The following is a 281,712-nucleotide window of genomic DNA, read 5'->3' as shown; positions in this document are numbered from 1 at the left end:
ATTTGTTTTAAGTCGCTTTGGCGTCTGCTAAATGCCATCAATGTAAATGTAAATATTCTTAGAATTATTACACAACAATGCACTAGCTCTTGGCTAGAAATTCTACCCCGCTGAAACCACTCGCAACCACTTAACCAACCAACTCTACCACTCTCAACCACTCAACCATCCTCTACCGACTCCACTGAACTACCCCAAGCTCAATCTATTTATCTATCTATGATCTTCTAACATACTATATATCTAACCTTCTATCTTTCCAACCGTAAGTCTCTCTAACCTAACATCATCCTTTTTTTCCTTTCACCAGTCACTACTGCTTCACTCAGTATAATCCATACTGATTAACTTCTTAATTGTATTGATCTATCTATATGTCCCCTCTCTCATTTATCCATCCGCTTTCATTTATCCATGCATCCAACCAACCAACCAAAGCTTTCTGATATCTATTAAACTTTTAAAACTATTAAGCTTTTTGTAAGATCTCATCCGGTTAACCAACCTCTACACACTCCACTGAACTACCCAACCATACAACATTCTAACTAACCTTCTAACCCATACAAACATAACCTTCTCTCTTTTTCATACCATTTTTACTCATTGAGCATAAAAAATAGAATAAATGAAATCCTATACCGCGTACACATTCTAAACCGCTTAACCTGTGCACAGGAAATGTATAAAAGATAAGTTGATATGGGATATATTCATGGTTAAAAACTGGAAATGGTATTTCATGAACTTGGAAAGGTGATTTGTGGATGACATCATTATTATTTCACAATATTTCATTACTTTTTGCATAATTGAGAAACTATTCAATCAACCAATGAGAACCCTAGTCTCGTTGTGAGTTAACCAATCAGAAGTGTAGATCCGCCCTACGCTTCTTTGGATCAAGGAAAAATCATAGCGCTCTGTCTTTTCCGTGTTAGCTCGTACTGATCAGACCTGTATGTACTATGCGCTGAAGATTCCTGCCACGTGTGAAGAAATGCTTTAAAAGTAATTTTACTTTGAAAGATCTGCTTAGAATTGCTTATTTCCATTATTGCGAATATAAAAGACAAGGGTTACTTTGACAAGCCTCGAGTGAACTTGAGTGTGGAGTAGCATAGTTCTGCTAGCAGAACAAAGTTATCTATGGCGTTGTTCAGTTTTCAAAGACATACGAGCCTTCCACGAACCCACAATCTCCGAATCACCCTTCCACAGTTCCTATTCCAAGCTGCTGTAACCTTGGAAATATTTCCCTTGGTGAGTCAGTGTTTTCAATTCAGCAATAACATTCAATGGTTAACATCACCAACATATATGCCTTATGTCTCCCGGTATTAGACCCTATACAGGAGTCCCGGTCCAGCCCTCCGTCTAACGGGTTAAATCCTCAGTCTAATCCTCCACCCTCATCCATTTTTAAAGATATATATACACTCACCGGCCACTTTATTAGGTACATCTTGCTAGTACCGGGTTGGACCCCCTTTTGCCTTCAGAACTGCCTTAATTCTTTGTGGCATAGATTCAACAAGGTGCTGGAAACATTCCTCAGAGATTTTGGTCCATATTGACATGATAGCATCACGCAGTTGCTGCAGATTTGTCGGCTGCACATCTATGATACGAATCTCCCGTTCCACCACATCCCAAAGGTGCTCTATTCGATTGAAATCTGGTGACTGGAGGCCATTGGAGTACAGTGAACTCATTGTCATGTTCAAGAAACCAGTTTGAGATGATTTGAGCTTCGTGACATGGCGCATTATTCTGCTGGAAGTAGCCCTCAGAAGATGGGTACACTGTGGTCATAAAGGGATGGACATGGTGTCGCCGAGGGCGAGCCTAGTATGGCCTTTACCCGGCCTCAGCACCACACTCAAGCAGTAGTGAGAAATCAGAGTATGTGCTGTGGGAATGTATCCCGGAGGAAATGCCTACGGATGGGGGAGCCGAGAACACCTACCGTGTTATACCAAAGCCATTTGAGATAGGAGCCGGGGCACCAGTGGGACTTTGTAAGCAGGAGGGATCCATTGAGGAAGAGACATTACCCGTACACACCCAGGAGGTGGAGCCAGACTCAGCTGAAAGCAAGGCCATAGAGACTAAGCCGGTAAGCATTGGACGAGAGTTGAGACCCCGTATAGCTGGGAGGTCACGACTGCCTAGTGAACTGACCTCTACCACGGATACTGACACCGAGTCAACTGACTCTGAATCTGATGTTTCTGAGTATAGGCCAGGGGCTAGGCCCAGTGGGCAAAGGTTAGAGAAACGTATGAGTAGAATGCGTAGAATGGATAGACGTATGGGTTTTAGACCTATTGGAGGGCCACATAAAAGCCACAGGGCTCAGGAAAGGAAGGCGGATATACCATCACCCACACCAGGTTCACCAGCCTCTTTGGGCACACCAGAGGATTTGATCAGACATCTTGTTTACCACCCCGCAGTGGGGGAGGAAATGGAGAGTGTAGAACTGCCACCCGGCTGGGTGGTGTTGGATGAAGTAACCTCCCGTCAAAGTTCACCCGTCCAGAACGATTGGACTGGGGATACACCGGCTGCAGCTGGACCCCCTAGTACCCACTTACTTGCCTCTCTCCTCTATCCTCTCTCTCCTAACCTCTCTCCCCCTCGCAGAAATTGATTGGTTAGACCAACACCGGTCGTGGAGGAAACAGTTGCGGCATTTGTGGCTGGAGTTCAGGCTGCCCTGCAGATCCCCGTTCCCGAGAGAGAGGTTACTGTTATTGGTACCTTAGAGGAGGATATGATGCAGACCCCCCCTTGTGAAGAAGCAGTGTCTTTTGATATCGATCTCTCTGACATCTATGAGTTTCTCCTGCCAACTGTTGAAATGCCGGACCTGGAAGAAGGGATGGATCCCTTCCTCGACTCTATCCTCCTGGACTAAGTGGAATGATAGTTGAAAGTTGGCCAATAATAAATATGTATCCAAGAATTGCTTAAAGAAAGTATAATGATTTAGAAGTAGAGCAACTATATAACTATATACTTAACCTGCAAATAATGAGTAGTTTTCAATATGTGTAATTGCATAACTAAATAAGAGGAATTAGAATGCAAGTGTGACCCAGAGTCACTATAGCTGCTTAGGCCTTGTGTATAAAGTGGGCCCACTAACAAAGAAAGTGCTAGAATTAACCATATTTAACTGTGTATTCTTGCTCAGAGTTGATTGCTGAGACAAGGCAATATATCTTTGGAAAGTTGGTGTCATGTGTACAAAGGGCAACGGCTGTAGGAGAGAAAATGGGAAGTGAGACCCGTCTAAAGGTCAGGTCAGGTGATGGAAAGTCCCCAGCTGGACAGTGCCATGGCGTCCAAAATCAAGTAGAAATATGCTGTGTGAAGTGTGATATTATTAATATAAGAAATATAGTGATTTGCTGGTTTTAAGGCTTTTAACATGATTAATTACTATATGTTATACGATAGGAAAGTGCGTTGATAATGGAGCCTGGAAGCCATACTGGTTGGGGGAAGGGATAACGGCCTCACCACAGGGTTGCTACATTTGGAGCTACAGCAGCCCCCACCTTCTTATCTTTTGACTTCTGGAAAGGAAAACATTGCAGGCCTGCTGTGTACCAACCAGAGAATCAAACTATGTGAAGTGTGTAATAAGATGTGTAATAGTGTAATAGATGCACTGTAACCAAGGCATAGATGTACAACAGATAGAGAAGTTCTGCATGCAAAACATAGATATGTACTGTGCAAGCAGACCTAGACCCGCAATATCCAGATATAGACAATGTCCAGACATAGACCCAATGATTCAGGCTTAGGCCCAGTGATTCAGGCATCGACGCAATGTCCCAGACAGGGAGGTACCTTAGCCGGGGTATAAAACATGCTTCTTGGGGCATTTCGCTGGGCGCGCGCACCCCCGCTGCAGAGCGTAATACTTGAGGCATTGGAGCAGGATTGAGTGTGTTGGAGACCAAGCCCGGAGCTCATACTCTGATTATATTCTGACTTACGGATTGCCACCGCTGAACAACTTTTGGAGACGAGTTTTCTTGATAAGTATTTGGAATTCAGTTTAGGGAATAGACCAAAATTTGAGAACTCCACAGCTTCTCTTTCAGCACGGGGCTTAACCCTTAGCTGTTGGGGCTGTGGCTTTAGGTAATACCAAGGAACTATTGTCACAGGTTTTCACTCTGAGGAGCATTTATCATAGGTTTTCACACGAAGGAACAATTATTACAGTTTTGTTGTTTTCTAAGTATTATTGTTTTAAGAGGAACCCCCTTGGATATAGTATTGTTACAGGAGCTCTCATCAGTTTCACCGATAATATTGGACACAGGATTTCAGAATCATTTGGATTTCAGGATCAATTGGAGTTCCGGATCATTGGGAGTTCAGGATCGTCTAGAATTCAGGATTCTTCAATCAATACCAAAAGAAAATAATTTTAGTAGTTTTTCTGGATTTTGCCTGTCAGGGGCAAGGCTGAAGCCCTGCGGGGACTCATTAAGGTTAGAGCAGCCGTCAACCATAGAGGTCATTTGCTTCGATGCACGGTTTTATAGGGGTGACTTTTCAGTGCATTTGGAAGGGAGTGAAGGAAGATTTGGGGAAACTATGGGATTTTTAGGCTGTTAACAGCAGAGTTAATCTAACCACCACCACCAACCTACCCCGGACCCCTATGGTCCAAACCTGTTACTAGAGGGTTGGTACCGGAGCCCTGTACTGGGCTATGAGTTCTGGTTTGTGAATTTTATATTTTAAACTGGAACTCAACTTTTGCCGGGAGACAATGGTCAGCAACAATACTCAGCTAGGCTGTGGCGTTTAAACAATGCTCAATTGTTACTAAGGGACCCAAAGTGTGCCAAGACAATATCCCCCACACCATTACACCACCACCACCAGTCTGAACCGTTGATACAAGGCAGGATGGATCCATGCTTTCATGTTGTTTACGCCAAATTCTGAGCGTACCATCTGAATGTTGCAGCAGAAATCGAGACTCATCAGACCTGGCAACGTTTTTCCAATCTTCTATTCCAATCTTCTTCTGAGCCTGTCCGGATTGTCGCCTCAGTTTCTTGTTCTTAGCTGACAGGAGTGGCACCCGGTGTGGTCTTCTGCTGTAGCCCATCTGCTTCAAGGTTCGAAGTGTTGTGCATTCAGAGATGGTCTTCTGCATACCTTGGTTGTAATGAGTGGTTAGTTCAGTTACTGTTGCCTTTCTATCATCTCGAACCAGTCTGGCCATTCTCCTCTGACCTCGGGCATCAACAAGGCATTTTTGCCCAGAGAACTGCCGCTCACTGGATATTTTCTCTTTTTTTCGGACCATTCTCTGTAAACCCTAGAGATGGTTGTGCGTGAAAATCCCAGTGGATCAGCAGTTTCTGAAATACTCAGACCAGCCCGTCTGGCACCAACAACCATGCCACGTTCAAAGTCACTTAAATCACCTTTCTTCCCCATTCTGATGCTCGGTTTGAACTTCTGTGCAGCACACCGATATAATTTCTAACAATTCAATGACTTGATGTTTTCTCACCTGGGACTATTGATAGATATTATGTTTCATTTGATCTCACATTTCAGCTTCCCAAGAGGAATAAAAAGAAGCAGAAAGTCCAACTAGGCCAGGACGACCAAGCTAATGACAGAGTAAGTTAATTAACTTTCAAGCAGCAGTTGCGGATACTGTACTGTGCGTATGTGGGTTAGATTAGATGGATTAGAACTGGTATGCCCAATGGAGAGATTTATGAAGTTACAGAATAATAGAGTGGAGTCATCGTAGGTATGATGATAGACCATAACCCATATGGTTACAGCATCGTCATGCAGGCTAAGAGACAGTGTGCTAGGACAGATGGCGTGTGTGAGTGAGTGCATGTTTGGAGACTTGAGATGGTCAAGACAGAAGGTAGGGTAGGCTATTTTGGGAATAGGGTATATCATTGATTGATATACTGTATAACTAATAATATGCCCAAGTTGCTGTTAACAAGCCGTACCGTATGCTAACTAGCTACTGGTTAACTGGTTGTGTAACATGTTGTGTCTCAGCACCACCATGCAGTATGTGATCCTGACCTATGTGAAGCACCTGGGGGTGAAGGTCAAGGAGCCTCGCAGCCTTGAACCCAAACGAGTCCCCATCAACTTCCTGCCCAAGATGAAGGCATGGTTCAGCACTGAACACACACATGGATGCACATAAGAACACATATGCGTTGAAACATGCACACACACGCACACTCGCAGGCATGTACGTGTGCGCGCACACACACGCAGTTACAAATTAGCATCAATAGAGCCGTTTCGTACTGCAAATACCTTGTCTCATTTGGCATTTTGAATAAGCCTAGCTTGACAAATCTCTTAAATATTTCAACGCAATACAGCTTGAAAAAGCCATTTAAAATGTGTTACACTGTTCTGCTTGTTTCACCCCCGGCAGTAACATGGTTGCTCACTTGTTTAGGGCCTTCTTCTCATGTCTTCTCTCACAAATATTTTTTTAATATATGTTTTAGGGCATTTCTGCTTTATTGGGATAGAGATAGTAGAGATTGACAGGAAGGATGGGTGAGAGAGAGGAGGGATGACATGCAGGATATGTCGATGGCCGGAATCGAACCAGGGACCTTGCGATGATATGGTATGCGCGTTAGTGTGCTACGCCACTGAGCACCCCTCACTAATATTTAATGTCTGGGTTTATAGTATCAAGCCTACGTGTTTTTAGCCTCACCTGCACACTTTTTAAACCTTGTCTTTTTAAAACTGCTTTGTCTTTCACCTCTCTTTTTTGCACCCCCGCCCCCTTTACCTAACACCCCCCAACCCACCCCCTCCAGCTCAAAACTCTTGTTCACTTTCTGGTGTAGTGCACTTATCGGCCCACATTAACAATGAGATGGTGAGTTGATGATGGATGACCGGTTGACGTTTGGTTGTTGTTTTTGACCCCTAGAGGAGATGGAGGAGAGGGACAAGGTGAAGAGGACAGGAGACTGCTGCAGGAAGATACTCAACTATGTCAACCAGGCCGTCAAAGAGGCAGAGAACAAACAGGTAAGAAGGACCGTGTGAATAGACGCCATTGATTAGACCCAACATTGGTGGTCACATGCTGATGAGGGGTGTGCCAATCTCATATTACTTGTTTCTGTAAATTCGGACTTGATACTGGTAATCGGATGATATTTGTGATCAGACAACCAGGAGTGCGATTTAAATACTTAAAATGATGGAACAGGTGGTTTAGAATGCCACTGAGCTGCGCAAGTTGGTCAGAACGCATATTAGCAAGCACCTGTCATTACTTATGTGGTATGTTCATTGTTTTGGTTCGTAATATAATGATTAATAATTTACCACAGGACAACATGTGTGATTGTTTAGTGCTCATAAATGTGTGTGTGTGTGTGTGTGTGTGTGTGTGTGTGTGTGTGTGTGTGTGTGTGTGTGTGTGTGTGTGTGTGCGCGTTCCTATCCTTACAGAGACGAGAGGACTACCAGAGACGGTTAGACCTGTCTTCACATTCACATTCTCCTGTAGAATGTGGATCTCACCAAGAGGAAGATGGTGCATGAGGGACCTCTCTCCTGGAAGGTCAACAAAGACAAGACAATCAGTACGTTGACATGAATGAAATGTGTTTTAGCGCAAAGAGAGAATACTGCATTTGAGTTAATTCATTCACTTCTCATTTTGATTTTTAAATTTGACATTTTTTTAAAGTTGTGAACCTGAAACCTGACTGAAAGAACATAGATTCCACCAACATCTTTGTGTCCCCTAGAAAAAGAAGTCACTTCCTCCCCGGGTCTGCAAGCCCCGCCCACAGGGTCCAATCCATTTGAGGGTGTCAAATCGGAGGAGGAGGAGGAGGAAGAGTCGCCGTTGCCAGATAGGGGAGAGGAGGAAGAGGTGATGGAAGTGGTGGTGGAGGAAGAGGAGGAGGAGGAGGTGGAAGAAGGAGCCGTCCTAGAGGGCGAGCTGGCAGACAGACTACCCTTCCTCCAGGAGAGGTCACGTCAGGGCATCGCCGTCGACCACCAGGAACCTGACGCCTTTGGGATCCTCCCCGTCTAAAGCCGAGGAGGCCCTGAGACATTTTTTTTTTGGATTGAAGTTTGTCCTTGACCAACCGATTGTGATTTTGTAATTTGGGTGAACTATCCCTTTAAGCAGAATACGTTCACACCCTCTGTTTACTGTGAGTGTTGCAGTGTATCTAATAAATGAATTATCATGATACGATTAAACCCAGTGTTGTATGACATGGCCAGCGGCAGGGTTTAACCACAGCAACTGCCAAAGAGTTCCGGAACACTCACCACCTAGAGTGCCAAGTGTTCTATGTGGTATTTTACTGAGCAACAACACTTTGATTGGCTACAATATTAAGCATTATAATTTATGCATTTTTTGTGAATAAAGTCATTCTTGGCACTTGTAATGTTGACAATTTTGGCAACTTTATTCATCCTCGGCACTAAATGAGTTAAGCAGAACACTTACATTGTACACCTTCTGCATACAGGACTGTGCATACCTATTTTGACAGCTGTCATTGCCTCAATTGTGTTATTCCCACCACACTAATGACTACATATTAGCAGTGAATTGAAATTCAATCCATAATTAGATTTTTTAATTTAACTCATTTACCCAGGGTGACTTTATTCACCAAAAATGCAATAACGTGTATGATGCTTCATTTTGTGGCCAATCAAAGTGTTGTTGATAGGTAGATACCACATAAAACACTTGGCAGTCTAGGTGGTGACTGTTCCGGAACTCTTTGGCAGTTGGTGAGTTAACCTTTATTCATCCAGGTGAGTCTCATTGAGATAAAATCGATTTTTCAAGAGAGACCTGGTCCAAGACCGACCCATTCTTGGGCCCATTGATTTACACAAGGAATTGTGAATTCAGAAACTGAATTTCAATTCACTTTGTGAGCCAAGTTAATTTAAAATGTGAACTGACGACCCTCAACCCTGCTAGAGATTGTATCTCCACTGTAACAGCCATGTCTCCCCCATCTCCCAGTGGCAGCCCTGAGGCAGATCCTCCTCAACCACATGGTGACTGAAGAGGAGGGAGAGAAGGAGCAGAGGAAGGGCCGAGCCCCCGGGGGCCGCTTGCTGAGGACTACCTCCCTACAGTTCCCGGAGGACAGCGGTGACTCTGGCTCCAGGACCACAGCGCCCTCTACAGTCTCCTCCGAGAACGGCGGCCCAGAGAGGCCAGGAGAGGCGGGAAGGAGGGAGGAAGGCACCCCCGAACTGCCCTCTGGTGACACGGGTTTCTTCGAGACATCAGAGGAGTACGGTGAGTGGGCTGGGACATTTTTAACACTAAATATATATTGTTACTCGTGAAATTTCATTTCAGTTATTCATCGCAAACTAACTGAGTTGATACTTCATGGTAAGAGATTTATTTTGGCAAGCCGTGCTGACTGCTGAATGCTCAATTGGCTAGTTCTGCTTTTCATCATGTGACTGACTCTGGCATCGACCTGAAGAAGCTGCTGTCCTCTTCCTCACAGACAGGGGGCGCCAGCCCCAACCACAGCCAGCAGATCATGACCCACCTACGACTCCAACAGGCTAACCTGCAGGAACTGAAGGTCTGTAAACATTTTGAATGAAATGCATTGCAATGAGCTATATAGGTTACCCTAAAATAGGGTGACTATGCATGTGTTGTAATTTCTGAATGGCGAAAAACAATATGTACAGAAATACCATCAAATAAAAGCTAGAATCTCTACTTTAACCTCACAGTAATTGTTTGATTTCAAATACAAACTTTTGGAGTGTGGAACTGAAAGGAAAACAATGCTTCACTGTCCCATTACTTACGCTCTGTAAATAAAGCTCTAATAATTGTCCTCATCAAGTCTCACACAAGGTATCAAGACATCTGGTTGTAAGGCTGTCCATTTATCCATTGCATATTTTCTGCCATTTACCCATTGAATGCATCATCGAATTTTACCCATCCATCCATCTGTACGTTCATCTGTTCAACTAGAGCTAAATTGGTGTCAACAACTTCAAGTGCTGTTGATTTTGCTCTCTCCTATGCACTCAACAATTCAAAAAGTAGTCTTTCAACATACACTAATCTCAAAGACCCCCCCCCCCTCTCTTGCTCTTTTCCTCCAGATAAGAGTTAATGATGACACAGGTCCTCCTTCACCTCCACATCAAAAGGACAGAGGAGTGACAGAGGAGGAGGGGAGACACAGCCTCCTGTCCTAGTCATCCCCATGCCCCTACCACTCATCCACCCCATATCTATCCATGGAGGAGTTTGATCCTCATGTGTTTGCATGAGCTCCATTTACCAAGTGGAGTCTGGCTCACAGCAGATAGGGAAAAGGGGGCTACTGTTGAGATCATTGATGTTTTTTGACATGTCCATGAGAGGAGAGAGAGACCACAAGACGCTATATGAAAATAAAATCCCTTTTGGCTCTAGAGATATTTCAGTGATATGCTGCTAGTGGTGAGGTGATAAGAGATCTATTTTTTCACCTTTTGGTGTGACTGTATCTTCTCAGACTTGCATTAGTGGTCCTTGGGGACTACGTGGCGTGACATAGCAGACTACAAGAGGACAGTATCATTCCTGGTATTAACTTTCCCCGAAGTCATGTCGTATTCATTTCATTCCTAATGACAGGGACACCCCCCTCCTCCTCTCCCCCCTACACTGGGGCATGTCCCCTCAGCTCTGTGCCCAGTTGCTGTAAACTGTACCAACCTTCCTTTTTACTGTTTTTAGATCTCAAACTCTCTACGTTACTGTACATGGATACAAGCTACTGAGGAACTCTTCACTCACAAATAAGCAATTTCATGGTTGGATTGAGAAGAGACTGCAAGGCACAAAAAATATATTACTTTTATTCCGTTAGCCCAGCCAGAAGATTGTGTGCACATATGAAGTTGTGGCTTGGATTCTTGGATGGAAAAAGAAGTAAACTACAAAACAAAAGCTGAAAATAATTGTTTTTTGTATTTATTTATTTTTAAAAGGACTTCTATGGACTATTTTAAATGTAAAAATGTGTACAATTATGACCAACACTGCATCTTAAAGTAAGAGCAATCTTCACATTTCCTTGTTTTTTTTCTCCTGCTTTCTACATCATACAATCATGTATTAACAGAAACTACGAAAAAATAAAAGACTGCAAGGTATCCCTAAAATATTTATGTAATCTGTATTTTTATTATTTTTGTCTAGACATTATATTTGTATTATATTATTAAGAGGAAAATATGGCTCTGTTGAAAACATGGATAGTTCTTTTAGATGGGAGATTTAAATTTGATTGATCTACTGTTTAAAATGAAGGGAAAGATTAAAAATGTGTTGAAATTAGTTGGGGAATATTGGCCAAAACCACAAAACTGAAAATGTTGAAATATCATTAAAGAAGCTTGCTGGAAACACTGATGATGGTTGAGCATTATTCCCTTTAGGTCAGGGGTGTCCAAACTTTTTTTAAAGAGGGCCAGATTTGATAATGTGAAGATGCTCGGGGGCCAATGGTCCCTTCTGACATTTTTTTTAACAATAAAAGTTACATACAAATGCACTGTTCTATAACTATTTTATTTTCATTGTCACAATTATCATTTTTTAAAATTGCAATGGAACCAAATGTAAGCCACTCAAGGCGTGAACAAATCTAAAAAAGAAATACAAAATTCTGCCTTTCTTTCACATCTGGAGTCAGATAACATAGAACAAACTGTATGGAATACCTTAAACTTCCATTTAGTTGATAAAAATCTTAACCTCATGTTCATTTTAAACATGACTTATTATGAGTAATGCAAAGTCTGTTAACATTTAAGTTTAAAACATATGACTTGCTCTTGTCTTTCACAAGATCATTCAGAAAGTAATATTTTTACAGGTACATAACATCAGCAGGCAAACCTATTCAAAAGTTTAATACAGTTATAAATATATGCACTTGGACTTATGGCACTATAAGTCCAAGTGCATATATTTATAACTGTGCTTTTGGCTTTTCACTGTTAATAGTGGCAGATGTTACCATTCAAAACACTCAGAATTTCAGATTGACCAAGAAACAGGTAACTTACTGACACTAATGAGAAGGGTGACAATGAGATCTGGATTTCAGTAGACAGGCCAGGTCTGGTTTGAGGGCAGTGGTTGAGATGTGTAAAATGTCACTGTGGGGGGACATGCAGCGTTCGGCCTGTAGAGGGAGCTACAGGACCGTGGCCGGGGTTGTGTCGGCGAGACTTTTGTTGCACACCTGCTGCGAATTAAGTCTCGTCGGCGAATGTTTAAGATGTGTGTGCTTCTGCCATTTCAGTAGGCGAGCTAAGCTGGAGAAGGCGAGGCGATCGAGGAGAGCCGAGAGCTGAGACGGGAGCGAGAGACGTTTTGACGAGACTGGAAAGCCCAAACACTTCCAACGGAATACTTTATGAATAAACGGGACCAATTCCCTTATCGTGATACTGCGTCTGCCTCTGTGTATAAACGGACTTTGTTACATTGGCGCCCAACCTGGGACACAGAATAAAGGCAAGATGGACACGCTAACAGCGGCAATATCGAGGATAACGCTCGTCCTCGAGCAACAGACGGCCCTGCAGCAGACCCAGCAGGCGACGCTGGAGGAGCTGACGGCGGCGAGGGTCGCGGACAGGGCCCTCCTCCAGGACTTCACCAGGGCCGGCGGGCACCAGGTCCCCCCAAGGTCCAGCTGCAGAAGATGGGGGACCTGGACGACCCAGAGGCGTTCCTCGCGGTGTTCGAGGGGACAGCGAGGATCTCGGGGTGGCCGGACCGAGAGTGGGCCTACCATCTGCTGCCCCTCCTGTCAGGGGAGGCGCAGCTCGCGGCCCACAGTTTGCCGGCGGCCGCCCAACGGGATTACCAGTCCCTGGCCCGGGCGATTCGGGACCGCCTGGGCCTGACACCGGAGGAACACCGGCGCCGGTTTCGGGCCATGACAATGGAGGAGGGGTGCCGGCCCTTCGCCTTCGCCCAGCGGCTGGGGGACAGCGCATGGCGGTGGCTGGACCCCGAGAACAACTCGGCGGTGGAGGTCGGGAACCGGGTGGTAATGGAGCAGTTCCTCGCGGGGCTCCCGGCCCGCACCGCCGCCTGGGTCCAGTACCACCGCCCCCAGGACCTCAAGACAGCCGTGGGACTGGCCGAGGACCATCTCTCCCTCCCACCGCGGGGGCCACAATGACCAACCCCGGCCCCGCGGCAAGGGGGGGGGGGCCAACGCCCAGGAGGAACCGGAGGAGCAGAAGGAGAGAGGCCGGCGCCCGCCCCGAGGACGAGATGGCAGGGGCCCACCTATCCGGAACCGACCCCGGCCCCACAGGGAGCACCTCGAGCGACAGGGGGGGTGTGTTGGCGGTGCGGACGGCCGGGCCACGTGCAGGCCGAGTGTCGGGCGATGGACGTGGGACAGGTTGTCCGCATCGGCGACATACCGGGCCCTCCCCCCGGACCAGGAGCGGCGTATCGTATTCCGGTAAGGATACAACATGATACGCACCAGGCATTCTTGGATTCGGGCTGCATGCAGTCCATGATCCAGGAGCGCCTGGTTCGGCCGGGGGCATTGTTGAAGGCATCGAGGGTGCGGGTGAGGTGTGTGCATGGGGACATTCACGAATATCCGGTGGTCGCTATCGAAATTCATTTTGAGGGGAAAAACCATAGTGTACAGGCGGCGGTTAGCCCACGCCTCACGCATCCCCTGATTCTAGGTGTGGATTGGGAGGGGTTTCCTCAAGCGGTAAAGAGGGCTACCGGGATGCGTGCACGACAGCTAGGGAGGTGTGTGGCGTGTAATGTGCTCTGTGCCGAGGCGGCGCCTCGCGACACTGCCGGGGAGCCGGAGCCGGCGGGGGCGCCTCACCCCGAGACTTCCCCGCCGAACTATCCGCTGCTAGGCGACTTCCCCCTCGAGCAGTCTCGTGACGAGACCCTAAGATCAGCCTTTGACCAAGTGATAGCAATTGATGGTACTTTGATACGGCCAGACACGGCGCGCGCCCACCCCTATTTTGCGATTATCAGTGACAGGTTATATCGAGTAAGTCGTGACTCACATAGTCAGGAGGAAGTAACCCAGTTGCTGGTTCCCCGCAGCCGCCGCGAAATGGTCTTCCAGGCGGCTCATTTCAACCCCATGGGGGGCCATCTAGGGTATGACAAAACACTGCACCGTATAATGGCTCGATTTTATTGGCCGGGGATTCGGGCAGAGGTGCGTAGGTGGTGCGCTTCCTGTCAGGAATGTCAGTTAGTAAATCCCCCGGCCATTCCACGGGCCCCCTTGCAGCCCTTACCATTGGTCGAGAACCCGTTCGACCGCATTGCGATGGATATTATCGGGCCATTTGACCGGAGCACACAGGGTTATCGATTTGTGTTGGTCTTGATAGATTACGCCACCCGATACCCCGAGGCAATACCTCTGCGCAATATCTCTGCCAGGAGTGTAGCGCAAGCATTGTTTCAAGTCATCTCCCGCGTGGGAATCCCGAAAGAGATTCTCACCGATCAGGGCACTAATTTTATGTCACGCACCCTCAAGGAACTGTATGGCTTGTTGAACATCAAGGCGATTCGAACCAGTGTTTACCACCCGGCCACTGACGGCCTTTGTGAGCGGTTCAATCGGACCTTGAAGTCAATGATCCGGAAGTTTGTCCACGAGGATAGTCGGAATTGGCATAAATGGCTAGATCCCCTGTTGTTTGCGGTGCGGGAAGTTCCCCAAGCTTCCACCGGGTTTTCCCCGTTTGAATTACTCTACGGGCGTAAGCCCGGGGTGTCCTAGACCTGCTTAAAGAAAATTGGGAGGAAGGGTCTAGCGACAGTAAGAGCGAGATCCAGTACGTCCTCGACTTGCGCACAAAGCTCCACGCCCTAGGGGCTATCTCACGTGAGCATTTGCTGCAAGCCCAGGAGCGTCAGAAACGCCTGTATGACAGGGGGACTACCCTACGAGAGTTTACACCGGGAGACAAGGTGCTCGTACTGTTACCCACCTCCAGCACGAAATTACTCGCGAAGTGGCAAGGGCCGTTTGTGGTCACACGTCGCATGGGGGACGTGGATTATGAGGTTGTACGCTCGGACCGGGGGGATAGCTTGCAGGTGTATCACGTCAATCTCCTAAAAAAATGGAACGACGTGGTCACGGTTGCTCTGGCTACGGTAATTCCGGAGAGAGAGGAGTTCGGTCCGGAAGTCCCAAAATCGAAAGTTAGCACTCCGGTCGATATTGATAACCATCTCTCTGCTAGCCAGGCCGCGGACGTTGCAGATTTGCAGCTTAAGTTCGCTGACGTGTTCTCTCCCCTGCCCGGTCGGACTACGCTCATCGACCACCATATAGAAACGCAGCCGGGTTTAACGGTGCGCACGCGTCCCTATAGGTTGCCGGTGCACAAACGAAACGTTGTGTGCACGGAGTTGGAAGCCATGCTGGAGCTGGGTGTGGTCGAGGAGTCCCGCAGTGATTGGTGTAGCCCCATCGTGCTTGTCAACAAGCCAGATGGGGCTATACGGTTCTGTGTGGATTATAAACGGGTTAATGCGGTCTCCAAGTTCGATGCATATCCGATGCCCCGGGTCGACGAGCTCTTGGACCGGCTTGGTACGGCCAGGTACTTCACGACATTGGATTGCACGAAGGGATACTGGCAGATTCCACTCTCACCGGTGTCCCGGGAGAAAACGGCATTCTCCACTCCGCTCGGGTTATTCCAGTTCACCGTGCTCCCTTTCGGGTTGTTCGGAGCCCCAGCCACTTTTCAGCGCCTCATGGACCGTATTCTGCGGCCGCACGCCGCCTATGCTGCGGCCTACCTAGATGACATTGTCATTCACAGTGACACCTGGCCGCAGCATGTGCGGAGTGTGGCTGCTGTTCTGCGGTCCCTGAGGCAGGCGGGGCTAACGGCCAACCCGAAAAAGTGCGTGATCGGGCGGAGGGAGATCCGGTATCTGGGGTACCACTTGGGACGGGGGGAGGTGCGACCGCAGATTGAAAAGACTGCGGCCATCGCCGCCTCTCCCCGGCCCAAGACAAAGAAGGAGGTGAGGGCCTTCCTGGGGCTGGCGGGATATTACCGCCAGTTCGTACCAGGGTTTTCAGAGCTGGCCAGTCCCTTGACGGACCTCACCCGGAAGGGAGCCCCGGATCCGGTCCAATGGTCGGGCCAGTGCCAGGGGTCGTTCGAGGCCCTTAAGGGGGCTCTTTGTGGAGAAACGGTCCTGTATGCGCCTGATTTTAACCTCCCTTTCTCCCTACAGACGGACGCGTCGGATAGAGGGCTGGGAGCAGTGCTGACCCAGCGCGTGGAGGGGGCCGACCGGCCGGTGCTGTACCTGAGCCGCAAGCTGTCGGAGAGGGAGGGCCGGTACAGCACCGTGGAGAAGGAGTGCCTGGCCATCAAGTGGGCGGTCGGCACCCTCCGCTACTACCTGCTGGGTCGCGCCTTCACCCTCTACTCCGACCATGCCCCTCTCCAGTGGCTCCACCGCATGAAGGATGTAAACGCGAGGATCACCCGGTGGTACCTCGCGTTGCAGCCCTTCAACTTTTCCGTTGTGCACAGACCGGGGGCGCAGATGGTCGTGGCAGACTTCCTCTCCTGTGCAGGGGGGGGGGAGTAGGCCGTCGGGTCCCCGGCCTATGTCGGGCGGTGGGGGTATGTGGGGGGACATGCAGCGTTCGGCCTGTAGAGGGAGCTACAGGACCGTGGCCGGGGTTGTGTCGGCGAGACTTTTGTTGCACACCTGCTGCGAATTAAGTCTCGTCGGCGAATGTTTAAGATGTGTGTGCTTCTGCCATTTCAGTAGGCGAGCTAAGCTGGAGAAGGCGAGGCGATCGAGGAGAGCCGAGAGCTGAGACGGGAGCGAGAGACTTTTTGACGAGGCTGGAAAGCCCAAACACTTCCAACGGAATACTTTATGAATAAACGGGACCAATTCCCTTATCGTGATACTGCGTCTGCCTCTGTGTATAAACGGACTTTGTTACAGTCACGTAGGTGGAAGTCACTTAGTCTTGACCTCAAGCAGTTCTTGTTTAAGTTCATGACAGATAACGTCTGCTCACACAAATATGTATATGTATAGGGCTTTAGAGCGAATAGAATTGATTGCCTTTACCACGAGTTTCATAACATGATCAAATTTGTTCGAAGCGTCGGCCCTCACTGTTAACTTTCCTCTTTTTATTTACAGGCGCCATGGCAGAAACTAGCGAGAAGTGTTCACAGCAAGGTCACAGAGCCATATAGAGTTAGAGTTCACCATGCGGTGAAAGGAGAAATTGCATTTTGAACCTTTTATGATTTATTTATTCAGTTTGACAGTCCTAGCGGGCCATAAAGAATACATTATAAAACCGAAGCTGCGGGCCGTGTGAAATCTGACGGCGGGCCGTGATTGGCCCGCGGGCCGGACTTTGGACATGCCTCCTTTAGGTAGATGTGAATATTACCTGTAAGTTAAAAGGCAGATGTTCATGTTTTATTGTTTGGGTACTGCAATGAATGTATACCTCCTACTCATAGTTCTGTAGATAGTAAAGACTACTTCTCACTACAGTAAGGCACTCACTGGAGCTAGGTCTTTCGCATACGATCAGCACAATCTGCAGCGCAGTAGACAATGAGCTTTCAGTTTAATGTTTGATTTAGCTACAGTGACAGCAGTAAACCTTTCATCACAAGTATTTAATTCCCATCTCTTGCTCTTCTTGTTACTTTTCTTCTTCTTGAAAAGTTTGGGGTCGGTGGATGTGCTGGTCTACCTGTGGACTGCGGGGCCGGTGAGCGACGCGATATGTGAGCTTCGTGCAGCATATCGCCCCCCAGTCCGTCCCTGGGTGTGATGAATTATTCAAACACTGACATAAGCACGCTATGGACGCTATGGACGCAGACATAAAGTTTACTCAGTTGACTTTGCTCAATCAACACAGGCACATTGTTGTATTCAATGAATATCATTGATTTTAAGGATACACAGCTCAGTTTCAGAAGACAGGATACTAGAAGACAGGACTACTGAAGAAGGTGAGTTCATCATTATCTCGATGTATAACTTTGATCAGTGTTAATACAAGAGGAGGGTTTGCAAAACTTAACCCTAAAGTAAGAGGGGAAGGGTGAAACTTGTTCTGCCCACACTCTTGAAAATGTGCAGCACTCCAGTAATATGCCATCTGTGATATGCCATCAGCTATCAGACAGGGCCCAAACCAGAGGGCTCAAACCAGACAGGGCCCAAACCAGACAAGGCCCAGCCCAAACCAGACAGGGCCCAAACCAGACAGGGCCCAGCTCATACCAGACAAGGCCCAGCCCAAACCAGACAGGGCACAAACCAGAGGGCTCAAACCAGACAGGGCCCAGCTCAAACCAGACATGGCCCAAACCAGACATGGCCCAAACCAGACAGGGCCCAGCCCAAACCAGACAGGGCACAAACCAGAGGGCTCAAACCAGACAGGGCCCAGCTCAAACCAGACATGGCCCAAACCAGACATGGCTCAAACCAGACAGGGCCCAGCCCAAACCAGACAGGGCACAAACCAGAGGGCTCAAACCAGACAGGGCCCAGCTCAAACCAGACATGGCCCAAACCAGACAGGGCCCAGCCCAAACAGGGCCCAAACCAGACAGGGCCCAGCCCATTCCCCTATTCTATTTGGATGGCCCAAAAAAAGTGTTCGTCTCTAAAGCTTCCTAAGCCTTGTACTTAAACCTGTTCATCTGTCACTTCTTTAATCTGTCTTATTTAACAATGTGTCTTATTTAAAGGTACACTATGGAAGTTTTAATTACAAATTCTTTACCTCATGTTTTGTTTTGAGTGTTGAGTGTGTAGTTATCATACTGCTCTGATTATCAATCAATTTCTTGCCTGATTGAACCAGACAATCCTTCGCTGATGCCCATAGACATGGAGACGGGCACCCCTTTCTGTCCAATGAGGTAATCTTTGGATATGTTCAGACTATTTAGGGGACCCCTTTTGGCTCAAGAGCACCCCCAGTGGTGAAATATTCAATTATGTAACTTCAATGGATAAATGTTTACATGGAGTGCACTTGATGTATCAATGTATGTCTGGAAAGAGTCAAACTTCCCCAAACACCATTGACGTAAACACGCATGCCGGAAGTATTCTTGATCACTGCTACACCCCCTTCCGTCATGCCTACAAACCCCTCCTTCGACCTCCGTTCGGTCAGACCACTCCTCCATCCTGCTCCTGCCCGCCTACAGACACAAGCTGAAACTCCCGACATCCACCATGAGAACGATCCAGATTTGGTCCAAGGAGTCCGAGGCTACAACACTACCTGGACGACGCGGACTGGGACATCTACCGCAAGATGAATGATGACATCCACGAGTACGCGCAAGGAGTCATGGGATTCATACAACATGGAATTCAGGAAGTTGTCCCCACAAAGACTGTCCAGCTGTTTCCAAATCAGAAACCGTGGATCCGGTGACATCACCAGCGACAAGAAAGCCCGCTACGACCTCTGCAGAGTGATCAAGGTACCCAAACGGGAATACAGCAAAAGGATAGAGTCACAACTATGCAGCAACAACTCATGCAGCATGTGGTAAGGGCTACACACCATCGGACTTCAAAGCTCTCTCCCGGACGAGCTGAATAGCTTCTACGCCCGCTTCGAGAACTCCAACGCCATTCCACCAGAGAGGACACACACCGCGGTCAGCGCTGCCAGCGCTCTGGTCATCACCGAAGCAGAGGTGCGCAGGCAGTTCGGGCGCGTCAACATCCGCAAAGCGGCCGGACAAGACGGCTTCCCAGACCGGGTGATCATTGTGTGCGCAGCGCAACTGGTTGGTGTGTTCACGGACATATTCAACCTCTCCCTCTTTACAGGAACAGTCCCCTCCAAGTCATCCACCATTGTCGCAGTGCCGAAGAAGAACAAGGTAGCATGCCTAAACGACTGGCGCCCTGTCGCTCTCACTCCCATCGTGAGCAAATGCTTTGAGAGGCATGTCAAGGCCCAGATCTGCAGCATGCTCCCTTGCACCCTGGATCCTCACCAATTTGCCTACAGGCAAAACAGATCCACTGACGACGCCACTTCATTACCCATAAGGCCGGTTGTAGTTTAGACTTTAATACCCATAAGGCCTGTCGTAGTTTCGACTTCACTACCCATAAGGCCTGTCGTAGTTTCGACTTCACTACCCATAAGGCCTGTCGTAGTTGAGACTTCACTACCCATAAGGCCTGTTGTAGTTTAGACTTGCCTGTTGTAGTTTAGACCTGTCGTAGCTGCAAATGACGGGGATCAGATGCATCACAAGGGTTTTGGTGTCAATGTTAATGGAAACATGTGGAGGCTTATGTTGGAGAAATCATTTCATTTCATTTAGAAAATAAAATACGCTATAGAAGCTATTAATAGTAGATATTTATTTAACTCACAATCCATACAATACAGTATATCTCGCAATAGTTATACAGATGTGTGTAGGCCCTGTCAATAGTGGCAGTATGCAGTTCTTTCATGGCAATCTTAGCATTAGCATCCGGGGGGATATAGGCTGCCGTGATAACAGTGGATGTGAACTCTCTGGGCAGATAGAAAGGTCTCCACTGAACCATGAGAAACTCGAGGTTAGCTGAGCAGTGACTCTCGGTGATGGTAGTGACCGTGCACCACGTCTTGTTCACATCAATGCACAAACCTCCACCTCTGGTCTGACCGGAGTCCCCCGCTGTTCTGTCTGCTCAGAGGACGTAGCGCCCTGCTAGCTTAATAGCATTGTCGGGTACCTCGCTGTTGAGCCAGGTTTCCGTGAAAACCATCATGTTACAGTCCATAATCTATTTGTGTGTGGTGATCCGCAGCCGCAGTTAATCCATTTTGTTCGCCGAGGAAAAGCCTTGGTAGTGAGAGTCGATGTGGAGTTAGCTTGAGCCTAGCTCTCAGCACACCTCGGCTACCACGCCTGTGTTTACGTTTCCTAGCCGGTCTGGGGTTACTCCCGGTCGGTGTAGCGGAGGTAGCTGCTCCCGCTGTTTTGGCAATCTCAGGTATTACGTTGATAAAGATGTCTGGAATGCAGGAACCGATGTCCAAAAGTTCTCGTCGGCTGTACGATATGTACGCTAAACTGTTTTTAGCGAGAATACTTGACATAAACAAGCAAATAACCACTAATTCGCAAACTCTGGTTTGCTCCAAATTTGCTCCAAAACCACCTGCTAATAATTCTGAATAAGAATTGGAGACTCACTCAGCCTTCTCTTGATCTAGATTCTAGACTGACAACAATGAATCATCCTACCATCTACCCCACATGTTTGGTCTGGTGATCAAGAAAATGTCTGTCAGCTCTTTTAAGACACTGAAAGATAGATCTTTGTCTAATTCTATGTGATTACGGCAATTATAGGTTAGGCCTATGTGCAAGGGGGAGATTGAGTGATTGCATTTTAATGCTTTTTTTATTTTTTATAATGATCTGCCGTTCCGTGTTCAAAAACCATGTCATCCGCCCGTGAAACAAAACCGTCGACAAATACTGTGTTTAAAGATAGTGTATATACTATTGATCTCCTTTTCGTAAAGTGGTGCATGATGTCTTGACGGCACACCCTCTTCTCAGTTTAGAATCAAATGTTTGCAAGCAATTGTCTTCTGTAAGATGAATCTTTTTCAGCTGTATAGCGGTAAAGCAATCTTAATTGCAGTTTTCCGAGATAATTCCCTGCCTTCTGTGTATCAACTATTGTATTGTTTTTATTGTAAAGTGGCGGATGCCTCCTTTCCTTAACTTTATATGCAGTACGGTCCGCTGCGAACTTTATTTACGGCCAAACCACCCTGAACACGCCCTTAGTGCAAAGGAGTCCGGGAAGCCTGCAGCGAGCGGAAGCATTGGAGTTTGTTTGTTTGAGTGAAAGTTAGTTCAGTTTTTTGTGTATTCCAACAGCTTGTGCTGTTTGGGGGGGTATTTGTCGACGGTTTTGTTTCACGGGCGGATGACATGGTTTTTGAACACGGAACGGCGGACAATAAGGCACGGAAAATGGTCAATTGAAGGAGGGTGTGCGTTTGGAGGGGAGAGCGGAGAAAATGAGAGCGGAAAATAAGCAGTGAATGCGGAGGAAGACGAGACAGGTGGAGAGAAGGAGACAGCGACGGAGGGGCCGAGCTACAGCAAAGACTTGACAGTGTCAGTCGAGCTGGTGGGAGAGGACAGGATAACGATGATGGAATTACTGAAAACGACTAAAGATATCTGTGGACTGGTCTTGGGATGTCGATTTACCGGAGTTAATAAATATGAACTGACGAGGAGTCACCCCAACGGGAATAAGAGACTGATGGATGGTTTCAAAATGAAGAACACAAGGATTATGGCGAAAGATTTAACCACTGATGAGATGGTGGTTTCGTTCTTGGGACTGCCGGTTTATATCACGGACTGGGACATTTTTAAAAAACTTTTGGACTGGGGAGTGAAGGCAATTTCGCCTATTTAGAGGAGGATGTGTGAAGGCACTCGTTTTGTCAAGGTAAAGTTCACGGAAACTGTTAAGTCCTTACCGTATTCAACGAGATTTGAAACAGAGAAGGGTGCCGAATATTTTCGGGTGACACATGACAGACAAGTGAAAGTGTGTCGCATGTGTTTACAGCCGGGACACATTGATAGATAGATAGATAGAAACTTTATTTATCCCAATGGGAAATTCAGGTTCCAAGTAGCATACAGACATAGGGGTATCACACATAACATACACATACAACATACAACATTAGCAGCATTTTATACAGGCGAGGTGCAGTTGTAAATGTCTTTGCAGTTAGGTGAGGTGCAAAAAGGTAAGGCAGACAGTGCAATTATAGCATTAAATACTAAAAACTAAATACGGGCTACATAAATATGGACTATTTAAAAGTGCATTTAGTCCAGGCTGGTGGAGGGAGGTAGGGGCTGTGTATGAGACCTAGCATAGCTAGTAAACATTGTAGATAATGAGGTGAAACAGTGACATGATACATGATAGTGATATGATACAGAGGGTGGAGGTTATGCAGAGAAGTCCATCTCTTTGCCCTTGATTGACCTATTGTAGAGTTGTATGGCTCTGGGGACAAATGATTTAGTCAGTCTGTCAGTTTTGCTTGTCAGTGCTCGTAGCCTCCAGCTGATCAAGCTCTTCTGCTGGATGATGGTGTGGTACAGTGGGTGACCTTCATTGTCCATGATGGTGAGCAGTTTGCTCAGAGTTTTTTTTTCCATTACTGAAGTGATGCTCTCCAGTTCAGCTCCCACAACAGAGCCAGCTTTCCTTACCAGCCTGTCCAGTCGCTCGGCATCCCTCTTCTTAGTGCTTCCTCCCCAGCACACCACTGCATAGAAGAGAACGCTGGCGACCACAGACTGGTAAAACATCCCTAGGAGTTTGCTGCAGACATTGAAGGACCGCAGCCTCCTCAGGAAGTACAGCAGGCTCTGTCCCTTCTTGTAAATTCAATGTTGGCCGCATGGCATTCCTGTGCAGGTGACAATGGTAATTTTTCAAAACGACAAGGATATTTAAACATGATTATTTGTTTGGCCTCTGCGACAGACCTCATCGAAATGACACTTAGATATCTTAGGGTGTACATATCAAGTCTTCCCAAATGGTCTAGCGGATAGGCATCTGCTTTGTAACGCAGGGCGGCCCGGGTTCGATTCCCGTCATGGCAAATGATTTTTGTAGAAAAATAAAATGAGTCCCGACGTGTGCAACAGAACAGTTTGAAATCTCGTTACATTTGCATCGTCATGAACATGACTTACATCAGGCTAACTCATTTTTTCTTTGTTCATTTTAAGTGTAGAAACAATATTTCGTTTGTGACCATTTTTTTCTGCCGTTTTGACAACAGGCTCATGACTAAAGAACACACGGCTGTCTGCTGATTGACGCTTGACTGTAGATTTTCGCTTTGTGTCAAAAGGACTCCCTAACGCACACTTTTTCAAAGTAGGTGAATTCATCAGATCTGTTTGAAACATTGCATTTTATCCATGCACGACGACTGCTTAGATACTCGCAGCACAGTTGCCCCATATAAATTGCCCATGAGCGCGGAGCTTGTCTTTGTCACTGTAGCAACTTTGCTCCATCATGGGGAGAAGCCGGTTCGATGCCCCTGTAAGCACATGTTTCTCTAATTCCTTTGTTTCAGGCAAGCCACTGTGACGTCAGACGCCTTTACGCATACAGCTTTGCGATGCTTAGACAGTAATAACATAATTCATGTTTACATTTCTTTAATTTTCGACGCATTGTCGTTATTCGTGACGCATCAATGACCAATTGATTATATGGCAATGCAATGAAAAAAGCGTGTGGAAAACAGTGTTAATGACAGATTTGAGAAGCACATTTCTTCAATGTTGGCCGCATGGCATTCCTGTGCAGGTGACAATGGGTTTTTTTCAAAACGACAAGGATATTTAAACACATGATTATTTGTTTGGTGTGCTCTATGGCCTCTGCTACAGACCTCACCGAAATGACACTTAGATATCTTAGGGTGCACATATCACGTCTTCCCAAATGGTCTAGCGGATAGGAATCTGCCTTGTAACGCAGGGCGGCCCGCGTTCGATTCCCGTCATGGCAAATTTTTTTTGTAGAAAAATAAAATGAGTCCCAACGTGTGCAACAGAACAGTTCGAAATCTCGTTACATTTGCATCGTCATGAACATGACTTATATCAGGCTAGCTCATTTTTTCTTTGTTCATTTTAAGTGTAGAAACAATATTTCGTTTGTGACCATTTCTTTCTGCCGTTTTGACAACAGGCTCATGACTAAAGAACACACGGCTGTCTGCTGATTTTTTTTTTCTCCCACATTCTTCCTTACTAAATTCTCAAAGACCGCCCATACATTAACCCTCTTCCCCTCAAACCTCGCCATATTCCTCCTCACATAGATTGCATACCTTGCATTCGACAACACAAAATTCAAACACCCCACATTCAATCCCCTCTTCCTATCACATAAACCGAATAACAAAAACCTCCTCCACTCCTGCCTCGCCACCAACTCCACCCCCCAGTGCTCCTCCACCAATCCCCTCAACCTATCATGAAAACCCACCACCTCTATACAATCAAATAACAAATGCATCAAATTTTCATCACTCACACCACACACATCACACACCCTTGACACTAACCGATCCACCTGGTGCAACACTACCTTCGTAAACACCCTATTGTGCCTAAGCATGAAATCAAAATGAGTGCACTCTATGCTATTGTACTTAACCGCTACATTCCTCCAAATTTTCTTCACGTCCAACCCCTGAAACACCTGCACCCACACCCTCTCAGCTGCCGGCTCCCTCACTCTGCTTTCTAATAAATTCCAATAAAACTCCCTCACCTTTACCCCTGAAAAATCCCTCTCTGTCTCCCCTTGCCCTACCCGTAGCTTTGGTAAACGAGCCTGTTCCACTACACCTACCTCCCTATCCATCCTCCTATTCCACTCCTCCGGTACACTCAGTTTAATCTTCCTATACATATTTACTATCATTCCTCTTCTAACCCCCTCATCCTTCTCCTAAACCAGGTCGACAATTGCCTGTTCTGGCAAAAAACCAGGCACCACCTCATATCTATAATCCCTCACTTTAATCAGACCTGCCCTTCTGAAACAAACCATATCCAACATCCTCCCTTCACTTCTCAAAACCGGATTCAATAAAACCGGAATATTCAACATCTCTCCACTCCTCACACACTCATACCTTACCTTAACCAAAAACTCCCCCCACGCCCCAAACACCTCTTTGTAAAAATCTGGCACTCCCTCATACATACCTGCCTTCATACACATCAATAACCCGAAATCGCCACACCCCCCACACCTTTCCACCCACTCCCTAAAATACCCTTTCCACCCATGCCCTTCCTCCCCATATAGAAATCTTTTCACTCTCCTTACCCTCAGAGCCCTCATCTTCACCTCCAAATCCACCAACCTCAACCCTCCTCTCTCATAATCCGCTATCAACACATCATAAGCAATTTTCACACCTTTCCCCCCCCACAGAAAATCAGACACTAACCTCCTACATTCCTTTAATACCCACTCTGGCACATTCAAAACACTTAACACATACACAAACTTTGACATCAACAAAGCATTCACCACCACCACTTTTCCCCTCATCAAATTGGTGGTTTTGATTTTATTCATCACCTCAGCCCATGTAAACACACACGCCTCCCGCTCATCCCTCCCAAAATAAACCCCCAAAACCTTCATCCTGTCGTTGACAGTTTTCAAATCAAAAGTGCAATTCCCAACCTCCACCCGACCCAACACCATCATTTCCGACTTTTCCACATTTACCTTGGCCCCTGAGGCCCTCCCAAACACATTCACACACCCCATAATTCCATTTACACTCCCCATATCAAGCACCGTACAAGTTGTATCATCCGCATACTGGTGAATTACACTGACTCCTCCCCCCGGCATATCCACACCCCTAATATCCTTCTGTGCCTTGATATAAGCCGACAAGGGTTCCACTGACATACTGTACAACAGAGCTGATAAAGGACAACCCTGCCGTATAGATCTGCCCAGGGGGAAGGAGTCAGTGAGCAACCCCCCACATTTTACCCTGCTCCTAGCATTTCCATATAACAGACGTATCCATTCCCTCATACCAACCCCAATCCCAAACCTCTCCATTGCTCTCAACAAAAAAGAATGCTCCACCCTATCAAAGGCTTTATTAAAGTCTAAACATAACACCACTCCCCCCCTCCCCCTCATATCCTTTAACACATCTCTCAGTGTAGCCAATGTATCAGCCACATCCCTCCCCGGGACTCCATAGGCCTGTGTAGGTGCTATTATGCTCGCCATAACCTTATTCAATCTATTTGCCAAAACTTTTGCTAATACCTTATAATCACTGTTCATCACAGACAGTGCCCTATAATTCTGTAACCTGGTTTTCTGTCCTTTACCTTTATATAGCAACGTAAGCACCCCCAGGCCCATAGAATCCGGCATCACCCTCGTGCTCTCCATACATACATAAACCTTATACAGTATTGGAGCCAGGATGTCAACAAAACCCCTGTAAAACTCAGCTGTCAGCCCATCCGAACCTGGACTCTTATTTAAATTCAACCCCATTATCGCTATCTTTATCTCCTCCACCCTCAAGCCTGAGTCACACATCTCTGCATCATCTGCTGACACCCTGGCTTCTAACACACCTAACATCTGGTCCATGCAGTCCTGATTCACTCCCTCTGAAGTATACAAATCCCTATAAAATGATTCCACCGTTTCCATAATCCCCACCAAATCATTTACCCCTTCCTCATTTATCAATTCCACAATTCTACCTTTCTCCTTCCTTCTCTTCTCTAACCCCCAAAAATATGCTGTGTTCCTTTCCCCCTCTACCACATACTGAGCTCTACTCCTTACCGCAGCCCCCTCACACCTTTCCCTCTCTAAACCCCTCAACTCCTCCCTCACCCTCAGAAACTCAGAAATATCATACCCAGGTATATTATCAACCCTTTCCTGTTCCCTCCCTAACCTCATCCTCAACTCCCTCTGCACCCTCACCTTCTCTCTCCCTAACCGCTTTGCATAGGCTACAATAACCAATTTCAATTTAGCCTTCAGACCCTCCCACCACTCACACACATCACTCTCATATGCCCGATCTAACATAGCCAACCTCACACATTCCCTCACCCTCACCCCCTCCCCAAACCCCTCCTCCTTAAGTAAACTAGCATTAAAACACCATGACCCACCCCTTCCCCCTGTCTGTGCTGCCCCCAGCCGGAAAGACAGCGCATCATGGTCGCTAAATGCCACCAATCGATATCCCGCCTCTCCCACCAGGTGCATTACCTCCCTCTTCACCAAGCATAAATCAATCCGTGATTGTTTTAACACCCCCATCACACTCTGCCGTCTGGAAAACCCTTGAACCCCAGGATTCCCCTCCCTCCACACGTCCACCATTCCACTACTATCCATCAAGTCCATCAGTAACGTCCTGGATGTATCCGCCCTAAAACTCATCCCCCTTGACACGTCCAACCTATCCAACTTAACATTGTAATCACCCAACATAATACAATTCCCCACACAGTGTTGCTTAATGGACTCAAAAAAAAACTTCCTCTCCCCCTCCTCATTCGGAGCATAAATAGAGAACAGTGTATAAGCAATTGCTTGGTGCTCAAATCCCACTCCCACCACCCTTCCATCATTATCATTAAATAAAAACCGTTCATTCTCAACCACCCCTGTCTTAATCATAACCGCCACCCCACAAGCCCTCACAGTCCCAGTGCTGACAAAAACCTGCCCTTCCCACCTCCTCCTCACTCCTTCCATCATGCCCTCAGTCCAGTGTGTCTCTTGTAGGCACACAATGTCCTCTTCACATGCGGCCAACACCGTCTCCAGTTTGCCCATTGACCTGAGACCATTAGCATTGATTGTAACTACAGAGACCGTAGCCATAAACAATTGCCAAAGTAAGATCAAGTGCGTCATCTCCGTCCGCTGCCATGCCTCTTCCCCTTCCCTTTCCCTGCATTCTCCACTGTATTACTCCACGGCTTAGCCCTCACCCTCTCCACTTCAACAATACTTACATCGTCCTCACCCTCTTGCCTCTTCCGCTTGTCATCCATCGCCCGATCTCCTGCCGCATCCCCCCTCTCATCTCCCCCAGGTTCCACCGCTTTCGCCTCTCCAACCCTTGGAAGCCCCTCCGCAGCTACTCCCAAATCCACACCATCGTCTCTCACACCGACCTCCACACCATCCAGTTGCCCATCTCTCCCTGCCGCATCCAGGCTAGCACCAAGAATCTCCTTGTCCCCCAGCGATCCAGTCAGCGGCTGCGATCCAGCTACCTCTTCCTTCCCCTGGGTCTCCTCCACGATCAGCTCGCATTCCTCCCCACGCTCCTCCAACTCCTCCTCGTCCTCCTCGCCCTCTCCTCTCCTTCTCACTCCAGCACCGTCCTCCCTCCTCTCATGGCACTCCCTGGCGTAATGCCCCTGCACGTGACATTTGTAGCAAATGAAATCAGGACAATCTCTAAGAACATGTCCGGGCCTGATACATAGTCTGCATACTCTCTCCTGCTTATCATGGATCACCCTGAAGTGCTCCACTCCTTCAAGGGTTATAAACTTCGTAGAGTAGGGCAGCGACCTCACCGTCTCCGTGAATTTCACCTTTAGAAACCGTGTTCCGTCTGCAATGTCCGTCCCCGGCCACATCCTTCTCTTTATTGGAGACGCCGCTGACACTCCCCACTCCTTCAGCCTCTCCAATATGACTCCATCTTTCATATAAACTGGCAGATTTAAAAAGGAGACCACCATCTCGTCCACCACCAAATCCTTTGCCAGAATGTTTGCCTCCTTTATCTTAAATCCATCCAACAACTTCTCCTTCCCTCTCATCGAAGTCAGGGTCACCTCATACTTCTGGTCTCCCTTGAAGCGACACCCCTCCACCTTCCCACACACCACCGTTATTCCTCTCAATAGCTCCATCATCGAAATCTTCTGTTTCCCCTGAATCTCCACCGCCACCGTTAGCTTTTTCTCGTACTTTTTACTTTTTTTTTTTAACTTTTTCTCTTCATTTCCCGTTTGTCTATTATCCTTTCTCATAGTCGGTTCAATCACGCCGGTCGACGCCATGTTATCCATTTTTCAATCTCCGATCCCCGAACAGCACAAGGCTGTCGGGGAACTCACTTAAACTTAGAAAAAAACAAGTAAATAAAGATTTCACTTTCCTAAACGCTCTCACTAGCGACTCTCTTCTCTCTCACACTCCTCCACGCACACTCACTCCAAACACTGTGATTGGCAATCGCTCACAGCTGTGTTCAGGGTGGTATGGCCGTAAGCGAGATTCCCAGCCATCTGCACTGTATATATAACGTCAAGGAAAGGAGACGCCCGCCACTTGACAACACAAACAATACTGCAGTTGATACGCAGAAGGCTGGGAGTTATCTGGGGAAAACACCAAAACTGCAATTAACATTGCTTTACCACTCCACAGCTCATAGTTCATAGTTGTCAGTCTAGAATCGAGCTCAAGAGAAGGCTGAGTGAGGCACCAATTCTTAGCAGGTGGTTTTGGAGCAAACTGTATAAACTGTTCAAAAACAGCAATATGAAACTGGAGCTGTACTAACAATATGAAACTGTTCAAACTACAGTGGTGATACAATAGTACACCCTACTGGTCGAAATAAGGAAAAGCTTACTGCACCGGGTATTCCCAGGCGGTCTCCCATCCAAGTACTAACCCAGCCCGACCCTGCTTAGCTTCCGAGATCGGACGAGATCGGGCGTGTTTTTTTTTTTTAATCTTTTTATTATCAAAAATACATATTACAAAGCATATTTTACATTATTTACAGCAGGTGTTCAATACATCTAACATGGACATGACATTAGCACACTACATTAAACGTGACGGACATAACACACACAGAACATTTGTGAAATTGTACTCAACCCCCAAAACAAAACCCCGTGTGGCGAAGTGACCTGCCAGGACTTATAAATGCCTGAACGCCATCTCCTATCCAAATCAAAGAAACCAATATAATAAAACGGTGACCTTGGAACTCGACAGGCTTCTGTTTTTTTGCCCGCAAGCCCGCAAGCCCGCAGTCAAAACAAAGAAATCAACATTCCCCTACCAAAAACAAGACAGAGTACCCACCCGGTGTCTACAACTGCCTGGGGGCCTCCATCAAATCAAAGAACTAAAAAAAAAGTGCCCAATGCTACACATCAAAACCTAAATCCCCAGATCCGGTTACTGATATTAGCGTGCTGTTTTTTACAAAGAATTTTTCAAAATCCACCCTCCCAAAAGGGTACACTAATCTAATATTCTTTTTTAAAAGTGTGTGACGACCGCCGGGGTGTGCGGGCGCGTCACGGACCCAAACACAGTGTAATCAGAGAGGTCCACACCAGAATTACAGTCAACAATATTTATTCGATTAGCGGGGAGAGGGAAATGATAGAGAGAGGGTGGGGGTGAGAAGGCGTCGTGTCGTTCAAGGGCCTCGCAGGAGATCCGTCGTCGGGAAGATAGCCGGGGGTTCGGTACACGGTGGGTGGTCCTCTTACGTTCCAGTTCGGGGCGGCAGCGGTGTAGTCAGACAGGCGAAGGTTGGCAACGTAGCGGGCTCTCAGTCGTTCTCGGGGTCGGGCTTCAAAGGGGGCTCTTCTATGGTCAGGGATCAAACACAGGACAACGGTGACTTGGCTTACTCTTTCTCTCATCAACTGCTCCGTGGTTCGCCGTAGCAACTCTTCTCCACTGGGTGCTCCGTTGGCTCCTTTTGTACGGTCTCTGCTGCTCCTGCTGATGCCCTTCAGCTGTGCCTTGATTATCAGGAACTCCATGTATGGGCATACGGTGATTATCTCCACGGGTTGCAGCTGTGGCCCCTTGGGGCGCAGGAACTCCATACATGGTCCTGCCACAGACAACACGGGGCAAGAGAGGGACAGCAGAAACAGCAGAGACAAAGCGAGGCGAGATATATACTCCATTTACCACCGTCCCACACTCGCGCATGGGCTTAGGCACGGGGCGGGCGCCACATATCCCCCTCCTGAGCTCCGACCTCGTGGGAGGGGCGGCCCAGCCTCCTAGTGCGTCCCGCCGTGAGAGAGCGTCGGCGTTCCCATGCGCGGCCCCGGCTCGGTGGACCACGTCGAAGGAGTAGGGCTGAAGGGAGAGGAACCAGCGGGTGACCCGGGCGTTGCTGTCTTTGTTCCTCGCCATCCATACCAGTGGTGCGTGATCGGTGACCAGGGTGAACTGCCGCCCCAGTAGGTAATACCGGAGGGACTCCAGTGCCCATTTAATGGCCAGGCATTCTTTCTCTATCGTTGAGTAATTTTTCTCTCTTGGGAACAATTTACGGCTGATATACATGATGGGATGTTCCTCGCCTTCTCTTAGCGGAGAAAGGACGGCACCCACCCCGGTCTCCGATGCGTCCGTTTGTACCACTAGCGGCTGTTGGAAGTCCGGGGTCACCAACACTGGGTCCGTGCAGAGGGCCTCGTTCAGCCCTGCGAACGCCTGTTCCGCCTCCGGCGTCCATTCGACCCGATCCGGCATGCGCGCGCGGGTGAGGTCGGTGAGGGGTCCTGCCAGGGAAGAGAAGTGGGGAACAAAGCGCCGATAATAGCTGGCAAGCCCTACGAAAACCCGTACCTGTTTCTTTGTCTGGGGGCGGGGCCACCCGCGGATCGCCTCGACTTGTTTGCTTCTTGGAGGCCGAGCCGACACTTGGCTGGGTTTGCGGTGAGCCCCGCCTCTCGTAGGGCTTGCAGCACAGCCTCCATCTGTTTCAGGTGGGCCCCCCACTCCTCTCCGTGGATGATGATGTCGTCAATGTAGGCGGCCGCATATTCGCGGTGGGGACGGAGCACGTGATCCATGAGCCTCTGGAACGTGGCCGGCGCCCCGTGAAGCCCGAACGGTAGCTGGACGAACTGAAATAGTCCGTCCGGGGTGGAGAACACAGTTTTCTCTCTGGCCTCAGGTGCGAGGGGCACCTGCCAATACCCTTTAGTGAGGTCCAGGGTGGTGATGTACCGGGCCCTGCCCAGCCTCTCGATCAGCTCGTCGACCCGTGGCATGGGGTAGGCATCAAATTGCGAGATCGCGTTGAGCTGGCGAAAGTCATTACAGAAGCGAATGCTCCCGTCGGGCTTGGGCACCAGCACGATGGGGCTGCTCCAGGCGCTCCGCGACCGCTCTATGATGCCAGCCTCCAGCATCGCCTGCACCTCCTGGTTTATGGCCGTCTTTCGGGCCTCGGGGATACGGTAGGGCCTGAGTTTTACCGTTTTCCCTGGGGTTGTTATGATGGGGTGGGTGATCAGGGTGGTGCGCCCGGCGGTGGAGGAGAAGACGTCGCGGTGCCTGGCGACCACCTCGGTCATAGTGCGCTATATTCCTCCTACATATAATTGCGTATCTTAAATTGCTCATGATTATATTTACCTAATTAATATTAACATTTTTCTTTATTCCACATATTCCAAATAACAATATTTTCTTCCATTTCATTTCATTTTCAATTTTCACCCCACAGTGTACATTCAACAGATTTCTCACATTCACAAACAGTACAGACAACATTGAGCATTCAAAAAATAAGTGATCAAAATTTTCATCTTCCCTTTTGCATACATCACATTTCCTACATACATTCTTATCAATTTGGTGCAAAACAACATTTGTGAAAACCCTATTGTGCCTAATTTTAAAATCATTGTGCTCACATTCAATACTATTATATTTTACATTCAAATTTCCCCATACTTCTTTGACATTCAACCCCTCAAACCTTTTCCCACACCTTTTCTGACGCTGGCCTCTCCATCCCATCACCCAGTAAATCCATGTATATACATTTAGTTGTGACATTTTCAAATTTAACCCTAAAACCCTTCCTCTCTACACTCAACTCTACCATCCTGTTTGATTCACCTACCTCTCCCTGTCCTAACATTAATATTTTCCACCCATTACTAATGCTGTCCCTAATTCTCTTGTACATTCCTATAATAACCTGCTTTCTTACATCCTTATCTACTCTTCTTATTCCCTGTATGATTTCCTGTTCTGATTTGAAATTGTTATTGCTTTTTCAAAATGTTTATTTACCAGAATTGCATTGTTATGAGTTATTTTTGTGTTGTGAAAGATTGGTTGATTTAACACCTCACCCTTGTCCACACACTCATACTTCACATGTTTTAAATATTTCCCCCACGCTTCAAAAACCTCCTTATAAAAATCTGATATTCCCTCACACCTTGGTTTGTTAAAAACCATAAAAAGACCATTCACACCACATCCACCACACCTGTGCAAGTAATCCTCAAAAAAACCCATCCAACAATACTCATCCCTATTATATAAATATTTTTTTATCGTTTTAACCCTCAAAGCCCTTTTTTTCACCTCTACATCTATCAATTTTAACCCTCCATCCTTAAACCCATTCATTAATACCTTGTGCCTAATTTTTGCCTGCTTCCCATCCCACAAAAAACTATTAATGGCCCTATTTAACTCATTCACAACCCACAACGGCAGCTCTAGTGCACTCAACACGTGATTCACCCGTGATAAAATTAAACAATTTACTACTATAACCCTGCCCCTCAACTTTAACTTCCTCATTTTCCATAAATTCAAATTCTGCTTTACCTTATTCACTACCCCTGCCCATGTAACATCCCTTGCTTCCTTTTCATTCTCACCTACATTCACTCCTAACACTTTTATCATCCCTTTCGCAACTTTCATTGGTACCTCAAATTCCCTCATATCTACATTCCCTACACACATCATTTCTGATTTCTCTATGTTCATTCTCGCCCCTGATGCTTTCCCATATTCCTCTAATAAATACATAACCCTATTTAAACTGCCTACATTTTTCACTGTTATGTTTGTGTCATCTGCATATTGATGAATTAAACTCCTCCCTCCCCCTGGAATATTGATGCTTTGTATGTGTTGATCTTTTTTTAACATGGTGGCTAATGGTTCTGCTGTTATGCTGTATAATAAAGATGATAATGGACACCCCTGCCTAACTGATCTTTCTAAACTAAAACTATCTGTCACTACCCCATTACACTTCACCCTACTCTTTGCGCTACTATACAATAATCTAATCCAATTCACTAATCTATTTCCAAACCCGAATCTCTCTAATGTCCTAAACATAAACTCGTGTTCTACTCTATCAAATGCCTTGTTGAAGTCTACACTCACGCAACTTGCTACCCTTATTCTTATATAATATTGTAATTAAACCTGTTGACATTGTTTCACTAACCTTCCCTATCCTTTCCATTTCCCTATATACCTTTAACAAAATTGGACTAAATAACTCGCTAAAACATTTATAAAACTCACCTGGCAGGCCATCAGAGCCTGGGCTTTTGTTGTTAGATAGACTTCTGATGGCCGCATTCACTTCAAATTCTGACAACTCACTCTCACACACTCCCCTATCACTATCTGATAACCTATGCTCAACTGTCCCTAATACCTCATCTACACTATCTTTATCTACACTACCTTTCTTAAATAAATCGCTATAAAACCCCTGTACTGTTTCCAATATCCCTACATAATCATTCACTATCTCTCCTCTTTCATTCTCTATTTCTTCTATATAACTCCTACACTGTGTCCGTTTCTCTAACCCCAAAAAAAAAGATGTGCATTTTTCCCCTTCCACCGCATATTGTGCCCTACTCTTAACTATTGCTCCTTTACATTTTTCTTTTTCATGTGCTTCTAATTCCCCTTTGATACCTATATATTCTGCTATGTTTCTATTCGGATTCCTTTCTATTTGTCTTAGTTCTTCAGCCATTCTTTCTCTCAATACCCATTCTTTTCTCTTTCTTGCTTGATTCCTTTTCCTACAATACCTCATACTTAAACTTTTCACTTGCTTTTTTACACATTCCCACCATTCACACACATCCTCCTCATACTTTTCACACATACTTTGCTCCACAACACACTTCATCACCATCTCTCTATACTCCTTTTCTGCTAACACACTCGCATTCAAACACCACACTCCCCCCCCTTTCCCTTTCTGCCTGTTTCCTAATTGAAATGTGATTGCTGCATGATCGCTATATCCTGTAAATGTGTACTGTATATTAGTTATTTCTTTTGTGATTTCTTGAAAAGCTAAAACTAAATCTATCCTACTCTGTTTCAAAACCCCATTAACTATCTGCCTCCTTGAAAATTCCCTTTTACTCGCATTTCCCTCCCTCCATACATCTATCAAATTCCTAACCTCAATCATTTCTAATAAGCCCCTCCTCCCTGAATCCTGCCTAAAACTATCTACCCTATATGTATCTAACTTGGTGCAACATACATTGAAATCCCCCACCAGAATACAATTTCCCTTACAGTGCACACCCAGTGAAACAAAAAACTCTCTCTTTTCAATCTCCCTATTTGGTGCATACACATTTATCAATCTATACTTTACATTATTGACATCAAACTCTACACCTAGCACTCTCCCTTTCCCATCATTCAAAACCTCTGTTATATTTTGCACCACATTTTCTTTTACAAATATTGCAACCCCACATGATTTCCCCAATCCATAATTTACAAACAACAAACCCCTCCATTTTCCTTTGACTTCTGTGATTTTTTCTGTTGACCACTTTGTTTCTTGTATTAACAAAATGTCTGTTGTAAATCTTGCCAGGACTTCCTCTACTTTCTCCATGTCATTCAAACCATTGACATTAAGTGAGGCAATCGTGACCATCATAAACAAGTGAATTAAAGTGTATGTCATTTTCAACATCATCTTTTCTTTTTTCCTTTCCTCCTTTCTTTGATTTTCTGCCAGCTGGCCATTTTGTTCGGTTGTCCTACAAATGCCCTCTTTCTCATTCCCTTTCCCATCAACATTTCCTCCTCAGACCCACTGTCACTCTTCTCCTCCTCAGTTACCATTAAAACCATCGAGTCAGACATTTGGGGTGGGGGAGTTATAGGTATTCCACCTCGCCAGCTAGCCGTTTTGTCTAGCGTGGGTGTATGGGTCGCCTCTCTAGACTCCATAGCTGCTTTCTTTCCTTCATTCGGGCGCACAGTTCTCGGAGGCAAAGGCTCCCATAGTTTAAGAGGAGACTGAGGGCAAAACATCCTAAAAAAACAACAACAGTCACTGCAACATAGGTCTGGCAGAGCATTACCAGAGAAGATACCCAGCGTCTGGTTGGGTCAATGGGTCACAGACTTTTGCACTTTTGCATACAAAGGATTGGGGACCAAATACTAAACATGAGTGCTTAATTTAGACATTTGATAATGCAAAAGAAGGAAAAATGCTTGGGCACCAAAATGGCTAGAGCCAACCCTGATTAACAGAACCTTTATCGAGCGCACATCACATTAATGCCCATAGGAAGAATGAGAATAGAGTATCAACAAAATAACCAATTTAACACAATTTAAAACAACATACGTCTGTAAGTTTTAACCATACGTTAACGTGCGTCAAGGACAACGCGGGAGAATGATGCCCGTGGTGGGCCTAACCCAAAACTCAAAGAATATCTCGCTGTCCCTCTCCTTAAATATCATTCCCAACAAAGGACAAGGTGTGAGATACATTACAATAGCAAAGGAATTGACAAATGGTGAAAGCTGAAAAATCTGAAACATAGTCAAAACCTTAGACTTGCCAAAATCAAGCACTGATGAGCTCAGCAATTGCAAATGGCTGAGGCTTCACTGCTAGATGCAAACCACTAGTTATTCTTAAAAAGGATAGTCAGGTTACAGTTTGCTAAGAAGTACCTAAAAAGCCTGCAGAGGTGTGGAAAAAAGTCTTGTGGACAGATAAGATGAATATTATCAGAGTGATTGCAAGAGGAAAGTTTGGAGAAAAAAGGATCTGCCCAAGGTTTACAGCATACCATCTCATCTGTGAAACATGGTGGAGGGGATGCTATGGTTTGGGCATGTATAGCTGCCACTAGAACTTGCTAACTTATCATAATTGATGATGTTACTGCTGACAGCAGCAGCAGAATGTATTCTGAAGTGTACAGAAATATCTTGTCTGGTCGAGTAAAAGCAATGCTTCCAAATTCATTGGATGGCGATTCATCATACAGTAAGACAATGACCCAAAACATACTGCCATTGGAGCTAGGGAGATTTTCAGGGCGAAAAAGTGGAAAGTTCTTGACTGGCCATGTCAATGTTTGGATTTAAATCCTATTGAACATGCATTTCATTATCTGATGGTAAGATTTTGGGCAAAAAGACCTGGCAAAAAGATGGCTGGCCTGGCAGAATATCACCAGAGAAGATACCCAGCACCTGGTGGGGTCAATGGGTCCCAGACGGTTATTGCATACAAAGTATTGTCGACCAAATACTAAATATGAGTGCATAATTTCGACCATGTATACCAATACTAGACAAAAGAAAAGAAAAGAATCTAGCAAAAGCAAACTATGTTCTGACAGGGTTTGACTCATCTAATACGACATCAGATCTGGATAGGTTCCTTGATTTCCTCTGAAAGGTGACATAGGCTTGAAAACATGTACACAACATCAAGAAGAAACCATTGATTAAAGCCAAATCAATTGACAGAGGCATGGCAGAAAATGTGTGTTGTCTCTTTAAAAGAAATGTTAAAAATCTCTTTGTTTTCCCTGAATGAAACAAAGCACAGGTGTTTAAAAGGCCAGCCCCACCCCTGATTACAATGATCCACACATGGAGACAGCCAAAGCAACATAGATCAATAAGACATCCCACATGTCACACCAGAATGTGTGTTGGCAAGAGTGTGCCCTTATAGCCAGGATCCACTCTCTGGTCACATCTCCCTGATGTTGGTTATGAAGAACTTTATCAAACGTTTGGATTTGAAATTAAACAATTACTACAAGGTTAAAGTAGAGATTCTCAACTTTTATTTGATGGTATTTGTATACACATTGGTTTCACCATTTAGAAATTACCCCACTTTTATGCATAATCCCCCTATTTCAGTGTACCCAAAAGTAATGGGACAGACTTATCAAATGTCTAAATGAAGCAGTCATGTTTAGTATTTAGTGGACAATCCACTAGTATTTAGTGGACAATAACTGCCTGAAGTCTGCAACCCACTAACCCCACCAGACGCTGGGCATCTTCTTTGGTGATGCTCTGCTAGGCCTGTACTGCAGCCATCTTTAGTTGTTGTTTGTTTTGAGGTCTTTTTGCCTAAATTCTTATCATTAGGGAAATGTAATGCATGTTCAATTGAATTTTAATCTGAAGATTGACTTGGCCAATCAAGATCTTTCCACTAGTTGCTATGGCAGTGTTTTGGGTCATTGTTTTATTGTATGGTGTGGCTCCATCCAATGCATTTGGAGGCATTTGCTTGCACTCAAGCAGACAAGATGTTTCTGTGCACTTCAGAATACATTCTGCTGCTGCCGTCAGCAGGTACAATCATCAATTAAGACAAGTTAGCAAGTTCTAATGGCAACTATACATGCCCACACCTAACACCCCCTGCACCATGTTTCACAGATGAGGTGGTATGCTGTAGATCTTGGGCAGATCCTTTTTTCTCCAAACTTTTGTCACTCTAGTCCATGATAATATTCATCTCATCTGTCCACAATATCTTTTACGAGACCTCTGCAGGCTTTTTAGGGACTCTTTTTTAGCAAACTGTGACCATCCTTTTTGATGATAACTAGTGGTTTTTGATGATAAATGTGTCTTCCTCTTAGTTATAAACAAACCAGAATTAAATGCATAGGTCTATGTATGGATGGATGGATGGATGTTGTCATTGGAACAGCTGGAAGACTTTCTCTGCATCCCCGAAAAAACACATGTACGCAAGCACGCACAAACACACACACACACGCACGCACGCACGCACGCACACACACACACACACACACACACACACAGAGGCATGTTTAAGATATGCGTAGCCCATGTTTATTAGTTGACTTAGTTGTGGGGTTAGTTTAGATACAGCGCACGATGCAACAAACAGTTATAATATCAGCACACCTCAGCATTGCTCCACCCACGTGCCACCCCAGGGAACTGGTACCCATATAGTTAGATATGGTGCTGGTCCCACACCAGAGAGAACTGGTATGTTCCAGATCATTATACGAGGTAACTAGCTAGTAAATTATTAATTACTAGAAAGTGCTCAGTAGTCCTAGGGCTACAAACACAAGCTGACCAACCCTCCTGCAAACAGGGTGCTAATATTTCTCAATATTACCTTGTCAAAGCTAGCCAAGGTTCTCAACGGTCCGGAAACAACAAGTAACTTAGTTAGCCGTCTGTCCCAAGTGCTAGCTGTAGCATCCCTTTATTGGGACAGGTGATAGGCGTTGCTATCACTTGCAAGTGTGTACGAGGTGTGATTCTGTGAATCAAGATGTAAATACAGTGCTCTCTGAAAGTATTCAGACCCCTTCACTTTTTCCACATTTTGTGATGTTACAGCCTTTTTCCTCATCAATCTACACACAATACCCCATAACGACAAAGCAAAAACAGGTTTTTAGAAATTGTTGCTAATTTATTCAAAATAAAAAACTGAAATATCACCTTTACATACGTATTCAGACCCTTTACGTTTTTTGTTGAAGCACCTTTGTCATTATTGCGTATTGTGTGTAGATTAATGAGGAAAAAAAATAATTTCATCTATTTTTGAATAAGGCTGTAACATAACATAATACGGAAAAAGTGAAGGGGTCTGAATACTTTCAGAATGCAGTGTATGTGCCTGTTATAGTCCCATTGTGTGATTGGTGTGTGTACTGATTTCTGGCACAGGCCTTAACTGATCCAACAAGTTCACCAATCATCAATGGTGTGATATGAAGTTGATGGATTTTAATGTTACATGCTACACCAGTGCGTGTGTAAAGTGTTGACATTGCGCGGCTGCTGCAGCAGCAACGCAAAATGATTCTTGGAGTGCTGGTATCAATGCTTTTTGGACGCTGTCAGAAAACGTGTTCTTTATTTGAAGGAGAAGACAAACTACTTCTTAATTTTAGCTATTTATTTATATGTCAAAATTCTAGACTTGTACAAGGACCACTTTTGGCGAAGAAAATCACAGTCAGCAAGCTGTTAATCTGTAACCAACCTTCCAAAAATGGATACATTCAAAATGTCAAACCAAGCATTTTACAGTAAACAGAATGATTATGATTGGCTATTTGGTTGGGGAGGAGCCGCGGTTTAGACTTGGCTCTCCTCTTGTTGGTGTTTTAGGCTGGTCCCAGCCCCTGACACTCGATCCGTTCCAGGTGGAGATATCGCCGGTCCGTTCCCTTTGAGGGATGAGTTGACCTGTTGAAGAAAACATACACCTACTCTGATTTGTCCTTTCCTACCCTAGTATTTTTCCATTACATCATTCTTATGTTATGTGTGTGTTGGAGCATCTATCTTGATGACCTGACCCTTACCTCTTCATGTATTAATCCAAGTACCATGGAACTAATGCTTGATTCATCTCAACAGGCCATCACATTAGTAAATTTCAGATGATTAAAAAACATATAAATTCAATTGATTTGCATATGGAATATCAAATACAATTAGTAAATTTAATCACCCTAAATAAAGAACTGAATAGCTTTATTTACTCGTCTGCTATTGAGCATTATGATGCAACTGTTTTTATAAAAATAATTTCTAACAAAACCCTCCTTTCACACCTTTTAAGGTGTGAACCAAAAATAAATTGTTTTTTATAAAACATTCTCAACAAAACCCTCCTTTCACACCCCTTAAGGTGTGAACTAAACCTTTACCACAGGAGTCTTGGGTGTTGCGGTCTCAGGCTCTGCCTCCACCTGCCGTACCTAGTTAGACAAAACTCGAGACAAGTTAGTCAATGCATTCATGTAGTCATTGCAATTTATGTGCCAAATGTCTAAGGACGGCAGGTGGCCTCCATGTCTTGGAGGACCTGGCATTTGAGCGACCTGTCAACAACTCATGAGGTGTTAGATGTGTTTTGCTGTTTGATGAGTTCCTCATCAACATCAGTGCTAGGGGAAGTACATCTAGCCATGTCAATCTGGTGTCGTGGCATACTGGTTGGGAATTTAGCCATTTTACTTCAGTGCTGGCTGTCTCTTTTTTACAGGGAGTGGCTTCCACCCACTTAGTGAGCCTATCTACCATTACTAGTAGGTATCTGTAGCCTTTCACTCTGTTGTCTGCACCCATATCTGATGTCCTTGAATGGTGCGTCTGGTACTGGGAACTTTCCCATGGGACACTTGTAGACCATCTTTGGGTCGTGGTCATTGCATGTGTCACATTCTGTCACATAGTTTTCCACCATGCTGGTCATGTATGGATGAATTTTGATTTTAATCAAATTAGTGTCAATCACCGGCCTGTATAGATGGGGTCAAGCAGTAGTTCCAAAACTTGAACACTATATGGAGCTAATCAGTAATTGCTGAACATAAACATTAAATGGAGCTTAATCATTAATTACTGAACATGAACACTAGTTGGAGCTAATCAATAATTGCTAAACATGAACATTAAATGGAGCTAGTCAATAAAGCTGAACTTGAACACTAGATGAAGCCAAAACACTAGTTGCTCTGCTTTAAGGAAGTAACGAGACAAAGAAAACTTTTCAGGGTGGGGCCGGCCTCCCACTTACTGAACAACCACAACAACAGTAGAGCGAACGCTCGCACAATTTTTATAACAGTTTACACCAACATGTTTTCATCAGTATGTCACTTTCTTTTACTTTCAAACACAATTACTCTCCAAACGCTCTCACCTCCCTCAGCTTCAATGCTTTACTTACTCACACAACCTGGTCCCATACGCTCTCCACTCATAACAACATTAACTCTAACACACAACAAATATAATTTATCAGGACTTTAACCTGAATGGGACTTTAACCCAAAACAAAAAATTTACAGGGACTTTAACCCTGAGGGCCTCTAACCCAGAACAATAGAATTTACAGGGACTTTAACCCTGAGGGCCTCCAACCCAGAACAATAGAATTTACAGGGACTCTAACCCTGAGGGCCTCCAACCCAGAACAATAGAATTTACAGGGACTTTAACCCTGAGGGCCTCCAACCCAGAACAATAGAATTTACAGGGACTCTAACCCTGAGGGCCTCCAACCCAGAACAATAGAATTTACAGGGACTTTAACCCTGAGGGCCTCCAACCCAGAACAATAGAATTTACAGGGACTCTAACCCTGAGGGCCTCCAACCCAGAACAATAGAATTTACAGGGACTCTAACCCTGAGGGCCTCCAACCCAGAACAATAGAATTTACAGGGACTTTAACCCTGAGGGCCTCCAACCCATTTATCAGGACTTTAACCTGAAAGGACTTGAACCTAAAACAAAAAATTTACAGGGACTTTAACCCTGAGGGCCTCTAACCCATTTATCAGGACTTTAACCTGAAAGGACTTGAACCTAAAACAAAAAATTTACAGGGACTTTAACCCTGAGGGCCTCTAACCCATTTATCAGGACTTTAACCTGAAAGGACTTGAACCTAAAACAAAAAATTTACAGGGACTTTAACCCTGAGGGCCTCTAACCCATTTATCAGGACTTTAACCTGAAAGGACTTGAACCTGAAACAAAAAATTTACAGGGACTTTAACCCTGAGGGCCTCTAACCCATTTATCAGGACTTTAACCTGAAAGGACTTGAACCTAAAACAAAAAATTTACAGGGACTTTAACCCTGAGGGCCTCTAACCCATTTATCAGGACTTTAACCTGAAAGGACTTGAACCTAAAACAAAAAATTTACAGGGACTTTAACCCTGAGGGCCTCTAACCCATTTATCAGGACTTTAACCTGAAAGGACTTGAACCTAAAACACAAAATGTACAGGGACTTTAACCCTGAGGGCCTCTAACCCATTTATCAGGACTTTAACCTGAAAGGACTTGAACCTAAAACAAAAAATGTACAGGGACTTTAACCCTGAGGGCCTCTAACCCATTTATCAGGACTTTAACCTGAAAGGACTTGAACCTAAAACAAAAAATGTACAGGGACTTTAACCCTGAACAATAGAATTCTGACATATATTACTTTGATTGTTAAATTTTCATTAACGGTTTCATTACGTATACATAGATTTGTAAATTTGGTAGTTGGTTTACTCTTACCTCCTCCACACTCACAGTCTACACTATTCAAAGTTAACTATGCAGAATTCGGTTTATAACAACAGGTTTCTGCTTACCTTTTTGTTTTTGGCCAGCCTCTGTGAGTGTTGAGGGGTTACAAGAAAACAACTCCGTCTGGCTTCCGTCTCCCGGACTTCGCCGTCGGTTCAATTCGGTCCAATTTCTTCTCTTCAAATCACGTCGGGACGTCACCAAATTTGTGAGAAAACGTGTTCTTTATTTGAAGGAGAAGACAAACTACTTCTTAATTTTAGCTATTTATTTATATGTCAAAATTCTAGACTTGTACAAGGACCACTTTTGGCGAAGAAAATCACAGTCAGCAAGCTGTTAATCTGTAACCAACCTTCCAAAAATGGATACATTCAAAATGTCAAACCAAGCATTTTACAGTAAACAGAATGATTATGATTGGCTGTTTGGTTGGGGAGGAGCCGCGGTTTAGACTTGGCTCTCCTCTTGTTGGTGTTTTAGGCTGGTCCCAGCCCCTGACACTCGATCCGTTCCAGGTGGAGATATCGCCGGTCCGTTCCCTTTGAGGGACGAGTTGACCTGTTGAAGAAAACATACACCTACTCTGATTTGTCCTTTCCTACCCTAGTATTTTTCCATTACATCATTCTTATGTTATGTGTGTGTTGGAGCATCTATCTTGATGACCTGACCCTTACCTCTTCATGTATTAATCCAAGTACCATGGAACTAATGCTTGATTCATCTCATTTAATGCTTGATTCATCTCAACAGGCCATCACATTAGTAAATTTCAGATGATTAAAAAACATATAAATTCAATTGATTTGCATATGGAATATCAAATACAATTAGTAAATTTAATCACCCTAAATAAAGAACTGAATAGCTTTATTTACTCGTCTGCTATTGAGCATTATGATGCAACTGTTTTTATAAAAATAATTTCTAACAACGCTTAAAAACATATTCAATTAGTTTCATAGTATGGTAAAGTAATAGAAACATAGATTATAGAAATACATACAATAGTGGTACCTGTATGAAAAACAAAGTGATTGTCCTCGTTTATATTTGGAGGTAGAGGACAAACCCCAACTCTAAGATATTCAGACTTGACAAGACTCTCAACATAAAACAATGTACAGAATCCATAAATTAGAAGTTCCTTGCAGAAACAGACTGGGAGGCTATTTCTTCTGCATCCACACGTGCAACTGGTCACGTTTCTGGTGTAAGAGTAAATACTGCCATCTAGGGTTTAGAGATGGTTAACAGGAAATGGATACATTATTTTACGGATGTACTTCAGGCCTACGTTTGAGTAATTTAGCAGAAGCTCTTATCCAGAGCGACTTAAAATAAATAGCTACATCACGGTCATCACAAGTAAGACTTTCTATAATAATAAATGCCACAAGCAGTCACAGTGGTAGAGAAAGGAAGTCAATTTAATTTAATGTTCAACTTAATTTATTGAACTTAAGACAACTATATAAATTGATTTGCTATGTATCCCTAAATAGCGGCCAATTGTGTTGAGGGTTCCAGGCTAACGGTGTCGGCATGTGCAGTCCCCTGTCTTATCTCTGCACCCCCACACGCTCTCAGCCAGGGCCACATCAACAAGGCTTTTGACAGAAAGGCTCGTCCCCTGGTTTGCCTGATTGTGTACCAGCTGAGCCATCAGAGGAGTCGCTCTCAACAAGAACATGAGGGTTGGGGCATATCTGGAGCCATCGTTCATCTGAAATTAAAAAAGTAACATCAGAGGGGAGTGCAAGGTGAGACAAGAATTGGACAAATTCAACTGAGAGTTGAAGGTCATGGACTAAATGCTATAGTAAAGCTAGCAACAATCACCTTCATCTACTTAGTCTATAGGTTCTCTACCATCTCTCTAATCGTCACCATGCTCACCTTCTTCAATGTCTCCCTCTCCTGTTCTAGCTTCTCTTTTTCCAGACTCTGTTTCGCTCTTTCTTCAGCCACCATCACCAGGGCCTCTCTCCTCTTGATGGCCTCTATCTCTTTTTCCATCTGTTTCTTGGCCTTGAGAAATGTCTCCTTCTCCTTCCACATCCCGAGCATTTCTTGCTCCACCTTCTGCCCGTCTCTTTTGATTTTCATCCACTCCTTCTTTATCATTTGCAACTCTGCTCCGACCTTCTCTGTCTTTCTTAGCATCTCCTTTGAGGTCTCCATCTCCTGCTCTTCCTTCTCTTTTTCCTTGCTCAGCTTAAGTCTTTCTTCGGCCTCCATCACCAGGGCCTCTCTCCTCTTGACTGCCACCATATTTTTCTCCATCTCTTTCTCCATCTGTTTCTTGGCCTTGAGAAATGTCTCCTTCTCCTTCCACATCCTGAGCATTTCTTGCTCCACCTTCTGTCAGTCTCTTTGGATTTTCACACTCTCCTTCCTCATCATATTTAACTCTGCCTCTGCCTTCTCAGCCTTTCTAAGTATCTCCTTTGAGGACTCCTTCTCTTTCTCAATCTCCATCATGAGGATCTTGATCCCACTGTCCATCTCCTCCCTCTCCCTATTGAACTCATTCCTGTCCTCCTGCAGTCTTTCTGCCTTTCTGGCCAGGATCTCCTCCTCCCTCTGCCTAACTTTTTGGTCCCTTCTCTTTTGTTTCTCATATTCCTCTATCTTTTTCTCAAACTCTGCCTTCTCTGTCTTAATCCTCTCATGCTCCTTCCTAATATCCTCAATACTCATATATATTTTCACCTCCATTGTTTTTATGCACCTACAGTAGATAGAACACAAACAAAAATGATTGAAATAATCTCCACACACCCATACTATAATGCAACAGGAATGTCTGAAAGATTCCCCAAATGAGAAAGGGATAACAATCTTTGAGTTTGCCCTTCTGAATCAGTCAACAAATACCAGTACACCGATTGGCAGCAAAGAAATGTTATTATCTATAATGTGCGTTCGGCTGGCGTCATAATGGGTTTGGAATGACTATCATGGTAATTCACTGGCTAACAACTCTTATCAGCGTTCGATGCAATGGTTCGAAGTGACTTGGTCCTGTCAGAGGCCTATGTTAGAGTCAGCAAAAGCTTCCAGTGTGGGTTGGCTGGCTATGTTTGTTGACACGCCTTGAAATATAGCCTACAATTGTGGTCAACAGGTCAAATATCAGTGGCCATATAATGGGCACATTTTATTAACTGGAATCGGCCTGGTACAGGTAGGAGCCTATAGGCAAAGAAGCAGAAGACCTCCGCAAAATTAAAATAGCCCTAATTCAATTCATGCATTTAGGTCTCTAATAATAATGTAACGAACGGCGGGGTAGAGTAGCTTGCCTTAAGCGGGTATCGAACTCGCAACCTTCCGCTTACAAACCGGCCGCGCTAGCCACAACACCAAGAGAGTTAACTCACTTGGCGGAGCTGCTAACGGGCCTTACACAGGGTCGTTACACTATCCCCTCCGTTCGGGAGAGCGTGCCCTCACGCTTCACTATACAAGTCTCTCACGTGGACACGCCTCTCCGATGGCCTCACGGGCGCCATCCCACTTCTACCACCAATGTAACGAACGGCGGGGCAGAGCAGCTTGCCTTAAGCGGGTATCGAACTCGCAACCTTCCGCTTACAAACCGGCCGCGCTAGCCACAACACCAAGAGAGTTAACTCACTTGGCGGAGCTGCTAACGGGCCTTACACAGGGTCGTTACAATAATAAAAAATATATTTGATTTGGAATGTGTTTTTCATTTGTAGCCGACAATTTCAAAGCCTGTGCAGTTGAGTGCAATAGACACACAAACAAAAACACAAACAAAACACTAACAACAACAAGAGGACAGGACCTAAAGGAAGGCCTTTCTAAAGATGTGAGTTTTTAGGCATATAGAAATATCCAACGCTGAATTCGACTTAATGGGAATATCATCTCCTAGTGACAGATATCTCTCAGTGACATTTTTACGCGTCCCTTGTCCAAATGCTGTAAAGGTAGTCGGCCTATGCCGTCTCAAGTATTTACAAATACAAGTGTTATAAAACTATACTATATGTCAACTATACTACATCTCTGGCCTACATTAGCCTACCTCAGTCAGTAGGCTGTGTATAAGCGCCGAATCTTCCGGTTATAATCTCTTTATATCTCACTCTGGTAATACTGATTGCACAGGTTCAGGTTGCGTCTTAGCTCGTTATGCCACTGAACTAAAAGTTCAAGAACTTTGTGTATTATTGCAGAACATTCTCAATTCTGTGTACATATCAACGTCATAATGATACCAATAGCAACGCATTTTGGGTGGAATCCTAACTCCAAATCCGCGCGCGTAAATCTTGCATTCATGTCAATGGGAAATTGATTCGATTTACACGCGGATCTCGAGTTAGGATTCCACTGCAATACACATTTAAGTTTAAGTTCATTTGAATTTATAGTGCATTTTACCCACAATATACGGCTTACACAAAAGTAGCCTACAAGACAAATACAACATTTGAAAAAACATATTGCATAGAATCAAATTTGGGGATATACAGGTTTTTTTTCTTTATAAAGTACATTACAAACATAAAGTCTCATAAAGTACATTACAAATTCGAAACAATTATTAGTCCTATTTTTTATTAGTAATAATAATAAGTCTTTTATATTTAATACAAAATAGATTAAATGGTGAAATTGGTGTGTATAAATATAATAAACTTGACTCATAATTCGTATAGTGCTGTTTTTGGAGTAATTACTAATTACTAGTAATTACTAGTGTGTGCGGACTGCGCTCTCTGTTCCCGTCTTTCTGCTGTGGGGCAGCGGAGCACTCTGCCCCATCGTTGCGAGGGGAACAACGTGAGCGTGATTGGCGTAAGCAGGGAAAACCTCACGCAAATTATATTGGGTATGAATTCTGCCTAGCAACAGGTGGCGAAAAACTATTAAACGCTAATGTCGTTAACGTGGTCTGACATGACAGGAAATAATCACAAAGCAATTCAGTTCATCTACTGTACGTCTATCGCTAATGCTAGCTAGCTAAAGTTTTCACAATGAATCGTGTAGATTATTTGTTGACCATGCGGTTCAGTACATTGCCTTTGGAAGAGAAGTTGGAGATAAAACGTTTAGGGCCAACAGGAATGGTTTGACAAAAAGAGATGGCTAACCGCTACCACCTCGAAACATGCGCTGTTCTGTTTCCCATGTATGATTTTTGGTGGAGACTATTTGGGCATCGGCTGGATTCAAAGACATTATACATCTGTCAGAACAGAACAGACACCAGCGACTGAACGGCCTTGACATGATTTCCATTGAAAATGCATTGATCCAGGGACAGATGGATTTCAACAGTAAAGTCATCGAGAGGTTTGGACATGTATGACAAATGGACAATGCGCCGTTCACTGTAGACTATATTGCTTTTGTTTTGTAGTCATTTTAAACGTTATACTACCTGTGATATAAAGTGGAGGACTAAATGTTACGTATAGGCCTAATATCTAGACAGTTGATGGGCACACTTGTTACTTGTCGCTTTCAGAACCCTGGACTGGGCTCGGGCTGTATATTCATATAGTTCCGTTAATTAGCCTAGCCTACTTTCCGTGATTTAATGTGACTTTTGTAGTGTGTTATAGCCTCTGCACTTGTAACCAGCAGAACCGCTGCCATATGAGGTTTGTCCTCTTGTGAGTGCCGTAGCCCAAGTTCCCTCTGACACGCCCCTCAGCTAGCCGGTCAGCGGCTAATCATCTATTAGCGGCAAAGCCACTCTATAAAACAAGCTCACAAGTAGGCTATTGGACATTCCTGGGTTCTGTATACGTTGCAGCTCTTATCTGTTTTCACAGCGCTCGTCAGTAAAAAGGTATGTGCCACTGCCTCCTCTGTTACGCTGTACCACTGCATATGTTTAACGTTCTGTCTAAATGCTAAATTGTGGGCTACAGGCGTTCTACTGTCACCAGACGCTTCCGAGTAGTCGGCTACGTTAGCACTACTGAAGGTATTTACATTTACATTTGTATTACTGGTTGGTTAACATCAGGCTGCCTTGTTCAGAGGTTTCTGCGTACATTTAATAGCATGTCTTAACGTAGGTCTCGGGTGAAAAGACGCTCAGCGACCGTACTGTAGTGTTGCCTTGGAGACAGTCAACAAAGGTAACATTATCCATACAAATGTTGTCTGTTAACTATGGAATTGGTATTCTGTCTTAAGCTGAAGCACGGCCTTTTGGTTATTGAACAGCTCTTGTGAGCTTACCATGTCATTAGCCTGTTATTTAAGTGTATAGTAGGATAATGCCTAGTGCACCTTGTAATTAATATTGTTAATTATGTTCATGCTGTGTATTCATGTATGGCTCACTCTGTCTGTTTGTGTCCTCAGGTAGCAGTTGCCACTGCTGTTTTGCCTACCATAAGTTTACGATGTAATAGAAGCTTTTGCCCCTTTTGGTTTTGTTTCTTTCTCTGGTTGTTTAGTTTTGTATTATCTGAATCGGCCGTCTACCTAGTTGCCTCTTTTTGGCTCCCTCCCCCACGGCATTGAGATACATGGGGTATTGGCTGTCCCGGTAGTCTGCTGCATTTAAGACAACATCTAACGTCCAGCTTTCCTTGTCCCTTCTCCCTTCCAGAGCTAGTGAAGCTGTTCATGGGACAGGTCGCCGGAGTCAAGTCTTCCCCCTGCACTGCGCACTGTGTTTTTGTAGTGGTAATCTGCACTTATTCACCATATCTGTGATCACCTACATTTTGCAGTGTCTTGTGCCTGTGTGTGTGTGTTTGTGTGGATAGGCACTGGAAACGAGAGCACGAGTGGTGTGTCATCTACTTCTCATGGACAGGTAACCGCCCCTTCCCCAACAGCTCTACTATATCTTTGCTGTGTTGTAACAGTTACCTACCTGGTGGCAGCCATTACCCCCCCTCTCTTTGCTAAGGCATAACTAAACAAATGACAGAGTGGCCTTTTACTGTTATTTATAAATAAATCTTGTTTATTTTTATAATTGAGATCACGTCTCTGTCCTTACTTTGTTTCGTATCTGTGTGGGAACCCGCTTGTCTCAAGCAAGGTGTGTAACAGCTTACCTCTGTAATATCCTGGTGGGAAAGGCCCCAGGTGGCGTTGTCGTGCACTCCAGAGCCAAGACCTTATAAACTACCAGTTGGTCACACACTGATGCTATTTATTTCACATTTAAAATAATACAATTGATAAAACCTGATTAAACTTTCCTACAAGTTAACGATGTGCCGAATGCTTGTATTTTGATTAAACATGCAAGTTATTGAAGACACGTGTCTGTCTCATCTTTTTACTTTGTTGCAGTATAGGCGTTCTGTGTCGCGCTGAAGCGTATGAAGTGTATTCAGTTATGGGGTTTACTGTACATACTTTTTCTCTGCACTGTTCCTGCTGCAGAGGATGCGTAAACGATTTTCCCATGTTGTTTTTTGGTTGTGGTCTGTGTTTATACATTTAGGCTATTAGTTGTATCCTACTTTTCAGTTTTACAAGTCAAATCTTATGACAGATGAGATGGCACTTCAACCGATAAAATGCAGGTACATTTTGACTACTGCTGCACTACGATACCCATAGATAGACCCAATACATTGGTAACTGCACTACTTATACAGCTCATATACTGCTTATACTGTTCATACTGCATTCTATATTTATTCTGCTTATAATGTTACTGTTAATACATATATTGCTTATACTGCACTACTTACACTGCTCATATACTGCTTATACTGCTCATATACTGCTTATACTGCACTACTTATACTGCTCATATATTGCTTATACTGCTCTACCTGTATATATTGTTCACATTGCACTTTTCTGCTTTTTTGCACTTCTGGTTAGACGCTAACTGCATTTCGTTGTCTCTGTACTTGTACTCTGCACAATGACAATAAAGTTGAATCTAATCTAACACCTATTTATTGTCATGTTTTGATGGCATGTTGTTCATTCTCATGTTATGATTTAGTTTGTGATTATACACACGTTTTTAGCGTGATGATAGAGACCCACTACCAGACGAGTACAAAACATACACAAGTCACATGCAAATCCCTGCACTGCAGACGACAGACAACAACTGTCTCTGTACAACGAGTCCTGGACCTCCACTAATAGACAGATACAAAGAGAGCAGCATACAGTAGCAGCAGAGCCCAGAGGCGAGGCGAGGCAAGGCAAGGCAAGGCAAGTTTATTTATATAGCACATTTCATACACAGAGGCAATTCAAAGTGCTTTACGTAAAATAGATAAAAAGGAAAGAGCATGAAAGAAAAATTAGAATAAAAACGCATAAAAGACATAAAAAAAAGAATAAAAGTCACAGTGCATTTTAGGGTCACAGTGCAATTATTAGCGCCAATTTAGTTTCAATTTAAGGCAAAAGCGAAGCCCTTTTTTTTTTTTTTTTTTCCATTTTTGAAAGTAGCCAGTGTTGGGGCTGATCCTAGATCTATGTGTAACATAATAACTGAGAGACCTGCAGCAGGGCAGGTCCTCATCACTGGCTGTCTGCTTTGAGCTGGTTGTCGTTGGACTCCTGGCAGCGGAACAGCAGCTTGAGTTTGATGGGCCGTATGGGCATCAGAGTGTTCTGTAGGTCCATCTCAATGGGGATCTGGTGAGAGTTGACACACAGTTAAAGTATGAAGGAACGAGTAAAACAGATGTCAGCGTTACACTATGAATGTTACCTAATACAGTGTCACTGTTACGTTCGGGTAGCATTGCACTATAAATTCAAATAAACTCAAACTCCTGGACAACCTCTCTTGGGTCGACATACATTAAAATGGCCCTATGAAGTCTCGAGGGAGTTTTGCAGAAATACAAATAGCTTTTTTTTAAAACTCACACTTCCATCATTTAGTAGGTAGCCTACACTGAGGATGATTGGCGCCTAGTACTGAAAAATGCAATCTGGGAAATTAAATGGGGAGTACATACTCATGCAGTACGCAAGTACAGAATTGTAGTATGGGGGTTCAAACCCGGGTCTCCCATGTGGAAGACACAAACGCTACTATTAAGCCAAGAGGACATCCTCAAGGTCTGAGGGCGACACTTCAGTTTACATGTCTCAGGCAGGGCTACCTCATCACGCGAGTGTGATTCCAAAATCACCTCTGCTACATATAGAAACGCAACAAAGTCATAGGTACAAAATTATATTTACAATCATTGTATCATTATTTTGTCTCACCTCTGTCTCTTTGCAGACGGTGAAGTTGAACCTCTGTAGAATCTCCACCATCGCCAGTTTCATCAATACCAGAGTGAATCGCATCCCGATACAGTTCCGTGGGCCCAACCCGAACGGCATGTAGGTGTATGGGTCGATGCTCTCCTTGTTCTACTTACTGAACCTACACACGGAGAGTTCAGAGGAGGAGGGGTTAAAGAACATATCAATTAAATCACAGTAATATGATGGTTATACATGGTTGAAGAAACCTGTTTGTGTTTGGTCGTCGCATTTAGGTTTGTTTTATGGTTGTTTGTGGAACACTGCTCTTATCGTTGCTGTTGTGATTGATATTGTGGTTGTGGTTAAGATGTGGCCCATTACCTCTCTGGTTTGAACTCCTCTGGGTCTTCCCACACATCGGGGTCACGGTGCAAGGTCCAGATGGGTATCATGACGACCATACCCTTGGGGATGGTGATGCCGCTGATCTCAACAGATTTCTTGGCGACTCTTTCAAGTCGATGGGGTACAACCTGAGAGACTCGTTGATCACGCTGTCTAGATAGTCCATCTGCATCAGAGCCTCGTACTGGATAGGAGCCTGCACAGGGATATTACACTCACATGAGCACTAGTGATTGGTCGTTCACGTAGCCGTAGCCCAGAACTAACTCTTTTTCGTCGCAAATCTGAAGAGCTGTTAGTTTTTTGTGTTTTTTGGGGGGGAAATGAACACAGTACTATACTTATTCTAATCTGCATAGCCTAATTTCATGACACCCGCATACAGAACGCCATTACTTTCAATGTACGTGTGTAATAGTGTCTTGCTTTTTTGTTATACATGAATAAACAAAAAAATCGCTAAATAATGTTATCTTGATAGTTAGAAGAAAATACATTTAGATTCCACTGAACAATGTAAATGATAGATGTACACAAGGATCAATCAGAAGTCAAAATGCCACTAAACTGGGCTGCTTTTAGTGGATTGACTGCTTGGAATACTGAATGTGCTACAGTCTATTATTTCCTATCACAGTCGACAGACTACAAGAAAACTGTCAGGTGGTTCAAATGTGAATAACTTGGTATCCATTCCATTAACTGTGGCCGGGCAGCACCGAACAGCCCAGAGAACATTACCATGGTGCTTTTGAATATTAGGTCCCTATCTGGCAAAACCTTTATTGATCTTATCTCAGAGCGAAAGCTGCACTGTAATGTTTTTATCTGAAACCTGGCTAAACATGAATGCATGTCAGTCTATTAGAAGTGGGGAAAAATATATTTTCACTCTATTATTTATCTAGCCATGTCGCTGAGCAGATGAGAATTTCATGATGAATATGAATATGAATAGTACACCATCAACAGCTTCCTCCTGTGATAATGATTTAGCAACCAGCTTCAACACCAAACTAAGGGCAACTATCGACTCTGTAGCACCAGTCAAACTGAAAAAGGCTGTGGCCAAATTTAAAAGAATTTGCAGAAAGTCTGAGCGGACAAAAACTGCAGGTCCACCTTGATATTCTTCGAGAGCATCTTTCTGCTTTTAATAAGGCAATAAAAAAACGCCAAGACAGACGGGATCATTTCTCAAAATTGATAATGAATCATAACAACTCAAACAGTGCTCTTTTCAACGATTGACAGCCTTATAAATCCCGCCCACAAGACACCTGGTGATCTGCTCTCCACCTACAAATGTGAGGAATTTGCAACATACTTCTGAGATAAGAGAACCAATATTAGGTGAGGAGGATCACTCAGGCAAGACCTGAAGATGTGTTTGATGACTTGTTACCCCACCTTCCACCACATGGAAGCACTATGAACTCTTTTGCAGTGGTCATACAGAAATGCTCAGCAAAGTGGGGGTCTGTTCATCTGCACCTAAAACTACCATGGTGAAACCCCTCCTGAAGAAAAGTAACTTAGACTCTTCAGTCCTTAGCGATTTTAGGCCAATCTCCAACCTTCCCTTTTTAAGCAAAAAAATAATAATTCTTGAAAAAAAGGTGTTCAAACTGTTAAATAATCTCCTTCTTCCCAACTGTACCTTTGACATGTTCCAATCTGGCTTTTGTGCCGATCATAGCACTGAGATAGCACTATGTTGTTAAGTTATTAACTAGGTTCTTAATGTCCTTAGAATTAATTAATTAATGCTGATGCCAAAATGCTCTTTGTCCTTGTCCTGGTCAAACTGTCTGCACACTTAAAGACACTACTTACAGTAACACTAAGCACTAGGCAAAAAAACAAGGTGTTACCATTGACTCAGATCTTAATTTTGAAACCCATATCAAGAATGTGACTAAAACATATTTGTATCACTTAAAGAAGAGTAAGTAAGTTTGCCGGAAATCTGCCATCGTGGAGAAATTCTGTCTGAAGTTGTCCAAACAACAACATCCTCCCTAATAATAATATATCCCCCCGAAATGAACTTGCAGTGTTGGACATTAGCTGTTGTGTTTCTACATGCGCACACGATTGGGAGAGGCAGCCACCAGAGAAAGGTCAGTCTACTCCCCTAGAACACCCCTGGCACTCACAACATGTTTATATGCAAACCGAATGTCAGGTAGGACACTGCATTTTAAAAAGCGTGTTTTTATTCATAAGGGATTTATTATAAGGGATCTTGTTCCCTGATCGCTACCGATTAAAGATAGTCATTACAACCGTTAGGAAGCTTTTAGAACGCTTGAATATTACATGGACCTTTACAGAACACAGCTGTAAAGGTGCAACCTTTCCTCTCCCAGGCTGACACTGAGAGACGAATGCATGCTTGTATTACTAGCAACCTTGATTACTGTAACACTCTCCTGTCTGGTCGACCAAAGAAAGCTCTTGGCAAATGATACAAAATGCAGCAGCACGAGTCAGATGGAGAGCACATATCACACAAGTCTCTGCACTGATTACCTGTTAGTTTTATAATTTATTTTAAGATAATTGTATTAGTTTAGAAATCACTCTATGGTCATGCACACCACTGCATGTCAGACATGCTTTTAAGGTATATACCCTGTAGATCCCTCAGGTCCTCAGGTACTGGCCTTTTAACTATTCTGAAGATTCCAACAACACCTATCTACGGACCCTGGACAATCCACTATTCTATTGCTACAATGCACTATTGCACTATTATTATTTTTTTTATACAGAATACACAGTATTTGGCTGCTACTTACTGTCTTTACTGACTGCTCTTTTTGCACTGTTTAAATTATTTTTATTGAATGTTTTACTTTTAGTATGTGTTATCTGTTGTGCCTGGGCACTTTATCTGTCTCACCGTGGGAGAGTGAGAAACGTCCTCTCGATTCCTTTGTATGTCTTGACATGTGAAGAATTGACAATAAAGCCACTTTGACTTGACTTTGACTATCTACTTCCTGTTTCAAATGAATAATACTGGGCAGAAGTCTGCACAGGGATGCTACAGACACATTAGCACACTGCAAAATACTGTTACCTATCTAACCATCTGTAGGAGTCTGCAGTGCACAGGGGTTACACACTCATCAGTACCCTCTAAAACACTGTCACTATCATGTCACTATCACACTGTCACTGTCACTATCACCTGTTCCACATGAATAGTACTATATAGGAGTCTGCAGAGGGGTTACCTTGTTGGGAAACACAGTGTCTATCTCCTCCTGCAGCTTGGTCATAATGTGAGGGTTGGTTGCCAGATTGTAGGCCAGGAAGGACAGAGAGCTACTGGTGGTCTCATAGCCAGCAAAGATGAACATCATTGCCTGGGACAAGATCTCATGGTCACTCAATCCTATGATGATGGGAGAAATGGGGTGGTAGGTGTGTTTGTAGGTATAGGTGTTTGAGGCAGGTACTGTATGTGTGTGTGTTAGATGCTAGTATACAGTGTGTGTGTGTGTGTGTGTGTGTGTGTGTGTGTGTGTGTGTGTGTGTGTGTGTGTGTGTGTGTGTGTGTGTTTAAGGCAGGCACCTTTACTCTGCTCCTCTCCCTTTGAGTTGCTGTCTTTCTGCGAGTCTATCATCAGCTGCAGGAAATCTACCCGACTCTGGAAGCAGGCTTACGTCAGATCAAAATCACATGAGAACTACCAGATGCTACCAAATCTCTACAATTGTATTACACAATACTGGCTGAAGATCGTATATTTGATCAGATATATTTACATACCTTCCTGGTGCTAGCCACGCGATTGGACTTGATCTTCTGAAAGACAGCGTAGAAGAAATCTGTGACCGAGGCAGGGAATAGGGATACCTCCTTGTTTGCCATAACAGGACCCATGAAGGGGAAGAATGCTGGACGGACAGGAAATGCCACGGTTACAAACAGGAACAGGAAATACCATGATACGTGACTCCAATCCTATTCAATGCACAGCCCTGTCCAGAAACAACTCCTAGGCTCTATCCCTAGACACTTCTGTATCCAATCCACTCAGATCTCCAAGTGTCCAGCATTTAGGAACTAGAGGTTGGTTCTGGACAGGGCCCATGTGTTTGTCAAATGAGTAGAGCGCAAACCATTGGCAGTGTGGTTTATGTCAGTCTAATCAATGAAATCAATAGCTTCATTTATTAAGCACAAAATGACTGAAAGTTATATGGGGGCAGTTGTACCGACTGTGAGGAACAGTGGGCTGAAGATGTCAAACTTGAGCATTTTCTTGATGTTGGTCACAAAGGGGTCGGAGGGGTTGTGGAGGGAGTCGATGTCGACACTGAATGAAGTACTGACGACCACATCCATACTGTATGGTCCAAAGAACCTGGAACACAACCACACAATCTCTGACTACCAGAACCACAACCACAAAATTAAAGGGGGAGTTCACTGAAATTACAAATTCACCTTATCGTCTCGGAGATAAATACTCACTCCTTTAGTTCAATGGGCTCATCGTTATCAGCCGTCTTCTTCAGATTGCTGACCAAGTTACCAGAGTGCTGCTTCATGATCCCGAACATCTGAGTTGGGAAGGATACATGGAAAAATATCATGATTGATACGTGGATTAATATGTGCAAAACATATATTAATATCATGTTTGAAACAGGAATTATTTTAATGTTTATATAGCCTGAGAATTTACATCCATACAGGATACATTATGTCAAAGAATAAGTGACTCCAAAGATGAACTATTATTCTATACTCTGTCATCTGACCACTGAATTTATCGAAGATAAGATCAAATATACTTTATTGTCCCGGATGAAAATTTGTCTTGGATTAATTAATTAAAGTTGCTGCTTCACACAACAACAAACAACAATGAATACACACTATACACATAATACAAATCACACACACACTCTCACACACACACACACACACACACACACACACACACACACACACACACACACACACACACACACACACACACACACACACAGCGCGCGCATCAGAGTTGTTAGTCATTCATTTATTTGTGTTGTATAAAGGAATGAATGAAAGAAGGAGAGGAGAGATGGGACTGTACCTCTTTGATCCGCCCACTGGTGAAGGAGGGAGACAGGACACTGCGGATCCGTCTCCATGCATCATCCTCAGCGATAAACACGGCGTCATACAGAGGCCCTTTGAGATAGATATTCTAGAAAAATAATAATAATTATATACTGCAAGATTAACCTACTATTAATAATGCTATAATAACAATGATATTATCTATTTAAGGAGTCCTTATGTTTTTTTCCCCATACAACAACTTCAATTCAGCGTATTACCCTCCTGTTAGTGAAAAGGGAGTTGCATTCCTTGATGAGGATGGTTTTGATCATGGCTGTGTCCATGATACACAGGATGGGCTGACGGCCATCATAGATCCTACAGACCAGCAAAAACAAAGATAGCCTCAATTCTTCGTGGCATTGATTCCACAAGATGTTGGAAACATTCCTTTGAGATTCTGGTCCATGATGACATGATTGCATCACTCAATTCCTGCAGATTTTTCAGGTTCACTTTCAAGATGTGAATCTCCCGTTCTACCACATCCCAAAGGTGTTCTATTGGATTCAGATCCTGGGAAGGCCACTGAAGAACACTGAACTCATTGTCATGTTCATGAAACAAGTTTAAGACAACTTTTGCTTTGTGACATGGTGCATTATCATGCTGGAAGTAGCCATTAGAAGATGGGTCAATTGTGGCCATGAAGGGATGCACATGGTCAGCAACAATACTCAAATAGGCTGTGGCATTCAAGCGAATATACCGTAGATAGAGACAGACAGACCCATCACAGATCCTGCACTCTTAGAAAAAAAGTGCTACCTAGAACCAAAAAGGGTTCTTCTTCCACTCTCCCTTTGAAGAAACCTTTTGGGTTCCATGTAGAACCCTTTTCCACAGAAGGTTATACAGTACCGTGCGAAAGTAATGGGACAGTGAAGCATTTTTTCTTCTTTTTGGAGTTGAAATGAGAACGTAGAGATTCTCATCTTTTATTTGATGTTATTTGTGTACATATTGGTTTATCATTCAGAAATTACAACATTTTTATGCATAATCCCCCTATTTCAGGCTACACTAAAGTGATGGGACAATTGGCTTGACAGGTGTGTTCGTCAGGTGTGTTCCATCACATAATTTGTGCAGTCTGCTATTGGTGTCTTGTCAACATGAGGACCAAAGAGATGTTATTGAAAGTCAGGGAAGCCATTATGATGCTGAAATATCAGAACATAGCCAAAACCTTAAACCTACCAAAATCAACAGTTTGGAACTTCATTAAAAGGAAAGAAAGCACTGGTGAGCTAAGAAATCGCAAATGGCAAGGAAGACTTCCAGTGGATAACCAAAAAATGCTCACCATAATAAAAAAATAAAAATAAAAAAAACTGCCCCATAGATTAGGAACACTCTCCAGGAGGTAGGCGTCAATGAGTCAGAGACTACCATCCGCAGAAGACATCACCAGCAGAACTACAGAGGCTACACTGCAAGGTGCAAACCACTACTTGGCCACAAAAACAGGCTGGCCAGGTTACGGTTTGCTAAAAAGTACCTAAAAGAGCCTGCAGAGTTCTGGAAAAACATGTACCAGAGTGATGGCAAGTGTAAAGTGTGGAGAAAAAAAGGAACTGCCCAATATCCACAGCATCCCACATCATCTGTGAAATATGGGGGAGGGGGTGTTATGGCTTGGGCATGTATGGCTTCCACTGTAACTGGCTCACTTGTCTCCTTTGATGAGGATGAATTCAGAAGTGTTCAGAAACATCTTGTCAGTCCAAGTACAAGTTAATTGCTCCAAACTCATTGGACGGCATTTCACCATACAGCAGGACAATGACCCAAAACATACTGCCATAGCAACTAGGAAATTATTCAGGGCCAAAAAGAGAATCCTATAGAATCCTATAGAACATGCATTTAATTTGCTGAAGAGGAGGGCAAAACATCCTAAAAAAACAAACAACAATCGCTGCAATATAGGTCTGGCAGAGCATTACCAGAGAAGATACCCAGCGTCTGGTTGGGTCAATGGGTCACAGACTTTTGCACTTTTGCATACAAAGGATTGGGGACCAAATACTGAACATGAGTGCTTAATTTGGACATTTGCATAATGCAAAAGAAGAAAAAATGCTTGGCCCATTACTTACGCAGGGCACTGCAAATGGAACCCATAAGAGTTATTCAACCAAAGAATCCTTTTAGAACCCTTTTTTTCTTTATTTTTTTAATTACATTTTTGCCCTTTCAATGACATGGAGGGAAGACACAATCACTTCCGATTTGAATTCTGACATGTCGTGGCTCCTCTTTATTCATGCAGTTTGAGACGTGCTCAGAGGCAATATAGGAGCCTCAACCAATGAGAATCCAGGATGTTGTCAAACATTGGCAACGCACAAGTTGTGTTTGGGACCATACTACAGAATACTTAAAAGCTTAAAACTTAAATCGCTCAATAACAGATTCAAATTATTAATGTGGAAGCATGAAATTGTTGCTTGGGCAGTGTACTTGCATCAAGACAGATCATTTGTCTTGGTGTATGAGACCATTTCGTCGGTTGGATCGTCTGTGTTTGTGAAAATCGCACGGTGTCCGCCTGGTTTAAGAGTGTATACTGTAGACACTGAGAGATACATATATCCATCATAGTTAACAATAACCAGGATCAGTTTAGCAGACTCAGCCCCACAGTTTCCCATATTTCTGGAAGCTCTCTGTGTCAAAATTGGTGAAACCACCCTGGGAACAAAAAAACTAAACAAAAAAATAGCCAGTTCATAAATGCTTGTCATAAACCTGAACTGTGGCTTAGTTTATGATGGCCCTTTTCCACTACAGACCGGCTCTCACTCCTCTCTTTTCGTTTTCGTTCAAAAGCTTTATTGCCCATTTTTCTGGGTAAAACAATTCATATTCAGCTCCCATGGCTTTCACCACAACAACACACATCATGGATGAGTCTACAATGTTGTTGTTTATGGGCTTAATCTCTACAAACCTTCTTATATCCCATTATCGTCCCGAGGAAAGGGATGGGTTTAGGACTAGGAATGCCTAGTTTTTTGAATATTCCATATGGCCAGTATCCATACCTGGTCAGAACAAATATAAATCAACAATCTGACTTGAAACAAAAGCAAAACGATCAAGTCATAGGTATCATTGAAACTGTTAGATAACTGTAATTATCAATACTATCATTTGTATGTATTATCACAACTAACTAACTAACAAATAATATTTTTTATTAAAACTTCTTACACTACGATCAGAGAGATGAGTAAGACAAGGAGAGTCCATGTCTCGGTGGAGAAGTACGGAAGGTAACCCATCTTTACAGGTTCAATCGCTTCTTCTGAGTAACCCCGGACACGTCTGCTGAAGTGATTATTTTATCCCGTCATGACACCTGTGTTTCAGATCATGAAACACAGGCGAAAGAGTATGTGAGAGGTGAAGTTGAAGCCATGGCTAGTGAATGATTGAAAGGGGATCCCTGCGCAGAGGGCAAAACTCAGTGATGTTATTGTCGGCCTTTATCTTAACATCCTGCTAATAGTTGCTGCCTGTTTGATCCCTATCGGGTTTTAATAGTTTGCAGACCCATTGATTCAAGAAGGACTATGGGGCAAATATTTTTGGCCAAATATTTTCTTTCGAGTAATACTGAATTTTACATATTTGAACTCCTCTAAAAATGTGTTATGTTCTTTACATGTATGCACTTGTTTTATATCATTGGCTCCTAAAAACAGTATTTCAAAATACTAGTTCAAAACACATCACATATTACAGTAATGAAGCAACTGATTAACATGAATACAGTGCTCTTCATAAGTATTGGAAAGAGGAAGCATTTTCTGTTCTTTTAGCTCTACACTTGGATTTGAAATCAAACAATTATTATGGGGTCAAAGTAGAGATTCTCAACTTTAATTCAATGGGTTTTTAAAAAAACATTTGTAAACATACTCCCACTATTTCAGGGCTTCAAAAGTATCATATAATGTCCAAATAAAATACTAATGTTTCGTATTAGGTCAACAATCTGCCTGAAGTCTGCGACCTCACCAGGCACTATCCACTATCCACTATCCACTATCCACTCATCTTTAGAAAATCATTGACATTTCCACATGGTATTGTGTCATAGACTAGCCTCCCTACAGCAATATTATCTTGACATTGGGATCCTTTGTCCAAACCATATTTCAGGGTGTATGTTTGGTTGCAGGGGCCCAGGCTGTGCTCTCTGACTGCTCCAACTGTAGTAGACCCTGCAGTGAGGAAGAGGTCAACATGCTGCAGTACCGTCAGCCAATCACACACAAGAACCAACAGATCGCCAAGACCTCCATTGCACCATGCACGCACGCACACACACACACACACACACACACACACACACACACACACACACACACACACACAAACACTGTCTCAACAGCCCCTTCCTTCACTCTCACTCTCTCTCTATGTAGGTGGGTCAGGCTGCGTATTCAGCCTCTAAGGGGGGTATTGTTGGGATGACTCTACCCATCGCCCGAGACCTGGCACCCATGGACATCCGTGTGGTCACCATCGCACCCAGTCAGTAAACACACACACATACATACGCACTCTTTCACACACTCCTCCCCCCCCCCCCCTTCCTCTCCATATCAGACAACCTCTCTCTCCCTCTCCTTAGGTCTGTTCTCCACTCCTCTCCTGGCGGGTTAACCTGAGAAGGTGCGTTCATTCCTGGCCCGCCAAGTGCTCTTCCCCTCGCGCCTGGGAGACCCTGCAGAGTTTGCCCACCTGGTGACATCACTGGTCGAGAACCCCATGATCAATGGAGAGGTCAACAAACTGGATGGAGCTATCCGCATGCAGCCCTGAGAGAGAGTGAGTGTGTGTGTGTGTGTGTGTGTGTGTGTGTGTGTGTGTGTGTGTGTGTGTGTGTGTGTGTGTGTGTGTGTGTGTGTGTCTGTGTGTGATCCAAGGTATACCACTGTGACAGCTCCGATGTGTGTGTGCATGTGAGGTGTGTGTTCATGTCTGGTACTCCAAGCTCTGCTGTACTGTACACTCCATGCAGTTTTGTTTTGTTTTGTAAACTGATCCAGTAATAAACTTCTAATGAGTCTGAGTCTCTCCTCCTCTGTGTCTGTGTAAAGTGAGGTCAGTAGGAGCTAATAGGACAAATGAAACAAGAATGAGCCTTATGAGGCAAGTGTACCTTCATTTGTCCTATTAGAAGTGAATAGAACGCCTGGACACAGGAAATGCTAAATGCTAAAGCTCTCATAACATCACACCTGCACCAGTGTGTAGCTTTATGTACATGTCATCCACAACATTTGAGTGAAGGGAAAGGGACACATTTCTTTTGGAATGGAAAGGAGTCGAGGTACAGTATCTTGGTATACACACGTTTGCTCCAGTTTTGTACCCATTGACTGTGACCCTGTTTGTGTAAGAGGCTAGGGCTGACCCATTCTGATTCAAGATGTTTGTGTAAAAAAGGTATTTATTGCATATATTGTCCACTAAAAAGCAGATGATGGTACAAGTGTAAGGGACCAAGTGCTCCAATCTCAGTCTAGCCTGAAGATCATTCCATATCTGAGGAGCACAGCAGCTAAAAAGTTCTTCTCAATTCTGTAATCACTTGTAGCACATTAAATAGTAACAAGCTGCAAGTTTGATCGCCACTAAGTCGCCATAAAAGCAATGATGTGAGGTAAAATGGGAGTTTTAAAAGAACTGCTTCATATACAGATGAAATCCAATGATAAGCCCTTCTCAACGTCAAAGAATCCCAACCCACAGACTGATACAAAAGACAATGGTGGGTACAGAAAACATGCCTACAAATGAACTGCAGAGCAGAGTGATAAATCGGGTCTAGTGGTTTAAGAATTGAGGCTGTCGTGTGATTTTAAATTGTGTCACCATAATCACGGACAGGGAGGAGCGTTGCCAAGACAATCTTCCTCCTATTATCAAAGGTGAAGCAAGACATTTCTTTACAAAACAAGTACAAGTCTAACTCACAAACTCTTGATCACTTTTTCAACATGTATTTTAAAAGTGTATCATCTATGTAAATGCCCAGGTACTTATAATGGGGAACTTGTTCAGTTTGGGTTCTTTTCAGGGTACAAATATGTTGATCATTGTAATCAATATTATGGCATATAGAGAAAAACATAACAGACCTCATGCATACCTCTTCAAATTAAGGTTTACCCAGATTGTTTCTAATCTAAACCATGTGCATACATGTGCCATGTTTTTTCTTCCTCAACTTGTAAATGTAAAAAACACAAACACCACCACTTTGTCTTTTTGTGGTGTTAGGAATACAGACCTCACAGATAAAAATGTTTTGATAAAGGTCATAAACCGAAACGTCGACACAATAAATAAGCAGAGGTAACAATCGTGTGTGCAGGAGTATTCATTTTTTACATACCTTTTCTTTCTAAACTCATCATCACTCAACATAGTTTACAGCTATGCAACTTGTAAAATACAGCATTTCAAACATGACACACAGTTTGCCTTTGAATATGACTTTAATGAAAGAGAATTGAAACGGCAAGTGTAGTTATAGTGGTAGTATGCAGGGTAGTTATTGTGGTAGTAAGTTCGAGATAGTTGTGGATTTCCAGAATTGTCTCTGTGTTGAAATATCTGAAAGAGAAAAATTGTCTTATCATTTGTATAGATAAAATCTAAATTATTTTGAGGTGATTTGAGAAGCCAAAAGGATCATGCTTAGAATGCACTGTAAGCAGATAATGGAGGGCATACCTGTATTTTGTTTCCCTTCATGGAAAGTCTTCTCCATGCTCTCTCTGGCAAACTCCAGGTTCGCCGCCATTACTCTTTTCTTTTCAGTCTTCTCCTTCTCTCTCTCCATTTCTGTCTTCATCCTCTTCACGACATCTTCTGTAATCTTTGTCATCAACTCTTTCACTTCCCTCTCCCTCCTTTCCACCATATTATTTATCATCCCATCCATCTCTTCTCTCATGCGTTTAACGTCATCTTCTTTCTCCTTCAGGATTTTCTCCATCTCTTTCTCGACCACTTCTACTCTCTTCATTGCCTCCAACTCCTTTTTCACCCATTCAATATCCTTTTCTTTCTCCTGTTCATTCCTGTTTCTCTGTCTCTCCTCCTCTGCCCATTTCATCACCTCCATCCTCTCTTTCACTTGTTTCACCTCCATTTCTTTCTCCTCCAGGATTCTCTCCATCTCTTTCTCGGCCTCCTCTACTCTCTTCATCGCCTCCAACTCCTTTCTCATCCATTCAAAATCCTTTTCTTTCTCCTTCTCACTCCTGTCTCTCTCTCTCTCCTCCTCTGCCCATTTCATCACCTCCATCCTCTCTTTCACTTGTTTCACCTCCATTTCTTTCTCCTCCAGGATTCTCTCCATTTCTTCTACTGTCTTCATACCCGCCTCCATCTCCTTTCTCATCCATTCAATATCGTTTTCTTTCTCCTTCTCAATCTTCTCCTTCTCCCTCTCCATCTCTGTCTTCATCCACTTCACGACATCTTCTGTAATCTTTCTCATCTCCTCTTTCACTTCACTCTCCCTCCTTTCCAACATATTCTTTATCACATCCATCTCTTCTCTCACTTGTTTCACCTCCCTTTCTTTCTCCTCCAGGATTCTCTCCATCTCTCTCTCCATCTCTTCTACTGTCTTCATACCCGCCTCCATCTCATTTCTCATCCATTCAATAACCTTTTCTTTCTCCTTTTCAATCTTCTCCCTCTCTCTCTCCATCTCTGTCTTCATCCTCATCTCCTCTTTCACTTCCCTCTCCCTCCTTTCCACCATATTCTTTATCATCACATCCATCTCTTCTCTTACACGTTTAACGTCGCATTCTTTCTCCTCCAGGATTTTCTCCTTCTCTCTCTCCACCTCCTCTACTCTCTTCATCGCCTCCAACTCCTTTCTCATCCATTCAATATCCTTTTCTTTCTTCTTCTCATTCCTGTCTTTTTCTCTCTCCTCCTCTGCCCATTTCATCACCTCCATCCTCTCTTTCACTTGTTTCACCTCCATTTCTTTCTCCTCTAGGATTCTCTCCATCTCTCTGTCAACCTCTTCTACCCTTCTCTTCATCACCTCCATTGTTTCGGTCTCCTTCTCACTCATCTTTAATCTCTCTTCGCTCTTCTTTACCTCCTTCTCTCTCTCCTGCACCACCCTCTCTCTCTCCTCCACCTCCTTCTCTCTCCTCTTCATCTCATTTCTTGTTTTTTCCATCTCCCTCTGGAAAGTCTCCTCCATCTCCTTTGTCACTTTCTCCACCTCCTCCACCTCTTTCGCCTTTATTTCCAACTGGACAATCCTCTCCTCCAAATCCTTTTTGTTATTTTCCTGCGTCTTTTGAATGCGACTGAGTATTGCATTGCATTCATTCACTTTCTCAGTGTCTCTATCCAACACTTTCCTCTTCCTCTCCATATTATCTTTAAGATGGTTGACTATCTTCCTCTTCCTCTCCACCATTTCTCTGTCCTTGTCCACCATTTCTCTGTCCTTGTCCACCCTCTCTCTCTCCTCCATCAGCCTCTCCTTCTCTGCATCGGTGTGCTCCTTCACCTTATGCAGAAGGTTTTGGGCTCCCTCCACCTCTTCCGCTCTCACCTCTTCCTTTCTTTCTTTAGCCACTCTGGCCCTCTCTCTCGTGTGCCTGGCCCGTCTTGATGTCCTCTGTGGGAGTGGGGTGTAGGCTGCGAAAGCTGCCGGTCCTGCTGCCTCCATCATCAGGGCAGCCTGATCCTCTTTACACTCCTGTGGACATACAGTGAACACACTACAGGTGCAGTCTCGAGAATGTCTCTATGAATGTATTTGTCTTTTCTGAGTATAAAACCATTCAGTTGTCTCCAGTGATCTTTACATATTGTCTATGTTTAGCCATCCTGAATGGGGTGAGTGGGTAGTTATCAAATACAGTAGCATAGGGCTTTGAAACTTCCTGATGGAGATGACAGACACAATGACAGGGAAACGTCAAGAAATATGATTGTGTTAGATAACAGGCTTACCTCGCAAAGAGATTGCGGTACCTCACAATGTTCTCAAGAATAAGCTGTTGCGTTCCCAATTTCCCAAAAGGGGCTCTCTAGTTTTGCCTTTAAAAAAGGCCTACATCTACCTTTTATTCAACATATCCGACACAATTTATATTGCAAATTATGTAGGCCTGTACAGTAAGTAATTGTAGGCCCTTTGCAAAGTCAACTTACGACTTACTTAAGGAAAGGTCCTGTAGATTAAGACCTATTAGTGCCAACTATGTTTGGTTATATTTTAGATAGGGCCTACCTGAAAACATCAAATTAACCATTTTGATATTGTTCTGTCAATCATCGTTCTTCGATAGTCCCTCCTCTATAGGTTATTTGCGTTTGTCAAGCTAAAAAGAGAATCTGTCTCGTTTTAATGTTGATCTTTAAAATGGTTGATTTTGCAGCCACATTTCTCTCTGTAACAACGATTGAGCTCGTCCCGTTTCACTTTTTAGGCTGTTACGCTGCTCTTTCACTGACAAACAGCTGTTTTTGGAATTGCGCCCTCACCGAAATTACCGCGATTTGACTTGATGTTGGGATCAAACTGTCTGCCGAGTCGGATGAATTACTTCACAGCGATCTAACAACAAAGTGTAGCCAATTAAGAGTATTTCTTTGCAGTAGGTCTAGGTCCTGATTGTGGGGGAAATGTTGCTTTGAATTGTAGGCTACTTTGACTGGACGATAACATACGAATACAAACAAGTGTACAGTAACATGTTGTCACCACGGATGATAGAGCTTGATTTGATTAAATTTGATTAATTTTCAGCCCTGCTTCTTACAGCTTTGCGTTTACTTGAAGGCAGTTCACGGACTTGAGGTAGGCTGAAAATATACAGGAGCTTGTAGGCCTAGTGCTTATTCGATTAAGGTAGGGGGGATCTGCGCGAAGCCCACACATCGTGTCGCTCACCGGCCCCGCAGCCCACAGATCGACCGGCCCACCAGCAGCCATGGCACAGCCCTTTACACAACATTTAGGCAGCACCCCCTCTCGAAAGATACATCCTACGTCCTTGGACATTTGGCCCAAGTATTGGGGCAATTTAATGTAAAGTATTCCCGTTTATTTAAACTAAAATAGAGCAAGGCAAACTTACCTGCGGCGGGTCCCACCAGTTTTTCTCCATTGTGTTGAAATGTAATTGAATCTATTTCCACTAATGAGCGTACCACATTACAAATGACAATCAGCAAAGGCTATTTGACAACAACTGGAGGTTCAAGTGACCAAAGTGACTTTTACATAAATTTACGTCATTGCTAGCAGCGTCATCAAGACAACAGCATTATGACGCAGGAGATATTTATTTGATTACAGATATGGTCATGTTGTTTCTTGGAAAATATACGTCGTTGGGATTAATCATCATCATATTAGTAATTAATAGACAAAACACAGACATAGATATAGGTATATAGATCAGTGGTAGGGGCTCGGGGTCGTTTCTGGACATGGCCCTCCATTGTAATTTACATTTACATTCATGGCATTTAGCAGACGCCTTTATCCAAACCGACTTACAACAATACATTTGTTTAAGTAATTGAATCATCTATACAACAGTCATCATAAGACAAAGTAATCAATGCTCACACCAGGGGCCATAGGCAGTCGGCTATTTCATTTTATTTGTATTATTTATTTGCAGGAGAGAACTTGTACAAGGGGGGTAGCGGGGATGAAGAGGTCTCTGGGTGGGGTTGGGGTTAGGGTTAGTATAGGGGGGGGGGGATAAATGGAAAACATACTCGTGGTTCAGGTATTAACTGCCAACTGAACTTAGTTGGAACAATACAAATTACAATGTAAAACAATAACAATATAATATCAACATTTCAGTATTATATCAAAATAATGATTTAGAAATATGGTACAACCTGTGAGCTGCCTGGTTGCCTTGGCAACGGTAAACTACAGCGCTGTTCATCAGCGGTTCGGGCTCTGGCTCTAACCGTCTACCTTCTCTTAACCGTTAGGAGAAAACGAAGAAAAACAAAGAAAATGTAAACTACAAAACACTCTAACATTAAATCCTACACATACATCTGTATCAGTGGAGTCAGGCAAACGTTACACCAGACTCCCTTCGACATGTTTTGTCAGGTGTCATTTGACAACAACCACTCATCGTAAACGGCAAACTAGTGCTAACTCGTCCTCGTTTAGGATACCAAGCTAGCGCAATTACCGCTAACAGACTACAAACTTCATATGCTACTATGCCTAACGGTACACTAAATAGAAAGCCTACATTAATGACAAACTGTATTAATGCTTATGCTTAAGAATAAATGGAAAACACACTAGTGAGTCGTCTGGTCCTCAGTCTTTACTGGTTCAGGTATTAACTGCCAACTGAAGAACGCAGCGCAAGCCACAGCTTATATACCCGCAGGTGATCTAGTGCCTTTTATACTCCAAATAGAAATGCGTGAAATTGAATGGGGGGAGTCTGTAAACATGCAAGATAAAGTGCATACATATAAAATAACACATTTACGTAAGTGGCCAATTACATATAAATATATTATGTGCCACATAAACAGTGGAAAAAGCAGTGAAGCCCTTAGCAGACATAGGGGAAAATGTACAGTATATACAAACATGTACAGGAGCAGGACGTATTGTGTCTCTGTTAACACAGTTGTGTCATGTGTAATTGTGTTAAATGATCCATAATAAGTGCTGTCCAGTTTCCTCTATATTATATATAACATGGTGAATAACTCCCCGATATTTCTTTAAGGCCAATATCAGATATGTCTGTCAAGCTCTAATTACAATGAGCTGTCCTCCCATTTCTACCTCCATCAGCCTCCTGTTGCACAGTAATGAGTGATAAAGACACCTGATGACAAGGATGAGAAATGTAAAGATCACGGTTTCATCCAAGGCCCATCTACCTTTCATTCAAATTATGCTAAGATTATTATCATTGGTGATTTTAACCTACATGTGGACAATGAGACTGACTCGACAGCCATGGATTTGATGAATCTCTTGAATTCTACGGACTTTATTCAGCGAGTTACTGGGCTCACCCATAACCACTGCCACACCCTGGACCTAGTGATTACAAAGGGTCTTACTCCTGTTGCATCCTCTATTATTTATCTAGCCATGTCGCTGAGCAGATGAGATTCATGATGATGAATATGAATAGTACACCATCAACAGCTTCCTCCTGTGATAATGATTTATTAACCAGCTTCAACACCAAACTAAGGGCAACTATCGACTCTGTAGCACCAGTCAAACAGTTTGATTGATTTCCTGGTGAAATGCATTGCGGACATATGGATGTCACAGAACTAGTCATTCGAGCAAAAACCAGGTAGGACACTCCATTTTAAAAAGCGTGTTTTCCGAACCAAAACAGCGTTTGTAAATTACATATTTATTTCAAGGGATCTCGTTCCCTGATCGCTACCGATTAAAGATAGTCATTACAACCTTTAGGAAGCTTTTAAAAAGGTTGAATATTACATGGACCTTTACAGAACACAGCTGTAAAGGTGCAACCTTTCCTCTCCCAGGCTGACACTGAATGACAAATGCATGCTTGTATTACTAGCAGCCTTGATTACTGTAACACTCTCCTGTCTGGTCGACCAAAGAAAGCTATTGGCAAATGATACAGAATGCAGCAGCACGAGTCAGATGGAGAGCACATATCATACAAGTCTCTGCACTGATAACCTGTTCGTTTTATAATTTATTTTAAGATAATTGTATTAGTTTAGAAATCACTCTATGGTCACGCACACCACTGCATGTCAGACATGCTTTTAAGGTATATACCCTGTAGATCCCTCAGGTCCTCAGGTACTGGCCTTTTAACTATTCTGAAGATTCCAACAACACCTATCTACTTCCTGTTTCAAATGAATAATACTGGGCAGAAGTCTGCACAGGGATGCTAAAGACACATTAGCACACTGCAAAATACTGTCACCTATCTAACCATCTGTTCCAAAGCAATAGTAATAGATACTGTAGGAGTCTGCAGTGCACAGGGGTTACACACTCATCAGTACCCTCTAAAATACTGTCACTATCATATTTCCTGTTCCACATGAATAGTACTATATAGGAGTCTGCAGAGGGGTTACCTTGTTGGGAAACAGTGTCTATCTCCTCCTGCAGCTTGGTCATAATGTGAGGGCTGGTTGCCAGATTGTAGGCCAGGAAGGACAGAGAGCTACTGGTGGTCTCATAGAGTGTTTCCACAGTGTAATGAAATCGATAGCTTCATTTATTAAGCACAAAATGATTGAGACTGAAAGCTATATGGAGGCAGTTGTACCGACTGTGAGGAACAGTGAGCTGAAGATGTCAAACTTGAGCATTTTCTTGATGTTGGTCACAAAGGGGTCAGAGGGGTTGTGGAGGGAGTCGATGTCGACACTGAATGAAGTGCTGACGACTACATCCATACTGTATGGTCCAAAGAACCTGGAACACAACCACAAAATCTTTGACCACCAGAACCACAACCACAAAATTAAAGGGGGAGTTCACTGAAATTACAAATTCACCTTATCTTCTCGGAGAGAAATACTCACTCTTTTAGTTCAATGGGCTCTTCGTTATCGGCCGTCTTCTTCAGATTGCTGACCAAATTACCAGAGTGCTGCTTCATGATCCCGAACATCTGAGTTGGGAAGGATACATGGAAAAATATGATGATTGATACATGGATTAATATTAATATATCCATACAGGATACATTATGTATATAGTCAAAGAATAAGTGACTCCAAAGATGAACTATTATTCTAAACTCTGTCATCTGACCACTGAACTTATCTAAGATAAGATTAAATATACTTTGTTGTCCCGGATGGAAATTTGTCTTAGACAATTAAAGTTGCTGCTTCACACAACAACAAACAACAATGAATACACACTATACACATAGTACAAATCACATAAACACACACACACACGTCAGAGTTGTTAGTCATTCATTTATTTGTGTTGTTGGAATGAATAAAAGAAGGAGAGGAGAGATGGGACTGTACCTCTTTGATCCGCCCACTGGTGAAGGAGGGAGACAGGACACTGCGGATCCGTCTCCATGCATCATCCTCAGCGATAAACACGGCGTCATACAGAGGCCCGTTGAGATAGAAATTCTAGAAAAATAACAATGATTATATACTGCAAAATTAACCGAATATTAATAATGCTATAATAACAATGATATTATCTATTTAATGAGCCCTTATGTTTTTTTCCCCATACAACAACTTCAATTTAGCGTATTACCCTCCTGTTAGTGAAAAGGGAGTAGCATTCCTTGATGAGGATGGTTTTGATCATGGCTGTGTCCATGATACACAGGACGGGCTGACGGCCATCATAGATCCTACAGACCAGCAAAAACAAAGATAGTTAGATATACACTCACCCAACACTTTATTAGGAACACTATACTAATACTAGGTAGAGCCTCCCTTTGCTCTCAAAACAGCCTCAATTCTTCGTGACATTGATTCCTTTGAGATTCTGGTCAATGATGACATGATTGCATCACGCAATTCCTGCACATTTTTCAGGTGCACTTTCAAGATGTGAATCTCCCGTTGTGCCACATCCCAAAGATGTTCTATTGGATTCAGATCCGGTGACAAGGAAGGCCACTGAAGAACACTGAACTCATTGTCATGTTCATGAAACCAGTTTAAGACGACTTTTGCTTTGTGACATGGTGCATTATCATGCTGGAAGTAGCCATTAGAAGGTGGGTAAATTGTGGCCATGAAGGGATGCACATGGTCAGCAACAATACTTAAATAGGCTGTGGCATTCAAGCAAATATACCGTAGATAGAGACAGACAGACCCATCACAGATCCTGCACTCTTTGAAAAAGTGCTACCTAGAACCAAAAAGGGTTCTTCTTCCACTGTCCCTTTGAAGAAACCTTTTGGGTTCCATGTAAAACCCTTTCCACAGAAGGTTATACAGTACCGTGAGTAAGTAATGGGACAGTGAAGCATTTTTTCTTCTGTTTGGATTTGAAATAAAAACGTAGAGATTTTTATTTTTTATATAATGTAATTCAGAAATTCCAACACTTTTATGCATAATCCCCCTATTTCAGGCTACACAAAAGTGATAGGACAATTGGCTTGACAAGTGTGTTCGTCAGGTGTGTTCCGTCACATAATTTGTGCAGTCTGCTATTGGTGTCTTGTCAACATGAGGACCAAAGAGATGTTATTGAAAGTCAGGGAAGCCATTATGATGCTGAAATATCAGAAAAAAAATAAACATAGCCAAAACCTTAAACCTACCAAAATCAACAGTTTGGAACTTCATTTAACTTCATTAAAAGGAAAGAAAGCACTGGTGAGCTCAGAAATCGCAAATTACCTAGTAGGCCAAGGAAGACTTCCAGTGGATAACCAAAGAATGCTCACCATAATTGAGAATCATTTATTTACATCTTGTCAGTCCAAGTACAAGTAAATGGCTCCAAACTCATTGGACAGCATTTCATCATACAGCAGGACAATGACCCAAAACATACTGCCATAGGAACTAGGGAATTTTTCAGGGCCAAAAAGTGGAAAGTTGTTGACTGGCCAAGTCAGTCTCCAGATTTAAATCCTATAGAACATGCATTTCATTTGCTCAAGAGGAGACTTAGGGCAAAACATCCTAAAAAAACAACAACAGTCGCTGCAACATAGCATTACCAGAGAAGATACCCAGCGTCTGGTTGGGTCAATGGGTCACAGACTTTTGCACTTTTGCATACAAAGGATTGGGGACCAAATACTAAACATGAGTGCTTAATTTAGACATTTGATAATGCAAAAGAAGGAAAAATGCTTGGGCACCAAAATGGCTAGAGCCAGCCCTGATTAACAGAACCTTTATCGAGCGCACAACATCACATTAATGCCCATAGGAAGAATGAGAATAGAGTATCAACAAAATAACCAATTTAACGCAATTTAAAACAACATACGTCTGTAAGTTTTAACCATACGTTAACGTGCGTCAAGGACAACGCGGGAGAATGATGCCCGTGATGGGCCTAACCCAAAACTCAAAGAATATCTCGCTGTCCCTCTCCTTAAATATCATTCCCAACAAAGGACAAGGTGTTAGATACATTACAATAGCAAAGGAATTGACAAATGGTGAAAGCTGAAAAATCTGAAACATAGTCAAAACCTTAGACTTAGAAAACCTTAGAAGAAAGCAATGCTTCCAAATTCATTGGATGGCGCTTCATCATACAGTAAGACAATGACCCAAAACATATTGCCATTGGAGCTAGGGAGATTTTCAGGGCGAAAAAGTGGAAAGTCCTTGACTGGCCATGTCAATGTTTGGATTTAAATCCTATTGAACATACATTTCATTTTCTGATGGTAAGATTTTGGGCAAAAAGACCTGGCAAAAAGATGGCTGGCCTGGCAGAATATCACCAGAGAAGATACCCAGCACCTGGTGGGGTCAATGGGTCCCAGACGGTTATTGCATACAAAGTATTGTCGACCAAATACTAAACATGAGTGCATAATTTCGAGCATGTATACCAATACTAGACAAAAGAAAAGAAAAGAATCGAGCTAAAGCAAACTATGTTCTGACAGGGTTTGACTCATCTAATACGACATCAGATCTGGATAGGTTCCTTGATTTCCTCTGAAAGGTGACATAGGCATGAAAACATGTACACAACATCAAGAAGAAACCATTGATTAAAGCCAAATCAATTGACAGAGGCATGGCAGAAAATGTGTGTTGTCTCTTTAAAAGAAATGTTAAAAATCTCTTTGTTTTCCCTGAATGAAACAAAGCACAGGTGTTTAAAAGGCCAGCCCCACCCCTGATTACAATGATCCACACATGGAGACAGCCAAAGCAACATAGATCAATAAGACATCGCACATGTCACACCAGAATGTGTGTTGGCAAGTGTGTGCCCTTATAGCCAGGATCCACTCTCTGGTCACATCTCCCTGATGTTGGTTATGAAGAACTTTATCAAACGTTTGGATTTGAAATTAAACAATTACTACAAGGTTAAAGTAGAGATTCTCAGCTTTTATTTGATGGTATTTGTATACACATTGGTTTCACCATTTAGAAATTACCCCACTTTTTATGCATAATCCCCCTATTTCAGTGTACCCAAAAGTAATGGGACAGACTTATCAAATGTCCAAATGAAGCAGTCATGTTTAGTATTTAGTGGACAATCCACTAGTATTTAGTGGACAATAACTGCCTGAAGTCTGCAACCCACTAACCTCACCAGACGCTGGGCATCTTCTTTGGTGATGCTCTGCTAGGCCTGTACTGCAGCCATCTTTAGTTGTTGTTTGTTTTGAGGTCTTTTTGCCTAAATTCTTATCATTAGGGAAATGTAATGCATGTTCAATTGAATTTTAATCTGAAGATTGACTTGGCCAATCAAGATCTTTCCACTAGTTGCTATGGCAGTGTTTTGGGTCATTGTTTTATTGTATGGTGTGGCTCCATCCAATGCATTTGGAGGCATTTGCTTGCACTCAAGCAGACAAGATGTTTCTGTGCACTTCAAAATACATTCTGCTGCTGCCGTCAGCAGGTACAATCATCAATTAAGACAAGTTAGCAAGTTCTAATGGCAACTATACATGCCCACACCTCACACCCCCTGCACCATGTTTCACAGATGAGGTGGTATGCTGTGGATCTTGGGCAGATCCTTTTTTCTCCAAACTTTTGTCACTCTAGTCCATGATAATATTCATCTCATCTGTCCACAATATCTTTTACGAGACCTTTGCAGGCTTTTTAGGTACTCTTTTTTAGCAAACTGTGACCATCCTTTTTGATGATAACTAGTGGTTTTTGATGATAAATGTGTCTTCCTCTTAGTTATAAACAAACCAGAATTAAATGCATAGGTCTATGTATGTATGGATGGATGGATGTTGTCATTGGAACAGCTGGAAGACTTTCTCTGCATCCCCGAAAAAACACATGTACGCAAGCACGCACAAACACACACACACACACGCACGCACGCACGCACACACACACACACACACACACACACACACACACACACACACACACACACACACACACACACACACAGGCATGTTTAAGATATGCGTAGCCCATGTTTATTAGTTGACTTAGTTGTGGGGTTAGTTTAGATACAGCGCACGATGCAACAAACAGGTATAATATCAGCACACCTCAGCATTGCTACACCCACGTGCTACCACAGGGAACTGGTACCCGCATAGTTAGATATGGTGGTCCCACACCAGAGAGAACTGGTATGTTCCAGATCATTATACGAGGTAACTAGCTAGTAAATTATTAATTACTAGAAAGTGCTCAGTAGTCCTAGGGCTACAAACACAAGCTGACCAACCCTCCTGCAAACAGGGTGCTAATATTTCTCAATATTACCTTGTCAAAGCTAGCCAAGGTTCTCAGCTGTCCGGAAACAACAAGTAACTTAGTTAGCCGTCCGTCCCAAGTGCTAGCTGTAGCCTACACATGTGACCTTGCAAGTTCTAATAATAACCTGAGGAATTATCGTCGAGCTAGGGTTCAACAATAACAAAAAATTGAGAGCTCACAGGTTAGCCTGCTAGCTCAGAGAGTTAACAGGTGCTCAGAAGGTGAAAATCATCGTTGAGCTGAACCGTAGGATTCTATCAGAGACAATCTAACGCCCCGTGAGAATCATAGGCTGAGGTGTAGCCAGCTACAACAACACAACTACAGTACACTTTTCAACCTAACGCCCCATGAGAATCATAGGCTGAGGTGTACCCAGCTACAACAACATAACTACAGTACACTTCAGACAGTCAGAGAGTGAAGAGTGGAAAGGATGAAATGGTGCGCTTGTAGCATCCCTTTATTGGGACAGGTGATAGGCGTTGCTATCACTTGCAAGTGTGTACGAGGTGTGATTCTGTGAATCAAGATGTAAGTACAGTGCTCTCGGAAAGTATTCAGACCCCTTCACTTTTTCCACATTTTGTGATGTTACAGCCTTTTTCCTCATCAGTCTACACACAATACCCCATAATGACAAAGCAAAAACAGGTTTTTAGAAATTGTTGCTAATTTATTAAAAATAAAAAACTGAAATATCACCTTTACATACGTATTCAGACCCTTTACGTTTTTTGTTGAAGCACCTTTGTCATTATTGCGTATTGTGTGTAGATTAATGAGGAAAAAAATTAATTTCATCTATTTTTGAATAAGGCTGTAACATAACATAATACGGAAAAAGTGAAGGGGTCTGAATACTTTCAGAATGCACTGTATGTGCCTGTTATAGTCCCATTGTGTGATTGGTGTGTGTACTGATTTCTGGCACAGGCCTTAACTGATCCAACAAGTTCACCAATCATCAATGGTGTGATATGAAGTTGATGAATTTTAATGTTACATGCTACACCAGTGCGACAGTGCGACATTGTTGACATTGCGCGGCTGCTGCAGCAGCAACGCAAAATGATTCTTGGAGTGCTGGTATCAATGCTTTTTGGACGCTTAAAAACATATTCAATTAGTTTCATAGTATGGTAAAGTAATAGAAACATAGATTATAGAAATACATACAATAGTGGTACCTGTATGAAAAACAAAGTGATTGTCCTCGTTTATAATTGGAGGTAGAGGACAAACCCCAACTCTAAGATATTCAGACTTGACAAGACTCTCAACATAAAACAATGTACAGAATCCATAAATTAGAAGTTCCTTGCAGAAACAGACTGGGAGGCTATTTCTTCAGCATCCACACGTGCAACTGGTCACGTTTCTGGTGTAAGAGTAAATACTGCCATCTAGGGTTTAGAGATGGTTAACAGGAAATGGATACATTATTTTACGGATGTACTTTAGGCCTACGTTTGAGTAATTTAGCAGAAGCTCTTATCCAGAGCGACTTAAAATAAATAGCTACATTCATCTTCAGCTACATACATCACGGTCATCACAAGTAAGACTTTCTATAATAATAAATGCCACAAGCAGTCACAGTGGTAGAGAAAGGAAGTCAATTTAATTTAATGTTCAACTTAATTTATTGAACTTAAGACAACTATATAAATTGATTTGCTATGTATCCCTAAATAGCAATAGCCAATTGTGTTGAGGTTTCCAGGCTAACGGTGTCGGCATGTGCAGTCCCCTGTCTTATCTCTGCACCCCCACACGCTCTCAGCCAGGGCCACATCAACAAGGCTTTTGACAGAAAGGCTCGTCCCCTGGTTTGCCTGATTGTGTACCAGCTGAGCCATCAGAGGAGTCGCTCTCAACGAGAACATGAGGGTTGTGGCATATCTGGAGCCATCGTTCATCTGAAATTAAAAAAGTAACATCAGAGGGGAGTGCAAGGTGAGACAAGAATTGGACAAATTCAACTGAGAGTTGAAGGTCATGGACTAAATGCTATAGTAAAACTAGCAACAATCACCTTCATCTACTTAGTCTATAGGTTCTCTACCATCTCTCTAATCGTCACCATGCTCACCTTCTTCAATGTCTCCCTCTCCTGTCCTAGCTTCTCTTTTTCCAGACTCTGTTTCGCTCTTTCTTCAGCCACCATCACCAGGGCCTCTCTCCTCTTGATGGCCTCTATCTCTTTTTCCATCTGTTTCTTATCCTTTTTAAATGTCTCCTTCTCCTTCCACATCTTGAGCATTTCTCGCTCCACATCCTGCCCGTCTCTTTTGATTTTCATCCACTCCTTCTTTATTATTTGCAACTCTGCACCGACCTTCTCTGTCTTTCTAAGCATCTCCATTGAGGTCTCCTTTTCCTGCTCTAGCTTCTCCTTTTCCTGGCTCAGTTTAAGTCTTTCTTCGGCCTCCATCACCAGGGCCTCTCTCCTCTTGACTGCCTCCATTTCTTTTTCCATCTGTTTCTTGGCCTTGAGAAATGTCTCCTTCTCCTTCCACATCCCAAGCATTTCTTGCTCCACCTTCTGCCCGTCTCTTTTGATTTTCATCCACTCCTTCTTTATCATTTGCAACTCTGCTCCGACCTTCTCTGTCTTTCTAAGCATCTCCTTTGAGGTCTCCTTCTCCTGCTCTTCCTTCTCTTTTTCCTTGCTCAGTTTAAGTCTTTCTTCGGCCTCCATCACCAGGGCCTCTCTCCTCTTGACTGCCACCATGTTTTTCTCCATCTCTTTCTCCATCTGTTTCTTGGCCTTGAGAAATGTCTCCTTCTCCATCCACATCCTGAGCATTTCTTGCTCCACCTTCTGTCCGTCTCTTTGGATTTTCACGCTCTCCTTCCTCATCATATTTAACTCTGCCTCTGCCTTCTCAGCCTTTCTAAGTATCTCCTTTGAGGACTCCTTCTCTTTCTCAATCTCCATCATGAGGATCTTGATCCCACTGTCCATCTCCTCCCTCTCCCTATTGAACTCATTCCTGTCCTCCTGCAGTCTTTCTGCCTTTCTGGCCAGGATCTCCTCCTCCCTCTGCCTAACTTTTTGGTCCCTTCTCTTTTGTTTCTCATATTCCTCTATCTTTTTCTCAAACTCTGCCTTCTCTGTCTTAATCCTCTCATGCTCCTTCCTGATATCCTCAATACTCATATATATTTTCACCTCCATTGTTTTTATGCACCTACAGTAGATAGAACACAAACAAAAATGATTGAAATAATCTCCACACACCCATACTATAATGCAACAGGAATGTCAGAAAGATTCCCCAAATGAGAATGGTATAACAATCTTTGAGTTTGCCCTTCTGAATCAGTCAACAAATACCAGTACACCGATTGGCAGCAAAGAAATGTTATTATCTATAATGTGCGTTCGGCTGGCGTCATAATGGGTTTGGAATGACTATCATGGTAATTCACTGCCTAACAACTCTTATCAGCGTTCGATGCAATGGTTCGAAGTGACTTGGTCCTGTCAGAGGCCTATGTTAGAGTCAGCAAAAGCTTCCAGTGTGGGTTGGCTGGCTATGTTTGTTGACACACCTTGAAATATAGCCTACAATTGTGGCCAACAGGTCAAATATCAGTGGCCATATAATGGGCACATTTTATTAACTGGAATCGGCCTGGTACAGGTAGGAGCCTATAGGCTAATAAGCAGAAGACCTCGGCAAAATTAAAATAGCCCTAATTCAATTCATGCATTTAGGTCTCTCATAATAATAATAAAAAATATATTTTATTTGGAATGTGTTTTTCATTTGTAGCCGACAATTTCAAAGCCTGTGCAGTTGAGTGCAATAGACACACAAACAAAAACACTAACAAAACACTAACAACAACAAGAGGACAGGACCTAAAGGAAGGCCTTTCTAAAGATGTGAGTTTTTAGGCATATAGAAATATCCAACGCTGAATTCGACTTAATGGGAATATCATCTCCTAGTGACAGATATCTCTCAGTGACATTTTTACGCGTCCCTTGTCCAAATGCTGTAAAGGTAGTCGGCCTATGCCGTCTCAAGTATTTACAAATACAAGTGTTATAAAACTATACTATATGTCAACTATACTACATCTCTGGCCTACATTAGCCTACCTCAGTCAGTAGGCTGTGTATAAGCGCCGAATCTTCCGGTTATAATCTCTTTATATCTCACTCTGGTAATACTGATACTACTGATAATACTTAGCTCGTTATGCCACTGAACTAAAAGTTCAAGAACTTTGTGTATTATTGCAGAACATTCTCAATTCTGTGTACATATCAACGTCATAATGATACCAATAGCAACGCATTTTGGGTGGAATCCTAACTCCAAATCCGCGCGCGTAAATCTTGCATTCATGTCAATGGGAAATTGATTCGATTTACACGCGGATCTCGAGATTCCACTGCAATACACATTTAAGTTTAAGTTCATTTGAATTTATAGTGCATTTTACCCACAATATACGGCTTACACAAAAGTAGCCTACAAGACAAATACAACATTTGAAAAAACATATTGCATAGAATCAAATTTGGGGATATACAGGGTTTTTTTCTTTATAAAGTACATTACAAACATAAAGTCTCATAAAGTACATTACAAATACGAAACAATTATTAGTCTTATTTTTTATTAGTAATAATAATAAGTCTTTTATATTTAATACAAAATAGATCAAATGGTGAAATTGGTGTGTATAAATATAATAAACTTGACTCATAATCCGTATAGTGCTGTTTTTGGAGTAATTACTAATTACTAGTAATTACTAGTGTGTGCGGACTGCGCTCTCTGTCCCGTCTCTCTGCTGTGGGGCAGCGGAGCACTCTGCCCCATCGTTGCGAGGGGAACAACGTGAGCGTGATTGGCGTAAGCAGGGAAAACCTCACGCAAATTATATTGGGTATGAATTCTGCCTAGCAACAGGTGGCGAAAAACTATTAAACGCTAATGTCGTTAACGTGGTCTGACATGACAGGAAATGATCACAAAGCAATTCAGTTCATCTACTGTACGTCTATCGCTAATGCTAGCTAGCTAAAGTTTTCACAATGAATCGTGTAGATTATTTGTTGACCATGCGGTTCAGTACATTGCCTTTGGAAGAGAAGTTGGAGATAAAACGTTTAGGGCCAACAGGAATGGTTTGACAAAAAGAGATGGCTAACCGCTACCACCTCGAAACATGCGCTGTTCTGTTTCCCATGTATGATTTTTGGTGGAGACTATTTGGGCATCGGCTGGATTCAAAGACATTATACATCTGTCAGAACAGAACAGACACCAGCGACTGAACGGCCTTGACATGCTTTCCATTGAAAATGCATTGATTCAGGGACAGATGGATTTCAACAGTAAAGTCATCGAGAGGTTTGCTGAAGCAACGAACCGCCGAACTACTTTCCTATTCAAGTGAGCAGGTCTGTTTGGACATGTATGACAAATGGACAATGCGCCGTTCACTGTCGACTATATTGCTTTTGTTTTGTAGTCATTTTAAACGTTATACTGGCTGTGATATAAAGTGGAGGACTAAATGTTACGTATAGGCCTAATATCTAGACCGTTGATGGGCACACTTGTTACTTGTCGCTTTCAGAACCCTGGACTGGGCTCCGGCTGTATATTCATATAGTTCCGTTAATTAGCCTAGCCTACTTTCCGTGATTTAATGTGACTTTTGTAGTGTGTTATAGCCTCTGCACTGATGCTATTTATTTCACATTTAAAATAATACAATTGATAAAACCTGATTAAACTTTCCTACAAGTTAACGATGTGCCGAATGCTTGTATTTTGATTAAACATGCAAGTTATTGAAGACACGTGTCTGTCTCATCTTTTTACTTTGTTGCAGTATAGGCGTTCTGTGTCGCGCTGAAGCGTATGAAGTGTATTCAGTTATGGGGTTTACTGTACATACTTTTTCTCTGCACTGTTCCTGCTGCAGAGGATGCGTAAACGATTTTCCCATGTTGTTTTTTGGTTGTGGCCTGTGTTTATACATTTAGGCTATTAGTTGTATCCTACTTTTCAGTTTTACAAGTCAAATCTTATGACAGATGAGATGGCACTTCAACCGATAAAATGCAGGTACATTTTGACTACTGCTGCACTACGATACCCATAAATAGACCCAATACATTGGTAACTGCACTACTTATACAGCTCATATACTGCTTATACTGTTCATACTGCATTCTATATTTATTCTGCTTATAATGTTACTGTTAATACATATATTGCTTATACTGCACTACTTATACTGCTCATATACTGCTTATACTGCTCATATACTGCTTATACTGCACTACTTATACTGCTCATATATTGCTTATACTGCTCTACCTGTATATATTGTTCACATTGCACTTTTCTGCTTTTTTGCACTTCTGGTTAGACGCTAACTGCATTTGGCATGTTGTTCATTCTCATGTTATGATTTAGTTTGTGATTATACACACGTTTTTAGCGTGATGATAGAGACCCACTACCAGACGAGTACAAAACATACACAAGTCACATGCAAATCCCTGCACTGCAGACGACAGACAACAACTGTCTCTGTACAACGAGTCCTGGACCTCCACTAATAGACAGATACAAAGAGAGCAGCATACAGTAGCAGCAGAGCCCAGAGGCGAGGCGAGGCAAGGCAAGGCAAGGCAAGTTTATTTATATAGCACATTTCATACACAGAGGCAATTCAAAGTGCTTTACGTAAAATAGATAAAAAGGAAAGAGCATGAAAGAAAAATTAGAATAAAAACGCATAAAAGACATAAAAAAAAGAATAAAAGTCACAGTGCATTTTAGGGTCACAGTGCAATTATTAGCGCCAATTTAGTTTCAATTTAAGGCAAAAGCGAAGCCCTTTTTTTTTATTTTTTCCCATTTTTGAAAGTAGCCAGTGTTGGGGCTGATCCTAGATCTATGTGTAACATAATAACTGAGAGACCTGCAGCAGGGCAGGTCCTCATCACTGGCTGTCTGCTTTGAGCTGGTTGTCGTTGGACTCCTGGCAGCGGAACAGGTCCATCTCAATGGGGATCTGGTGAGAGTTGACACACAGTTAAAGTATGAAGGAACGAGTAAAACAGATGTCAGCGTTACACTATGAATGTTACCTAACACAGTGTCACTGTTACGTTCGGGTAGCATTGCACTATAAATTCAAATAAACTCAAACTCCTGGACAACCTCTCTTGGGTCGACATACATTAAAATGGCCCTATGAAGTCTCGAGGGAGTTTTGCAGAAATACAAATAGCTTTTTTTTAAATCTCACACTTCCATCATTTAGTAGGTAGCCTATACTGAGGATGATTGGCGCCTAGTACTGAAAAATGCAATCTGGGAAATTAAATGGGGAGTACATACTCATGCAGTACGCAAGTACAGAATTGTAGTATGGGGGTTCAAACCCGGGTCTCCCATGTGGAAGACACAAACGCTACTATTAAGCCAAGAGGACATCCTCAAGGTCTGAGGGCGACACTTCAGTTTACATGTCTCAGGCAGGGCTACCTCATCACGCGAGTGTGATTCCAAAATCACCTCTGCTACATATAGAAACGCAACAAAGTCATAGGTACAAAATTATATTTACAATCATTGTATCATTATTTTGTCTCACCTCTGTCTCTTTGCAGACGGTGAAGTTGAACCTCTGTAGAATCTCCACCATCGCCAGTTTCAACAATACCAGAGCGAATCGCATCCCGATACAGTTCCGTGGGCCCAACCCGAACGGCATGTAGGTGTATGGGTCGATGCTCTCCTTGTTCTCCTTACTGAACCTACACACGGAGAGTTCAGAGGAGGAGGGGTTAAAGAACATATCAATTAAATCACAGTAATATGATGGTTATACATGGTTGAAGAAACCTGTTTGTGTTTGGTCGTCGCATTTAGGTTTGTTTTATGGTTGTTTGTGGAACACTGCTCTTATCGTTGCTGTTGTGATTGATATTGTGGTTGTGGTTAAGATGTGGCCCATTACCTCTCTGGTTTGAACTCCTCTGGGTCTTCCCACACATCGGGGTCACGGTGCAAGGTCCAGATGGGTATCATGACGACCATACCCTTGGGGATGGTGATGCCGCTGATCTCAACAGATTTCTTGGCGACTCTTTCAAGTCGATGGGGTACAACCTGAGAGACTCGTTGATCACGCTGTCTAGATAGTCCATCTGCATCAGAGCCTCGTACTGGATAGGAGCCTGCACAGGGATATTACACTCACATGAGCACTAGTGATTGGTCGTTCACGTAGCCGTAGCCCAGAACTAACTCTTTTTCGTCGCAAATCTGAAGAGCTGTTAGTTTTTTGTGTTTTTTGGGGGGGAAATGAACACAGTACTATACTTATTCTAATCTGCATAGCCTAATTTCATGACACCCGCATACAGAACGCCATTACTTTCAATGTACGTGTGTAATAGTGTCTTGCTTTTTTGTTATACATGAATAAACAAAAAAATCGCTAAATAATGTTATCTTGATAGTTAGAAGAAAATACATTTAGATTCCACTGAACAATGTAAATGATAGATGTACACAAGGATCAATCAGAAGTCAAAATGCCACTAAACTGGGCTGCTTTTAGTGGATTGACTGCTTGGAATACTGAATGTGCTACAGTCTATTATTTCCTATCACAGTCGACAGACTACAAGAAAACTGTCAGGTGGTTCAAATGTGAATAACTTGGTATCCATTCCATTAACTGTGGCCGGGCAGCACCGAACAGCCCAGAGAACATTACCATGGTGCTTTTGAATATTAGGTCCCTATCTGGCAAAACCTTTATTGATCTTATCTCAGAGCGAAAGCTGCACTGTAATGTTTTTATCTGAAACCTGGCTAAACATGAATGCATGTCAGTCTATTAGAAGTGGGGAAAAATATATTTTCACTCTATTATTTATCTAGCCATGTCGCTGAGCAGATGAGAATTTCATGATGAATATGAATATGAATAGTACACCATCAACAGCTTCCTCCTGTGATAATGATTTAGCAACCAGCTTCAACACCAAACTAAGGGCAACTATCGACTCTGTAGCACCAGTCAAACTGAAAAAGGCTGTGGCCAAATTTAAAAGAATTTGCAGAAAGTCTGAGCGGACAAAAACTGCAGGTCCACCTTGATATTCTTCGAGAGCATCTTTCTGCTTTTAATAAGGCAATAAAAAAACGCCAAGACAGACGGGATCATTTCTCAAAATTGATAATGAATCATAACAACTCAAACAGTGCTCTTTTCAACGATTGACAGCCTTATAAATCCCGCCCACAAGACACCTGGTGATCTGCTCTCCACCTACAAATGTGAGGAATTTGCAACATACTTCTGAGATAAGAGAACCAATATTAGGTGAGGAGGATCACTCAGGCAAGACCTGAAGATGTGTTTGATGACTTGTTACCCCACCTTCCACCACATGGAAGCACTATGAACTCTTTTGCAGTGGTCATACAGAAATGCTCAGCAAAGTGGGGGTCTGTTCATCTGCACCTAAAACTACCATGGTGAAACCCCTCCTGAAGAAAAGTAACTTAGACTCTTCAGTCCTTAGCGATTTTAGGCCAATCTCCAACCTTCCCTTTTTAAGCAAAAAAATAATAATTCTTGAAAAAAAGGTGTTCAAACTGTTAAATAATCTCCTTCTTCCCAACTGTACCTTTGACATGTTCCAATCTGGCTTTTGTGCCGATCATAGCACTGAGATAGCACTATGTTGTTAAGTTATTAACTAGGTTCTTAATGTCCTTAGAATTAATTAATTAATGCTGATGCCAAAATGCTCTTTGTCCTTGTCCTGGTCAAACTGTCTGCACACTTAAAGACACTACTTACAGTAACACTAAGCACTAGGCAAAAAAACAAGGTGTTACCATTGACTCAGATCTTAATTTTGAAACCCATATCAAGAATGTGACTAAAACATATTTGTATCACTTAAAGAAGAGTAAGTAAGTTTGCCGGAAATCTGCCATCGTGGAGAAATTCTGTCTGAAGTTGTCCAAACAACAACATCCTCCCTAATAATAATATATCCCCCCGAAATGAACTTGCAGTGTTGGACATTAGCTGTTGTGTTTCTACATGCGCACACGATTGGGAGAGGCAGCCACCAGAGAAAGGTCAGTCTACTCCCCTAGAACACCCCTGGCACTCACAACATGTTTATATGCAAACCGAATGTCAGGTAGGACACTGCATTTTAAAAAGCGTGTTTTTATTCATAAGGGATTTATTATAAGGGATCTTGTTCCCTGATCGCTACCGATTAAAGATAGTCATTACAACCGTTAGGAAGCTTTTAGAACGCTTGAATATTACATGGACCTTTACAGAACACAGCTGTAAAGGTGCAACCTTTCCTCTCCCAGGCTGACACTGAGAGACGAATGCATGCTTGTATTACTAGCAACCTTGATTACTGTAACACTCTCCTGTCTGGTCGACCAAAGAAAGCTCTTGGCAAATGATACAAAATGCAGCAGCACGAGTCAGATGGAGAGCACATATCACACAAGTCTCTGCACTGATTACCTGTTAGTTTTATAATTTATTTTAAGATAATTGTATTAGTTTAGAAATCACTCTATGGTCATGCACACCACTGCATGTCAGACATGCTTTTAAGGTATATACCCTGTAGATCCCTCAGGTCCTCAGGTACTGGCCTTTTAACTATTCTGAAGATTCCAACAACACCTATCTACGGACCCTGGACAATCCACTATTCTATTGCTACAATGCACTATTGCACTATTATTATTTTTTTTATACAGAATACACAGTATTTGGCTGCTACTTACTGTCTTTACTGACTGCTCTTTTTGCACTGTTTAAATTATTTTTATTGAATGTTTTACTTTTAGTATGTGTTATCTGTTGTGCCTGGGCACTTTATCTGTCTCACCGTGGGAGAGTGAGAAACGTCCTCTCGATTCCTTTGTATGTCTTGACATGTGAAGAATTGACAATAAAGCCACTTTGACTTGACTTTGACTATCTACTTCCTGTTTCAAATGAATAATACTGGGCAGAAGTCTGCACAGGGATGCTACAGACACATTAGCACACTGCAAAATACTGTTACCTATCTAACCATCTGTAGGAGTCTGCAGTGCACAGGGGTTACACACTCATCAGTACCCTCTAAAACACTGTCACTATCATGTCACTATCACACTGTCACTGTCACTATCACCTGTTCCACATGAATAGTACTATATAGGAGTCTGCAGAGGGGTTACCTTGTTGGGAAACACAGTGTCTATCTCCTCCTGCAGCTTGGTCATAATGTGAGGGTTGGTTGCCAGATTGTAGGCCAGGAAGGACAGAGAGCTACTGGTGGTCTCATAGCCAGCAAAGATGAACATCATTGCCTGGGACAAGATCTCATGGTCACTCAATCCTATGATGATGGGAGAAATGGGGTGGTAGGTGTGTTTGTAGGTATAGGTGTTTGAGGCAGGTACTGTATGTGTGTGTGTTAGATGCTAGTATACAGTGTGTGTGTGTGTGTGTGTGTGTGTGTGTGTGTGTGTGTGTGTGTGCGTGTGTGTGTGTTTAAGGCAGGCACCTTTACTCTGCTCCTCTCCCTTTGAGTTGCTGTCTTTCTGCGAGTCTATCATCAGCTGCAGGAAATCTACCCGACTCTGGAAGCAGGCTTACGTCAGATCAAAATCACATGAGAACTACCAGATGCTACCAAATCTCTACAATTGTATTACACAATACTGGCTGAAGATCGTATATTTGATCAGATATATTTACATACCTTCCTGGTGCTAGCCACGCGATTGGACTTGATCTTCTGAAAGACAGCGTAGAAGAAATCTGTGACCGAGGCAGGGAATAGGGATACCTCCTTGTTTGCCATAACAGGACCCATGAAGGGGAAGAATGCTGGACGGACAGGAAATGCCACGGTTACAAACAGGAACAGGAAATACCATGATACGTGACTCCAATCCTATTCAATGCACAGCCCTGTCCAGAAACAACTCCTAGGCTCTATCCCTAGACACTTCTGTATCCAATCCACTCAGATCTCCAAGTGTCCAGCATTTAGGAACTAGAGGTTGGTTCTCGACAGGGCCCATGTGTTTGTCAAATGAGTAGAGCGCAAACCATTGGCAGTGTGGTTTATGTCAGTCTAATCAATGAAATCAATAGCTTCATTTATTAAGCACAAAATGACTGAAAGCTATATGGGGGCAGTTGTACCGACTGTGAGGAACAGTGGGCTGAAGATGTCAAACTTGAGCATTTTCTTGATGTTGGTCACAAAGGGGTCGGAGGGGTTGTGGAGGGAGTCGATGTCGACACTGAATGAAGTACTGACGACCACATCCATACTGTATGGTCCAAAGAACCTGGAACACAACCACACAATCTCTGACCACCAGAACCACAACCACAAAATTAAAGGGGGAGTTCACTGAAATTACAAATTCACCTTATCGTCTCGGAGATAAATACTCACTCTTTTAGTTCAATGGGCTCATCGTTATCAGCCGTCTTCTTCAGATTGCTGACCAAGTTACCAGAGTGCTGCTTCATGATCCTGAGCATCTGAGTTGGGAAGGATACATGGAAAAATATCATGATTGATACGTGGATTAATATGTGCAAAACATATATTAATATCATGTTTGAAACAGGAATTATTTTAATGTTTATATAGCCTGAGAATATACATCCATACAGGATACATTATGTCAAAGAATAAGTGACTCCAAAGATGAACTATTATTCTATACTCTGTCATCTGACCACTGAACTTATCGAAGATAAGATCAAATATACTTTATTGTCCCGGATGAAAATTTGTCTTGGATTAATTAATTAAAGTTGCTGCTTCACACAACAACAAACAACAATGAATACACACTATACACATAGTACAAATCACACACACACTCTCACACACACACACACACACACATGCGCGCGCATCAGAGTTGTTAGTCATTCATTTATTTGTGTTGTATAAAGGAATGAATGAAAGAAGGAGAGGAGAGATGGGACTGTACCTCTTTGATCCGCCCACTGGTGAAGGAGGGAGACAGGACACTGCGGATCCGTCTCCATGCATCATCCTCAGCGATAAACACGGCGTCATACAGAGGCCCGTTGAGATAGATATTCTAGAAAAATAATAATAATTATATACTGCAAGATTAACCTACTATTAATAATGCTATAATAACAATGATATTATCTATTTAATGAGTCCTTATGTTTTTTTCCCCATACAACAACTTCAATTTAGCGTATTACCCTCCTGTTAGTGAAAAGGGAGTTGCATTCCTTGATGAGGATGGTTTTGATCATGGCTGTGTCCATGATACACAGGATGGGCTGACGGCCATCATAGATCCTACAGACCAGCAAAAACAAAGATAGCCTCAATTCTTCGTGGCATTGATTCCACAAGATGTTGGAAACATTCCTTTGAGATTCTGGTCCATGATGACATGATTGCATCACTCAATTCCTGCACATTTTTCAGGTTCACTTTCAAGATGTGAATCTCCCGTTCTACCACATCCCAAAGGTGTTCTATTGGATTCAGATCCTGGGAAGGCCACTGAAGAACACTGAACTCATTGTCATGTTCATGAAACCAGTTTAAGACAACTTTTGCTTTGTGACATGGTGCATTATCATGCTGGAAGTAGCCATTAGAAGATGGGTCAATTGTGGCCATGAAGGGATGCACATGGTCAGCAACAATACTCAAATAGGCTGTGGCATTCAAGCGAATATACCGTAGATAGAGACAGACAGACCCATCACAGATCCTGCACTCTTAGAAAAAAAGTGCTACCTAGAACCAAAAAGGGTTCTTCTTCCACTCTCCCTTTGAAGAAACCTTTTGGGTTCCATGTAGAACCCTTTTCCACAGAAGGTTATACAGTACCGTGCGAAAGTAATGGGACAGTGAAGCATTTTTTCTTCTTTTTGGAGTTGAAATGAGAACGTAGAGATTCTCATCTTTTATTTGATGTTATTTGTGTACATATTGGTTTATCATTCAGAAATTACAACACTTTTATGCATAATCCCGCTATTTTAGGCTACACAAAAGTGATGGGACAATTGGCTTGACAGGTGTGTTCCGTCACATAATTTGTGCAGTCTGCTATTGGTGTCTTGTCAACATGAGGACCAAAGAGATGTTATTGAAAGTCAGGGAAGCCATTATGATGCTGAAATATCAGAAAAAAATGAAACATTAAAACCTTAAACCTACCAACATCAACAGTTTGGAACTTCATTAAAAGGAAAGAAAGCACTGGTGAGCTAAGAAATCGCAAATGGCAAGGAAGACTTCCAGTGGATAACCAAAGAATGCTCACCATAATAAAAAATAAAATAAAATAAAAACTGCCCCATAAATTAGGAACACTCTCCAGGAGGTAGGCGTCAATGAGTCAGAGACTACCATCCGCAGAAGACTTCACCAGCAGAACTACAGAGGCTACACTGCAAGGTGCAAACCACTACTCAGCCACAAAAACAGGCTGGCCAGGTTACGGTTTGCTAAAAAGTACCTAAAAGAGCCTGCAGAGTTCTGGAAAAACATGTACCGGAGAAAGTGTGGAGAAAAAAAGGAACTGCCCAATATTCACAGCATACCACATCATCTGTGAAATATGGGGGAGGGGGTGTTATGCCTTGGGCATGTATGGCTTCCACTGGAACTGGCTCACGTCTCCTTTGATGAGGATGAATTCGGAAGTGTTCAGAAACATCTTGTCAGTCCAAGTACAAGTTAATTGCTCCAAACTCATTGGACGGCATTTCACCATACAGCAGGACAATGACCCAAAACATACTGCCATAGCAACTAGGAAATTATTCAGGGCCAAAAAGTGAATCCTATAGAATCCTATAGAACATGCATTTAATTTGCTGAAGAGGAGGACAAAACATCCTAAAAAAACAAACAACAATCGCTACAATATAGGTCTGGCAGAGCATTACCAGAGAAGATACCCAGCGTCTGGTTGGGTCAATGGGTCACAGACTTTTGCACTTTTGCATACAAAGGATTGCGGACCAAATACTAAACATGAGTGCTTAATTTGGACATTTGCATAATGCAAAAGAAGAAAAAATGCTTGTCCCATTACTTATGCAGGGCACTGCAAATGGAACCCATAAGAGTTATTCAACCAAAGAATCCTTTTAGAACCCTTTTTTTCTTTATTTTTTTAATTACATTTTTGCCCTTTCAATGACATGGAGGGAAGACACAATCACTTCCGATTTGAATTCTGACGTGTCGTGGCTCCTCTTTATTCATGCAGTTTGAGACGTGCTCAGAGGCAATATAGGAGCCTCAACCAATGAGAATCCAGGATGTTGTCAAACATTGGCAACGCACAAGTTGTGTTTGGGACTGTAACAAGTCCGTGACACAGAGGCGGAGTCGAGGTACTGTTTTCTGGGATTATCCCGTTTATTTTCATAAAATGTTAGTAATAATTCCAATGTTCGTAATAATTTCAATGTTCGTAACACAACGCCACTCGCCGACTTTCCAGTCGCCCTCCTTCTCCCTCGAACGCCGAGGCACACACATCTTAAACCATCTTGTCAACGAGGCTTCATTTGCAACAGGTGTGCAACGGAGCCTCGCCGACGTCACCCTGGCCACGGTCCTGTAGCTCCCTCTACAGGCCGAACGCTGCATGTCCCCCCACATACCCCCACCACCCGACACAGGCCGGGGACACGACGGCTGACAACCTACTCCCCCCCCCCCCTGCACGGGAGAGGAAGTCTGCGACGACCATCTGCGCCCCCGGTCTGTGCACGACCGAAAAGTTGAAGGGCTGCAACGCGAGATACCACCGGTGGAGCCACTGGAGGGGAGCATGGTCGGAGTAGAGGGTGAAAGCACGACCCAGCAGATAGTAGCGGAGGGCGCCGACCGCCCACTTGATGGCCAGGCACTCCTTCTCCACCGTGCTGTACCGGCCCTCCCTCTCCGATAGTTTGCGGCTCAGGTACAGCACCGGCCGGTCAGCCCCCTCCACCCGCTGGGTCAGCACTGCTCCCAGGCCTCTATCCGACGCGTCCGTCTGTAGGGAGAAAGGGAGGTTAAAATCAGGCGCATACAGGACCGTTTCTCCACAAAGAGCTCCCTTAAGGGCCTCGAACGACCCCTGGCACTGGCCCGACCATTGGACCGGATCCGGGGCACCCTTCCGGGTGAGGTCCGTCAAGGGACTGGCCAGCTCTGAAAACCCCGGCACGAACTGCCGGTAATAGCCAGCCAGCCCCAGGAAGGCCCTCACCTCCTTCTTTGTCTTGGGCCGCGGAGTGGCTGCGATGGCCGCAGTCTTTTCAATCTGTGGCCGCACCTCCCCCCGACCCAAGTGGTACCCCAGATACCGGATCTCCCTCCGCCCGATCAAGCACTTCTTCGGGTTGGCCGTCAGCCCCGCCTGCCTCAGGGACCTCAGGGTCCATGAGGCGCTGAAAAGTGGCTGGGGCTCCGAACAACCCGAAAGGGAGCACCGTGAACTGGAATAGCCCGAGCGGAGTGGAGAATGCAGTTTTCTCCCGGGATACCGGCGAGAGTGGAATCTGCCAGTATCCCTTCGTGAAATCCAACGTCGTGAAATACTTGGCCGTGCCAAGCCGGTCCAAGAGCTCGTCAACCCGGGGGTCTCGTCACGAGACTGCTCGAGGGGGAAGTCACCTAGCAATTAACATTGCTAAGAGACAATACAAGGACAGAATGGAGTCCAACTTTGAGGGCTCCAACTCAAGGCCGTGCCAAGCCGGTCCAAGAGCTCGTCAACCCGGGGCATCGGGTAGGCATCGAACTTGGAGACCGCATTAACCCGTCTATAATCCACACAGAACCGTATAGCCCCATCCGGCTTGTTGACAAGCACGATGGGGCTACACCAGTCACTGCAGGACTCCTCGACCACACCCAGCTCCAGCATGGCTTCCAATTCCCTGCACACAATGTCTCGTTTGTGTACCGGCAACCTATAGGGACGCGTGCGCACCGTTAAACCCGGCTGCGTTTCTATGTGGTGGTCGATAAGCGTAGTCCGACCGGGCAAGGGAGAGAACACGTCCGCGAACTTAGCTTGCAAATCTGCAACGTCCGTGGCCTGGCTAGCAGAGAGATGGTTATCAATACCGACCGGAGTGCTAACTTTTGATTTTGGGACTTCCGGACCGAACTCATCTCTCTCTGGAATTATTGTAGCCAGAGCAACAGTGACCACGTCGTTCCATTTTTTTAGGAGATTTACGTGATACACCTGCAAGCTATCCCCCCGGTCCGAGCGTACTACCTCGTAATCCACGTCCCCCATGCGACGTGTGACCACACCTGTAAATTCTCGCAGGTTAGTTCCCCTGTCGTACAGTCACTTTTGACGCTCCTGGGCTTGCAGCAAATGCTCGCGTGAGATAACCCCTAGGGCGTGGAGCTTTGTGCGCAAGTCCAGGACGTATTGAATCTCATTTTTACTGTCGCTAGACCCTTCCTCCCAATTTTCTTTAAGAAGGTCTAGGACACCCCGAGGCTTACGCCCGTAGAGTAATTCAAACGGGGAAAACCCGGTGGAAGCTTGGGGGACTTCCCGTACCGCAAACAACAGGGGATCTAGCCATTTATGCCAATTCCGACTATCTTCGTGTACGAACTTCCGGATCATTAACTTCAAGGTCCGATTGAACCGCTCACAAAGGCCATCAGTGGCCGGGTGGTAAACACTGGTTCGAATCGCCTTGATGTTCAACAAGCCATACAGTTCCTTGAGGGTGCGTGACATAAAATTAGTGCCCTGATCGGTGAGAATCTCTTTCGGGATTCCCACGTGGGAGATTACTTGAAACAATGCCTGCGCTACACTCCTGGCAGAGATATTGCGCAGCGGTATTGCCTCGGGGTATTGGGTTGCGTAATCTATCAAGACCAACACAAATCGATATCCCTGTGTACACCGATCAAATGGCCCGATAATATCCATCGCAATGCGGTCGAATGGGTTCTCGACCAATGGTAAGGGCCGCAAGGGGGCTTTACCAACTGACATTCGCGCACCACCTACGCACCTCTGCCCGAATTCCCGGCCAATAAAATCGAGCCATTATACGGTTTAGTGTCTTATCATAACCTAAATGGCCCGCCATGGGGTTGAAATGAGCCGCCTGGAAGACCATTTCCCGGCGGCTACGGGGAACCAACAACTGGGTTACTTCCTCCTGGCTATGTGAGTCACGACTTACTCGGTACAACCTGTCGCTGATAATCGCGAAATAGGGGTGGGCGCGTACTGCGTCTGGCCGTACCAAAGTACCATCAATCGCTATCACTTGGTCATAGGCCGATCGTAGGGTCTCGTCACGAGACTGCTCGAGGGGGAAGTCACCTAGCAATTAACATTGCTAAGAGACAATACAAGGACAGAATGGAGTCCAACTTTGAGGGCTCCAACTCAAGGCACATGTGGACCGGACTCAGAACAATTACAGACTTTAAAGGGACTACGAGTGTGACTGAGGAAGTGTCTCCATCTCTTCCAGATGACCTTAACACCTACTTCGCACGTTTTGAGAGCTACTCTCCGGCTGAGGAAGTACAGATGGACCAGGACCCCTGCACACTAGCAATAACAAGGGCAGATGTGTGCAAATCCTTCAAAAGGATTAATCCACACAAGGCCCCTGGACCGGATGGCATACCTGGCCGGGCTCTCAGGGTGTGTGCAGATCAGCTGGCAGGTGTGTTTACAGACATTTTCAACCTGTCACTGCTCCAGTCGGTGGTCCCCACATGTCTCAAAAAGTCCACCATCATCCCCATCCCAAAGAAGTCAAAAACATCCTGCCTCAACGACTACCGACCAGTAGCACTCACTTCCATCGTCATGAAGTGCTTTGAGCGGTTAGTCAAATCATTCATCACCTCCTCCCTCCCTGACTCACTGGACCCCATGCAGTTTGCATACAGGGCAAACAGGTCCACAGACGACGCCATCACCCTCGCCCTCCACACTGCCCTCTCCCACCTGGACCAGAAGAACACATATGTGAGAATGCTGTTCATTGACTACAGTTCAGCATTCAATACCATTGTGCCCTCCAAGCTTGCTGTGAAGCTCAGGGACCTCGGGCTCAACACCACGCTTTGTGACTGGATCCTGAGCTTCCTGACGGGCAGACCCCAGGCAGTGCGGATAGGAGGCGCCACATCATCCACCCTGACTCTCAACACCGGCGCACCCCAGGGCTGCGTGCTCAGCCCTCTCCTCTACTCCCTGTTCACACATGACTGCGTGGCCACACACAGCTCCAACACCATCATCAAGTTTGCTGACGACACGACCGTCATCGGCCTGATCACCGACGGCGACGAGACGGCGTACAGAGAGGAGGTGAGAGTCCTGACATCTTGGTGCCAGGACAACAACCTCCAGCTCAACCTCAGCAAAACTAAGGAGCTGATTGTGGACTACAGGAAGCGGCAGAGAGCCGGGCACGCCCCTATCACCATCAACGGGACGGCAGTAGAGAGAGTCAGCAGCTTCAAGTTCCTCGGGGTCCACATCTGCGAGGACCTGACCTGGACTCACCACACCGACGCCATCACAAAGACGGCAAGACAGCGGCTCTTCTTCCTCCGCAGGCTGCGGAGGTTCAACATGGACTCCAGGATACTCTGCAACTTCTACAGGTGCACCATAGAGAGTATCCTGACTGGCTGCATCACCGCCTGGTACGGCAGTTGCTCCGCCCTCAACCGTAAGACATTACAGAGGGTGGTGAAAGCTGCCCAGCACATTACCAGGACGGAGCTGCCATCCATGGAGGACCTCTACACTCAGCGCTGCAGGAAGAAGACTAACCGGATTATTAAAGACCCTCATCACCCCAGCAACAAACTGTTTCAGCTGCTCCCGTCTGGCAGACGCTACCGCAGCATCCGGTCTCACACCACAAGACTCAGGGACAGTTTCATCCCACAGGCAATAAGACTGTTGAACTCCTGAGCTACTTAGCTCACCACAATGACACTTTAACTATGCCACTTTATAACATGCCACTTTATAAAATGCCACTTTATACCAGTCGACATCTGGATAAAAACGTCTGTTTACATTTCACTTTTTACATTTTACATTTACATTTATTTAGTTTTGTATTTAGGTAACTATTGTTATTGTTGTTGTTTCTTTTATTTTTATTATTTACACTTCTTATTGCACTGTTGGAGGAGCCCAAGACTTAAGAATTTCATTGCCAGCGATTGCTCTGTAACTGTTGCGCATATGACAATAAAACCATCTTGAATCTTGATCTTGAATCTTGAAACGGATAGTTCGGCGGGGGAATCTCGGGTTGAGACCCCCCCGCCGGCTCCGGCTCCTCGGCAGTGTCGCGAGGCGCCGCCTCAGCACAGAACACATTACCCGCCTCACACCTCCCTCTCTGTCGTGGACGCACCCCGGTAGCCCTGCTTACCGCTTGAGGAAACCCCTCCCAATCTACACCCAGAATAAGGGGATGCGTGAGGCGCGGGCTAACCGCCGCCTGTACACTATGCTTTTTCCCTTCAAAATGAATCTTGATCGTGACCACAGGATATTCGTGAATGTCCCCATGCACACACTTCACCAACACCCTCGATGCCTTTAACAATGCCCCCGGTCGAACCAGGCGCTCCTGGATCATGGACTGCATGCAGCCCGAATCCAAGAAGGCCTGGTGCATATCATGTTGTATCCTTACCGGAACACAATACGCCGCTCCTGGTCCGGGGGGAGGGCCCGGTATGTCGCCGATGCGGACGACCTGCCCCACCTCCCTCACTGGGCACTCCGCCTGTACATGGCCCGGCCGTCCGCATCGCCAACACACCCCCCCTGTCGCTCGGGGTGCTTCCTGTGGGGCCAGGGCTGGTTCTCGACATGCCTGCCCCTGCCATCTCGTCCTCGGGGCGGGCGCCGGTCTCTCCTCCTCCGTCACCATGGCTCCTTCCGGGCGCCGGACCGGGCGTTGGTCATCGGGGCTCCTGCGGCGGGAAGGAGAGATGGTCCTCCACCAAGGTAACGGCGGCCGCGAGATCCTGGGGCCGGTGGTACTGGACCCAGGCGGCGGTCCGGGCCGGGAGCCCCGTGGGGAATTGCTCCAACACCACCCGGTCCCCGACCTCCTCCGACGAGCTGTTCCCTGGGTCCAGCCACCGCCGCGCGCTGTCCCGCAGCTGCTGGGCGTAGGCAAAGGGCCGGCTCCCCTCCTCCATCATCAGGGCCCTGACGAGCTCCAGGAGGAGGGTACGGTCCTCAGCCCTTGCCGTCACCATCTCCCTCACCGCGGTCTGGTGCTCCTGCTGGAGGTGGGCCTGCTGCTCCAGTATAAGGGCCATCCTTCCGATAGCCGCGCTTAACGCCTCCATTCCCTTTTTTTCTCCGCCTTCGCTGTGCCCCACGTTGGGCGCCACTGTAACAAGTCTGTGACACAGAGGCGGAGTCGAGGTACTGTTTTCTGGGAGTATCCCGTTTATTTTCATAAAATGTTAGTAATAATTCCAATGTTCGTAATAATTTCAATGTTCGTAACACGCCACTCGGCGACTTTCCAGTCGCCCTCCTTCTCCCTCGAACGCCGAGGCACACACATCGTTAACCATCTAGTCAACGAGGCTTCATTTGAAACAGGTGTGCAACGGAGCCTCGCCGACGTCACCCTGGCCACGGTCCTGTAGCTCCCTCTACAGGCCGAACGCTGCATGTCCCCCCACAGGGACCATACTACAGAATACTTAAAAGCTTAAAACTTAAATCGCTCAATAACAGATTCAAATTATTAATGTGGAAGCATGAAATTGTTGCTTGGGCAGTGTACATTGCATCAAGACAGATCATTTGTCTTGGTGTACGAGACCATTTCGTCGGTTGGATCGTCTGTGTTTGTGAAAATCGCACGGTGTCCGCCTGGTTTAAGAGTGTATACTGTAGACACTGAGAGATACATATATCCATCATAGTTAACAATAACCAGGATCAGTTTAGCAGACTCAGCCCCACAGTTTCCCATATTTCTGGAAGCTCTCTGTGTCAAAATTGGTGAAACCACCCTGGGAACAAAAAACAAAACAAAGAAATAGCCAGTTCATAAATGCTTGTCATAAACCTGAACTGTGGCTTAGTTTATGATGGCCCTTTTCCACTACAGACCGGCTCCCACTCCTCTCTTTTCGTTTTCGTTCAAAAGCTTTATTGCCCATTTTTCTGGGTAAAACAATTCATATTCAGCTCCCATGGCTTTCACCACAACAACACACATCATGGATGAGTCTACAATGTTGTTGTTTATGGGCTTAATCTCTACAAACCTTCTTATATCCCATCATCGTCCTGAGGAAAGGGATGGGTTTGAGACAAGGAATGCCTAGTTTTTTTAATATTCCATATGGCCAGTATCCATACCTGGTCAGAACAAATATAAATCAACAATCTGACTTGAAACAAAAGCAAAACGATCAAGTCATAGGTATCATTGAAACTGTTAGATAACTGTAATTATCAATACTATCATTTGTATGTATTATTACAACTAACTAACTAACAAATAATATTTTTTATTAAAACTTCTTACACTACGATCAGAGTGATGAGTAAGGCAAGGAGAGTCCATGTCTCGGTGGAGAAGTACGGAAGGTAACCCATCTTTACAGGTTCAATCGCTTCTTCTGAGTAACCCCGGACACGTCTGCTGAAGTGATTATTTTATCCCATCATGACACCTGTGTTTCAGATCATGAAACACAGGCGAAAGAGTATGTGAGAGGTGAAGTTGAAGCCATGGCTAGTGAATGATTGAAAGGATCCCTGCGCAGAGGGCAACACTCAGTGATGTTATTGTCGGCCTTTATCTTAACATCCTGCTAATAGTTGCTGCCTGTTTGATCCCTATCGGGTTTTAATAGTTTGCAGACCCATTGATTCAAGAAGGACTATGGGGCAAATATTTTTGGGCAAATATTTTCTTTCGAGTAATACTGAATTTTACATATTTGAACTCCTCTAAAAATGTGTTATGTTCTTTACATGTATGCACTTGTTTTATATCATTGGCTCCTAAAAACAGTATTTCAAAATACTAGTTCAAAACACATCACATATTACAGTAATGAAGCAACTGATTAACATGAATACAGTGCTCTTCATAAGTATTGGAAAGAGGAAGCATTTTCTGTTCTTTTAGCTCTACACTTGGATTTGAAATCAAACAAATATTATGGGGTCAAAGTAGAGATTCTCAACTTTAATTCAATGGGTTTTTAAAAAAACATTTGTAAACATACTCCCACTATTTCAGGGCTTCAAAAGTATCATATAATGTCCAAATAAAGTACTAATGTTTCGTATTAGGTCAACAATCTGCCTGAAGTCTGCGACCCCACCAGGCACTATCCACTATCCACTATCCACTATCCACTATCCACTCATCTTTAGAAAATCATTGACATTTCCACATGGTATTGTGTCATAGAGTAGCTTCCCTACAGCAATATTATCTTGACATTGGGATCCTTTGTCCAAACCATATTTCAGGGTGTATGTTTGGTTGCAGGGGCCCAGGCTGTGCTCTCTGACTGCTCCAACTGTAGTAGACCCTGCAGTGAGGAAGAGGTCAACATGCTGCAGTACCGTCAGCCAATCACACACAAGAACCAACAGATCGCCAAGACCTCCATTGAACCATGCACGCACGCACACACACACACACACACACACACACACACACACACACACACACACAAACACTGTCTCAACAGCCCCTTCCTTCACTCTCACTCTCTCTCTCTGTAGGTGGGTCAGGCTGCGTATTCAGCCTCTAAGGGGGGTATTGTTGGGATGACTCTACCCATCGCCCGAGACCTGGCACCCATGGACATCTGTGTGGTCACCATCGCACCCAGTCAGTAAACACACACACATACATACGCACTCTTTCACACACTCCTCACCCCCCCCCTTCCTCTCCATATCAGACAACCTCTCTCTCCCTCTCCTTAGGTTCTGTTCTCCACTCCTCTCCTGGCGGGTTAACCTGAGAAGGTGCGTTCATTCCTGGCCCGCCAAGTGCTCTTCCCCTCGCGCCTGGGAGACCCTGCAGAGTTTGCCCACCTGGTGACATCACTGGCTGAGAACCCCATGATCAATGGAGAGGTCATCAAACTGGATGGAGCTATCCGCATGCAGCCCTGAGAGAGAGTGAGTGTGTGTGTGTGTGTGTGTGTGTGTGTGTGTGTGTGTGTGTGTGTGTGTGTGTGTGTCTGTGTGTGATCCAAGGTATACCACTGTGACAGCTCCGATGTGTGTGTGCATGTGAGGTGTGTGTTCATGTCTGGTACTCCAAGCTCTGCTGTACTGTACGCTCCATGCAGTTTTGTTTTGTTTTGTAAACTGATCCAGTAATAAACTTCTAATGAGTCTGAGTCTCTCCTCCTCTGTGTCCGTGTAAAGTGAGGTCAGTAGGAGCCTTATGAGGCAAGTGTACCTTCATTTGTCCTATTAGAAGTGAATAGAACGCCTGGACACAGGAAATGCTAAATGCTAAAGCTCTCATAACATCACACCTGCACCAGTGTGTAGCTTTATGTACATGTCATCCACAACATTTGAGTGAAGGGAAAGGGACACATTTCTTTTGGAATGGAAAGGAGTCGAGGTACAGTATCTTGGTATACACACGTTTGCTCCAGTTTTGTACCCATTGACTGTGACCCTGTTTGTGTAAGAGGCTAGGGCTGACCCATTCTGATTCAAGATGTTTGTGTAAAAAAGGTATTTATTGCATATATTGTCCACTAAAAAGCAGATGATGGTACAAGTGTAAGGGACCAAGTGCTCCAATCTCAGTCTAGCCTGAAGATCATTCCATATCTGAGGAGCACAGCAGCTAAAAAGTTCTTCTCAATTCTGTAATCACTTGTAGCACATTAAATAGTAACAAGCTGCAAGTTTGATCGCCACTAAGTCGCCATAAAAGCAATGATGTGAGGTAAAATGGGAGTTTTAAAAGAACTGCTTCATATACAGATGAAATCCAATGATAAGCCCTTCTCAACGTCAAAGAATCCCAACCCACAGACTGATACAAAAGACAATGGTGGGTACAGAAAACATGCCTACAAATGAACTGCAGAGCAGAGTGATAAATCGGGTCTAGTGGTTTAAGAATTGAGGCTGTCGTGTGATTTTAAATTGTGTCACCATAATCACGGACAGGGAGGAGCGTTGCCAAGACAATCTTCCTCCTATTATCAAAGGTGAAGCAAGACATTTCTTTACAAAACAAGTACAAGTCTAACTCACAAACTCTTGATCACTTTTTCAACATGTATTTTAAAAGTGTATCATCTATGTAAATGCCCAGGTACTTATAATGGGGAACTTGTTCAGTTTGGGTTCTTTTCAGGGTACAAATATGTTGATCATTGTAATCAATATTATGGCATATAGAGAAAAACATAACAGACCTCATGCATACCTCTTCAAATTAAGGTTTACCCAGATTGTTTCTAATCTAAACCATGTGCATACATGTGCCATGTTTTTTCTTCCTCAACTTGTAAATGTAAAAAACACAAACACCACCACTTTGTCTTTTTGTGGTGTTAGGAATACAGACCTCACAGATAAAAATGTTTTGATAAAGGTCATAAACCGAAACGTCGACACAATAAATAAGCAGAGGTAACAATCGTGTGTGCAGGAGTATTCATTTTTTACATACCTTTTCTTTCTAAACTCATCATCACTCAACATAGTTTACAGCTATGCAACTTGTAAAATACAGCATTTCAAACATGACACACAGTTTGCCTTTGAATATGACTTTAATGAAAGAGAATTGAAACGGCAAGTGTAGTTATAGTGGTAGTATGCAGGGTAGTTATTGTGGTAGTAAGTTCGAGATAGTTGTGGATTTCCAGAATTGTCTCTGTGTTGAAATATCTGAAAGAGAAAAATTGTCTTATCATTTGTATAGATAAAATCTAAATTATTTTGAGGTGATTTGAGAAGCCAAAAGGATCATGCTTAGAATGCACTGTAAGCAGATAATGGAGGGCATACCTGTATTTTGTTTCCCTTTATGGAAAGTCTTCTCCATGCTCTCTCTGGCAAACTCCAGGTTCGCCGCCATTACTCTTTTCTTTTCAGTCTTCTCCTTCTCTCTCTCCATTTCTGTCTTCATCCTCTTCACGACATCTTCTGTAATCTTTGTCATCAACTCTTTCACTTCCCTCTCCCTCCTTTCCACCATATTATTTATCATCCCATCCATCTCTTCTCTCATGCGTTTAACGTCATCTTCTTTCTCCTTCAGGATTTTCTCCATCTCTTTCTCGACCACTTCTACTCTCTTCATTGCCTCCAACTCCTTTTTCACCCATTCAATATCCTTTTCTTTCTCCTGTTCATTCCTGTTTCTCTGTCTCTCCTCCTCTGCCCATTTCATCACCTCCATCCTCTCTTTCACTTGTTTCACCTCCATTTCTTTCTCCTCCAGGATTCTCTCCATCTCTTTCTCGGCCTCCTCTACTCTCTTCATCGCCTCCAACTCCTTTCTCATCCATTCAAAATCCTTTTCTTTCTCCTTCTCACTCCTGTCTCTCTCTCTCTCCTCCTCTGCCCATTTCATCACCTCCATCCTCTCTTTCACTTGTTTCACCTCCATTTCTTTCTCCTCCAGGATTCTCTCCATCTCTTCTACTGTCTTCATACCCGCCTCCATCTCCTTTCTCATCCATTCAATATCGTTTTCTTTCTCCTTCTCAATCTTCTCCTTCTCCCTCTCCATCTCTGTCTTCATCCACTTCACGACATCTTCTGTAATCTTTCTCATCTCCTCTTTCACTTCACTCTCCCTCCTTTCCAACATATTCTTTATCACATCCATCTCTTCTCTCACTTGTTTCACCTCCCTTTCTTTCTCCTCCAGGATTCTCTCCATCTCTCTCTCCATCTCTTCTACTGTCTTCATACCCGCCTCCATCTCATTTCTCATCCATTCAATAACCTTTTCTTTCTCCTTTTCAATCTTCTCCCTCTCTCTCTCCATCTCTGTCTTCATCCTCATCTCCTCTTTCACTTCCCTCTCCCTCCTTTCCACCATATTCTTTATCATCACATCCATCTCTTCTCTTACACGTTTAACGTCGCATTCTTTCTCCTCCAGGATTTTCTCCTTCTCTCTCTCCACCTCCTCTACTCTCTTCATCGCCTCCAACTCCTTTCTCATCCATTCAATATCCTTTTCTTTCTTCTTCTCATTCCTGTCTTTTTCTCTCTCCTCCTCTGCCCATTTCATCACCTCCATCCTCTCTTTCACTTGTTTCACCTCCATTTCTTTCTCCTCTAGGATTCTCTCCATCTCTCTGTCAACCTCTTCTACCCTTCTCTTCATCACCTCCATTGTTTCGGTCTCCTTCTCACTCATCTTTAATCTCTCTTCGCTCTTCTTTACCTCCTTCTCTCTCTCCTGCACCACCCTCTCTCTCTCCTCCACCTCCTTCTCTCTCCTCTTCATCTCATTTCTTGTTTTTTCCATCTCCCTCTGGAAAGTCTCCTCCATCTCCTTTGTCACTTTCTCCACCTCCTCCACCTCTTTCGCCTTTATTTCCAACTGGACAATCCTCTCCTCCAAATCCTTTTTGTTATTTTCCTGCGTCTTTTGAATGCGACTGAGTATTGCATTGCATTCATTCACTTTCTCAGTGTCTCTATCCAACACTTTCCTCTTCCTCTCCATATTATCTTTAAGATGGTTGACTATCTTCCTCTTCCTCTCCACCATTTCTCTGTCCTTGTCCACCATTTCTCTGTCCTTGTCCACCCTCTCTCTCTCCTCCATCAGCCTCTCCTTCTCTGCATCGGTGTGCTCCTTCACCTTATGCAGAAGGTTTTGGGCTCCCTCCACCTCTTCCGCTCTCACCTCTTCCTTTCTTTCTTTAGCCACTCTGGCCCTCTCTCTCGTGTGCCTGGCCCGTCTTGATGTCCTCTGTGGGAGTGGGGTGTAGGCTGCGAAAGCTGCCGGTCCTGCTGCCTCCATCATCAGGGCAGCCTGATCCTCTTTACACTCCTGTGGACATACAGTGAACACACTACAGGTGCAGTCTCGAGAATGTCTCTATGAATGTATTTGTCTTTTCTGAGTATAAAACCATTCAGTTGTCTCCAGTGATCTTTACATATTGTCTATGTTTAGCCATCCTGAATGGGGTGAGTGGGTAGTTATCAAATACAGTAGCATAGGGCTTTGAAACTTCCTGATGGAGATGACAGACACAATGACAGGGAAACGTCAAGAAATATGATTGTGTTAGATAACAGGCTTACCTCGCAAAGAGATTGCGGTACCTCACAATGTTCTCAAGAATAAGCTGTTGCGTTCCCAATTTCCCAAAAGGGGCTCTCTAGTTTTGCCTTTAAAAAAGGCCTACATCTACCTTTTATTCAACATATCCGACACAATTTATATTGCAAATTATGTAGGCCTGTACAGTAAGTAATTGTAGGCCCTTTGCAAAGTCAACTTACGACTTACTTAAGGAAAGGTCCTGTCGATTAAGACCTATTAGTGCCAACTATGTTTGGTTATATTTTAGATAGGGCCTACCTGAAAACATCAAATTAACCATTTTGATATTGTTCTGTCAATCATCGTTCTTCGATAGTCCCTCCTCTATAGGTTATTTGCGTTTGTCAAGCTAAAAAGAGAATCTGTCTCGTTTTAATGTTGATCTTTAAAATGGTTGATTTTGCAGCCACATTTCTCTCTGTAACAACGATTGAGCTCGTCCCGTTTCACTTTTTAGGCTGTTACGCTGCTCTTTCACTGACAAACAGCTGTTTTTGGAATTGCGCCCTCACCGAAATTACCGCGATTTGACTTGATGTTGGGATCAAACTGTCTGCCGAGTCGGATGAATTACTTCACAGCGATCTAACAACAAAGTGTAGCCAATTAAGAGTATTTCTTTGCAGTAGGTCTAGGTCCTGATTGTGGGGGAAATGTTGCTTTGAATTGTAGGCTACTTTGACTGGACGATAACATACGAATACAAACAAGTGTACAGTAACATGTTGTCACCACGGATGATAGAGCTTGATTTGATTAAATTTGATTAATTTTCAGCCCTGCTTCTTACAGCTTTGCGTTTACTTGAAGGCAGTTCACGGACTTGAGGTAGGCTGAAAATATACAGGAGCTTGTAGGCCTAGTGCTTATTCGATTAAGGTAGGGGGGATCTGCGCGAAGCCCACACATCGTGTCGCTCACCGGCCCCGCAGCCCACAGATCGACCGGCCCACCAGCAGCCATGGCACAGCCCTTTACACAACATTTAGGCAGCACCCCCTCTCGAAAGATACATCCTACGTCCTTGGACATTTGGCCCAAGTATTGGGGCAATTTAATGTAAAGTATTCCCGTTTATTTAAACTAAAATAGAGCAAGGCAAACTTACCTGCGGCGGGTCCCACCAGTTTTTCTCCATTGTGTTGAAATGTAATTGAATCTATTTCCACTAATGAGCGTACCACATTACAAATGACAATCAGCAAAGGCTATTTGACAACAACTGGAGGTTCAAGTGACCAAAGTGACTTTTACATAAATTTACGTCATTGCTAGCAGCGTCATCAAGACAACAGCATTATGACGCAGGAGATATTTATTTGATTACAGATATGGTCATGTTGTTTCTTGGAAAATATACGTCGTTGGGATTAATCATCATCATATTAGTAATTAATAGACAAAACACAGACATAGATATAGGTATATAGATCAGTGGTAGGGGCTCGGGGTCGTTTCTGGACATGGCCCTCCATTGTAATTTACATTTACATTCATGGCATTTAGCAGACGCCTTTATCCAAACCGACTTACAACAATACATTTGTTTAAGTAATTGAATCATCTATACAACAGTCATCATAAGACAAAGTAATCAATGCTCACACCAGGGGCCATAGGCAGTCGGCTATTTCATTTTATTTGTATTATTTATTTGCAGGAGAGAACTTGTACAAGGGGGGTAGCGGGGATGAAGAGGTCTCTGGGTGGGGTTGGGGTTAGGGTTAGTATAGGGGGGGGGGGATAAATGGAAAACATACTCGTGGTTCAGGTATTAACTGCCAACTGAACTTAGTTGGAACAATACAAATTACAATGTAAAACAATAACAATATAATATCAACATTTCAGTATTATATCAAAATAATGATTTAGAAATATGGTACAACCTGTGAGCTGCCTGGTTGCCTTGGCAACGGTAAACTACAGCGCTGTTCATCAGCGGTTCGGGCTCTGGCTCTAACCGTCTACCTTCTCTTAACCGTTAGGAGAAAACGAAGAAAAACAAAGAAAATGTAAACTACAAAACACTCTAACATTAAATCCTACACATACATCTGTATCAGTGGAGTCAGGCAAACGTTACACCAGACTCCCTTCGACATGTTTTGTCAGGTGTCATTTGACAACAACCACTCATCGTAAACGGCAAACTAGTGCTAACTCGTCCTCGTTTAGGATACCAAGCTAGCGCAATTACCGCTAACAGACTACAAACTTCATATGCTACTATGCCTAACGGTACACTAAATAGAAAGCCTACATTAATGACAAACTGTATTAATGCTTATGCTTAAGAATAAATGGAAAACACACTAGTGAGTCGTCTGGTCCTCAGTCTTTACTGGTTCAGGTATTAACTGCCAACTGAAGAACGCAGCGCAAGCCACAGCTTATATACCCGCAGGTGATCTAGTGCCTTTTATACTCCAAATAGAAATGCGTGAAATTGAATGGGGGGAGTCTGTAAACATGCAAGATAAAGTGCATACATATAAAATAACACATTTACGTAAGTGGCCAATTACATATAAATATATTATGTGCCACATAAACAGTGGAAAAAGCAGTGAAGCCCTTAGCAGACATAGGGGAAAATGTACAGTATATACAAACATGTACAGGAGCAGGACGTATTGTGTCTCTGTTAACACAGTTGTGTCATGTGTAATTGTGTTAAATGATCCATAATAAGTGCTGTCCAGTTTCCTCTATATTATATATAACATGGTGAATAACTCCCCGATATTTCTTTAAGGCCAATATCAGATATGTCTGTCAAGCTCTAATTACAATGAGCTGTCCTCCCATTTCTACCTCCATCAGCCTCCTGTTGCACAGTAATGAGTGATAAAGACACCTGATGACAAGGATGAGAAATGTAAAGATCACGGTTTCATCCAAGGCCCATCTACCTTTCATTCAAATTATGCTAAGATTATTATCATTGGTGATTTTAACCTACATGTGGACAATGAGACTGACTCGACAGCCATGGATTTGATGAATCTCTTGAATTCTACGGACTTTATTCAGCGAGTTACTGGGCTCACCCATAACCACTGCCACACCCTGGACCTAGTGATTACAAAGGGTCTTACTCCTGTTGCATCCTCTATTATTTATCTAGCCATGTCGCTGAGCAGATGAGATTCATGATGATGAATATGAATAGTACACCATCAACAGCTTCCTCCTGTGATAATGATTTATTAACCAGCTTCAACACCAAACTAAGGGCAACTATCGACTCTGTAGCACCAGTCAAACAGTTTGATTGATTTCCTGGTGAAATGCATTGCGGACATATGGATGTCACAGAACTAGTCATTCGAGCAAAAACCAGGTAGGACACTCCATTTTAAAAAGCGTGTTTTCCGAACCAAAACAGCGTTTGTAAATTACATATTTATTTCAAGGGATCTCGTTCCCTGATCGCTACCGATTAAAGATAGTCATTACAACCTTTAGGAAGCTTTTAAAAAGGTTGAATATTACATGGACCTTTACAGAACACAGCTGTAAAGGTGCAACCTTTCCTCTCCCAGGCTGACACTGAATGACAAATGCATGCTTGTATTACTAGCAGCCTTGATTACTGTAACACTCTCCTGTCTGGTCGACCAAAGAAAGCTATTGGCAAATGATACAGAATGCAGCAGCACGAGTCAGATGGAGAGCACATATCATACAAGTCTCTGCACTGATAACCTGTTCGTTTTATAATTTATTTTAAGATAATTGTATTAGTTTAGAAATCACTCTATGGTCACGCACACCACTGCATGTCAGACATGCTTTTAAGGTATATACCCTGTAGATCCCTCAGGTCCTCAGGTACTGGCCTTTTAACTATTCTGAAGATTCCAACAACACCTATCTACTTCCTGTTTCAAATGAATAATACTGGGCAGAAGTCTGCACAGGGATGCTAAAGACACATTAGCACACTGCAAAATACTGTCACCTATCTAACCATCTGTTCCAAAGCAATAGTAATAGATACTGTAGGAGTCTGCAGTGCACAGGGGTTACACACTCATCAGTACCCTCTAAAATACTGTCACTATCATATTTCCTGTTCCACATGAATAGTACTATATAGGAGTCTGCAGAGGGGTTACCTTGTTGGGAAACAGTGTCTATCTCCTCCTGCAGCTTGGTCATAATGTGAGGGCTGGTTGCCAGATTGTAGGCCAGGAAGGACAGAGAGCTACTGGTGGTCTCATAGAGTGTTTCCACAGTGTAATGAAATCGATAGCTTCATTTATTAAGCACAAAATGATTGAGACTGAAAGCTATATGGAGGCAGTTGTACCGACTGTGAGGAACAGTGAGCTGAAGATGTCAAACTTGAGCATTTTCTTGATGTTGGTCACAAAGGGGTCAGAGGGGTTGTGGAGGGAGTCGATGTCGACACTGAATGAAGTGCTGACGACTACATCCATACTGTATGGTCCAAAGAACCTGGAACACAACCACAAAATCTTTGACCACCAGAACCACAACCACAAAATTAAAGGGGGAGTTCACTGAAATTACAAATTCACCTTATCTTCTCGGAGAGAAATACTCACTCTTTTAGTTCAATGGGCTCTTCGTTATCGGCCGTCTTCTTCAGATTGCTGACCAAATTACCAGAGTGCTGCTTCATGATCCCGAACATCTGAGTTGGGAAGGATACATGGAAAAATATGATGATTGATACATGGATTAATATTAATATATCCATACAGGATACATTATGTATATAGTCAAAGAATAAGTGACTCCAAAGATGAACTATTATTCTAAACTCTGTCATCTGACCACTGAACTTATCTAAGATAAGATTAAATATACTTTGTTGTCCCGGATGGAAATTTGTCTTAGACAATTAAAGTTGCTGCTTCACACAACAACAAACAACAATGAATACACACTATACACATAGTACAAATCACATAAACACACACACACACGTCAGAGTTGTTAGTCATTCATTTATTTGTGTTGTTGGAATGAATAAAAGAAGGAGAGGAGAGATGGGACTGTACCTCTTTGATCCGCCCACTGGTGAAGGAGGGAGACAGGACACTGCGGATCCGTCTCCATGCATCATCCTCAGCGATAAACACGGCGTCATACAGAGGCCCGTTGAGATAGAAATTCTAGAAAAATAACAATGATTATATACTGCAAAATTAACCGAATATTAATAATGCTATAATAACAATGATATTATCTATTTAATGAGCCCTTATGTTTTTTTCCCCATACAACAACTTCAATTTAGCGTATTACCCTCCTGTTAGTGAAAAGGGAGTAGCATTCCTTGATGAGGATGGTTTTGATCATGGCTGTGTCCATGATACACAGGACGGGCTGACGGCCATCATAGATCCTACAGACCAGCAAAAACAAAGATAGTTAGATATACACTCACCCAACACTTTATTAGGAACACTATACTAATACTAGGTAGAGCCTCCCTTTGCTCTCAAAACAGCCTCAATTCTTCGTGACATTGATTCCTTTGAGATTCTGGTCAATGATGACATGATTGCATCACGCAATTCCTGCACATTTTTCAGGTGCACTTTCAAGATGTGAATCTCCCGTTGTGCCACATCCCAAAGATGTTCTATTGGATTCAGATCCGGTGACAAGGAAGGCCACTGAAGAACACTGAACTCATTGTCATGTTCATGAAACCAGTTTAAGACGACTTTTGCTTTGTGACATGGTGCATTATCATGCTGGAAGTAGCCATTAGAAGGTGGGTAAATTGTGGCCATGAAGGGATGCACATGGTCAGCAACAATACTTAAATAGGCTGTGGCATTCAAGCAAATATACCGTAGATAGAGACAGACAGACCCATCACAGATCCTGCACTCTTTGAAAAAGTGCTACCTAGAACCAAAAAGGGTTCTTCTTCCACTGTCCCTTTGAAGAAACCTTTTGGGTTCCATGTAAAACCCTTTCCACAGAAGGTTATACAGTACCGTGAGTAAGTAATGGGACAGTGAAGCATTTTTTCTTCTGTTTGGATTTGAAATAAAAACGTAGAGATTTTTATTTTTTATATAATGTAATTCAGAAATTCCAACACTTTTATGCATAATCCCCCTATTTCAGGCTACACAAAAGTGATAGGACAATTGGCTTGACAAGTGTGTTCGTCAGGTGTGTTCCGTCACATAATTTGTGCAGTCTGCTATTGGTGTCTTGTCAACATGAGGACCAAAGAGATGTTATTGAAAGTCAGGGAAGCCATTATGATGCTGAAATATCAGAAAAAAAATAAACATAGCCAAAACCTTAAACCTACCAAAATCAACAGTTTGGAACTTCATTTAACTTCATTAAAAGGAAAGAAAGCACTGGTGAGCTCAGAAATCGCAAATTACCTAGTAGGCCAAGGAAGACTTCCAGTGGATAACCAAAGAATGCTCACCATAATTGAGAATCATTTATTTACATCTTGTCAGTCCAAGTACAAGTAAATGGCTCCAAACTCATTGGACAGCATTTCATCATACAGCAGGACAATGACCCAAAACATACTGCCATAGGAACTAGGGAATTTTTCAGGGCCAAAAAGTGGAAAGTTGTTGACTGGCCAAGTCAGTCTCCAGATTTAAATCCTATAGAACATGCATTTCATTTGCTCAAGAGGAGACTTAGGGCAAAACATCCTAAAAAAACAACAACAGTCGCTGCAACATAGCATTACCAGAGAAGATACCCAGCGTCTGGTTGGGTCAATGGGTCACAGACTTTTGCACTTTTGCATACAAAGGATTGGGGACCAAATACTAAACATGAGTGCTTAATTTAGACATTTGATAATGCAAAAGAAGGAAAAATGCTTGGGCACCAAAATGGCTAGAGCCAGCCCTGATTAACAGAACCTTTATCGAGCGCACAACATCACATTAATGCCCATAGGAAGAATGAGAATAGAGTATCAACAAAATAACCAATTTAACGCAATTTAAAACAACATACGTCTGTAAGTTTTAACCATACGTTAACGTGCGTCAAGGACAACGCGGGAGAATGATGCCCGTGATGGGCCTAACCCAAAACTCAAAGAATATCTCGCTGTCCCTCTCCTTAAATATCATTCCCAACAAAGGACAAGGTGTTAGATACATTACAATAGCAAAGGAATTGACAAATGGTGAAAGCTGAAAAATCTGAAACATAGTCAAAACCTTAGACTTAGAAAACCTTAGAAGAAAGCAATGCTTCCAAATTCATTGGATGGCGCTTCATCATACAGTAAGACAATGACCCAAAACATATTGCCATTGGAGCTAGGGAGATTTTCAGGGCGAAAAAGTGGAAAGTCCTTGACTGGCCATGTCAATGTTTGGATTTAAATCCTATTGAACATACATTTCATTTTCTGATGGTAAGATTTTGGGCAAAAAGACCTGGCAAAAAGATGGCTGGCCTGGCAGAATATCACCAGAGAAGATACCCAGCACCTGGTGGGGTCAATGGGTCCCAGACGGTTATTGCATACAAAGTATTGTCGACCAAATACTAAACATGAGTGCATAATTTCGAGCATGTATACCAATACTAGACAAAAGAAAAGAAAAGAATCGAGCTAAAGCAAACTATGTTCTGACAGGGTTTGACTCATCTAATACGACATCAGATCTGGATAGGTTCCTTGATTTCCTCTGAAAGGTGACATAGGCATGAAAACATGTACACAACATCAAGAAGAAACCATTGATTAAAGCCAAATCAATTGACAGAGGCATGGCAGAAAATGTGTGTTGTCTCTTTAAAAGAAATGTTAAAAATCTCTTTGTTTTCCCTGAATGAAACAAAGCACAGGTGTTTAAAAGGCCAGCCCCACCCCTGATTACAATGATCCACACATGGAGACAGCCAAAGCAACATAGATCAATAAGACATCGCACATGTCACACCAGAATGTGTGTTGGCAAGTGTGTGCCCTTATAGCCAGGATCCACTCTCTGGTCACATCTCCCTGATGTTGGTTATGAAGAACTTTATCAAACGTTTGGATTTGAAATTAAACAATTACTACAAGGTTAAAGTAGAGATTCTCAGCTTTTATTTGATGGTATTTGTATACACATTGGTTTCACCATTTAGAAATTACCCCACTTTTTATGCATAATCCCCCTATTTCAGTGTACCCAAAAGTAATGGGACAGACTTATCAAATGTCCAAATGAAGCAGTCATGTTTAGTATTTAGTGGACAATCCACTAGTATTTAGTGGACAATAACTGCCTGAAGTCTGCAACCCACTAACCTCACCAGACGCTGGGCATCTTCTTTGGTGATGCTCTGCTAGGCCTGTACTGCAGCCATCTTTAGTTGTTGTTTGTTTTGAGGTCTTTTTGCCTAAATTCTTATCATTAGGGAAATGTAATGCATGTTCAATTGAATTTTAATCTGAAGATTGACTTGGCCAATCAAGATCTTTCCACTAGTTGCTATGGCAGTGTTTTGGGTCATTGTTTTATTGTATGGTGTGGCTCCATCCAATGCATTTGGAGGCATTTGCTTGCACTCAAGCAGACAAGATGTTTCTGTGCACTTCAAAATACATTCTGCTGCTGCCGTCAGCAGGTACAATCATCAATTAAGACAAGTTAGCAAGTTCTAATGGCAACTATACATGCCCACACCTCACACCCCCTGCACCATGTTTCACAGATGAGGTGGTATGCTGTGGATCTTGGGCAGATCCTTTTTTCTCCAAACTTTTGTCACTCTAGTCCATGATAATATTCATCTCATCTGTCCACAATATCTTTTACGAGACCTTTGCAGGCTTTTTAGGTACTCTTTTTTAGCAAACTGTGACCATCCTTTTTGATGATAACTAGTGGTTTTTGATGATAAATGTGTCTTCCTCTTAGTTATAAACAAACCAGAATTAAATGCATAGGTCTATGTATGTATGGATGGATGGATGTTGTCATTGGAACAGCTGGAAGACTTTCTCTGCATCCCCGAAAAAACACATGTACGCAAGCACGCACAAACACACACACACACACGCACGCACGCACGCACACACACACACACACACACACACACACACACACACACACACACACACACACACACACACACACACACACACAGGCATGTTTAAGATATGCGTAGCCCATGTTTATTAGTTGACTTAGTTGTGGGGTTAGTTTAGATACAGCGCACGATGCAACAAACAGGTATAATATCAGCACACCTCAGCATTGCTACACCCACGTGCTACCACAGGGAACTGGTACCCGCATAGTTAGATATGGTGGTCCCACACCAGAGAGAACTGGTATGTTCCAGATCATTATACGAGGTAACTAGCTAGTAAATTATTAATTACTAGAAAGTGCTCAGTAGTCCTAGGGCTACAAACACAAGCTGACCAACCCTCCTGCAAACAGGGTGCTAATATTTCTCAATATTACCTTGTCAAAGCTAGCCAAGGTTCTCAGCTGTCCGGAAACAACAAGTAACTTAGTTAGCCGTCCGTCCCAAGTGCTAGCTGTAGCCTACACATGTGACCTTGCAAGTTCTAATAATAACCTGAGGAATTATCGTCGAGCTAGGGTTCAACAATAACAAAAAATTGAGAGCTCACAGGTTAGCCTGCTAGCTCAGAGAGTTAACAGGTGCTCAGAAGGTGAAAATCATCGTTGAGCTGAACCGTAGGATTCTATCAGAGACAATCTAACGCCCCGTGAGAATCATAGGCTGAGGTGTAGCCAGCTACAACAACACAACTACAGTACACTTTTCAACCTAACGCCCCATGAGAATCATAGGCTGAGGTGTACCCAGCTACAACAACATAACTACAGTACACTTCAGACAGTCAGAGAGTGAAGAGTGGAAAGGATGAAATGGTGCGCTTGTAGCATCCCTTTATTGGGACAGGTGATAGGCGTTGCTATCACTTGCAAGTGTGTACGAGGTGTGATTCTGTGAATCAAGATGTAAGTACAGTGCTCTCGGAAAGTATTCAGACCCCTTCACTTTTTCCACATTTTGTGATGTTACAGCCTTTTTCCTCATCAGTCTACACACAATACCCCATAATGACAAAGCAAAAACAGGTTTTTAGAAATTGTTGCTAATTTATTAAAAATAAAAAACTGAAATATCACCTTTACATACGTATTCAGACCCTTTACGTTTTTTGTTGAAGCACCTTTGTCATTATTGCGTATTGTGTGTAGATTAATGAGGAAAAAAATTAATTTCATCTATTTTTGAATAAGGCTGTAACATAACATAATACGGAAAAAGTGAAGGGGTCTGAATACTTTCAGAATGCACTGTATGTGCCTGTTATAGTCCCATTGTGTGATTGGTGTGTGTACTGATTTCTGGCACAGGCCTTAACTGATCCAACAAGTTCACCAATCATCAATGGTGTGATATGAAGTTGATGAATTTTAATGTTACATGCTACACCAGTGCGACAGTGCGACATTGTTGACATTGCGCGGCTGCTGCAGCAGCAACGCAAAATGATTCTTGGAGTGCTGGTATCAATGCTTTTTGGACGCTTAAAAACATATTCAATTAGTTTCATAGTATGGTAAAGTAATAGAAACATAGATTATAGAAATACATACAATAGTGGTACCTGTATGAAAAACAAAGTGATTGTCCTCGTTTATAATTGGAGGTAGAGGACAAACCCCAACTCTAAGATATTCAGACTTGACAAGACTCTCAACATAAAACAATGTACAGAATCCATAAATTAGAAGTTCCTTGCAGAAACAGACTGGGAGGCTATTTCTTCAGCATCCACACGTGCAACTGGTCACGTTTCTGGTGTAAGAGTAAATACTGCCATCTAGGGTTTAGAGATGGTTAACAGGAAATGGATACATTATTTTACGGATGTACTTTAGGCCTACGTTTGAGTAATTTAGCAGAAGCTCTTATCCAGAGCGACTTAAAATAAATAGCTACATTCATCTTCAGCTACATACATCACGGTCATCACAAGTAAGACTTTCTATAATAATAAATGCCACAAGCAGTCACAGTGGTAGAGAAAGGAAGTCAATTTAATTTAATGTTCAACTTAATTTATTGAACTTAAGACAACTATATAAATTGATTTGCTATGTATCCCTAAATAGCAATAGCCAATTGTGTTGAGGTTTCCAGGCTAACGGTGTCGGCATGTGCAGTCCCCTGTCTTATCTCTGCACCCCCACACGCTCTCAGCCAGGGCCACATCAACAAGGCTTTTGACAGAAAGGCTCGTCCCCTGGTTTGCCTGATTGTGTACCAGCTGAGCCATCAGAGGAGTCGCTCTCAACGAGAACATGAGGGTTGTGGCATATCTGGAGCCATCGTTCATCTGAAATTAAAAAAGTAACATCAGAGGGGAGTGCAAGGTGAGACAAGAATTGGACAAATTCAACTGAGAGTTGAAGGTCATGGACTAAATGCTATAGTAAAACTAGCAACAATCACCTTCATCTACTTAGTCTATAGGTTCTCTACCATCTCTCTAATCGTCACCATGCTCACCTTCTTCAATGTCTCCCTCTCCTGTCCTAGCTTCTCTTTTTCCAGACTCTGTTTCGCTCTTTCTTCAGCCACCATCACCAGGGCCTCTCTCCTCTTGATGGCCTCTATCTCTTTTTCCATCTGTTTCTTATCCTTTTTAAATGTCTCCTTCTCCTTCCACATCTTGAGCATTTCTCGCTCCACATCCTGCCCGTCTCTTTTGATTTTCATCCACTCCTTCTTTATTATTTGCAACTCTGCACCGACCTTCTCTGTCTTTCTAAGCATCTCCATTGAGGTCTCCTTTTCCTGCTCTAGCTTCTCCTTTTCCTGGCTCAGTTTAAGTCTTTCTTCGGCCTCCATCACCAGGGCCTCTCTCCTCTTGACTGCCTCCATTTCTTTTTCCATCTGTTTCTTGGCCTTGAGAAATGTCTCCTTCTCCTTCCACATCCCAAGCATTTCTTGCTCCACCTTCTGCCCGTCTCTTTTGATTTTCATCCACTCCTTCTTTATCATTTGCAACTCTGCTCCGACCTTCTCTGTCTTTCTAAGCATCTCCTTTGAGGTCTCCTTCTCCTGCTCTTCCTTCTCTTTTTCCTTGCTCAGTTTAAGTCTTTCTTCGGCCTCCATCACCAGGGCCTCTCTCCTCTTGACTGCCACCATGTTTTTCTCCATCTCTTTCTCCATCTGTTTCTTGGCCTTGAGAAATGTCTCCTTCTCCATCCACATCCTGAGCATTTCTTGCTCCACCTTCTGTCCGTCTCTTTGGATTTTCACGCTCTCCTTCCTCATCATATTTAACTCTGCCTCTGCCTTCTCAGCCTTTCTAAGTATCTCCTTTGAGGACTCCTTCTCTTTCTCAATCTCCATCATGAGGATCTTGATCCCACTGTCCATCTCCTCCCTCTCCCTATTGAACTCATTCCTGTCCTCCTGCAGTCTTTCTGCCTTTCTGGCCAGGATCTCCTCCTCCCTCTGCCTAACTTTTTGGTCCCTTCTCTTTTGTTTCTCATATTCCTCTATCTTTTTCTCAAACTCTGCCTTCTCTGTCTTAATCCTCTCATGCTCCTTCCTGATATCCTCAATACTCATATATATTTTCACCTCCATTGTTTTTATGCACCTACAGTAGATAGAACACAAACAAAAATGATTGAAATAATCTCCACACACCCATACTATAATGCAACAGGAATGTCAGAAAGATTCCCCAAATGAGAATGGTATAACAATCTTTGAGTTTGCCCTTCTGAATCAGTCAACAAATACCAGTACACCGATTGGCAGCAAAGAAATGTTATTATCTATAATGTGCGTTCGGCTGGCGTCATAATGGGTTTGGAATGACTATCATGGTAATTCACTGCCTAACAACTCTTATCAGCGTTCGATGCAATGGTTCGAAGTGACTTGGTCCTGTCAGAGGCCTATGTTAGAGTCAGCAAAAGCTTCCAGTGTGGGTTGGCTGGCTATGTTTGTTGACACACCTTGAAATATAGCCTACAATTGTGGCCAACAGGTCAAATATCAGTGGCCATATAATGGGCACATTTTATTAACTGGAATCGGCCTGGTACAGGTAGGAGCCTATAGGCTAATAAGCAGAAGACCTCGGCAAAATTAAAATAGCCCTAATTCAATTCATGCATTTAGGTCTCTCATAATAATAATAAAAAATATATTTTATTTGGAATGTGTTTTTCATTTGTAGCCGACAATTTCAAAGCCTGTGCAGTTGAGTGCAATAGACACACAAACAAAAACACTAACAAAACACTAACAACAACAAGAGGACAGGACCTAAAGGAAGGCCTTTCTAAAGATGTGAGTTTTTAGGCATATAGAAATATCCAACGCTGAATTCGACTTAATGGGAATATCATCTCCTAGTGACAGATATCTCTCAGTGACATTTTTACGCGTCCCTTGTCCAAATGCTGTAAAGGTAGTCGGCCTATGCCGTCTCAAGTATTTACAAATACAAGTGTTATAAAACTATACTATATGTCAACTATACTACATCTCTGGCCTACATTAGCCTACCTCAGTCAGTAGGCTGTGTATAAGCGCCGAATCTTCCGGTTATAATCTCTTTATATCTCACTCTGGTAATACTGATACTACTGATAATACTTAGCTCGTTATGCCACTGAACTAAAAGTTCAAGAACTTTGTGTATTATTGCAGAACATTCTCAATTCTGTGTACATATCAACGTCATAATGATACCAATAGCAACGCATTTTGGGTGGAATCCTAACTCCAAATCCGCGCGCGTAAATCTTGCATTCATGTCAATGGGAAATTGATTCGATTTACACGCGGATCTCGAGATTCCACTGCAATACACATTTAAGTTTAAGTTCATTTGAATTTATAGTGCATTTTACCCACAATATACGGCTTACACAAAAGTAGCCTACAAGACAAATACAACATTTGAAAAAACATATTGCATAGAATCAAATTTGGGGATATACAGGGTTTTTTTCTTTATAAAGTACATTACAAACATAAAGTCTCATAAAGTACATTACAAATACGAAACAATTATTAGTCCTATTTTTTATTAGTAATAATAATAAGTCTTTTATATTTAATACAAAATAGATCAAATGGTGAAATTGGTGTGTATAAATATAATAAACTTGACTCATAATCCGTATAGTGCTGTTTTTGGAGTAATTACTAATTACTAGTAATTACTAGTGTGTGCGGACTGCGCTCTCTGTCCCGTCTCTCTGCTGTGGGGCAGCGGAGCACTCTGCCCCATCGTTGCGAGGGGAACAACGTGAGCGTGATTGGCGTAAGCAGGGAAAACCTCACGCAAATTATATTGGGTATGAATTCTGCCTAGCAACAGGTGGCGAAAAACTATTAAACGCTAATGTCGTTAACGTGGTCTGACATGACAGGAAATGATCACAAAGCAATTCAGTTCATCTACTGTACGTCTATCGCTAATGCTAGCTAGCTAAAGTTTTCACAATGAATCGTGTAGATTATTTGTTGACCATGCGGTTCAGTACATTGCCTTTGGAAGAGAAGTTGGAGATAAAACGTTTAGGGCCAACAGGAATGGTTTGACAAAAAGAGATGGCTAACCGCTACCACCTCGAAACATGCGCTGTTCTGTTTCCCATGTATGATTTTTGGTGGAGACTATTTGGGCATCGGCTGGATTCAAAGACATTATACATCTGTCAGAACAGAACAGACACCAGCGACTGAACGGCCTTGACATGCTTTCCATTGAAAATGCATTGATCCAGGGACAGATGGATTTCAACAGTAAAGTCATCGAGAGGTTTGCTGAAGCAACGAACCGCCGCGCTACTTTCCTATTCAAGTGAGCGGGTCTGTTTGGACATGTATGACAAATGGACAATGCGCCGTTCACTGTAGACTATATTGCTTTTGTTTTGTAGTCATTTTAAACGTTATACTACCTGTGATATAAAGTGGAGGACTAAATGTTACGTATAGGCCTAATATCGAGACCGTTGATGGGCACACTTGTTACTTGTCGCTTTCAGAACCCTGGACTGGGCTCGGGCTGTATATTCATATAGTTCCGTTAATTAGCCTAGCCTACTTTCCGTGATTTAATGTGACTTTTGTAGTGTGTTATAGCCTCTGCACTGATGATATTTATTTCACATTTAAAATAATACAATTGATAAAACCTGATTAAACTTTCCTACAAGTTAACGATGTGCCGAATGCTTGTATTTTGATTAAACATGCAAGTTATTGAAGACACGTGTCTGTCTCATCTTTTTACTTTGTTGCAGTATAGGCGTTCTGTGTCGCGCTGAAGCGTATGAAGTGTATTCAGTTATGGGGTTTACTGTACATACTTTTTCTCTGCACTGTTCCTGCTGCAGAGGATGCGTAAACGATTTTCCCATGTTGTTTTTTGGTTGTGGCCTGTGTTTATACATTTAGGCTATTAGTTGTATCCTACTTTTCAGTTTTACAAGTCAAATCTTATGACAGATGAGATGGCACTTCAACCGATAAAATGCAGGTACATTTTGACTACTGCTGCACTACGATACCCATAAATAGACCCAATACATTGGTAACTGCACTACTTATACAGCTCATATACTGCTTATACTGTTCATACTGCATTCTATATTTATTCTGCTTATAATGTTACTGTTAATACATATATTGCTTATACTGCACTACTTATACTGCTCATATACTGCTTATACTGCTCATATACTGCTTATACTGCACTACTTATACTGCTCATATATTGCTTATACTGCTCTACCTGTATATATTGTTCACATTGCACTTTTCTGCTTTTTTGCACTTCTGGTTAGACGCTAACTGCATTTGGCATGTTGTTCATTCTCATGTTATGATTTAGTTTGTGATTATACACACGTTTTTAGCGTGATGATAGAGACCCACTACCAGACGAGTACAAAACATACACAAGTCACATGCAAATCCCTGCACTGCAGACGACAGACAACAACTGTCTCTGTACAACGAGTCCTGGACCTCCACTAATAGACAGATACAAAGAGAGCAGCATACAGTAGCAGCAGAGCCCAGAGGCGAGGCGAGGCAAGGCAAGGCAAGGCAAGTTTATTTATATAGCACATTTCATACACAGAGGCAATTCAAAGTGCTTTACGTAAAATAGATAAAAAGGAAAGAGCATGAAAGAAAAATTAGAATAAAAACGCATAAAAGACATAAAAAAAAGAATAAAAGTCACAGTGCATTTTAGGGTCACAGTGCAATTATTAGCGCCAATTTAGTTTCAATTTAAGGCAAAAGCGAAGCCCTTTTTTTTTATTTTTTCCCATTTTTGAAAGTAGCCAGTGTTGGGGCTGATCCTAGATCTATGTGTAACATAATAACTGAGAGACCTGCAGCAGGGCAGGTCCTCATCACTGGCTGTCTGCTTTGAGCTGGTTGTCGTTGGACTCCTGGCAGCGGAACAGGTCCATCTCAATGGGGATCTGGTGAGAGTTGACACACAGTTAAAGTATGAAGGAACGAGTAAAACAGATGTCAGCGTTACACTATGAATGTTACCTAACACAGTGTCACTGTTACGTTCGGGTAGCATTGCACTATAAATTCAAATAAACTCAAACTCCTGGACAACCTCTCTTGGGTCGACATACATTAAAATGGCCCTATGAAGTCTCGAGGGAGTTTTGCAGAAATACAAATAGCTTTTTTTTAAATCTCACACTTCCATCATTTAGTAGGTAGCCTATACTGAGGATGATTGGCGCCTAGTACTGAAAAATGCAATCTGGGAAATTAAATGGGGAGTACATACTCATGCAGTACGCAAGTACAGAATTGTAGTATGGGGGTTCAAACCCGGGTCTCCCATGTGGAAGACACAAACGCTACTATTAAGCCAAGAGGACATCCTCAAGGTCTGAGGGCGACACTTCAGTTTACATGTCTCAGGCAGGGCTACCTCATCACGCGAGTGTGATTCCAAAATCACCTCTGCTACATATAGAAACGCAACAAAGTCATAGGTACAAAATTATATTTACAATCATTGTATCATTATTTTGTCTCACCTCTGTCTCTTTGCAGACGGTGAAGTTGAACCTCTGTAGAATCTCCACCATCGCCAGTTTCAACAATACCAGAGCGAATCGCATCCCGATACAGTTCCGTGGGCCCAACCCGAACGGCATGTAGGTGTATGGGTCGATGCTCTCCTTGTTCTCCTTACTGAACCTACACACGGAGAGTTCAGAGGAGGAGGGGTTAAAGAACATATCAATTAAATCACAGTAATATGATGGTTATACATGGTTGAAGAAACCTGTTTGTGTTTGGTCGTCGCATTTAGGTTTGTTTTATGGTTGTTTGTGGAACACTGCTCTTATCGTTGCTGTTGTGATTGATATTGTGGTTGTGGTTAAGATGTGGCCCATTACCTCTCTGGTTTGAACTCCTCTGGGTCTTCCCACACATCGGGGTCACGGTGCAAGGTCCAGATGGGTATCATGACGACCATACCCTTGGGGATGGTGATGCCGCTGATCTCAACAGATTTCTTGGCGACTCTTTCAAGTCGATGGGGTACAACCTGAGAGACTCGTTGATCACGCTGTCTAGATAGTCCATCTGCATCAGAGCCTCGTACTGGATAGGAGCCTGCACAGGGATATTACACTCACATGAGCACTAGTGATTGGTCGTTCACGTAGCCGTAGCCCAGAACTAACTCTTTTTCGTCGCAAATCTGAAGAGCTGTTAGTTTTTTGTGTTTTTTGGGGGGGAAATGAACACAGTACTATACTTATTCTAATCTGCATAGCCTAATTTCATGACACCCGCATACAGAACGCCATTACTTTCAATGTACGTGTGTAATAGTGTCTTGCTTTTTTGTTATACATGAATAAACAAAAAAATCGCTAAATAATGTTATCTTGATAGTTAGAAGAAAATACATTTAGATTCCACTGAACAATGTAAATGATAGATGTACACAAGGATCAATCAGAAGTCAAAATGCCACTAAACTGGGCTGCTTTTAGTGGATTGACTGCTTGGAATACTGAATGTGCTACAGTCTATTATTTCCTATCACAGTCGACAGACTACAAGAAAACTGTCAGGTGGTTCAAATGTGAATAACTTGGTATCCATTCCATTAACTGTGGCCGGGCAGCACCGAACAGCCCAGAGAACATTACCATGGTGCTTTTGAATATTAGGTCCCTATCTGGCAAAACCTTTATTGATCTTATCTCAGAGCGAAAGCTGCACTGTAATGTTTTTATCTGAAACCTGGCTAAACATGAATGCATGTCAGTCTATTAGAAGTGGGGAAAAATATATTTTCACTCTATTATTTATCTAGCCATGTCGCTGAGCAGATGAGAATTTCATGATGAATATGAATATGAATAGTACACCATCAACAGCTTCCTCCTGTGATAATGATTTAGCAACCAGCTTCAACACCAAACTAAGGGCAACTATCGACTCTGTAGCACCAGTCAAACTGAAAAAGGCTGTGGCCAAATTTAAAAGAATTTGCAGAAAGTCTGAGCGGACAAAAACTGCAGGTCCACCTTGATATTCTTCGAGAGCATCTTTCTGCTTTTAATAAGGCAATAAAAAAACGCCAAGACAGACGGGATCATTTCTCAAAATTGATAATGAATCATAACAACTCAAACAGTGCTCTTTTCAACGATTGACAGCCTTATAAATCCCGCCCACAAGACACCTGGTGATCTGCTCTCCACCTACAAATGTGAGGAATTTGCAACATACTTCTGAGATAAGAGAACCAATATTAGGTGAGGAGGATCACTCAGGCAAGACCTGAAGATGTGTTTGATGACTTGTTACCCCACCTTCCACCACATGGAAGCACTATGAACTCTTTTGCAGTGGTCATACAGAAATGCTCAGCAAAGTGGGGGTCTGTTCATCTGCACCTAAAACTACCATGGTGAAACCCCTCCTGAAGAAAAGTAACTTAGACTCTTCAGTCCTTTGCGATTTTAGGCCAATCTCCAATCTTCCCTTTTTAAGCAAAAAAATAATAATTCTTGAAAAAAAGGTGTTCAAACTGTTAAATAATCTCCTTCTTCCCAACTGTACCTTTGACATGTTCCAATCTGGCTTTTGTGCCGATCATAGCACTGAGATAGCACTATGTTGTTAAGTTATTAACTAGGTTCTTAATGACCTTAGAATTAATTAATTAATGCTGATGCCAAAATGCTCTTTGTCCTTGTCCTGGTCAAACTGTCTGCACACTTAAAGACACTACTTACAGTAATACTAAGCACCAGGCAAAAAAACAAGGTGTTACCATTGACTCAGATCTTAATTTTGAAACCCATATCAAGAATGTGACTAAAACATATTTGTATCACTTAAAGAAGAGTAAGTAAGTTTGCCGGAAATCTGCCATCGTGGAGAAATTCTGTCTGAAGTTGTCCAAACAACAACATCCTCCCTAATAATAATATATCCCCCCGAAATGAACTTGCAGTGTTGGACATTAGCTGTTGTGTTTCTACATGCGCACACGATTGGGAGAGGCAGCCACCAGAGAAAGGTCAGTCTACTCCCCTAGAACACCCCTGGCACTCACAACATGTTTATATGCAAACCGAATGTCAGGTAGGACACTGCATTTTAAAAAGCGTGTTTTCCGAACCAAAACAGCGTTCGTAAATGAAATATTTATTCATAAGGGATTTATTATAAGGGATCTTGTTCCCTGATCGCTACCGATTAAAGATAGTCATTACAACCGTTAGGAAGCTTTTAGAACGCTTGAATATTACATGGACCTTTACAGAACACAGCTGTAAAGGTGCAACCTTTCCTCTCCCAGGCTGACACTGAGAGACGAATGCATGCTTGTATTACTAGCAACCTTGATTACTGTAACACTCTCCTGTCTGGTCAACCAAAGAAATCTCTTGGCAAATGATACAAAATGCAGCAGCACGAGTCAGATGGAGAGCACATATCACACAAGTCTCTGCACTGATTACCTGTTAGTTTTATAATTTATTTTAAGATAATTGTATTAGTTTAGAAATCACTCTATGGTCATGCACACCACTGCATGTCAGACATGCTTTTAAGGTATATACCCTGTAGATCCCTCAGGTCCTCAGGTACTGGCCTTTTAACTATTCTGAAGATTCCAACAACACCTATCTACTTCCTGTTTCAAATGAATAATACTGGGCAGAAGTCTGCACAGGGATGCTACAGACACATTAGCACACTGCAAAATACTGTCACCTATCTAACCATCTGTAGGAGTCTGCAGTGCACAGGGGTTACACACTCATCAGTACCCTCTAAAACACTGTCACTATCATGTCACTATCACACTGTCACTGTCACTATCACCTGTTCCACATGAATAGTACTATATAGGAGTCTGCAGAGGGGTTACCTTGTTGGGAAACACAGTGTCTATCTCCTCCTGCAGCTTGGTCATGATGTGAGGGTTGGTTGCCAGATTGTAGGCCAGGAAGGACAGAGAGCTACTGGTGGTCTCATAGCCAGCAAAGATGAACATCATTGCCTGGGACAAGATCTCATGGTCACTCAATCCTATGATGATGGGAGAAATGGGGTGGTAGGTGTGTTTGTAGGTATAGGTGTTTGAGGCAGGTACTGTATGTGTGTGTGTTAGATGCTAGTATACAGTGTGTGTGTGTGTGTGTGTGTGTGTGTGTGTGTGTGTGTGTGTGTGTGTGCGTGTGTGTGTGTTTAAGGCAGGCACCTTTACTCTGCTCCTCTCCCTTTGAGTTGCTGTCTTTCTGCGAGTCTATCATCAGCTGCAGGAAATCTACCCGACTCTGGAAGCAGGCTTACGTCAGATCAAAATCACATGAGAACTACCAGATGCTACCAAATCTCTACAATTGTATTACACAATACTGGCTGAAGATCGTATATTTGATCAGATATATTTACATACCTTCCTGGTGCTAGCCACGCGATTGGACTTGATCTTCTGAAAGACAGCGTAGAAGAAATCTGTGACCGAGGCAGGGAATAGGGATACCTCCTTGTTTGCCATAACAGGACCCATGAAGGGGAAGAATGCTGGACGGACAGGAAATGCCACGGTTACAAACAGGAACAGGAAATACCATGATACGTGACTCCAATCCTATTCAATGCACAGCCCTGTCCAGAAACAACTCCTAGGCTCTATCCCTAGACACTTCTGTATCCAATCCACTCAGATCTCCAAGTGTCCAGCATTTAGGAACTAGAGGTTGGTTCTCGACAGGGCCCATGTGTTTGTCAAATGAGTAGAGCGCAAACCATTGGCAGTGTGGTTTATGTCAGTCTAATCAATGAAATCAATAGCTTCATTTATTAAGCACAAAATGACTGAAAGCTATATGGGGGCAGTTGTACCGACTGTGAGGAACAGTGGGCTGAAGATGTCAAACTTGAGCATTTTCTTGATGTTGGTCACAAAGGGGTCGGAGGGGTTGTGGAGGGAGTCGATGTCGACACTGAATGAAGTACTGACGACCACATCCATACTGTATGGTCCAAAGAACCTGGAACACAACCACACAATCTCTGACCACCAGAACCACAACCACAAAATTAAAGGGGGAGTTCACTGAAATTACAAATTCACCTTATCGTCTCGGAGATAAATACTCACTCTTTTAGTTCAATGGGCTCATCGTTATCAGCCGTCTTCTTCAGATTGCTGACCAAGTTACCAGAGTGCTGCTTCATGATCCTGAGCATCTGAGTTGGGAAGGATACATGGAAAAATATCATGATTGATACGTGGATTAATATGTGCAAAACATATATTAATATCATGTTTGAAACAGGAATTATTTTAATGTTTATATAGCCTGAGAATATACATCCATACAGGATACATTATGTCAAAGAATAAGTGACTCCAAAGATGAACTATTATTCTATACTCTGTCATCTGACCACTGAACTTATCGAAGATAAGATCAAATATACTTTATTGTCCCGGATGAAAATTTGTCTTGGATTAATTAATTAAAGTTGCTGCTTCACACAACAACAAACAACAATGAATACACACTATACACATAGTACAAATCACACACACACTCTCACACACACACACACACACATGCGCGCGCATCAGAGTTGTTAGTCATTCATTTATTTGTGTTGTATAAAGGAATGAATGAAAGAAGGAGAGGAGAGATGGGACTGTACCTCTTTGATCCGCCCACTGGTGAAGGAGGGAGACAGGACACTGCGGATCCGTCTCCATGCATCATCCTCAGCGATAAACACGGCGTCATACAGAGGCCCGTTGAGATAGATATTCTAGAAAAATAATAATAATTATATACTGCAAGATTAACCTACTATTAATAATGCTATAATAACAATGATATTATCTATTTAATGAGTCCTTATGTTTTTTTCCCCATACAACAACTTCAATTTAGCGTATTACCCTCCTGTTAGTGAAAAGGGAGTTGCATTCCTTGATGAGGATGGTTTTGATCATGGCTGTGTCCATGATACACAGGATGGGCTGACGGCCATCATAGATCCTACAGACCAGCAAAAACAAAGATAGCCTCAATTCTTCGTGGCATTGATTCCACAAGATGTTGGAAACATTCCTTTGAGATTCTGGTCCATGATGACATGATTGCATCACTCAATTCCTGCAGATTTTTCAGGTTCACTTTCAAGATGTGAATCTCCCGTTCTACCACATCCCAAAGGTGTTCTATTGGATTCAGATCCTGGGAAGGCCACTGAAGAACACTGAACTCATTGTCATGTTCATGAAACCAGTTTAAGACAACTTTTGCTTTGTGACATGGTGCATTATCATGCTGGAAGTAGCCATTAGAAGATGGGTCAATTGTGGCCATGAAGGGATGCACATGGTCAGCAACAATACTCAAATAGGCTGTGGCATTCAAGCGAATATACCGTAGATAGAGACAGACAGACCCATCACAGATCCTGCACTCTTAGAAAAAAAGTGCTACCTAGAACCAAAAAGGGTTCTTCTTCCACTCTCCCTTTGAAGAAACCTTTTGGGTTCCATGTAGAACCCTTTTCCACAGAAGGTTATACAGTACCGTGCGAAAGTAATGGGACAGTGAAGCATTTTTTCTTCTTTTTGGAGTTGAAATGAGAACGTAGAGATTCTCATCTTTTATTTGATGTTATTTGTGTACATATTGGTTTATCATTCAGAAATTACAACACTTTTATGCATAATCCCGCTATTTTAGGCTACACAAAAGTGATGGGACAATTGGCTTGACAGGTGTGTTCCGTCACATAATTTGTGCAGTCTGCTATTGGTGTCTTGTCAACATGAGGACCAAAGAGATGTTATTGAAAGTCAGGGAAGCCATTATGATGCTGAAATATCAGAAAAAAATGAAACATTAAAACCTTAAACCTACCAACATCAACAGTTTGGAACTTCATTAAAAGGAAAGAAAGCACTGGTGAGCTAAGAAATCGCAAATGGCAAGGAAGACTTCCAGTGGATAACCAAAGAATGCTCACCATAATAAAAAATAAAATAAAATAAAAACTGCCCCATAAATTAGGAACACTCTCCAGGAGGTAGGCGTCAATGAGTCAGAGACTACCATCCGCAGAAGACTTCACCAGCAGAACTACAGAGGCTACACTGCAAGGTGCAAACCACTACTCAGCCACAAAAACAGGCTGGCCAGGTTACGGTTTGCTAAAAAGTACCTAAAAGAGCCTGCAGAGTTCTGGAAAAACATGTACCGGAGAAAGTGTGGAGAAAAAAAGGAACTGCCCAATATTCACAGCATACCACATCATCTGTGAAATATGGGGGAGGGGGTGTTATGCCTTGGGCATGTATGGCTTCCACTGGAACTGGCTCACGTCTCCTTTGATGAGGATGAATTCGGAAGTGTTCAGAAACATCTTGTCAGTCCAAGTACAAGTTAATTGCTCCAAACTCATTGGACGGCATTTCACCATACAGCAGGACAATGACCCAAAACATACTGCCATAGCAACTAGGAAATTATTCAGGGCCAAAAAGTGAATCCTATAGAATCCTATAGAACATGCATTTAATTTGCTGAAGAGGAGGACAAAACATCCTAAAAAAACAAACAACAATCGCTACAATATAGGTCTGGCAGAGCATTACCAGAGAAGATACCCAGCGTCTGGTTGGGTCAATGGGTCACAGACTTTTGCACTTTTGCATACAAAGGATTGCGGACCAAATACTAAACATGAGTGCTTAATTTGGACATTTGCATAATGCAAAAGAAGAAAAAATGCTTGTCCCATTACTTATGCAGGGCACTGCAAATGGAACCCATAAGAGTTATTCAACCAAAGAATCCTTTTAGAACCCTTTTTTTCTTTATTTTTTTAATTACATTTTTGCCCTTTCAATGACATGGAGGGAAGACACAATCACTTCCGATTTGAATTCTGACGTGTCGTGGCTCCTCTTTATTCATGCAGTTTGAGACGTGCTCAGAGGCAATATAGGAGCCTCAACCAATGAGAATCCAGGATGTTGTCAAACATTGGCAACGCACAAGTTGTGTTTGGGACTGTAACAAGTCCGTGACACAGAGGCGGAGTCGAGGTACTGTTTTCTGGGATTATCCCGTTTATTTTCATAAAATGTTAGTAATAATTCCAATGTTCGTAATAATTTCAATGTTCGTAACACAACGCCACTCGCCGACTTTCCAGTCGCCCTCCTTCTCCCTCGAACGCCGAGGCACACACATCTTAAACCATCTTGTCAACGAGGCTTCATTTGCAACAGGTGTGCAACGGAGCCTCGCCGACGTCACCCTGGCCACGGTCCTGTAGCTCCCTCTACAGGCCGAACGCTGCATGTCCCCCCACATACCCCCACCACCCGACACAGGCCGGGGACACGACGGCTGACAACCTACTCCCCCCCCCCCCTGCACGGGAGAGGAAGTCTGCGACGACCATCTGCGCCCCCGGTCTGTGCACGACCGAAAAGTTGAAGGGCTGCAACGCGAGATACCACCGGTGGAGCCACTGGAGGGGAGCATGGTCGGAGTAGAGGGTGAAAGCACGACCCAGCAGATAGTAGCGGAGGGCGCCGACCGCCCACTTGATGGCCAGGCACTCCTTCTCCACCGTGCTGTACCGGCCCTCCCTCTCCGATAGTTTGCGGCTCAGGTACAGCACCGGCCGGTCAGCCCCCTCCACCCGCTGGGTCAGCACTGCTCCCAGGCCTCTATCCGACGCGTCCGTCTGTAGGGAGAAAGGGAGGTTAAAATCAGGCGCATACAGGACCGTTTCTCCACAAAGAGCTCCCTTAAGGGCCTCGAACGACCCCTGGCACTGGCCCGACCATTGGACCGGATCCGGGGCACCCTTCCGGGTGAGGTCCGTCAAGGGACTGGCCAGCTCTGAAAACCCCGGCACGAACTGCCGGTAATAGCCAGCCAGCCCCAGGAAGGCCCTCACCTCCTTCTTTGTCTTGGGCCGCGGAGTGGCTGCGATGGCCGCAGTCTTTTCAATCTGTGGCCGCACCTCCCCCCGACCCAAGTGGTACCCCAGATACCGGATCTCCCTCCGCCCGATCAAGCACTTCTTCGGGTTGGCCGTCAGCCCCGCCTGCCTCAGGGACCTCAGGGTCCATGAGGCGCTGAAAAGTGGCTGGGGCTCCGAACAACCCGAAAGGGAGCACCGTGAACTGGAATAGCCCGAGCGGAGTGGAGAATGCAGTTTTCTCCCGGGATACCGGCGAGAGTGGAATCTGCCAGTATCCCTTCGTGAAATCCAACGTCGTGAAATACTTGGCCGTGCCAAGCCGGTCCAAGAGCTCGTCAACCCGGGGGTCTCGTCACGAGACTGCTCGAGGGGGAAGTCACCTAGCAATTAACATTGCTAAGAGACAATACAAGGACAGAATGGAGTCCAACTTTGAGGGCTCCAACTCAAGGCCGTGCCAAGCCGGTCCAAGAGCTCGTCAACCCGGGGCATCGGGTAGGCATCGAACTTGGAGACCGCATTAACCCGTCTATAATCCACACAGAACCGTATAGCCCCATCCGGCTTGTTGACAAGCACGATGGGGCTACACCAGTCACTGCAGGACTCCTCGACCACACCCAGCTCCAGCATGGCTTCCAATTCCCTGCACACAATGTCTCGTTTGTGTACCGGCAACCTATAGGGACGCGTGCGCACCGTTAAACCCGGCTGCGTTTCTATGTGGTGGTCGATAAGCGTAGTCCGACCGGGCAAGGGAGAGAACACGTCCGCGAACTTAGCTTGCAAATCTGCAACGTCCGTGGCCTGGCTAGCAGAGAGATGGTTATCAATACCGACCGGAGTGCTAACTTTTGATTTTGGGACTTCCGGACCGAACTCATCTCTCTCTGGAATTATTGTAGCCAGAGCAACAGTGACCACGTCGTTCCATTTTTTTAGGAGATTTACGTGATACACCTGCAAGCTATCCCCCCGGTCCGAGCGTACTACCTCGTAATCCACGTCCCCCATGCGACGTGTGACCACACCTGTAAATTCTCGCAGGTTAGTTCCCCTGTCGTACAGTCACTTTTGACGCTCCTGGGCTTGCAGCAAATGCTCGCGTGAGATAACCCCTAGGGCGTGGAGCTTTGTGCGCAAGTCCAGGACGTATTGAATCTCATTTTTACTGTCGCTAGACCCTTCCTCCCAATTTTCTTTAAGAAGGTCTAGGACACCCCGAGGCTTACGCCCGTAGAGTAATTCAAACGGGGAAAACCCGGTGGAAGCTTGGGGGACTTCCCGTACCGCAAACAACAGGGGATCTAGCCATTTATGCCAATTCCGACTATCTTCGTGTACGAACTTCCGGATCATTAACTTCAAGGTCCGATTGAACCGCTCACAAAGGCCATCAGTGGCCGGGTGGTAAACACTGGTTCGAATCGCCTTGATGTTCAACAAGCCATACAGTTCCTTGAGGGTGCGTGACATAAAATTAGTGCCCTGATCGGTGAGAATCTCTTTCGGGATTCCCACGTGGGAGATTACTTGAAACAATGCCTGCGCTACACTCCTGGCAGAGATATTGCGCAGCGGTATTGCCTCGGGGTATTGGGTTGCGTAATCTATCAAGACCAACACAAATCGATATCCCTGTGTACACCGATCAAATGGCCCGATAATATCCATCGCAATGCGGTCGAATGGGTTCTCGACCAATGGTAAGGGCCGCAAGGGGGCTTTACCAACTGACATTCGCGCACCACCTACGCACCTCTGCCCGAATTCCCGGCCAATAAAATCGAGCCATTATACGGTTTAGTGTCTTATCATAACCTAAATGGCCCGCCATGGGGTTGAAATGAGCCGCCTGGAAGACCATTTCCCGGCGGCTACGGGGAACCAACAACTGGGTTACTTCCTCCTGGCTATGTGAGTCACGACTTACTCGGTACAACCTGTCGCTGATAATCGCGAAATAGGGGTGGGCGCGTACTGCGTCTGGCCGTACCAAAGTACCATCAATCGCTATCACTTGGTCATAGGCCGATCGTAGGGTCTCGTCACGAGACTGCTCGAGGGGGAAGTCACCTAGCAATTAACATTGCTAAGAGACAATACAAGGACAGAATGGAGTCCAACTTTGAGGGCTCCAACTCAAGGCACATGTGGACCGGACTCAGAACAATTACAGACTTTAAAGGGACTACGAGTGTGACTGAGGAAGTGTCTCCATCTCTTCCAGATGACCTTAACACCTACTTCGCACGTTTTGAGAGCTACTCTCCGGCTGAGGAAGTACAGATGGACCAGGACCCCTGCACACTAGCAATAACAAGGGCAGATGTGTGCAAATCCTTCAAAAGGATTAATCCACACAAGGCCCCTGGACCGGATGGCATACCTGGCCGGGCTCTCAGGGTGTGTGCAGATCAGCTGGCAGGTGTGTTTACAGACATTTTCAACCTGTCACTGCTCCAGTCGGTGGTCCCCACATGTCTCAAAAAGTCCACCATCATCCCCATCCCAAAGAAGTCAAAAACATCCTGCCTCAACGACTACCGACCAGTAGCACTCACTTCCATCGTCATGAAGTGCTTTGAGCGGTTAGTCAAATCATTCATCACCTCCTCCCTCCCTGACTCACTGGACCCCATGCAGTTTGCATACAGGGCAAACAGGTCCACAGACGACGCCATCACCCTCGCCCTCCACACTGCCCTCTCCCACCTGGACCAGAAGAACACATATGTGAGAATGCTGTTCATTGACTACAGTTCAGCATTCAATACCATTGTGCCCTCCAAGCTTGCTGTGAAGCTCAGGGACCTCGGGCTCAACACCACGCTTTGTGACTGGATCCTGAGCTTCCTGACGGGCAGACCCCAGGCAGTGCGGATAGGAGGCGCCACATCATCCACCCTGACTCTCAACACCGGCGCACCCCAGGGCTGCGTGCTCAGCCCTCTCCTCTACTCCCTGTTCACACATGACTGCGTGGCCACACACAGCTCCAACACCATCATCAAGTTTGCTGACGACACGACCGTCATCGGCCTGATCACCGACGGCGACGAGACGGCGTACAGAGAGGAGGTGAGAGTCCTGACATCTTGGTGCCAGGACAACAACCTCCAGCTCAACCTCAGCAAAACTAAGGAGCTGATTGTGGACTACAGGAAGCGGCAGAGAGCCGGGCACGCCCCTATCACCATCAACGGGACGGCAGTAGAGAGAGTCAGCAGCTTCAAGTTCCTCGGGGTCCACATCTGCGAGGACCTGACCTGGACTCACCACACCGACGCCATCACAAAGACGGCAAGACAGCGGCTCTTCTTCCTCCGCAGGCTGCGGAGGTTCAACATGGACTCCAGGATACTCTGCAACTTCTACAGGTGCACCATAGAGAGTATCCTGACTGGCTGCATCACCGCCTGGTACGGCAGTTGCTCCGCCCTCAACCGTAAGACATTACAGAGGGTGGTGAAAGCTGCCCAGCACATTACCAGGACGGAGCTGCCATCCATGGAGGACCTCTACACTCAGCGCTGCAGGAAGAAGACTAACCGGATTATTAAAGACCCTCATCACCCCAGCAACAAACTGTTTCAGCTGCTCCCGTCTGGCAGACGCTACCGCAGCATCCGGTCTCACACCACAAGACTCAGGGACAGTTTCATCCCACAGGCAATAAGACTGTTGAACTCCTGAGCTACTTAGCTCACCACAATGACACTTTAACTATGCCACTTTATAACATGCCACTTTATAAAATGCCACTTTATACCAGTCGACATCTGGATAAAAACGTCTGTTTACATTTCACTTTTTACATTTTACATTTACATTTATTTAGTTTTGTATTTAGGTAACTATTGTTATTGTTGTTGTTTCTTTTATTTTTATTATTTACACTTCTTATTGCACTGTTGGAGGAGCCCAAGACTTAAGAATTTCATTGCCAGCGATTGCTCTGTAACTGTTGCGCATATGACAATAAAACCATCTTGAATCTTGATCTTGAATCTTGAAACGGATAGTTCGGCGGGGGAATCTCGGGTTGAGACCCCCCCGCCGGCTCCGGCTCCTCGGCAGTGTCGCGAGGCGCCGCCTCAGCACAGAACACATTACCCGCCTCACACCTCCCTCTCTGTCGTGGACGCACCCCGGTAGCCCTGCTTACCGCTTGAGGAAACCCCTCCCAATCTACACCCAGAATAAGGGGATGCGTGAGGCGCGGGCTAACCGCCGCCTGTACACTATGCTTTTTCCCTTCAAAATGAATCTTGATCGTGACCACAGGATATTCGTGAATGTCCCCATGCACACACTTCACCAACACCCTCGATGCCTTTAACAATGCCCCCGGTCGAACCAGGCGCTCCTGGATCATGGACTGCATGCAGCCCGAATCCAAGAAGGCCTGGTGCATATCATGTTGTATCCTTACCGGAACACAATACGCCGCTCCTGGTCCGGGGGGAGGGCCCGGTATGTCGCCGATGCGGACGACCTGCCCCACCTCCCTCACTGGGCACTCCGCCTGTACATGGCCCGGCCGTCCGCATCGCCAACACACCCCCCCTGTCGCTCGGGGTGCTTCCTGTGGGGCCAGGGCTGGTTCTCGACATGCCTGCCCCTGCCATCTCGTCCTCGGGGCGGGCGCCGGTCTCTCCTCCTCCGTCACCATGGCTCCTTCCGGGCGCCGGACCGGGCGTTGGTCATCGGGGCTCCTGCGGCGGGAAGGAGAGATGGTCCTCCACCAAGGTAACGGCGGCCGCGAGATCCTGGGGCCGGTGGTACTGGACCCAGGCGGCGGTCCGGGCCGGGAGCCCCGTGGGGAATTGCTCCAACACCACCCGGTCCCCGACCTCCTCCGACGAGCTGTTCCCTGGGTCCAGCCACCGCCGCGCGCTGTCCCGCAGCTGCTGGGCGTAGGCAAAGGGCCGGCTCCCCTCCTCCATCATCAGGGCCCTGACGAGCTCCAGGAGGAGGGTACGGTCCTCAGCCCTTGCCGTCACCATCTCCCTCACCGCGGTCTGGTGCTCCTGCTGGAGGTGGGCCTGCTGCTCCAGTATAAGGGCCATCCTTCCGATAGCCGCGCTTAACGCCTCCATTCCCTTTTTTTCTCCGCCTTCGCTGTGCCCCACGTTGGGCGCCACTGTAACAAGTCTGTGACACAGAGGCGGAGTCGAGGTACTGTTTTCTGGGAGTATCCCGTTTATTTTCATAAAATGTTAGTAATAATTCCAATGTTCGTAATAATTTCAATGTTCGTAACACGCCACTCGGCGACTTTCCAGTCGCCCTCCTTCTCCCTCGAACGCCGAGGCACACACATCGTTAACCATCTAGTCAACGAGGCTTCATTTGAAACAGGTGTGCAACGGAGCCTCGCCGACGTCACCCTGGCCACGGTCCTGTAGCTCCCTCTACAGGCCGAACGCTGCATGTCCCCCCACAGGGACCATACTACAGAATACTTAAAAGCTTAAAACTTAAATCGCTCAATAACAGATTCAAATTATTAATGTGGAAGCATGAAATTGTTGCTTGGGCAGTGTACATTGCATCAAGACAGATCATTTGTCTTGGTGTACGAGACCATTTCGTCGGTTGGATCGTCTGTGTTTGTGAAAATCGCACGGTGTCCGCCTGGTTTAAGAGTGTATACTGTAGACACTGAGAGATACATATATCCATCATAGTTAACAATAACCAGGATCAGTTTAGCAGACTCAGCCCCACAGTTTCCCATATTTCTGGAAGCTCTCTGTGTCAAAATTGGTGAAACCACCCTGGGAACAAAAAACAAAACAAAGAAATAGCCAGTTCATAAATGCTTGTCATAAACCTGAACTGTGGCTTAGTTTATGATGGCCCTTTTCCACTACAGACCGGCTCCCACTCCTCTCTTTTCGTTTTCGTTCAAAAGCTTTATTGCCCATTTTTCTGGGTAAAACAATTCATATTCAGCTCCCATGGCTTTCACCACAACAACACACATCATGGATGAGTCTACAATGTTGTTGTTTATGGGCTTAATCTCTACAAACCTTCTTATATCCCATCATCGTCCTGAGGAAAGGGATGGGTTTGAGACAAGGAATGCCTAGTTTTTTTAATATTCCATATGGCCAGTATCCATACCTGGTCAGAACAAATATAAATCAACAATCTGACTTGAAACAAAAGCAAAACGATCAAGTCATAGGTATCATTGAAACTGTTAGATAACTGTAATTATCAATACTATCATTTGTATGTATTATTACAACTAACTAACTAACAAATAATATTTTTTATTAAAACTTCTTACACTACGATCAGAGTGATGAGTAAGGCAAGGAGAGTCCATGTCTCGGTGGAGAAGTACGGAAGGTAACCCATCTTTACAGGTTCAATCGCTTCTTCTGAGTAACCCCGGACACGTCTGCTGAAGTGATTATTTTATCCCATCATGACACCTGTGTTTCAGATCATGAAACACAGGCGAAAGAGTATGTGAGAGGTGAAGTTGAAGCCATGGCTAGTGAATGATTGAAAGGATCCCTGCGCAGAGGGCAACACTCAGTGATGTTATTGTCGGCCTTTATCTTAACATCCTGCTAATAGTTGCTGCCTGTTTGATCCCTATCGGGTTTTAATAGTTTGCAGACCCATTGATTCAAGAAGGACTATGGGGCAAATATTTTTGGGCAAATATTTTCTTTCGAGTAATACTGAATTTTACATATTTGAACTCCTCTAAAAATGTGTTATGTTCTTTACATGTATGCACTTGTTTTATATCATTGGCTCCTAAAAACAGTATTTCAAAATACTAGTTCAAAACACATCACATATTACAGTAATGAAGCAACTGATTAACATGAATACAGTGCTCTTCATAAGTATTGGAAAGAGGAAGCATTTTCTGTTCTTTTAGCTCTACACTTGGATTTGAAATCAAACAAATATTATGGGGTCAAAGTAGAGATTCTCAACTTTAATTCAATGGGTTTTTAAAAAAACATTTGTAAACATACTCCCACTATTTCAGGGCTTCAAAAGTATCATATAATGTCCAAATAAAGTACTAATGTTTCGTATTAGGTCAACAATCTGCCTGAAGTCTGCGACCCCACCAGGCACTATCCACTATCCACTATCCACTATCCACTATCCACTCATCTTTAGAAAATCATTGACATTTCCACATGGTATTGTGTCATAGAGTAGCTTCCCTACAGCAATATTATCTTGACATTGGGATCCTTTGTCCAAACCATATTTCAGGGTGTATGTTTGGTTGCAGGGGCCCAGGCTGTGCTCTCTGACTGCTCCAACTGTAGTAGACCCTGCAGTGAGGAAGAGGTCAACATGCTGCAGTACCGTCAGCCAATCACACACAAGAACCAACAGATCGCCAAGACCTCCATTGAACCATGCACGCACGCACACACACACACACACACACACACACACACACACACACACACACACAAACACTGTCTCAACAGCCCCTTCCTTCACTCTCACTCTCTCTCTCTGTAGGTGGGTCAGGCTGCGTATTCAGCCTCTAAGGGGGGTATTGTTGGGATGACTCTACCCATCGCCCGAGACCTGGCACCCATGGACATCTGTGTGGTCACCATCGCACCCAGTCAGTAAACACACACACATACATACGCACTCTTTCACACACTCCTCACCCCCCCCCTTCCTCTCCATATCAGACAACCTCTCTCTCCCTCTCCTTAGGTTCTGTTCTCCACTCCTCTCCTGGCGGGTTAACCTGAGAAGGTGCGTTCATTCCTGGCCCGCCAAGTGCTCTTCCCCTCGCGCCTGGGAGACCCTGCAGAGTTTGCCCACCTGGTGACATCACTGGCTGAGAACCCCATGATCAATGGAGAGGTCATCAAACTGGATGGAGCTATCCGCATGCAGCCCTGAGAGAGAGTGAGTGTGTGTGTGTGTGTGTGTGTGTGTGTGTGTGTGTGTGTGTGTGTGTGTGTGTGTGTCTGTGTGTGATCCAAGGTATACCACTGTGACAGCTCCGATGTGTGTGTGCATGTGAGGTGTGTGTTCATGTCTGGTACTCCAAGCTCTGCTGTACTGTACGCTCCATGCAGTTTTGTTTTGTTTTGTAAACTGATCCAGTAATAAACTTCTAATGAGTCTGAGTCTCTCCTCCTCTGTGTCCGTGTAAAGTGAGGTCAGTAGGAGCCTTATGAGGCAAGTGTACCTTCATTTGTCCTATTAGAAGTGAATAGAACGCCTGGACACAGGAAATGCTAAATGCTAAAGCTCTCATAACATCACACCTGCACCAGTGTGTAGCTTTATGTACATGTCATCCACAACATTTGAGTGAAGGGAAAGGGACACATTTCTTTTGGAATGGAAAGGAGTCGAGGTACAGTATCTTGGTATACACACGTTTGCTCCAGTTTTGTACCCATTGACTGTGACCCTGTTTGTGTAAGAGGCTAGGGCTGACCCATTCTGATTCAAGATGTTTGTGTAAAAAAGGTATTTATTGCATATATTGTCCACTAAAAAGCAGATGATGGTACAAGTGTAAGGGACCAAGTGCTCCAATCTCAGTCTAGCCTGAAGATCATTCCATATCTGAGGAGCACAGCAGCTAAAAAGTTCTTCTCAATTCTGTAATCACTTGTAGCACATTAAATAGTAACAAGCTGCAAGTTTGATCGCCACTAAGTCGCCATAAAAGCAATGATGTGAGGTAAAATGGGAGTTTTAAAAGAACTGCTTCATATACAGATGAAATCCAATGATAAGCCCTTCTCAACGTCAAAGAATCCCAACCCACAGACTGATACAAAAGACAATGGTGGGTACAGAAAACATGCCTACAAATGAACTGCAGAGCAGAGTGATAAATCGGGTCTAGTGGTTTAAGAATTGAGGCTGTCGTGTGATTTTAAATTGTGTCACCATAATCACGGACAGGGAGGAGCGTTGCCAAGACAATCTTCCTCCTATTATCAAAGGTGAAGCAAGACATTTCTTTACAAAACAAGTACAAGTCTAACTCACAAACTCTTGATCACTTTTTCAACATGTATTTTAAAAGTGTATCATCTATGTAAATGCCCAGGTACTTATAATGGGGAACTTGTTCAGTTTGGGTTCTTTTCAGGGTACAAATATGTTGATCATTGTAATCAATATTATGGCATATAGAGAAAAACATAACAGACCTCATGCATACCTCTTCAAATTAAGGTTTACCCAGATTGTTTCTAATCTAAACCATGTGCATACATGTGCCATGTTTTTTCTTCCTCAACTTGTAAATGTAAAAAACACAAACACCACCACTTTGTCTTTTTGTGGTGTTAGGAATACAGACCTCACAGATAAAAATGTTTTGATAAAGGTCATAAACCGAAACGTCGACACAATAAATAAGCAGAGGTAACAATCGTGTGTGCAGGAGTATTCATTTTTTACATACCTTTTCTTTCTAAACTCATCATCACTCAACATAGTTTACAGCTATGCAACTTGTAAAATACAGCATTTCAAACATGACACACAGTTTGCCTTTGAATATGACTTTAATGAAAGAGAATTGAAACGGCAAGTGTAGTTATAGTGGTAGTATGCAGGGTAGTTATTGTGGTAGTAAGTTCGAGATAGTTGTGGATTTCCAGAATTGTCTCTGTGTTGAAATATCTGAAAGAGAAAAATTGTCTTATCATTTGTATAGATAAAATCTAAATTATTTTGAGGTGATTTGAGAAGCCAAAAGGATCATGCTTAGAATGCACTGTAAGCAGATAATGGAGGGCATACCTGTATTTTGTTTCCCTTTATGGAAAGTCTTCTCCATGCTCTCTCTGGCAAACTCCAGGTTCGCCGCCATTACTCTTTTCTTTTCAGTCTTCTCCTTCTCTCTCTCCATTTCTGTCTTCATCCTCTTCACGACATCTTCTGTAATCTTTGTCATCAACTCTTTCACTTCCCTCTCCCTCCTTTCCACCATATTATTTATCATCCCATCCATCTCTTCTCTCATGCGTTTAACGTCATCTTCTTTCTCCTTCAGGATTTTCTCCATCTCTTTCTCGACCACTTCTACTCTCTTCATTGCCTCCAACTCCTTTTTCACCCATTCAATATCCTTTTCTTTCTCCTGTTCATTCCTGTTTCTCTGTCTCTCCTCCTCTGCCCATTTCATCACCTCCATCCTCTCTTTCACTTGTTTCACCTCCATTTCTTTCTCCTCCAGGATTCTCTCCATCTCTTTCTCGGCCTCCTCTACTCTCTTCATCGCCTCCAACTCCTTTCTCATCCATTCAAAATCCTTTTCTTTCTCCTTCTCACTCCTGTTTCTCTCTCTCTCCTCCTCTGCCCATTTCATCACCTCCATCCTCTCTTTCACTTGTTTCACCTCCATTTCTTTCTCCTCCAGGATTCTCTCCATCTCTTCTACTGTCTTCATACCCGCCTCCAACTCCTTTCTCATCCATTCAAAATCCTTTTCTTTCTCCTTCTCACTCCTGTTTCTCTCTCTCTCCTCCTCTGCCCATTTCATCACCTCCATCCTCTCTTTCACTTGTTTCACCTCCATTTCTTTCTCCTCCAGGATTCTCTCCATCTCTTCTACTGTCTTCATACCCGCCTCCATCTCCTTTCTCATCCATTCAATATCGTTTTCTTTCTCCTTCTCAATCTTCTCCTTCTCCCTCTCCATCTCTGTCTTCATCCACTTCACGACATCTTCTGTAATCTTTCTCATCTCCTCTTCCACTTCACTCTCCCTCCTTTCCAACATATTCTTTATCACATCCATCTCTTCTCTCACGTGTTTAACGTCACATTCTTTCTCCTCCAGGATTCTCTCCATCTCTCTCTCCATCTCTTCGACTCTCTTCATCACCTCCAACTCCTTTCTCATCCATTCAAAATCCTTTTCTTTCTCCTTCTCACTCCTGTTTCTCTCTCTCTCCTCCTCTGCCCATTTCATCACCTCCATCCTCTCTTTCACTTGTTTCACCTCCCTTTCTTTCTCCTCCAGGATTCTCTCCATCTCTCTCTCCATCTCTTCTTCTCTCTTCATACCCGCCTCCATCTCATTTCTCATCCATTCAATAACCTTTTCTTTCTCCTTTTCAATCTTCTCCCTCTCTCTCTCCATCTCTGTCTTCATCCTCATCTCCTCTTTCACTTCCCTCTCCCTCCTTTCCACCATATTCTTTATCATCACATCCATCTCTTCTCTCACACGTTTAACGTCGCATTCTTTCTCCTCCAGGATTTTCTCCTTCTCTCTCTCCACCTCCTCTACTCTCTTCATCACCTCCAACTCCTTTCTCATCCATTCAATATCCTTTTCTTTCTTCTTCTCATTCCTGTCTTTTTCTCTCTCCTCCTCTGCCCATTTCATCACCTCCATCCTCTCTTTCACTTGTTTCACCTCCATTTCTTTCTCCTCTAGGATTCTCTCCATCTCTCTGTCAACCTCTTCTACCCTTCTCTTCATCACCTCCATTGTTTCGGTCTCCTTCTCACTCATCTTTAATCTCTCTTCGCTCTTCTTTACCTCCTTCTCTCTCTCCTGCACCACCCTCTCTCTCTCCTCCACCTCCTTCTCTCTCCTCTTCATCTCATTTCTTGTTTTTTCCATCTCCCTCTGGAAAGTCTCCTCCATCTCCTTTGTCACTTTCTCCACCTCCTCCACCTCTTTCGCCTTTATTTCCAACTGGACAATCCTCTCCTCCAAATCCTTTTTGTTATTTTCCTGCGTCTTTTGAATGCGACTGAGTATTGCATTGCATTCATTCACTTTCTCAGTGTCTCTATCCAACACTTTCCTCTTCCTCTCCATATTATCTTTAAGATGGTTGACTATCTTCCTCTTCCTCTCCACCATTTCTCTGTCCTTGTCCACCATTTCTCTGTCCTTGTCCACCCTCTCTCTCTCCTCCTTCAGCCTCTCCTTCTCTGCATCGGTGTGCTCCTTCACCTTATGCAGAAGGTTTTGGGCTCCCTCCACCTCTTCCGCTCTCTCCTCCATCTCCCTCCTCCAACCCTCCTTCTCTTCCTTTCTTTCTTTAGCCACTCTGGCCCTCTCTCTCGTGTGCCTGGCCCGTCTTGATGTCCTCTGTGGGAGTGGGGTGTAGGCTGCGAAAGCTGCCGGTCCTGCTGCCTCCATCATCAGGGCAGCCTGATCCTCTTTACACTCCTGTGGACATACAGTGAACACACTACAGGTGCAGTCTCGAGAATGTCTCTATGAATGTATTTGTCTTTTCTGAGTATAAAACCATTCAATTGTCTCCAGTGATCTTTACATATTGTCTATGTTTAGCCATCCTGAATGGGGTGAGTGGGTAGTTATCAAATACAGTAGCATAGGGCTTTGAAACTTCCTGATGGAGATGACAGACACAATGACAGGGAAACGTCAAGAAATATGATTGCGTTAGATAACAGGCTTCCCTCGCAAAGAGATTGCGGTACCTCACAATGTTCTCAAGAATAGGCTGTTGCGTTCCCAATTTCCCAAAAGGGGCTCTCTAGTTTTGCCTTTAAAAAAGGCCTACATCTACCTTTTATTCAACATATCCGACACAATTTATATTGCAAATCATGTAGGCCTGTACAGTAAGTAATTGTAGGCCCTTTGCAAAGTCAACTTACGACTTACTTAAGGAAAGGTCCTGTCGATTAAGACCTATTAGTGCCAACTATGTTTGGTTATATTTTAGATAGGGCCTACCTGAAAACATCAAATTAACCATTTTGATATTGTTCTGTCAATCATCTTTCTTCGATAGTCCATCCTCTATAGGTTATTTATAAAGCTGTCTCGTTTTAATGTTGATATTTAAAATGGTTGATTTTGCAGCCACATTTCTCTCTGTAACAACGATTGAGCTCGTCCCGTTTCACTTTTTAGGCTGTTACGCTGCTCTTTCACTGACAAACAGCTGTTTTTGGAATTAAGCGCTCACCGAAATTACCGCGATTTGACTTGATGTTGGGATCAAACTGTCTGCCGAGTCGGATGAATTACTTCCCAGAGATCTAACAACAAAGAGTAGCCAATTAAGGGTATTTCTTTGCAGTAGGTCTAGGTCCTGATTGTGGGGGAAATGTTGCTTTGAATTGTAGGCTACTTTGACTGGACGATAACATACGAATACAAACAAGTGTACAGTAACATGTTGTCACCACGGATGATAGAGCTTGATTTGATTAAATTTGATTAATTTTCAGCCCTGCTTCTTACAGCTTTGCGTTTACTTGAAGGCAGTTCACGGACTTGAGGTAGGCTGAAAATATACAGGAGCTTGTAGGCCTAGTGCTTATTCGATGAAGGTAGGGTGGATCTGCGCGAAGCCCACACATCGTGTCGCTCACCGGCCCCGCAGCCCACAGATCGACCGGCCCACCAGCAGCCATGGCACAGCCCTTTACACAACATTTAGGCAGCACCCCCTCTCGAAAGATACATCCTACGTCCTTGGACATTTGGCCCAAGTATTGGGGCAATTTAATATAAAGTATTCCCGTTTATTTAAACTAAAATAGAGCAAGGCAAACTTACCTGCGGCGGGTCCCACCAGTTTTTCTCCATTGTGTTGAAATGTAATTGAATCTATTTCCACTAATGAGCGTAACACATTACAAATGACAACCAGCAAAGGCTATTTGACAACAACTGGAGGTTCAAGTGACCAAAGTGACTTTTACATAAATTTACGTCATTGCTAGCAGCGTCATCAAGACAACAGCATTATGACGCAGGAGATATTTATTTGATTACAGATATGGTCATGTTGTTTCTTGGAAAATATACGTCGTTGGGATTAATCATCATCATATTATTAATTAATAGACAAAACACAGACATAGATATAGGTATATAGATCAGTGGTAGGGGCTCGGGGTCGTTTCTGGACATGGCCCTCCATTGTAATTTACATTTACATTCATGGCATTTAGCAGACGCCTTTATCCAAAGCGACTTACAACAATACATTTGTTTAAGTAATTCAATCATCTATCCAACAGTCATCATAAGACAAAGTAATCAATGCTCACACCAGGGGCCATAGGCAGTCGGCTATTTCATTTTATTTGTATTAGCAGGAGAGAACTTGTACAAGGGGGGTAGCGGGGATGAAGAGGTCTCTGGGTGGGGTTGGGGTTAGGGTTAGTATAGGGGGGGGGATAAATGGAAAACATACTCGTGGTTCAGGTATTAACTGCCAATGAACTTAGTTGGAACAATACAAATTACAATGTAAAACAATAACAATATAATATCAACATTTCAGTATTATATCAAAATAATGATTTAGAAATATGGTACAACCTGTGAGCTGCCTGGTTGCCTTGGCAACGGTAAACTACAGCGCTGTTCATCAGCGGTTCGGGCTCTGGCTCTAACCGTCTACCTTCTCTTAACCGTTAGGAGAAAACGAAGAAAAACAAAGAAAATGTAAACTACAAAACACTCTAACATTAAATCCTACACATACATCTGTATCAGTGGAGTCAGGCAAACGTTACACCAGACTCCCTTCGACATGTTTTGTCAGGTGTCATTTGACAACAACCACTCATCGTAAACGGCAAACTAGTGCTAACTCGTCCTCGTTTAGGATACCAAGCTAGCGCAATTACCGCTAACAGACTACAAACTTCATATGCTACTATGCCTAACGGTACACTAAATAGAAAGCCTACATTAATGACAAACTGTATTAATGCTTATGCTTAAGAATAAATGGAAAACACACTAGTGAGTCGTCTGGTCCTCAGTCTTTACTGGTTCAGGTATTAACTGCCAACTGAAGAACGCAGCGCAAGCCACAGCTTATATACCCGCAGGTGATCTAGTGCCTTTTATACTCCAAATAGAAATGCGTGAAATTGAATGGGGGGAGTCTGTAAACATGCAAGATAAAGTGCATACATATAAAATAACACATTTACGTAAGTGGCCAATTACATATAAATATATTATGTGCCACATAAACAGTGGAAAAAGCAGTGAAGCCCTTAGCAGACATAGGGGAAAATGTACAGTATATACAAACATGTACAGGAGCAGGACGTATTGTGTCTCTGTTAACACAGTTGTGTCATGTGTAATTGTGTTAAATGATCCATAATAAGTGCTGTCCAGTTTCCTCTATATTATATATAACATGGTGAATAACTCCCCGATATTTCTTTAAGGCCAATATCAGATATGTCTGTCAAGCTCTAATTACAATGAGCTGTCCTCCCATTTCTACCTCCATCAGCCTCCTGTTGCACAGTAATGAGTGATAAAGACACCTGATGACAAGGATGAGAAATGTAAAGATCACGGTTTCATCCAAGGCCCATCTACCTTTCATTCAAATTATGCTAAGATTATTATCATTGGTGATTTTAACCTACATGTGGACAATAAGACTGACTCGACAGCCATGGATTTGATGAATCTCTTGAATTCTACGGACTTTATTCAGCGAGTTACTGGGCTCACCCATAACCACTGCCACACCCTGGACCTAGTGATTACAAAGGGTCTTACTCCTGTTGCATCCTCTATTATTTATCTAGCCATGTCGCTGAGCAGATGAGATTCATGATGATGAATATGAATAGTACACCATCAACAGCTTCCTCCTGTGATAATGATTTATTAACCAGCTTCAACACCAAACTAAGGGCAACTATCGACTCTGTAGCACCAGTCAAACAGTTTGATTGATTTCCTGGTGAAATGCATTGCGGACATATGGATGTCACAGAACTAGTCATTCGAGCAAAAACCAGGTAGGACACTCCATTTTAAAAAGCGTGTTTTCCGAACCAAAACAGCGTTTGTAAATGACATATTTATTTCAAGGGATCTCGTTCCCTGATCGCTACCGATTAAAGATAGTCATTACAACCTTTAGGAAGCTTTTAAAAAGGTTGAATATTACATGGACCTTTACAGAACACAGCTGTAAAGGTGCAACCTTTCCTCTCCCAGGCTGACACTGAATGACAAATGCATGCTTGTATTACTAGCAGCCTTGATTACTGTAACACTCTCCTGTCTGGTCGACCAAAGAAAGCTATTGGCAAATGATACAGAATGCAGCAGCACGAGTCAGATGGAGAGCACATATCATACAAGTCTCTGCACTGATAACCTGTTCGTTTTATAATTTATTTTAAGATAATTGTATTAGTTTAGAAATCACTCTATGGTCACGCACACCACTGCATGTCAGACATGCTTTTAAGGTATATACCCTGTAGATCCCTCAGGTCCTCAGGTACTGGCCTTTTAACTATTCTGAAGATTCCAACAACACCTATCTACTTCCTGTTTCACATGAATAATACTGGGCAGAAGTCTGCACAGGGATGCTACAGACACATTAGCACACTGCAAAATACTGTCACCTATCTAACCATCTGTTCCAAAGCAATAGTAATAGATACTGTAGGAGTCTGCAGTGCACAGGGGTTACACACTCATCAGTACCCTCTAAAATACTGTCACTATCATATTTCCTGTTCCACATGAATAGTACTATATAGGAGTCTGCAGAGGGGTTACCTTGTTGGGAAACAGTGTCTAGGAGGCAGTTGTACCGACTGTGAGGAACAGTGAGCTGAAGATGTCAAACTTGAGCATTTTCTTGATGTTGGTCACAAAGGTGTCAGAGGGGTTGTGGAGGGAGTCGATGTCGACACTGAATGAAGTGCTGACGACCACATCCATACTGTATGGTCCAAAGAACCTGGAACACAACCACAAAATCTTTGACCACCAGAACCACAACCACAAAATTAAAGGGGGAGTTCACTGAAATTACAAATTCACCATATCTTCTCGGAGAGAAATACTCACTCTTTTAGTTCAATGGGCTCTTCGTTATCGGCCGTCTTCTTCAGATTGCTGACCAAATTACCAGAGTGCTGCTTCATGATCCCGAACATCTGAGTTGGGAAGGATACATGGAAAAATATGATGATTGATACATGGATTAATATGTGCAAAACATGGGTTAATATCATGTTTGAAACAGGAATTATTTTAATGTTTATATAGCCTGAGAATATACATTCATACAGGATACATTATGTATATAGTCAAGGAATAAGTGACTCCAAAGATGAACTATTATTCTAAACTCTGTCATCTGACCACTGAACTTATCTAAGATAAGATTAAATATACTTTGTTGTCCCGGATGGAAATTTGTCTTGGACAATTAAAGTTGCTGCTTCACACAACAACAAACAACAATGAATACACACTATACACATAGTACAAATCACATAAACACACAAACACACGTCAGAGTTGTTAGTCATTCATTTATTTGTGTTGTTGGAATGAATAAAAGAAGGAGAGGAGAGATGGGACTGTACCTCTTTGATCCGCCCACTGGTGAAGGAGGGAGACAGGACACTGCGGATCCGTCTCCATGCATCATCCTCAGCGATAAACACGGCGTCATACAGAGGCCCGTTGAGATAGAAATTCTAGAAAAATAACAATGATTATATACTGCAAAATTAACCGAATATTAATAATGCTATAATAACAATGATATTATCTATTTAATGAGCCCTTATGTTTTTTTCCCCATACAACAACTTCAATTTAGCGTATTACCCTCCTGTTAGTGAAAAGGGAGTAGAATTCCTTGATGAGGATGGTTTTGATCATGGCTGTGTCCATGATACACAGGACGGGCTGACGGCCATCATAGATCCTACAGACCAGCAAAAACAAAGATAGTTAGATATACACTCACCCAACACTTTATTAGGAACACTATACTAATACCAGGTAGAGCCTCCCTTTGCTCTCAAAACAGCCTCAATTCTTCGTGACATTGATTCCTTTGAGATTCTGGTCAATGATGACATGATTGCATCACGCAATTCCTGCACATTTTTCAGGTGCACTTTCAAGATGTGAATCTCCCGTTGTGCCACATCCCAAAGATGTTCTATTGGATTCAGATCCGGTGACAAGGAAGGCCACTGAAGAACACTGAACTCATTGTCATGTTCATGAAACCAGTTTAAGACGACTTTTGCTTTGTGACATGGTGCATTATCATGCTGGAAGTAGCCATTAGAAGGTGGGTAAATTGTGGCCATGAAGGGATGCACAGCAATGTCAGCAACAATACTTAAATAGGCTGTGGCATTCAAGCAAATATACCGTAGATAGAGACAGACAGACCCATCACAGATCCTGCACTCTTTGAAAAAGTGCTACCTAGAACCAAAAAGGGTTCTTCTTCCACTGTCCCTTTGAAGAAACCTTTTGGGTTCCATGTAAAACCCTTTCCACAGAAGGTTATACAGTACCGTGCGTAAGTAATGGGACAGTGAAGCATTTTTTCTTCTGTTTGGATTTGAAATAAAAACGTAGAGATTTTTATTTTTTATATAATGTACATATTGGTTTATCATTCAGAAATTCCAACACTTTTATGCATAATCCCCCTATTTCAGGCTACACAAAAGTGATAGGACAATTGGCTTGACAAGTGTGTTCGTCAGGTGTGTTCCGTCACATAATTTGTGCAGTCTGCTATTGGTGTCTTGTCAACATGAGGACCAAAGAGATGTTATTGAAAGTCAGGGAAGCCATTATGATGCTGAAATATCAGAAAAAAAATAAACATAGCCAAAACCTTAAACCTACCAAAATCAACAGTTTGGAACTTCATTTAACTTCATTAAAAGGAAAGAAAGCACTGGTGAGCTCAGAAATCGCAAATTACCTAGTAGGCCAAGGAAGACTTCCAGTGGATAACCAAAGAATGCTCACCATAATTGAGAATCATTTATTTACATCTTGTCAGTCCAAGTACAAGTAAATGGCTCCAAACTCATTGGACAGCATTTCATCATACAGCAGGACAATGACCCAAAACATACTGCCATAGGAACTAGGGAATTTTTCAGGGCCAAAAAGTGGAAAGTTGTTGACTGGCCAAGTCAGTCTCCAGATTTAAATCCTATAGAACATGCATTTCATTTGCTCAAGAGGAGACTTAGGGCAAAACATCCTAAAAAAACAACAACAGTCGCTGCAACATAGCATTACCAGAGAAGATACCCAGCGTCTGGTTGGGTCAATGGGTCACAGACTTTTGCACTTTTGCATACAAAGGATTGGGGACCAAATACTAAACATGAGTGTTTAATTTAGACATTTGATAATGCAAAAGAAGGAAAAATGCTTGGGCACCAAAATGGCTAGAGCCAGCCCTGATTAACAGAACCTTTATCGAGCGCACAACATCACATTAATGCCCATAGGAAGAATGAGAATAGAGTATCAACAAAATAACCAATTTAACACAATTTAAAACAACATACGTCTGTAAGTTTTAACCATACGTTAACGTGCGTCAAGGACAACGCGGGAGAATGATGCCCGTGATGGGCCTAAGCCAAAACTCAAAGAATATCTCGCTGTCCCTCTCCTTAAATATCATTCCCAACAAAGGACAAGGTGTTAGATACATTACAATAGCAAAGGAATTTAACAAATGGTGAAAGCTGAAAAATCTGAAACATAGTCAAAACCTTAGACTTGCCAAAATCAAGCACTGATGAGCTCAGCAATCGCAAATGGCTGAGGCTTCACTGCAAGATGCAAACCACTAGTTATTCTTAAAAAGGATAGTCAGGTTACAGTTTGCTAAGAAGTACCTAAAAAGCCTGCAGAGGTGTGGAAAAAAGTCTTGTGGACAGATAAGATGAATATTATCAGAGTGATTGCAAGAGGAAAGTTTGGAGAAAAAAGGATCTGCCCAAGGTTTACAGCATACCATCTCATCTGTGAAACATGGTGGAGGGGATGCTATGGTTTGGGCATGTATAGCTGCCACTAGAACTTGCTAACTTATCATAATTGATGATGTTACTGCTGACAGCAGCAGCAGAATGTATTCTGAAGTGTACAGAAACATCTTGTCTGGTCGAGTAAAAGCAATGCTTCCAAATTCATTGGATGGCGCTTCATCAAACAGTAAGACAATGACCCAAAACATACTGCCATTGGAGCTAGGGAGATTTTCAGGGCGAAAAAGTGGAAAGTTCTTGACTGGCCATGTCAATCTTTGGATTTAAATCCTATTGAACATGCATTTCATTTTCTGATGGTAAGATTTTGGGCAAAAAGACCTGGCAAAAAGATGGCTGGCCTGGCAGAATATCACCAGAGAAGATACCCAGCACCTGGTGGGGTCAATGGGTCCCAGACGGTTATTGCATACAAAGTATTGTCGACCAAATACTAAACATGAGTGCATCATTTCGACCATGTATACCAATACTAGACAAAAGAAAAGAAAAGAATCTAGCAAAAGCAAACTATGTTCTGACAGGGTTTGACTCATCTAATACGACATCAGATCTGGATAGGTTCCTTGATTTCCTCTGAAAGGTGACATAGGCATGAAAACATGTACACAACATCAAGAAGAAACCATTGATTAAAGCCAAATCAATTGACAGAGGCATGGCAGAAAATGTGTGTTGTCTCTTTAAAAGAAATGTTAAAAATCTCTTTGTTTTCCCTGAATGAAACAAAGCACAGGTGTTTAAAAGGCCAGCCCCACCCCTGATTACAATGATCCACACATGGAGACAGCCAAAGCAACATAGATCAATAAGACATCGCACATGTCACACCAGAATGTGTGTTGGCAAGTGTGTGCCCTTATAGCCAGGATCCACTCTCTGGTCACATCTCCCTGATGTTGGTTATGAAGAACTTTATCAAACGTTTGGATTTGAAATTAAACAATTACTACAAGGTTAAAGTAGAGATTCTCAGCTTTTATTTGATGGTATTTGTATACACATTGGTTTCACCATTTAGAAATTACCCCACTTTTTATGCATAATCCCCCTATTTCAGTGTACCCAAAAGTAATGGGACAGACTTATCAAATGTCCAAATGAAGCAGTCATGTTTAGTATTTAGTGGACAATCCACTAGTATTTAGTGGACAATAACTGCCTGAAGTCTGCAACCCACTAACCTCACCAGACGCTGGGCATCTTCTTTGGTGATGCTCTGCTAGGCCTGTACTGCAGCCATCTTTAGTTGTTGTTTGTTTTGAGGTCTTTTTGCCTAAATTCTTATCATTAGGGGAATGTAATGCATGTTCAATTGAATTTTAATCTGAAGATTGACTTGGCCAATCAAGATCTTTCCACTAGTTGCTATGGCAGTGTTTTGGGTCATTGTTTTATTGTATGGTGTGGCTCCATCCAATGCATTTGGAGGCATTTGCTTGCACTCAAGCAGACAAGATGTTTCTGTGCACTTCAGAATACATTCTGCTGCTGCCGTCAGCAGGTACAATCATCAATTAAGACAAGTTAGCAAGTTCTAATGGCAACTATACATGCCCACACCTAACACCCCCTGCACCATGTTTCACAGATGAGGTGGTATGCTGTAAATCTTGGGCAGATCCTTTTTTCTCCAAACTTTTGTCACTCTAGTCCATGATAATATTCATCTTATCTGTCCACAATACCTTTTACGAGACCTCTGCAGGCTTTTTAGGTACTCTTTTTTAGCAAACTGTGACCATCCTTTTTGATGATAACTAGTGGTTTTTGATGATAAATGTGTCTTCCTCTTAGTTATAAACAAACCAGAATTAAATGCATAGGTCTATGTATGGATGGATGGATGGATGTTCTCATTGGAACAGCTGGAAGACTTTCTCTGCATCCCCTAAAAAACACATGTACGCAAGCACGCACAAACACGCACGCACACACACACACACACACACACACACACACACACACATGCATGTTTAAGTTATGCGTAGCCCATGTTTATTAGTTGACTTAGTTGTGGGGTTAGTTTAGATACAGTGCACGATGCAACAAACAGGTACAATATCAGCACACCTCAGCATTGCTACACCCACGTGCTACCACAGGGAACTGGTACCCGCATAGTTAGATATGGTGCTAGTCCCACACCAGAGAGAACTGGTATGTTCCAATTCATTATACGAGGTAACTAGCTAGTAAATTATTAATTACTAGAAAGTGCTCAGTAGTCCTAGGGCTACAAACACAAGCTGACCAACCCTCCTGCAAACAGGGTGCTAATATTTCTCAATATTACCTTGTCAAAGCTCGCCAAGGTTCTCAGCTGTCCGGAAACAACAAGTAACTTAGTTAGCCGTCCGTCCCAAGTGCTAGCTGTAGCCTACACATGTGACCTTGCAAGTTCTAATAATAACCTGAGGAATTATCGTCGAGCTGGGGTCCAACAATAACAAAGAATTGAGAGCTCACAGGTTAGCTTGCTAGCTCAGAGAGTTAACAGGTGCTCAGAAGATGAAAATCGTCGTTGAGCTGAACCGTAGGATTCTATCAGAGACAATCTAACGCCCCGTGAGAATCATAGGCTGAGGTGTAGCCAGCTACAACAACACAACTACAGTACACTTTTCAACCTAATGCCTCATGAGAATCATAGGCTGAGGTGTAGCCAGCTACAACAACACAACTACAGTACACTTTTCAACCTAACGCCCCGTGAGAATCATAGGCTGAGGTGTACCCAGCTACAACAACACAACTACAGTACACTTCAGACAGTCAGAGAGTGAAGAGTGGAAAGGATGAAATGGTGCGCTTGTAGCATCCCTTTATTGGGACAGGTGATAGGCGTTGCTATCACTTGCAAGTGTGTACGAGGTGTGATTCTGTGAATCAAGATGTAAATACAGTGCTCTCTGAAAGTATTCAGACCCCTTCACTTTTTCCACATTTTGTGATGTTACAGCCTTTTTCCTCATCAATCTACACACAATACCCCATAATGACAAAGCAAAAACAGGTTTTTAGAAATTGTTGCTAATTTATTCAAAATAAAAAACTGAAATATCACCTTTACATAAGTATTCAGACCCTTTACTCAGTTCTTTGTTGAAGCACCTTTGTCATTATTGCATATTGTGTGTAGATTAATGAGGAAAAAAAATAATTTCATCTATTTTTGAATAAGGCTGTAACATAACATAATACGGAAAAAGTGAAGGGGTCTGAATACTTTCAGAATGCACTGTATGTGCCTGTTATAGTCCCATTGTGTGATTGGTGTGTGTACTGTTTTCTGGCACAGGCCTTAACTGATCCAACAAGTTCACCAATCATCAATGGTGTGATATGAAGTTGATGGATTTTAATGTTACATGCTACACCAGTGCGTGTGTAAAGTGTTGACATTGCGTGGCTGCTGCAGCAGCAACGCAAAATGATTCTTGGAGTGCTTGGAAATGGTATCAATGCTTTTTGGACGCTTAAAAACATATTCAATTAGTTTCATAGTATGGTAAAGTAATAGAAACATAGATTATAGAAATACATACAATAGTGGTACCTGTATGAAAAACAAAGTGATTGTCCTCGTTTATATTTGGAGATAGAGGACAAACCCCAACTCTAACATATTCAGACTTGACAAGGCTCTCAACATAAAACAATGTACAGAATCCATAAATTAGAAGTTCCTTGCAGAAACAGACTGGGAGGCTATTTCTTCTGCATCCACACGTGCAACTGGTCACGTTTCTGGTGTAAGAGTAAATACTGCCATCTAGGGTTTAGAGATGGTTAACAGGAAATGGATACATTATTTTACGGATGTACTTTAGGCCTACGTTTGAGTAATTTAGCAGAAGCTCTTATCCAGAGCGACTTAAAATAAATAGCTACATTCATCTTCAGCTACATACATCACGGTCATCACAAGTAAGACTTTCTATAATAATAAATGCCACAAGCAGTCACAGTGGTAGAGAAAGGAAGTCAATTTAATTTAATGTTCAACTTAATTTATTGAACTTAAGACAACTATATAAATTGATTTGCTATGTATCCCTAAATAGCGGCCAATTGTGTTGAGGTTTCCAGGCTAACGGTGTCGGCATGTGCAGTCCCCTGTCTTATCTCTGCACCCCCACACGCTCTCAGCCAGGGCCACATCAACAAGGCTTTTGAGAGAAAGACTCGTCCCCTGGTTTGCCTGATTGTGTACCAGCTGAGCCATCAGAGGAGTCGCTTTCAACGAGAACATGAGGGTTGGGGCATATCTGGAGCCATCGTTCATCTGAAATTAAAAAAGTAACATCAGAGGGGAGTGCAAGGTGAGACAAGAATTGGACAAATTCAACTGAGAGTTGAAGGTCATGGACTAAATGCAACAGTAAAACTAGCAACAATCACCTTCATCTACTTAGTCTATAGGTTCTCTACCATCTCTCTAATCGTCACTATGCTCACCTTCTTCAATGTCTCCCTCTCCTGTTCTAGCTTCTCTTTTTCCAGACTCTGTTTCGCTCTTTCTTCAGCCACCATCACCAGGGCCTCTCTCCTCTTGATGGCCTCTATCTCTTTCTCCATCTGTTTCTTATCCTTTTTAAATGTCTCCTTCTCCTTCCACATCTTTTGATTTTCATCCACTCCTTCTTTATCATTTGCAACTCTGCTCCGACCTTCTCTGTCTTTCTAAGCATCTCCATTGAGGTCTCCTTTTCCTCCTCTAGCGTCTCCTTTTCCTGGCTCAGTTTAAGTCTTTCTTCGGCCTCCATCACCAGGGCCTCTCTCCTCTTGACTGCCTCCATTTCTTTTTCCATCTGTTTCTTGGCCTTGAGAAATGTCTCCTTCTCCTTCCACATCCCGAGCATTTCTTGCTCCACCTTCTGCCCGTCTCTTTTGATTTTCATCCACTCCTTCTTTATCATTTGCAACTCTGCTCCGACCTTCTCTGTCTTTCTAAGCATCTCCTTTGAGGTCTCCATCTCCTGCTCTTCCTTCTCTTTTTCCTTGCTCAGCTTAAGTCTTTCTTCGGCCTCCATCACCAGGGCCTCTCTCCTCTTGACTGCCACCATATTTTTCTCCATCTCTTTCTCCATCTGTTTCTTGGCCTTGAGAAATGTCTCCTTCTCCTTCCACATCATGAGCATTTCTTGCTCCACCTTCTGTCAGTCTCTTTGGATTTTCACACTCTCCTTCCTCATCATATTTAACTCTGCCTCTGCCTTCTCAGCCTTTCTAAGTATCTCCTTTGAGGACTCCTTCTCTTTCTCAATCTCCATCATGAGGATCTTGATCCCACTGTCCATCTCCTCCCTCTCCCTATTGAACTCATTCCTGTCCTCCTGCAGTCTTTCTGCCTTTCTGGCCAGGATCTCCTCCTCCCTCTGCCTAACTTTTTGGTCCCTTCTCTTTTGTTTCTCATATTCCTCTATCTTTTTCTCAAACTCTGCCTTCTCTGTCTTAATCCTCTCATGCTCCTTCCTAATATCCTCAATACTCATATATATTTTCACCTCCATTGTTTTTATGCACCTACAGTAGATAGAACACAAACAAAAATGATTGAAATAATCTCCACACACCCATACTATAATGCAACAGGAATGTCAGAAAGATTCTCCAAATGAGAAAGGGATAACAATCTTTGAGTTTGCCCTTCTGAATCAGTCAACAAATACCAGTACACCGATTGGCAGCAAAGAAATGTTATTATCTATAATGTGCGTTCGGCTGGCGTCATAATGGGTTTGGAATGACTATCATGGTAATTCACTGGCTAACAACTCTTATCAGCGTTCGATGCAATGGTTCGAAGTGACTTGGTCCTGTCAGAGGCCTATGTTAGAGTCAGCAAAAGCTTCCAGTGTGGGTTGGCTGGCTATGTTTGTTGACACGCCTTGAAATATAGCCTACAATTGTGGCCAACAGGTCAAATATCAGTGGCCATATAATGGGCACATTTTATTAACTGGAATCGGCCTGGTACAGGTAGGAGCCTATAGGCTAATAAGCAGAAGACCTCGGCAAAATTAAAATAGCCCTAATTCAATTCATGCATTTAGGTCTCTCATAATAATAATAAAAAATATATTTTATTTGGAATGTGTTTTTCATTTGTAGCCGACAATTTCAAAGCCTGTGCAGTTGAGTGCAATAGACACACAAACAAAAACACAAACAAAACACTAACAACAACAAGAGGACAGGACCTAAAGGAAGGCCTTTCTAAAGATGTGAGTTTTTAGGCATATAGAAATATCCAACGCTGAATTCGACTTAATGGGAATATCATCTCCTAGTGACAGATATCTCTCAGTGACATTTTTACGCGTCCCTTGTCCAAATGCTGTAAAGGTAGTCGGCCTATGCCGTCTCAAGTATTTACAAATACAAGTGTTATAAAACTATACTATATGTCAACTATACTACATCTCTGGCCTACATTAGCCTACCTCAGTCAGTAGGCTGTGTATAAGCGCCGAATCTTCCGGTTATAATCTCTTTATATCTCACTCTGGTAATACTGATTGCACAGGTTCAGGTTGCGTCTTAGCTCGTTATGCCACTAAACTAAAAGTTCAAGAACTTTGTGTATTATTGCAGAACATTCTCAATTCTGTGTACATATCAACGTCATAATGATACCAATAGCAACGCATTTTGGGTGGAATCCTCACTCCAAATCCGCGCGCGTAAATCTTGCATTCATGTCAATGGGAAATTGATTCGATTTTCACGCGGATCTCGAGTTAGGATTCCACTGCAATACACATTTAAGTTTAAGTTCATTTGAATTTATAGTGCATTTTACCCACAATATACGGCTTACACAAAAGTAGCCTACAAGACAAATACAACATTTGAAAAAACATATTGCATAGAATCAAATTTGGGGATATACAGGGTTTTTTTCTTTATAAAGTACATTACAAACATAAAGTCTCATAAAGTACATTACAAATACGAAACAATTATTAGTCCTATTTTTTATTAGTAATAATAATAAGTATTTTATATTTAATACAAAATAGATTAAATGGTGAAATTGGTGTGTATAAATATATAAAACTTGACTCATAATTCGTATAGTGCTGTTTTTGGAGTAATTACTAATTACTAGTAATTACTAGTGTGTGCGGACTGCGCTCCCTGTCCCGTCTCTCTGCTGTGGGGCAGCGGAGCACTCTGCCCCATCGTTGCGAGGGGAACAACGTGAGCGTGATTGGCGTAAGCAGGGAAAACCTCACGCAAATTATATTGGGTATGAATTCTGCCTAGCAACAGGTGGCGAAAAACTATTAAACGCTAATGTCGTTAACGTGGTCTGACATGACAGGAAATAATCACAAAGCAATTCAGTTCATCTACTGTACGTCTATCGCTAATGCTAGCTAGCTAAAGTTTTCACAATGAATCGTGTAGATTATTTGTTGACCATGCGGTTTAGTACATTGCCTTTGGAAGAGAAGTTGGAGATAAAACGTTTAGGGCCAACAGGAATGGTTTGACAAAAAGAGATGGCTAACCGCTACCACCTCGAAACATGCGCTGTTCTGTTTCCCATGTATGATTTTTGGTGGAGACTATTTGGGCATCGGCTGGATTCAAAGACATTATACATCTGTCAGAACAGAACAGACACCAGCGACTGAACGGCCTTGACATGCTTTCCATTGAAAATGCATTGATTCAGGGACAGATGGATTTCAACAGTAAAGTCATCGAGAGGTTTGCTGAAGCAACGAACCGCCGCGCTACTTTCCTATTCAAGTGTGCAGGTCTGTTTGGACATGTATGACAAATGGACAATGCGCCGTTCACTGTAGACTATATTGCTTTTGTTTTGTAGTCATTTTAAACGTTATACTGGCTGTGATATAAAGTGGAGGACTAAATGTTACGTATAGGCCTAATATCTAGACCGTTGATGGGCACACTTGTTACTTGTCGCTTTCAGAACCCTGGACTAGGCTCGGGCTGTATATTCATATAGTTCCGTTAATTAGCCTAGCCTACTTTCCGTGATTTAATGTGACTTTTGTAGTGTGTTATAGCCTCTGCACTGATGCTATTTATTTCACATTTAAAATAATACAATTGATAAAACCTGATTAAACTTTCCTACAAGTTAACGATGTGCCGAATGCTTGTATTTTGATTAAACATGCAAGTTATTGAAGACACGTGTCTGTCTCATCTTTTTACTTTGTTGCAGTATAGGCGTTCTGTGTCGCGCTGAAGCGTATGAAGTGTATTCAGTTATGGGGTTTACTGTACATACTTTTTCTCTGCACTGTTCCTGCTGCAGAGGATGCGTAAACGATTTTCCCATGTTGTTTTTTGGTTGTGGTCTGTGTTTATACATTTAGGCTATTAGTTGTATCCTACTTTTCAGTTTTACAAGTCAAATCTTATGACAGATGAGATGGCACTTCAACCGATAAAATGCAGGTACATTTTGACTACTGCTGCACTACGATACCCATAGATAGACCCAATACATTGGTAACTGCACTACTTATACAGCTCATATACTGCTTATACTGTTCATACTGCATTCTATATTTATTCTGCTTATAATGTTACTGTTAATACATATATTGCTTATACTGCACTACTTATACTGCTCATATACTGCTTATACTGCTCATATACTGCTTATACTGCACTACTTATACTGCTCATATATTGCTTATACTGCTCATATACCGCTTATACTGCACTACTTATACTGCTCATATACTGCTTATACTGCACTACTTATACTGCTCATTTATTGCTTATACTGCTCTACCTGTATATATTGTTCACATTGCACATTGCACGCTTTTTTGCACTTCTGGTTAGACGCTAACTGCATTTCGTTATCTTTGTACTTGTACTCTGCACAATGACAATAAAGTTAAATCTAATCTAACACCTATTTATTGGCATGTTTTGATGGCATGTTGTTCATTCTCATGTTATGATTTAGTTTGTGATTATACACACGTTTTTAGCGTGATGATAGAGACCCACTACCAGACAAGTACAAAACATACACAAGTCACATGCAAATCCCTGCACTGCAGACGACAGACAACAACTGTCTCTGTACAACTAGTCCTGGACCTCCACTAATAGACAGATACAAAGAGAGCAGCATACAGTAGCAGCAGAGCCCAGAGGCGAGGCGAGGCAAGGCAAGGCAAGGCAAGTTTATTTATATAGCACATTTCATACACAGGCAATTCAAAGTGCTTTACGTAAAATAGATAAAAAGGAAAGAGCATGAAAAAAAAATTAGAATAAAAACGCATAAAAGACAGAAAAAAAGAAAAAAAGTCACAGTGCATTTTAGGGTCACAGTGCAATTATTAGCGCCAATTTAGTTTCAATTTAAGGCAAAAGCGAAGCCCTTTTTTTTTAAAGCCCATTTTTGAAAGTAGCCAGTGTTGGGGCTGATCCTAAATCTATGTGTAACATAATAACTGAGAGACCTGCAGCAGGGCAGGTCCTCATCACTGGCTGTCTGCTTTGAGCTGGTTGTCGTTGGACTCCTGGCAGCGGAACAGGTCCATCTCAATGGGGATCTGGTGAGAGTTGACACACAGTTAAAGTATGAAGGAACGAGTAAAACAGATGTCAGCGTTACACTATGAATGTTACCTAATACAGTGTCACTGTTACGTTCGGGTAGCATTGCACTATAAATTCAAATAAACTCAAACTCCTGGACAACCTCTCTTGGGTCGACATACATTAAAATGGCCCTATGAAGTCTCGAGGGAGTTTTGCAGAAATACAAATAGCTTTTTTTTAAATCTCACACTTCCATCATTTAGTAGGTAGCCTATACTGAGGATGATTGGCGCCTAGTACTGAAAAATGCAATCTGGGAAATTAAATGGGGAGTACATACTCATGCAGTACGCAAGTACAGAATTGTAGTATGGGGGTTCAAACCCGGGTCTCCCATGTGGAAGACACAAACGCTACTATTAAGCCAAGAGGACATCCTCAAGGTCTGAGGGCGACACTTCAGTTTACATGTCTCAGGCAGGGCTACCTCATCATGCGAGTGTGATTCCAAAATCACCTCTGCTACATATAGAAACGCAACAAAGTCATAGGTACAAAATTATATTTACAATCATTGTATCATTATTTTGTCTCACATCTGTCTCTTTACAGACGGTGAAGTTGAACCTCTGTAGAATCTCCACCATCGCCAGTTTCATCAATACCAGAGCGAATCGCACGGATACAGTTCCGTGGGCCCAACCCGAACAGCATGTAGGTGTATGGGTCGATGCTCTCCTTGTTCTCCTTACTGAACCTACACACGGAGAGTTCAGAGGAGGAGGGGTTAAAGAACATATCAATTAAATCACAGTAATATGATGGTTATACATGGTTGAAGAAACCTGTTTGTGTTTGGTCGTCGCATTTAGGTTTGTTTTATGGTTGTTTGTGGAACACTGCTCTTATCGTTGCTGTTGTGATTGATATTGTGGTTGTGGTTAAGATGTGGCCCATTACCTCTCTGGTTTGAACTCCTCTGGGTCTTCCCACACATCGGGGTCACGGTGCAAGGTCCAGATGGGTATCATGACAACCATACCCTTGGGGATGGTGATGCCGCTGATCTCAACAGATTTCTTGGCGACTCTTTCAAGTCGATGGGGTACAACCTGAGAGACTCGTTGATCACGCTGTCTAGATAGTCCATCTGCATCAGAGCCTCGTACTGGATAGGAGCCTGCACAGGGATATTACACTCACATGAGCACTAGTGATTGGTCGTTCACGTAGCCGAAACCCAGAACTAACTATTTTTCGTTGCAAATCTGAAGAGCTGTTAGTTTTTTGTGTTCTTTTTTTGGGAAATGAACACAGTACTGTACTTATTCTAATCTGCATAGCCTAATTTCATGACACCCGCATACAGAACGCCATTACTTTCAATGTACGTGTGTAATAGTGTCTTGCTTTTTTGTTATACATGAATAAACAAAAAAATCGCTAAATAATGTTATCTTGATAGTTGAACAATGTAAATGATAGATGTACACAAGGATCAATCAGAAGTCAAAATGCCACTAAACTGGGCTGCTTTTAGTGGATTGACTGCTTGGAATATGTTAGAAATTATTTTTATAAAAACAGTTGCATCATAATGCTCAATAGCAGACGAGTAAATAAAGCTATTCAGTTCTTTATTTAGGGTGATTAAATTTACTAATTGTATTTGATATTCCATATGCAAATCAATTGAATTTATATGTTTTTTAATCATCTGAAATCTACTAATGTGATGGCCTGTTGAGATGAATCAAGCATTAAATGAGATGAATCAAGCATTAGTTCCATGGTACTTGGATTAATACATGAAGAGGTAAGGGTCAGGTCATCAAGATAGATGCTCCAACACACACATAACATAAGAATGATGTAATGGAAAAATACTAGGCTAGGACAAATCAGAGTAGGTGTATGTTTTCTTCAGCAGGTCAACTCGTTCCCCAGAGGGAACGGACCGGCGATATCTCCACCTGGAACGGATCGAGTGTCAGGGGCTGGGACCAGCCTAAAACACCAACAAGAGGAGAGCCAAGTCTAAACCGCGGCTCCTCCCCAACCAAATAGCCAATCACAATCATTCTGTTTACTGTAAAATGCCTTGTTTGACTGTTTGAATGCATCCATTTTTGGAAGGTTGGTTACAGATTAACAGCTTGCTGACTGTGATTTTCTTCGCCAAAAGTGGTCCTTGTACAAGTCTAGAATTTTGACATATAAATAAATAGCTAAAAGTAAGAAGTAGTTTGTCTTCTCCTTCAAATAAAGAACACGTTTTCTGACAAATTTGGTGACCCCGACGTGATTTGAAGAGAAGAAATTGGACCGAATTGAACCGACGGCGAAGTCCGGGAGACGGAAGCCAGACGGAGTTGTTTTCTTGTAACCCCTCAACACTCACAGAGGCTGGCCAAAAACAAAAAGGTAAGCAGAAACCTGTTGTTATAAACCGAATTCTGCATAGTTAACTTTGAATAGTGTAGACTGTGAGTGTGGAGGAGGTAAGAGTAAACCAACTACCAAATTTACAAATCTATGTATACTTAATGAAACCGTTAATGAAAATTTAACAATCAAAGTAATATATGTCAAAATTCTATTGTTCTGGGTTGGAGGCCCTCAGGGTTAGAGTCCCTGTAAATTCTATTGTTCTGGGTTAGAGGCCCTCAGGGTTAAAGTCCCTGTAAATTTTTTGTTTTAGGTTCAAGTCCTTTCAGGTTAAAGTCCTGATAAATGGGTTAGAGGCCCTCAGGGTTAAAGTCCCTGTAAATTTTTTGTTTTAGGTTCAAGTCCTTTCAGGTTAAAGTCCTGATAAATGGGTTGGAGGCCCTCAGGGTTAAAGTCCCTGTAAATTCTATTGTTCTGGGTTGGAGGCCCTCAGGGTTAGAGTCCCTGTAAATTCTATTGTTCTGGGTTGGAGGCCCTCAGGGTTAAAGTCCCTGTAAATTCTATTGTTCTGGGTTGGAGGCCCTCAGGGTTAGAGTCCCTGTAAATTCTATTGTTCTGGGTTGGAGGCCCTCAGGGTTAGAGTCCCTGTAAATTCTATTGTTCTGGGTTGGAGGCCCTCAGGGTTAAAGTCCCTGTAAATTCTATTGTTCTGGGTTAGAGGCCCTCAGGGTTAAAGTCCCTGTAAATTTTTTGTTTTGGGTTAAAGTCCCATTCAGGTTAAAGTCCTGATAAATTATATTTGTTGTGTGTTAGAGTTAATCTTGTTGTGAGTGGAGAGCGTATGGGACCAGGTTGTGTGAATAGGTAAAGCATTGAAGCTGAGGGAGGTGAGAGAGTTTGGAGAGTAATTGTGTTTGAAAGTAAAAGAAAGTGACATACTGATGAAAACATGTTGGTGTAAACTGTTATAAAAATTGTGCGAGCGTTCGCTCTACTGTTGTTGTGGTTGTTCAGTAAGTGGGAGGCCGGCCCCACCCTGAAAAGTTCTCTTTGTCTCGTTACTTCCTTAAAGCAGAGCAACTAGTGTTTTGGCTTCATCTAGTGTTCAAGTTCAGCTTTATTGACTAGCTCCATTTAATGTTCATGTTTAGCAATTATTGATTAGCTCCAACTAGTGTTCATGTTCAGTAATTAATGATTAAGCTCCATTTAATGTTTATGTTCAGCAATTACTGATTAGCTCCATATAGTGTTCAAGTTTTGGAACTACTGCTTGACCCCATCTATACAGGCCGGTGATTGACACTAATTTGATTAAAATCAAAATTCATCCATACATGACCAGCATGGTGGAAAACTATATGACAGAATGTGACACATGCAATGACCACGACCCAAAGATGGTCTACAAGTGTCCCATGGGAAAGTTCCCAGTACCAGACGCACCATTCAAGGACATCAGATATGGGTGCAGACAACAGAGTGAAAGGCTACAGATACCTACTAGTAATGGTGGATAGGCTCACTAAGTGGGTGGAAGCCACTCCCTGTAAAAAAGAGACAGCCAGCACTGAAGTAAAATGGCTAAGGAATGAACTCATTCCCAACCAGTATGCCATGACACCAGATTGACATGGCTAGATGCACTTCCCCTAGCACTGATGTTGATGAGGAACTCATCAAACAGCAAAACACATCTAACGCCCAATGAGTTGTTGACAGGTCGCTCAAATGCCAGGTCCTCCAAGACATGGAGGCCACCTGCCGTCCTTAGACATTTGGCACATAAATTGCAATGACTACATTAATGCATTGACTAACTTGTCTCGAGTTTTGTCTAACCAGGTACGGCAGGTGGAGGCAGAGCCTGAGACCGCAACACCCAAGACTCCTGTGGTAAAGGTTTAGTTCACACCTTAAGGGGTGTGAAAGGAGGGTTTTGTTGAGAAATTTTTATAAAAAACAATTTATTTTTGGTTCACACCTTAAAAGGTGTGAAAGGAGGGTTTTGTTAGAAATTATTTTTATAAAAACAGTTGCATCATAATGCTCAATAGCAGACGAGTAAATAAAGCTATTCAGTTCTTTATTTAGGGTGATTAAATTTACTAATTGTATTTGATATTCCATATGCAAATCAATTGAATTTATATGTTTTTTAATCATCTGAAATCTACTAATGTGATGGCCTGTTGAGATGAATCAAGCATTAAATGAGATGAATCAAGCATTAGTTCCATGGTACTTGGATTAATACATGAAGAGGTAAGGGTCAGGTCATCAAGATAGATGCTCCAACACACACATAACATAAGAATGATGTAATGGAAAAATACTAGGCTAGGACAAATCAGAGTAGGTGTATGTTTTCTTCAGCAGGTCAACTCGTTCCCCAGAGGGAACGGACCGGCGATATCTCCACCTGGAACGGATCGAGTGTCAGGGGCTGGGACCAGCCTAAAACACCAACAAGAGGAGAGCCAAGTCTAAACCGCGGCTCCTCCCCAACCAAATAGCCAATCACAATCATTCTGTTTACTGTAAAATGCCTTGTTTGACTGTTTGAATGCATCCATTTTTGGAAGGTTGGTTACAGATTAACAGCTTGCTGACTGTGATTTTCTTCGCCAAAAGTGGTCCTTGTACAAGTCTAGAATTTTGACATATAAATAAATAGCTAAAAGTAAGAAGTAGTTTGTCTTCTCCTTCAAATAAAGAACACGTTTTCTGACAAATACTGAATGTGCTACAGTCTATTATTTCCTATCACAGTCGACAGACTACAAGAAAACTGTCAGGTGGTTCAAATGTGAATAACTTGGTATCCATTCCATTAACTGTGGCCGGGCAGCACCGAACAGCCCAGAGAACATTACCATGGTGCTTTTGAATATTAGGTCCCTATCTGGCAAAACCTTTATTGATCTTATCTCAGAGCGAAAGCTGCACTGTAATGTTTTTATCTGAAACCTGGCTAAACATGAATGCATGTCAGTCTATTAGAAGTGGGGAAAAATATATTTTCACTCTATTATTTATCTAGCCATGTCGCTGAGCAGATGAGAATTTCATGATGAATATGAATATGAATAGTACACCATCAACAGCTTCCTCCTGTGATAATGATTTAGCAACCAGCTTCAACACCAAACTAAGGGCAACTATCGACTCTGTAGCACCAGTCAAACTGAAAAAGGCTGTGGCCAAATTTAAAAGAATTTGCAGAAAGTCTGAGCGGACAAAAACTGCAGGTCCACCTTGATATTCTTCGAGAGCATCTTTCTGCTTTTAATAAGGCAATAAAAAAACGCCAAGACAGACGGGATCATTTCTCAAAATTGATAATGAATCATAACAACTCAAACAGTGCTCTTTTCAACGATTGACAGCCTTATAAATCCCGCCCACAAGACACCTGGTGATCTGCTCTCCACCTACAAATGTGAGGAATTTGCAACATACTTCTGAGATAAGAGAACCAATATTAGGTGAGGAGGATCACTCAGGCAAGACCTGAAGATGTGTTTGATGACTTGTTACCCCACCTTCCACCACATGGAAGCACTATGAACTCTTTTGCAGTGGTCATACAGAAATGCTCAGCAAAGTGGGGGTCTGTTCATCTGCACCTAAAACTACCATGGTGAAACCCCTCCTGAAGAAAAGTAACTTAGACTCTTCAGTCCTTAGCGATTTTAGGCCAATCTCCAACCTTCCCTTTTTAAGCAAAAAAATAATAATTCTTGAAAAAAAGGTGTTCAAACTGTTAAATAATCTCCTTCTTCCCAACTGTACCTTTGACATGTTCCAATCTGGCTTTTGTGCCGATCATAGCACTGAGATAGCACTATGTTGTTAAGTTATTAACTAGGTTCTTAATGACCTTAGAATTAATTAATTAATGCTGATGCCAAAATGCTCTTTGTCCTTGTCCTGGTCAAACTGTCTGCACACTTAAAGACACTACTTACAGTAATACTAAGCACCAGGCAAAAAAACAAGGTGTTACCATTGACTCAGATCTTAATTTTGAAACCCATATCAAGAATGTGACTAAAACATATTTGTATCACTTAAAGAAGAGTAAGTAAGTTTGCCGGAAATCTGCCATCGTGGAGAAATTCTGTCTGAAGTTGTCCAAACAACAACATCCTCCCTAATAATAATATATCCCCCCGAAATGAACTTGCAGTGTTGGACATTAGCTGTTGTTTTTCTGCATGCGCACACGATTGGGAGAGGCAGCCACCAGAGAAAGGTCAGTCTACTCCCCTAGAACACCCCTGGCACTCACAACATGTTTATATGCAAACCGAATGTCAGGTAGGACACTGCATTTTAAAAAGCGTGTTTTCCGAACCAAAACAGCGTTCGTAAATGAAATATTTATTCATAAGGGATTTATTATAAGGGATCTTGTTCCCTGATCGCTACCGATTAAAGATAGTCATTACAACCGTTAGGAAGCTTTTAGAACGCTTGAATATTACATGGACCTTTACAGAACACAGCTGTAAAGGTGCAACCTTTCCTCTCCCAGGCTGACACTGAGAGACGAATGCATGCTTGTATTACTAGCAACCTTGATTACTGTAACACTCTCCTGTCTGGTCGACCAAAGAAATCTCTTGGCAAATGATACAAAATGCAGCAGCACGAGTCAGATGGAGAGCACATATCACACAAGTCTCTGCACTGATTACCTGTTAGTTTTATAATTTATTTTAAGATAATTGTATTAGTTTAGAAATCACTCTATGGTCATGCACACCACTGCATGTCAGACATGCTTTTAAGGTATATACCCTGTAGATCCCTCAGGTCCTCAGGTACTGGCCTTTTAACTATTCTGAAGATTCCAACAACACCTATCTACTTCCTGTTTCAAATGAATAATACTGGGCAGAAGTCTGCACAGGGATGCTACAGACACATTAGCACACTGCAAAATACTGTCACCTATCTAACCATCTGTAGGAGTCTGCAGTGCACAGGGGTTACACACTCATCAGTACCCTCTAAAACACTGTCACTATCATGTCACTATCACACTGTCACTGTCACTATCACCTGTTCCACATGAATAGTACTATATAGGAGTCTGCAGAGGGGTTACCTTGTTGGGAAACACAGTGTCTATCTCCTCCTGCAGCTTGGTCATGATGTGAGGGTTGGTTGCCAGATTGTAGGCCAGGAAGGACAGAGAGCTACTGGTGGTCTCATAGCCAGCAAAGATGAACATCATTGCCTGGGACAAGATCTCATGGTCACTCAATCCTATGATGATGGGAGAAATGGGGTGGTAGGTGTGTTTGTAGGTATAGGTGTTTGAGGCAGGTACTGTATGTGTGTGTGTTAGATGCTAGTATACAGTGTGTGTGTGTGTGTGTGTGTGTGTGTGTGTGTGTGTGTGTGTGTGTGTGCGTGTGTGTGTGTTTAAGGCAGGCACCTTTACTCTGCTCCTCTCCCTTTGAGTTGCTGTCTTTCTGCGAGTCTATCATCAGCTGCAGGAAATCTACCCGACTCTGGAAGCAGGCTTACGTCAGATCAAAATCACATGAGAACTACCAGATGCTACCAAATCTCTACAATTGTATTACACAATACTGGCTGAAGATCGTATATTTGATCAGATATATTTACATATCTTCCTGGTGCTAGCCACGCGATTGGACTTGATCTTCTGAAAGACAGCGTAGAAGAAATCTGTGACCGAGGCAGGGAATAGGGATACCTCCTTGTTTGCCATAACAGGACCCATGAAGGGGAAGAATGCTGGACGGACAGGAAATGCCACGGTTACAAACAGGAACAGGAAATACCATGATACGTGACTCCAATCCTATTCAATGCACAGCCCTGTCCAGAAACAACTCCTAGGCTCTATCCCTAGACACTTCTGTATCCAATCCACTCAGATCTCCAAGTGTCCAGCATTTAGGAACTAGAGGTTGGTTCTGGACAGGGCCCATGTGTTTGTCAAATGAGTAGAGCGCAAACCATTGGCAGTGTGGTTTATGTCAGTCTAATCAATGAAATCAATAGCTTCATTTATTGAGCACAAAATGATTTAGACTGAAAGCTATATGGGGGCAGTTGTACCGACTGTGAGGAACAGTGGGCTGAAGATGTCAAACTTGAGCATTTTCTTGATGTTGGTCACAAAGGGGTCAGAGGGGTTGTGGAGGGAGTCGATGTCGACACTGAATGAAGTGCTGACGACCTTATCCATACTGTATGGTCCAAAGAACCTGGAACACAACCACACAATCTTTGACCACCAGAACCACAACCACAAAATTAAAGGGGGAGTTCACTGAAATTACAAATTCACCTTATCTTCTCGGAGAGAAATCCTCACTCTTTTAGTTCAATGGGCTCTTCGTTATCGGCCGTCTTCTTCAGATTGCTGACCAAATTACCAGAGTGCTGCTTCATGATCCCGAACATCTGAGTTGGGAAGGATACATGGAAAAATATGATGATTGATACATGGATTAATATGTGCAAAACATGGGTTAATATCATGTTTGAAACAGGAATTATTTTAATGTTTATATAGCCTGAGAATATACATTCATACAGGATACATTATGTATATAGTCAAGGAATAAGTGACTCCAAAGATGAACTATTATTCTATACTCTGTCATCTGACCACTGAACTTATCTAAGATAAGATTAAATATACTTTTTTGTCCCGGATGGAAATTTGTCTTGGACAATTAAAGTTGCTGCTTCACACAACAACAAACAACAATGAATACACACTATACACATAGTACAAATCACATAAACACACACACACACACGTCAGAGTTGTTAGTCATTCATTTATTTGTGTTGTTGGAATGAATAAAAGAAGGAGAGGAGAGATGGGACTGTACCTCTTTGATCCGCCCACTGGTGAAGGAGGGAGACAGGACACTGCGGATCCGTCTCCATGTATCATCCTCAGCGATAAACACGGCGTCATACAGAGGCCCGTTGAGATAGAAATTCTCGAAAAATAACAATGATTATATACTGCAAAATTAACCGAATATTAATAATGCTATAATAACAATGATATTATCTATTTAATAAGTCCTTATGTTTTTTTCCCCATACAACAACTTCAATTTAGCGTATTACCCTCCTGTTAGTGAAAAGGGAGTAGCATTCCTTGATGAGGATGGTTTTGATCATGGCTGTGTCCATGATACACAGGACGGGCTGACGGCCATCATAGATCCTACAGACCAGCAAAAACAAAGATAGTTAGATATACACTCACCCAACACTTTATTAGGAACACTATACTAATACTGGGTAGAGCCTCCCTTTGCTCTCAAAACAGCCTCAATTCTTCGTGACATTGATTCCTTTGAGATTCTGGTCCATGATGACATGATTGCATCACGCAATTCCTGCACATTTTTCAGGTGCACTTTCAAGATGTGAATCTCCCGTTTTGCCACATCCCAAAGGTGTTCTATTGGATTCAGATCCGGTGACAAGGAAGGCCACTGAAGAACACTGAACTCATTGTCATGTTCATGAAACCAGTTTAAGACGACTTTTGCTTTGTGACATGGTGCATTATCATGCTGGAAGTAGCCATTAGAAGGTGGGTAAATTGTGGCCATGAAGGGATGCACATGGTCAGCAACAATACTTAAATAGGCTGTGGCATTCAAGCAAATATACCGTAGATAGAGACAGACAGACCCATCACAGATCCTGCACTCTTTGAAAAAGTGCTACCTAGAACCAAAAAGGGTTCTTCTTCCACTGTCCCTTTGAAGAAACCTTTTGGGTTCCATGTAGAACCCTTTCCACAGAAGGTTATACAGTACCGTGCGTAAGTAATGGGACAGTGAAGCATTTTTTCTTCTGTTTGGATTTGAAATAAAAACGTAGAGATTTTTATTTTTTATTTGATGTACATATTGGTTTATCATTCAGAAATTACAACACTTTTATGCATAATCCCCCTATTTCAGGCTACACAAAAGTGATAGGACAATTGGCTTGACAAGTGTGTTCGTCAGGTGTGTTACGTCACATAATTTGTGCAGTCTGCTATTGGTGTCTTGTCAACATGAGGACCAAAGAGATGTTATTGAAAGTCAGGGAAGCCATTATGATGCTGAAATATCAGAAAAAAAGTAAACATAGCCAAAACCTTAAACCTACCAAAATCAACAGTTTGGAACTTCATTTAACTTCATTAAAAGGAAAGAAAGCACTGGTGAGCTCAGAAATTGCATAATTGAGAATCATTTATTTACATCTTGTCAGTCCAAGTACAAGTAAATGGCTCCAAACTCATTGGACGGCATTTCATCATACAGCAGGACAATGACCCAAAACATACTGCCATAGGAACTAGGGAATTTTTCAGGGCCAAAAAGTGGAAATTTGTTGACTGGCCAAGTCAGTCTCCAGATTTAAATCCTATAGAACATGCATTTCATTTGCTCAAGAGGAGACTTAGGGCAAAACATCCTAAAAAAACAACAACAGTCACTGCAACATAGGTCTGGCAGAGCATTACCAGAGAAGATACCCAGCGGGGTCACAGTGGGTCACAGACTTTTGCACTTTTGCATACAAAGGATTGGGGACCAAATACTAAACATGAGTGCTTAATTTAGACATTTGATAATGCAAAAGAAGGAAAAATGCTTGGGCACCAAATGGCTAGAGCCAGCCCTGATTAACAGAACCTTTATCGAGCGCACAACATCACATTAATGCCCATAGGAAGAATGAGAATAGAGTATCAACAAAATAACCATTTTAACACAATTTAAAACAACATACGTCTGTAAGTTTTAACCATACGTTAATGTGCGTCAAGGAAAACGCGGGAGAATGATGCCCGTGATGGGCCTAACCCAAAACTCAAAGAATATCTCGCTGTCCCTCTCCTTAAATATCATTCCCAACAAAGGACAAGGTGTGAGATACATTACAATAGCAAATGAATTTACAAATGGTGAAAGCTGAAAAATCTGAAACATAGTCAAAACCTTAGACTTGCCAAAATCAAGCACTGATGAGCTCAGCAATCGCAAATGGCTGAGGCTTCACTGCAAGATGCAAACCACTAGTTATTCTTAAAAAGGATAGTCAGGTTACAGTTTGCTAAGAAGTACCTAAAAAGCCTGCAGAGGTGTGGAAAAAAGTCTTGTGGACAGATAAGATGAATATTATCAGAGTGATTGCAAGAGGAAAGTTTGGAGAAAAAAGGATCTGCCCAAGGTTTACAGCATACCATCCCATCTGTGATACATGGTGGAGGGGATGCTATGGTTTGGGCATGTATAGCTGCCACTAGAACTTGCTAACTTATCATAATTGATGATGTTACTGCTGACAGCAGCAGCAGAATGTATTCTGAAGTGTACAGAAATATCTTGTCTGGTCGAGTAAAAACAATGCTTCCAAATTCATTGGATGGCGCTTCATCATACAGTAAGACAATGACCCAAAACATACTGCCATTGGAGCTAGGGAGATTTTCAGGGCGAAAAAGTGGAAAGTCCTTGACTGGCCATGTCAATGTTTGGATTTAAATCCTATTGAACATGCATTTCATTTTCTGATGGTAAGATTTTGGGCAAAAAGACCTGGCAAAAAGATGGCTGGCCTGGCAGAATATCACCAGAGAAGATACCCAGCACCTGGTGGGGTCAATGGGTCCCAGACGGTTATTGCATACAAAGTATTGTCGACCAAATACTAAACATGAGTGCATCATTTCGACCATGTATACCAATACTAGACAAAAGAAAAGAAAAGAATCTAGCAAAAGCAAACTATGTTCTGACAGGGTTTGACTCATCTAATACGACATCAGATCTGGATAGGTTCCTTGATTTCCTCTGAAAGGTGACATAGGCATGAAAACATGTACACAACATCAAGAAGAAACCATTGATTAAAGCCAAATCAATTGACAGAGGCATGGCAGAAAATGTGTGTTGTCTCTTTAAAAGAAATGTTAAAAATCTCTTTGTTTTCCCTGAATGAAACAAAGCACAGGTGTTTAAAAGGCCAGCCCCACCCCTGATTACAATGATCCACACATGGAGACAGCCAAAGCAACATAGATCAATAAGACATCGCACATGTCACACCAGAATGTGTGTTGGCAAGTGTGTGCCCTTATAGCCAGGATCCACTCTCTGGTCACATCTCCCTGATGTTGGTTATGAAGAACTTTATCAAACGTTTGGATTTGAAATTAAACAATTACTACAAGGTTAAAGTAGAGATTCTCAGCTTTTATTTGATGGTATTTGTATACACATTGGTTTCACCATTTAGAAATTACCCCACTTTTTATGCATAATCCCCCTATTTCAGTGTACCCAAAAGTAATGGGACAGACTTATCAAATGTCCAAATGAAGCAGTCATGTTTAGTATTTAGTGGACAATCCACTAGTATTTAGTGGACAATAACTGCCTGAAGTCTGCAACCCACTAACCTTACCAGACGCTGGGCATCTTCTTTGGTGATGCTCTGCTAGGCCTGTACTGCAGCCATCTTTAGTTGTTGTTTGTTTTGAGGTCTTTTTGCCTAAATTCTTATCATTAGGGAAATGTAATGCATGTTCAATTGAATTTTAATCTGAAGATTGACTTGGCCAATCAAGATCTTTCCACTAGTTGCTATGGCAGTGTTTTGGGTCATTGTTTTATTGTATGGTGTGGCTCCATCCAATGCATTTGGAGGCATTTGCTTGCACTCAAGCAGACAAGATGTTTCTGTGCACTTCAGAATACATTCTGCTGCTGCCGTCAGCAGGTACAATCATCAATTAAGACAAGTTAGCAAGTTCTAATGGCAACTATACATGCCCACACCTAACACCCCCTGCACCATGTTTCACAGATGAGGTGGTATGCTGTGGATCTTGGGCAGATCCTTTTTTCTCCAAACTTTTGTCACGTCCATGATAATATTCATCTCATCTGTCCACAATATCTTTTACGAGACCTTTGCAGGCTTTTTAGGTACTCTTTTTTAGCAAACTGTGACCATCCTTTTTGATGATAACTAGTGGTTTTTGATGATAAATGTGTCTTCCTCTTAGTTATAAACAAACCAGAATTAAATGCATAGGTCTATGTATGTATGGATGGATGGATGTTGTCATTGGAACAGCTGGAAGACTTTCTCTGCAACCCCCGAAAAAACACATGTACGCAAGCACGCACAAACACACACACACACACGCACGCACGCACGCACGCACGCACGCACACACACACACACACACACACACACACACACACACACACACACACACACACACACACACACAGGCATGTTTAAGATATGCGTAGCCCATGTTTATTAGTTGACTTAGTTGTGGGGTTAGTTTAGATACAGCGCACGATGCAACAAACAGGTATAATATCAGCACACCTCAGCATTGCTACACCCACGTGCTACCACAGGGAACTGGTACCCGCATAGTTAGATATGGTGGTCCCACACCAGAGAGAACTGGTATGTTCCAGATCATTATACGAGGTAACTAGCTAGTAAATTATTAATTACTAGAAAGTGCTCAGTAGTCCTAGGGCTACAAACACAAGCTGACCAACCCTCCTGCAAACAGGGTGCTAATATTTCTCAATATTACCTTGTCAAAGCTAGCCAAGGTTCTCAGCTGTCCGGAAACAACAAGTAACTTAGTTAGCCGTCCGTCCCAAGTGCTAGCTGTAGCCTACACATGTGACCTTATAATAACCTGAGGAATTATCGTCGAGCTAGGGTTCAACAATAACAAAGAATTGAGAGCTCACAGGTTAGCCTGCTAGCTCAGAGAGTTAACAGGTGCTCAGAAGGTGAAAATCATCGTTGAGCTGAACCGTAGGATTCTATCAGAGACAATCTAACGCCCCGTGAGAATCATAGGCTGAGGTGTAGCCAGCTACAACAACACAACTACAGTACACTTTTCAACCTAACGTCCCATGAGAATCATAGGCTGAGGTGTACCCAGCTACAACAACACAACTACAGTACACTTTTCAACCTAATGCCCCGTGAGAATCATAGGCTGAGGTGTACCCAGCTACAACAACACAACTACAGTACACTTCAGACAGTCAGAGAGTGAAGAGTGGAAAGGATGAAATGGTGCGCTTGTAGCATCCCTTTATTGGGACAGGTGATAGGCGTTGCTATCACTTGCAAGTGTGTACGAGGTGTGATTCTGTGAATCAAGATGTAAATACAGTGCTCTCTGAAAGTATTCAGACCCCTTCACTTTTGCCACATTTTGTGATGTTACAGCCTTTTTCCTCATCAATCTACACACAATACCCCATAATGACAAAGCAAAAACAGGTTTTTAGAAATTGTTGCTCATTTATTCAAAATAAAAAACTGAAATATCACCTTTACATAAATATTCAGACCCTTTACGTTTTTTGTTGAAGCACCTTTGTCATTATTGCGTATTGTGTGTAGATTAATGAGGAAAAAAATAATTTCATCTATTTTTGAATAAGGCTGTAACATAACATAATACGGAAAAAGTGAAGGGGTCTGAATACTTTCAGAATGCACTGTATGTGCCTGTTATAGTCCCATTGTGTGATTGGTGTGTGTACTGTTTTCTGGCACAGGCCTTAACTGATCCAACAAGTTCACCAATCATCAATGGTGTGATATGAAGTTGATGGATTTTAATGTTACATGCTACACCAGTGCGTGTGTAAAGTGTTGACATTGCGCGGCTGCTGCAGCAGCAACGCAAAATGATTCTTGGAGTGCTTGGAAATGGTATCAATGCTTTTTGGACGCTTAAAAACATATTCAATTAGTTTCATAGTATGGTAAAGTAATAGAAACATAGATTATAGAAATACATACAATAGTGGTACCTGTATGAAAAACAAAGTGATTGTCCTCATTTATATTTGGAGGTAGAGGACAAACCCCAACTCTAAGATATTCAGACTTGACAAGGCTCTCAACATAAAACAATGTACAGAATCCATAAATTAGAAGTTCCTTGCAGAAACAGACTGGGAGGCTATTTCTTCTGCATCCACACGTGCAACTGGTCACGTTTCTGGTGTAAGAGTAAATACTGCCATCTAGGGTTTAGAGATGGTTAACAGGAAATGGATACATTATTTGAGTAATTTAGCAGAAGCTCTTATCCAGAGATACTTAAAATAAATAGCTACATTCATCTTCAGCTACATACATCACGGTCATCACAAGTAAGACTTTCTATAATAATAAATGCCACAAGCAGTCACAGTGGTAGAGAAAGGAAGTCAATTTAATTTAATGTTCAACTTAATTTATTGAACTTAAGACAACTATATAAATTGATTTGCTATGTATCCCTAAATAGCGGCCAATTGTGTTGAGGTTTCCAGGCTAACGGTGTCGGCATGTGCAGTCCCCTGTCTTATCTCTGCACCCCCACACGCTCTCAGCCAGGGCCACATCAACAAGGCTTTTGACAGAAAGGCTCGTCCCCTGGTTTGCCTGATTGTGTACCAGCTGAGCCATCAGAGGAGTCGCTCTCAACGAGAACATGAGGGTTGTGGCATATCTGGAGCCATCGTTCATCTGAAATTAAAAAAGTAACATCAGAGGGGAGTGCAAGGTGAGACAAGAATTGGACAAATTCAACTGAGAGTTGAAGGTCATGGACTAAATGCTATAGTAAAACTAGCAACAATCACCTTCATCTACTTAGTCTATAGGTTCTCTACCATCTCTCTAATCGTCACCATGCTCACCTTCTTCAATGTCTCCCTCTCCTGTTCTAGCTTCTCTTTTTCCAGACTCTGTTTCGCTCTTTCTTCAGCCACCATCACCAGGGCCTCTCTCCTCTTGATGGCCTCTATCTCTTTTTCCATCTGTTTCTTATCCTTTTTAAATGTCTCCTTCTCCTTCCACATCCCAAGCATTTCTTGCTCCACCTTCTGCCCGTCTCTTTTGATTTTCATCCACTCCTTCTTTATCATTTGCAACTCTGCTCCGACCTTCTCTGTCTTTCTAAGCATCTCCTTTGAGGTCTCCTTCTCCTGCTCTTCCTTCTCTTTTTCCTTGCTCAGTTTAAGTCTTTCTTCGGCCTCCATCACCAGGGCCTCTCTCCTCTTGACTGCCACCATATTTTTCTCCATCTCTTTCTCCATCTGTTTCTTGGCCTTGAGAAATGTCTCCTTCTCCTTCCACATCCTGAGCATTTCTTGCTCCACCTTCTGTCCGTCTCTTTGGATTTTCACGCTCTCCTTCCTCATCATATTGAACTCTGCCTCTGCCTTCTCAGCCTTTCTAAGTATCTCCTTTGAGGACTCCTTCTCTTTCTCAATCTCCATCATGAGGATCTTGATCCCACTGTCCATCTCCTCCCTCTCCCTATTGAACTCATTCCTGTCCTCCTGCAGTCTTTCTGCCTTTCTGGCCAGGATCTCCTCCTCCCTCTGCCTAACTTTTTGGTCCCTTCTCTTTTGTTTTTCATATTCCTCATATTCCTTTTTCTCAAACTCTGCCTTCTCTGTCTTAATCCTCTCATGCTCCTTCCTGATATCCTCAATACTCATATATATTTTCACCTCCATTGTTTTTATGCACCTACAGTAGATAGAACACAAACAAAAATGATTGAAATAATCTCCACACACCCATACTATAATGCAACAGGAATGTCAGAAAGATTCCCCAAATGAGAAAGGGATAACAATCTTTGAGTTTGCCCTACTGAATCAGTCAACAAATACCAGTACACCGATTGGCAGCAAAGAAATGTTATTATCTATAATGTGCGTTCGGCTGGCGTCATAATGGGTTTGGAATGACTATCATGGTAATTCACTGCCTAACAACTCTTATCAGCGTTCGATGCAATGGTTCGAAGTGACTTGGTCCTGTCAGAGGCCTATGTTAGAGTCAGCAAAAGCTTCCAGTGTGGGTTGGCTGGCTATGTTTGTTGACACGCCTTGAAATATAGCCTACAATTGTGGCCAACAGGTCAAATATCAGTGGCCATATAATGGGCACATTTTATTAACTGGAATCGGCCTGGTACAGGTAGGAGCCTATAGGCTAATAAGCAGAAGACCTCGGCAAAATTAAAATAGCCCTAATTCAATTCATGCATTTAGGTCTCTCATAATAATAATAAAAAATATATTTTATTTGGAATGTGTTTTTCATTTGTAGCCGACAATTTCAAAGCCTGTGCAGTTGAGTGCAATAGACACACAAACAAAAACACAAACAAAACACTAACAACAACAAGAGGACAGGACCTAAAGGAAGGCCTTTCTAAAGATGTGAGTTTTTAGGCATATAGAAATATCCAACGCTGAATTCGACTTAATGGGAATATCATCTCCTAGTGACAGATATCTCTCAGTGACATTTTTACGCGTCCCTTGTCCAAATGCTGTAAAGGTAGTCGGCCTATGCCGTCTCAAGTATTTACAAATACAAGTGTTATAAAACTATACTATATGTCAACTATACTACATCTCTGGCCTACATTAGCCTACCTCAGTCAGTAGGCTGTGTATAAGCGCCGAATCTTCCGGTTATAATCTCTTTATATCTCACTCTGGTAATACTGATTGCACAGGTTCAGGTTGCGTCTTAGCTCGTTATGCCACTAAACTAAAAGTTCACGAACTTTGTGTATTATTGCAGAACATTCTCAATTCTGTGTACATATCAACGTCATAATGATACCAATAGCAACGCATTTTGGGTGGAATCCTCACTCCAAATCCGCGCGCGTAAATCTTGCATTCATGTCAATGGGAAATTGATTCGATTTTCACGCGGATCTCGAGTTAGGATTCCACTGCAATACACATTTAAGTTTAAGTTCATTTGAATTTATAGTGCATTTTACCCACAATATACGGCTTACACAAAAGTAGCCTACAAGACAAATACAACATTTGAAAAAACATATTGCATAGAATCAAATTTGGGGATATACAGGGTTTTTTTCTTTATAAAGTACATTACAAACATAAAGTCTCATAAAGTACATTACAAATACGAAACAATTATTAGTCCTATTTTTTATTAGTAATAATAATAAGTATTTTATATTTAATACAAAATAGATTAAATGGTGAAATTGGTGTGTATAAATATATAAAACTTGACTCATAATTCGTATAGTGCTGTTTTTGGAGTAATTACTAATTACTAGTAATTACTAGTGTGTGCGGACTGCGCTCTCTGTCCCGTCTTTCTGCTGTGGGGCAGCGGAGCACTCTGCCCCATCGTTGCGAGGGGAACAACGTGAGCGTGATTGGCGTAAGCAGGGAAAACCTCACGCAAATTATATTGGGTATGAATTCTGCCTAGCAACAGGTGGCGAAAAACTATTAAACGCTAATGTCGTTAACGTGGTCTGACATGACAGGAAATAATCACAAAGCAATTCAGTTCATCTACTGTACGTCTATCGCTAATGCTAGCTAGCTAAAGTTTTCACAATGAATCGTGTAGATTATTTGTTGACCATGCGGTTTAGTACATTGCCTTTGGAAGAGAAGTTGGAGATAAAACGTTTAGGGCCAACAGGAATGGTTTGACAAAAAGAGATGGCTAACCGCTACCACCTCGAAACATGCGAAACTGTTTCCCATGTATGATTTTTGGTGGAGACTATTTGGGCATCGGCTGGATTCAAAGACATTATACATCTGTCAGAACAGAACAGACACCAGCGACTGAACGGCCTTGACATGCTTTCCATTGAAAATGCATTGATTCAGGGACAGATGGATTTCAACAGTAAAGTCATCGAGAGGTTTGCTGAAGCAACGAACCGCCGCGCTACTTTCCTATTCAAGTGTGCAGGTCTGTTTGGACATGTATGACAAATGGACAATGCGCCGTTCACTGTAGACTATATTGCTTTTGTTTTGTAGTCATTTTAAACGTTATACTGGCTGTGATATAAAGTGGAGGACTAAATGTTACGTATAGGCATAATATCTAGACAGTTGATGGGCACACTTGTTACTTGTCGCTTTCAGAACCCTGGACTGGACTCGGGCTGTATATTCATATAGTTCCGTTAATTAGCCTAGCCTACTTTCCGTGATTTAATGTGACTTTTGTAGTGTGTTATAGCCTCTGCACTGATGCTATTTATTTCACATTTAAAATAATACAATTGATAAAACCTGATTAAACTTTCCTACAAGTTAACGATGTGCCGAATGCTTGTATTTTGATTAAACATGCAAGTTATTGAAGACACGTGTCTGTCTCATCTTTTTACTTTGTTGCAGTATAGGCGTTCTGTGTCGCGCTGAAGCGTATGAAGTGTATTCAGTTATGGGGTTTACTGTACATACTTTTTCTCTGCACTGTTCCTGCTGCAGAGGATGCGTAAACGATTTTCCCATGTTGTTTTTTGGTTGTGGTCTGTGTTTATACATTTAGGCTATTAGTTGTATCCTACTTTTCAGTTTTACAAGTCAAATCTTATGACAGATGAGATGGCACTTCAACCGATAAAATGCAGGTACATTTTGACTACTGCTGCACTACGATACCCATAGATAGACCCAATACATTGGTAACTGCACTACTTATACAGCTCATATACTGCTTATACTGTTCATACTGCATTCTATATTTATTCTGCTTATAATGTTACTGTTAATACATATATTGCTTATACTGCACTACTTATACTGCTCATATACTGCTTATACTGCTCATATACTGCTTATACTGCACTACTTATACTGCTCATATATTGCTTATACTGCTCATATACCGCTTATACTGCACTACTTATACTGCTCATATACTGCTTATACTGCACTACTTATACTGCTCATTTATTGCTTATACTGCTCTACCTGTATATATTGTTCACATTGCACATTGCACGCTTTTTTGCACTTCTGGTTAGACGCTAACTGCATTTCGTTATCTTTGTACTTGTACTCTGCACAATGACAATAAAGTTGAATCTAATCTAACACCTATTTATTGGCATGTTTTGATGGCATGTTGTTCATTCTCATGTTATGATTTAGTTTGTGATTATACACACGTTTTTAGCGTGATGATAGAGACCCACTACCAGACAAGTACAAAACATACACAAGTCACATGCAAATCCCTGCACTGCAGACGACAGACAACAACTGTCTCTGTACAACTAGTCCTGGACCTCCACTAATAGACAGATACAAAGAGAGCAGCATACAGTAGCAGCAGAGCCCAGAGGCGAGGCGAGGCAAGGCAAGGCAAGGCAAGTTTATTTATATAGCACATTTCATACACAGAGGCAATTCAAAGTGCTTTACGTAAAATAGATAAAAAGGAAAGAGCATGAAAAAAAAATTAGAATAAAAACGCATAAAAGACAGAAAAAAAGAAAAAAAGTCACAGTGCATTTTAGGGTCACAGTGCAATTATTAGCGCCAATTTAGTTTCAATTTAAGGCAAAAGCGAAGCCCTTTTTTTTTTAAGCCCATTTTTGAAAGTAGCCAGTGTTGGGGCTGATCCTAAATCTATGTGTAACATAATAACTGAGAGACCTGCAGCAGGGCAGGTCCTCATCACTGGCTGTCTGCTTTGAGCTGGTTGTCGTTGGACTCCTGGCAGCGGAACAGGTCCATCTCAATGGGGATCTGGTGAGAGTTGACACACAGTTAAAGTATGAAGGAACGAGTAAAACAGATGTCAGCGTTACACTATGAATGTTACCTAATACAGTGTCACTGTTACGTTCGGGTAGCATTGCACTATAAATTCAAATAAACTCAAACTCCTGGACAACCTCTCTTGGGTCGACATACATTAAAATGGCCCTATGAAGTCTCGAGGGAGTTTTGCAGAAATACAAATAGCTTTTTTTTAAATCTCACACTTCCATCATTTAGTAGGTAGCCTATACTGAGGATTATTGGCGCCTAGTACTGAAAAATGCAATCTGGGAAATTAAATGGGGAGTACATACTCATGCAGTACGCAAGTACAGAATTGTAGTATGGGGGTTCAAACCCGGGTCTCCCATGTGGAAGACACAAACGCTACTGTTAAGCCAAGAGGACATCCTCAAGGTCTGAGGGCGACACTTCAGTTTACATGTCTCAGGCAGGGCTACCTCATCATGCGAGTGTGATTCCAAAATCACCTCTGCTACATATAGAAACGCAACAAAGTCATAGGTACAAAATTATATTTACAATCATTGTATCATTATTTTGTCTCACATCTGTCTCTTTACAGACGGTGAAGTTGAACCTCTGTAGAATCTCCACCATCGCCAGTTTCATCAATACCAGAGCGAATCGCACGGATACAGTTCCGTGGGCCCAACCCGAACAGCATGTAGGTGTATGGGTCGATGCTCTCCTTGTTCTCCTTACTGAACCTACACACGGAGAGTTCAGAGGAGGAGGGGTTAAAGAACATATCAATTAAATCACAGTAATATGATGGTTATACATGGTTGAAGAAACCTGTTTGTGTTTGGTCGTCGCATTTAGGTTTGTTTTATGGTTGTTTGTGGAACACTGCTCTTATCGTTGCTGTTGTGATTGATATTGTGGTTGTGGTTAAGATGTGGCCCATTACCTCTCTGGTTTGAACTCCTCTGGGTCTTCCCACACATCGGGGTCACGGTGCAAGGTCCAGATGGGTATCATGACAACCATACCCTTGGGGATGGTGATGCCGCTGATCTCAACAGATTTCTTGGCGACTCTTTCAAGTCGATGGGGTACAACCTGAGAGACTCGTTGATCACGCTGTCTAGATAGTCCATCTGCATCAGAGCCTCGTACTGGATAGGAGCCTGCACAGGGATATTACACTCACATGAGCACTAGTGATTGGTCGTTCACGTAGCCGAAACCCAGAACTAACAATTTTTCGTTGCAAATCTGAAGAGCTGTTAGTTTTTTGTGTTCTTTTTTTGGGAAATGAACACAGTACTGTACTTATTCTAATCTGCATAGCCTAATTTCATGACACCCGCATACAGAACGCCATTACTTTCAATGTACGTGTGTAATAGTGTCTTGCTTTTTTGTTATACATGAATAAACAAAAAAATCGCTAAATAATGTTATCTTGATAGTTAGAAGAAAATACATTTAGATTCCACTGAACAATGTAAATGATAGATGTACACAAGGATCAATCAGAAGTCAAAATGCCACTAAACTGGGCTGCTTTTAGTGGATTGACTGCTTGGAATACTGAATGTGCTACAGTCTATTATTTCCTATCACAGTCGACAGACTACAAGAAAACTGTCAGGTGGTTCAAATGTGAATAACTTGGTATCCATTCCATTAACTGTGGCCGGGCAGCACCGAACAGCCCAGAGAACATTACCATGGTGCTTTTGAATATTAGGTCCCTATCTGGCAAAACCTTTATTGATCTTATCTCAGAGCGAAAGCTGCACTGTAATGTTTTTATCTGAAACCTGGCTAAACATGAATGCATGTCAGTCTATTAGAAGTGGGGAAAAATATATTTTCACTCTATTATTTATCTAGCCATGTCGCTGAGCAGATGAGAATTTCATGATGAATATGAATATGAATAGTACACCATCAACAGCTTCCTCCTGTGATAATGATTTAGCAACCAGCTTCAACACCAAACTAAGGGCAACTATCGACTCTGTAGCACCAGTCAAACTGAAAAAGGCTGTGGCCAAATTTAAAAGAATTTGCAGAAAGTCTGAGCGGACAAAAACTGCAGGTCCACCTTGATATTCTTCGAGAGCATCTTTCTGCTTTTAATAAGGCAATAAAAAAACGCCAAGACAGACGGGATCATTTCTCAAAATTGATAATGAATCATAACAACTCAAACAGTGCTCTTTTCAACGATTGACAGCCTTATAAATCCCGCCCACAAGACACCTGGTGATCTGCTCTCCACCTACAAATGTGAGGAATTTGCAACATACTTCTGAGATAAGAGAACCAATATTAGGTGAGGAGGATCACTCAGGCAAGACCTGAAGATGTGTTTGATGACTTGTTACCCCACCTTCCACCACATGGAAGCACTATGAACTCTTTTGCAGTGGTCATACAGAAATGCTCAGCAAAGTGGGGGTCTGTTCATCTGCACCTAAAACTACCATGGTGAAACCCCTCCTGAAGAAAAGTAACTTAGACTCTTCAGTCCTTAGCGATTTTAGGCCAATCTCCAACCTTCCCTTTTTAAGCAAAAAAATAATAATTCTTGAAAAAAAGGTGTTCAAACTGTTAAATAATCTCCTTCTTCCCAACTGTACCTTTGACATGTTCCAATCTGGCTTTTGTGCCGATCATAGCACTGAGATAGCACTATGTTGTTAAGTTATTAACTAGGTTCTTAATGACCTTAGAATTAATTAATTAATGCTGATGCCAAAATGCTCTTTGTCCTTGTCCTGGTCAAACTGTCTGCACACTTAAAGACACTACTTACAGTAACACTAAGCACCAGGCAAAAAAACAAGGTGTTACCATTGACTCAGATCTTAATTTTGAAACCCATATCAAGAATGTGACTAAAACATATTTGTATCACTTAAAGAAGAGTAAGTAAGTTTGCCGGAAATCTGCCATCGTGGAGAAATTCTGTCTGAAGTTGTCCAAACAACAACATCCTCCCTAATAATAATATATCCCCCCGAAATGAACTTGCAGTGTTGGACATTAGCTGTTGTGTTTCTGCATGCACACACGATTGGGAGAGGCAGCCACCAGAGAAAAGTCAGTCTACTCCCCTAGAACACCCCTGGCACTCACAACATATTTATATGCAAACCGAATGTCAGGTAGGACACTGCATTTTAAAAAGCGTGTTTTCCGAACCAAAACAGCGTTCGTAAATGAATTATTTATTCATAAGGGATTTATTATAAGGGATCTTGTTCCCTGATCGCTACCAATTAAAGATAGTCATTACAACCATTAGGAAGCTTTTAGAAAGCTTGAATATTACATGGACCTTTACAGAACACAGCTGTAAAGGTGCAACCTTTCCTCTCCCAGGCTGACACTGAGAGACGAATGCATGCTTGTATTACTAGCAGCCTTGATTACTGTAACACTCTCCTGTCTGGTCGACCAAAGAAAGCTCTTGGCAAATGATACAAAATGCAGCAGCACGAGTCAGATGGAGAGCACATATCACACAAGTCTCTGCACTGATTACCTGTTAGTTTTATAATTTATTTTAAGATAATTGTATTAGTTTAGAAATCACTCTATGGTCATGCACACCACTGCATGTCAGACATGCTTTTAAGGTATATACCCTGTAGATCCCTCAGGTCCTCAGGTACTGGCCTTTTAACTATTCTGAAGATTCCAACAACACCTATCTACTTCCTGTTTCAAATGAATAATACTGGGCAGAAGTCTGCACAGGGATGCTACAGACACATTAGCACACTACAAAATACTGTCACCTATCTAACCATCTGTAGTAGTCTGCAGTGCACAGCAGTTACACACTCATCAGTACCCTCTAAAACACTGTCACTATCATGTCACTATCACACTGTCACTGTCACTATCACCTGTTCCACATGAATAGTACTATTTAGGAGTCTGCAGAGGGGTTACCTTGTTGGGAAACACAGTGTCTATCTCCTCCTGCAGCTTGGTCATGATGTGAGGGTTGGTTGCCAGATTGTAGGCCAGGAAGGACAGAGAGCTACTGGTGGTCTCATAGCCAGCAAAGATGAACATCATTGCCTGGGACAAGATCTCATGGTCACTCAATCCTATGATGATGGGAGAAATGGGGTGGTAGGTGTGTTTGTAGGTATAGGTGTTTGAGGCAGGTACTGTATGTGTGTGTGTTAGATGCTAGTATACAGTGTGTGTGTGTGTGTGTGTGTGTGTGTGTGTGTGTGTGTGTGTTTAAGGCAGGCACCTTTACTCTGCTCCTCTCCCTTTGAGTTGCTGTCTTTCTGCGAGTCTATCATCAGCTGCAGGAAATCTACCCGACTCTGGAAGCAGGCTTACGTCAGATCAAAATCACATGAGAACTACCAGATGCAACCAAATCTCTACAATTGTATTACACAATACTGGCTGAAGATCGTATATTTGATCAGTTATATTTACATACCTTCCTGGTGCTAGCCACGCGATTGGACTTGATCTTCTGAAAGACAGCGTAGAAGAAATCTGTGACTGAGGCAGGGAATAGGGATACCTCCATGTTTGCCATAACAGGACCCATGAAGGGGAAGAATGCTGGACGGACAGGAAATGCCACAGTTACAAACAGGAACAGGAAATACCATGATACGTGACTCCAATCCTATTCAATGCACAGCCCTGTCCAGAAAGAACTCCTAGGCTCTATCCCTAGACACTTCTGTATCCAATCCACTCAGATCTCCAAGTGTCCAGCATTTAGGAACTAGAGGTTGGTTCTGGACAGGGCCCATGTGTTTGTCAAATGAGTAGAGCGCAAACCATTGGCAGTGGGGTTTATGTCAGTCTAATCAATGAAATCAATAGCTTCATTTATTAAGCACAAAATGACTGAAAGCTATATGGGGGCAGTTGTACCGACTGTGAGGAACAGTGGGCTGAAGATGTCAAACTTGAGCATTTTCTTGATGTTGGTCACAAAGGGGTCGGAGGGGTTGTGGAGGGAGTCGATGTCGACACTGAATGAAGTACTGACGACCACATCCATACTGTATGGTCCAAAGAACCTGGAACACAACCACACAATCTCTGACCACCAGAATCACAACCACAAAATTAAACGGGGAGTTCACTGAAATTACAAATTCACCTTATCGTCTCGGAGATAAATACTCACTCCTTTAGTTCAATGGGCTCATCGTTATCAGCCGTCTTCTTCAGATTGCTGACCAAGTTACCAGAGTGCTGCTTCATGATCCTGAGCATCTGAGTTGGGAAGGATACATGGAAAAATATCATGATTGATACGTGGATTAATATGTGCAAAACATATATTAATATCATGTTTGAAACAGGAATTATTTTAATGTTTATATAGCCTGAGAATATACATCCATACAGGATACATTATGTATATAGTCAAAGAATAAGTGACTCCAAAGATGAACTATTATTCTATACTCTGTCATCTGACCACTGAACTTATCGAAGATAAGATCAAATATACTTTATTGTCCCGGATGAAAATTTGTCTTGGATTAATTAATTAAAGTTGCTGCTTCACACAACAACAAACAACAATGAATACACACTATACACATAGTACAAATCACACACACACTCTCACACACACACACACACACACACACACACACACACACACACACACACACACACACACACACACACACACACACACACACACACACACACACACACACACACACACACACACACACACACACACACACACACACACAACACGCGCGCGCGCGTCAGAGTTGTTAGTCATTCATTTATTTGTGTTGTATAAAGGAATGAATGAAAGAAGGAGAGGAGAGATGGGACTGTACCTCTTTGATCCGCCCACTGGTGAAGGAGGGAGACAGGACACTGCGGATCCGTCTCCATGCATCATCCTCAGCGATAAACACGGCGTCATACAGAGGCCCGTTGAGATAGATATTCTAGAAAAATAATTATTATTATATACTGCAAGATTAGATTAGATTAGATTAGATTCAACTTTATTGTCATTGTGCAGAGTACAAGTACAGAGACAACGAAATGCAGTTAGCGTCTAACCAGAAGTGCAAAATAGCAGAAAGTGCAATGAACAGTATTTACAGGTAGTGCAATATATGATCAGTAGTAGTGCAGTATGATATAGTATAATATAAGCAGTATAATATAGCAGTGCAGTATAGCAGTATGTGAGTAGCAGTAGCATTATAGCAGAATAAATAGTTACAGTATGAGCAGTGTAGCAGCATATGAGCTGTATGGGTAATGCAGTCTAGCAGTATATATGTATTAACAGTAACATGAGGTAGATGCAGAATAAATATAAAATGGAATGCCGTATAAACAGTATAAACAAGTATGTACAGTATGTGCAGTAGTATTAAAGAAAATATAGGATATGTGCATTATGTGCATTATGAACAGTATGAACAGTATGAACAGGTATGTACAGAAGAGCAGTGGTATTGAGTAAGAGCAGGGGAGGGGAGTAATAGTGCAATAGTGCAATTGTCCGGGTGGGTGGGGGTTGCGGGGGTGGTCGGTTGTCAGGTAGGTGTAGTGTTCAAGTTCAGCAGGGTGACAGCCGCAGGGAAGAAGCTGCCTCTGAACCTACTGGTTCGGGTGCGGAGAGACCTGTAGCGCCTCCCGGAGGGGAGTGGGGTGAAAAGTCTATGGTTGGGGTGAGAGATGTCCTTGACGATGCTGCGTGCCTTACGCAAGCATCGTTTGCCCTGGACAGCCTCGATGGAGGGGAGTGAGGAACCGGTGATGCGTTGGGCAGTCTTCACCACCCTCTGCAGTGCTTTCCGGTCCGATGCCGAGCAGTTGCCATACCATACTGTGACACAGTAGGTAAGGATACTCTCGATGGTGCAGCGGTAGAAGTTCACCAGGATCTGAGGAGATAGATGGACCTTCTTTAGTCTCCTCAGGAAGAAGAGACGCTGGTGAGCCTTCTTTATCAGGGTGGAGGTGTTGAGGGTCCAGGAGAGGTCCTCAGAGATGTGGACACCCAGAAACTTGAAGCTGGTGACTCGCTCCACCTCAGTCCCGTTGATGAGGATGGGGGTGTGTGCGCCAGCTTTAGACTTCCTGAAGTCCACAATGAGTTCTTTGGTCTTCTTGGTGTTGAGAGCCAGGTTATTGTCGTTGCACCACACTGTTAGGTGCTGGACCTCCTCCCTGTAGGCCGACTCATCGTTGTTGCTGATGAGACCGATCACCGTTGTGTCGTCTGCAAACTTAACAATGGTGTTTGAGCCATGTACAGGTGTGCAGTCGTAGGTGAAGAGGGAGTAAAGGAGGGGGCTCAGCACACAGCCTTGTGGAACGCCGGTGTTCAGGGTGAGGGTTGAGGAGGTGTGGTTGTGAAGCCTAACAGACTGCGGCCTGTTGGTCAGGAAGTCTAGAATCCAGTTGCAGAGGGAGGGGTTGATGCCCAGTTGCCTGAGTTTGGAGATCAGTTTGGAGGGGATGATGGTGTTGAATGCTGAGCTGAAGTCAATAAACAGCATTCTCACATAAGAGTTAGTCTTGTCGAGGTGGGACAGGGCGGAGTGAAGTGCCGTTGAAATGGCATCCTCTGTACTCCTGTTCTGCCGGTAGGCGAATTGAAAGGGGTCCAGTGTGGGTGGTAGGCAGGTCTTGAGTTGAGCTAAGACCAGCCTCTCGAAGCACTTCATGATGATGGGCGTGAGTGCCACTGGTCGGAAGTCATTTAAGCTCGTTGCAGTGGAGTGTTTTGGCACCGGCACGATGGAGGTGGTTTTGAAGCACGCGGGGACAGCTGCTTGGGCTAGGGACAGGTTGAATATGTCAGTCCAAACCTTAGTCAGCTGCACAGCGCAGGCCCTGAGGACGCGTCCGGGGATCCCATCAGGACCAGCAGCCTTGCGTGCGTTAGTCCTGCTCAGTGCCGCACACACGTCGGTGGGGGATAGAGTGAGGGGCTGGTGATCCGCAGGGAGCACAGCCTTGATGGCCACCTCCTTGTTGTCCCTGTCAAAGCGGCCGTAGAAGTGGTTCAGCTCATCAGGGAGGGAGGCGTCAACGGAGAGGGGTGAGGTGTTAGATGGTTTGTAGTCAGTGATGGCCTGGATGCCCTGCCACATGCGTCGGGGGTCAGAGTTGTTTCTGAAGTGATCCTCTATCCTCAGCTTGTGGTTGTGCTTGGCCTTTTTGATGCCCCTCTGCAGATTAGCCCTGGATGAGCTATAGGCCCGAGCATCCCCTGATCTGAAGGCAATGTCGCGTGCCTTCAGCAGGAGTCGGACCTCACTGTTCATCCATGGCTTCTGATTAGGGAAAGTGGTGATCCGCTTGAGTGTGGTGACACTGCTGATGTTGGAATTGATGTAGTCCAAAACAGATGAGGCATATGAATTAATGTCTGTGTGGGAGTCATGCGTGGCCTGAGTGGCAAACACACCCCAGTCAGTGTTTCCAAAACGCTGCTGGAGCGCTGAGTCAGCTCCCTCTGGCCAGACCTTGACTGTCCTCACTGTAGGTTTCACTCGTTTGATGAGTGCTGAGTACTTGGGCAGTAGGAACAATGAGAGGTGGTCTGATTGACCTAGGTGGGGGAGGGGAACGGCTTTGTACGCATCAGCCATACTGGTGTATACTTGGTCCAATGTCCTGTCTCCTCTGGTGGGGCAAGAGACATTTCGGTGGAATTTGGGCAGTACAGTCTTTAAGTTGGAGTGATTGAAGTCACCCGCGACAATGAAGGCTGCCTCGGGATGCAGAGTCTGTTGTTTGCTAATGGCAGCATACAGTTCTTTCATAGCAATCTTAGCATTAGCATCCGGGGGGATATAGGCTGCCGTGATAACAGTAGACGTGAACTCTCTGGGCAGATAGAAAGGTCTACACTTAACCATGAGAAACTCCAGGTTAGCTGAGCAGTGACTCTCGGTGATGGTAGTGTCCGTGCACCACGTCTTGTTTACATAAATGCACAAACCTCCACCTCTGGTCTTACCGGAGTCGCCTGCTGTTCTGTCTGCTCGGAGAACGCAGCGCCCTGCTAGCTCGATAGCGTTGTCGGGAACCTCGCTGTTGAGCCAGGTTTCAGTGAAAACCATGATGTTACAGTCCATAATCCATTTGTGGGTGGTGATCCGCAGCCGCAGTTCATCCATCTTGTTTGCCAGGGAACGAACATTTGCAAGGAAAAGGCTAGGTAATGAGAGTCGGTGTGGGGTTAGCTTTAGCCTAGCTCTCAGCCCACCTCGGCTCCCTCGCCTGTGTTTTCGTTTCCGAGCCGGTCTGGGGCCTCTTCCGGTCGGTGTAGCGGAGTTAGCTGGACCCGCTGTTTTGCTAATCTCGGGTATATCGTCGATAAAGATGACTGGAGTGCCGGAACCGATGTCCAGAAGTTCTTGTCGGCTGTACGATATGTACGCTAAACTGTTTTTAGCGAGAATACTTAAGATAAACAAGCAAATAACTACTAGTTCGCAAACTCTGGAGAGACACTGAGCGTCGCGATGCATGCGCGCCGCCATCTTGGTCTAAGATTAACCTACTATTAATAATGCTATAATAACAATGATATTATCTATTTAAGGAGCCCTTATGTTTTTTTCCCCATACAACAACTTCAATTTAGCGTATTACCCTCCTGTTAGTGAAAAGGGAGTTGCATTCCTTGATGAGGATGGTTTTGATCATGGCTGTGTCCATGATACACAGGATGGGCTGACGGCCATCATAGATCCTACAGACCAGCAAAAACAAAGATAGCCTCAATTCTTCGTGGCATTGATTCCACAAGATGTTGGAAACATTCCTTTGAGATTCTGGTCCATGATGACATGATTGCATCACTCAATTCCTGCAGATTTTTCAGGTTCACTTTCAAGATGTGAATCTCCCGTTCTACCACATCCCAAAGGTGTTCTATTGGATTCAGATCCTGGGAAGGCCACTGAAGAACACTGAACTCATTGTCATGTTCATGAAACCAGTTTAAGACAACTTTTGCTTTGTGACATGGTGCATTATCATGCTGGAAGTAGCCATTAGAAGATGGGTCAATTGTGGCCATGAAGGGATGCACATGGTCAGCAACAATACTCAAATAGGCTGTGGCATTCAAGCGAATATACCGTAGATAGAGACAGACAGACCCATCACAGATCCTGCACTCTTAGAAAAAAAGTGCTACCTAGAACCAAAAAGGGTTCTTCTTCCACTCTCCCTTTGAAGAAACCTTTTGGGTTCCATGTAGAACCCTTTTCCACAGAAGGTTATACAGTACCGTGCGAAAGTAATGGGACAGTGAAGCATTTTTTCTTCTTTTTGGAGTTGAAATGAGAACGTAGAGATTCTCATCTTTTATTTGATGTTATTTGTGTACATATTGGTTTATCATTCAGAAATTACAACATTTTTATGCATAATCCCCCTATTTCAGGCTACACTAAAGTGATGGGACAATTGGCTTGACAGGTGTGTTCGTCAGGTGTGTTCCATCACATAATTTGTGCAGTCTGCTATTGGTGTCTTGTCAACATGAGGACCAAAGAGATGTTATTGAAAGTCAGGGAAGCCATTATGATGCTGAAATATCAGAAAAAAATGAAACATAGCCAAAACCTTAAACCTACCAAAATCAACAGTTTGGAACTTCATTAAAAGGAAAGAAAGCACTGGTGAGCTAAGAAATCGCAAATGGCAAGGAAGACTTCCAGTGGATAACCAAAAAATGCTCACCATAATAAAAAAATAAAAAATAAAAAAAACTGCCCCATCGATTAGGAACACTCTCCAGGAGGTAGGCGTCAATGAGTCAGAGACTACCATCCGCAGAAGACTTCACCAGCAGAACTACAGAGGCTACACTGCAAGGTGCAAACCACTACTTAGCCACAAAAACAGGCTGGCCAGGTTACGGTTTGCTAAAAAGTACCTAAAAGAGCCTGCAGAGTTCTGGAAAAACATGTACCAGAGTGATGGCAAGTGTAAAGTGTGGAGAAAAAAAGGAACTGCCCAATATCCACAGCATCCCACATCATCTGTGAAATATGGGGGAGGGGGTGTTATGGCTTGGGCATGTATGGCTTCCACTGTAACTGTCTCACTTGTCTCCTTTGATGAGGATGAATTCAGAAGTGTTCAGAAACATCTTGTCAGTCCAAGTACAAGTTAATTGCTCCAAACTCATTGGACGGCATTTCACCATACAGCAGGACAATGACCCAAAACATACTGCCATAGCAACTAGGAAATTATTCAGGGCCAAAAAGTGAATCCTATAGAATCCTATAGAACATGCATTTAATTTGCTGAAGAGGAGGGCAAAACATCCTAAAAAAACAAACAACAATCGCTGCAATATAGGTCTGGCAGAGCATTACCAGAGAAGATACCCAGCGTCTGGTTGGGTCAATGGGTCACAGACTTTTGCACTTTTGCATACAAAGGATTGGGGACCAAATACTAAACATGAGTGCTTAATTTGGACATTTGCATAATGCAAAAGAAGAAAAAATGCTTGTCCCATTACTTACGCAGGGCACTGCAAATGGAACCCATAAGAGTTATTCAACCAAAGAATCCTTTTAGAACCCTTTTTTTCTTTATTTTTTTAATTACATTTTTGCCCTTTCAATGACATGGAGGGAAGACACAATCACTTCCGATTTGAATTCTGACATGTCGTGGCTCCTCTTTATTCATGCAGTTTGAGACGTGCTCAGAGGCAATATAGGATTGTTGTCAAACATTGGCAACGCACAAGTTGTGTTTGGGACCATACTACAGAATACTTAAAAGCTTAAAACTTAAATCGCTCAATAACAGATTCAAATTATTAATGTGGAAGCATGAAATTGTTGCTTGGGCAGTGTACTTGCATGAAGACAGATCATTTGTCTTGGTGTATGAGACCATTTCGTCGGTTGGATCGTCTGTGTTTGTGAAAATCGCACGGTGTCCGCCTGGTTTAAGAGTGTATACTGTAGACACTGAGAGATACATATATCCATCATAGTTAACAATAACCAGGATCAGTTTAGCAGACTCAGCCCCACAGTTTCCCATATTTCTGGAAGCTCTCTGTGTCAAAATTGGTGAAACCACCCTGGGAACAAAAATAAATAAATAAAAAATAGCCTTTAGCCAAATGCTTGTCATAAACCTGAACTGTGGCTTAGTCTATGATGGCCCTTTTCCACTACAGACCGGCTCTCACTCCTCTCTTTTCGTTTTCGTTCAAAAGCTTTATTGCCCATTTTTCTGGGTAAAACAATTCATATTCAGCTCCCATGGCTTTCACCACAACAACACACATCATGGATGAGTCTACAATGTTGTTGTTTATGGGCTTAATCTCTACAAACCTTCTTATATCCCATTATCGTCCCGAGGAAAGGGATGGGTTTAGGTCCAGGAATGCCTAGTTTTTTTTATATTCCATATGGCCAGTATCCATACCTGGTCAGAACAAATATAAATCAACAATCTGACTTGAAACAAAAGCAAAACGATCAAGTCATAGGTATCATTGAAACTGTTAGATAACTGTAATTATCAATACTATCATTTGTATGTATTATCACAACTAACTAACTAACAAATAATATTTTTTATTAAAACTTCTTACACTACGATCAGAGAGATGAGTAAGGCAAGGAGAGTCCATGTCTCGGTGGAGAAGTACGGAAGGTAACCCATCTTTACAGGTTCAATCGCTTCTTCTGAGTAACCCCGGACACGTCTGCTGAAGTGATTATTTTATCCCGTCATGACACCTGTGTTTCAGATCATGAAACACAGGCGAAAGAGTATGTGAGAGGTGAAGTTGAAGCCATGGCTAGTGAATGATTGAAAGGGGATCCCTGCGCAGAGGGCAAAACTCAGTGATGTTATTGTCGGCCTTTATCTTAACATCCTGCTAATAGTTGCTCCCTGTTTGATCCCTATCGGGTTTTAACAGTTTGCAGACCCATTGATTCAAGAAGGACTATGGGGCAAATATTTTTGGGCAAATATTTTCTTTCGAGTAATACTGAATTTTACATATTTGAACTCCTCTAAAAATGTGTTATGTTCTTTACATTGTGACGGCCGCCGGGGTGTGCGGGCACGTCACGGACCCAAACACAGTGTAAGCAGAGAGGTCCACACCAGAATTATAATCAAAGATATTTATTCGGTTAGCGGGGAGAGGGAAATGATAGAGAGAGGGTGGGGGTGAGAAGGCGTCGTGTCGTGAAGATAGCAGGGGGGTTCGGTACACGGTGGGTGGTCCTCTTACGTTCCAGGTCGGGGCGGCAGCGGGGTAGTCAGACAGGCGAAGGTTGGCAACGTAGCGGGCTCTCCTATGGTCAGGGGTCATACACTGGACAATGGTGACTTGGCTTATTCTCTCTCTCATCAACTGCTCCTTGGTTCGCCGTAGCAACTCCTCCCCACTGGGTGCTCCGTGGGCTACTTTTGTACCGTCTCTGCTGCTCCTGCTGATGCCCTTCACCTGTGCCTTGATGGGCAGGAACTCCATGTATGGGCATACGGTGATTATCTCCACGGGTTGCAGCTGTGGCCCCTTGGGGCGCAGGAACTCCATACATGGTCCTGCCAAAGCGAGGCGAGATATATACTCCATTTACCACCGTCCCACACTCGCGCATGGGCTTAGGCACGTGCCAGGCGCCACAACATGTATGCACTTGTTTTATATCATTGGCTCCTAAAAACAGTATTTCAAAATACTAGTTCAAAACACATCACATATTACAGTAATGAAGCAACTGATTAACATGAATACAGTGCTCTTCATAAGTATTGGAAAGAGGAAGCATTTTCTGTTCTTTTAGCTCTTCACTTGGATTTGAAATCAAACAATTATTATGGGGTCAAAGTAGAGATTCTCAACTTTAATTCAATGGGTTTTTAAAAAAACATTTGTAAACATACTCCCACTATTTCAGGGCTTCAAAAGTATCATATAATGTCCAAATAAAGTACTAATGTTTCGTATTAGGTCAACAATCTGCCTGAAGTCTGCGACCCCACCAGGCACTATCCACTATCCACTATCCACTATCCACTATCCACTCATCTTTAGAAAATCATTGACATTTCCACATGGTATTGTGTCATAGACTAGCCTCCCTACAGCAATATTATCTTGACATTGGGATCCTTTGTCCAAACCAGGGTGTATGTTTGGTTGCAGGGGCCCAGGCTGTGCTCTCTGACTGCTCCAACTGCAGTAGACCCTGCAGTGAGGAAGAGGTCAACATGCTGCAGTACCGTCAGCCAATCACACACAAGAACCAACAGATCGCCAAGACCTCCATTGCACCATGCACGCACGCACACACACACACACACACACACACACACACACACACACACACACACACACATACACACACACACACACACACAAACACTGTCTCAACAGCCCCTTCCTTCACTCTCACTCTCTCTCTCTGTAGGTGGGTCAGGCTGCGTATTCAGCCTCTAAGGGGGGTATTGTTGGGATGACTCTACCCATCGCCCAAGACCTGGCACCCATGGACATCCGTGTGGTCACCATCGCACCCAGTCAGTAAACACACACACATACATACGCACTCTTTCACACACTCCACCCCCCCCCCTTCCTCTCCATATCAGACAACCTCTCTCTCCCTCTCCTTAGGTCTGTTCTCCACTCCTCTCCTGGCGGGTTAACCTGAGAAGGTGCGTTCATTCCTGGCCCGCCAAGTGCTCTTCCCCTCGCGCCTGGGAGACCCTGCAGAGTTTGCCCACCTGGTGACATCACTGGTCGAGAACCCCATGATCAATGGAGAGGTCAACAAACTGGATGGAGCTATCCGCATGCAGCCCTGAGAGAGAGTGAGTGTGTGTGTGTGTGTGTGTGTGTGTGTGTGTGTGTGTGTGTGTGTCTGTGTGTGATCCAAGGTATACCACTGTGACAGCTCCGATGTGTGTGTGCATGTGAGGTGTGTGTTCATGTCTGGTACTCCAAGCTCTGCTGTACTGTACGCTCCATGCAGTTTTGTTTTGTTTTGTAAACTGATCCAGTAATAAACTTCTAATGAGTCTGAGTCTCTCCTCCTCTGTGTCTGTGTAAAGTGAGGTCAGTAGGAGCTAATAGGACAAATGAAACAAGAATGAGCCTTATGAGGCAAGTGTACCTTCATTTGTCCTATTAGAAGTGAATAGAACGCCTGGACACAGGAAATGCTAAATGCTAAAGCTCTCATAACATCACACCTGCACCAGTGTATAGCTTTATGTACATGTCATCCACAACATTTGAGTGAAGGGAAAGGGAAGCACACATTTCTTTTGGAATGGAAAGGAGTCGAGGTACAGTATCTTGGTATACACACGTTTGCTCCAGTTTTGTACCCATTGACTGTGACCCTGTTTGTGTAAGAGGCTAGGGCTGACCCATTCTGATTCAAGATGTTTGTGTAAAAAAGGTATTTATTGCATATATTGTCCACTAAAAAGCAGATGATGGTACAAGTGTAAGGGACCAAGTGCTCCAACCTCAGTCTAGCCTGAAGATCATTCCATATCTAAGGAGCACAGCAGCTAAAAAGTTCTTCTCAATTCTGTAATCACTTGAAGGACATTAAATAGTAACAAGCTGCAAGTTTGATCGCCACTAAGTCGCCATAAAAGCAATGATGTGAGGTAAAATGGGAGTTTTAAAAGAACTGCTTTATATACAGATGAAATCCAATGATAAGCCCTTCTCAACGTCAAAGAATCCCAACCCACAGACTGATACAAAAGACAATGGTGGGTACAGAAAACATGCCTACAAATGAACTGATAAATGAAGTGATAAATCGGGTCTAGTGGTTTAAGAATTGAGGCTGTCGTGTGATTTTAAATTGTGTCACCATAATCACGGACAGGGAGGAGCGTTGCCAAGACAATCTTCCTCCTATTATCAAAGGTGAAGCAAGACATTTCTTTACAAAACAAGTACAAGTCTAACTCGCAAACTCTTGATCACTTTTTCAACATGTATTTTAAAAGTGTATCATCTATCTAAATGCCCAGGTACTTATAATGGGGAACTTGTTCAGTTTGGGTTCTTTTCAGGGTACAAATATGTTGATCATTGTAATCAATATTATGGGATATAGAAAAAAACATAACAGACCTCATGCATACCTCTTCAAATTAAGGTTTACCCAGATTGTTTCTAATCTAACCCATGTGCATACATGTGCCATGTTTTTTCTTCCTCAACTTGTAAATGTAAAAAACACAAACACCACCACTTTGTCTTTTTGTGGTGTTAGGAATACAGACCTCACAGATAAAAATGTTTTGATAAAGGTCATAAACCGAAACGTCGACACAACAAATAAGCAGAGGTAACAATCGTGTGTGCAGGAGTATTCATTTTTTTACATACCTTTTCTTCCTAAACTCATCATCACTCAACATAGTTTACAGCTATGCAACTTGTAAAATACAGCATTTCAAACATGACACACAGTTTGCCTTTGAATATGACTTTAATGAAAGAGAATTGAAACGGCAAGTGTAGTTATAGTGGTAGTATGCAGGGTAGTTATTGTGGTAGTAAGTTCGGGATAGTTGTGGATTTCCAGAATTGTCTCTGTGTTGAAATATCTGAAAGAGAAAAATTGTCTTATCATTTGTATAGATAAAATCTAAATTATTTTGAGGTGATTTGAGAAGCCAAAAGGATCACACTTTCCTCTTCCTCTCCATATTATCTTTAAGATGGTTGACTATCTTCCTCTTCCTCTCCACCATTTCTCTGTCCTTGTCCACCATTTCTCTGTCCTTGTCCACCCTCTCTCTCTCCTCCTTCAGCCTCTCCTTCTCTGCATCGGTGTGCTCCTTCACCTTATGCAGAAGGTTTTGGGCTCCCTCCACCTCTTCCGCTCTCTCCTCCATCTCCCTCCTCCAACCCTCCTTCTCTTCCTTTCTTTCTTTAGCCACTCTGGCCCTCTCTCTCGTGTGCCTGGCCCGTCTTGATGTCCTCTGTGGGAGTGGGGTGTAGGCTGCGAAAGCTGCCGGTCCTGCTGCCTCCATCATCAGGGCAGCCTGATCCTCTTTACACTCCTGTGGACATACAGTGAACACACTACAGGTGCAGTCTCGAGAATGTCTCTATGAATGTATTTGTCTTTTCTGAGTATAAAACCATTCAGTTGTCTCCAGTGATCTTTACATATTGTCTATGTTTAGCCATCCTGAATGGGGTGAGTGGGTAGTTATCAAATACAGTAGCATAGTGCTTTGAAACTTCCTGATGGAGATGACAGACACAATGACAGGGAAACGTCAAGAAATATGATTGCGTTAGATAACAGGCTTCCCTCGCAAAGAGATTGCGGTACCTCACAATGTTCTCAAGAATAGGCTGTTGCGTTCCCAATTTCCCAAAAGGGGCTCTCTAGTTTTGCCTTTAAAAAAGGCCTACATCTACCTTGTATTCAACATATCCGACACAATTTATATTGCAAATCATGTAGGCCTGTACAGTAAGTAATTGTAGGCCCTTTGCAAAGTCAACTTACGACTTACTTAAGGAAAGGTCCTGTCGATTAAGACCTATTAGTGCCAACTATGTTTGGTTATATTTTAGATAGGGCCTACCTGAAAACATCAAATTAACCATTTTGATATTGTTCTGTCAATCATCTTTCTTCGATAGTCCATCCTCTATAGGTTATTTATAAAGCTGTCTCGTTTTAATGTTGATCTTTAAAATGGTTGATTTTGCAGCCACATTTCTCTCTGTAACAACGATTGAGCTCGTCCCGTTTCACTTTTTAGGCTGTTACGCTGCTCTTTCACTGACAAACAGCTGTTTTTGGAATTGCGCGCTCACCGAAATTACCGCGATTTGACTTGATGTTGGGATCAAACTGTCTGCCGAGTCGGATGAATTACTTCACAGCGATCTAACAACAAAGAGTAGCCAATTAAGGGTATTTCTTTGCAGTAGGTCTAGGTCCTGATTGTGGGGGAAATGTTGCTTTGAATTGTAGGCTACTTTGACTGGACGATAACATACGAATACAAACAAGTGTACAGTAACATGTTGTCACCACGGATGATAGAGCTTGATTTGATTAAATTTGATTAATTTTCAGCCCTGCTTCTTACAGCTTTGCGTTTACTTGAAGGCAGTTCACGGACTTGAGGTAGGCTGAAAATATACAGGAGCTTGTAGGCCTAGTGGTTATTCGATTAAGGTAGGGGGGATCTGCGCGAATTTAATGTAAAGTATTCCCGTTTATTTAAACTAAAATAGAGCAAGGCAAACTTACCTGCGGCGGGTCCCACCAGTTTTTCTCCATTGTGTTGAAATGTAATTGAATCTATTTCCACTAATGAGCGTACCACATTACAAATGACAATCAGCAAAGGCTATTTGACAACAACTGGAGGTTCAAGTGACCAAAGTGACTTTTACATAAATTTACGTCATTGCTAGCAGCGTCATCAAGACAACAGCATTATGACGCAGGAGATATTTATTTGATTACAGATATGCTCATGTTGTTTCTTGGAAAATATACGTCGTTGGGATTAATCATCATCATATTATTAATTAATAGACAAAACACAGACATAGATATAGGTATATAGATCAGTGGTAGGGGCTCGGGGTCGTTTCTGGACATGGCCCTCCATTGTAATTTACATTTACATTCATGGCATTTAGCAGACGCCTTTATCCAAACCGACTTACAACAATACTTACAAAAAATTTGTTTAAGTAATTGAATCATCTATCCAACAGTCATCATAAGACAAAGTAATCAATGCTCACACCAGGGGCCATAGGCAGTCGGCTATTTCATTTTATTTGTATTAGCAGGAGAGAACTTGTACAAGGGGGGTAGCGGGGATGAAGAGGTCTCTGGGTGGGGTTGGGGTTAGGGTTAGTATAGGGGGGGGGGGGGATAAATGGAAAACATACTCGTGGTTCAGGTATTAACTGCCAACTGAACTTAGTTGGAACAATACAAATTACAATGTAAAACAATAACAATATAATATCAACATTTCAGTATTATATCAAAATAATGATTTAGAAATATGGTACAACCTGTGAGCTGCCTGGTTGCCTTGGCAACGGTAAACTACAGCGCTGTTCATCAGCGGTTCGGGCTCTGGCTCTAACCGTCTACCTTCTCTTAACCGTTAGGAGAAAACGAAGAAAAACAAAGAAAATGTAAACTACAAAACACTCTAACATTAAATCCTACACATACATCTGTATCAGTGGAGTCAGGCAAACGTTACACCAGACTCCCTTCGACATGTTTTGTCAGGTGTCATTTGACAACAACCACTCATCGTAAACGGCAAACTAGTGCTAACTCGTCCTCGTTTAGGATACCAAGCTAGCGCAATTACCGCTAACAGACTACAAACTTCATATGCTACTATGCATAACGGTACACTAAATAGAAAGCCTACATTAATGACAAACTGTATTAATGCTTATGCTTAAGAATAAATGGAAAACACACTAGTGAGTCGTCTGGTCCTCAGTCTTTACTGGTTCAGGTATTAACTGCCAACTGAAGAACGCAGCGCAAGCCACAGCTTATATACCCGCAGGTGATCTAGTGCCTTTTATACTCCAAATAGAAATGCGTGAAATTGAATGGGGGGAGTCTGTAAACATGCAAGATAAAGTGCATACATATAAAATAACACATTTACGTAAGTGGCCAATTACATATAAATATATTATGTGCCACATAAACAGTGGAAAAAGCAGTGAAGCCCTTAGCAGACATAGGGGAAAATGTACAGTATATACAAACATGTACAGGAGCAGGACGTATTGTGTCTCTGTTAACACAGTTGTGTCATGTGTAATTGTGTTAAATGATCCATAATAAGTGCTGTCCAGTTTCCTCTATATTATATATAACATGGTGAATAACTCCCCGATATTTCTTTAAGGCCAATATCAGATATGTCTGTCAAGCTCTAATTACAATGAGCTGTCCTCCCATTTCTACCTCCATCAGCCTCCTGTTGCACAGTAATGAGTGATAAAGACACCTGATGACAAAGATGAGAAATGTAAAGATCACGGTTTCATCCAAGGCCCATCTACCTTTCATTCAAATTATGCTAAGATTATTATCATTGGTGATTTTAACCTACATGTGGACAATGAGACTGACTCGACAGCCATGGATTTGATGAATCTCTTGAATTCTACGGACTTTATTCAGCGAGTTACTGGGCTCACCCATAACCACTGCCACACCCTGGACCTAGTGATTACAAAGGGTCTTACTCCTGTTGCATCCTCTATTATTTATCTAGCCATGTCGCTGAGCAGATGAGATTCATGATGATGAATATGAATAGTACACCATCAACAGCTTCCTCCTGTGATAATGATTTATTAACCAGCTTCAACATCAAACTAAGGGCAACTATCGACTCTGTAGCACCAGTCAAACAGTTTGATTGATTTCCTGGTGAAATGCATTGCGGACATATGGATGTCACAGAACTAGTCATTCGAGCAAAAACCAGGTAGGACACTCCATTTTAAAAAGCGTGTTTTCCGAACCAAAACAGCGTTTGTAAATGACATATTTATTTCAAGGGATCTCGTTCCCTGATCGCTACCGATTAAAGATAGTCATTACAACCTTTAGGAAGCTTTTAAAAAGGTTGAATATTACATGGACCTTTACAGAACACAGCTGTAAAGGTGCAACCTTTCCTCTCCCAGGCTGACACTGAATGACAAATGCATGCTTGTATTACTAGCAGCCTTGATTACTGTAACACTCTCCTGTCTGGTCGACCAAAGAAAGCTATTGGCAAATGATACAGAATGCAGCAGCACGAGTCAGATGGAGAGCACATATCATACAAGTCTCTGCACTGATAACCTGTTCGTTTTATTATTTATTTTAAGATAATTGTATTAGTTTAGAAATCACTCTATGGTCACGCACACCACTGCATGTCAGACATGCTTTTAAGGTATATACCCTGTAGATCCCTCAGGTCCTCAGGTACTGGCCTTTTAACTATTCTGAAGATTCCAACAACACCTATCTACTTCCTGTTTCAAATGAATAATACTGGGCAGAAGTCTGCACAGGGATGCTACAGACACATTAGCACACTGCAAAATACTGTCACCTATCTAACCATCTGTTCCCAAGCAATAGTAATAGATACTGTAGGAGTCTGCAGTGCACAGGGGTTACACACTCATCAGTACCCTCTAAAATACTGTCACTATCATATTTCCTGTTCCACATGAATAGTACTATATAGGAGTCTGCAGAGGGGTTACCTTGTTGGGAAACAGTGTCTATCTCCTCCTGCAGCTTGGTCATAATGTGAGGGCTGGTTGCCAGATTGTAGGCCAGGAAGGACAGAGAGCTACTGGTGGTCTCATAGAGTGTTTCCACAGTGTAATGAAATCGATAGCTTCATTTATTAAGCACAAAATGATTGAGACTGAAAGCTATATGGAGGCAGTTGTACCGACTGTGAGGAACAGTGAGCTGAAGATGTCAAACTTGAGCATTTTCTTGATGTTGGTCACAAAGGGGTCAGAGGGGTTGTGGAGGGAGTCGATGTCGACACTGAATGAAGTGCTGACGACCACATCCATACTGTATGGTCCAAAGAACCTGGAACACAACCACAAAATCTTTGACCACCAGAACCACAACCACAAAATTAAAGGGGGAGTTCACTGAAATTACAAATTCACCTTATCGTCTCGGAGATAAATACTCACTCTTTTAGTTCAATGGGCTCATCGTTATCGGCCGTCTTCTTCAGATTGCTGACCAAATTACCAGAGTGCTGCTTCATGATCCCGAACATCTGAGTTGGGAAGGATACATGGAAAAATATCATGATTGATACATGGATTATATGTGCAAAACATGGATTATATGTGCAAAACATGGGTTAATATCATGTTTGAAACAGGAATTATTTTAATGTTTATATAGCCTGAGAATATACATTCATACAGGATACATTATGTATATAGTCAAGGAATAAGTGACTCCAAAGATGAACTATTATTCTAAACTCTGTCATCTGACCACTGAACTTATCTAAGATAAGATTAAATATACTTTGTTGTCCCGGATGGAAATTTGTCTTAGACAATTAAAGTTGCTGCTTCACACAACAACAAACAACAATGAATACACACTATACACATAGTACAAATCACATAAACACACACACACACGTCAGAGTTGTTAGTCATTCATTTATTTGTGTTGTTGGAATGAATAAAAGAAGGAGAGGAGAGATGGGACTGTACCTCTTTGATCCGCCCACTGGTGAAGGAGGGAGACAGGACACTGCGGATCCGTCTCCATGCATCATCCTCAGCGATAAACACGGCGTCATACAGAGGCCCGTTGAGATAGAAATTCTAGAAAAATAACAATGATTATATACTGCAAAATTAACCGAATATTAATAATGCTATAATAACAATGATATTATCTATTTAATGAGCCCTTATGTTTTTTTCCCCATACAACAACTTCAATTTAGCGTATTACCCTCCTGTTAGTGAAAAGGGAGTAGCATTCCTTGATGAGGATGGTTTTGATCATGGCTGTGTCCATGATACACAGGACGGGCTGACGGCCATCATAGATCCTACAGACCAGCAAAAACAAAGATAGTTAGATATACACTCACCCAACACTTTATTAGGAACACTATACTAATACTAGGTAGAGCCTCCCTTTGCTCTCAAAACAGCCTCAATTCTTCGTGACATTGATTCCTTTGAGATTCTGGTCAATGATGACATGATTGCATCACGCAATTCCTGCACATTTTTCAGGTGCACTTTCAAGATGTGAATCTCCCGTTGTGCCACATCCCAAAGATGTTCTATTGGATTCAGATCCGGTGACAAGGAAGGCCACTGAAGAACACTGAACTCATTGTCATGTTCATGAAACCAGTTTAAGACGACCTTTGCTTTGTGACATGGTGCATTATCATGCTGGAAGTAGCCATTAGAAGGTGGGTAAATTGTGGCCATGAAGGGATGCACATGGTCAGCAACAATACTTAAATAGGCTGTGGCATTCAAGCAAATATACCGTAGATAGAGACAGACAGACCCATCACAGATCCTGCACTCTTTGAAAAAGTGCTACCTAGAACCAAAAAGGGTTCTTCTTCCACTGTCCCTTTGAAGAAACCTTTTGGGTTCCATGTAAAACCCTTTCCACAGAAGGTTATACAGTACCGTGCGTAAGTAATGGGACAGTGAAGCATTTTTTCTTCTGTTTGGATTTGAAATAAAAACGTAGAGATTTTTATTTTTTATATAATGTACATATTGGTTTATCATTCAGAAATTCCAACACTTTTATGCATAATCCCCCTATTTCAGGCTACACAAAAGTGATAGGACAATTGGCTTGACAAGTGTGTTCGTCAGGTGTGTTCCGTCACATAATTTGTGCAGTCTGCTATTGGTGTCTTGTCAACATGAGGACCAAAGAGATGTTATTGAAAGTCAGGGAAGCCATTATGATGCTGAAATATCAGAAAAAAAATAAACATAGCCAAAACCTTAAACCTACCAAAATCAACAGTTTGGAACTTCATTTAACTTCATTAAAAGGAAAGAAAGCACTGGTGAGCTCAGAAATCGCAAATTACCTAGTAGGCCAAGGAAGACTTCCAGTGGATAACCAAAGAATGCTCACCATAATTGAGAATCATTTATTTACATCTTGTCAGTCCAAGTACAAGTAAATGGCTCCAAACTCATTGGACAGCATTTCATCATACAGCAGGACAATGACCCAAAACATACTGCCATAGGAACTAGGGAATTTTTCAGGGCCAAAAAGTGGAAAGCTGTTGACTGGGCAAGTCAGTCTCCAGATTTAAATCCTATAGAACATGCATTTCATTTGCTCAAGAGGAGACTTAGGGCAAAACATCCTAAAAAAACAACAACAGTCGCTGCAACATAGCATTACCAGAGAAGATACCCAGCGTCTGGTTGGGTCAATGGGTCACAGACTTTTGCACTTTTGCATACAAAGGATTGGGGACCAAATACTAAACATGAGTGCTTAATTTAGACATTTGATAATGCAAAAGAAGGAAAAATGCTTGGGCACCAAAATGGCTAGAGCCAGCCCTGATTAACAGAACCTTTATCGAGCGCACAACATCACATTAATGCCCATAGGAAGAATGAGAATAGAGTATCAACAAAATAACCAATTTAACACAATTTAAAACAACATACGTCTGTAAGTTTTAACCATACGTTAACGTGCGTCAAGGACAACGCGGGAGAATGATGCCCGTGATGGGCCTAACCCAAAACTCAAAGAATATCTCGCTGTCCCTCTCCTTAAATATCATTCCCAACAAAGGACAAGGTGTTAGATACATTACAATAGCAAAGGAATTGACAAATGGTGAAAGCTGAAAAATCTGAAACATAGTCAAAACCTTAGACTTGCCAAAATCAAGCACTGATGAGCTCAGCAATCGCAAATGGCTGAGGCTTCACTGCAAGATGCAAACCACTAGTTATTCTTAAAAAGGATAGTCGGGTTACAGTTTGCTAAGAAGTACCTAAAAAGCCTGCAGAGGTGTGGAAAAAAGTCTTGTGGACAGATAAGATGAATATTATCAGAGTGATTGCAAGAGGAAAGTTTGGAGAAAAAAGGATCTGCCCAAGGTTTACAGCATACCATCTCATCTGTGAAACATGGTGGAGGGGATGCTATGGTTTGGGCATGTATAGCTGCCACTAGAACTTGCTAACTTATCATAATTGATGATGTTACTGCTGACAGTAGCAGCAGAATGTATTCTGAAGTGTACAGAAATATCTTGTCTGGTCGAGTAAAAGCAATGCTTCCAAATTCATTGGATGGCGCTTCATCATACAGTAAGACAATGACCCAAAACATACTGCCATTGGAGCTAGGGAGATTTTCAGGGCGAAAAAGTGGAAAGTTCTTGACTGGCCATGTCAATCTTTGGATTTAAATCCTATTGAACATGCATTTCATTTTCTGATGGTAAGATTTTGGGCAAAAAGACCTGGCAAAAAGATGGCTGGCCTGGCAGAATATCACCAGAGAAGATACCCAGCACCTGGTGGGGTCAATGGGTCCCAGACGGTTATTGCATACAAAGTATTGTCGACCAAATACTAAACATGAGTGCATCATTTCGACCATGTATACCAATACTAGACAAAAGAAAAGAAAAGAATCTAGCAAAAGCAAACTATGTTCTGACAGGGTTTGACTCATCTAATACGACATCAGATCTGGATAGGTTCCTTGATTTCCTCTGAAAGGTGACATAGGCATGAAAACATGTACACAACATCAAGAAGAAACCATTGATTAAAGCCAAATCAATTGACAGAGGCATGGCAGAAAATGTGTGTTGTCTCTTTAAAAGAAATGTTAAAAATCTCTTTGTTTTCCCTGAATGAAACAAAGCACAGGTGTTTAAAAGGCCAGCCCCACCCCTGATTACAATGATCCACACATGGAGACAGCCAAAGCAACATAGATCAATAAGACATCGCACATGTCACACCAGAATGTGTGTTGGCAAGAGTGTGCCCTTATAGCCAGGATCCACTCAACCACCTCTCTGGTCACATCTCCCTGATGTTGGTTATGAAGAACTTTATGAATGTATTTAAATGTATTTAATATTAATTATTGCCTTGGTTTATACTCGCTTCGGAATTGTAGGACTTTTGTACGAGCAAACTGCTGAATATCTTCTCATAGATACACTGTGCTTAGCATGTACTGCTGAAGATTATGTTAATATTATGTTAAGATTTAAGTAGTCTCGTTCCCAGACACTTCCGCCCAAATGCCCGAAAGGTCTGTTGGACCAATGCGTTAAACTTCATTGGCTTTCATTAAGCCAAGAGCAAGAGCGTCAAAAACAGGGACGGGGCATAGCCATTGGCTTTACCTCGGATCAATCATCTTCCACAGCACATTCCACACATTTCTGATAAGAAGCTACACCTTGCAGCCGTGTGATTAGCTGAAATCAAATAATAACAAATACTTTAATCAGTAATCACCCTACGGCCAGGTTTGAGTCGTCGTTATTCCAGACTTATATGCGCTGTGAGCGATAGCCTGAGGACGAGGTTAACATTTAGGTAACCTGCGAATAACCTCATGCACGAGAAAATAAAATAAGCTTAATTGCTACATGGCCTGTTAATTTCCATGCTCATCTTTGATGTCAAGAACCTATGTGGTACTTTTTAGGGGGGGGGGTTATCAGAGAGAGACCCTACCACTCCAAAAAGGTGGCTTATTTGGCTAATTTCAAGTGCCCTAATTGCCAATTAAAAATGGGTAGCCTTTTAAAAGGGGCAATCCTTCATATATCCCACAATTCAACACCAATCTGTTCTCTGGAAAAATTAATAAAACATGAAAATATTGGGTTTATGCCCTAACCATTTTTTGTAAATTTGGGGCTAGACACTTCACCCATTTTCACCACATTTACATTTAAATTTTTGACATTTAGCAGATGGGCCATTGGTAGTCACAATGCTTTTTAAAAATGCTTTACATTAGAGGTACTGTACAGGTGGGTAGTGGAAGGTGAAGAGGTCTTTAGGAGGGACAGTCAAGATGTAGCCTGAAGAGATGGGTCTTCTATCTACGGCGGAAGATAGGTAGTGACTCTGCAGTCCTGACCGCACTGGGAAGCTCGTTCCACCACCGGGGCGCCAAGACAGTGAAAAGCCGTGACCAACTAGCGCAACCACTCCATCCTCTTAGAGGCGGCCAGCCGAGGTGGAAGAACGGAGTGGTCAGGCTGGGGTTTGACATACAGTATGTATTCACCATCAAATGTTGTTCACTTTCCCAAACCCCTGCCTGTGTAAGTAATGGGACAACAAAACATTTTTTGTTCTTTCGGCTCTATACTCCAAACGTTTAGATTTGAAATTAAACAATTATTACAAGTAGAGATTCTCAGCTTTTATTTGACGGTATTTGTGTACACATTGGTTTCACCATTCAAAAATTACCCCACTTTTTATGCATAGTCCCCCTATTTCAGTGTACCCAAAAGTAATGGGACAGACTTATCAAATGTCCATATGAAGCAGTCATGTTTAGTATTTAGTGGACAATCCACTAGTATTTAGTGGACAATAACTGCCTGAAGTCTGCAACCCACTAACCCTACCAGACGCTGGGCATCTTCTTTGGTGATGCTCTGCTAGGCCTGTACTGCAGCCATCTTCAGTTGTTGTTTGTTTTGAGGTCTTTTTGCCTAAATTCTTATCATTAGGGAAATGTAATGCATGTTCAATTGAATTTTAATCTGAAGATTGACTTGGCCAATCAAGATCTTTCCACTAGTTGCTATGGCAGTGTTTTGGCTATGGCATTGTTTTATTGTATGGTGTGGCATCATCCAATGCATTTGGACGCATTTGCTTGCACTCAAGCAGACAAGATGTTTCTGTGCACTTCAGAATACATTCTGCTGCTGCCGTCAGCAGGTACAATCATCAATTAAGACAAGTTAACAAGTTCTAATGGCAACTATACATGCCCAAACCTAACACCCCCTGCACCATGTTTCACAGATGAGGTGGTATGCTGTAAATCTTGGGCAGATCTTTTTTTCTCCAAACTTTCATTTTTACGAGACCTCTGCAGGCTTTTTAGGTACTTTTTTTTAGCAAACTGTGACCATCATTTTTGATGATAACTAGTGGTTTTTGATGATAACCGTGTCTTCCTCTTAGTTATAAACAAACCAGAATTAAATGCATAGGTCTATGGATGGATGTTCTCATTGGAACAGCTGGAAGACTTTCTATGCATCCCCGAAAAAACACATGTATGCAAACACACACACACACACACACACACACACACACAAACACACAGACACAGGCATGTTTAAGATATGCGTAGCCCATGTTTATTAGTTGACTTAGTTGTGATAGACAGTGTAGTTGTAGATAGTGTAGTTGACTAGTTTAGATACAGCGCACGAAGCAACAAGCAGGTACAATATCAGCACACCTCAGCATTACTACACCCACGTGCTACCACAGGGAACTGGTACCCGCATAGTTAGATATGGCACTGGTCTCACACTAGAGAGAACTGGCATATTCTAGATCATTATACGAGGTAACTAACTAGGAATTATGTCAAACTAGAAAGTGCTCAGTAGTCCCAGGGCTACAAACACAAGCTGGCCAACCCTCCTGCAAACAGGGTGCTAATATTTCTCAATATTAGCTTGTCAAAGCTAGCCAAGGTTCTCAGCTGTCCGGAAACAACAAGTAACTTAGTTAGCTGACCGTCCCAAGTGCTAGCTGTAGCCTACACATATGACCTAGCAAGTTATAATAATAACCTGAGGAATTATTGTTGAGCTAGGGTTCAACAATAACAAAGAATTGAGAGCTCACAGGTTAGCCTGCTAGCTCAGAGAGTTAACAGGTGCTCAGAAGGTGAAAATCGTCGTTGAATGTCGAGCTGAACCGTAGGATTCTATCAGAGACAATCTAACGCCCCGTGAGAATCATAGGCTGAGGTGTAGCCAGCTACAACAACACAACTACAGTACACTTCAGACAGTCAGAGAGTGAAGAGTGGAAAGGATGAAATGGTGCGCTTGGAGCATCTCTTTATTGGGACAGGTGATGGGCGTTGCTATCACTTGCAAGTGTGTACAAGGCGTGATTCTGTGAATCAAGATGTAAATACAGTGCTCTCGGAAAGTATTCTGACCCTTTAACTTTTTCCACATTTTGTGATGTTACAGCCTTATTCTAAAATGGATTCAACATTTTTTTTTCCTCATCAATCTACACACAATACCCCATGATGACAAAGTGAAAACAGGTTTTTAGAAATTGTTGCTAATTTATTCAAAATAAAAAACTGAAATATCACCTTTACATAAGTATTCAGACCCTTTACTCAGTTCTTTGTTGAAGCACCTTTGTCATTATTGCGTATTGTGTGTAGATTAATGATTAGATTAATAATTTAATCTATTTTAAAATAAGGCTGTAACATAACATAATGCGGAAAAAGTGAAGGGGTCTGAATACTTTCAGAATGCACTGTATGTGTCTGTTATAGTCCCATTGTGTGATTGGTGTGTGTACTGATTTCTGGCACAGGCCTTAACTGATCCAACAAGTTCACCAATCATCAATGGTTTGATATGAAGTTGATGGATTTTAATGTTACATGCTACACCAGTGCGTGTGTAAAGTGTTGACATTGCGCGGCTGCTGTAGCAGCAACGCAAAATGATTCTTGGAGTGCTTGGAAATGGTATCAATGCTTTTTGGACGCTTAAAAACATATTCAATTAGTTTCATAGTATGGTAAAGTAATAGAAACCTTGATAATAGAAATACATACAATAGTGGTACCTGTATGAAAAACAAAGTGATTGTCCTCGTTTATATTTGGAGGTAGAGGACAAACCCCAACTCTAACATATTCAGACTTGACAAGACTCTCAACATATGTAGAGAATCCATAAATTAGAAGTTCCTTGCAGAAACAGACTGGGAGGGCTATTTATTCTGCATCCACACGTGCAACTGGTCACGTTTCTGGTGTAAGAGTAAATACTGCCATCTAGGGTTTAGAGATGGTTAACAGGAAATGGATACATTATTTTACGGATGTACTTTAGGCCTACGTTTGAGTAATTTAGCAGAAGCTCTTATCCAGAGCGACTTAAAATAAATAGCTACATTCATCTTCAGCTACATACATCACGGTCATCACAAGTAAGACTTTCTATAATAATAAATGCCACAAGCAGTCACAGTGGTAGAGAAAGGAAGTCAATTTAATTTAATGTTCAACTTAATTTATTGAACTTAAGACAACTATATAAATTGATTTGCTATGTATCCCTAAATAGCGGCCAATTGTGTTGAGGTTTCCAGGCTAACGGTGTCGGCATGTGCAGTCCCCTGTCTTATCTCTGCACCCCCACACGCTCTCAGCCATGGCCACATCAACAAGGCTTTTGACAGAAAGGCTCGTCCCCTGGTTTGCCTGATTGTGTACCAGCTGAGCCATCAGAGAACATGAGGGTTGGGGCATATCTGCATATCTGGAGCCATCGTTCATCTGAAATTAAAAAAGTAACATCAGAGGGGAGTGCAAGGTGAGACAAGAATTGGACAAATTCAACTGAGAGTTGAAGGTCATGGACTAAATGCTATAGTAAAACTAGCAACAATCACCTTCATCTACTTAGTCTATAGGTTCTCTACCATCTCTCTAATCGTCACCATGCTCACCTTCTTCAATGTCTCCCTCTCCTGTTCTAGCTTCTCTTTTTCCAGACTCTGTTTCGCTCTTTCTTCAGCCACCATCACCAGGGCCTCTCTCCTCTTGACTGCCTCCATTTCTTTTTCCATCTGTTTCTTGGCCTTGAGAAATGTCTCCTTCTCCTTCCACATCCCAAGCATTTCTTGCTCCACCTTCTGCCCGTCTCTTTTGATTTTCATCCACTCCTTCTTTATCATTTGCAACTCTGCTCCGACCTTCTCTGTCTTTCTAAGCATCTCCTTTGAGGTCTCCTTCTCCTGCTCTTCCTTCTCTTTTTCCTTGCTCAGTTTAAGTCTTTCTTCGGCCTCCATCACCAGGGCCTCTCTCCTCTTGACTGCCACCATATTTTTCTCCATCTCTTTCTCCATCTGTTTCTTGGCCTTGAGAAATGTCTCCTTCTCCTTCCACATCCTGAGCATTTCTTGCTCCACCTTCTGTCCGTCTCTTTGGATTTTCACGCTCTCCTTCCTCATCATATTTAACTCTGCCTCTGCCTTCTCAGCCTTTCTAAGTATCTCCTTTGAGGACTCCTTCTCTTTCTCAATCTCCATCATGAGGATCTTGATCCCACTGTCCATCTCCTCCCTCTCCCTATTGAACTCATTCCTGTCCTCCTGCAGTCTTTCTGCCTTTCTGGCCAGGATCTCCTCCTCCCTCTGCCTAACTTTTTGGTCCCTTCTCTTTTGTTTCTCATATTCCTCTATCTTTTTCTCAAACTCTGCCTTCTCTGTCTTAATCCTCAATAGTCATATATATTTTCAACTCCATTGTTTTTATGCACCTACAGTAGATAGAACACAAACAAAAATGATTGAAATAATCTCCACACACCCATACTATAATGCAACAGGAATGTCAGAAAGATTCCCCAAATGAGAAAGGGATAACAATCTTTGAGTTTGCCCTACTGAATCAGTCAACAAATACCAGTACACCGATTGGCAGCAAAGAAATGTTATTATCTATAATGTGCGTTCGGCTGGCGTCATAATGGGTTTGGAATGACTATCATGGTAATTCACTGCCTAACAACTCTTATCAGCGTTCGATGCAATGGTTCGAAGTGACTTGGTCCTGTCAGAGGCCTATGTTAGAGTCAGCAAAAGCTTCCAGTATGGGTTGGCTGGCTATGTTTGTTGACACGCCTTGAAATATAGCCTACAATTGTGGCCAACAGGTCAAATATCAGTGGCCATATAATGGGCACATTTTATTAACTGGAATCGGCCTGGTACAGGTAGGAGCATATAGGCTAATAAGCAGAAGACCTCGGCAAAATTAAAATAGCCCTAATTCAATTCATGCATTTAGGTCTCTCATAATAATAATAAAAAATATATTTTATTTGGAATGTGTTTTTCATTTGTAGCCGACAATTTCAAATCCTGTGCAGTTGAGTGCAATAGACACACAAACAAAAACACAAACAAAACACTAACAACAACAAGAGGACAGGACCTAAATGAAGGCCTTTCTAAAGATGTGAGTTTTTAGGCATATAGAAATATCCAACGCTGAATTCGACTTAATGGGAATATCATCTCCTAGTGACAGATATCTCTCAGTGACATTTTTACGCGTCCCTTGTCCAAATGCTGTAAAGGTAGTCGGCCTATGCCGTCTCAAGTATTTACAAATACAAGTGTTATAAATCTATACTATATGTCAACTATACTACATCTCTGGTCTACATTAGCCTACCTCAGTCAGTAGGCTGTGTTAAGCGCCGAATCTTCCGGTTATAATCTCTTTATATCTCACTCTGGTAATACTGATTGCACAGGTTCAGGTTGCGTCTTAGCTCGTTATGCCACTAAACTAAAAGTTCAAGAACTTTGTGTATTATTGCAGAACATTCTCAATTCTGTGTACATATCAACGTCATAATGATACCAATAGCAACGCATTTTGGGTGGAATCCTAACTCCAAATCCGCGCGCGTAAATCTTGCATTCATGTCAATGGGAAATTGATTCGATTTTCACGCGGATCTCGAGTTAGGATTCCACTGCAATACACATTTAAGTTTAAGTTCATTTGAATTTATAGTGCATTTTACCCACAATATACGGCTTACACAAAAGTAGCCTACAAGACAAATACAACATTTGAAAAAACATATTGCATAGAATCAAATTTGGGGATATACAGGGTTTTTTTCTTTATAAAGTACATTACAAACATAAAGTCTCATAAAGTACATTACAAATACGAAACAATTATTAGTCCTATTTTTTATTAGTAATAATAATAAGTCTTTTATATTTAATACAAAATAGATTAAATGGTGAAATTGGTGTGTATAAATATAATAAACTTGACTCATAATTCGTATAGTGCTGTTTTTGGAGTAATTACTAATTACTAGTAATTACTAGTGTGTGCGGACTGCGCTCTCTGTCCCGTCTTTCTGCTGTGGGGCAGCGGAGCACTCTGCCCCATCGTTGCGAGGGGAACAACGTGAGCGTGTTTGGCGTAAGCAGGGAAAACCTCACGCAAATTATATTGGGTATGAATTCTGCCTAGCAACAGGTGGCGAAAAACTATTAAACGCTAATGTCGTTAACGTGGTCTGACATGACAGGAAATAATCACAAAGCAATTCAGTTCATCTACTGTACGTCTATCGCTAATGCTAGCTAGCTAAAGTTTTCACAATGAATCGTGTAGATTATTTGTTGACCATGCGGTTCAGTACATTGCCTTTGGAAGAGAAGTTGGAGATAAAACGTTTAGGGCCAACAGGAATGGTTTGACAAAAAGAGATGGCTAACCGCTACCACCTCGAAACATGCGCTGTTCTGTTTCCCATGTATGATTTTTGGTGGAGACTATTTGGGCATCGGCTGGATTCAAAGACATTATACATCTGTCAGAACAGAACAGACACCAGCGACTGAACGGCCTTGACATGCTTTCCATTGAAAATGCATTGATCCAGGGACAGATGGATTTCAACAGTAAAGTCATCGAGAGGTTTGCTGAAGCAACGAACCGCCGCGCTACTTTCCTATTCAAGTGAGCGGGTCTGTTTGGACATGTATGACAAATGGACAATGCGCCGTTCACTGTAGACTATATTGCTTTTGTTTTGTAGTCATTTTAAACGTTATACTACCTGTGATATAAAGTGGAGGACTAAATGTTACGTATAGGCCTAATATCGAGACCGTTGATGGGCACACTTGTTACTTGTCGCTTTCAGAACCCTGGACTGGGCTCGGGCTGTATATTCATATAGTTCCGTTAATTAGCCTAGCCTACTTTCCGTGATTTAATGTGACTTTTGTAGTGTGTTATAGCCTCTGCACTGATGATATTTATTTCACATTTAAAATAATACAATTGATAAAACCTGATTAAACTTTCCTACAAGTTAACGATGTGCCGAATGCTTGTATTTTGATTAAACATGCAAGTTATTGAAGACACGTGTCTGTCTCATCTTTTTACTTTGTTGCAGTATAGGCGTTCTGTGTCGCGCTGAAGCGTATGAAGTGTATTCAGTTATGGGGTTTACTGTACATACTTTTTCTCTGCACTGTTCCTGCTGCAGAGGATGCGTAAACGATTTTCCCATGTTGTTTTTTGGTTGTGGCCTGTGTTTATACATTTAGGCTATTAGTTGTATCCTACTTTTCAGTTTTACAAGTCAAATCTTATGACAGATGAGATGGCACTTCAACCGATAAAATGCAGGTACATTTTGACTACTGCTGCACTACGATACCCATAGATAGACCCAATACATTGGTAACTGCACTACTTATACAGCTCATATACTGCTTATACTGTTCATACTGCATTCTATATTTATTCTGCTTATAATGTTACTGTTAATACATATATTGCTTATACTGCACTACTTATACTGCTCATATACTGCTTATACTGCTCATATACTGCTTATACTGCACTACTTATACTGCTCATATATTGCTTATACTGCTCTACCTGTATATATTGTTCACATTGCACTTTTCTGCTTTTTTGCACTTCTGGTTAGACGCTAACTGCATTTGGCATGTTGTTCATTCTCATGTTATGATTTAGTTTGTGATTATACACACGTTTTTAGCGTGATGATAGAGACCCACTACCAGACGAGTACAAAACATACACAAGTCACATGCAAATCCCTGCACTGCAGACGACAGACAACAACTGTCTCTGTACAACGAGTCCTGGACCTCCACTAATAGACAGATACAAAGAGAGCAGCATACAGTAGCAGCAGAGCCCAGAGGCCAGGCGAGGCAAGGCAAGGCAAGGCAAGTTTATTTATATAGCACATTTCATACACAGAGGCAATTCAAAGTGCTTTACGTAAAATAGATAAAAAGGAAAGAGCATGAAAGAAAAATTAGAATAAAAACGCATAAAAGACATAAAAAAAAGAATAAAAGTCACAGTGCATTTTAGGGTCACAGTGCAATTATTAGCGCCAATTTAGTTTCAATTTAAGGCAAAAGCGAAGCCCTTCATGTGTGTAATTTATTTTTTTTTTTCTCCATTTTTGAAAGTAGCCAGTGTTGGGGCTGATCCTAGATCTATGTGTAACATAATAACTGAGAGACCTGCAGCAGGGCAGGTCCTCATCACTGGCTGTCTGCTTTGAGCTGGTTGTCGTTGGACTCCTGGCAGCGGAACAGGTCCATCTCAATGGGGATCTGGTGAGAGTTGACACACAGTTAAAGTATGAAGGAACGAGTAAAACAGATGTCAGCGTTACACTATGAATGTTACCTAACACAGTGTCACTGTTACGTTCGGGTAGCATTGCACTATAAATTCAAATAAACTCAAACTCCTGGACAACCTCTCTTGGGTCGACATACATTAAAATGGCCCTATGAAGTCTCGAGGGAGTTTTGCAGAAATACAAATAGCTTTTTTTTAAATCTCACACTTCCATCATTTAGTAGGTAGCCTATACTGAGGATGATTGGCGCCTAGTACTGAAAAATGCAATCTGGGAAATTAAATGGGGAGTACATACTCATGCAGTACGCAAGTACAGAATTGTAGTATGGGGGTTCAAACCCGGGTCTCCCATGTGGAAGACACAAACGCTACTATTAAGCCAAGAGGACATCCTCAAGGTCTGAGGGCGACACTTCAGTTTACATGTCTCAGGCAGGGCTACCTCATGACGCGAGTGTGATTCCAAAATCACCTCTGCTACATATAGAAACGCAACAAAGTCATAGGTACAAAATTATATTTACAATCATTGTATCATTATTTTGTCTCACATCTGTCTCTTTACAGACGGTGAAGTTGAACCTCTGTAGAATCTCCACCATCGCCAGTTTCATCAATACCAGAGCGAATCGCACGGATACAGTTCCGTGGGCCCAACCCGAACAGCATGTAGGTGTATGGGTCGATGCTCTCCTTGTTCTCCTTACTGAACCTACACACGGAGAGTTCAGAGGAGGAGGGGTTAAAGAACATATCAATTAAATCACAGTAATATGATGGTTATACATGGTTGAAGAAACCTGTTTGTGTTTGGTCGTCGCATTTAGGTTTGTTTTATGGTTGTTTGTGGAACACTGCTCTTATCGTTGCTGTTGTGATTGATATTGTGGTTGTGGTTAAGATGTGGCCCATTACCTCTCTGGTTTGAACTCCTCTGGGTCTTCCCACACATCGGGGTCACGGTGCAAGGTCCAGATGGGTATCATGACGACCATACCCTTGGGGATGGTGATGCCGCTGATCTCAACAGATTTCTTGGCGACTCTTTCAAGTCGATGGGGTACAACCTGAGAGACTCGTTGATCACGCTGTCTAGATAGTCCATCTGCATCAGAGCCTCGTACTGGATAGGAGCCTGCACAGGGATATTACACTCACATGAGCACTAGTGATTGGTCGTTCACGTAGCCGTAGCCCAGAACTAACTATTTTTCGTCGCAAATCTGAAGAGCTGTTAGTTTTTTGTGTTTTTTGGGGGGGAAATGAACACAGTACTATACTTATTCTAATCTGCATAGCCTAATTTCATGACACCCGCATACAGAACGCCATTACTTTCAATGTACGTGTGTAATAGTGTCTTGCTTTTTTGTTATACATGAATAAACAAAAAAATCGCTAAATAATGTTATCTTGATAGTTAGAAGAAAATACATTTAGATTCCACTGAACAATGTAAATGATAGATGTACACAAGGATCAATCAGAAGTCAAAATGCCACTAAACTGGGCTGCTTTTAGTGGATTGACTGCTTGGAATACTGAATGTGCTACAGTTTATTATTTCCTATCACAGTCGACAGACTACAAGAAAACTGTCAGGTGGTTCAAATGTGAATAACTTGGTATCCATTCCATTAACTGTGGCCGGGCAGCACCAAACAGCCCAGAGAACATTACCATGGTGCTTTTGAATATTAGGTCCCTATCTGGCAAAACCTTTATTGATCTTATCTCAGAGCGAAAGCTGCACTGTAATGTTTTTATCTGAAACCTGGCTAAACATGAATGCATGTCAGTCTATTAGAAGTGGGGAAAAATATATTTTCACTCTATTATTTATCTAGCCATGTCGCTGAGCAGATGAGAATTTCATGATGAATATGAATATGAATAGTACACCATCAACAGCTTCCTCCTGTGATAATGATTTAGCAACCAGCTTCAACACCAAACTAAGGGCAACTATCGACTCTGTAGCACCAGTCAAACTGAAAAAGGCTGTGGCCAAATTTAAAAGAATTTGCAGAAAGTCTGAGCGGACAAAAACTGCAGGTCCACCTTGATATTCTTCGAGAGCATCTTTCTGCTTTTAATAAGGCAATAAAAAAACGCCAAGACAGACGGGATCATTTCTCAAAATTGATAATGAATCATAACAACTCAAACAGTGCTCTTTTCAACGATTGACAGCCTTATAAATCCCGTCCACAAGACACCTGGTGATCTGCTCTCCACCTACAAATGTGAGGAATTTGCAACATACTTCTGAGATAAGAGAACCAATATTAGGTGAGGAGGATCACTCAGGCAAGACCTGAAGATGTGTTTGATGACTTGTTACCCCACCTTCCACCACATGGAAGCACTATGAACTCTTTTGCAGTGGTCATATAGAAATGCTCAGCAAAGTGGGGGTCTGTTCATCTGCACCTAAAACTACCATGGTGAAACCCCTCCTGAAGAAAAGTAACTTAGACTCTTCAGTCCTTAGCGATTTTAGGCCAATCTCCAACCTTCCCTTTTTAAGCAAAAAAATAATAATTCTTGAAAAAAAGGTGTTCAAACTGTTAAATAATCTCCTTCTTCCCAACTGTACCTTTGACATGTTCCAATCTGGCTTTTGTGCCGATCATAGCACTGAGATAGCACTATGTTGTTAAGTTATTAACTAGGTTCTTAATGACCTTAGAATTAATTAATTAATGCTGATGCCAAAATGCTCTTTGTCCTTGTCCTGGTCAAACTGTCTGCACACTTAAAGACACTACTTACAGTAACACTAAGCACCAGGCAAAAAAACAAGGTGTTACCATTGACTCAGATCTTAATTTTGAAACCCATCGTGAAATCTGCCATCGTGGAGAAATTCTGTCTGACGTTGTCCAAACAACAACATCCTCCCTAATAATAATATATCCCCCCGAAATGAACTTGCAGTGTTGGACATTAGCTGTTGTGTTTCTGCATGCACACACGATTGGGAGAGGCAGCCACCAGAGAAAGGTCAGTCTACTCCCCTAGAACACCCCTGGCACTCACAACATGTTTATATGCAAACCGAATGTCAGGTAGGACACTGCATTTTAAAAAGCGTGTTTTCCGAACCAAAACAGCGTTCGTAAATGAAATATTTATTCATAAGGGATTTATTATAAGGGATCTTGTTCCCTGATCGCTACCGATTAAAGATAGTCATTACAACCGTTAGGAAGCTTTTATAAAGCTTGAATATTACATGGACCTTTACAGAACACAGCTGTAAAGGTGCAACCTTTTCTCTCCCAGGCTGACACTGAGAGACGAATGCATGCTTGTATTACTAGCAGCCTTGATTACTGTAACACTCTCCTGTCTGGTCGACCAAAGAAAGCTCTTGGCAAATGATACAAAATGCAGCAGCACGAGTCAGATGGAGAGCACATATCACACAAGTCTCTGCACTGATTACCTGTTAGTTTTATAATTTATTTTAAGATAATTGTATTAGTTTAGAAATCACTCTATGGTCATGCACACCACTGCATGTCAGACATGCTTTTAAGGTATATACCCTGTAGATCCCTCAGGTCCTCAGGTACTGGCCTTTTAACTATTCTGAAGATTCCAACAACACCTATCTACTTCCTGTTTCAAATGAATAATACTGGGCAGAAGTCTGCACAGGGATGCTACAGACACATTAGCACACTGCAAAATACTGTCACCTATCTAACCATCTGTAGGAGTCTGCAGTGCACAGCAGTTACACACTCATCAGTACCCTCTAAAACACTGTCACTATCATGTCACTATCACACTGTCACTGTCACTATCACCTGTTCCACATGAATAGTACTATATAGGAGTTTGCAGAGGGGTTACCTTGTTGGGAAACACAGTGTCTATCTCCTCCTGCAGCTTGGTCATGATGTGAGGGTTGGTTGCCAGATTGTAGGCCAGGAAGGACAGAGAGCTACTGGTGGTCTCATAGCCAGCAAAGATGAACATCATTGCCTGGGACAAGATCTCATGGTCACTCAATCCTATGATGATGGGAGAAATGGGGTGGTAGGTGTGTTTGTAGGTATAGGTGTTTGAGGCAGGTACTGTATGTGTGTGTGTTAGATGCTAGTATACAGTGTGTGTGTGTGTGTGTGTGTGTGTGTGTGTGTGTGTGTGTGTTTAAGGCAGGCACCTTTACTCTGCTCCTCTCCCTTTGAGTTGCTGTCTTTCTGCGAGTCTATCATCAGCTGCAGGAAATCTACCCGACTCTGGAAGCAGGCTTACGTCAGATCAAAATCACATGAGAACTACCAGATGCTACCAAATCTCTACAATTGTATTACACAATACTGGCTGAAGATCGTATATTTGATCAGATATATTTACATACCTTCCTGGTGCTAGCCACGCGATTGGACTTGATCTTCTGAAAGACAGCGTAGAAGAAATCTGTGACCGAGGCAGGGAATAGGGATACCTCCTTGTTTGCCATAACAGGACCCATGAAGGGGAAGAATGCTGGACGGAAAGGAAATGCCACGGTTACAAACAGGAACAGGAAATACCATGATACGTGACTCCAATCCTATTCAATGCACAGCCCTGTCCAGAAACAACTCCTAGGCTCTATCCCTAGACACTTCTGTATCCAATCCACTCAGATCTCCAAGTGTCCAGCATTTAGGAACTAGAGGTTGGTTCTGGACAGGGCCCATGTGTTTGTCAAATGAGTAGAGCGCAAACCATTGGCAGTGTGGTTTATGTCAGTCTAATCAATGAAATCGATAGCTTCATTTATTAAGCACAAAATGACTGAAAGCTATATGGGGGCAGTTGTACCGACTGTGAGGAACAGTGGGCTGAAGATGTCAAACTTGAGCATTTTCTTGATGTTGGTCACAAAGGGGTCGGAGGGGTTGTGGAGGGAGTCGATGTCGACACTGAATGAAGTACTGACGACCACATCCATACTGTATGGTCCAAAGAACCTGGAACACAACCACACAATCTCTGACCACCAGAACCACAACCACAAAATTAAAGGGGGAGTTCACTGAAATTACAAATTCACCTTATCGTCTCGGAGATAAATACTCACTCTTTTAGTTCAATGGGCTCATCGTTATCAGCCGTCTTCTTCAGATTGCTGACCAAGTTACCAGAGTGCTGCTTCATGATCCTGAGCATCTGAGTTGGGAAGGATACATGGAAAAATATCATGATTGATACGTGGATTAATATGTGCAAAACATATATTAATATCATGTTTGAAACAGGAATTATTTTAATGTTTATATAGCCTGAGAATAAACATCCATACAGGATACATTATGTCAAAGAATAAGTGACTCCAAAGATGAACTATTATTCTATACTCTGTCATCTGACCACTGAACTTATCGAAGATAAGATCAAATATACTTTATTGTCCCGGATGAAAATTTGTCTTGGATTAATTAATTAAAGTTGCTGCTTCACACAACAACAAACAACAATGAATACACACTATACACATAGTACAAATCACACACACACTCTCACACACACAGACACACACACGCGCGCGCATCAGAGTTGTTAGTCATTCATTTATTTGTGTTGTATAAAGGAATGAATGAAAGAAGGAGAGGAGAGATGGGACTGTACCTCTTTGATCCGCCCACTGGTGAAGGAGGGAGACAGGACACTGCGGATCCGTCTCCATGCATCATCCTCAGCGATAAACACGGCGTCATACAGAGGCCTGTTGAGATAGATATTCTAGAAAAATAATAATAATTATATACTGCAAGATTAACCTACTATTAATAATGCTATAATAACAATGATATTATCTATTTAAGGAGTCCTTATGTTTTTTTCCCCATACAACAACTTCAATTCAGCGTATTACCCTCCTGTTAGTGAAAAGGGAGTTGCATTCCTTGATGAGGATGGTTTTGATCATGGCTGTGTCCATGATACACAGGATGGGCTGATGGCCATCATAGATCCTACAGACCAGCAAAAACAAAGATAGCCTCAATTCTTCGTGGCATTGATTCCACAAGATGTTGGAAACATTCCTTTGAGATTCTGGTCCATGATGACATGATTGCATCACTCAATTCCTGCAGATTTTTCAGGTTCACTTTCAAGATGTGAATCTCCCGTTCTACCACATGCCAAAGGTGTTCTATTGGATTCAGATCCTGGGAAGGCCACTGAAGAACACTGAACTCATTGTCATGTTCATGAAACCAGTTTAAGACAACTTTTGCTTTGGTGCATTATCATGCTGGAAGTAGCCATTAGAAGATGGGTCAACTGTGGCCATGAAGGGATGCACATGGTCAGCAACAATACTCAAATAGGCTGTGGCATTCAAGCGAATATACCGTAGATAGAGACAGACAGACCCATCACAGATCCTGCACTCTTAGAAAAAAAGTGCTACCTAGAACCAAAAAGGGTTCTTCTTCCACTCTCCCTTTGAAGAAACCTTTTGGGTTCCATGTAGAACCCTTTTCCACAGAAGGTTATACAGTACCGTGCGAAAGTAATGGGACAGTGAAGCATTTTTTCTTCTTTTTGGAGTTGAAATGAGAACGTAGAGATTCTCATCTTTTATTTGATGTTATTTGTGTACATATTGGTTTATCATTCAGAAATTACAACACTTTTATGCATAATCCCGCTATTTTAGGCTACACAAAAGTGATGGGACAATTGGCTTGACAGGTGTGTTCCGTCACATAATTTGTGCAGTCTGCTATTGGTGTCTTGTCAACATGAGGACCAAAGAGATGTTATTGAAAGTCAGGGAAGCCATTATGATGCTGAAATATCAGAAAAAAATGAAACATTAAAACCTTAAACCTACCAACATCAACAGTTTGGAACTTCATTAAAAGGAAAGAAAGCACTGGTGAGCTAAGAAATCGCAAATGGCAAGGAAGACTTCCAGTGGATAACCAAAGAATGCTCACCATAATAAAAAATAAAATAAAATAAAAACTGCCCCATAGATTAGGAACACTCTCCAGGAGGTAGGCGTCAATGAGTCAGAGACTACCATCCGCAGAAGACTTCACCAGCAGAACTACAGAGGCTACACTGCAAGGTGCAAACCACTACTCAGCCACAAAAACAGGCTGGCCAGGTTACGGTTTGCTAAAAAGTACCTAAAAGAGCCTGCAGAGTTCTGGAAAAACATGTACCGGAGAAAGTGTGGAGAAAAAAAGGAACTGCCCAATATTCACAGCATACCACATCATCTGTGAAATATGGGGGAGGGGGTGTTATGCCTTGGGCATGTATGGCTTCCACTGGAACTGGCTCACGTCTCCTTTGATGAGGATGAATTCGGAAGTGTTCAGAAACATCTTGTCAGTCCAAGTACAAGTTAATTGCTCCAAACTCATTGGACGGCATTTCACCATACAGCAGGACAATGACCCAAAACATACTGCCATAGCAACTAGGAAATTATTCAGGGCCAAAAAGTGAATCCTATAGAATCCTATAGAACATGCATTTAATTTGCTGAAGAGGAGGACAAAACATCCTAAAAAAACAAACAACAATCGCTACAATATAGGTCTGGCAGAGCATTACCAGAGAAGATACCCAGCGTCTGGTTGGGTCAATGGGTCACAGACTTTTGCACTTTTGCATACAAAGGATTGCGGACCAAATACTAAACATGAGTGCTTAATTTGGACATTTGCATAATGCAAAAGAAGAAAAAATGCTTGTCCCATTACTTATGCAGGGCACTGCAAATGGAACCCATAAGAGTTATTCAACCAAAGAATCCTTTTAGAACCCTTTTTTTCTTTATTTTTTTAATTACATTTTTGCCCTTTCAATGACATGGAGGGAAGACACAATCACTTCCGATTTGAATTCTGACGTGTCGTGGCTCCTCTTTATTCATGCAGTTTGAGACGTGCTCAGAGGCAATATAGGAGCCTCAACCAATGAGAATCCAGGATGTTGTCAAACATTGGCAACGCACAAGTTGTGTTTGGGACTGTAACAAGTCCGTGACACAGAGGCGGAGTCGAGGTACTGTTTTCTGGGATTATCCCGTTTATTTTCATAAAATGTTAGTAATAATTCCAATGTTCGTAATAATTTCAATGTTCGTAACACAACGCCACTCGCCGACTTTCCAGTCGCCCTCCTTCTCCCTCGAACGCCGAGGCACACACATCTTAAACCATCTTGTCAACGAGGCTTCATTTGCAACAGGTGTGCAACGGAGCCTCGCCGACGTCACCCTGGCCACGGTCCTGTAGCTCCCTCTACAGGCCGAACGCTGCATGTCCCCCCACATACCCCCACCACCCGACACAGGCCGGGGACACGACGGCTGACAACCTACTCCCCCCCCCCCCTGCACGGGAGAGGAAGTCTGCGACGACCATCTGCGCCCCCGGTCTGTGCACGACCGAAAAGTTGAAGGGCTGCAACGCGAGATACCACCGGTGGAGCCACTGGAGGGGAGCATGGTCGGAGTAGAGGGTGAAAGCACGACCCAGCAGATAGTAGCGGAGGGCGCCGACCGCCCACTTGATGGCCAGGCACTCCTTCTCCACCGTGCTGTACCGGCCCTCCCTCTCCGATAGTTTGCGGCTCAGGTACAGCACCGGCCGGTCAGCCCCCTCCACCCGCTGGGTCAGCACTGCTCCCAGGCCTCTATCCGACGCGTCCGTCTGTAGGGAGAAAGGGAGGTTAAAATCAGGCGCATACAGGACCGTTTCTCCACAAAGAGCTCCCTTAAGGGCCTCGAACGACCCCTGGCACTGGCCCGACCATTGGACCGGATCCGGGGCACCCTTCCGGGTGAGGTCCGTCAAGGGACTGGCCAGCTCTGAAAACCCCGGCACGAACTGCCGGTAATAGCCAGCCAGCCCCAGGAAGGCCCTCACCTCCTTCTTTGTCTTGGGCCGCGGAGTGGCTGCGATGGCCGCAGTCTTTTCAATCTGTGGCCGCACCTCCCCCCGACCCAAGTGGTACCCCAGATACCGGATCTCCCTCCGCCCGATCAAGCACTTCTTCGGGTTGGCCGTCAGCCCCGCCTGCCTCAGGGACCTCAGGGTCCATGAGGCGCTGAAAAGTGGCTGGGGCTCCGAACAACCCGAAAGGGAGCACCGTGAACTGGAATAGCCCGAGCGGAGTGGAGAATGCAGTTTTCTCCCGGGATACCGGCGAGAGTGGAATCTGCCAGTATCCCTTCGTGAAATCCAACGTCGTGAAATACTTGGCCGTGCCAAGCCGGTCCAAGAGCTCGTCAACCCGGGGGTCTCGTCACGAGACTGCTCGAGGGGGAAGTCACCTAGCAATTAACATTGCTAAGAGACAATACAAGGACAGAATGGAGTCCAACTTTGAGGGCTCCAACTCAAGGCCGTGCCAAGCCGGTCCAAGAGCTCGTCAACCCGGGGCATCGGGTAGGCATCGAACTTGGAGACCGCATTAACCCGTCTATAATCCACACAGAACCGTATAGCCCCATCCGGCTTGTTGACAAGCACGATGGGGCTACACCAGTCACTGCGGGACTCCTCGACCACACCCAGCTCCAGCATGGCTTCCAATTCCCTGCACACAATGTCTCGTTTGTGTACCGGCAACCTATAGGGACGCGTGCGCACCGTTAAACCCGGCTGCGTTTCTATGTGGTGGTCGATAAGCGTAGTCCGACCGGGCAAGGGAGAGAACACGTCCGCGAACTTAGCTTGCAAATCTGCAACGTCCGTGGCCTGGCTAGCAGAGAGATGGTTATCAATACCGACCGGAGTGCTAACTTTTGATTTTGGGACTTCCGGACCGAACTCATCTCTCTCTGGAATTATTGTAGCCAGAGCAACAGTGACCACGTCGTTCCATTTTTTTAGGAGATTTACGTGATACACCTGCAAGCTATCCCCCCGGTCCGAGCGTACTACCTCGTAATCCACGTCCCCCATGCGACGTGTGACCACACCTGTAAATTCTCGCAGGTTAGTTCCCCTGTCGTACAGTCACTTTTGACGCTCCTGGGCTTGCAGCAAATGCTCGCGTGAGATAACCCCTAGGGCGTGGAGCTTTGTGCGCAAGTCCAGGACGTATTGAATCTCATTTTTACTGTCGCTAGACCCTTCCTCCCAATTTTCTTTAAGAAGGTCTAGGACACCCCGAGGCCGTAGAGTAATTCAAACGGGGAAAACCCGGTGGAAGCTTGGGGGACTTCCCGTACCGCAAACAACAGGGGATCTAGCCATTTATGCCAATTCCGACTATCTTCGTGTACGAACTTCCGGATCATTGACTTCAAGGTCCGATTGAACCGCTCACAAAGGCCATCAGTGGCCGGGTGGTAAACACTGGTTCGAATCGCCTTGATGTTCAACAAGCCATACAGTTCCTTGAGGGTGCGTGACATAAAATTAGTGCCCTGATCGGTGAGAATCTCTTTCGGGATTCCCACGTGGGAGATTACTTGAAACAATGCCTGCGCTACACTCCTGGCAGAGATATTGCGCAGCGGTATTGCCTCGGGGTATTGGGTTGCGTAATCTATCAAGACCAACACAAATCGATATCCCTGTGTACACCGATCAAATGGCCCGATAATATCCATCGCAATGCGGTCGAATGGGTTCTCGAACAATGGTAAGGGCCGCAAGGGGGCTTTACCAACTGACATTCGCGTACCACCTACGCACCTCTGCCCGAATTCCCGGCCAATAAAATCGAGCCATTATACGGTTTAGTGTCTTATCATAACCTAAATGGCCCGCCATGGGGTTGAAATGAGCCGCCTGGAAGACCATTTCCCGGCGGCTACGGGGAACCAACAACTGGGTTACTTCCTCCTGGCTATGTGAGTCACGACTTACTCGGTACAACCTGTCGCTGATAATCGCGAAATAGGGGTGGGCGCGTACTGCGTCTGGCCGTACCAAAGTACCATCAATCGCTATCACTTGGTCATAGGCCGATCGTAGGGTCTCGTCACGAGACTGCTCGAGGGGGAAGTCACCTAGCAATTAACATTGCTAAGAGACAATACAAGGACAGAATGGAGTCCAACTTTGAGGGCTCCAACTCAAGGCACATGTGGACCGGACTCAGAACAATTACAGACTTTAAAGGGACTACGAGTGTGACTGAGGAAGTGTCTCCATCTCTTCCAGATGACCTTAACACCTACTTCGCACGTTTTGAGAGCTACTCTCCAGCTGAGGAAGTACAGATGGACCAGGACCCCTGCACATTAGCAATAACAAGGGCAGATGTGTGCAAATCCTTCAAAAGGATTAATCCACACAAGGCCCCTGGACCGGATGGCATACCTGGCCGGGCTCTCAGGGTGTGTGCAGATCAGCTGGCAGGTGTGTTTACAGACATTTTCAACCTGTCACTGCTCCAGTCGGTGGTCCCCACATGTCTCAAAAAGTCCACCATCATCCCCATCCCAAAGAAGTCAAAAACATCCTGCCTCAACGACTACCGACCAGTAGCACTCACTTCCATCGTCATGAAGTGCTTTGAGCGGTTAGTCAAATCATTCATCACCTCCTCCCTCCCTGACTCACTGGACCCCATGCAGTTTGCATACAGGGCAAACAGGTCCACAGACGACGCCATCGCCCTCGCCCTCGCCCTCCACACTGCCCTCTCCCACCTGGACCAGAAGAACACATATGTGAGAATGCTGTTCATTGACTACAGTTCAGCATTCAATACCATTGTGCCCTCCAAGCTCGCTGTGAAGCTCAGGGACCTCGGGCTCAACACCACGCTTTGTGACTGGATCCTGAGCTTCCTGACGGGCAGACCCCAGGCAGTGCGGATAGGAGGCGCCACATCATCCACCCTGACTCTCAACACCGGCGCACCCCAGGGCTGCGTGCTCAGCCCTCTCCTCTACTCCCTGTTCACACATGACTGCGTGGCCACACACAGCTCCAACACCATCATCAAGTTTGCTGACGACACGACCGTCATCGGCCTGATCACCGACGGCGACGAGACGGCGTACAGAGAGGAGGTGAGAGTCCTGACATCTTGGTGCCAGGACAACAACCTCCAGCTCAACCTCAGCAAAACTAAGGAGCTGATTGTGGATTACAGGAAGCGGCAGAGAGCCGGGCACGCCCCTATCACCATCAACGGGACGGCAGTAGAGAGAGTCAGCAGCTTCAAGTTCCTCGGGGTCCACATCTGCGAGGACCTGACCTGGACTCACCACACCGACGCCATCACAAAGACGGCAAGACAGCGGCTCTTCTTCCTCCGCAGGCTGCGGAGGTTCAACATGGACTCCAGGATACTCTGCAACTTCTACAGGTGCACCATAGAGAGTATCCTGACTGGCTGCATCACCGCCTGGTACGGCAGTTGCTCCGCCCTCAACCGTAAGACATTACAGAGGGTGGTGAAAGCTGCCCAGCACATTACCAGGACGGAGCTGCCATCCATGGAGGACCTCTACACTCAGCGCTGCAGGAAGAAGACTAACCGGATTATTAAAGACCCTCATCACCCCAGCAACAAACTGTTTCAGCTGCTCCCGTCTGGCAGACGCTACCGCAGCATCCGGTCTCACACCACCAGACTCAGGGACAGTTTCATCCCACAGGCAATAAGACTGTTGAACTCCTGAGCTACTTAGCTCACCACAATGACACTTTAACTATGCCACTTTATAACATGCCACTTTATAAAATGCCACTTTATACCAGTCGACATCTGGATAAAAACGTCTGTTTACATTTCACTTTTTACATTTTACATTTACATTTATTTAGTTTTGTATTTAGGTAACTATTGTTATTGTTGTTGTTTCTTTTATTTTTATTATTTACACTTCTTATTGCACTGTTGGAGGAGCCCAAGACTTAAGAATTTCATTGCCAGCGATTGCTCTGTAACTGTTGCGCATATGACAATAAAACCATCTTGAATCTTGATCTTGAATCTTGAAACGGATAGTTCGGCGGGGGAATCTCGGGTTGAGACCCCCCCGCCGGCTCCGGCTCCTCGGCAGTGTCGCGAGGCGCCGCCTCAGCACAGAACACATTACCCGCCTCACACCTCCCTCTCTGTCGTGCACGCACCCCGGTAGCCCTGCTTACCGCTTGAGGAAACCCCTCCCAATCTACACCCAGAATAAGGGGATGCGTGAGGCGCGGGCTAACCGCCGCCTGTACACTATGCTTTTTCCCTTCAAAATGAATCTTGATCGTGACCACAGGATATTCGTGAATGTCCCCATGCACACACTTCACCAACACCCTCGATGCCTTTAACAATGCCCCCGGTCGAACCAGGCGCTCCTGGATCATGGACTGCATGCAGCCCGAATCCAAGAAGGCCTGGTGCATATCATGTTGTATCCTTACCGGAACACGATACGCCGCTCCTGGTCCGGGGGGAGGGCCCGGTATGTCGCCGATGCGGACGACCTGCCCCACCTCCCTCACTGGGCACTCCGCCTGTACATGGCCCGGCCGTCCGCATCGCCAAAACACCCCCCCTGTCGCTCGGGGTGCTTCCTGTGGGGCCAGGGCTGGTTCTCGACATGCCTGCCCCTGCCATCTCGTCCTCGGGGCGGGCGCCGGTCTCTCCTCCTCCGTCACCATGGCTCCTTCCGGGCGCCGGACCGGGCGTTGGTCATCGGGGCTCCTGCGGCGGGAAGGAGAGATGTTCCTCCACCAAGGTAACGGCGGCCGCGAGATCCTGGGGCCGGTGGTACTGGACCCAGGCGGCGGTCCGGGCCGGGAGCCCCGTGGGGAATTGCTCCAACACCACCCGGTCCCCGACCTCCTCCGACGAGCTGTTCCCTGGGTCCAGCCACCGCCGCGCGCTGTCCCGCAGCTGCTGGGCGTAGGCAAAGGGCCGGCTCCCCTCCTCCATCATCAGGGCCCTGACGAGCTCCAGGAGGAGGGTACGGTCCTCAGCCCTTGCCGTCACCATCTCCCTCACCGCGGTCTGGTGCTCCTGCTGGAGGTGGGCCTGCTGCTCCAGTATAAGGGCCATCCTTCCGATAGCCGCGCTTAACGCCTCCATTCCCTTTTTTTCTCCGCCTTCGCTGTGCCCCACGTTGGGCGCCACTGTAACAAGTCTGTGACACAGAGGCGGAGTCGAGGTACTGTTTTCTGGGAGTATCCCGTTTATTTTCATAAAATGTTAGTAATAATTCCAATGTTCGTAATAATTTCAATGTTCGTAACACGCCACTCGGCGACTTTCCAGTCGCCCTCCTTCTCCCTCGAACGCCGAGGCACACACATCTTAAACCATCTAGTCAACGAGGCTTCATTTGCAACAGGTGTGCAACGGAGCCTCGCCGACGTAACCCTGGCCACAGTCCTGTAGCTCTCTCTACAGGCCGAACGCTGCATGTCCCCCCACAAGGACCATACTACAGAATACTTAAAAGCTTAAAACTTAAATCGCTCAATAACAGATTCAAATTATTAATGTGGAAGCATGAAATTGTTGCTTGGGCAGTGTACATTGCATCAAGACAGATCATTTGTCTTGGTGTACGAGACCATTTCGTCGGTTGGATCGTCTGTGTTTGTGAAAATCGCACGGTGTCCGCCTGGTTTAAGAGTGTATACTGTAGACACTGAGAGATACATATATCCATCATAGTTAACAATAACCAGGATCAGTTTAGCAGACTCAGCCCCACAGTTTCCCATATTTCTGGAAGCTCTCTGTGTCAAAATTGGTGAAACCACCCTGGGAACAAAAAACAAAACAAAGAAATAGCCAGTTCATAAATGCTTGTCATAAACCTGAACTGTGGCTTAGTTTATGATGGCCCTTTTCCACTACAGACCGGCTCCCACTCCTCTCTTTTCGTTTTCGTTCAAAAGCTTTATTGCCCATTTTTCTGGGTAAAACAATTCATATTCAGCTCCCATGGCTTTCACCACAACAACACACATCATGGATGAGTCTACAATGTTGTTGTTTATGGGCTTAATCTCTACAAACCTTCTTATATCCCATCATCGTCCTGAGGAAAGGGATGGGTTTGAGACAAGGAATGCCTAGTTTTTTTAATATTCCATATGGCCAGTATCCATACCTGGTCAGAACAAATATAAATCAACAATCTGACTTGAAACAAAAGCAAAACGATCAAGTCATAGGTATCATTGAAACTGTTAGATAACTGTAATTATCAATACTATCATTTGTATGTATTATTACAACTAACTAACTAACAAATAATATTTTTTATTAAAACTTCTTACACTACGATCAGAGTGATGAGTAAGGCAAGGAGAGTCCATGTCTCGGTGGAGAAGTACGGAAGGTAACCCATCTTTACAGGTTCAATCGCTTCTTCTGAGTAACCCCGGACACGTCTGCTGAAGTGATTATTTTATCCCATCATGACACCTGTGTTTCAGATCATGAAACACAGGCGAAAGAGTATGTGAGAGGTGAAGTTGAAGCCATGGCTAGTGAATGATTGAAAGGATCCCTGCGCAGAGGGCAACACTCAGTGATGTTATTGTCGGCCTTTATCTTAACATCCTGCTAATAGTTGCTGCCTGTTTGATCCCTATCGGGTTTTAATAGTTTGCAGACCCATTGATTCAAGAAGGACTATGGGGCAAATATTTTTGGGCAAATATTTTCTTTCGAGTAATACTGAATTTTACATATTTGAACTCCTCTAAAAATGTGTTATGTTCTTTACATGTATGCACTTGTTTTATATCATTGGCTCCTAAAAACAGTATTTCAAAATACTAGTTCAAAACACATCACATATTACAGTAATGAAGCAACTGATTAACATGAATACAGTGCTCTTCATAAGTATTGGAAAGAGGAAGCATTTTCTGTTCTTTTAGCTCTACACTTGGATTTGAAATCAAACAAATATTATGGGGTCAAAGTAGAGATTCTCAAATTTAATTCAATGGGTTTTTAAAAAAACATTTGTAAACATACTCCCACTATTTCAGGGCTTCAAAAGTATCATATAATGTCCAAATAAAGTACTAATGTTTCGTATTAGGTCAACAATCTGCCTGAAGTCTGCGACCCCACCAGGCACTATCCACTATCCACTATCCACTATCCACTATCCACTATCCACTCATCTTTAGAAAATCATTGACATTTCCACATGGTATTGTGTCATAGAGTAGCTTCCCTACAGCAATATTATCTTGACATTGGGATCCTTTGTCCAAACCATATTTCAGGGTGTATGTTTGGTTGCAGGGGCCCAGGCTGTGCTCTCTGACTGCTCCAACTGTAGTAGACCCTGCAGTGAGGAAGAGGTCAACATGCTGCAGTACCGTCAGCCAATCACACACAAGAACCAACAGATCGCCAAGACCTCCATTGAACCATGCACGCACGCACACACACACACACACACACACACACACACACACACACAACACACTGTCTCAACAGCCCCTTCCTTCACTCTCACTCTCTCTCTCTGTAGGTGGGTCAGGCTGCGTATTCAGCCTCTAAGGGGGGTATTGTTGGGATGACTCTACCCATCGCCCGAGACCTGGCACCCATGGACATCTGTGTGGTCACCATCGCACCCAGTCAGTAAACACACACACATACATACGCACTCTTTCACACACTCCTCACCCCCCCCCTTCCTCTCCATATCAGACAACCTCTCTCTCCCTCTCCTTAGGTTCTGTTCTCCACTCCTCTCCTGGCGGGTTAACCTGAGAAGGTGCTGTGGAGGAGGGGGATATGTGGCGCCCGCCCCGTGCCTAAGCCCATGCGCGAGTGTGGGACGGTGGTAAGTGGAGTGTATATCTCGCCTCGCTTTGTCTCTGCTGTTTCTGCTGTCCCTCTCTTGCCCCGTGTTGTCTTTGGCAGGACCATGTATGGAGTTCCTGCGCCCCAAGGGGCCACAGCTGCAACCCGTGGAGATAAGCACCGTATGCCCATACATGGAGTTCCTGCCCATCAAGGCACAGGTGAAGGGCATCAGCAGGAGCAGCAGAGACGGGACAAAAGGAGCCCACGGAGCACCCAGAGAGGAGGAGTTGCTAAGGCGAACCACGGAGTAGTGGATGAGAGCGAGAGTAAGCCAAGTCACCGTCGACCTGTGTACGATCCCTGACCATATGAGAGCCCCCTTTGAAGCCCGACCCCGAGACCGTCCGAGAGCCCGCTACGTTGCCAACCTTCGCCTGTCTGACTACCCTGCTGCCGCCCCGACCTGGAACGTAAGAGGACCACCCACCGTGTACCGAAACCCCCTGCTATCTTCCCGACGACGGATCTCCTGCGGGGCCCGTGCACGACACGACGCCTTCTCAACCCCACCCTCTCTATCATTTCCCTCTCCCCGCTAATCGAATAAATATTTTTGACTGTAATTCTGGTGTGGATCTCTCTGCTTACACTGTGTTTGGGTATGTGACGCGCCCGCACACCCCGGCGGCCGTCACAGTGCGTTCATTCCTGGCCCGCCAAGTGCTCTTCCCCTCGCGCCTGGGAGACCCTGCAGAGTTTGCCCACCTGGTGACATCACTGGCTGAGAACCCCATGATCAATGGAGAGGTCATCAAACTGGATGGAGCTATCCGCATGCAGCCCTGAGAGAGAGTGAGTGTGTGTGTGTGTGTGTGTGTGTGTGTGTGTGTCTGTGTGTGATCCAAGGTATACCACTGTGACAGCTCCGATGTGTGTGTGCATGTGAGGTGTGTGTTCATGTCTGGTACTCCAAGCTCTGCTGTACTGTACGCTCCATGCAGTTTTGTTTTGTTTTGTGAACTGATCCAGTAATAAACTTCTAATGAGTCTGAGTCTCTCCTCCTCTGTGTCCGTGTAAAGTGAGGTCAGTAGGAGCTAATAGGACGAATGAAACAAGAATGAGCCTTATGAGGCAAGTGTACCTTCATTTGTCCTATTAGAAGTGAATAGAACGCCTGGACACAGGAAATGCTAAATGCTAAAGCTCTCATAACATCACACCTGCACCAGTGTGTAGCTTTATGTACATGTCATCCACAACATTTGAGTGAAGGGAAAGGGACACATTTCTTTTGGAATGGAAAGGAGTCGAGGTACAGTATCTTGGTATACACACGTTTGCTCCAGTTTTGTACCCATTGACTGTGACCCTGTTTGTGTAAGAGGCTAGGGCTGACCCATTCTGATTCAAGATGTTTGTGTAAAAAAGGTATTTATTGCATATATTGTCCACTAAAAAGCAGATGATGGTACAAGTGTAAGGGACCAAGTGCTCCAACCTCAGTCTAGCCTGAAGATCATTCCATATCTGAGGAGCACAGCAGCTAAAAAGTTCTTCTCAATTCTGTAATCACTTGTAGCACATTAAATAGTAACAAGCTGCAAGTTTGATCGCCACTAAGTCGCCATAAAAGCAATGATGTGAGGTAAAATGGGAGTTTTAAAAGAACTGCTTCATATACAGATGAAATCCAATGATAAGCCCTTCTCAACGTCAAAGAATCCCAACCCACAGACAGATACAAAAGACAATGGTGGGTACAGAAAACATGCCTACAAATGAACTGCAGAGCAGAGTGATAAATCGGGTCTAGTGGTTTAGGAATTGAGGCTGTCGTGTGATTTTAAATTGTGTCACCATAATCACGGACAGGGAGGAGCGTTGCCAAGACAATATTCCTCCTATTATCAAAGGTGAAGCAAGACATTTCTTTACAAAACAAGTACAAGTCTAACTCACAAACTCTTGATCACTTTTTCAACATGTATTTTAAAAGTGTATCATCTATGTAAATGCCCAGGTACTTATAATGGGGAACTTGTTCAGTTTGGGTTCTTTTCAGGGTACAAATATGTTGATCATTGTAATCAATATTATGGCATATAGAGAAAAACATAACAGACCTCATGCATACCTCTTCAAATTAAGGTTTACCCAGATTGTTTCTAATCTAACCCATGTGCATACATGTGCCATGTTTTTTCTTCCTCAACTTGTAAATGTAAAAAACACAAACACCACCACTTTGTCTTTTTGTGGTGTTAGGAATACAGACCTCACAGATAAAAATGTTTTGATAAAGGTCATAAACCGAAACGTCGACACAATAAATAAGCAGAGGTAACAATCGTGTGTGCAGGAGTATTCATTTTTTACATACCTTTTCTTCCTAAACTCATCATCACTCAACATAGTTTACAGCTATGCAACTTGTAAAATACAGCATTTCAAACATGACACACAGTTTGCCTTTGAATATGACTTTAATGAAAGAGAATTGAAACGGCAAGTGTAGTTATAGTGGTAGTATGCAGGGTAGTTATTGTGGTAGTAAGTTCGAGATAGTTGTGGATTTCCAGAATTGTCTCTGTGTTGAAATATCTGAAAGAGAAAAATTGTCTTATCATTTGTATAGATAAAATCTAAATTATTTTGAGGTGATTTGAGAAGCCAAAAGGATCATGCTTAGAATGCACTGTAAGCAGATAATGGAGGGCATACCTGTATTTTGTTTCCCTTTATGGAAAGCCCTCTCCATGCTCTCTCTGGCAAACTCCAGGTTCGCCGCCATTACTCTTTTCTTTTCAGTCTTCTCCTTCTCTCTCTCCATTTCTGTCTTCATCCTCTTCACGACATCTTCTGTAATCTTTGTCATCAACTCTTTCACTTCCCTCTCCCTCCTTTCCACCATATTATTTATCATCCCATCCATCTCTTCTCTCATGCGTTTAACGTCATCTTCTTTCTCCTTCAGGATTTTCTCCATCTCTTTCTCGACCACTTCTACTCTCTTCATTGCCTCCAACTCCTTTTTCACCCATTCAATATCCTTTTCTTTCTCCTGTTCATTCCTGTTTCTCTGTCTCTCCTCCTCTGCCAATTTCATCACCTCCATCCTCTCTTTCACTTGTTTCACCTCCATTTCTTTCTCCTCCAGGATTCTCTCCATCTCTTTCTCGGCCTCCTCTACTCTCTTCATCGCCTCCAACTCCTTTCTCATCCATTCAAAATCCTTTTCTTTCTCCTTCTCACTCCTGTTTCTCTCTCTCTCCTCCTCTGCCCATTTCATCACCTCCATCCTCTCTTTCACTTGTTTCACCTCCATTTCTTTCTCCTCCAGGATTCTCTCCATCTCTTCTACTGTCTTCATACCCGCCTCCAACTCCTTTCTCATCCATTCAAAATCCTTTTCTTTCTCCTTCTCACTCCTGTTTCTCTCTCTCTCCTCCTCTGCCCATTTCATCACCTCCATCCTCTCTTTCACTTGTTTCACCTCCATTTCTTTCTCCTCCAGGATTCTCTCCATCTCTTCTACTGTCTTCATACCCGCCTCCATCTTCTTTCTCATCCATTCAATATCGTTTTCTTTCTCCTTCTCAATCTTCTCCTTCTCCCTCTCCATCTCTGTCTTCATCCACTTCACGACATCTTCTGTAATCTTTCTCATCTCCTCTTCCACTTCACTCTCCCTCCTTTCCAACATATTCTTTATCACATCCATCTCTTCTCTCACGTGTTTAACGTCACATTCTTTCTCCTCCAGGATTCTCTCCATCTCTCTCTCCATCTCTTCGACTCTCTTCATCGCCTCCAACTCCTTTCTCATCCATTCAAAATCCTTTTCTTTCTCCTTCTCACTCCTGTTTCTCTCTCTCTCCTCCTCTGCCCATTTCATCACCTCCATCCTCTCTTTCACTTGTTTCACCTCCCTTTCTTTCTCCTCCAGGATTCTCTCCATCTCTCTCTCCATCTCTTCTTCTCTCTTCATACCCGCCTCCATCTCCTTTCTCATCCATTCAATAACCTTTTCTTTCTCCTTTTCAATCTTCTCCCTCTCTCTCTCCATCTCTGTCTTCATCCTCATCTCCTCTTTCACTTCCCTCTCCCTCCTTTCCACCATATTCTTTATCATCACATCCATCTCTTCTCTCACACGTTTAACGTCGCATTCTTTCTCCTCCAGGATTTTCTCCTTCTCTCTCTCCACCTCCTCTACTCTCTTCATCGCCTCCAACTCCTTTCTCATCCATTCAATATCCTTTTCTTTCTTCTTCTCATTCCTGTCTTTTTCTCTCTCCTCCTCTGCCCATTTCATCACCTCCATCCTCTCTTTCACTTGTTTCACCTCCATTTCTTTCTCCTCTAGGATTCTCTCCATCTCTCTGTCAACCTCTTCTACCCTTCTCTTCATCACCTCCATTGTTTCGGTCTCCTTCTCACTCATCTTTAATCTCTCTTCGCTCTTCTTTACCTCCTTCTCTCTCTCCTGCACCACCCTCTCTCTCTCCTCCACCTCCTTCTCTCTCCTCTTCATCTCATTTCTTGTTTTTTCCATCTCCCTCTGGAAAGTCTCCTCCATCTCCTTTGTCACTTTCTCCACCTCCTCCACCTCTTTCGCCTTTATTTCCAACTGGACAATCCTCTCCTCCAAATCCTTTTTGTTATTTTCCTGCGTCTTTTGAATGCGACTGAGTATTGCATTGCATTCATTCACTTTCTCAGTGTCTCTATCCAACACTTTCCTCTTCCTCTCCATATTATCTTTAAGATGGTTGACTATCTTCCTCTTCCTCTCCACCATTTCTCTGTCCTTGTCCACCATTTCTCTGTCCTTGTCCACCCTCTCTCTCTCCTCCTTCAGCCTCTCCTTCTCTGCATCGGTGTGCTCCTTCACCTTATGCAGAAGGTTTTGGGCTCCCTCCACCTCTTCCGCTCTCTCCTCCATCTCCCTCCTCCAACCCTCCTTCTCTTCCTTTCTTTCTTTAGCCACTCTGGCCCTCTCTCTCGTGTGCCTGGCCCGTCTTGATGTCCTCTGTGGGAGTGGGGTGTAGGCTGCGAAAGCTGCCGGTCCTGCTGCCTCCATCATCAGGGCAGCCTGATCCTCTTTACACTCCTGTGGACATACAGTGAACACACTACAGGTGCAGTTTCGAGAATGTCTTCCTGACGCCTTTACGCATACAGCTTTGTGATGCTTAGACAGTAATGACATAATTCATGTTTACATTTCTTTAATTTTCGACGCATTGTCGTTATTCGTGACGCATCAATGACCAATTGATTATCTGGCAATGCAATGAAAAAAGCGTGTGGAAAACAGTCGTTAATGATGTAGTGGAATTTAAATCATGGTATTTTGAAATAACATACCGTTAACCAGAGCTGTTGATTCATTCAGAGACTTTATTCACAGAGAACAAAGCCGGGTCAGGTTTGCAAAGTTGAACACACTTTTCACTTCCGTTACCTGTCTTTTTATAGACTTCACATAGGTCAACACCCTTCATTCAACAAACGTCTACTTCCTGTTTACATACACCAATAATATTCAAGAACTACATTTCGTCATCCCGAGGCTACGCCCCCTTTGGCTTGGCGCCGATCAGTCTACTGTAGAGATCAATTGATCTAGGCTGTTTTCTAAAGCCCTTTTGTCTTGGCTGTTTACAACTGTGTTTATCACCCATCCATCCTGTCCCCAGATCACCTGATCATGTTTACACAGCTGTATACCACTCTACTTCAAAGCATCCATACCCCCTAGTCAGCCCCCACCTAAGTGATCTCACCCCTCTGAGATGTTCCAGGACCATCTGGTGTCCTTGTGACCTTTTCCCCTAGGTGTGGGATTACTAAGGCTAGTATTTGTCTTTAAATTTACTATATATTCCCCCCTTTGGGACTTAATAGTCCCACATCAATGACACAGCAATAAAACATATAAGTGATTTCAAGACAACATACATAGGCGACTCACAGAAGTAAACATAACCTGTATGACATCAACAGCATGACATTCTATTAGCTCCTGGGGACACGCCTCCTTTACAGGTGGGGGCAAAAAACCCATTCATTAGGGAAAATTCCCCCACGGTTCTCACCATATCCAATCATTGAGCAACCACGTTACAGGTCTGCAAACGAGCACCCGTCCCCATGAGCAACAACTAAACTACATTTAAATGATTACACAAATTGTTAATAAAAATAAAACAACACACAACACATCAACCTATAATGGGACTTTATGTCCAACACAGGGGACCATCCCCTGTCTCTGATCCATAGCCATCCCATTGTGTCTCTATGCATACATTCAACATGGTCATTCTATCAGTACTACACACAATAATTGTCACACATAACACTTTAAAACACGTCAATGTCCATTCAAATTGTCAATATTCCCAAAGGGAATATAGTCCTTGTATGGCCAGGGTTTCGTCTTTCTTGAGGATTGTAGCAATGCTTCTCCCATGTAGGTGTTGCTGTTAGCGCTTGCTAGTCCTGGCTGGGAGTGTAGACGATCTCGTCATCATCGGATGAGGGGGCAGAAGACTCACTGCTGCCTCCCCAGTCGAGAACAGGATATAGGTCTAGTTGGCCTCCCATTCTGTTGAGTGCCATTGGAGCTATCCCTCTGGTTACACTCATCTGCTTAATTGTGCTCTGTATAAAAAAGGATCTCAAAACAGGCATTATACAACAAAATAACAGTCCTAACACTACAATCACTATCACAACCATTATTCCCATTTTCGCCAACATTCCTCCCCATGATCCTAGGATGTTGTCAAACCAGTCTAATTTCCCAAAGTCTGTGCCCTCATTCCTTCTGTGCTCCTGTACGATCTCACCCATTCCTTCGTCTTCTTCTCTGGTTTGCCTGAGTTCTTGCCTCGGGACCCTGGTGCTGTGGTTCTAGTGGTACCAGGTTAGGCTCCCTCGATCTTGTATTGCAGTGGGGGTGGCTCTCACTACCTCGTACAGTCCCTCTCTCCTTGGCTCGTTCCACTTCCTTCTGAAGACTTTGATGTACACCTGGTCTCCTGGAGTTCTCGGATTGGGCAGGGGTGTCTCCGGCTCCAGCTGCTTGTCTTTTTCCTGTGAACATATAACTTTGTGTATCTCAGTTAATCAATTCATATATTGTATCAATTCTATCTGGCGTTGTTCAAGCGGTGGTCCTTTGTAAGGTCCTCTTATTGTTAGCAATGGCATGGGTCGACCCGTAAGCATTTCATGCGGTGTTAAATTCGTGTTTCTGTTAGTCTGCATGCGATAGTTCATTAATACAAGTGGCAAGGCATTTACACAATTAAGCTTTGCGCTGGCACATATCTTATTCAGCTTTGTTTTGAGGGTACCATTTATTCATTCTACCATTCCTTGTGATTGTGAATGGTAGACACAACCCAATCTTTGCATTATTCTTAACTGCTGTATGACTTGTTTCACAGTTTTCTGAATAAATACTGCACCATTATCTGAGCTAATCTCATTAGTTATTCCAAATCTGGGTATTTCTTCTCTTGTTAGAAATGTAACCCCTGTTCCCTGCTTCTACCCATTTTCTGAATCTATCTATATCAACAAGCATGTATCTCTTCCCAATTACCTTTTTTATCATGTCTCCATATTCCATTACCAAATTTGTAATTTAAATGTTTTTAATAAATTAACCTATAAGTTTAAATGCATTTTCTACCATTGCCTGTACATAGGGTGCCCAATACCCTTGGATTTTTTATCTTTCTCACAACTTCCCCCCTTGCGCAATGGTCAAAACCATGCGCACCAGTGATCAAAAATCCCCAGTAGCCCAGTAGGCGCTACTATAGTACCCTCATATGATCTCCACAATCCTGTAGAGTCCACCTTTGCCCCCCTTCAGAGCCACATGGATTGCTCAAATGGCCCTGCAATCCGATGCATGCGTATCATATCCTCTAGTTGCGTTATTGGTTCTATTTAATTGATTATCTGACTTTTCTTTCATCTGAACCTGTTGTTCAACCAATATGGCTACTCCCTGTGGTATATATTATTTTTATGAATTCCTTATCCGCAAAATGTTTTACCAATGGGTTACTTGTTTCTTTCCAAATACTTTTTAATGTGGTTCTCATCATTGGTCCCAAGACTCTTGCTCTATACCCTTTATTTACCATTTATGACCCATGATGAGCAGCATTAGGTCTATTATACCACTTTTGTACGAATTCTAATTCATCTATTTGTATAGCTGCTCCCTGTTTTCCCCTATAATATATTGTGACATTAATGGGACAACCAGATTTTTGGTTTGCTCCTGCCAGATTTGTTCTTGGCAGGAGTTGCAATTTAAGTCAAATCGTGGTCTCCTTGCATCTGGCAATTGGGCTTCAATAAATTTTCTCCATCTTAACCAATTTTGCTCTATTTCATCATTTATTTCCCTTAACAAGTAAACATTTGCGCTTGCAGTTATTGGTATTTCTTGTATCTTTATTACCATATTATCTACATATACACCTTCTGGGGAACACCATATTTTCATCCCCAGCATGCATATTGCATCCCTCCCCAAGAGATTCACCGGAGTCCGGTCAGAGATCAGTATGGGCAGGGTTGTGGCTCTATCTCCTATCTTCTATTTGAACCTACAGCATTGGTTCTTGATCAGCTTCTGTGGTTAATACTGGAAGCTAGTAACCATAATTTAGTCCCCTATATGGATTGGCCGGTCCTTGTGGAGGCCTCTGCTGTTGCTGACTATAGCCCTGTTTACTATTCTCCCTCGATTTCGGATTAGTACAATCCCTTTGGAAATGTCCAGCACATGTCAGATGGACCTTTTGGGTTTGTTCTTTGGAACCGTCCTTGGGGTCTCTTTCTGCCCTTCCCTGGCTTAAACTGCTGGGGCTGCTGCGTATGCACCTGAACTACAAGTACGGTGGGTTGCTCTTGTCCCTGAGGTCTCAGCACTGGAAGTGGTTCTGGTATGGCTCTGTATGGAACTGGTTTCTTGGTTTCGGCGCCCATTACGCCTTGTTTTCGTTTTGTGAGTTCCCCCAGCTGGAGCTGTGTTAACCTTCTCTGGTCCCCCTTTTCTTGCTCCTTTAGCCTTGACTCATCCTTGTGTGTTTTGGACGTGAGTCCCACCACATCCTCTAACCTGCTTTTCACCGGAGGGGACATGGCATCTACCACTGCGGTTCTGAACAGAGTTGTCATCAGTGGGTCTCCCTCTGGGTCTACTTCAGTCTCTAGTTTCCACTTCTTTGGTTGCTGGTGCAGGTATGTGGCAGGATCCTCAGTCTCTTCCAGTGGGTCTCCCTTCAGGGTCTTAATATCCATCCTTTGTGGATATTCTTCTCTCAGGGTTGTCCACCTCTCATTTCTGGTCTGGTCAAATGACATCCCATCGGCTCTGGTATTGTCCTTTGCTTCTTTCAGTCCACAGCTTATGAGAACGTCTTCCATCTTTGCCTCCCCCAGTACCTTGGCCAACAGGGCTATGAGGTCTCCCACCGCCAGCAGTTTCCCTGCAGTCTCTTCCTCAAGGCTTCTAATCCCTTTACCTGCTCCATCATGTATGTTAAGTAATCCGCTAACTATTCCCTGCACATCCTGCATACCCCAGGGCACATAGTGTCCTTGATTTCCTTTTATCAGGATGGGGCAATGATATCTATCTGGGTGACCTATCTTTTCCCTATTCCTCAACTCTCGTTCAGTATTCCTGGATCTTTCCTCATGTCTTCTCCTAATATTTCTCTCTTACTCCGGCTTCCAATGGTTTAGTCCTCTTCTCTTGCCTTGACTCTGACCTCCACACACCTTCTTCTAATTTTGCATAACAATCCAGCTCTATAGGGCTTCTAGATCCCTTTCTCACTTCACTTCCCTTCTCTTCTTTTAACATTGCTTCTCCTTCTGTTTTGAACAATTTTAACATATCTATTTCTCTCTTTCTTGACTTTACTCGAGTTTTGGGGTTTCTTATCAGTGTTCCCATTTCCTTACCCACTGCAACATCAAATGTCCCTTCTTTTGGCCACTTAGTATAATTCTTACTGGTTAGTTTTTCCCATTTTTCTGACATCTCTTTTATTTGGTTATTTAAAAGAGGGTTTTTATTCTCTAATATTTCTACTGGAGTTACCAGGGTAATCCCTTTCTCCATTTTTCCTTTTGCAGTAATTATTTTTTAGGGTTATTGTAAAATGTCTTACTTTTCACTCTTTTCTGTAATTTGTCAAAAGAGAACAATATTGTATTATTGGTTATCTAGGATTCTACTGTATAATTAAAGAAATATGTTAGGCAACCACTTTGGACTCAACTTGAGATATCCTAATCACAATTGGTGTCTTACACCTTGGGAATCAAATATAGATATAACCAACAACTTATGTACTTGCATGTATGTATATGTGTTTGAGAATGTGGTTGTATGTATGACAATGTATGAATGAGTATGTGTCTATATTGGTATAATTATGTGTATGTGTCTATGTCTTTATGGGTAAGACTCATGTACGTGTTCCACCACGGAGGCCAAAGGTCCAGGGCGATCTATACAAATTGTCTATACTAAAAGCACGAATTCTGCTTACTTTGTTTTTGAGCTCATTAAATTTGTATAAATTGTCCGGTCCCCTTCTCAACGATAGTTCACGATGCGAGCCTTATTTATCCATCCTGTTCGTGACGCCAAATATGTAGTGGAATTTAAATCATGGTATTTTGAAATAACATACCGTTAACCAGAGCTGTTGATTCATTCAGAGACTTTATTCACAGAGAACAAAGCCGGGTCAGGTTTGCAAAGTTGAACACACTTTTCACTTCCGTTACCTGTCTTTTTATAGACTTCACATAGGTCAACACCCTTCATTCAACAAACGTCTACTTCCTGTTTACATACACCAATAATATTCAAGAACTACATTTCGTCATGCCGGGGCTACGCCCCCTTTGGCTTGGCGCCGATCAGTCTACTGTAGAGATCAATTGACCTAGGCTGTTTTCTAAAGCCCTTTTGTCTTGGCTGTTTACAACTGTGTTTATCACCCATCCATCCTGTCCCCAGATCACCTGATGATGTTTACACAGCTGTATACCACTCTACTTCAAAGCATCCATACCCCCTAGTCAGCCCCCACCTAAGTGATCTCACCCCTCTGAGATGTTCCAGGACCATCTGGTGTCCTTGTGACCTTTTCCCCTAGGTGTGGGATTACTAAGGCTAGTATTTGTCTTTAAATTTACTATAATGACAGATTTGAGAAGCACATTTCTTCAATGGTGGCCGCATGGCATTCCTGTGCAGGTGACAATGGTCATTTTTCAAAACGACAAGGATATTTAAACACCTGATTATTTGTTTGGTATGCTCTATGGCCTCGGCTACAGACCTCATCGAAGTGACACTTCGATATCTTAGGGTGCACATATCACGTCTTGGTCTAGCGGATAGGAATCTGCCTTTTAACGCAGGGCGGCCCGGGTTCGATTCCCGTCATGGTAAATGATTCTTGTAGAAAAATAAAATGAGTCACAACGTGTGCAACAGAACAGTTCGAAATCTCTTTACATTTGCATCGTCATGAACATGAGTTATATCAGGCTAGCTCATTTTTTCTTTGTTCATTTTAAGTGTAGAAACAATATTTCGTTTGTGACCATTTTTTTCTGCCGTTTTGACAAGTCTCATGACTAAAGAACACAAGGCTGTCTGCTGAAGGACGCTTGACTGTAGATTTTTGCTTCGTGTCAAAAGCACTCCCTGACGCACACTTTTTCAAAGCAGGTGAATTCATCAGATCTGTTTGAAACATTGCATTTCATCCAGTCAATACGACTGCTTAGATACTCGCAGCACAGTTGCCCCCTATAAATTGCCCATGAGCGCGGAGCTTGTCTTTGTCAATGTAACAACTTTGCTCCATCAAGGGGAGCCGCCGGTTCGACGCCCCTGTAAGCACATGTGTCTCCAATTTGTAGCCCTATGGAAAATTAGGCCTAACTATTAAAAGTTCTTTGATTAATAAATAGGAACTAATAAATAGTATAAATAGAATACGTTCATTAATAGAATACATAGGACTTAAAAAGGGTAAAACTATTACTATGTTTGATATTGAATAGAGTTTCATGGGTTAAGTTCATGTATTGAATTATTGATGTAAACCTGATGTAAAATGTATTTTGTTTTCTTAAATACTGTGTTCACAATGCTGGCAATATTGTAAAGGAATTTATTTTAGATTTCTGTGAGAAAAGATTCAAATGTAAAGTTTGTGCATTTTGTTTATTTTCATGAGCCAATGAAAAAGTGAGATGAAGGTCAGGTGTCAGGTGGATGAGAAGGAGAAGTTAGATTCGGGATGGCGAACGAAGAGAACGCATGGAATATGCTGCTGTGCTGAGTAAGGTTAATATTGTGGAAATAGGTAGCCCACTTATTTCTGTGTTTAGAACAAGGTAATAATGCGAGTGCACAACCCGTGCATCTTATAAGTTATTACGTTCGGCGTATGACCTGTTTTGGAACAATTTCTCTGCAGAGGAGTAACCGTTCCGACGGTCAACCACCTGGCTTAGCCTAGCCTACAGTGAGAGAGCTAGTTTTTCTTCGGAGGCTTATGGGCTGTGTGTTCGACCAACACGGGAGTTCAAAACGTCGATAGCCACCGGGAGAGACAGTGGCACCAAAGATTCCTGCCGTTTGAGAGAACTACCCCGGTTGCCGAGAGAGGAGCTTCGCGAGGCTGCCGGCTTAAGGAACTGGGAGTTTGGTTTTTGTCGTCTAGCTCGTGAGAGTGAAGGAGCCGCCATTTTAGGTGAGCTACAACGCACGCAAGCTACACGCGCCAGGCCTGCAACGCACTGGACTTTGGTATTGTTGTCGTAGTTATCATTGCCGGCTTTAGAATAGGTTTTATTTCTTTTCATTGAGGTTTACAGTGTTTACCATTTACATTTGGATATTTGTGTGTGCACGTTAAGTGTTACTGTATTTCATTTAATGCAATCTATTTTGGGGATTTAATATCAGTGAAAGAAGACTGATTTGAATAAAATAACAAAAGACATGTAATTGGTGGGACTGTGTTAATGTGAACAGACAAAGTAAAAATACAATAATAGTTAGAGATAACATTTTATTTAAAGAATTCAGGTTAGCCACCCCTATTAATTGCCCAGACCAGCAAAGGGGCGCTACAAATTCCTTTTTTTTTTTTTTTCAGGCAAGCCACTGTGAGACGCCTTTACGCATACAGCTTTTCGATGCTTATAACATAATTCATGTTTACATTTCTTTAATTTTCGACGCATTGTCGTTATTCGTGACGCATCAATGACCAACTGATAATATGGCAATGCAATGAAAAAAGCGTGTGGAAACAGTCGTTAATGATAGATTCGAGAAGCACATTTCTTCAATGTTGGCCGCATGGCATTCCTGTGCAGGTGACAATGGTAATTTTTCAAAACGACAAGGATATTTAAACACATGATTATTTGTTTGCTGTGCTTTATGGCCTCAGCTACAGACCTCATCGAAATGACACTTAGATCTTAGGGTGCAGATATCACGTCTTCCCAAATGGTCTTTAGGAGATTAAGTGCTACGTGGGCGAAAGTGCAAATATAGGCCTGCCTATATAAATAGATAATAACAATTTTAAGATAAAAAGAAAATGATGGGGACATGTAATAAATTAGTAATACGCATAGTGATAAGACAATTAGAGATAACAGGACGTAAAACCCCCATAATAAAGTGGCCATGCGTAAGTGTTGTGATATATTAACAAATATTTTAGAAAAAGGTAGACGGTAATAAGTGCTGATGTCCTACAATTCGAGAAAATCACACACTATATATACATACATATGTAAACCACACACAGAGACACAAATAAATATGAAAGTGATGAAGTATAATACATGCTGTAGTATAATAAATACAAATATATATATATATATATATTATATATACAATCAACAAACACTTTATTAGGAACACCTGTACACATTCTCATGGTGGAGGTGGTGTAATGGTGTGGGGAATGTTTATTTGGCACTCTTTGGGCCTGTTAATACCAATCAATCATATTGCTTGAATGCCACAGCCTATTTGAGTATTGTTGCTGACCATGTGCATGCCTTCATGGCCACAATTTACCCATCTTCTAATGGCTACTTCCAGCATGATAATGCACCATGTCGCAAAGCAAAAGTCGTCTCAAACTGGTTTCAGAAACATAACAATGAGTTCTGTGTTCTTCAGTGGCCTTCCCAGCCACCAGATCTGAATCAAATAGAACACCTTTGGGATGTGGTAGAACGGGAGATTCACAGCTTGGAAGTGCACCTGAAAAATCTACAGCAATCGCGTGATGCAATCATGTCATCATGGACCAGAATGTCAAAGAAATGTTATAAACATCTTGTGGAATCAAAGCCACAAAGAATTGAGGCTGTTTTCAGAGCAAAGGGAGGCCCTACCGAGTATAGTATAGTGTTCCTAATAACGTGCTCAGTGAGTGTGTATATACAGTGCGGGAAAATAAGTATTCAACACATCAACAAATGTTTAATTCAACATATTTCCATTGCAGCCATTCACATGAAATTTAGATCAGACATAGGTATTAACTCAGTAAAACTACTCAGCTAAAGAATTTGTAACACCAATCTATAAAAAAAAGTTGTGCAATTCTCCAGGGGAAGGAGAAGGACTGGAGAGGAGGGGGAGCCCAACGGGCCTGCCGAGCCAGAGAAGAGCCACTCCAACAGCAGCACGCTGTCCGGCTGGCGGGACAACATCATCTTCATCAACGAGGTCTTCCACCAGGTGCAACTGACCCTGTATCCCTTGCTGCAGTGTTGACAGGAGGCTGCTGCTGAGGTTCCTCCACTGCTGCACTGCCTCACACATCCAGCAGGGGGCAGCAGCAGAGCAGCTCAGGGCTCTGCAGCACAGGCTGGATTTTTCCTGCTCCTCCTTTGTGGACCTGTCAGCATAGGAGCAGAGGGACACAGCACAGAGCTCATCCCACTTAGACACAGTCCGTCTGGGGTAAGGACAGACACACTGATCTCTGATGAGGAGGAGGGAGGAGGATTTCTCATTGTACAATGTACGCTCCCTCCTCTGTCTCCCCTCAGCTCCAGCAAAGCCCTCCTCCTGCAGCTCCTGTACCTGGTCCCTGTGGGAGGTGAGGCGTGCTGTGTCCCTCTGCAGTGCCCTTGGTGGAGAGCTGGACCTCAGTGAGACTACAAACCAAAGTTATACATAGTTAGTGTATAGCTGGTATATGATTCCAATTCTCAGAATGAGCCGTGAATCAGGAAATTTGGTGTTTCACATAATTACCAATGTTTTTTTTAATTGTTTTTTAATGACTGCCATGGGAGTGGCTGTGGACAAAATCTGCGATGGCCCTATATCCAATTACATTTTTGAAGTCCCTCTCTATCAGAAGAGGTTTTATGCTCTCATCTTTAAACCCAGATGAACATGTATTTTAATCTGAACTGTCCTAGTCTATTAAATATAACTTGAAATGGTGACTGACTACTGCTTGAGTTTGTTTTGTGTGAATCTGTAATGACACCAACTCTCATTACAGACCATTATTGACCAATAAGACACTTTACTACATTTCTATTTCTATCTCTCCACAGGACGAAAACCATTCCTATGGGATTTCTCATAGAGTGAAATAGGGCAGATTTCTTGACAGATTTCATGTTGACAGACATCAATAGCAGACTCCAAAGTCACTAGGTCTCAACTACCCAGCTGAAGCATATTGAACAACACTTATTGGATTTGTGTTCTAATGGCCTACTCTATGTTACTACTCTAACTCTAAGCCAGAGCTAACTTCGGAGCGTGCTCTCCATTTTATTAACCAAAATGCCACTAATTGAAAACAGGTACGGTCACGTGAATCTAGGGAAATGGCACAAGAAAGACGCAATCCTAGCAACGACAATTGTCAATAGCACTAATTATTCTGCTCTGCATTTAATGCGTTGTTTTTAGCACTCAATGTTATATTTATTTTGTGTTTGCGTGTCTGTCAAATTTTTTGGCTGTCTAATTTATTTTCTGTTTGTGGCTATCTAAGGACAGTACACTAGACGTTTACTTAAGACTGATGTAATATTCAAACTGTCTCACACTACAGGTATTCAACATGTTCTTCTCTCTGTTGTAGCTCCTGTAGGTGTTTACTATGCCCTGACTGATATCAGGACTTTGGCAGAGAAGATGGATAAATTGGCTAATGGTACTACGTAATCACGAGAAATGTTGGGAAATGAGACTAATATATAATAATATATGCAATTTAGCTACCGCTTTTATCCAAAGCGACTTACATTGCAGTTAGTGCATACTTTTTTCAGTATGTATGGTCCTAGCAGAAATCTAACCCACAACCTAAGCGTTGTTTGCGCCATGCTCTACCAACTGAGCCACAGAGGACCAGGAATAAAGTCCCAGAGACCCAAATTGTCAACATTCTAGAGCACCAAGGGCGACTTCTTCATTTTGTAGCCAATCCAAGTATTATTGCTAGGTGAATACCACATAAAACACTTGGCACTCCAGGTGGTGAGTGTACCGGAATTCTTTGGCAGTGAGTGAGTTAAACGCAGATGACGGTTCAAGATACAGCATCAGTAGACAAACATGTTTTGCAGCGCTCACTCAGTCCCGTACATCATGCATGCTCATGGTGTCAACTCAACGTATTGTATGTGTGAAATAGGACAAGCAGATCTCACTCACTAGTAAGATGAGGAAAGTGGTTCTTTTATATTTCCTGTTGTTACTTTTATATTTTTTCATGTTTTTATTATTCATTTTGGTAATTCTTGATTATTATACTTTGTTTAAAATAATCAAAGAGGGGACTGTTGGAATTGTACAATATTCTATGTGCCTCTCGACCTTTCACCTAGTGGTACCATGCCATAACCAGTACACAATGCAGAGACATGAAATCAGATGCTAGGGAATGGGGGGCCTAGGACCTGTAGCCCTCCAAGGCCAAATTCCATTGCAAGTCCATATATTCTAGTAGTAGTGTTACTATACTGGTACAGAGTACACAGTGTGTCTTTATTCTTGATGTAAAGTTGGAGGACATTACATATGAATTAGTTTAGTTGTGTTTACTTAATGTGGGGATGAAATATGTTCCTCTGACACTAGACACCAAAATCACTACTATAGAGAGTGAAATGTTTGATTCTGTCTTTGAGATTCTTATAGCCCAATTGTGTGCAATAATATCTATTTACTAAAATCTGATCTTTAAGAAAGATATTTTTCTCCCTCTTTACGCAGTCTTGGATATTGCTCTGTTAAAGAGAAACAATGTTTCTTCTGGAACTTTTTCAAGTTTAATTGTGGTATGATTTCTGAGTAGTTTCTTGACTATTAAAGTGATTCTACGAGATAATTTCTATAATCTCAGCCTACAGTTCTCAATGTAGCGCTAATGAGTTGGAAACGGGTCCCTGTTACATGCCCTCAGTGTGGTGCGTATGTGTGTGGATTCCACGTAGACCAGTGACATCGACACACTTAACAGTAATGCTGCTTCTAAAGTTGGCGATGATAAACTAGGGAGTCTGTGGCTGAATGAGAAAACAGTGATTCAATTGATTATATTTGTACAAACTATGCATTGATAATTTAGACACAAAATAAGAGGTTAAATAATACAGAAATAGTTATTGCCATATCCCTTAGCTTCTCTTTAATGATTCATTCATAGATAGTGACAATTCAAATAATTTGAAAATATGTGGCTGCACTGTTACTAACGCTATAAATGCAACACATGGTTATAATGTGCAAACTGAATTATAAACCCATTATAAAAGGAAACCTTAGTGTTAAGTGTCACCAAAAGAAAAGAAAACACAGAGACATTAAATCAATTTGAGATACTCCATCACTCATTTATTTGCAAATATATGTAATAAGTGTCTGTAAGTAAAGACAATGAGACTCCTGTGGCCCTGCATATCAGAGAGAGAGAGTGGAAAAGGAGAGAGAGGGGACATAACAAGAAGGCATGTGAGGTTATTATTTAAACTTTAACTAGAATACTTATTGGATTTCACTGAAGTATCCTTTGCGGTTACCGATGGAGTCTGACCCTGTGGAATTCCTAAAAACGAAAGAGAGAAAAAAAGAGAAAGAGAGGGGGAGGGGGAGTGCAACTTTAGTGGTAAGAATAAAATTACTTCCAATCATTTAAAATGACTTATTCCGATTACTTAATAGCAAGTGTGTGTGTGTGTGTGTGTGTGTGTGTGTGTGCCCCCTCAGAAGGACGCCATGAGAAGCTGAAGGTGGTGCTCCAGGAGGCTCGAGACTCCAACGACCAGAGACTCCGTGTTGAAGTACCAGGGAACCTCCTGACCAAACATGTCGTCCAGAAGCATCATCAGCCCGCCCTGAGGTAAGGCTCTGAGTTACTGCTAGTTCACAGTACTAATTTAAACTGAACAATAGATTGGATGCTAAATACTAGAGAGAAGGAACAGTAACAACATCAGAACTTGTCTGTACCTTCAGGTGCAGCAGGCATCTCTCAGCCTCTGGTTTCATGTTGCTGGCAGGCAGGCAGGAGTGTAGGAGAGAGTACAGACGCTCCACAAAACCACCAGGTTGCTAACAGCAAACATAGGAGGAGAGAGCAGAGAGTCATATGAACTTGTCAACAAAGTCACCCTGTAACAGTCTTCAGTATAAGAACAGTACTCACCACCACCAGGGGCCTCCCCACCATCACCCCAAACAGAACCAGCTCATAGAGGATGTCTATGAGGTTGACATGGCTAATCTAACAAAAGACAAAAACATTTACAACAAAATAGCAATGATATTAAAAAGAAGGACCCAATACAGGCACAGGTAATCAATGTGAGACTACTGAAGTGAATGAACTAACCTGATGTTCTGCCAGCTCCATCTCAATGTCACCCTGTTTGGAGGGATCACTCAGGTACCCAACAAGGTCATCATAGGCACGGATGAACTGTGCCTCGTCCTATACAGAACAAGAGAGACAATGTCAGTAAACGGTTGTTACATTTTCTCTTGATAATTCACTCTGTTGGAGGAAGCCAATGTCTTACCTTGTGATTGGCCTGAACCAGTGCTCCCAGCAGGACCTTCCCAGCCACGTACAGCTGGTTCTTGCTCTGGGTGGAACTGCGCAGGGTCTGGTAAAGGGGGAAAAAAATAGTGAGACACCATCTGACAGAAGACAGAAGAGAGAAAGCACAGAGAAAGGGTGGTTGACTCACTGTGAAGGCCTGGCGTAGGGTGGTGACCCTCAGGGCAATGTCCTCAGTCCTCTTGGTGGTCAAATAGAGGCTATGGGAGAGAATGACGCATGTAAACCGGTGGAGTTACTAAGTGATAATATGGTAAAGGCTTGATAATATGGTAAAGGCTTAAGTGTTAAGTTTGACCTCATAGCAGTTCTGGCCCTGTGGCTCAGGATCAGTGTACTGCTGCTGAGCGGGTGTGGAGAAAGAGTCAGCCCCCGACCACGCAGTGGAGGACAGCTGCCCATCCGGTCCCATACGCAGGACGGTATTCACCACAGAGATGTCTGTCTGCTACTCACAACACACACACATACACACATCTCTTTAGCTAAAATGCATGGAGGTGGCTAGCAAGCTAGCTAGTTCAAGCTAAAGGTAACTCTTAGCAACGCCCTTAGACACTGTCAACGGGTTACTTAGCCACCTAGCAGCTAACAATGCTATCATTGCTTCTAACTGGCAAAATAATCATTGCACACACAATTTGTGAGATATGTGTCTCCTGTAAAATGTAATTAAATGTCACATACCCTCTTCAAAGTCGCTGTCGCTTTCCTCTTCACGATCCTTGCAAAAAAGAAAACACGAACAACCCGTCGTAGAGACGGCAGACCGCAGTCCAGCACTCGCGCAGCCAATCCTGAAAAACACCGAGGCATTTTTCAGCCCGTTTTGCTCAGAAAATCAGCAGGTTTGTGTCGATGTGAACATCAACTCAAGTTTGTTGTTATCTGGAGCGGATTGAACATTCCATAGAATGTTGCTAATGTTCTATATTGAAAGGTTGCATAGCAACACACCATTTTGAAAATAATTCATAATAATCATAGATGACATGCATCATAAAGACTTTTCAAAAATGCGTTACCATGTGACCTCCAGAAATAGAACATGAGCAGCATTCTATGAAATGGTTGATCCAGCGCTACGCAGCAACACACTTCTGTTGATGTTTACATTGAGGAGAACCCGCTGGTTTTCTGAGAGCTAGCATAACTAAGCCATGAGCATTAGCAACGAAAGGTACTGGAAAATGCCTCGGTGTTTTTCACGATTGGCTGCGGGAGTGCATGGATAGCGGACTGCCATTTCTACGACAGGTTGTTGTTCCTGTTTTCTTTTTGAGAGTACAGCGACTTCGAAGCAGGTATGTCACGTTTAATTGTCACGGTGGTAGCATTGTTAGCTTTAGCTTGAACTAGCTCGCTTGCTCGTCACCAACATGCATGTTCGACTTGTGCCGTGTTGTTTTAGCAACACGTATCGAGTGGTTGTCTAACTATCGTTCAGATATGGTCTTCTGAGCGCTAGCATTACTACGCCATTTGCATTAGCAACGAAAGGTACTGAGAAATGCCTCGGTGGTAGGTATGTCACGTTTAATTACATTTTACAGTAGACACATAGTAAACAAATGCATCTGTGTAATGGCATGACTGTTAGTCCGTCAGTAGCAACGGTGGTAGCATTGTTAGCTTTAACTAAGACTGTGAGGTGGAGGAGGCCAGACGAGACCAGCTATTCCACTTAGACACAGTCCGTCTGGCGTAAGGACAGACACACTGATCTCTGATGAGGAGGATTTCTCATTGTACAATGTATGCTCCCTCCTCTGTCTCCCCTCAGCTCCAGCAAAGCCCTCCTCCTGCAGCTCCTGTACCTGGTCCCTGTGAGAGGGGGGCGGTGAGGCGTGCTGTGTCCCTCTGCAGTGCCCTGGGTGGAGAGCTGGACCTCAGTGAGACCACAAACCAAAGTTATACATAGTTAGTATATAGCTGGTATATGATTCCAATTCTCAGAATGAGCCATGAATCAGGAAATTTGGTGTTTCACATATAAGCATTAGCAATGTTTTTTTGAATTGTTTTTTTATGACTGCCATGGGAGTGGCTGTGGACAAAATCTGCGATGGCCCTATATCCAATTACATTTCTGAAGTCCCTCTCTATCAGAAGAGGTTTTATGCTCTCACCTTTAAACCCAGATGAACATGTATTTTAATCTGAACTGTCTTAGACTATTAAATATAACTTGAAGTGGTGACTGACTACTGCTTGAGTTTGTTTTGTGTGAATCTGTAATGACACCAACTCTCATTACAGACCATTATTGACCAATAAGACACTTTACTAAATTTCTATTTCTATCTCTCCACTGGACGAAAGTCATTCCTATGGGATTTCCCATAGAGTGAAATAAGGCAGATTTCTTGACAGATTTCATGTTGACAGACATCAATAGCAGACTCCAAAGTCACTAGGTCTCAACTACCCAGCTTAAGCATATTGAACAACACTTATTGGATTTGTGTTCTAATGGCCTACTCTATGTTACCTAGTGATAGGTTTGGGAATTGTTATCTGGGTTTCGTTCTTCCTGGTACATCATCTAGGACTACCTTCTGACTATGTACAACACTCACACACACATGCTAGATATTCTGCCTGATGGGAGGGCAGGACAGTGATGTCAGGTGTGTGTGGTCATTTGATTGTTGTTGTTGTAATGGCTTAATTACACCTCATTTGGCTCTGTTCTAACCTACCACTCTAGTCTTACACACACGTTGCTGGGGAAATGGCACAAGAAAGACGCAATCCTAGCAACGACAATTGTCAGTAGCACTAATTTTGTAATAATGATGCATGACATGTATTTTCAACACTTTTCAAAAATATGTCACTAATGTATTGGCATTATTACAACTTTGTGTTTCCAATGTATTAATAAGGGCTTTCCCTATTGGCTTCCCTATACCACATAAAACACTTGGCACTCCAGGTGGTGAGTGTACCGGAATTCTTTGGCGGTGAGTGAGTTAAACGCAGATGACGGTTCAAGATACAGCATCAGTAGACAAACATGTTTTGCAGCGCTCACTCAGTCCTGTACATCATGCATGCTCATGGTGTCAACTCAACGTATTGTATGTGTGAAATAGGACAAGCAGATCTCACTCACTAGTAAGATGAGGAAAGTGGTTCTTTTATATTTCCTGTTGTTACTTTTATATTTTTTCATGTTTTTATTATTCATTTTGGTAATTCTTGATTATTATACTTTGTTTAAAATAATCAAAGAGGGGACTGTTGGAATTGTACAATATTCTATGTGCCTCTCGACCTTTCACCTAGTGGTACCATGCCATAACCAGTACACAATGCAGAGACATGAAATCAGATGCTGGGGAATGGGGGGCCTAGGACCTGTAGCCCTCCAAGGCCAAATTCCATTGCAAGTCTATATATTCTAGTAGTAGTGTTACTATACTGGTACACAGTACACAGTGTGTCTTTATTCTTGATGGAAAGTTGGAGGACATTACATATGAATTAGTTTATTTGTGTTTACTTAATGTGGGGATGAAATATGTTCCTCTGACACTAGACACCAAAATCACTACTATAGAGAGTGAAATGTTTGATTCTGTCTTTGAGATTCTTATAGCCCAATTTTGTGCAATAATATCTATTTACTAAAATCTGATCTTTAAGAAAGATATTTTTCTCCCTCTTTACGCAGTCTTGGATATTGCTCTGTTAAAGAGAAACAATGTTTCTTCTGGAACTTTTTCAAGTTTAATTGTGGTATGATTTCTGAGTAGTTTCTTGACTATTAAAGTGATTCTACGAGATAATTTCTATAATCTCAGCCTACAGTTCTCAACGTAGCGCTAATGAGTTGGAAACGGGTCCCTGTTACATGCCCTCAGTGTGGTGCGTATGTGTGTGGATTCCACGTAGACCAATGACATCGACACACTTAACAGTAATGCTGCTTCTAAAGTTGGCGATGATAAACTAGGGAGTCTGTGGCTGAATGAGATAAAACAGTGATTCAATTGATTATATTTGTACAAACTATGCATTGATAATTCAGACACAAAATAAGAGGTTAAATAATACAGAAATAGTTATTGCCATATCCCGTAGCTTCTCTTTAATGATTCATTCATAGATAGTGACAATTCAAATAATTTGAAAATATGTGGCTGCACTGTTACTAACGCTATAAATGCAACACATGCTTATAATGTGCAAACTGAATTATAAACCCATTATAAAAGGAAACCTTAGTGTTAAGTGTCACCAAAAGAAAAGAAAACACAGAGACATTAAATCAATTTGAGATACTCTATCACTCATTTATTTGCAAATATATGTAATAAGTGTCTGTAAGTAAAGACAATGAGACTCCGGTGGCCCTGCATATCAGAGAGAGAGAGGGGAAAGGGAGAGAGGGGGGGACATAACAAGAAGGCATGTGAGGTTATTATTTAAACTTTAACTAGAATACTTATTGGATTTCACTGAAGTATCCTTTGCGGTTACTGATGGAGTTTGACCCTGTGGAATTCCTAAAAAAAGAAAGACAGAAAAAAAGAGAAAGAGAGGGGGAGGGGGAGTGCAACTTTAGTGGTAAGAATAAAATTACTTCCAATCATTTAAAATGACTTATTCCGATTACTTAATAGCGTGTGTGTGTGTGTGTGTGTGTGTGTGCGTGCCCCCTCAGAAGGACGCCATGAGAAGCTGAAGGTGGTGCTCCAGGAGGCTCGAGACTCCAACGACCAGAGACTCCGTGTTGAAGTACCAGGGAACCTCCTGACCAAACATGTCGTCCAGAAGCATCATCAGCCCGCCCTGAGGTAAGGCTCTGAGTTACTGCTAGTTCACAGTACTCATTTAAACTGAACAATAGATTGGATGCTAAATACTAGAGAGAAGGAACAGTAACAACATCAGAACTTGTCTGTACCTTCAGGTGCAGCAGGCATCTCTCAGCCTCTGGTTTCATGTTGCTGGCAGGCAGGCAGGAGTGTAGGAGAGAGTACAGACGCTCCACAAAACCACCAGGTTGCTAACAGCAAACATAGGAGGAGAGAGCAGAGAGTCATATGAACTTGTCAACAAAGTCACCCTGTAACAGTCTTCAGTATAAGAACAGTACTCACCACCACCAGGGGCCTCCCCACCATCACCCCAAACAGAACCAGCTCATAGAGGATGTCTATGAGGTTGACATGGCTAATCTAACAAAAGACAAAAACATTTACAACAAAATAGCAATGATATTAAAAAGAAGGACCCAATACAGGCACAGGTAATCAATGTGAGACTACTGAAGTGAATGAACTAACCTGATGTTCTGCCAGCTCCATCTCAATGTCACCCTGTTTGGAGGGATCACTCAGGTACCCAACAAGGTCATCATAGGCACGGATGAACTGTGCCTCGTCCTATACAGAACAAGAGAGACAATGTCAGTAAACGGTTGTTACATTTTCTCTTGATAATTCACTCTGTTGGAGGAAGCCAATGTCTTACCTTGTGATTGGCCTGAACCAGTGCTCCCAGCAGGACCTTCCCAGCCACGTACAGCTGGTTCTTGCTCTGGGTGGAACTGCGCAGGGTCTGGTAAAGGGGGAAAAAAATAGTGAGACACCATCTGACAGAAGACAGAAGAGAGAAAGCACAGAGAAAGGGTGGTTGACTCACTGTGAAGGCCTGGCGTAGGGTGGTGACCCTCAGGGCAATGTCCTCAGTCCTCTTGGTGGTCAAATAGAGGCTATGGGAGAGAATGACGCATGTAAACCGGTGGAGTTACTAAGTGATAATATGGTAAAGGCTTGATAATATGGTAAAGGCTTAAGTGTTAAGTTTGACCTCATAGCAGTTCTGGCCCTGTGGCTCAGGATCAGTGTACTGCTGCTGAGCGGGTGTGGAGAAAGAGTCAGCCCCCGACCACGCAGTGGAGGACAGCTGCCCATCCGGTCCCATACGCAGGACGGTATTCACCACAGAGATGTCTGTCTGCTACTCACAACACACACACATACACACATCTCTTTAGCTAAAATGCATGGAGGTGGCTAGCAAGCTAGCTAGTTCAAGCTAAAGGTAACTCTTAGCAACGCCCTTAGACACTGTCAACGGGTTACTTAGCCACCTAGCAGCTAACAATGCTATCATTGCTTCTAACTGGCAAAATAATCATTGCACACACAATTTGTGAGATATGTGTCTCCTGTAAAATGTAATTAAATGTCACATACCCTCTTCAAAGTCGCTGTCGCTTTCCTCTTCACGATCGCGAACCTTGCAAAAAAGAAAACACGAACAACCCGTCGTAGAGACGGCAGACCGCAGTCCACGCACTCGCGCAGCCAATCCTGAATATCACCGAGGCATTTTTCAGTCCGTTTTGCTCAGAAAATCAGCAGGTTTGTGTCGATGTGAACATCAACTGAAGTCTGTTGTTATCTGGAGCGGACTGAACATTCCATAGAATGTTGCTAATGTTCTATATTGAAAGGTTGCATAGCAACACACCGTTTTGAAAATAATGAGTAATAATGATGCATGACATGTATCATCAACACTTTTCAAAAATGCGTTACCATGTGACCTCTAGAAATAGAACATGAGCAGCCTTCTATGTTTGATCCAGCGCTACGCAGCAACACACCTCTGATGATGTTGACATTGACGAGACCCAGCTAGTCTTCTGAGCGCTAGCATTACTACGCCACTAGCATTAGCAACGAAAGGTACTGAGAAACGCAGGTTTGGCTGCGGGAGTGCATGGATAGCGGACTGCCATTTCTACGACAGGTTGTTGTTCCTGTTTTCTTTTTGAGAGTACAGCGACTTCGAAGCAGGTATGTCACGTTTAATTACATTTTACAGTAGACACGTGGTAAACAAATGCATCTGTGTAATGGCATGACTGTTAGTCCGTCAGTAGCAACGGTGGTAGCATTGTTAGCTTTAGCTTGAACTAGCTCGCTTGCTCGTCACCAACATGCATGTTCGACTTGTGCCGTGTTGTTTTAGCAACACGTATCGAGTGGTTGTCTAACTATCGTTCAGATATGGTCCAACTATCGTCACATACCCTCTCCGAAGTCGCTGCCGTCGCTTCCCTCTTCACGATCGCGGACCCAGCAAAAAAGAAAACACGGAAGTAAAAACGGCAGGCCGCAGTCAAAACCTGAAAAACACTGAGGCATTTTTCAGCCCGTTTTGCTCCGAAAATCAGCTGGTTTGTGTCGATGTAAACATCAACTCAAGTTTGTTGTCATCTGGAGCGGATTGAACATTCCATAGAATGTTGCTAATGTTCTATATTGAAAGGTTGCATAGCAACACACAGTTTTGAAAATAATTCATAATAATCATAGATGACATGCATCATAAAGACTTTTCAAAAATGCGTTACCATGTGACCTCTAGAAATAGAACATGAGCAGCATTCTATGGAATGGTTGATCCAGCGCTACGCAGGAACACACTTCTGTTGATGTTTACATTGACGAGACCCCGCTGGTTTTCTGAGAGCTAGCATAACTAAGCCATGAGCATTAGCAACGAAAGGTACTGAGAAATGCCTCGGTGGTAGGTATGTCACGTTTAATTACATTTTACAGTAGACACATAGTAAACAAATGCATCTGTGTAATGGCATGACTGTTAGTCCGTCAGTAGCAACGGTGGTAGCATTGTTAGCTTTAACTAAGACTGTGAGGTGGAGGAGGCCAGACGAGACCAGCTATTCCACTTAGACACAGTCCGTCTGGCGTAAGGACAGACACACTGATCTCTGATGAGGAGGATTTCTCATTGTACAATGTATGCTCCCTCCTCTGTCTCCCCTCAGCTCCAGCAAAGCCCTCCTCCTGCAGCTCCTGTACCTGGTCCCTGTGAGAGGTGAGAGGGGGGCGGTGAGGCGTGCTGTGTCCCTCTGCAGTGCCCTGGGTGGAGAGCTGGACCTCAGTGAGACCACAAACCAAAGTTATACATAGTTAGTATATAGCTGGTATATGATTCCAATTCTCAGAATGAGCCATGAATCAGGAAATTTGGTGTTTCACATATAAGCATTAGCAATGTTTTTTTGAATTGTTTTTTTATGACTGCCATGGGAGTGGCTGTGGACAAAATCTGCGATGGCCCTATATCCAATTACATTTCTGAAGTCCCTCTCTATCAGAAGAGGTTTTATGCTCTCACCTTTAAACCCAGATGAACATGTATTTTAATCTGAACTGTCTTAGACTATTAAATATAACTTGAAGTGGTGACTGACTACTGCTTGAGTTTGTTTTGTGTGAATCTGTAATGACACCAACTCTCATTACAGACCATTATTGACCAATAAGACACTTTACTAAATTTCTATTTCTATCTCTCCACTGGACGAAAGTCATTCCTATGGGATTTCCCATAGAGTGAAATAAGGCAGATTTCTTGACAGATTTCATGTTGACAGACATCAATAGCAGACTCCAAAGTCACTAGGTCTCAACTACCCAGCTTAAGCATATTGAACAACACTTATTGGATTTGTGTTCTAATGGCCTACTCTATGTTACCTAGTGATAGGTTTGGGAATTGTTATCTGGGTTTCGTTCTTCCTGGTACATCATCTAGGACTACCTTCTGACTATGTACAACACTCACACACACATGCTAGATATTCTGCCTGATGGGAGGGCAGGACAGTGATGTCAGGTGTGTGTGGTCATTTGATTGTTGTTGTTGTAATGGCTTAATTACACCTCATTTGGCTCTGTTCTAACCTACCACTCTAGTCTTACACACACGTTGCTGGGGAAATGGCACAAGAAAGACGCAATCCTAGCAACGACAATTGTCAGTAGCACTAATTTTGTAATAATGATGCATGACATGTATTTTCAACACTTTTCAAAAATATGTCACTAATGTATTGGCATTATTACAACTTTGTGTTTCCAATGTATTAATAAGGGCTTTCCCTATTGGCTTCCCTATACCACATAAAACACTTGGCACTCCAGGTGGTGAGTGTACCGGAATTCTTTGGCGGTGAGTGAGTTAAACGCAGATGACGGTTCAAGATACAGCATCAGTAGACAAACATGTTTTGCAGCGCTCACTCAGTCCTGTACATCATGCATGCTCATGGTGTCAACTCAACGTATTGTATGTGTGAAATAGGACAAGCAGATCTCACTCACTAGTAAGATGAGGAAAGTGGTTCTTTTATATTTCCTGTTGTTACTTTTATATTTTTTCATGTTTTTATTATTCATTTTGGTAATTCTTGATTATTATACTTTGTTTAAAATAATCAAAGAGGGGACTGTTGGAATTGTACAATATTCTATGTGCCTCTCGACCTTTCACCTAGTGGTACCATGCCATAACCAGTACACAATGCAGAGACATGAAATCAGATGCTGGGGAATGGGGGGCCTAGGACCTGTAGCCCTCCAAGGCCAAATTCCATTGCAAGTCTATATATTCTAGTAGTAGTGTTACTATACTGGTACACAGTACACAGTGTGTCTTTATTCTTGATGGAAAGTTGGAGGACATTACATATGAATTAGTTTATTTGTGTTTACTTAATGTGGGGATGAAATATGTTCCTCTGACACTAGACACCAAAATCACTACTATAGAGAGTGAAATGTTTGATTCTGTCTTTGAGATTCTTATAGCCCAATTTTGTGCAATAATATCTATTTACTCAAATCTGATCTTTAAGAAAGATATTTTTCTCCCTCTTTACGCAGTCTTGGATATTGCTCTGTTAAAGAGAAACAATGTTTCTTCTGGAACTTTTTCAAGTTTAATTGTGGTATGATTTCTGAGTAGTTTCTTGACTATTAAAGTGATTCTACGAGATAATTTCTATAATCTCAGCCTACAGTTCTCAACGTAGCGCTAATGAGTTGGAAACGGGTCCCTGTTACATGCCCTCAGTGTGGTGCGTATGTGTGTGGATTCCACGTAGACCAATGACATCGACACACTTAACAGTAATGCTGCTTCTAAAGTTGGCGATGATAAACTAGGGAGTCTGTGGCTGAATGAGATAAAACAGTGATTCAATTGATTATATTTGTACAAACTATGCATTGATAATTCAGACACAAAATAAGAGGTTAAATAATACAGAAATAGTTATTGCCATATCCCGTAGCTTCTCTTTAATGATTCATTCATAGATAGTGACAATTCAAATAATTTGAAAATATGTGGCTGCACTGTTACTAACGCTATAAATGCAACACATGCTTATAATGTGCAAACTGAATTATAAACCCATTATAAAAGGAAACCTTAGTGTTAAGTGTCACCAAAAGAAAAGAAAACACAGAGACATTAAATCAATTTGAGATACTCTATCACTCATTTATTTGCAAATATATGTAATAAGTGTCTGTAAGTAAAGACAATGAGACTCCGGTGGCCCTGCATATCAGAGAGAGAGAGGGGAAAGGGAGAGAGGGGGGGACATAACAAGAAGGCATGTGAGGTTATTATTTAAACTTTAACTAGAATACTTATTGGATTTCACTGAAGTATCCTTTGCGGTTACTGATGGAGTTTGACCCTGTGGAATTCCTAAAAAAAGAAAGACAGAAAAAAAGAGAAAGAGAGGGGGAGGGGGAGTGCAACTTTAGTGGTAAGAATAAAATTACTTCCAATCATTTAAAATGACTTATTCCGATTACTTAATAGCGTGTGTGTGTGTGTGTGTGTGTGTGTGCGTGCCCCCTCAGAAGGACGCCATGAGAAGCTGAAGGTGGTGCTCCAGGAGGCTCGAGACTCCAACGACCAGAGACTCCGTGTTGAAGTACCAGGGAACCTCCTGACCAAACATGTCGTCCAGAAGCATCATCAGCCCGCCCTGAGGTAAGGCTCTGAGTTACTGCTAGTTCACAGTACTCATTTAAACTGAACAATAGATTGGATGCTAAATACTAGAGAGAAGGAACAGTAACAACATCAGAACTTGTCTGTACCTTCAGGTGCAGCAGGCATCTCTCAGCCTCTGGTTTCATGTTGCTGGCAGGCAGGCAGGAGTGTAGGAGAGAGTACAGACGCTCCACAAAACCACCAGGTTGCTAACAGCAAACATAGGAGGAGAGAGCAGAGAGTCATATGAACTTGTCAACAAAGTCACCCTGTAACAGTCTTCAGTATAAGAACAGTACTCACCACCACCAGGGGCCTCCCCACCATCACCCCAAACAGAACCAGCTCATAGAGGATGTCTATGAGGTTGACATGGCTAATCTAACAAAAGACAAAAACATTTACAACAAAATAGCAATGATATTAAAAAGAAGGACCCAATACAGGCACAGGTAATCAATGTGAGACTACTGAAGTGAATGAACTAACCTGATGTTCTGCCAGCTCCATCTCAATGTCACCCTGTTTGGAGGGATCACTCAGGTACCCAACAAGGTCATCATAGGCACGGATGAACTGTGCCTCGTCCTATACAGAACAAGAGAGACAATGTCAGTAAACGGTTGTTACATTTTCTCTTGATAATTCACTCTGTTGGAGGAAGCCAATGTCTTACCTTGTGATTGGCCTGAACCAGTGCTCCCAGCAGGACCTTCCCAGCCACGTACAGCTGGTTCTTGCTCTGGGTGGAACTGCGCAGGGTCTGGTAAAGGGGGAAAAAAATAGTGAGACACCATCTGACAGAAGACAGAAGAGAGAAAGCACAGAGAAAGGGTGGTTGACTCACTGTGAAGGCCTGGCGTAGGGTGGTGACCCTCAGGGCAATGTCCTCAGTCCTCTTGGTGGTCAAATAGAGGCTATGGGAGAGAATGACGCATGTAAACCGGTGGAGTTACTAAGTGATAATATGGTAAAGGCTTGATAATATGGTAAAGGCTTAAGTGTTAAGTTTGACCTCATAGCAGTTCTGGCCCTGTGGCTCAGGATCAGTGTACTGCTGCTGAGCGGGTGTGGAGAAAGAGTCAGCCCCCGACCACGCAGTGGAGGACAGCTGCCCATCCGGTCCCATACGCAGGACGGTATTCACCACAGAGATGTCTGTCTGCTACTCACAACACACACACATACACACATCTCTTTAGCTAAAATGCATGGAGGTGGCTAGCAAGCTAGCTAGTTCAAGCTAAAGGTAACTCTTAGCAACGCCCTTAGACACTGTCAACGGGTTACTTAGCCACCTAGCAGCTAACAATGCTATCATTGCTTCTAACTGGCAAAATAATCATTGCACACACAATTTGTGAGATATGTGTCTCCTGTAAAATGTAATTAAATGTCACATACCCTCTTCAAAGTCGCTGTCGCTTTCCTCTTCACGATCGCGAACCTTGCAAAAAAGAAAACACGAACAACCCGTCGTAGAGACGGCAGACCGCAGTCCACGCACTCGCGCAGCCAATCCTGAATATCACCGAGGCATTTTTCAGTCCGTTTTGCTCAGAAAATCAGCAGGTTTGTGTCGATGTGAACATCAACTGAAGTCTGTTGTTATCTGGAGCGGACTGAACATTCCATAGAATGTTGCTAATGTTCTATATTGAAAGGTTGCATAGCAACACACCGTTTTGAAAATAATGAGTAATAATGATGCATGACATGTATCATCAACACTTTTCAAAAATGCGTTACCATGTGACCTCTAGAAATAGAACATGAGCAGCCTTCTATGTTTGATCCAGCGCTACGCAGCAACACACCTCTGATGATGTTGACATTGACGAGACCCAGCTAGTCTTCTGAGCGCTAGCATTACTACGCCACTAGCATTAGCAACGAAAGGTACTGAGAAACGCAGGTTTGGCTGCGGGAGTGCATGGATAGCGGACTGCCATTTCTACGACAGGTTGTTGTTCCTGTTTTCTTTTTGAGAGTACAGCGACTTCGAAGCAGGTATGTCACGTTTAATTACATTTTACAGTAGACACGTGGTAAACAAATGCATCTGTGTAATGGCATGACTGTTAGTCCGTCAGTAGCAACGGTGGTAGCATTGTTAGCTTTAGCTTGAACTAGCTCGCTTGCTCGTCACCAACATGCATGTTCGACTTGTGCCGTGTTGTTTTAGCAACACGTATCGAGTGGTTGTCTAACTATCGTTCAGATATGGTCCAACTATCGTCACATACCCTCTCCGAAGTCGCTGCCGTCGCTTCCCTCTTCACGATCGCGGACCCAGCAAAAAAGAAAACACGGAAGTAAAAACGGCAGGCCGCAGTCAAAACCTGAAAAACACTGAGGCATTTTTCAGCCCGTTTTGCTCCGAAAATCAGCTGGTTTGTGTCGATGTAAACATCAACTCAAGTTTGTTGTCATCTGGAGCGGATTGAACATTCCATAGAATGTTGCTAATGTTCTATATTGAAAGGTTGCATAGCAACACACAGTTTTGAAAATAATTCATAATAATCATAGATGACATGCATCATAAAGACTTTTCAAAAATGCGTTACCATGTGACCTCTAGAAATAGAACATGAGCAGCATTCTATGGAATGGTTGATCCAGCGCTACGCAGGAACACACTTCTGTTGATGTTTACATTGACGAGACCCCGCTGGTTTTCTGAGAGCTAGCATAACTAAGCCATGAGCATTAGCAACGAAAGGTACTGAGAAATGCCTCGGTGGTAGGTATGTCACGTTTAATTACATTTTACAGTAGACACATAGTAAACAAATGCATCTGTGTAATGGCATGACTGTTAGTCCGTCAGTAGCAACGGTGGTAGCATTGTTAGCTTTAACTAAGACTGTGAGGTGGAGGAGGCCAGACGAGACCAGCTATTCCACTTAGACACAGTCCGTCTGGCGTAAGGACAGACACACTGATCTCTGATGAGGAGGATTTCTCATTGTACAATGTATGCTCCCTCCTCTGTCTCCCCTCAGCTCCAGCAAAGCCCTCCTCCTGCAGCTCCTGTACCTGGTCCCTGTGAGAGGTGAGAGGGGGGCGGTGAGGCGTGCTGTGTCCCTCTGCAGTGCCCTGGGTGGAGAGCTGGACCTCAGTGAGACCACAAACCAAAGTTATACATAGTTAGTATATAGCTGGTATATGATTCCAATTCTCAGAATGAGCCATGAATCAGGAAATTTGGTGTTTCACATATAAGCATTAGCAATGTTTTTTTGAATTGTTTTTTTATGACTGCCATGGGAGTGGCTGTGGACAAAATCTGCGATGGCCCTATATCCAATTACATTTCTGAAGTCCCTCTCTATCAGAAGAGGTTTTATGCTCTCACCTTTAAACCCAGATGAACATGTATTTTAATCTGAACTGTCTTAGACTATTAAATATAACTTGAAGTGGTGACTGACTACTGCTTGAGTTTGTTTTGTGTGAATCTGTAATGACACCAACTCTCATTACAGACCATTATTGACCAATAAGACACTTTACTAAATTTCTATTTCTATCTCTCCACTGGACGAAAGTCATTCCTATGGGATTTCCCATAGAGTGAAATAAGGCAGATTTCTTGACAGATTTCATGTTGACAGACATCAATAGCAGACTCCAAAGTCACTAGGTCTCAACTACCCAGCTTAAGCATATTGAACAACACTTATTGGATTTGTGTTCTAATGGCCTACTCTATGTTACCTAGTGATAGGTTTGGGAATTGTTATCTGGGTTTCGTTCTTCCTGGTACATCATCTAGGACTACCTTCTGACTATGTACAACACTCACACACACATGCTAGATATTCTGCCTGATGGGAGGGCAGGACAGTGATGTCAGGTGTGTGTGGTCATTTGATTGTTGTTGTTGTAATGGCTTAATTACACCTCATTTGGCTCTGTTCTAACCTACCACTCTAGTCTTACACACACGTTGCTGGGGAAATGGCACAAGAAAGACGCAATCCTAGCAACGACAATTGTCAGTAGCACTAATTTTGTAATAATGATGCATGACATGTATTTTCAACACTTTTCAAAAATATGTCACTAATGTATTGGCATTATTACAACTTTGTGTTTCCAATGTATTAATAAGGGCTTTCCCTATTGGCTTCCCTATACCACATAAAACACTTGGCACTCCAGGTGGTGAGTGTACCGGAATTCTTTGGCGGTGAGTGAGTTAAACGCAGATGACGGTTCAAGATACAGCATCAGTAGACAAACATGTTTTGCAGCGCTCACTCAGTCCTGTACATCATGCATGCTCATGGTGTCAACTCAACGTATTGTATGTGTGAAATAGGACAAGCAGATCTCACTCACTAGTAAGATGAGGAAAGTGGTTCTTTTATATTTCCTGTTGTTACTTTTATATTTTTTCATGTTTTTATTATTCATTTTGGTAATTCTTGATTATTATACTTTGTTTAAAATAATCAAAGAGGGGACTGTTGGAATTGTACAATATTCTATGTGCCTCTCGACCTTTCACCTAGTGGTACCATGCCATAACCAGTACACAATGCAGAGACATGAAATCAGATGCTGGGGAATGGGGGGCCTAGGACCTGTAGCCCTCCAAGGCCAAATTCCATTGCAAGTCTATATATTCTAGTAGTAGTGTTACTATACTGGTACACAGTACACAGTGTGTCTTTATTCTTGATGGAAAGTTGGAGGACATTACATATGAATTAGTTTATTTGTGTTTACTTAATGTGGGGATGAAATATGTTCCTCTGACACTAGACACCAAAATCACTACTATAGAGAGTGAAATGTTTGATTCTGTCTTTGAGATTCTTATAGCCCAATTTTGTGCAATAATATCTATTTACTAAAATCTGATCTTTAAGAAAGATATTTTTCTCCCTCTTTACGCAGTCTTGGATATTGCTCTGTTAAAGAGAAACAATGTTTCTTCTGGAACTTTTTCAAGTTTAATTGTGGTATGATTTCTGAGTAGTTTCTTGACTATTAAAGTGATTCTACGAGATAATTTCTATAATCTCAGCCTACAGTTCTCAACGTAGCGCTAATGAGTTGGAAACGGGTCCCTGTTACATGCCCTCAGTGTGGTGCGTATGTGTGTGGATTCCACGTAGACCAATGACATCGACACACTTAACAGTAATGCTGCTTCTAAAGTTGGCGATGATAAACTAGGGAGTCTGTGGCTGAATGAGATAAAACAGTGATTCAATTGATTATATTTGTACAAACTATGCATTGATAATTCAGACACAAAATAAGAGGTTAAATAATACAGAAATAGTTATTGCCATATCCCGTAGCTTCTCTTTAATGATTCATTCATAGATAGTGACAATTCAAATAATTTGAAAATATGTGGCTGCACTGTTACTAACGCTATAAATGCAACACATGCTTATAATGTGCAAACTGAATTATAAACCCATTATAAAAGGAAACCTTAGTGTTAAGTGTCACCAAAAGAAAAGAAAACACAGAGACATTAAATCAATTTGAGATACTCTATCACTCATTTATTTGCAAATATATGTAATAAGTGTCTGTAAGTAAAGACAATGAGACTCCGGTGGCCCTGCATATCAGAGAGAGAGAGGGGAAAGGGAGAGAGGGGGGGACATAACAAGAAGGCATGTGAGGTTATTATTTAAACTTTAACTAGAATACTTATTGGATTTCACTGAAGTATCCTTTGCGGTTACTGATGGAGTTTGACCCTGTGGAATTCCTAAAAAAAGAAAGACAGAAAAAAAGAGAAAGAGAGGGGGAGGGGGAGTGCAACTTTAGTGGTAAGAATAAAATTACTTCCAATCATTTAAAATGACTTATTCCGATTACTTAATAGCGTGTGTGTGTGTGTGTGTGTGTGTGTGTGCGTGCCCCCTCAGAAGGACGCCATGAGAAGCTGAAGGTGGTGCTCCAGGAGGCTCGAGACTCCAACGACCAGAGACTCCGTGTTGAAGTACCAGGGAACCTCCTGACCAAACATGTCGTCCAGAAGCATCATCAGCCCGCCCTGAGGTAAGGCTCTGAGTTACTGCTAGTTCACAGTACTCATTTAAACTGAACAATAGATTGGATGCTAAATACTAGAGAGAAGGAACAGTAACAACATCAGAACTTGTCTGTACCTTCAGGTGCAGCAGGCATCTCTCAGCCTCTGGTTTCATGTTGCTGGCAGGCAGGCAGGAGTGTAGGAGAGAGTACAGACGCTCCACAAAACCACCAGGTTGCTAACAGCAAACATAGGAGGAGAGAGCAGAGAGTCATATGAACTTGTCAACAAAGTCACCCTGTAACAGTCTTCAGTATAAGAACAGTACTCACCACCACCAGGGGCCTCCCCACCATCACCCCAAACAGAACCAGCTCATAGAGGATGTCTATGAGGTTGACATGGCTAATCTAACAAAAGACAAAAACATTTACAACAAAATAGCAATGATATTAAAAAGAAGGACCCAATACAGGCACAGGTAATCAATGTGAGACTACTGAAGTGAATGAACTAACCTGATGTTCTGCCAGCTCCATCTCAATGTCACCCTGTTTGGAGGGATCACTCAGGTACCCAACAAGGTCATCATAGGCACGGATGAACTGTGCCTCGTCCTATACAGAACAAGAGAGACAATGTCAGTAAACGGTTGTTACATTTTCTCTTGATAATTCACTCTGTTGGAGGAAGCCAATGTCTTACCTTGTGATTGGCCTGAACCAGTGCTCCCAGCAGGACCTTCCCAGCCACGTACAGCTGGTTCTTGCTCTGGGTGGAACTGCGCAGGGTCTGGTAAAGGGGGAAAAAAATAGTGAGACACCATCTGACAGAAGACAGAAGAGAGAAAGCACAGAGAAAGGGTGGTTGACTCACTGTGAAGGCCTGGCGTAGGGTGGTGACCCTCAGGGCAATGTCCTCAGTCCTCTTGGTGGTCAAATAGAGGCTATGGGAGAGAATGACGCATGTAAACCGGTGGAGTTACTAAGTGATAATATGGTAAAGGCTTGATAATATGGTAAAGGCTTAAGTGTTAAGTTTGACCTCATAGCAGTTCTGGCCCTGTGGCTCAGGATCAGTGTACTGCTGCTGAGCGGGTGTGGAGAAAGAGTCAGCCCCCGACCACGCAGTGGAGGACAGCTGCCCATCCGGTCCCATACGCAGGACGGTATTCACCACAGAGATGTCTGTCTGCTACTCACAACACACACACATACACACATCTCTTTAGCTAAAATGCATGGAGGTGGCTAGCAAGCTAGCTAGTTCAAGCTAAAGGTAACTCTTAGCAACGCCCTTAGACACTGTCAACGGGTTACTTAGCCACCTAGCAGCTAACAATGCTATCATTGCTTCTAACTGGCAAAATAATCATTGCACACACAATTTGTGAGATATGTGTCTCCTGTAAAATGTAATTAAATGTCACATACCCTCTTCAAAGTCGCTGTCGCTTTCCTCTTCACGATCGCGAACCTTGCAAAAAAGAAAACACGAACAACCCGTCGTAGAGACGGCAGACCGCAGTCCACGCACTCGCGCAGCCAATCCTGAATATCACCGAGGCATTTTTCAGTCCGTTTTGCTCAGAAAATCAGCAGGTTTGTGTCGATGTGAACATCAACTGAAGTCTGTTGTTATCTGGAGCGGACTGAACATTCCATAGAATGTTGCTAATGTTCTATATTGAAAGGTTGCATAGCAACACACCGTTTTGAAAATAATGAGTAATAATGATGCATGACATGTATCATCAACACTTTTCAAAAATGCGTTACCATGTGACCTCTAGAAATAGAACATGAGCAGCCTTCTATGTTTGATCCAGCGCTACGCAGCAACACACCTCTGATGATGTTGACATTGACGAGACCCAGCTAGTCTTCTGAGCGCTAGCATTACTACGCCACTAGCATTAGCAACGAAAGGTACTGAGAAACGCAGGTTTGGCTGCGGGAGTGCATGGATAGCGGACTGCCATTTCTACGACAGGTTGTTGTTCCTGTTTTCTTTTTGAGAGTACAGCGACTTCGAAGCAGGTATGTCACGTTTAATTACATTTTACAGTAGACACGTGGTAAACAAATGCATCTGTGTAATGGCATGACTGTTAGTCCGTCAGTAGCAACGGTGGTAGCATTGTTAGCTTTAGCTTGAACTAGCTCGCTTGCTCGTCACCAACATGCATGTTCGACTTGTGCCGTGTTGTTTTAGCAACACGTATCGAGTGGTTGTCTAACTATCGTTCAGATATGGTCCAACTATCGTCACATACCCTCTCCGAAGTCGCTGCCGTCGCTTCCCTCTTCACGATCGCGGACCCAGCAAAAAAGAAAACACGGAAGTAAAAACGGCAGGCCGCAGTCAAAACCTGAAAAACACTGAGGCATTTTTCAGCCCGTTTTGCTCCGAAAATCAGCTGGTTTGTGTCGATGTAAACATCAACTCAAGTTTGTTGTCATCTGGAGCGGATTGAACATTCCATAGAATGTTGCTAATGTTCTATATTGAAAGGTTGCATAGCAACACACAGTTTTGAAAATAATTCATAATAATCATAGATGACATGCATCATAAAGACTTTTCAAAAATGCGTTACCATGTGACCTCTAGAAATAGAACATGAGCAGCATTCTATGGAATGGTTGATCCAGCGCTACGCAGGAACACACTTCTGTTGATGTTTACATTGACGAGACCCCGCTGGTTTTCTGAGAGCTAGCATAACTAAGCCATGAGCATTAGCAACGAAAGGTACTGAGAAATGCCTCGGTGGTAGGTATGTCACGTTTAATTACATTTTACAGTAGACACATAGTAAACAAATGCATCTGTGTAATGGCATGACTGTTAGTCCGTCAGTAGCAACGGTGGTAGCATTGTTAGCTTTAACTAAGACTGTGAGGTGGAGGAGGCCAGACGAGACCAGCTATTCCACTTAGACACAGTCCGTCTGGCGTAAGGACAGACACACTGATCTCTGATGAGGAGGATTTCTCATTGTACAATGTATGCTCCCTCCTCTGTCTCCCCTCAGCTCCAGCAAAGCCCTCCTCCTGCAGCTCCTGTACCTGGTCCCTGTGAGAGGTGAGAGGGGGGCGGTGAGGCGTGCTGTGTCCCTCTGCAGTGCCCTGGGTGGAGAGCTGGACCTCAGTGAGACCACAAACCAAAGTTATACATAGTTAGTATATAGCTGGTATATGATTCCAATTCTCAGAATGAGCCATGAATCAGGAAATTTGGTGTTTCACATATAAGCATTAGCAATGTTTTTTTGAATTGTTTTTTTATGACTGCCATGGGAGTGGCTGTGGACAAAATCTGCGATGGCCCTATATCCAATTACATTTCTGAAGTCCCTCTCTATCAGAAGAGGTTTTATGCTCTCACCTTTAAACCCAGATGAACATGTATTTTAATCTGAACTGTCTTAGACTATTAAATATAACTTGAAATGGTGACTGACTACTGCTTGAGTTTGTTTTGTGTGAATCTGTAATGACACCAACTCTCATTACAGACCATTATTGACCAATAAGACACTTTACTAAATTTCTATTTCTATCTCTCCACTGGACGAAAGTCATTCCTATGGGATTTCCCATAGAGTGAAATAAGGCAGATTTCTTGACAGATTTCATGTTGACAGACATCAATAGCAGACTCCAAAGTCACTAGGTCTCAACTACCCAGCTTAAGCATATTGAACAACACTTATTGGATTTGTGTTCTAATGGCCTACTCTATGTTACCTAGTGATAGGTTTGGGAATTGTTATCTGGGTTTCGTTCTTCCTGGTACATCATCTAGGACTACCTTCTGACTATGTACAACACTCACACACACATGCTAGATATTCTGCCTGATGGGAGGGCAGGACAGTGATGTCAGGTGTGTGTGGTCATTTGATTGTTGTTGTTGTAATGGCTTAATTACACCTCATTTGGCTCTGTTCTAACCTACCACTCTAGTCTTACACACACGTTGCTGGGGAAATGGCACAAGAAAGACGCAATCCTAGCAACGACAATTGTCAGTAGCACTAATTTTGTAATAATGATGCATGACATGTATTTTCAACACTTTTCAAAAATATGTCACTAATGTATTGGCATTATTACAACTTTGTGTTTCCAATGTATTAATAAGGGCTTTCCCTATTGGCTTCCCTATACCACATAAAACACTTGGCACTCCAGGTGGTGAGTGTACCGGAATTCTTTGGCGGTGAGTGAGTTAAACGCAGATGACGGTTCAAGATACAGCATCAGTAGACAAACATGTTTTGCAGCGCTCACTCAGTCCTGTACATCATGCATGCTCATGGTGTCAACTCAACGTATTGTATGTGTGAAATAGGACAAGCAGATCTCACTCACTAGTAAGATGAGGAAAGTGGTTCTTTTATATTTCCTGTTGTTACTTTTATATTTTTTCATGTTTTTATTATTCATTTTGGTAATTCTTGATTATTATACTTTGTTTAAAATAATCAAAGAGGGGACTGTTGGAATTGTACAATATTCTATGTGCCTCTCGACCTTTCACCTAGTGGTACCATGCCATAACCAGTACACAATGCAGAGACATGAAATCAGATGCTGGGGAATGGGGGGCCTAGGACCTGTAGCCCTCCAAGGCCAAATTCCATTGCAAGTCTATATATTCTAGTAGTAGTGTTACTATACTGGTACACAGTACACAGTGTGTCTTTATTCTTGATGGAAAGTTGGAGGACATTACATATGAATTAGTTTATTTGTGTTTACTTAATGTGGGGATGAAATATGTTCCTCTGACACTAGACACCAAAATCACTACTATAGAGAGTGAAATGTTTGATTCTGTCTTTGAGATTCTTATAGCCCAATTTTGTGCAATAATATCTATTTACTAAAATCTGATCTTTAAGAAAGATATTTTTCTCCCTCTTTACGCAGTCTTGGATATTGCTCTGTTAAAGAGAAACAATGTTTCTTCTGGAACTTTTTCAAGTTTAATTGTGGTATGATTTCTGAGTAGTTTCTTGACTATTAAAGTGATTCTACGAGATAATTTCTATAATCTCAGCCTACAGTTCTCAACGTAGCGCTAATGAGTTGGAAACGGGTCCCTGTTACATGCCCTCAGTGTGGTGCGTATGTGTGTGGATTCCACGTAGACCAATGACATCGACACACTTAACAGTAATGCTGCTTCTAAAGTTGGCGATGATAAACTAGGGAGTCTGTGGCTGAATGAGATAAAACAGTGATTCAATTGATTATATTTGTACAAACTATGCATTGATAATTCAGACACAAAATAAGAGGTTAAATAATACAGAAATAGTTATTGCCATATCCCGTAGCTTCTCTTTAATGATTCATTCATAGATAGTGACAATTCAAATAATTTGAAAATATGTGGCTGCACTGTTACTAACGCTATAAATGCAACACATGCTTATAATGTGCAAACTGAATTATAAACCCATTATAAAAGGAAACCTTAGTGTTAAGTGTCACCAAAAGAAAAGAAAACACAGAGACATTAAATCAATTTGAGATACTCTATCACTCATTTATTTGCAAATATATGTAATAAGTGTCTGTAAGTAAAGACAATGAGACTCCGGTGGCCCTGCATATCAGAGAGAGAGAGGGGAAAGGGAGAGAGGGGGGGACATAACAAGAAGGCATGTGAGGTTATTATTTAAACTTTAACTAGAATACTTATTGGATTTCACTGAAGTATCCTTTGCGGTTACTGATGGAGTTTGACCCTGTGGAATTCCTAAAAAAAGAAAGACAGAAAAAAAGAGAAAGAGAGGGGGAGGGGGAGTGCAACTTTAGTGGTAAGAATAAAATTACTTCCAATCATTTAAAATGACTTATTCCGATTACTTAATAGCGTGTGTGTGTGTGTGTGTGTGTGTGTGCGTGCCCCCTCAGAAGGACGCCATGAGAAGCTGAAGGTGGTGCTCCAGGAGGCTCGAGACTCCAACGACCAGAGACTCCGTGTTGAAGTACCAGGGAACCTCCTGACCAAACATGTCGTCCAGAAGCATCATCAGCCCGCCCTGAGGTAAGGCTCTGAGTTACTGCTAGTTCACAGTACTCATTTAAACTGAACAATAGATTGGATGCTAAATACTAGAGAGAAGGAACAGTAACAACATCAGAACTTGTCTGTACCTTCAGGTGCAGCAGGCATCTCTCAGCCTCTGGTTTCATGTTGCTGGCAGGCAGGCAGGAGTGTAGGAGAGAGTACAGACGCTCCACAAAACCACCAGGTTGCTAACAGCAAACATAGGAGGAGAGAGCAGAGAGTCATATGAACTTGTCAACAAAGTCACCCTGTAACAGTCTTCAGTATAAGAACAGTACTCACCACCACCAGGGGCCTCCCCACCATCACCCCAAACAGAACCAGCTCATAGAGGATGTCTATGAGGTTGACATGGCTAATCTAACAAAAGACAAAAACATTTACAACAAAATAGCAATGATATTAAAAAGAAGGACCCAATACAGGCACAGGTAATCAATGTGAGACTACTGAAGTGAATGAACTAACCTGATGTTCTGCCAGCTCCATCTCAATGTCACCCTGTTTGGAGGGATCACTCAGGTACCCAACAAGGTCATCATAGGCACGGATGAACTGTGCCTCGTCCTATACAGAACAAGAGAGACAATGTCAGTAAACGGTTGTTACATTTTCTCTTGATAATTCACTCTGTTGGAGGAAGCCAATGTCTTACCTTGTGATTGGCCTGAACCAGTGCTCCCAGCAGGACCTTCCCAGCCACGTACAGCTGGTTCTTGCTCTGGGTGGAACTGCGCAGGGTCTGGTAAAGGGGGAAAAAAATAGTGAGACACCATCTGACAGAAGACAGAAGAGAGAAAGCACAGAGAAAGGGTGGTTGACTCACTGTGAAGGCCTGGCGTAGGGTGGTGACCCTCAGGGCAATGTCCTCAGTCCTCTTGGTGGTCAAATAGAGGCTATGGGAGAGAATGACGCATGTAAACCGGTGGAGTTACTAAGTGATAATATGGTAAAGGCTTGATAATATGGTAAAGGCTTAAGTGTTAAGTTTGACCTCATAGCAGTTCTGGCCCTGTGGCTCAGGATCAGTGTACTGCTGCTGAGCGGGTGTGGAGAAAGAGTCAGCCCCCGACCACGCAGTGGAGGACAGCTGCCCATCCGGTCCCATACGCAGGACGGTATTCACCACAGAGATGTCTGTCTGCTACTCACAACACACACACATACACACATCTCTTTAGCTAAAATGCATGGAGGTGGCTAGCAAGCTAGCTAGTTCAAGCTAAAGGTAACTCTTAGCAACGCCCTTAGACACTGTCAACGGGTTACTTAGCCACCTAGCAGCTAACAATGCTATCATTGCTTCTAACTGGCAAAATAATCATTGCACACACAATTTGTGAGATATGTGTCTCCTGTAAAATGTAATTAAATGTCACATACCCTCTTCAAAGTCGCTGTCGCTTTCCTCTTCACGATCGCGAACCTTGCAAAAAAGAAAACACGAACAACCCGTCGTAGAGACGGCAGACCGCAGTCCACGCACTCGCGCAGCCAATCCTGAATATCACCGAGGCATTTTTCAGTCCGTTTTGCTCAGAAAATCAGCAGGTTTGTGTCGATGTGAACATCAACTGAAGTCTGTTGTTATCTGGAGCGGACTGAACATTCCATAGAATGTTGCTAATGTTCTATATTGAAAGGTTGCATAGCAACACACCGTTTTGAAAATAATGAGTAATAATGATGCATGACATGTATCATCAACACTTTTCAAAAATGCGTTACCATGTGACCTCTAGAAATAGAACATGAGCAGCCTTCTATGTTTGATCCAGCGCTACGCAGCAACACACCTCTGATGATGTTGACATTGACGAGACCCAGCTAGTCTTCTGAGCGCTAGCATTACTACGCCACTAGCATTAGCAACGAAAGGTACTGAGAAACGCAGGTTTGGCTGCGGGAGTGCATGGATAGCGGACTGCCATTTCTACGACAGGTTGTTGTTCCTGTTTTCTTTTTGAGAGTACAGCGACTTCGAAGCAGGTATGTCACGTTTAATTACATTTTACAGTAGACACGTGGTAAACAAATGCATCTGTGTAATGGCATGACTGTTAGTCCGTCAGTAGCAACGGTGGTAGCATTGTTAGCTTTAGCTTGAACTAGCTCGCTTGCTCGTCACCAACATGCATGTTCGACTTGTGCCGTGTTGTTTTAGCAACACGTATCGAGTGGTTGTCTAACTATCGTTCAGATATGGTCCAACTATCGTCACATACCCTCTCCGAAGTCGCTGCCGTCGCTTCCCTCTTCACGATCGCGGACCCAGCAAAAAAGAAAACACGGAAGTAAAAACGGCAGGCCGCAGTCAAAACCTGAAAAACACTGAGGCATTTTTCAGCCCGTTTTGCTCCGAAAATCAGCTGGTTTGTGTCGATGTAAACATCAACTCAAGTTTGTTGTCATCTGGAGCGGATTGAACATTCCATAGAATGTTGCTAATGTTCTATATTGAAAGGTTGCATAGCAACACACAGTTTTGAAAATAATTCATAATAATCATAGATGACATGCATCATAAAGACTTTTCAAAAATGCGTTACCATGTGACCTCTAGAAATAGAACATGAGCAGCATTCTATGGAATGGTTGATCCAGCGCTACGCAGGAACACACTTCTGTTGATGTTTACATTGACGAGACCCCGCTGGTTTTCTGAGAGCTAGCATAACTAAGCCATGAGCATTAGCAACGAAAGGTACTGAGAAATGCCTCGGTGGTAGGTATGTCACGTTTAATTACATTTTACAGTAGACACATAGTAAACAAATGCATCTGTGTAATGGCATGACTGTTAGTCCGTCAGTAGCAACGGTGGTAGCATTGTTAGCTTTAACTAAGACTGTGAGGTGGAGGAGGCCAGACGAGACCAGCTATTCCACTTAGACACAGTCCGTCTGGCGTAAGGACAGACACACTGATCTCTGATGAGGAGGATTTCTCATTGTACAATGTATGCTCCCTCCTCTGTCTCCCCTCAGCTCCAGCAAAGCCCTCCTCCTGCAGCTCCTGTACCTGGTCCCTGTGAGAGGTGAGAGGGGGGCGGTGAGGCGTGCTGTGTCCCTCTGCAGTGCCCTGGGTGGAGAGCTGGACCTCAGTGAGACCACAAACCAAAGTTATACATAGTTAGTATATAGCTGGTATATGATTCCAATTCTCAGAATGAGCCATGAATCAGGAAATTTGGTGTTTCACATATAAGCATTAGCAATGTTTTTTTGAATTGTTTTTTTATGACTGCCATGGGAGTGGCTGTGGACAAAATCTGCGATGGCCCTATATCCAATTACATTTCTGAAGTCCCTCTCTATCAGAAGAGGTTTTATGCTCTCACCTTTAAACCCAGATGAACATGTATTTTAATCTGAACTGTCTTAGACTATTAAATATAACTTGAAATGGTGACTGACTACTGCTTGAGTTTGTTTTGTGTGAATCTGTAATGACACCAACTCTCATTACAGACCATTATTGACCAATAAGACACTTTACTAAATTTCTATTTCTATCTCTCCACTGGACGAAAGTCATTCCTATGGGATTTCCCATAGAGTGAAATAAGGCAGATTTCTTGACAGATTTCATGTTGACAGACATCAATAGCAGACTCCAAAGTCACTAGGTCTCAACTACCCAGCTTAAGCATATTGAACAACACTTATTGGATTTGTGTTCTAATGGCCTACTCTATGTTACCTAGTGATAGGTTTGGGAATTGTTATCTGGGTTTCGTTCTTCCTGGTACATCATCTAGGACTACCTTCTGACTATGTACAACACTCACACACACATGCTAGATATTCTGCCTGATGGGAGGGCAGGACAGTGATGTCAGGTGTGTGTGGTCATTTGATTGTTGTTGTTGTAATGGCTTAATTACACCTCATTTGGCTCTGTTCTAACCTACCACTCTAGTCTTACACACACGTTGCTGGGGAAATGGCACAAGAAAGACGCAATCCTAGCAACGACAATTGTCAGTAGCACTAATTTTGTAATAATGATGCATGACATGTATTTTCAACACTTTTCAAAAATATGTCACTAATGTATTGGCATTATTACAACTTTGTGTTTCCAATGTATTAATAAGGGCTTTCCCTATTGGCTTCCCTATACCACATAAAACACTTGGCACTCCAGGTGGTGAGTGTACCGGAATTCTTTGGCGGTGAGTGAGTTAAACGCAGATGACGGTTCAAGATACAGCATCAGTAGACAAACATGTTTTGCAGCGCTCACTCAGTCCTGTACATCATGCATGCTCATGGTGTCAACTCAACGTATTGTATGTGTGAAATAGGACAAGCAGATCTCACTCACTAGTAAGATGAGGAAAGTGGTTCTTTTATATTTCCTGTTGTTACTTTTATATCTTTTCATGTTTTTATTATTCATTTTGGTAATTCTTGATTATTATACTTTGTTTAAAATAATCAAAGAGGGGACTGTTGGAATTGTACAATATTCTATGTGCCTCTCGACCTTTCACCTAGTGGTACCATGCCATAACCAGTACACAATGCAGAGACATGAAATCAGATGCTGGGGAATGGGGGGCCTAGGACCTGTAGCCCTCCAAGGCCAAATTCCATTGCAAGTCTATATATTCTAGTAGTAGTGTTACTATACTGGTACACAGTACACAGTGTGTCTTTATTCTTGATGGAAAGTTGGAGGACATTACATATGAATTAGTTTATTTGTGTTTACTTAATGTGGGGATGAAATATGTTCCTCTGACACTAGACACCAAAATCACTACTATAGAGAGTGAAATGTTTGATTCTGTCTTTGAGATTCTTATAGCCCAATTTTGTGCAATAATATCTATTTACTAAAATCTGATCTTTAAGAAAGATATTTTTCTCCCTCTTTACGCAGTCTTGGATATTGCTCTGTTAAAGAGAAACAATGTTTCTTCTGGAACTTTTTCAAGTTTAATTGTGGTATGATTTCTGAGTAGTTTCTTGACTATTAAAGTGATTCTACGAGATAATTTCTATAATCTCAGCCTACAGTTCTCAACGTAGCGCTAATGAGTTGGAAACGGGTCCCTGTTACATGCCCTCAGTGTGGTGCGTATGTGTGTGGATTCCACGTAGACCAATGACATCGACACACTTAACAGTAATGCTGCTTCTAAAGTTGGCGATGATAAACTAGGGAGTCTGTGGCTGAATGAGATAAAACAGTGATTCAATTGATTATATTTGTACAAACTATGCATTGATAATTCAGACACAAAATAAGAGGTTAAATAATACAGAAATAGTTATTGCCATATCCCGTAGCTTCTCTTTAATGATTCATTCATAGATAGTGACAATTCAAATAATTTGAAAATATGTGGCTGCACTGTTACTAACGCTATAAATGCAACACATGCTTATAATGTGCAAACTGAATTATAAACCCATTATAAAAGGAAACCTTAGTGTTAAGTGTCACCAAAAGAAAAGAAAACACAGAGACATTAAATCAATTTGAGATACTCTATCACTCATTTATTTGCAAATATATGTAATAAGTGTCTGTAAGTAAAGACAATGAGACTCCGGTGGCCCTGCATATCAGAGAGAGAGAGGGGAAAGGGAGAGAGGGGGGGACATAACAAGAAGGCATGTGAGGTTATTATTTAAACTTTAACTAGAATACTTATTGGATTTCACTGAAGTATCCTTTGCGGTTACTGATGGAGTTTGACCCTGTGGAATTCCTAAAAAAAGAAAGACAGAAAAAAAGAGAAAGAGAGGGGGAGGGGGAGTGCAACTTTAGTGGTAAGAATAAAATTACTTCCAATCATTTAAAATGACTTATTCCGATTACTTAATAGCGTGTGTGTGTGTGTGTGTGTGTGTGTGCGTGCCCCCTCAGAAGGACGCCATGAGAAGCTGAAGGTGGTGCTCCAGGAGGCTCGAGACTCCAACGACCAGAGACTCCGTGTTGAAGTACCAGGGAACCTCCTGACCAAACATGTCGTCCAGAAGCATCATCAGCCCGCCCTGAGGTAAGGCTCTGAGTTACTGCTAGTTCACAGTACTCAT

The 281,712-nt window shown here is 42.9% G+C and overlaps 3 pseudogenes across 3 annotated transcripts; all 3 read right to left on the bottom strand.

The window, feature by feature from the left end:
* Window positions 1-52,525: 52,525 nt before the first annotated feature.
* Window positions 52,526-239,573, bottom strand: LOC310824130 (cytochrome P450 3A30-like; annotated as a pseudogene). Its single transcript has 21 exons — window positions 239,553-239,573; window positions 231,434-231,483; window positions 170,154-170,253; window positions 169,907-170,020; window positions 169,381-169,469; window positions 169,135-169,270; window positions 168,469-168,538; window positions 168,136-168,296; window positions 161,592-161,811; window positions 161,228-161,388; window positions 136,968-137,017; window positions 128,179-128,278; window positions 127,932-128,045; window positions 127,384-127,472; window positions 127,125-127,273; window positions 126,676-126,803; window positions 126,484-126,553; window positions 126,145-126,305; window positions 123,140-123,359; window positions 122,774-122,936; window positions 52,526-52,642 (listed from the first exon to the last, which is right to left on the bottom strand). The product of its transcript is annotated as a cytochrome P450 3A30-like (transcript).
* LOC310823673 (cytochrome P450 3A30-like) lies at window positions 53,177-116,160 on the bottom strand (annotated as a pseudogene). Its single transcript has 18 exons — window positions 116,140-116,160; window positions 99,335-99,384; window positions 90,546-90,645; window positions 90,299-90,412; window positions 89,749-89,837; window positions 89,490-89,638; window positions 89,041-89,168; window positions 88,849-88,918; window positions 88,514-88,674; window positions 85,245-85,464; window positions 84,838-85,041; window positions 58,964-59,063; window positions 58,717-58,830; window positions 58,110-58,198; window positions 57,864-57,999; window positions 56,863-57,015; window positions 53,594-53,813; window positions 53,177-53,390 (listed from the first exon to the last, which is right to left on the bottom strand). The product of its transcript is annotated as a cytochrome P450 3A30-like (transcript).
* LOC310823672 (cytochrome P450 3A27-like) lies at window positions 172,271-222,754 on the bottom strand (annotated as a pseudogene). The gene is made up of 11 exons: window positions 222,653-222,754; window positions 222,406-222,519; window positions 221,858-221,946; window positions 221,606-221,747; window positions 220,952-221,021; window positions 220,639-220,799; window positions 217,690-217,909; window positions 217,326-217,486; window positions 182,616-182,767; window positions 182,283-182,412; window positions 172,271-172,289 (listed from the first exon to the last, which is right to left on the bottom strand). The product of its transcript is annotated as a cytochrome P450 3A27-like (transcript).
* Window positions 239,574-281,712: the final 42,139 nt, after the last annotated feature.

The sequence above is a fragment of the Argentina silus genome (genome assembly GCF_951799395.1).
Source record: "Argentina silus genome assembly, chromosome: Y".
Lineage (NCBI taxonomy): Eukaryota > Metazoa > Chordata > Actinopteri > Argentiniformes > Argentinidae > Argentina > Argentina silus.
This window is presented reverse-complemented; position numbering and strand designations above follow the sequence as displayed.